The sequence below is a fragment of the Phragmites australis genome, chromosome 22, assembly GCF_958298935.1.
Source record: "Phragmites australis chromosome 22, lpPhrAust1.1, whole genome shotgun sequence".
NCBI classification, from domain to species: domain Eukaryota; kingdom Viridiplantae; phylum Streptophyta; class Magnoliopsida; order Poales; family Poaceae; genus Phragmites; species Phragmites australis.
Window position 1 is genome coordinate 1,349,956 of NC_084942.1, and position 286,603 is coordinate 1,636,558.

At 43.3% G+C, this 286,603-nt stretch overlaps 14 protein-coding genes, 1 long non-coding RNA gene and 1 pseudogene across 19 annotated transcripts; 5 read left to right on the forward strand and 11 right to left on the reverse strand.

The window, feature by feature from the left end:
• Positions 1–10,615: 10,615 nt before the first annotated feature.
• Positions 10,616–11,858, reverse strand: LOC133905342 (uncharacterized). The gene is made up of 2 exons (XR_009907602.1): positions 11,270–11,858; positions 10,616–11,178 (listed from the first exon to the last, which is right to left on the reverse strand). It is a non-coding gene; the product is annotated as an uncharacterized LOC133905342 (long non-coding RNA).
• A 995-nt stretch (positions 11,859–12,853) lies between these two features.
• LOC133905223 (protein SCARECROW-like) lies at positions 12,854–16,624 on the forward strand. The gene is made up of 3 exons (XM_062346958.1): positions 12,854–14,562; positions 15,222–15,978; positions 16,082–16,624. The coding sequence occupies exons 1-2, from the start codon at positions 13,061–13,063 to the stop codon at positions 15,661–15,663; spliced, it is 1,944 nt and encodes a 647-aa protein (XP_062202942.1). The 5' UTR covers positions 12,854–13,060; the 3' UTR covers positions 15,664–15,978; positions 16,082–16,624.
• A 6,638-nt stretch (positions 16,625–23,262) lies between these two features.
• LOC133905224 (calcium uniporter protein 6, mitochondrial-like) lies at positions 23,263–25,384 on the forward strand. The gene is made up of 2 exons (XM_062346959.1): positions 23,263–23,744; positions 24,628–25,384. The coding sequence occupies exons 1-2, from the start codon at positions 23,355–23,357 to the stop codon at positions 25,081–25,083; spliced, it is 846 nt and encodes a 281-aa protein (XP_062202943.1). The 5' UTR covers positions 23,263–23,354; the 3' UTR covers positions 25,084–25,384.
• Positions 25,385–35,692: 10,308 nt separating this feature from the next.
• LOC133905091 (probable galacturonosyltransferase 7) lies at positions 35,693–38,323 on the reverse strand. The gene is made up of 5 exons (XM_062346798.1): positions 38,031–38,323; positions 37,452–37,758; positions 37,235–37,285; positions 36,596–37,147; positions 35,693–36,426 (listed from the first exon to the last, which is right to left on the reverse strand). The coding sequence occupies exons 1-5, from the start codon at positions 38,204–38,206 to the stop codon at positions 36,145–36,147; spliced, it is 1,368 nt and encodes a 455-aa protein (XP_062202782.1). The 5' UTR covers positions 38,207–38,323; the 3' UTR covers positions 35,693–36,144.
• A 2,597-nt stretch (positions 38,324–40,920) lies between these two features.
• Positions 40,921–45,196, reverse strand: LOC133905553 (pentatricopeptide repeat-containing protein At4g18975, chloroplastic-like). 2 transcript variants are annotated; one of them, XM_062347371.1, is made up of 8 exons: positions 44,884–45,196; positions 44,027–44,048; positions 43,824–43,937; positions 42,551–42,694; positions 42,252–42,464; positions 41,935–42,139; positions 41,420–41,523; positions 40,921–41,321 (listed from the first exon to the last, which is right to left on the reverse strand). In XM_062347371.1, the coding sequence occupies exons 1-7, from the start codon at positions 45,072–45,074 to the stop codon at positions 41,432–41,434; spliced, it is 981 nt and encodes a 326-aa protein (XP_062203355.1). In that variant the 5' UTR covers positions 45,075–45,196; the 3' UTR covers positions 40,921–41,321; positions 41,420–41,431. The 2 variants fall into 2 exon arrangements, with proteins under 2 accessions (XP_062203355.1, XP_062203354.1); XM_062347370.1 differs by having other exon boundaries at positions 42,539–42,694.
• A 4,456-nt stretch (positions 45,197–49,652) lies between these two features.
• On the reverse strand, positions 49,653–53,608 carry LOC133905490 (zinc finger CCCH domain-containing protein 53-like). The gene is made up of 9 exons (XM_062347296.1): positions 52,702–53,608; positions 52,475–52,639; positions 52,175–52,360; positions 51,963–52,063; positions 51,601–51,867; positions 51,305–51,509; positions 50,705–50,887; positions 50,528–50,600; positions 49,653–50,398 (listed from the first exon to the last, which is right to left on the reverse strand). The coding sequence occupies exons 1-8, from the start codon at positions 53,346–53,348 to the stop codon at positions 50,567–50,569; spliced, it is 1,788 nt and encodes a 595-aa protein (XP_062203280.1). The 5' UTR covers positions 53,349–53,608; the 3' UTR covers positions 49,653–50,398; positions 50,528–50,566.
• Positions 53,609–76,789: 23,181 nt separating this feature from the next.
• On the reverse strand, positions 76,790–97,497 carry LOC133905349 (uncharacterized; annotated as a pseudogene).
• A 7,186-nt stretch (positions 97,498–104,683) lies between these two features.
• LOC133905141 (NAC domain-containing protein 2-like) lies at positions 104,684–106,410 on the forward strand. Its single transcript, XM_062346850.1, has 3 exons — positions 104,684–104,996; positions 105,136–105,422; positions 105,499–106,410. The coding sequence occupies exons 1-3, from the start codon at positions 104,834–104,836 to the stop codon at positions 106,093–106,095; spliced, it is 1,047 nt and encodes a 348-aa protein (XP_062202834.1). The 5' UTR covers positions 104,684–104,833; the 3' UTR covers positions 106,096–106,410.
• A 10,920-nt stretch (positions 106,411–117,330) lies between these two features.
• Positions 117,331–119,134, forward strand: LOC133904955 (NAC domain-containing protein 77-like). The gene is made up of 3 exons (XM_062346615.1): positions 117,331–117,744; positions 117,837–118,138; positions 118,259–119,134. Exons 1-3 carry the CDS (start codon positions 117,558–117,560, stop codon positions 118,931–118,933), a joined length of 1,164 nt encoding a protein of 387 aa, XP_062202599.1. The 5' UTR covers positions 117,331–117,557; the 3' UTR covers positions 118,934–119,134.
• A 12,132-nt stretch (positions 119,135–131,266) lies between these two features.
• Positions 131,267–135,104, reverse strand: LOC133905178 (putative disease resistance protein RGA1). The gene is made up of 4 exons (XM_062346906.1): positions 132,739–135,104; positions 132,472–132,638; positions 132,160–132,327; positions 131,267–132,042 (listed from the first exon to the last, which is right to left on the reverse strand). The coding sequence occupies exon 1, from the start codon at positions 134,971–134,973 to the stop codon at positions 132,853–132,855; it is 2,121 nt and encodes a 706-aa protein (XP_062202890.1). The 5' UTR covers positions 134,974–135,104; the 3' UTR covers positions 131,267–132,042; positions 132,160–132,327; positions 132,472–132,638; positions 132,739–132,852.
• A 525-nt stretch (positions 135,105–135,629) lies between these two features.
• On the reverse strand, positions 135,630–137,804 carry LOC133905179 (disease resistance protein RGA2-like). Its single transcript, XM_062346907.1, has 2 exons — positions 137,678–137,804; positions 135,630–136,741 (listed from the first exon to the last, which is right to left on the reverse strand). The coding sequence occupies exon 2, from the start codon at positions 136,709–136,711 to the stop codon at positions 135,911–135,913; it is 801 nt and encodes a 266-aa protein (XP_062202891.1). The 5' UTR covers positions 136,712–136,741; positions 137,678–137,804; the 3' UTR covers positions 135,630–135,910.
• A 55,609-nt stretch (positions 137,805–193,413) lies between these two features.
• LOC133905045 (uncharacterized) lies at positions 193,414–193,956 on the reverse strand. Its single transcript, XM_062346741.1, has 3 exons — positions 193,721–193,956; positions 193,542–193,647; positions 193,414–193,473 (listed from the first exon to the last, which is right to left on the reverse strand). The coding sequence occupies exons 1-3, from the start codon at positions 193,954–193,956 to the stop codon at positions 193,414–193,416; spliced, it is 402 nt and encodes a 133-aa protein (XP_062202725.1).
• A 19,456-nt stretch (positions 193,957–213,412) lies between these two features.
• LOC133905529 (putative disease resistance protein RGA3) lies at positions 213,413–221,206 on the reverse strand. 4 transcript variants are annotated; one of them, XM_062347342.1, is made up of 7 exons: positions 219,067–221,206; positions 218,828–218,907; positions 218,581–218,663; positions 214,825–218,361; positions 214,541–214,633; positions 214,294–214,460; positions 213,413–213,734 (listed from the first exon to the last, which is right to left on the reverse strand). In XM_062347342.1, the coding sequence occupies exons 4-5, from the start codon at positions 218,328–218,330 to the stop codon at positions 214,612–214,614; spliced, it is 3,528 nt and encodes a 1,175-aa protein (XP_062203326.1). In that variant the 5' UTR covers positions 218,331–218,361; positions 218,581–218,663; positions 218,828–218,907; positions 219,067–221,206; the 3' UTR covers positions 213,413–213,734; positions 214,294–214,460; positions 214,541–214,611. The 4 variants fall into 4 exon arrangements, with proteins under 4 accessions (XP_062203326.1, XP_062203327.1, XP_062203325.1 ...); XM_062347343.1 differs by adding an exon at positions 213,852–214,139 and having other exon boundaries at positions 218,581–218,907; XM_062347341.1 differs by having other exon boundaries at positions 213,413–214,139; positions 218,581–218,907.
• A 19,937-nt stretch (positions 221,207–241,143) lies between these two features.
• LOC133905487 (small ribosomal subunit protein uS9-like) lies at positions 241,144–241,918 on the reverse strand. Its single transcript, XM_062347292.1, has one exon. It carries the CDS (start codon positions 241,822–241,824, stop codon positions 241,375–241,377), a length of 450 nt encoding a protein of 149 aa, XP_062203276.1. The 5' UTR covers positions 241,825–241,918; the 3' UTR covers positions 241,144–241,374.
• Positions 241,919–244,731: 2,813 nt separating this feature from the next.
• Positions 244,732–247,831, reverse strand: LOC133905121 (probable arabinosyltransferase ARAD1). Its single transcript, XM_062346834.1, has 2 exons — positions 246,744–247,831; positions 244,732–245,552 (listed from the first exon to the last, which is right to left on the reverse strand). Exons 1-2 carry the CDS (start codon positions 247,668–247,670, stop codon positions 245,037–245,039), a joined length of 1,443 nt encoding a protein of 480 aa, XP_062202818.1. The 5' UTR covers positions 247,671–247,831; the 3' UTR covers positions 244,732–245,036.
• A 24,185-nt stretch (positions 247,832–272,016) lies between these two features.
• On the forward strand, positions 272,017–272,862 carry LOC133904312 (mini zinc finger protein 1-like). Its single transcript, XM_062345779.1, has one exon. It carries the CDS (start codon positions 272,225–272,227, stop codon positions 272,486–272,488), a length of 264 nt encoding a protein of 87 aa, XP_062201763.1. The 5' UTR covers positions 272,017–272,224; the 3' UTR covers positions 272,489–272,862.
• The last annotated feature ends 13,741 nt before the right edge of the window (positions 272,863–286,603 follow it).

The following is a 286,603-nucleotide window of genomic DNA, read 5'->3' on the forward strand; positions in this document are numbered from 1 at the left end:
CTAGCGCAGCATGCAGCCAAATAATGGCGGCAGCGAGAAGCAACAGCAGCATCTCAGACAATTTAAAGGAGCAAGGACTCACGGCAGCAGGAGCAGCCGCAATGGGAGCAAAAGAGCAGTCCACAAGGCCCTATTGCCGACCTTAGAGCAGCCACAATGCGCTTAAAACCCCTTGCTATATATCTATAAATAATGTGCAACTAATCCACAAGCTTTAGATTGTAATAGTCGTCATCTTTCATTTATGTCAAGCATACGTTATTGAGCTAATTGACAATAATATTTAACCATAAGTATATGTCATTAGTATTTACATGCAAAAACATTATAAATTACTCAATTTAGACTTGACAATATGGTACTTTTCTTTATGTACATCTTTTGAACCATTGTGAATTTTAATGAGTGTGGTCCAAACATCATGTGATGAGATTATAAACACGATTAAAAATATCAATGCTGATAAATAAAAATAAAATACTTCTAGCAATAGTATTGAATTACAACTCTTCTTTATCAGCTTTTGAGGTATACGCAAGGGTTTCATGCTAACATTGACCACTCTTTAAATAGATCTAATCCTTAGTGAGGCACGAGAATTTTCTAATGGAAATTTTTTGTGACATCAAAGTGAAGAGCCTTATAGCACTAAGTAAGAAACCAACAAAGAAAACACCATATTAGTGACGGCTGCTCAGTACGCGTCATTAATATCATACTAGTGATGGATCCTACGAAGACCCGTCACTAATGTGACCCCCGGCTAGAATCTGTATCTAACCCGTCACTAATGATATCTCATTAGCGACAGATCTTAATTTAATATGTCACTAATGATAGTAGTGACGGGTCCAGTTAGTATTCATCACTGATGTACCAGTCATTAGTGACGGGTGTCTTCATAACATCCATCACTAATGTGAATCGTAACATAATTTCGGTTCTAGCTCAAAACAACCTGGGCCATAGCCCATTGCCACTTTGGGACCATGGTGGCCCATGAAACGCTGCTTATAAAAGGGGCACGGCGGCGGTTAAGGATAGGGTTTCCCCCGTGATCCTCTGCTCCGTGGGCGCCGCCACCTCGTTTGTACCGCCATCCTCACTCGCTCCCTCCACCCACCCAGATGCCACCTCCCTTCCTCTGCCAGACCGTCATCTCCCTCCACCACCAGAGCCCCTCGCCCACAGGGTGCGCATGCCCATCCTCCTCGCTACTCTGTTTCCCCTATGCGTCTCTGTCGCAGTCTGCTTTGCTCCTGAGCGAGCGAGCCAGCTAGCCAGCGAAGGAGGGAGGGAGGGATCCAATGGGCTCGATCTCGGGCTTCGGCTCCGGCGAGGGGATAAGGGTCCGACCACGCTCATGCTACTCCTGGATCTCATTGAGATCCAGGGCGTGTGACTGAATCCAGTACTTGAGATCCAGGGCGTGTGGCCAAGATCCAGGATGCGTGGTGTCACCTCGGGCATGGGGCGGAGCGGTGATTCGGCCGATGGTGGAGGGAGACGGGGTCTCCTTGGCGATATTTGTGTGCTCGCCTCCTCCTCGCCATCCCCACTTCCTAGCACCAGATTCGATGCCCGCAACTACCGTCCCCACCTGTTCCGCCAGCGTATGACTCCAAATTGGGCTCCTTGGCCTCGCACAGCTTCTTCCTTAAGGTGAATCCCCAAGTTCCACTCCTCCCTCCCCGTCTGCAATCCACACACCCCATAACAGCAGCATCGGCACCCCTTGCATCTCTTCAGTGATCTTCGCGCGCTCGCCTCCTCCTCGCCATCCCTACTTCCTAGCACCAGATTCGGTGCCCGCAACTGCCGTCGCCACCTGTTCCGTCAGCGTACGACTCCAGATTGGGTTCCTCAGCCTCGCACAACTTCTTCCTCGAGGTGAATCCCCAAGTGCATGCCTTATGTCTGCTATTACTATACAAGAGGTTTTCAGAACAATACTTTTAAACATTGCTTTCCAAAGAACACTTACAGGAGATAAGTTATTAGCCTGGAATGATTTGATCTTTAAGCTTGTTTTCATTAACCTTAATGATAATCGGGATATGTTTCAATGGTCGCTACATCAACACGGAAGATTTTCAGTTCGATCGATGTACAGAACATTGATTAACAAACATGTCATTCCGGTAAATTGGCACATTTGGAAATTAAAAATTCCCCTTAAATTAAAGTGTTCTTATGGTTGCTTTTTAATGGGAAGATTCTAACCAAAGACAAGTTAGCGAAACGACGGCGGGAAGCTAGTACCAAATGTTGTTTCTATAGCAGTAATGAAACAATACAACATCTGTTTTTTTACTGTCATTTGGCTATGTTTATCTGGCTGGTCGTACAAGTTTCTTTTGGCTTTAATCCTCCATATAGTGTTTCCAATATATTTGGTGGTTGGCTTAATGGGTTAAGTCAAAAACTTAAACACCATATTTTGGTTGGAGCAAGTGCTTTTTGTTGGGCGATGTGGTTGAGTCGTAATGATTTGGTATTTGACAAAGGAAAAACTCAAACTTCTATGCAGGTTCTTTTCCTGGCACACACTGGATTCGCTTCTGGTCCTTGCTACAGAAGGTGGAGGAGCGGCCTCGTATAAAAGAGGCATGTCGACGTTTAGAGACCACAGTGATGGAAGTTTACGCCAGCCATGGGTGGTCATTTAGTTCTCGACTTTGTGCTTGATATGACTTTTGAGTATGTCTACGGTTTACTCATGTCGATGCGTGTGTGGCTTTTTGCTGTGTCACTCGGCATGCCGGGTCTTGTATTCATCTTTGTAATAATGGTTGACTGTGTGCAGAGATTAGAATAAGAACTATTTCTTTATTAAAAAATTATTTTCCTTGCATGCTAGGTTAGGTAAGCATTGTTTTGCTTATTTTGTGGTTGATCCCATGCCTCCGCGTTAAATCCTCTACGGTGGAGAGCGAGGAGGATGAGGGAGAAGAAGACGAGTACGTGCTGGATATGGCAACTGTGGTGACCAATGCTTGATTGAATATACATCAAATTTTTTTTAGGTGAGCTCAGAGTTCCCTAGAGCTGAAATTACAGTGTGGTTTAATCAATTTAGATGCCAGTTCTTTATGTTCATCAACTTTTGCATTGCGGGTGTCCTATAAATTTAGTGTTGCATCCAAACTCCAATATTGTTCTTGACTTTACGAAACATTGATGTTAGACAACATTGTATGGCAGTTTATCTCCATGTTTATACATGCTCATCAATTTTTACTTCTGTCTGACAGTGACAAGCTAATAATGCCTACGTTGGATCTCACATTACATGCATACACACTCTTCTTCTCAAGTTCTGTTAGTTTTTTTGTATTCTGTTTTCTTTATGAACCAGTAGGTCTACTTTCTAAACATTCAACCTACTTCTTATTGTGACGTTAACCTGATTGATGAAAAACTTTTGTTCAGCTTGTGGTATAGCATATTGCTTACTTTTGTCGCCTCTTAGTTCATAACAGGAATTAAGTGGCAACCCTTTATAGATTCACATTTTCTTGTGCAGTTTGTCAACCTTTTTTACTACGTCAGTCTTGTTGCAATGTACATGCTAAACCCAGTGGCATGTAACTACAGCTTGCCAAATATGGAGTAAATTATTTTTTTTTTCTATTACCATGCCTTTTTTTGGTGAGGATAATGCTTGACCTTGCTGATCTTATATGTAGACCACTTTTCTGAATGTGCCACGATTCATGCGTACTCTAACTCATGACGAAATTTTCAAGCCTCATGAAGGTAAGACATAGTTGGCGGTGACTGCTGAAGAGCTGGCTAACATTTATGAATGTGCCGATGGCAGTCATAGGCGAAGCTACTTGGAAGGAAGAGGGTGTGGATCGCCCATGAAAAAAAACAGAAATCACAGCTAAACATTAGAATTTTACCTTTAACGTACCCCTCAACTCAAACTCTTGCACCCACTCGGTCCAATCTCGTGGGCTGTACATTTCGCTCTAGCTTCATCACTGATGGCAGTGATTGCTGAAGATCCATACAGAATCAGGATAACTGACCAAGATTCATTGCATGGTGATTATGAGAGATAATATGTATTTTAAGTCACACGACACTATCTGTTAGTCATGATTATCTGTTAGTCATGATGTATTTTGAATTTGAACCTAACCTGAATATTTTTATATTTTTTAAACATATATTAATGATAAATCTAAATTCAACCTATCACCAATAACTGCACACTAGTAAGACCGCCAATACAGAGAACGCATGCAATGAAAACAAGAACGAGGGATGAAAAGGAACCAGAAAAGGCGAGACCCTTTTCTCTTGGAAAACAAAAACGAGGCCACACATGCAAGTGAAGACAGCGCTGGACAGCCGGGGTCCAATCCTCAAAGCACCAACTTTTTTTTTTTTTTGGCAAATCCCAGTTCCCATGGTAAGTGTACTGCTACCCCATTACTACTACTCCCATGGAGGTAGAGTAGACTCTCTAGTCTCTAGAAACTGTAGAATACACTTCAACTCCCAGCGTCAAAACTCAAAAGCCGGCCAGACTCTCTATTCTCTAGAAACTGTAGAATACACTTCAACTCCTAGCGTCAAAACTCAAAAGCCGGCCAGACTCGTACAGATCTATAGCATTTCAGCTACTCGGCTGAGTGGTACACGGCGGTCGAGAGCAGGTGCAAAGTGGAGATGGTCCACATACGTACATGCATGTGCCGATAGGACAGATCGATGTGTTCGCGTGCTACCACGGAACAAACTGTAAACATCTGCAACTATATTTCTTTCGTTTCTTTCTCTCCGATTCTTCATATTTTTTTATTTTCTCTCACTTCTAACTACTTTCTTTCGAGAAGAATCACGAAGGGAGAAGAGAGAAAATCCCATTTTAAAAAGAATGATCTTGAAAACCCTTTCGTAACAGGAACCATGAATGAAAACCGTTGGAGCGCTGAAGTGAACAGAAATTCCTTCACGACGAAAATCTAGGCTACGAAGGGAAACCCTTGGTCATGATCTAAGCATCACCATGTACATATAAAAACCAGATAAAAATGATATAAAATTAATGATGGTCCTCAGTAATTATTATGAAAGGAAAAAAATACAAAATTAGTGATGAGTTCTCCTACAACCCATCACTTATCAATACTACCTACTAACAGTGAAAAAAATTTCAAGCTCACATCTGCTACTGTAGCAGTGAGCTGGATATGTATATGCATGTATATGTATACATACGTATATATATACGCATAGGTATGTATATGTATGTATATATGTATGTATAAGTATATGTATGCATGCATACGTATATACATATGTATATATACATATGTAATTTTCTTTTTTGGAAATTCTAGAAAATGTCAAAATGAATATTAGTTATATTAATAAATTACCTGAAAAAATCTAAAATGCAAAGAAAAATATCTAAAACTCAAAAAATATGAAACAAATTTTTTTAGGTTAGTATTAATTTCACCTACATGTTAAAACTATGTGCATGCATAAAAGTACTATTATTTTCTCTATAATTAATTAAATGTGTTTAACATTAATAATTTCATAAATAAATATTGAAATATACAAAATTTGTGAACCTAATTTTTTTTAGCCTTCTTTTGTCGTGCTCCATATAGAAAAATAAAAAATAGGTGCGGCGTAGGCGCGCTAATCAGACTAGTATAGTTTCGGATAAGGATGAAACCATGAAACAGCATTGATAACAGTCATTAGTGACGGGTTATAAAGTTAACCGTCACTAATGACATTAATAGCAGGTCGTAACTACATTCGTCACTAATGTATGACACATTAGTGATGGGTCTCCTTAAACTAGTTATTAATGTCGAATCATGTTACGACCTGTCACTTATAACCTGTCATTAGTAACGGATTTTACTAGGTAATCATAAGTGACAGATCATGTTAGGACCTATCACTGATGACAAGTCATAAGTGACATACTGTTATGGTTTATCACTGATGACACATCTCTATTATTAGAGCTGGCCAGCTATTACGCGTCCAGCAATTACAGAGCGTGACCTTGGTGCCAACTTCTGGCGATTTTCTTCGGTTCTGTTAAAGATTCTCTAATATCTTATTGATTTAAAATTTGAATTGTTGCTAGAGATTCTCTAATATCTGCTCATTTCTTTCTCCTCTAACTCTTATCACTAATGATGGTTATCACCCATCACTAATGAGCTTTTTCATATAGTGATACATGTATGTTCAAGTCCCCACCCCACGCAGCAACATCCCATGGTAGGCCTACACTTTTGTTTCTAAAGAAGCTTTACAAATCAAAGCCACACAAATATCCGATCGAGACTATTAGAATATATAGGCTTGACCTATTATATTTGTGTAATTTCAAATAAATCTCAAAGGTCCAACCATATAAAGGTAAAAATGTATCTTTTAATCTCACCTTACTAGTGGAGGTAGAGAGAGACCAACTTAAAAGGGACCACCTTGCTAATCCCACCCCATGCTCCTGCCACTATTTCTAAAAAAATGACCAAATTATACATCACTTGATTTATTAGAAGAAAGTCAAGCTAAAACCACAAGCACTACGGGAAATAACCTAGCTAAACTAGGCCCAAAGCAATGCTAAACAATATCTACAGCGCCTACCCAACTACCTAGCTAAACTAGACTTGATATGGGCAACATCGCAGCCGAATTCACCAACGCAAAGACCCTAGCTGGTGTCCCAATGTGAGGAAAGATCTCCAAGATGACACCTTCAAAAAGGACACAACATCGAAAACACCATTGTTCCTCGTCCAAAGAGTTGGAACTGAGTTTACACCCGGAGAATCCCCATGGTGGGGTGGAGCCACCATGACGATGTATCCAAGAAGGGGAGTGAAGCTCGAGGGCATCACGATCGCTGGCATCGAAAAAAAATCCAGGTAAGATTTGCACCTAGTGCCCCCGCACCCCACCAGTTGCTCAAACGAAATAGTTGTTGACCCTCGCAAACGCACCAGCCACGCAGCCACCACAAAGCCACAAGCTTCCCATGGGCCAGATCTAGGGGGGAGAGATAGATTCGGCAAGGGGGGGAGTCGATGCGACACCAAGTGTCAGGATGAGGCATGTCCACAAGGAGAATATGACCGACTGTGAGGAGTAGCGCTACCACCACAGCCACTAGCTAATTGCAATGTCCACGCGCGATGCCATTGCAGGATACCGTTGTGAAGACCAACTAGATCCGATCGCACCTGACCGGATCTGAACTTAAGTCCATCGGATCTAGGCACCTGTCGACTAGGTCCACACCCCACCATGAGAGGGTGACGGGGGCCACCTCCATGAGCAAGGGCAAGGTTGGGCGTCTCCACGCTCTTGATAGAGAGATGTGGAGGTGCTGCCCCAACTGTCCAGGCGTGAAGGATGCACCGTTGCATAGCGCCGATGTAGATCTGATCAGGAGTAGCCACACCACGAGGAAGGAAGGAGGATGCGGAAGAGAGATGGAGAGAGAGGGACCACAACTGGACGCCACTTGGCACCACCGCCGTGGTAACTACGGTGGTTGAGGATGGTGGGGTGGTGAAGGTGGTTGGGTAGGAGCCGAGTTGCTCCTTCGAGACGACTTCGAGAGGGTACAAGTTGATAGTAATGTCAAAAGTAAAATTTGATACTCCACTATAGAGTAAGTCAAAAGAAATATCACTGGGATACACAGGGATCGATATAGGATGGGCGATTAGGATGTCACGACGCGAGCTCAGAGGTGAGTCGATGATTCAACCATGCCATGCCGCGGTCAAAATACAAAGGGGGAGGATGACGAATCCATGGACAAAGAGCAACACAAGACTTGCTAAAAGACCCGTAGACATAAACATTTCGGGCTCTGGTTACACAAGTGTCTCTACGTGCAAAGTTGGAGTAGGATTCCTTCCAAGGCTGAGAGAGATCACCATCGCTAGATTCTGTAAGAGAACGTTAGTCAAAACGTCCAATCAAGCAGTGGTGAAATTACCTAGTGGGGAAAAGGTAGACGAAGTAAAAGAAAATTCACCAAGTAACTATGCAAAATGTTGTACTACATACAGTTGCTAGGTTAGATTGGAAACTACTAATGTACTTTCCATGCAACTCCAATTCACTTAATTACACAATTATTCCTCGATCAGGTTAAAGTTACAGTTACAGATATGGGGACATATATGCAACGAGTAAAACAGAGAGTTGAGAATTCAATCACCTTCTCCTGTAAATTTTCCACACATTCAGTTGGATAAGAGATTAACAGTTTTAATTCGAGATTTGGAAGTACCTTCATCTCGATGTTCAACACACTTTCGATTGAAGAGTGGACACCATTTGGAGTTGTGATTGAAAGACATTTGGAGTTGTGATCGAGCACAATTACATTGTAGGTTGGACACCATTAACTCAAGATTCATCAAAGCTTCACTTGGAGATTAGTACATACTTTCAACTCATTTAATTGGAGATCAGACACTTTCAGAAATGGACGGAGAAGGTATACATGTATAGTAGTTCTAACAACATTAGAAATGGACGGTTGAGATCAAGTCCACACATACCAAAGCATGCGTAACCCCTTGTGAGTACCTGTGGTAGGCCAACAATGCCAACAATAGACTGTTAAATCGCGCCGTGCTAGTAACGACCAAAGTGAAAATATAAAGAAAAAAACCAGAGAGGTTAACACAGAGCTCAAGCTTAGAGTATCTTTAGCAGACTAGTTAAATTTTATCCTTTATATTTTTATTTGACTATCACTCTAAAAGATTTTATCTGTATTTTTTACACTCTAGCAGACTAGCCAAATCTTACTTTCTATATCCCATTTACCTATACTTTATTCGTAACGACTAGTTTTTTCAAATGGCTATTTTTTTGCAATGACTGTATTCCAACGGCTAGTTTTTTCGAGCAGCTATTTTTTTACAACGGCTATTTCTTGCAACGGCTATATTTCAAATACTATTTTCTTTGCAACGGCTATATATATACACAACCATCTAGTCTAACTCTACCACATCATTCTTGCTCTTCCTCTCCGGATGCTCCACCAGCATCAAATAAAAAATGAGTCATCGCGGATTAGCTATGCAATATGTATTGGATTCGTCGTCGTTAGATGATGACGATAAAGCCATTCTGGTTGTCACACACCTAGCTCGCTGATAATACTAGCTCAATAATGCTCGATGCTATAGAGGTTCTGTGCCTGGACGGCAGGAACTTAATCACGATAGAATTAGAGGGCATGAAAGACCGTACTAAGACTATTTTTTTTATAATCCGACTTACAACCAAACTATCTTTCGACGCAGGTTTGGACTCTATCCATTTAGTTTTATTCGCCTTGTTTGTTGATCCTCATGCGCTCATTCTTCTTTTCCCCACAGGTTTAGAGTGTTGCGACCTCTGTTTTTGCGTATTGTACAAGCCGTAGAAGCACACGCCCCCTATTTTGGGTAGAAAAGAAATGTTGTTGGACAACTTGGGTTATCTCCTTTGCAGAAGATTACTGTAGCATTTTTTCAAGTAACTTATGGAGTACCAGTGGATGCTATGAATCAATAGGTTCGTATTAGAGAAAGTATTGCTATATAGAGTCTTAAAAGGTTTGTCAAAGCTATTATTGAAGTCTTCGGAGATGAGTACCTTAGATCTCCAAATGAGAATGATACATCTAAATTACTTGCAATTGGAGAGCGAAGAGGTTTTCCTGAAATGCTAGGTACTATAAGATTGCATGTACTAAAAGTGGAAGAACTGCCCTTCAGCATAGCAAGATATGTATGCTGACTATGTGCACGAGCTAACAATTATTTTTGAAGCTGTTGCTTCACGAGATCTTTGGATCTAGCATGTTTTCTTTGGTTTACTAGGGTCTCACATGATATCAATGTCCTTGATCGTTCCTTACTTTTTACAAAGCTAGCCGAAGGGCAAGTTCCATAAGTAAATTATACTATTAACATGCACAACTATACAATGTGATATTACATTGCATATGACATTTATCCTGCATGGGCCACATTTGTAAAGTCAATATCATCTCCTTAAGGGAACAAGAAAAAGCATTTCAACCAAGCTCAAGAAGCTGCTAGGAAGGACGTCGAACGAGCCTTTGGAGTTCTACAAGCGTGTTTTGCCATTGTCTAAGGACCCGCTTTATTTTGGGATCAAGAAACGGTGACATTATGACAGCTTGTGTCATCATGCATAACATGATAGTTGAAGATGAGATGGAAGAAGATGATGACTTCCAATACTATTGAATGGGAGAAGAAGTGATATAGTCTCATGAGTCTACGCCTAAACTGGAACAATTCATTCAAAATCTTAGATCCATTAGATCCCAAGATGTTCAGTCTCAGCTTCAAGATTATCTAGTTGAGTACCTGTGACTACATTATGGAGGAGAGTAAGTTGTAGTTGTAATAATGTATCTGATTCATGTATCTTATGTTTTCGCAATGTACGCAACATTTCAATGATTCATCTATGGTCCATAACACATATGATCCCCATGTAACTTAGAGTTGTCAATAATTTCAATAGTTCATCTATGGTCCATCAAACATGTTGGTTCATAAAACATACCAGGTAACACAAGTTAATTGTTCATACAACATAATGGTTCTCACAAGTTCATGGTTCCCACAACGTATATATAGTACAGCATAGTAAAATTATAGTTGAGACAATATATGAAGTAGCTCAACCCGAGCGATTGCGTCATCTAGCAATAATCTCATTTTGCAAGCTCATGTAATATTCTTGTTGTGGCCCAGTCATGACACTAGTGTCTATCCCCATAATTCTCTCCTCTTCCAACCATATCTTAAACTCCAACTCTTTATTCTTAACTTCAAGCTGTTTGGCCTCAATTGCAATCATTTTTTGTTCTAATGCAATTCTCTCTTGTTCTTGCGCATGTGCTTATTCATAGTGCTCCTCTTTCTTGAGTTCTTTCACTTTCTCCATTTCCACCTTTTTTGCCCAGAAACTATCAAATGCTTCCATGTACATGTTATCTTCTATGCCCAAGCAACTTTTACCTTGTCGTAATCTCTCTTTGGCCTCCTTCTTACCACTTGGTCTTCTCAAGGGATTACTTTCTGAGTTGCTACCAGGTCTCAAGCTATTAACGGTACATGCTTCAACAATCTGAATAAATAAATAGTGAATATGTGCTATTACACTTGCACATAACATATGAAGTTTAGAAGTAATTGAAAGAAGCAACATGTTAACTAACCTTGTCTCTTTCTGTAACTCCGCTTTGCTTTCTCCACTTAATCTCATCAACACGAGAAGCAAACTTGTTAATAGCTTTTTAAATATCAGACCAACGGTTCTGGAGGGAAGTTGGATTACAATCTGACTCGAAGTTCTTGTGCTTGTGGAAGTAAAAATGAATTCTCTTCCAATAAATAGAGCGAGATTGTTGGATCCCTAAGGCTCCATCCATACTTATATGTAGCCATGCTGACACCAATATTTTATTTTCCTCCTTACAATTGTTTTTTTTGATCTTTTGCTGTTTGGTCTCATGGAGGGAGAAGGTATTTGAATTGGTTCTTCTTGCTCCTTAACTACAGGCTAATCTAAATTTCCATCTCAAGTATTGCCATTGTCTCCATCAGTCAAAAGACTATCATAGTTATCCATATTCCCTAGCAAATTCAACACAAATTAAATGTCAATTTTGCACTGATTTAACCAATTTTTTTAGCTTGTTTAGTTAGTAGGGAAGCAATTTGTGTTCCATTGTATAAAATAAGAGCACTCTATTCCTACCATTGTAGAAAGCAAAAAAGAAACAACTGAATATTGTATCGACACAATGCATGTGGACAGGTGGTAAAGGAATTTATAATACGTGTGCTTGTGTGGTAACTGCTCTTACAATATGTGTGCCTGTTCGAACTCCGGTTACTATGCTTGTGACGGGATGGTAACTGTGATTATACTGGACTAGCATCTCTGAATCGGTCTGTTCCAATCGACCACAGAACGGACTAGTCCGAAGATGCTGCCCTGGTGTAACCGTAGTTACCATCCTACCACAGGCATGATAATCGGAGTCCAGACAGGCACACGTGTTGTAAGAGCCGTTACCACATAAACACAGTTGTTTGAATACTCCTCATACTTGTGAAATGCTTCAAGTATCAGCCAAATACTTGTTGCATCTGAATTTTCATCTAGAGGTAATCTCACCACGCCTCTAACCAATGGTGAGTGCAACCCCAGGCAACTTATGAACCAAACACTGCATGTAGCTTCTATCAACTCAGGCACCGTTCTAGGGCTTCAACCAAAAAACACGCAACTAGTTCCCAGTTCCTATGGAATTTGATCGAACACTTGACGAGCACACTGAACAACAATAGCTCACCAGCCAACAAAGCATTAATTTCGTCAAACTGAAGCTGCTACATGTGGAGGAAACGAAAGCTTACGTGCCGGCAGAGGAAGATGAAGTCGATGGAAAGATGAAGTCGATGGAGGCAAGGAAGCCAAAGAAGCAAACAGTAGTGGCGAGAAGTTGCCGGAGAGGCGGAGATGAACGTCGGGCACGAGCACCCGCTTCGTCGTGTAACTTTGAACGCACCAGATCCTCGGTCAGTATTGGTCTCGAACACCGGCTTAGCAGGCTTAGCAGGGGAGGTGTGTGGGAACGGTGGCCGCTGCGCGTGGGAACAGAGGCGGCTATACGTGAGAACTGCGCACAGGACAGGAACTATTCTAGGGGCGGATGGCGAGGCTACAGTGGGCCGCTAAACTTGGCGAGCCGTAGGAGCTGTATGGTGAGCGTATGGCTGCTCTGCTAGAGCTACGTTTTGTGCTCGATGCCTAAATTTGCCTCTACCGAGCCGGATAGGGATAGCCACCCTCCTGGAGATGCTCCAAGACAAGCAAATACTATACTTACTGTTACTACCATGCCTCTCCCCATAAATCCCAGCTGCACTGTCCCAGCTGCTCCTCCCGCGCTGCACTGTCGATCGCCATGCGCGCGGCCGGTACCCCTTGGCGTTTCTAGATGGGCTCCTCCTCCCTCCTCTTCCCCTCGTCGTCCTCCGCCGCCAACGCCTCTCCCTCATATTCTCATTCTCATGCCATCACCTCCTCCTCCTCCCATTCCTTATTGCCACCGGTCCCCTCCCAAGACCACCTCCTCCTCCACTACCTGCAACAGCTAGACCACCACCAAGAACCCGCCGCCGCCATGGTCCGCAAGCGCCCCGCCCCCGACATGGACCTCCCGCCGCCGCGCCGCCACGTCACGGGCGACCTCTCCGACGTCACCGCCGCTGCCGCTGGGGTGCCGCCGTCGTCCGCCAGCGCGCAGCTCCCGGCGCTGCCCACCCAGCTCCCCGCGTTCCAGCAGCACGCGGAGATGGACGTCACCGCGCCCCCCGCGCAGGCGGGCGAGGTGGCGGCGTCGACGACGGCGTGGGTAGACGGCATCATTCGGGACATCATTGGGAGCAGCGGCGCAGCGGTGTCCATCACGCAGCTTATCCACAACGTCCGCGAGATTATCCACCCCTGCAATCCCGGCCTCGCCTCCCTCCTCGAGCTCCGCCTCCGCTCTCTCCTCACCGCCGACCCCGCTCCACCACCTCCGCCTGCTCTCCTCCACAACACCGCGCCCGCCGCCCCAACTGTCGCGGCGCTCCCTCCCCCTCCCCCGCTTCCAGACAAGCGCCGCCACGAACCGCCGTGTCAAGAGGAGCCGAACCCGCCGCCGCAGTCGCCGAAGGTCCCCACCGCGGAGGAGACTGCCGCGGCAGCCGCGGCCGCGGCTGCTGCGGCCGCGAAGGAGAGGAAAGAAGAGCAGCGGCGGAAGCAGCGTGACGAGGAGGGTCTACACCTGCTGACGCTGCTGCTGCAGTGCGCCGAGTCGGTGAACGCGGACAACCTCGACGACGCGCACCAGACGCTGCTGGAGATCGCGGAGCTCGCCACGCCGTTTGGCACCTCCACGCAGCGCGTCGCCGCCTACTTCGCCGAGGCCATGTCCGCGCGCCTCCTCAGCTCCTGCCTCGGCCTGTACGCGCCGCTGCCTCCCGCGTCCCCCGCCGCGGTGCGCGTCCACGGCCGCGTCGCCGCGGCGTTCCAGGTGTTCAACGGGATCAGCCCCTTCGTCAAGTTCTCGCACTTCACGGCGAACCAGGCCATCCAGGAGGCGTTCGAGCGGGAGGAGCGCGTCCACATCATCGACCTCGACATCATGCAGGGGCTGCAGTGGCCGGGCCTCTTCCACATCCTCGCCTCGCGCCCTGGTGGCCCACCCAGGGTCAAGCTCACCGGGCTGGGCACGTCTATGGAGGCGCTCGAGGCCACGGGGAAGCGGCTCTCCGACTTCGCCGACACGCTGGGGCTGCCGTTTGAGTTCTGCGCCGTGGCGGAGAAGGCCGGGAATGTCGACCCGGAGAAGCTGGCCGTGACGCGGCGCGAGGCCGTCGCCGTCCACTGGCTGCACCACTCGCTCTACGACGTCACCGGCTCCGACTCCAACACGCTGTGGCTCATCCAAAGGTACTCCATTTTCAATGAGCTCGCTTCCATGTCAAATCTTGCTGCTTGCTATCATCATGGCTACTTTTCAGCCAACACCTTAGTTAACCAATGTGACATTGTGATATGCCCGTCAGGCATCAATCGTCGTACATCAAGTACAGCTATAGTTCATTAGTTTAGCAGTAAAAAATTGGGTTTTGGAGCTCTAAAAGTTTGTCATCATGACCAACTTTCTAAGCTAAAAAGGTTGCATCTTTGTATTGCTTTTGAGATGATCTCTTCCCTTCCACGGTCTTTGGTGATCCGAGAACCAAAAAAGATCTCGACTGCATTTGGTTAGTGGATCACTATGAGCGAGCTGAAAGTTCTTGTCATCATGACCAACTTTTCATGCCAAAAGGCTCCCACTTTCTAGTTCCACATGCCAGAAATGATGATTACTAAAATGAAATTACTGTCATCTACAACTAACTAATCGTCATTTCGTAATAGATCACGAAGCTAAGCTTATAAGATTTTCTCTAGTGGACTGCTACGTACATATCTGTCACATGTACTTGGGGAACCAAGAAAACAATTGAGATGTCCTTGACTTGATGCATCATTAAAATGCTAATTGTTGCTGGTTGAGTCTTGTCTGTACTGATGTTGTCTTTGTGGACCTCGGGATTAATCAGGTTGGCACCTAAGGTGGTGACAATGGTGGAGCAGGACCTCAGCCACTCAGGCTCCTTCCTGGCGCGTTTCGTCGACGCCATCCACTACTACTCTGCGCTGTTCGACTCGCTGGATGCGAGCTACGGCGAGGACAGCGCGGAGCGGCATGTCGTGGAGCAGCAGCTGCTGTCGAGGGAGATCAGCAATGTGCTGGCCGTGGGCGGGCCGGCACGCACCGGCGACGTCAAGTTTGGGAGCTGGCGCGAGAAGCTTGCGCAGTCGGGGTTCCGTGCGGCGTCGCTCGCTGGCAGTGCGGCGGCGCAGGCCTCGCTGCTGCTCGGCATGTTCCCCTCCGACGGGTACACACTGGTTGAGGAGAACGGTGCTCTGAAGCTCGGATGGAAGGATCTCTGCCTGCTCACTGCATCTGCTTGGCGCCCAATTCAGACCTCAGGCCGTTGAAGTTGAGAGCAAAATTGCAGAGCCAAAGCATCAGTAGATCTTACTTAGAGGTTCTTGCCTAGTTCTTTTGCCTCTTTAGCTGCTCTATTTGGTCGATCCTGAGATATGAAAAAGGAAAACATTCTGATCACTAATTGCTAGAATTCTCCACAGTGATAGTTGCTAATGTCGGCTTAGTTTCATGGTAGCTTTGTTCAGTTGTTGATTGCCTTCAGTAATCTTGCCAATAAGTTCATTTTTCATGCTGTCGTGTTTCCCAATCCTTATTGCTTCCGCGGCTGCAATTCTGCTCATTACAGAGCCCTCGATCACACGGTAAAAATATCCGATGCTTTGTTAGTGAGTTACTCATGTTAGTGAGTGTATGTAGATCCTTGTAGTTTGACGTATTCAGTGATAGTATTGCATTATTGTTCAGGTACTACCTGAAGATACAGGTACATACATAATAGGAAAGTGTTCCTATTATTCTCCAGAAAATATCAGGGGATGGATATGCAGTTCAGCACCAAGCTTTCCAAACTGGGTTATCAGCCAATCTTGCAGGAAAACATCCTCTTCAACTCCCACCTCATGTCATATGCAGTACCTGGGTTATCCTCATGCTCCTTACTCATTATGGAGTGGATATGAGGTTGAGAGAGAAGGGTAGCAGCTTGTTGCCTCTGCCATTTGCTTTGCATGATGAGGGATGGGTCTCTCCTACTACTCCCACAACACTTTTTTCTGCTCTGCACTCCATATCTTTTCTTGTCGCAGGGCCCGGTATTAGTCCCAGGAGCAATGAGCAGTCCTTCTCTCACAGCAGGGCAGAAGCAGGAGCAGAAGCCGTGCCCAGTTGTCTCTTGTTCTCTTGTAGGAGGTACTGCTAGTGGTGTAGTGCCTACTGGACCTGTTGCTGCTCATCAGCTCAGTCTTGGACTTGCAAAAAAGCTGGATTGGTTTTTGGGGAATGACGATGAGGAGTCGGGAGTGAGTTGTTGGACGTGCTAAACCCATTCGGGGAAGGGACCCCAGAGGGGTTTCTTTGCTGTGATCTGGATCTCATGTTATGGGATGGCTGCATCCTCTACCATTTGCATTTGGTGCGCTTTGTGCTTTTAGCCCTCGAGGGGAAGACCTAGCTCCATTAACATGAAATCACATTTTTTTTCTTCTTTCGAAACAATCAAGAAATCACATCTGCTAACACTATTCAGTGCTACAGAGATTTGAGGAGGCTGCAGTGGCTTACAGAAATTGATCGGTCCTAGGATACGGACCCAGGTCGGCTCACCTCACCTGGGACTCTACTCTGGTCTCTGGGAGCGGAAAGGAAGCAAGAGCTGCCTTTGAACTGTCGCGTCACGTGAAATGGGAGTATGCATGGAGAATCAGAGGTTTTCTGTTCTGTTGCCTTCTCTTGTATCCAGTTCGGAACGTGATCATCATCTGACTTCACTCGACTGTGAGGTGTTGGATTTTAGATAGATGGATATGATTTAACACTACAGTTGACTATAAACAGTAATGTTGCTACAGTATCTTGCTGCAGTTTTCGTGGTTGCCGGTTGACTGCTCATCTTCTCATAGATTACTGTTTCTCTTTGACTTCAAAGAGGATTTGGATCCAGTCCAATCCGGTTGGATTGGGTCAAGGAAGAGAATGTGTCAGCTACTATCCTGCATGCCACTCACGCTAACACACACTTGATCCTATCGAGCTCGAGTAAGATGATGACTAGAAGATGGAACACACGGACACTTTTGTGCTGCAAAAGATAGATTAGCGGACACTTTTGTGCTGCAAAAGATAGATTAGCGTTTTCTGTTTTTTCATTGTGATTTAAAAGGCAAACCTAGACTAAGGCAGATGCTATATCTCAAGTGCCTGAAAACGATGATTTTCTCGGTCGACAAGTACAGCCACACGATTTTCATCCAACAGCTAGCCTCTTTCTTCTTCCTCCTGACAAAATCGCTACCTTCTTCTTCCTCCCGACGCCGGCTCGCTCCCCCGCCTCCCGCCCACTTCCATCCATCTCCAACAACATTCCTGTCGTCGGATCCGCGCCTGCCACCCCCACCGCGCTAACCTATCCATTTTCGCACTCCCCCGTCCACCCTAACCCACTGGTCATCCTCCGCTGCCCGCAGCCAGTGACGCCCCCGTCGCCTCACAGCCCTTCACCCGCCTCCACTATCGGGCCGGCCTGCCTCCCCTAGAGCTTCTTCTAAGCACAGAATCCATGAAATCCTCCCAAACCCAAAAACCCCTCTTCCCTAACTTGTCGCCTGAGCACCTGTCGTCGATTTCAGACAACTAAAATTTAGGAGGTGTGCTAGACTAAACATGGCCGCTCAATGCTGCTCGATGCATGCCCATGATCTTCATGAGCTGGGGCCATCCCACAACTCCATCCATCCATGCGGGACTCAACAGAACATAAAGGACTCGCTCCCGTGCTAACAAAGCACACGTCCAACTAACTAACCATATGACCGATAGAAAGCCATGCAACAAAAGGGAAAGAACACAATGCACAAGATTAATAATCGAGCTAACAATCTCCCCCTAATCCTGATGCACTTTTTGGGTGTTGATCAATCTTCGCGTGGAGTTTCTGGAACTTGGTCTGGCCAAGCGGCTTCGTGAGGATGTTTGCCAACTGATCGTTGGTGTCGATCGATTTGACATCGAACTTTTCTTCTTCAATGCATTCCCGGATGAAATGATACTAAGTATCAATGTGTTCGCTCTGATTATGGAACATTGTGTCCTTACAAAGGGAGATGGCGGACTTGTTGTCAATCTTGAGCATAGTAGATTCAATCTTGTTTTCGCGGATCTCACCAAGAAGTTGAGCCAGCCACACGCCCTAGCACAACGTTATGGAGGTGGCAATGTCCTCGACTTCATAAGAAGAGAGAGCCATCTCCTTCTGCTTATGGGGATTGCCAGCTGACCGGACTCTGCTCGAGGAAAAAGAACACACCAGTTGTGCTCTTTCAATCATCAACGTCGCTGACCATGTCACAATCGTTGTATTTGACTAGGTGTAGCTGCTCCTTGCTCTTTCTCAAGTAGTGACAACCCAAACCGAGGGTGTCGGTGATGAAGCGCGGGATATGCTTTACTGCATTAAGGTGGTCTTCATGAGGATACTCCATGAGTTGGCTCACATACCCCACAGCGTAAGCTATTCTAGGCTAGGTGTGAACTAGGTATCGAAGGCTGCTGACGATGCTCTGATATTTGGTTTTCATCCACGAGTGGGCTCATGCTCTTCTTGCTCAGCTTCATACGTGCTTCCATGGGAACCTAACAGGAGTTGCACTCGCCTATGCCACCGTTCTCCAGAATTTTCCGCACATATGCTGTTTGGTTGATGGTTATATCGCAATCTACTGAGGTAGTAGCTCCAGAGTTCTTATCTCAACCTCGTTTGATCCAGTGATGATTATATCATCCATATACACCTTGATGAGGAGCTGTGATGCTTTGTGTCCACATCCATATATACGACATGTTATGTGGTGCGCTACTGAAAGTTGAGCCTAATTAGACTGGCATCCAACTTGGAGTTCTACGCCCTTGGCGCTTGGCACAGCCCGTACAGAGCCTTCCTCAACTTGAGTACCTTGTGTTCTTGCCCATCATGGATGAATCCTAGAGATTGAATCACGTACACCTCTTCCATTAGCTCACCATTGAGGAACATGAACTTCACATCCATGTGGTGGACTTGCCACCCTTCGTGTGCCGCCATGGCCAACAGTAGGCGCACAAACTTCATGAGCTACGGGGATGAACACCTCCTCGAAGTCAATCCCTGGGTGGTGCACACCTCCTCAAAGTCTATCCCTGGGTGGTGCACATAGCCTTTTGCTACCAGTCTTACCTTGTGCCTGATGATGATATCATGCTCATCTTGCTTCACCTTGAAAACCCATTTAAGCCGATGGCTCAGTGACTAGAAGGGAAGTCAACGAGTTCCTAGGTCTGATTGTCCACAATTAACATCAGCCCCTCGACCATTGCTTTTCACCAGCATTCAAACCGAGCCACCTCGCCAAAAGAGACTGGTTCAACTAGCTCAATATCACCAGAGGATGCTCAATTGGTTGACTAGCCTAGTGAACCGCATCGCGAAGTTGTCGACTACTTCGCCGTCACAGAAGCTGATGCCCTCGTACTCCTTTCGGTGTTGTTGTGCCTTAGCTTTGTGCACTCAATCGATGACGACTCATGTCGTTTTGATGGACTCCCATGCCACCTTGGCGGTCACCTTGATAGCGAGCGTGGAGATCATCTCCACTGGGACGGCACTCAAGATGGCTTCCATTACCATCATGTCCTCCTATAGTTACATGTCGCCAGTCCTGAGTGCGTCCCATAGACCACGTGGCTGCAACATTACCTTCATCAAGAGCGACTAGTCGCCATAGTTGGTGTGTGTCAGTACGGGATACACAACTAATTCCCCGACCTCCTTCACCATCTGACGTACCACCAGTTCACTATGCCGCCGTCAATGCAGACTCTGGGACACGATGATGGAGATAAGGAGTGCCGAGGTGATTCCGAGCCGGAGCACGACATAGTGGATTGTGATCACCAGACTTTGATACCAAATATCAGTTACTCTCTTACTTGCCACTCACGCTAACACAGACACTCACTCTGATCGAGCTTGAGGAAGAAGATGACTAGAAGATGGAACACAGGGACACTTTTGTGCTACAAAAGATAGCAGCGTTTTCTGTTTTCTCATTGCAATTTAAAAGACACACCAAGACTAAACGTGGCCGCTCAATGCCGCCCGATGGGCGCGCCACGATCTTCACGAACTGTGCCATCCCGCAGCTCCGATCTGCCGCGCGGGACTCAACAGAACTGAAATGGCTCGCTCCCGTGCGATCAAAGCGCACGTCGAGCTAACTAACCGCATGACCGGTAGAATTGAAAGCCATGCAAACAACCCATGACCGGTAGAAAGAACACAATGCACAGGATTAATAATCGAGCTAACAGAAAGGCGGATCAAGCAGGGAGTGGGTGAGTGAGGCTGCATGCCTCTTCTGACGAGCGCAGCGGAGCCGACGCCGACGCCGATGCCGAGCGATATGAATTGAATCTGGTTGTTGGAGATCGAGGTTAGGGCGCGGGACCGTAAGACCGGAGTTACTCCTCCTACAACTACCGTTGCAGGCCATGGCAGATCAGATTGGCAGGGAAGCAGCTGCTTCAGCTTGCCATGGTGATGCGTTTATCTTGTCCTAAACCGTACGGATCAGACCAATGACTCACATAGGAATATGAGATTAGTACTTCATTCATGTCTGTCTCGCGCTTACGAGGGGAGTCCACATTATCACGGTTGTATCATTCATAGTACTAGCATAAAAGACAGCTAAGTAAGAGTACTGAAAATAGTGCGAGCTTTCTAAAAAAAATCATACACTGTAGCTCTAAACATTTCTCAAACAGAATCTAAGGTACAGGTGAGGGAAATTTTTTACGAAACAAATTCAGCTCCGTTTGCAAGATGCGTAAAAATGCCATCGAATTCGACAGGGAAGAGGTTGGCGTGGGCCGTTTAGTGGTTGCAAAGCCCACTCTGTCCCTGAAACTGCAGAAAGTTCGCCAACATTGGTACGCCTGGCATTTGCTTAATTTCTTGGGCTTTGCATGGATTGGATTGGAAGGGGAACTAATGGGCCGAGCTGAAATGCGCATGCTCCACAATGATACGTTTTCTTTTTCAAGAAGTCTATTTTTGCCCTCGAACTATGACCAAAGTCCAATTTTATACTCTAAAATCGGATATTTTACACTTTAAACTTTCAAAGCCGTTTATTTTTCACCCTTTTACTGGTTTTATAGGCTGTTTTCGGGCAGATCGCTCAGCAAAAAGAAGAAAAAAATCAGGAAAATGAAAAAAACCAAGAAAATAGAAAAAAAATTAAAAATCAGAAGAAAAAAAACTAGGAAAATAGAAAAAAAAATAGAAAACCCTATTTTTTATCTTTCAACTGTCACAAAAGTCTAACTGTCAAGCGACTAAATTTAGTCATTGTTACAATTGATATCTGAGGTCACCGGGGTTAGGGTTTCAAGATAAGAAAGTTAGGGAAAAAGGGGTTTCCATAGATAACAGGCTTAGAGGCAGGTTATTAAAAGGTAGTCAGCCTGACGAAGGAGAGGGACAAATGTACTTACTACTCGTAGGCATCAGTTATACAACATTAAATAATACAAGTATACATGCCAGAAAGAATAAAAATTTAAAAGTATGTAGGACGTGTTGCATGTGGTCTAGTGACATATTACGATATACTGCTAGTTTGCAATAGACTCACTCGTTGGTTCCTTCCTAATATTTTTCTGACCTTTTTTTTATTTTCCTTATTTTCCCCACTTTTCTTGATTTTTTTTGTTTCTGATTTTTCTCTTCTTTTTTTTTCATTTTTATGTTTTTGCTATTTTTTCCTAATTTTTTCTTTTCCCCTGATTTTTTATTATTTCTGAAATTTTCTATTATTTCTGATTTTTTAAATCTGTTTTTATATTTTTTTCTTATTTTTTTTTAATTTTCCTAATTTTTTATTTTTTTTTCTAACTGATCTGCTAGTGTGTGAAATCGTGACCATGTCATCGAAAACATCCTATAAAATCAGCAAAAAGTGAAAAGTAAACAGTTTTAAAAATTTAAGTGTAAAATATTTAGTTTAAAGTTCAAAGTTAAAATTGGACTTGAGGGACTTTTTCTTTTCTTTCCTTTTTTTAAGATGTTGCACGCCGCCTCAAAGTGAAAAGGTCTGGATCTACAACGTATGGGACTGGGAGAAACGTCTCATATCCGTTCGTTCTATCGTGATGGATCTTGGAGAAAGCATCTCTGATCTTTGTATATATCGGGTGGCGGCTATAATCTTCTCCTTCATTGATCCTATATTCTTTAATTATTCACACCTTCTAATAATTATGCATCTGAAAACGAGATCGATAGCTAAAGCGACAAAGAACGAAGGAAGACAATGAGGTTAGTGGTTGATTTTTTTGGAAGGGTGATTTCCTTAGTCGTCAGGCTCAGAAGAACCCTTCAGGAGGGAGGCTAGCCTGATAGAGAAGGTGGGTGCGAGGGTAAAATAGCGAGAGTGCTGCCGGTCGTGAGTGACAGAGGATTGCTGGATAGGTCAGTGCTGCGACAGAGAGCTACAAAACAGAGTGGTTCACGTGATGATAAGCTGTGGACGTGAATATAACAATAAGACGTCACCAGAGACGACAGGAGGAGGGGCGAGATGGGGAGCACGAGATCGGTTTCGTTGGGGTCTCATATGTCTGTTAGGAGGTTGATGAAACGTCCCAACCTCCAAATTTCCATCCAACAGTCATAATTCGTTACGCTGAACACAATCCGATGGTCACGATTCGTCGCTTAACACAATAAAATACAGACGCCTATAAAATAGCAACACCCTTAATTCTTTTCCGTCGTACCAAGTCATCAGACTGACAAGATCACACAAGTTGGCGTGAAAGGGAGGGAGGAAAAAAAAATGGAAAAGTAAAAGTAAAAGTTCAAAGCACGAAAAGGAGGAAAGCGATGCAGTCAATCCACTTCTACTTCCGGCCCACCCATTAGCCATTACTACTCGCCGGCCTCCAACAACCCGCCCACCGCCGGTCTCCCACCACCACCACCATGTGGCGCGCGGCCGCCTCCCGCCTCCTCCTCCTCCACTCGCGGTCTCCGTCCCCAGCCGCCGCCACCGCGGCCTGCGCTCTCCTCCACGCGCGACCCTTCTCCCCGCCGCCGCCACGGCACCCGGCGGCCCAGGCGGAGGCGGAGGCGGAGCTGGAGGTCACGCCGGCGGAGGCGCGGCGGCTGCTGCGCCTCGTGGGCGTCGAGGCGCTCAAGCGGCGGCTACGGGACGGGCGGGGCGAGGTGCTGGGGTACGGCGACCTCCTCGACGCTTGCGTGGACGCCGGCGCCGCGCGCACGCACGGCGAGGCCGAGGCGCTTGCGCGGGCCATGGACGACGCCGGCGTCGTCCTGCTCTTCCGGGACAAGGCGTACCTCCACCCCGAGAAGGTCGCATTTCTAAGCTATCACATCATTCCATTACACATCGTTAGCTTCTTGATCTGCTGCTTTATTTATTCCTTAGTACCCAAACATCATTGGGTGCTTTCTTCACGGTTTATTCCGGATACCTTTTAATTACTGCCCTCTTTGGATTTAGATTTGCATTTTTACCGATCAGTTCAAATTGGATACTAAATCCAAAATTTCCCAGAGCAATTCCCTGTTCCAAGATTCCTCTGTTATTGGAAATGAACTAGTCATCGCTCTTGTTTGTGACATGTAAAAACGTAGTACTCTTGGTGAAATGGAGTTTCTAACACTGATTACCTGAAGACAGAGGTAAACAGTAACATTGCGTAAAATCAAGAGGTAACTTTGGTCAAGCTGCAGATACAATTCACAGTAATGTGCGGATGTAGTTAGCCAAAGTAACATGGGATAAAGATGTAGATGGAATAATGTAGTAATGTGCAGGTTCAACATAGGATGGTTATGGGTTCACATTACTACTATGTAGTTGAATTGTTAGTTTTCTAACCTCCAGTCCTTTACAACTACTGTTGGTTATTATTCACCTACCCTGGTCACAACAAAGACCGTAGAATGGTCTGAGAGGAAAAGTGGAATCTTGTTAGTGTCGTCCACGACACTTAAAACATCTAAGTATCTGCCTAAGATAAAAGTTTTACTTTATTATTTGAGTGTAGACACTACACCAACAAAAGCTATAAATTTATCCGACCAGGATTGCATCATCAGGATGAGATTATTTCTGCTGCGTTCAGCTGTAGCCTGTAGGAAAGTGACAGCGTTGCTCTTTTTTACAGTGAAGATCATGCATAACATTTTCCAGCTGAAGCTTGTATTGATGAACTATTGACATTTTTAGGTGGTGGATCTTGTTAGAAGGGCTGTGCCACTTGCGCTCACACCAGAGAATGACCCAAGAAAAGAAGAGTTTAAGCAGCTCCAGGAAAAGAAGGAAGAGATTGACAAATTGGCACACAAGCATGTCCGGCGTATCCTATGGTCTGGCTTAGGGTTCTTCATGTGCCAAGTGGGTCTCTTCTTCCGTCTCACATTCTGGGAGTTCTCATGGGATGTGATGGAGCCGATCGCCTTCTTCACAACGGCATCTGGGCTGCTTGTTGGCTACTCCTATTTCCTCATTACCTCAAGGGACCCAACGTATCAGGACTTCATGGAGAGGCTGTTTTCGTCAAGGCAGAGAAAGCTTTGCGCCGCGCATAGGTTTGATATGGAGAGGTACCTGGAGCTGCAGAAACATTGTAGGTGTCCTCTGGAGGGGCATCGTTCTCATGGTCCCAAGCTTCATGACTTGTAACGCCAGAACCAGAATTTCTCCTCTGTTACCAATTGCTTGACAGTGCCTTCTGTAGCTTGTAGAATATCCAATCTACCTGTCCTTCATAGAAAAACTATATTACCAGTTACTGGAGTGTCCAGAAAGAATACAGCAATCCCCTAACAGCTCCCGTTTAGCAATGTGTCGAAGATGAATGTAACTGGAGGTGCAAAACTTGTTACTGTAGTCCTATGCATATCTTGACAGATTATGTTGAGGACCTTCACATGATGAGATGTGCTGATATATGTTCCAGGCAACTAAAAAAGTTCCCACAATAGCCTCTAAGTTGGTTGAGTGTGGGTGTGGATATATGTCTAGATTATTCAAGTTTGAGTCTTTTTGACATTGAATTTCAGTGTCTATCTATTATCTTAATATTTGAAGTGAAAAAATAGCCATCATGTTTGCTCTTAAGGTCACAAAATAAAGCGTTCGGGTTATACCTGGTGCTTAAAACTATTATTATACTAGTCTCTGAATCAGTCGCTGTTAATAAGAGTCTTACAACAGATGATATCTCAGTCATACATGTGAGGAGCGGTGATTAAGACCCACCATCCCAGAAGTACATAAAGGATTCTAGTGATCAACAGAATACATGTTATCAGAAAGCACAGCATGAACAACATGGTGACACGCCACTCCACAAGCAACTCGGGTGTGGACGTGACTGAGACCTATTCGTCAGCCTCACCGTCTGCTTCAGTGAAACTTGAATCATCCTCTAAAAGCATAAACAAGGGTGAGTACAAAAGTATTCAGTAAGTCTCAACCTTTGCCCTACTGCAGGGGTGAAAAATACATGCATATGATATCGTCAAAGAATAAGTTGTAAGGTTAACTTTGCGGAAATACCAAGTTTACACCTGCACAGGTTCATTTTCATAAGGCAAATATGTGAAAACAACATATCATCATTAGTAAATGAAGGGGGTTTCGGTCGAGGTGGAAGGTCACCAGGGTCTAAATTTTAGTGTTGCTGGACACCCTGTCCACGGCAACTCACAGCTCACCGTCGATCCTATTTCCAAAAACGGGTACACCTTACCCACTTTTTTTTTCCAAAGAAACACACACAACCCATGCTAGTTGTTGTGACCGAATCATAGTTCGTCATGACCATAGACACGACTATTCAAATAGTTTAACTTCTGCAGAGTAGTACACTTTACCCACAAGCTGAGTTTGACAACATACCATCATGTGGCAGTGTGGCTCCACAAAACCATTACCCACCATGGCATCATCACACTAGCTGCCTACGGGAGCTAACTAGGGGTTCATGACATTTAACTAGACCTCTAACCAGGTCACCAAGCCTACATCGCATGCACCTGCTCCATGGTTTCCCGTTGCACACCTGCCTCCATACGACAGTAGACTAGCTAGCGGGATTTAGGCTAAGTTCTGCCCATACAGGGTTATGTGGCTATACTTGAAGACTAGGTAGGTTGTCGCATCAACTTAGTCCTTATGCGAACCAGGGCAACATCTCCACATGAAGCCTGCCACACAGGCAGCACTTCTCATAAAGTCTGCCGCACAAATAGCACTTCAACTCCCAGGGCGTCCCCAATGGAACCTTGATTTACCCCAGCTCTAACCGGTTCTCATTTGTTATCATCATCCGACAAGTTATCTCATCCCACATCTCACGCAACCCAATCACCAAGTTTTACACAGTTTGCAAAGCTATACTTGTTTAAGCATGAAGTAACAATAGTGATTACCATCCTAAGCATACTAGTAACAAGGTAATCATCTTAGTATAATTACCATAGCTGAGACGAAAATCCTAAGATTACCAAGATTGTATTCAGGGTATTCACAAGCAGACCGACTAATCTATAATAGAACATAACTAACTTCAATAGTTTAAATTATGCCTTTACATAATATATCATGCAATTGAATCTGTGAAAAACGGCTACTATGAGAGGTGGTGATAAAACTAGGTTCAACATGATCAAAGAGAAAAATAGATTAGGACTTGCCTCTGCAGAAGTTCTCGAGGGGGTCCTACTCGAAGTTTGGTGTTCCTAGCTCCTCCTCAAATGCTTAGGGTTCTAACGCGCAACACACAACAACACAAATAAATAAAAATAAATTTGGAATAAATATAAAATTGGTATAAATAGATAGAGCTTAAATTTATATGAATAACGGTGGAAGAATCGTTGAAATTGGAGTTAAAACGGAGGAGATAAGAGATTCAAAAATTTGTAGGGAAATTAAATCAAGAAAAAGAAGAAGGGGGTATATTCCTCGAAAAATCGAATTTTCGGGAAACAGAGAAAGGGTACTGTGCTGGATTGTTTACTAGGGTCGGGATACTATTCATGTGGGCTTGAACGGGCTATGCGTCGTGTGGTTGGGTCGGCCGGTGGGTCGAGACGGCCCGGCTCAAGGGGATGACGACGGGGAAAATGGCTTTAGCAGCCGAGCCCACCCGTCGGGGTTACATACACAGAGAGAGAGGGAGACGGCGGGAGACGGCGGCGATGACCGAACGGCCGGGCGGCGCGGGGACGACGGCGTGAGGCTGCCCGCAGTGGAGGCTCGCCGGAAGGCTTACCGTCGGCGGATCCCGGCCTCAGTTCGTGACAGGGAAAAGCTCACAGTGACCCGAATGGCCCGACAGAGCTGGTGGGGGGACTCATCGGTGGCGGCAGCGGTCGAAACAGCACCCATGTCTCGCCGGAGATGGAAGTGGCAACGGTGAACACGGGAAACACACGGGGAGTGAGTTTGGATAGGGATTTTGGACGTTGGGAGCATCAGTGGGGTGCGGTGAAGGCTTCTTCTTGCTCAGTTTGGCCGGCAGGGTATCCACGTCGGCTGGCGACGGGAGAGGGGGTGCGACGGCCATGGTGACATGGTGGAAGCTTTGGAGAGAGCCGGAGAGGCTAGGCCGAGCGTCTGAGGAGGTATGGTGAGGTCCGGTGAAGCTTTCCGCGAGGCCAATTGCCCGGCGGTGGTCTCCGGGGAGGGGATCAGCGGTGGCGCCATCGGCGGAGGGAAGCACAGAGAGAATGCGAGAGAGGGAAAGGGAGAGAGAAGTGGTGCTTGTTTCAGTGAGTTTGGTGAGCAGCGGTGAGGTGCAATGGAGCAGGTGGTCGGCTTTTATAGGCGGCGGAGGGAAGTAGCGCCGGAGACGAGGTCCCACGACAGAGCTCTTGCATGCGTGTGTTTGTCAACGGGGTTAATGCTGGTGGTGTAGAAGCTTGGACTACGCACAGCGTGCGGCGGAGAAAGTCGGGCTCGGTAGTCGAGGCGGTGGAGCTTTTCTTCGCGCGTGTGCTCGGGCCGACGGTTCTTTCGGTCGTGGTCGTTGAGTGCAGCGGCAGTGAGAGGAGAGGTGAAGCCGGTGGTGTGAATCGGCGAACCCGGCAAGGGTACGGGGCAGCGGTGATAAATGCTTGGAGGATGGTGGTTGGCGGCGTTGCGGTGGCCAGCGGCTCCGGCGAGAGTGGCAGTCGCGGTGCGGCACGTGCGCTTGAGCAGGAGCGAGAGGACGAAGGAGAAGGCGGTCGGGCCGAGCTGACGCGTGGGGAAGGCAGGATGAAAAGAGAGAGGGCCGGGAGGATGGGCCTACGGGGGAAGATGGGCCGGAGGAAAAAGAAATGGGCTGGCCGGGAATAGGAAAAGAGGGGGAGGAAGGGATGGGCCGGCTGGGATTGGGTCCAAGAAGAGAAGGAAAAAGAAAGGTCTTGGGTTTTTAGTTTGAATTGGATTTGAAAAAGATTTGAACTACATTCTTTTGCAAAGATTTTCGAAATTAAATTTTTGCAAAAAACTGGATGATACAAACCTACCCCACTTAAAAGGAATCTCGACCTCGAGATTCGGGATCTTCCTCGAACAGGAAAGGGAACTCTTTCCTTAAGGCATCTTCTCGTTCCCACGTGGCTTCTGCTTCGGTATGTCTGCTCCACTGCACTCGGCACAGACGTACTGTTGATCCTCTGGTTTGACAGGTGACTATATCCAAGATCTTCACTGGGACTTCCTAGTACCGGAGATCATCTTACAAGTCTAGTGTTTCCACAGTGACTTGTTCTTCTGGTACCCTCAGACATTTCTTCAGCTGTGAGACATGAAAGATATTGTGTATATCTGTCAACTCTTGGGGTAGCTGTATCTTGTAGGCAACTGTACCAACTTTCCTCAGTACCTTGTAAGGTCCAATATACCGGGGAGCTAACTTTCCACGAACTTAGAACATCTGAGTTCCCCGTATTGGTGAGACCTTAAGGTAAACATACTCTTTACCTTTGAAGTCCAGATCTCTTCTTCTTTTGTATGCTTTTGACGAGATTGAGCTACCTTCAACTTTTCTCTTATTTCTGCAACATGGTCTTCTGCTTCTTTGATGAGGGCTAGTCCAAGTAGGGTACGTTCTCCAACTTTGGACCACATTAACGGTGTTCTGCACTTTCTGCCATAAAGAGCTTCAAAAGGGGACATCTTTAAGCTGGCTTGATAGCTGTTGTTGTATGAGAACTCTGCATATGACAAGCTTTGCTCCCAATCCTTTCCATAGGTCAGGGTACAAGCTCTCAACATGTTTTCTAGGATCTGATTAACTCTTTCTGTTTGGCCATCAGTCTGCGAGTGATAAGCAGTGCTAAAGTCTAGCTTAGTTCCCATTGCAGCGTGCATACTTTTCCAAAACCTTGAGGAGAACTGGGTACCTCTATCAGAGACAATCCTACTAGGGACTCCATGTAGCTTTACTATGTTGCCAATGTACAACTGAGCTAGCTTATCTCCGCCATAGTTGGTTCGTACAGGTATGAAGTGAGCAACATTGGTGAGGTGGTCCACTATTACCCATACCAAGTCATTTCCCTTCTTTGTCTTGGGAAATCCGACTATGAAGTCCATACCTACTTCATCCCATTTCCATATAGGAATTGGTAGGGGTTAAAGTAATCCGACAGGCTTCTGTTGTTCTGCCTTGACTCTCTGGCAGATGTCGCACTGGGCAACAAACTTGGCTATATCTGCCTTCATCCCATTCCACCAGTATTTTCCTTTCAGGTCCATATACATCTTGGTGGCACCCGGGTGAATGGAGTATGCTGAATTGTGGGCTTCATCCAGGATTATCTCCTGGAAATTCCCTTCTTGAGGCACACAAAGCCTATCTTTATACCACAAGACTTTATTATCATCTACTCTGAAATTTGGAGCTTTATCTTCTCTTGTATGTTTACGGATCTTCATCAACTCTTAATCCTTGTGATGGGCCTGCTTAACTTGCTCATCAAGGGTAGGTTGTAGACTCAAGTTATGGAGATAAGCTTGAGGTACGATCTGCGGGTTCAGCTTTTGTATTTATATCTGCAGTGGAGCACTTCGGACCTCCAGGTGATGGCAGTAAGTTTTTCGGCTTAAGGCATCTGCCACAACATTGGCTTTGCCTCGATGATAGTGTATTTCCAGGTCATAGTCCTTGATTAACTCCAACCATCTTCTTTGTCTTAGGTTTAGGTCTAGTTAGGTGAAGATGTATTTCAGACTCTTATGGTCCGTATAGATTTCACACTTGTCCTCAATCAGGTAGTGCCTCCAAATTTTGAGGGCATGCACTACTGCTGCCAGCTCCAGATCATGAGTCGGGTAGTTCTACTCATGGTGTTTGAGCTGTTGTGAGGCATATGCTACTACACTGCCATCTTGCATTAGGACACATCCCAGGCCTTGCCTTGATGCATCACAGTACACCACAAAGTCTTGATAGATATTGGGTAAGACAAGCACTGGGGCAGTTGTCAATTTATCCTTTAACTCCTGGAAACTCTTTTCACAAGATTGGGTCCATTCAAACTCATTTTCTTTCTTGAGTAGCTCGGTCATAGGTCTGGTTATCTTGGAGAATTCTTCAATGAATCGGCGGTAATAACCTGCTAAACCAAGAAAGCTTCTGATCTCAGACACATTGGTTGGTTGGGACCAATGAGCGACAGTTTCTACCTTCTCAGGATCTACAACAACTCCTTCTGATGTTAGGATATGGCCAAGTAAAGAAACCTTTTCCAGTCGGAATTCACACTTACTGAACTTGGCATACAGATTATGAGCTCTGAGTTTTTCCAGAGTTACTCTTAGATGGTGTTCTTGCTCTTAGGCACTCTTAGAATAGATCAATATGTCATCAATGAAGACAATGACAAACTGGTCTAATTCCTCTATGAATACCTTATTCATAAGATTCATAAAGTATGCATATGCATTGGTTAAACCAAAGGACATTACTGTGAACTCATACTGTCCATATCTGGTCACAAAAGCTATTTTTGGGACATCTGATTCTCTTATTTTCAATTGGTGGTAACCTGATCTTAGGTCGATCTTAGAGAAGTACTTAGCTCCTTTTAGCTGGTCAAAGAGGTCATCTATTCTTGGCAAAGGGTATTTGTTCTTGATGGTCACTTCATTTAGGGATTTATAATCCACACACATCATCATGCTTCCATATTTTTCTTGACAAAGAGAACTAGTGATCCCTAGAGTGATGAACTGGATCTGATGTATCCCTTCTGCTGAAGTTCTCTCAACTGTTACTTCAGCTCTGCTAGCTCTCCAGCTGTCATGCGATAAGACCTCTTGGTTATGGGGGATGTCCCAGGGATAAGGTCAATTATGAACTCAATATCCCGGTCTGGTATTCATTCACCACTGGTACATCTTTTAGGGATTTAGCCTCCAGTTGTACACTATGGGGTTTGGCTTACACCCGAGTCTATGACAAGTCACTCGTGTCCCCTCATGGTTGGTCAAGGTCACTGTCCTAGCTGCACAGGCTATGGTGCTATCATGCTAGGTTAACCAGTCCTTCCAAGGATCACATCTATTTCATTGGACTTAAGCATAGGTCTGCTAGTAATACTACCCCACTTAGAATGATCCTTACCCAAGATCATCCCAAATGACACTGCATGTCAGCTCTGGGTGATCTAGTTATCAGGGGATTTTTAAGTAACACCATAGGTATATCATACTTTTTCACAAAACTTGATGAAATAAAAGAGTGTGATACTCCAGAATCAAACAGTACTGTTGTAAGTACAGATTCAACTAGAAACTCACCAAGCACAACTCTGGGTGCATCCTACGCTTCCTGCGCGTGAATGTGGTTGACACGCGCCCATTCGAAGGACTGTTGCGACCTTGCAGGTTGGTTGGGGGCATGAGAGGCTCCACAGTTGGCTCCAGACATTGCAGGTCAAGGTCCATTCATAGAGTTAGACTGGACAGATGCTGCTTGCTTGGCTTTACGGGGGCAGTTGGCGATGAAGTGCTCTGTGTCACCACAGTTGAAGCATGCCTTGTTGGTGTTGATCACTTGGCTACAACTGTTCTGTTGGGTCTTGATGTTGCTCTGACTGCGGTAGTGAGGGTTGGGCTGATGTGAAGAAGAAGCTGGAGTCCTGTACTGCATGGTAGACTGTGCCTTCTGACCTGAGTAAGCAGGACGCTTGAACCTCTGGGACCTTTCTTGCTGTTGAGCCCTATGAGTGGCAAACTTGCGCTTCTTGTCCTCAAACAGTTCTGTTCTGGTTTCTTTTGTTAGGATGGTTATGTTCATCAGAGTGTTGAAGTCTGGATAGATATGAGGGGTCAGTTGTACCTTCAAGTTGCTTTCTAGTCCTTTCTTGAACCTGTTTTGCTTCTTCTTGTCAGTGGAGACTTCTTCTGGTGCATAGCATGACAGCTTAACAAACTTTCGAATGTACTCATTAACACTCATCTTGTCTTGCTTCAGGCTCCTGAACTCATCTGCCTTTAGTTCTATAGTTCCTTCCGGAACATGGTACCGGTGGAACTCTTCCATAAACTCTTCCCAGGTGATAGCTGTGGCATTATCGGCAGCCTCACAGTAATTCTCTGACCATGCCAAGGCTGTACTAGCTAGCTGATGGGAGGCTAAGAGAACTCTATCTCTTCCCACACAGTTAATGGCATCTAACTTCCTTTGAATGTTCCTCAGCCAGTCATCTGCATCCATGGGGTTATCAGATCCTTCAAAGGTGAGTGGCTTGATTCTCACGAACTCAGCCATCTTGTTGGGAAGTCCTTGTGCTTGATGACAGGGTTGATTGAGTCCTTCAGCGAGAGCTGCTAGCAGTTGGGTCTGTTGTGCCATAACTGCCACTAAGTCATGGACTGGAGGATCTGGCAGACCTTGACCGTTCTAATTTCCTTGATTTCCTGCTTTGCTTTCATCCTGATGTTCCTCTTCTACCCTGCGGTTATCTTGCTGCTGCTGGCTTCTAGCGGTTTTCCTGGGTTCCATCTGCCCAAGAGGAGAGAGGGGAAGCATAAGCTGAGAGCAGAGAGGCTAGGGTTGTTTTGTTGAAAACTCTTTTTAAAGAAAGATCACAAGGCTTCAAGCCTTGCTTTGCACACAAGGGAAAACACATTCAAGGCAAACAACACACAACGAACTAGCACAACGAGATCGATTAATATGAAGGGAGGGCTACAACACTAGTGGCTATTATACCTGACTGCGATATAAGGGGGAGGGGGGCATACATAGGCGTAACTTAAGCTAAAGTCGGACCATGATGCTTGATCCCACTTCTTCCGGAGCTCTAGGCTTTAGAGGGACCGGTGGGATCTTCATTCTCCTTGGGTAGAGGGTTGTCTGGTGGGGTGAGGGGGTGTGTTCATCATCATCTTCGGCGTCGGGGAATTGCTGGGTCAACAGGAGTGGTGCTTCCTCGTTGGCAGCTTCATGAGGGGTGGGTGGTGGTGGAGTAGGAACTGATTCTAAGAACTTCCTCTTGATGCTCCCCATGGGGCAGATAGGGAGTCCTTCAAGCAATGGGTGACTTCCTATTCCTGGGAGATGGAGGGTCCTCTTGTTGGCCCGACCGATGAGGTAGGCTTCACCGATCAGCTTATTGTGGCGCTCTTCTGCTACCTTTGATGCTTCCTCAATGGCCACGATGCGACTTTCAGCTTCTATAGCTTGAGCTCGTGCTTCAGCGAGTTGGACACGTAGGGTCCTCCCACGTGTTTCTACCTCTTCGGCTCGACGGATGCAACTCTTTAACTCTACTGCCTGCTGGTCATATAGCTCGTCTGGGGCCAACAGGTAGCGAGTCATGGCCACCACGGTAGGATCGGTTTTGCGCATCCCGAGGCCTTCCAGGGTCTTCATCCGTGCCATCCAGGTGGGGCAATTTCTTTCTATTGGGGGAAAGAACCTTATGGATGTACGACCAATGGGCTTCTCATAGATCTGGCAGAGGTGACGCATGGCCTTGCTGGCAATAGCTTGGTAGGTGTCAGCAAACCTAAACCCTGTGGTGGTCACATTCCACGGCATCTTGTCGGGGTAGTCTTCACTGGCTCCAATGTGGATGGTGACTTCACAGCGCTCGGTGTCGTATTCTTCATACTCCCTACCAACATACTCTGGGTGTTCCATGATACCCAACCTGGCCATGGCAGCGTACATCATCTTTGGGAAACCGAGGTTGTCCAAGCAGTACTCGGTTACCCAACCTTGATCTTCCATCTGCGAAAACAGGAGATCAACACTTGTAAAAAGGGTTTTTCAAAAGAGTAGGGAAGAGCAAGAAGCTTTTGTAACATAGTTTTTAAGAACATTTTCACGTCCAGGTTTATAGTCTCATTCTACAATCAAGTATGGCTTTGATACCACCTGAAGCGCCCTGGATTATACTCGGTGCTTAAAACCATTATTATACCAGTCCCTAGATCAGTCGCTAGTAAATAAGAGTCTTACAATAGATAATATCTCAGTCATACACGCGGGGAGTGATGATTAAGACCCACCATCCCAGAAGTACATAAGGATTCCAGCGATCAACAGAATCCACGTTATCAGAGAGCACAACAGAAACAACATGGTGACACGCCCCTTGCTTATGCTTTCAGAGGACGATCCGAACTTCACCGAAGCAGACGGTGAGGCTGACGAATAGGTGTCGGTCACGTCCGCACTCGAGTTGCCTGCGGAGTGGCGTGTCATCATGCTGTACCAACCCCTTGCTTATGCTTTCAGAGGACGATCCGGACTTCACCGAAGCAGACGGTGAGGCTGACAAATAGGTCTCGGTCACGTCCGCACCTGAGTTGCCTACGGAGTGGCGCATCACCATGCTGTTCTTGTTGTGCTCTCTGATAACGTGGATTGTATTGATCGCTGGAATCCTTTATGTACTTCTGTAATGGTGGGTCTTAATCACCACTCTCCGTGTGTATGACTGAGATATTATCTATTGTAAGACTCTTATTTACCAGTGACTGATTCAGGGACTGCTATAATAATATTTTTAAGCACAAGGTATACCCGAGGCGCTTCACAAAATTACCATGTTAATCATAAAAAAGAAAATAATTTAGACCATTCATTGTTATGAACATCTAACGGTCTAGATTAAACAAGAGTCCATATCAAATACGATTACTAAATAGTTACATTCAAAATAAAAATTATAGAAAATTAGTAGTTTGATTTTCGTAAGGTCCGAGAAGCTAAATATCTAAATAAAGAATCTAAATAAAATAAAATTATTTTTTAATCAAATATTATCATGATAAAATATTACAGTGGACTAACCTATTAACATGGGTCTCCTTACTAATTTAAAAAAAAGAGAAACATGCACCAACATGTCCTAATCTGCGTCCAACTCGTGCTTATTGCTTAATCATGTCCGGTAACAACTAACAACTAAACAGCAAGCCCTCTTCAACATCATTCTTCCAAGGTCTTGCTCTTGGTCAGCATCGGCGAACTCGCCGACAGGCTACTCGTACTCTCGCAGACATCATTCTTCCAAGGTCCTTCTCACACCTTAGATGCCAAAAATTGGCCGATTTTTGCAGAAAGCATTTCAGTTTATCCTCCTTTTGCGGGAGCATTGTCTTATCAGAGGTATTTGATTCATCATAACCATTTCCGCTCATCGTAATTCCTTTGTTTAAGCAAGTTCATGAGGTTTGTAGCTCAAATGCCCACAAATGCAGTGTTTGGTGCATATCATGTCCCTGTTATGAATGAATATTGCATTCTGTCATGAATCTCTCCCCATTAGTCATGTACTTCCTCCAATATCTCTTGTAATTGTGTATCCCCAAATCTAGCCAAGGTTTCATGACACCATTGTAGTGCAGAGTAGCAGCCTTTTCTATATCGACGCGACTAATTTCATAATCATGTCCAAGACCTGATTGGATCCATGAGTCTTCCAAAGGATATCTCAGATCTTGAAAGGCAAGTAAACTTACAGGGAGTGCTTTGAGTCGCTGTGATGTCAGGCTGTTCTTTTGCAACTACAAAAAGTAAAGGTAAAATCAGACAGCTGCTATTTTCTAGACATAATTAAGAATAGGACTACGGCTACAACCGGAACCACAATTTTTTCCTGTGATAACAAATTGATAATTTAATATGCTTCCCTTTGCATAGGACCAGATGAGGAATGGTGAGCGCTATATTAACCTTTTGGAGTAACTGATCATACAAACCAGTAATGCGGCGGTTCCTCCATTTTTCCAATTCAATAATATTCAGCCCAGACAACCACAAACATGCATTGGTGTTGAATCTATGTTCCGCAATATACGCTCTCAGCTGACCTAATCTAACTCCACAGAACTGGGCAGCTCCAATCACTTTATCACCCATGTTGAGGTTCCACAGAAATGACAAGTCCTTCTGAACAATCAAATCATCATCCAGAACTACTACTCTATTCAAGCTAGGAAGAAGGTCAGGCAAGAGGAAATGTGAATGGCCAAAAACAGATATGTACTCGGTTTTCATCTGCCTGTGGGAAGGTTCAGAATGATTATGAATTGTGACACGGAATTCCTCTGCAGGCCATAATTGTTGCAACTCAAGAGAATCTACATCCTTAGAGAGCTTCTGGTGATCCTCAATGTTAGTTACATGAACAGTTGCCTCCAAGTATGAATTTGTGTCAAACCAATGCTTCATCGCATAAAAATTTTGCGCATCAGTGAACAAATGGAAAACAATGCTGCCAGAATCCTGAAATGTGTTATAAGACATAAGTTGCAATCATATGAATACCTCAAAACTCAAAAGTTTTTCAATCGTTTGGAAAGAACTGTATACCTGGGAGTTTATAACTGTTGAATTAATAGTGGTTGAAGCTGCAAGTACGTTGGCTGTTGCGTGGTTGTTTTTAGTTTCCTTTTGCCGGAACTGGTCCTTCCTTTTTCTGGCACTAAGTTGTCTCGCTTTTCCTTTGTAAACCTTCTTTTACTCCTAGTCTAATAAAATCGGCAGACCTCCTGCCGTCCTTTCTAAAAAAAAAAGCTGCAAGTACGTTCCTGGAAAATATTACGCAGTGATGGAAGGTAGGACTTTCAAGCTTCTTCTTATTTAACTGGTCCATGCGAATTGATGTGGATTTGAAATATTCTACTGTCAGTCTCATGTTCAAGCAATGGTGAGTTTTCGGCATAGTCTGGACACCAAGATGATATAGAAATGCACTCTGTCTTGTATGGAAATAAGCTTCATCTTCAGTTAGATCAAGTAGCTGCCTAAGTTTCCGTTCAACATTTGAGCAACCTACTTCACAAGATTTGGCTCTCTCAATTGCGCGCTCCATTTTCTCTAGCTTCTTTTCAAAACTGAAAAGAGTAAGAAGCCATTGCCTTCAGAAATAATTACAGGACAGAATAAATAAAAAGAATTGCAATGCAATATTTATAAAAGTAGTCACGTGCAACAGAATTGTCTATGCTACATACATCATGGCTTGAAGAAAAGCAGACATTGAATTAACGCAAGAAAAAAAACCAATGTTAATGAATTGCACTAGGCACATATTAATCATTTATTAAGTGCACAAGTTTATGAAAAACAAAAAAATATAAGATTTTAAATCTAAGATGAGACTAACAATGGTGGAAGATCAGCATCTGCAATGGCGTCACTGAGCATGCGTTCATGTTCTTGGATGTTTTGCTTCAGTTCACGTGTAAACTTTTCCTGGTTCTTCAGTTTTGCAACACTAGGATAATGAGCTCTTGCCATAAAAAATTGATCTTTAAGCTTCTTCACAATAGCATCTTTCATTGCTTCCTTATGTTCAACAGACCAGAGGCAGTAACTTCCATAATCAAGTTCACAGGAATTGGGATTCTCCTCATGCACTGTCTCTTCACCATGGTTCTCTTTCCCATTGAGAACAGTATCCTGTCACAAAACAAATTCTGTTTCCTATGATATAAAAGTAAAAACAGTTCCGAAGGATCCACAAGTAAAAAAATATCTGGCCTTATTTTTAAAGCACAGATCATCACAGGAGTCGCATCCTGCACCATCAACTAGAAAAACATTGTGAAAAATATTTGAACTAACAACGTTTGGCCCTTACTATAAGGGGTTTGTTGAAGAACTAACGATGAATACATATATGTTTATGTCTAATCAATATGTATTATAAAACATTATGTGTAACACCAATTTCACCATTAAGGAGTATTTGATCAGTACGTCCTCAGATGTGGGGAGTTATACTATGACCTCCTAATACATCTCCAAGGACCTAAAAGAACTCTTATGAAGTTCTTCAGTAAATTTTTCACCATGGATAAATCTTAGTAAAGGTGAAAAACATATAGTAAAATCATAACCGTCCATTCGTGATCCGACGGATGCGAAAATGCAAACTGCAAAACACTGTAACACCTATGCAGATCCGAAGTGGAGCAACTGGACCCCCTTCTTTCTCTCCCTCTCCAACTTTGCTTTGCTTTCGCAGTTTTTCTCTGAGCAATATGTCGTCGCTGTCTCATCGATCCTATTAGAGCATGTACAATGGTGGTTAGAGTAGGTGTTTAAAAAAAACCGTTTTTTTCTCTCATTCGTAATAGCACATATGCTTAGACGAAAAGTAAAATACTTATTTAAATATTACTGTTTATATTAATAATAATAAGATAGTTACTTACTTATAGGGATATATAGTTTTTTATATTAAAATTACAATATATATATATATGTTTAATACTCTCTTTACTTGAAGACCTAGCTGCAAAACAAGCCTAGTAGCAGTAGAGCTTATCTGCCTGCTCTCCAACTCGTACATATACAGTACTGTTTACTGATGTATTTTAATCTGTGCATCAGTTGGACGCAGAAAATTCACAAATAATAAAGATTCGGAGGAAAGAAGTCATTCATTTGGTGTTGGTGGTTGTAGCAGAAACGGAAAAGCGAACAGAAAGGAAGAAAAGAGAGACGGAAATGGCAGTGTGGTAGACTTAATACTAGCTCAGCTGATTAGAGTGGGGATTTAGACCGTGTCATTCTTAGACGGTTCACGGCACGAGTTTTGGTATGCTACAAAATACGGCACGACATGAAATATTTCCAACTGGATCAGCACAACACGAGGTTTATACCATGCTTAAGATCTTGATATGATGGACGTGCTGGCATGACACAGAAATGACACGATATAATTTGTATGACTATTTTCTCGTATTTATTCTCTAATCTCTCTGATATAAAATGTGAGGCACTAAGAGAGATGTATGAGCATAAGAGATATAAATGTGAGATAATAAGAAATAAATATGTAAATATTGTTTGATAATATAAAACATATATGAACATAAGAGACACAAGTGTGAGATAATAAAAGATAAATATATAAATATTATCAGGTAACATAGAGCAAGGTCATGCCTGAATCAGCACAACATGTCGACAGCATGGCATGTCGAGAGCTGTGATTGAATATTTCTGAAATTGACTCGTGCTAACACAAAACTGCACGATAAACTAATCATACTTAATAAGTATGGTACGAAGTGATACCAGACACGATAGACCGAGCCGTGCCGGCCAAGTCCCAGCACTACAGCTGACCACATCGTTCACTTGTTGCCGTCCTGTCCTGACTAAGCAGTAGAAACCAGTATTGACTTGCTTCTTTCACTGTTGCCTTCTTGCATTTCCGTGCACCATACCATACCATGATCATAAGAACAAAAAAAAACCAAGAACCACACCGAACTGAGCCTCTTGAATAGTCTCGACCTTTGTAAAGCAGTCAATTTAAGCTACTGCAAAACAGATTTCCCAACGAGATGAGATTGGAGTTGATGATTATCACGTTGGTGCAAGAATATTATTGGCTGACGAGCAAAGCTGAGAAGAAGCCATGTCCAAAAGGGCGATGCGATGCCGAGAGGCAAGCGCTTTATATCATGGAGGACCAAATTCACCACAATCCTCCCCTTGCTTCCATTATGCAAAGCAAAACCACAAAAGCAGAATGCTCCTAGGACTAACTTTGGCCATCCACAATCCCCATTATGCACAAAAAGGTAATAATAATAACCTCAGCTCCTAACAAAACTAGAGCTCAGAAGCCAAAACTAGAGGTCGGAATCAAGGACCTTCCTTGAGACAAAAGCACCATAACCATATCCACAGCTCTTGTCAGGTTGGGCTGAGACCAACAAAACATGCTGCCTTCAAAGTTTCCAATGTATGTTTCCATTGGCCCGCTTTGTCATGAAAGCAGGATACAGTCATTGCTTTAGCTTACCACTCCACTTGTTATCATAACTACCCAGCTTCTTCTTTAACATGTAGTTATGTTTCACTATTAAAGGTTTGGCACTACTTTAACACCATAAATTTCATTAGCTTATGGATTGGATTAGATGGTGTACATTTCTAGTAAGAAACATTGCACACAAACTGAAATCGAACAGAAGGTACAGATTTGATAACAGTGAATTTGTGATACATAGTCACAGGGCGAGATAGAAAAAAGAAATGGAAACGCCAACACTTTATTAGTAGGAAAAGGAACCCAAAAATTTCAGTTTTATTTACAAATACAAAGATAAGAGTAACTATTGGTGGCAGTGGGATAGATACTTTTGGCCTAAGCAAGCGGAGAAAAAGAAAAATCAGATTAGCGCCAACTATCGATAACATCAGAAATAAATGAGACGGCATGTTGTCAAATTAGGTTGGCACGCACTATTGATTGCCTCAGCTAGACAGCTACTTAGGGAAAACCTTTGCTGAGGGCATGGCGATCGCTAATGTTGGCAGCCTCTGGTTCTGGTCTGATCTGAAGGCTTGCTGAGGGCATGGCGATCGCTAATGTCGGCAGCCTATGGTTCTGGTCTGATCTGAAGGCCTTATTAGTGGATCAGTAATGAATCTGGAAGGAGAATAAAGGAACAAGATCAAATGTTTGAGCAGCAGCTCTGAGAACTTAATTGTAAATTAAAACTCAGCGACTGCAGTACTTTACATTACCTCTTATCTTGACTAAATGGTCATGACAGATTCCTTATCTGAAGGGCAATCGTGATGTGGCAGATTTTCAGATGTTTCCATCTTGCTTTGTGTGCTGCCATCAGCTGAGAACAGAGTAATAATGTTGTAAGTTGCAGTGTCCCAACAAATGAATTGAATTCTTGCAGCCTGATGAATATTCTAAACAGTACAGAGTGTTCGTCACAGATCCTCTCAAAACAACAAATGTTTAAGTTCTGCATCTGGAAAGAACAGAAATTTCACATGCATAGCAACAAATGAATTTAACATATTTTGAAAAAAGATCGGAAAGATGCAATTAAACAACAATTTCTCAAGAGCTAGTACTATTAGACCTTGATCATGTCTCGCTGAGATGGGATGCACAAGCCAAACGGAAAGTTAGTTTCTCATATACGTAACGTGACATTGATAAAAACACGTCACTTTCGCCCTGTCAGATTTGCTGCAGCATTGTTGGGCAAAGAAAGGGGTACAGGGGCCATATGACTAACCAGCTGTCTTGTCCATATCAGTCTTCTTCAATTTAGAGCCTTTCTTTCGATCATTTCGAGATGGCTTGTTGTATAAATCCTTGTGTTTGTCAAGCAAAGCTTTCTTTTCCCCTATTAGTCCAAGAATTTCGTATGCATCTTCAACTTTCCGTATAATATCCTTGCTTGGAGGTTTACGACCACATGCTTCAAGTTCTTTGAAGAGCTAACTCATAAGAAAAGGCAGGGAAAGTCATTCACATAGTTATGTCATCACATGAAAGTACGTAAAAAATAATCTAAGCCGAATTTAAAGTTATGGAGTTTTAAGTCCATACCTTCACGAGCCTGTCTAGCATATTATTTCTGTAGTAGATAGCCAATATAAGATGGCAGAAACGCCAAGGAACTGAATGCAGGTCATGGGCTATTTTCTTTTGCCAGATTCTATGTGCTTCCTCAGCTCTATTATCCTTCTCAAGTGCACACACTAATAGCTCGTATGTTCTCATTGTATTTCCTTGCCCTTTGCTCAGCATCCATTTTATCACCTGAGTATGTAGTTGGCCGAAGTTTAGTTCACAGTGTATAAAAAGACAAATACAATTGAAATCAAGCAATTTACAATATACGATACTTGGACAATTCTATGCCACTGTTCCTCCTTTTCAAGGGCTGTAAGTGCTTTCTTTAGTGAGGCCAGAGGAAAATCCTCCTCAAAGGCAACCCAAGCATCAAGGGTGTTGTAAACAACTTCTTTTGAATCTTGGAGGTCAAGGAGCTGCAGTTAGAAAACACGGTGGTTAGTAATTTTGTTGCACTGAGCAATAGCAGTAAATGCTAAATGGCTGCGATAAAAAAAAATCTTCTTGAAAAATTTCAAGATGACAAGTCGTGTCAATTTATCCATACTGTACAAGAATGAAGACTATAATTTGAGCACCCAGGTAAATTCGAAAAGACCGAGGCATCATTTTGATCTTCAAATACAAGGAGGATATGATCCAATTTGTCTTTCAAAGCAAGAGACAAGAGGTGCTCGCATAACCAACTTTCCTAAGAAAACAATTCATCATATTGTAATGAATTAGCTGCTATTTTTCTTTTGTCGAAATTCGAAACCAAGGAAACCGTGCGAAAAGTGAACTCACTAGTCACTACCATCATGTAGATGAATGAACGCTGTGTAAAATGTACCATACAGTTTATATCAGATAAATAACAAATGGAATTACATGCATGCTAGAAAATGTTGTCAATGTGTTTTCCATTGTTACCTATAATTATAAAAAAAAAATGGTTGTAAACGCATGATTAGTGTGATTCAGCTAACACATAGTTGTCATTTGAAACGTGATATAATAAAATCATATAAGGTAAACAAACGATTCCAAAACTAGCTATACATAGAGTGTTGATAAGAAACTTCCGTTTCTCCGCCGATGACAGATTTTTTCCAATTGGCCCTTGTTTCAATTCCCCTGTGCTATTTTGTATGCGATCAATTATTATGTCATTATCCTGTGAAACAAAGACAGAGTCTTCAATCCCCATCTTATATAACTCCAGGGGGTTGTGAAGCTACCCACCAACCACAAAAATCGTAAGAGAGAGAAACAGAACCATTACACCAAAAAGAAGGTAACTAAAACTGCGTTAAAAGGTCATAGGGAAGCAACTAGGAAAATGTGCAAGGAATTGTTGATTATTTGTGAAAAAGAAAGAGAAGTGAATATAGAATGGCATCTAGTTTGAATGTCAACTACACTATTTGACATGCCGAGCAACTAAAAAAATTATTTCAGGTTTCAAGGATATCTGAGTAGTGATCAAACAGAAGGACCGGAAACATGAAATAATCACAAAGATAAATAGAAATATTAAAAACAAAGTCATAGTATTGTGGGTACCTTCGCAAGCGTAGTTGGTTTCGATTCCTTTTGCTGATGTACTCGACCACTGGTAACCCTATTATTAGTAGCGAAATCTCTGGTAGTATGCTTGTTACACTGACCAGGTATGAGCTGAACAGATAAATCAGAGGTGCAAATAGTTTAGAAGTAAAAGGAATTAAGGAAGGGCAAGTTCTTGCTTAGGAAGCAAAGGAGTGTACCTCGATATGTGAACTCCAGAACCTGCACAATGTAAATAAAGATGGAAAGGTTTATCCTTAAAGAAAACACAAACTATGAAGCTAGAAAATAAGAAAAAACACTTATGCCAAAAGGTTTCAATTTATAGTTCGACAATCCAATTGAGAAATGTAATTTTCATTGTCAGAAATATTGACATCTGGCAATGAAAAACTACTGTTCTATCTACACTAGTAAGTACCTCAATCTCGGAATACACAACTCTGTTTCCTCAAAAAAAAAATCCGTTTCTTTGTAAACTCTGAACACCTACTGTGGCACCAGCTACTTGTTTCAAGAATTAGTGAAGGCAACACTAGGTAGATAATTGTTGCATTTAGTTTAACAATCTAAAAGAATTACCAAACTAGCAGTAGCAGGAATGTCCAAATTCGAAACAAGAGTGAGAAGGTAAAGAAAATGAGAAGGGGGAGTTCCCGGTGGTAACTCCAATTTGCATTGACATCACAACGAGAAGGCGTCAAATCGGAGTTTCAGCATGCGTAGAGATAAACAAAAAACATAGAGCATTCGCTACAAGCTCGCCATTAAGCATTTTTTTTTTTTTTTTGGCCAAACCTCAAATTTGTGATTCCATGCTGACACTCGCACAACCGTTGCACACTGCCGCCTAAGGGCTAAACCAGGTACTAGCAATAAAGAGAGATTGGTATCAACCATCGCACACGCTAAATCCCACTTTGTGGACTCGCAAAGGGAGCAAGAAGAGAAAAAGCACGATGATTTGAAGAAACGCGGGACGGAAGAACGAAAGGGTTGTGGACTTGTGGTAGGGGTTGGCAAGGGAAGGGAAGAGAAGAGAAGAGAAGGAACTCACGAGTGGAGGGGGACAGGATCGCAGGGGGCGTTGCGGGTGATGGTTAGGCGGTGAAGGGTGCGGAGGGATCGCCGGAGCATGGCGGCGGCGGCGGCGGAAAGCGCCGTACGTCTCGGCTTGGGAAAAGCCCCGTAGGCGATTCGCGAGGGATGGGCTTCCGGAAGAGATGTAACCAGGGCTCGCCCGCCCATGGGCCTCCAGTTCCGTCGCCGGCGTTGTTATCACCTTCACCTCGCTGCAACATCGGCAGAAGCAATCACAACGCAACGACCCAGTCACAACCAATCGAAGAACAATCATATCATGCACACTGACAGTTCTATCACAATTCCAGCCACCAAAGCTGACTAAACATATATTGTTGACACTGATCTCCGCCACAAGAAAACCCACAACAAAATGAAGCGAATATATAGGTAGCAAACGATCGAGTTCACCAGCTAGCAAGCATACTTGTCCGCCATGAATCACCAAAAGGAGGGAGGGAAGGTGACCGGATCTTGCCGGAGGATCCCTATGAGCGTGCCATGGCCCGTTTCTTGGCCTGGTTAAGGTAAGAAATTAATTTACAGCTCTGTTCCAATTCTAATCATGGTCGTTCCAGCCTATCCATCCATCGTGTACTTAATTTGGAGACATGAAACATGCACATATACTTGCAGCTCTCTCCTCCTATCTGGAAGTGGTTCACCACCCAAGGGCAAGAACAGGAGGACGCATATGCAGCTGCCATAGACCAGCTGCTGGTTCTGGAGAAGGAAATCCGTCTCCGTGGAAAGACATTCTTTGCCGGCCGGAGAGAAGGCCCGCTTCGTCGACCTGTCGCTCGGCCCGATAACGTATGTGATTCCGATGTACGGAGAGATCACCGGCGTCAAGATGATCACAAACGAGAGGTTCCCTTCCCTGACTGCGTGGATGGCGAGTTTCTTGAGCTCCCCGGTCGTGAAGGATCGCCTGCCACCGTTGGACAAGCTGAAGCCCCGGTACCAAGCGATCGATTCGTGAAGCATTTCTAAACAGCAAAAAATGAGTAGCAGACACACACTATATGCCTCTTCAGTTTGCTTGGTGTCAATCTATAGCACAAACAATGTTTATTAAGGCCGTCTCTTTAGTTACTCTAAAATTACGTTAGGGCATCTCCAAAGAAATCGGCATCTAGCTGTCATATCCCTGTGCCTGACGATTTGCTGCTCGCCTGCTCCGCAAAAAGCTCTAACAGAATCGGCAAACTTGCTTTTTCACGTCTGCAGGGATGCGGGCTGCGTTCGGAGATGGCAAATTTGCCAAAGGTAAACGGCACCCGTATTACTGTGCATAGCGTGAAGGAGAGTAATGGAAAGGAGGAAATAAGATAGCTGTTGGAGATGAAAAAAATAAAGAATACTATAATAATGTTAGAAGATGCTATAATAATATTATAGAAGATAAATTTTTAAAGTTACTATTAGAGATGATATTACAAAAGAGGCTACTCTGGAACTATGTACAGTATAATTGTCGGTACAGTTTCTGAAGAAAGAATGTTGTTTGAAAAGAGATTGTACAGAATCTATAGCACTGTAGCAAAGAAAACCTTCGTTTTTCTGACCATTCTTTTTTTACTGTGTAAATAAGAGAAGCCAAGATTTTACACGTAGTGGTGGTGCATAGATTGCCCCCATGGTGGTACGGTGGTACTAAGCTGAAATTTGTCTTTTTTTTATTGTATAAATAATTATTTGAGTTAAAAAAAATTGAAAAGTTAGATGATAGTATCTTCTATGCTACATAATTTTTTCGAATTTTTCATAACTATTTCAATAGTATTTTAAATTTTAAAGTATTAGAACGTAATATTTTTATTTTTAAATATGACGCCCGTTGTAAGAGGTGACAGGAGTCTAGATTTATAATTTTTAAAATAAACATATATATTTGTATTTTTTATTTAATAATAAAAAAATTCACCGACGCACTGCTCTAAGTAAAAAAGAGGTCGATTTTTCACTGACACACTGCTCTGTACAGTAAAAAAGGTCTTTGACAGTGCGATACTAGTAGTAGTAGTAGTACAGAGTGGGCACAACACAGCCCGTGCCTGTGCCTGTGCCTGGGCGACTGCAACCCATCAGCCCGGGACTGATCGTATAGCATCTGGGTACGCTGTATCCAGACACAGCTGAGAGCTGCTCTGTTCATCTCCAACATGCATGCATGTATGTCGACGCTGCTACCATCTGATCTCTCCCTTGATGCATGCTTCTGTTCCAACTCTGTAGCTAGTAGCGGATCAGATCATGTTCCTCCTTGGTCCTAGCTTATGTTGATGAACCATGTGTGTGACTGTCAGTGTGTGTGTGTGTTTTCAGCAGCAGCAGCAGCAGCAACACGTATATTGGCCATGCCTGCAGGAATCCAAAGTTGGAATGGCCGGCACTGTTTCCATGCATGTCCAGCTTAGGGTTCAGTTAGCGTAACCTCTTTCTTTTAACCCGGGATAACGTACCCGTCGTATGATTGATTAGAAGAAGCGAATTAATTTTGCCAAGAAGCGAGTTACTTAGTCAAAACAACAATCAGAGCAACCCAATCTAGTGGTTGAGCATTCGAGGCATGGGTCCAAGGTTGTAAGCTCATAGCTAGAGTGGTACATAATTCGTCTTGAACTTCATGGACAGAATCTGAGTGCCAACATGTCGACTGCAACCTGTTTATCTTTGTGCGTCACTTGGCCCAAACTTCTTTGCTTGTGCTTCGAACCTGTGAAACAAGCAATGTATTTGCATTACGTAGTAAGCAATTCCCAGTAAGGGCATGCTTCGATTCATTAAGGAACAAACTCACCTCGTGTTGTAGTTGCTTAGTTCGATCTCGGGTCAATGGTCCCTTGCAAGTATGAAACCTTGTCTTGTTCAGCAAAAGGATGAATGAGTGCAGCTAGGGATGTCCTCGTCATCAAATGCATGCCAATTTAGGCTCGGCTTGAAATCTGTATTGAACTCGAGCCTAGGTAGGCAGGCTTAGAGCAGCTAAATCGTGTGACTGGGTTTCAATTTCATTTTACAATTTTTTTTTTTACCGGTGAAAAAATGAAATTCGTGAAATTTTGTCGAAATTTCAGTTATTTTTCGTTCTCTTTTATATAGGTCCTATATGTCAGTAAAAGAAAATTTCGAAATTAAATATTTCGTTCCCCTCAGAAATTTCACTAAAATTTTATTCTATGCCTGCATGTGATACTTGGTTGCCTTGTTAAATTTGAGGCATTGCTACTGCCACTGCAGATGCCGATGTTAGGATATGTAACCGGGGCAAGAACGTGCTCCAATGGCAGAAGCAAAAAATAATGCAAGGATCCACTGAAAATGACATGGAGAGAAGGGGTAAGTGGGAGAAAACTAGGTGATATTTATTTTTTTAAGTCCACTCTGAAGAGAGGATAGGATGGTGGTCACTTATAGGGGGGAATAAATCAAATTTCATGCCCTTGTTTCATTTTTTTAATAATGGAAAACAAATTTCCGGCCTATGCAACCTACCCCATGCATATGCTCATGCTGCTGCTACAAGTTGTAGCTCCCTTGATGCCGTTGCTTTCGTTGTCCCCGGAAACGCAACCCAACATCAGCCGTTGCTTTCTTCCGTTGATGGCACATCTCACTCGCATGCCCAGTGGTTAGGGACAATTTACACTCCGTTCATGCCTTTTCTGGTGCATTTCTATACAGCGATAGTTTATATCTGCTTTGCTTAATTGAGTCTTGCTGCTCTCTCCAACGCCCCAATCATTGCTTAGAAACCTGAACTATTTTTTTTTTTTTTAAATGATGAGCAGGAGCACTGCTCTTTCTTTGAAGCAGAATGACGCTATATTTTTTTTCCTGATGACATGAAACATGAGCAATTTGTCTGATGACATGAAACATGAGCAATTTGTCTAAACCACAAGATCCAATGTTGCTGCTAATAAGTGTAATCTGCCTTAGCAAATATTCGGGCAGTTTGCTTAAAAAAAAACATGCTAACAAGTGTGAGGACGAGACAACCCATTGCATTGCATTGCACGAAAAAAGGAAAAAAAAAAACAGTTTTGCTACCTCCCAGTCAAATAAATTTGAACTAGAAAACAAATAGAAAACGAGAAAACAAATGCTCGGGTGGGAGGAGAAACGATTTAGAGATGGGTGGGGTGGAGATTAGGTTATAAAAGGACGGGTATATCTGAATGAATGGATCTAGATCCATCGGTCCTTAAAAAATGACCGAGAGAAATGTACGTACTATTTTTTTTACGCAATAAAGAGGAGACCGACAAAAAGAAAGAGAGAGAGAGACCGAAGAAGAGGATGCATGCGCAAAGCTCAAGTTGGACTTGTCCATTCCATCATACCAAATGGTTCGTGTGTTGTTCCCCCTTTCCCCATCAGGTCTCCATTCACAGCCATGTCAATTTCACTGCACTTGATTCACCTCACTCTCACTCTGCCTTTCGTTCGGACAAAAACATCGTCAAAACAGACCAAAATTCGATCATTCAAATTATGAACTTGCAATGGATCGCTGGAAATTCCTCCATAAGGTAGTACGGGAAAGAATGACATATATTCAAGAACTGGTTTGAGTAAAGCAATTGAACCCACCACACAAATCTACCACCATCTTTAACCAGCTGCAACCAACTTACCTGGCAAGACAGAGCATTGGCATTTCATAAACATTTTCAGATTTAATGTTCAGATTTTAAACATTTGTGAATCTTTCTAGGACCCGGACAGATTACAACCTTTGAGCTCCAGAACCTGTAGTTCTGTTCGGACAGATCGCCTTCAGTATAAAATAAAGCAGTGAGAATATACTACTCCAAAAACAAATACATGACTGATAATTACTTTTCCATTTCTTTGTCTGCTAGCTTCTACTGTTCTACTACAAGGGTGAAACGGAGAAGAGCAAAAGGTGCGTCTGTGCATGCATGCATGACTAGTTCATGGGCAAAAAAGGGCACAGATGATAGGGGTCTTCGCAGAATTGCTGATGAGGTGATTACACTTCGATTCTCGGCACCCGTGAGCAAGTGCTCTGGTCCCAGCAGTGCCCCTCTCATCACTTTACCTTCTACATCCGCGGCCTGTCTGGATTTTGTCCACTCTCATTCCTTTCTCTCTCTACTACATCTCACTACCACTGTTTCTCTTTGGATGTCTGTATGCAGCCATGTCACTTGACAACAACTGGCTACCAGGACTAGTTACAACAGCAGCTACGGTATACTTGTATTATCATACTACTAAGATCCACACTACAGAGGTGCATACAAGATGATGCTAATGTAGTAATGTTCTAGTTCTTGATACTGGCAGGAGCTACTAAACGACTAGTATTATTTATAGGACTACTATCATATACTTGAGGCCTAGAGCTAATAACAACCTAGACTTGTTTCCTTTCTTTGTCGCTGTTCCTCTCTGAAGATACACCTAGTATTTGCTAAAGCTTTCTACCCTTTCCTCCACTTGAGTCATGATAGTCCCTGCAGACACACACATAAAAACCCAATACACAACCATCAGGAGTTGAACGGAGGCTAATTTTATATGCATCATGATTGAGTTGACTGGTTGTTACAGCACTCTCAAAATACAGGGTTGTTGATACTTACTCCCAGCTTAGAGGAAAGGAGACCCCTTTTACTCTGTATTCACAGCCCAATGGCTTCATGCCCAGAGGAGAACCTGAAGGAACAAGTGAACAATTTCTTACCACTACATAAACAGTAACAAGAACACATCCTGCTGTAACAAACAATTAGAAAACATAAACTGTTTTGGAGTTTTACCTGGGCACTTGAAAGAAGCAGGAGTTGTAGGGGGGCAGCTCAAGGGTTGGGGGGAAGAGGGATGAAGCCACCTGATGAGGGCTGCTGTTGCTGATGTTACCATTTTGAGCTGTTGTAGCAGTATCAATGGAGGCCTTGGTGGGAGATGCAAAGGGGCTTTCAGGCAAATTGTGCTCCACGCCACTACAATTCAAACAACAAGAAACATATCGAACCTGGAAAGACCAAACCCAAAAAGGGAACAAGTTGCACCAAGATACTGCTTAACAATAGCAATTAGTTTTGATCATTAGTTTATTTTCTCCTTTCCCCTACCCTTTGCCATTGCATTTCTTTTCCCATTTTTTTACTTCCAATCAAGAGCACCTATGATCAGCACTCTAACAGCTTATATACCTCACCTCCTTTTACAACTGCTTTTAGAGGCACATTTGCTTCAATGATAGAGAATAAATATGACACACAGATAAAGAAAGGGAAAGGTACTGCAAGCCTGCTTTGTTTCTCTATGTGTGTTCTTTTTTTTCTTTCCCCTAAAAGAAGAAATAGTCTGTGACCATAGTGCCCATTTAGTAAATACTCCCACAGCAACAATCCTACCTTTCTTGGAATCCACAAGCAACATTGGATGGTGCTACCCCAGGACCAGATTCCCTCTTCTGCTCTTCCCCAGGGCTGACTGCATGCCTGGGAGTGTCATCACCATCCTCCTCTTTCTGCTGCTCCTCTTGCTTGCCTTCTGCAGCAGTTGCAGAGACAGCAGCAGATGCAGGCACACTCATGGCAAGGCTATTCAGCTTGTTATCTACAATAAGAAACCATGGAGTTACAACCTCTGAACCTGCAAGCACCTCATTAATGAAGAGCCAAGAACTTGTTAAGATCAAAGACTAGACCTTGGATGGTGACATCCTCCAAGTGGACGGCACTGCCATTCCCCTTGACGCTGCCTTTGCCATCAGTTTGTCCCAGAGACAAGGATGAGCCAATGGGGGAGCTGAGATGCTGACCCCTGCTCTTGAGGTCGAGAAGCTGCAGCCCCATGAACCGGCGGCTCTGCAGCTCGATGGCTTGCTGCAGCTCGGCTGCCTGCTGCTGCTCTTCCAGCTTCCTCCGCAGAAATGCCTCGTGATTGGCGATGTTTCCATACATCATCCTCGGTCCTAACAATTGCAAAATCAACTTGTCAAACGTCTACAAGCTGTAGCGCAAATTGCGGCAAGAATGCATGCATGTAGAGAGATCGGTTACTACTCACCAATCTGCGGATGGTGCAGGTCGAAGGGGTCCCTGGAATCCAGCAACCCGGTGGGAGTCGTGCAGCCGGTGAACTCGCCATGGTGCGGATGCTGAAACTTCCTGCAATCAAACAAAAGCACAAAGAAAAAAAATGCATTTTTAGCATCGGAGTTGTGAAAACAAAACAAGCAATGTGCAAATTCGCGGTGGAGGAAGGCGATGGCGGCGTACCTGAACTTGTCGGGGACCTTGCCCTTCTCCTTGTAGGGCTTGACGAGCACGCGCGCGTCGCAGACGAAATGCGGGTTGCCTTTGGCCAGGATGAGCTTCACAGTGTCCGCGTAAACGAAGGTGACGAACCCGAACATGCGCTTCTGCTGGTATGGGATGCGCACGTCCTGCACCGGCCCGTACGTGCTGCACGATCGCCCAACCCGGCCCAACACGATCAATCGATTTCATCCATCACTGAACTAGGAAATAGTCTGAACAGAACAGAACACAACACGACAATGTCGGCGTGTTTGGTACCTGAAGTAGTTGGACACGTCCTCCTCGCTGAAGGTGGAGTCGGCCGGGAAGGTCAGGTAGATCTGCCGCGCGGCGGGGTTGCTGATGAGGTCGCTGCGGTCCATCCGAGGCGAGCGCAGGGAGAACCTGTGCATGTCCTCGCCACCAAGCAACATGGCCGCCGCCCTGAAACAGCGACCCAAGTTAGCAAGGCCCAAAAATGCAATCGTGGGCGGTAAAGGTGGCACCTTTGGGGCTCGCTCTGCTGCTGCTGCTGCTGGAGCAGGAAGTTGAGGCCCTTGGGCGACGGCGAGAAGGGGAACGCGGACGCCATGAGCTGGTGTGGCCGCGCGGCGGCCAAGGCATTGGCGCGCATGACGACCATCTCCCGCTCCGCGGCCGCCGCGTCGTCTTCAGGCAATCCGTGCAGGAACCGGCAGGAGGAGCCGTTCTTGCAGTACCCCCGCGCGTAGTACAGGCAAGGCCTCCACGCGCCCACCTCAGCGTCGCTCAGCGAGAAGCGCCGGCGGTGCCCGCCACTCGCCGGCGACCAGCAATCGTACTCCTCCGGGTAGAGCGCCTCGGCGCCGTCGTACCCCACCTGGTCCCCGGCGAACGGCGCCTGCTCGGCTCCAGGGCTCGGCATCCCCCACGGCGGGCCCGCCTGCAACGGCCCGAGCACGGGCGACGGCGGAGACGAGGGCTTGTGGGCGAGCTCCGCGCGCGCGCTGAGGACGAAGGCGTGGAGGAGGTGCTCGGGGCCGAAGGCGAGGCGGATCAGTTCCTTGTCGCTGTTGTCCTGGATGAGGAGCATGCCCACGATCTTGGAGGCGTTGTCGGGGTCCATCTCACGCACCCGGTCGAACACCACCTTGGTGGCCTCCCAGGCGTCCATGGCGTCGCAGGAGGCAGCAGCCACCCTCCTCTCCTCCCCGGGTGCGTTCTTATGAGGTGGTTTGCTTCTTCTTCGAGAGGAGGGGGAAGAGAAGGTGAAGATCAGAGTTACAGGGAGGGGAGAGGAGCGGGGAGGGGGCACGGTTGTAAAAAAAATTGCAGCAGCACAGTGAATTAAATAGGCAGCTTGGGGACGGTGCGGAGGAGAGGGAAAAGGGGCTCTTCTCTTCTCCTTCGTTTCAGTTTCCCTCCCTCCATTGATGTCATGTTTGGGGAACATTTTGGATTTGAACTCATCTCTCTAGCCTTCTAGGGGTTCATTTAGCTTGCCCAACAAGAGATAGATTAATGGGTTAATTGTTGTGTATTCAATTTGATTTTAAATTTGCATGTTATCACATTTTGTAAATGTAATCACGTAAAGCAATAGTATTGCTCCATCAACGACAAAAACGCTGCTGGCGAGGAGTTCCAAATTTGAAGGGCCAGTGAAAAATCGTAGCGTTGTGTTTCCAAATTTTTACTGGTAGTTAGGTCATTTTCAACAGCTATCTTAAATTTTTATTCTTAAAAATATTATTATAGTATTTTCTATCACTATTACAGTATCTATTATTTTTTTTATCCCCAACAGCTACTCTATTTCCTACCTTTAACTACTCTTTTCTTCCCTCCAGACCTGTTCTATAAACAGTGTTGGTGCAGTGTTTTTGAGCGTTGCTACAGTATTGCGTACTGCTAAATAACCCGAAAAATACAGTCCCATATTCTCTCATAATACTGTAGTAGTACTGTACAACATTATGTATCACTGTAGCATTCAACCAATTTCCAGTGCTACAATACACTAGCACTGCTAGAGCTGGACTTACCACTCATAAATACCAGATGATTCTAATAGTTGGCATATACGGTTTAAAGCCTGAACAAACTCCAGCCTTTACATGCACATCGGAATGGTGTCCCAATGAACACTATAGTAACTAGACAGCTGTCGAAAGCTTTTTTGAATTGGAATCCAAGGTTAGACCATCTAACCATATTCTTTTTATTTCTTTCTCTTTCTAATTCTCATTTCCATTCTTATTCTTTTAATTTTTTTCTTATCTCCAACAGTTTTTCTTTGAAATGATTTATGAAGAGAAAGAAAAGAGAATCCCGTTCTAGAGAGAATAACCTTGAGAATTCTTTCGTGACAGGAACTGTGAAGGAAAACCGTTGAAGCGTCGAAGGAAATGGAAATCTGTTCGTGAAAGAATTCTCGTCCGTGAAGGGAATCCATTAGGGATGCTCTTAGGCCTCTCATGGTGTACTAGTATGACTGATTTCTTCGATATTAATTAGTTGTCTAGTTAGAAAAAAATTGATGTGATAAGCAATTTAAAAAGAAGAGATAAGAGTTTATACTATACTATCTAAGTCACAACTCCACTTGGTATCGTTGAAGTGTCACATCAGGTTTTTCAAAAGAATAACCAGGTACATTTTACATATATGTCAGAATCAGTTTTATTATACATATGCTGACATCATCAGTGATAAAAAGTTTTATATCGTACAAAATAACTTTATTAAAATAACTATCAGAGTTTTGAATAACAGTGGAAGAATACAAGAACACTCCAATGAAACTTCAAGGCATACCACAGTCAATCGATTAGAGGCAGCATGATCTAGGACGCTCTGTCTTCATTGTAGTCTTCAGTTTCCATGATCTTAGCGTAGTTTTCTCCAACTGAACAGTGTTTATTATTGAAAATAGCAAGTGTGAGTACATATCATACTCCACAAGTATGAAAAAGTGTGACATTAGAGCTTAAGGCAAGAAAGGTTTGACTCAGGTTTACTACACCTATTATATCCTAACTTAAGACTCAAAAATATATAGCAATCATATTTACTATGTATGACAACACTAACTTCACAAGAATAGCTTATCGGATTTCATCCGACTACCAAACTCACCAAATATTCCATATCCGACTACCAACTCATCAGGTTACCACCACCCGACTACCAAAACTAACCATCCAAGATCCTCCACTAATCATGAAGAAGTCCAAGTCGCTCTTCACCGTGAGCACAACTGATATACCAGTTTTACACTTTGCAGATATTGCACATTTTACTCACGAGTCGTGATTTCATCACCCGTATTACCAAGTGACAGTCTCTATGTTACTGACAAGGCTGTTACTAGGACTGACAATTGGACCCGTGGATTCGGGTATCCACAGGTTCCAAACCCGACGAGTCCGGGTTCGGGTCACAATTTTCGCGCATAGGTCTGGCGGGTTGGGTACACGAATCGGGTCGGATCGGGCTCGAGTTTAGTATTTCGCCCATGGGTCAGCCGGTGGATACATATGCATGTAGCCCAGCCTAACACATTGCATTGCATTTTAGTCTAACGCAACACATTGCAGCCCAGCCTAACTGAAAAGTCTACTTAGATTGTCCCAGCACATTGTAGCTCCCGTTGTCCGGCCGCTTGTCAGGACCCCGAACCCGGGTTCCCCTGTGCCTCCTGTATCAGTCTCTGGATCAAGTAGCTGATACGCACAGAATTCAATAGAAGAATATCAAATACATACTTCAAATACAAATAAGTAAAATAAATACCTGAAAAGAGAAAAGATGGTATGGTGGACAAGAATCTATAGCAGACCAGCCAGCCAGAAGAGCCTACAACGCAGCGGAGCGAAATGACAATGCAACCCAATGCCATAGGAAACTCGGGTGCGGACGCGACCTTAGACTTCTTCTCTTTGACTTCATCTGGGTTGAGGTTGATCTCCAACTCAACAATCTGAAAGCAACAAGACTGAGTACGGAAGGTACTCAACAAGTCATATACTACTTCAACGGGTTGATAGATGCATAATGGATATTTCAAGGATAAGGCTTTACGGTATAGTTTTAAGCGTAAAGCAGGTTTTATGCAGGTATTCAGTTATATTCTCCACTGTTAACATTTTGAAATAAATATAACAAAGTTTTTGAAAACAACTACAAGCATCTTCTGTTGGTATTGAGTATCACCTTAAGTCTCCAACGTATGAGAAGGTAACCTGGTAACAAAGCTGTCAAAACGGTTTTAAAAGTAACAATTGCAGGCATCTTCTGTTGGTACCGAGTATCATCTCAAATCCCCAACGTATTAGAAGGTGACCTGATAGCAAAGCTGTCGAAATAGTTTTAAAACCAAAACCAGGGTAACAAGTTATATCTGGGGTTTTTCGGTCCTAGGAGAGGTTATACCTCACTCCGCACTCCATTTGATCACATCTGGTGTACCTCTAGTACCACACAGCTTCTGGCGGATCGAGTCAGGAACTACATCACACGGACATCTAGTCCGCACACTCACTCATCAAGACTCACGCACCCGGAGTCTATTCGAGCATGACCATGCCTTCGCATGTCCATGATCGTAGACACGGCTATTCGAATAAATTTACACTCTGCAGAGATTGTACAACTTTACCCACATGATATGCTCAGCCTACAACCGTTGCAAGCGGAGGAGCGAATCATACCGAGACTCTTCAAACACCTTTCATGCTGGGCTTTTCCACGAGACACGCCAAGTCCCAGAGCTGCATGTTCCGAAGGCCAGCATCCCTTTTTAAGCCTAAGCCGGTCCCTGAAACCTCCAAACAGTGGGACAGATGGACCATTGGCTGCTCGTTGCTCTCAGCCTCCTTGTATGATGCCTAGCTCAGTCTAGTGAAGGAAAAATCAAGTCCTGCCCATACAGGACGCATGGTTGCACGGGGGTGGCTAAGCGTGACGGCACAAGACTCGGTACTTAAGCGGTCAGGCTAGGCATCTTCATAGGCAATGAATACCTCTATGTAACTCAAGCCCCTAAGAGCATCCTCCCTAGAGGACTACTCTACATGCCCACACCAAAACAGTTTTCACCTATTTTTACACATCACCATCCATGTCCCACATGGCATCAAGGATTTCACGACTATCATGGAATTCACAACCATCAAGAAGGCATGGTATATGAGTTATCATTGATAATTGTAACACTTACCTTCGAAGAAGAGTGTTTTTAAAAGAGATGTCTCCGAGGAGACGTATTTCATCCTAAGCATACTAAATATCAAGGCGTCTTCTATCGTTAATATATTTAACAATAGGTATTTCTATGGTGATATGTATTCTAAATGATGATATGTAAGACATGACAGTGTTGATAGGATTAACTACTACAAATAGTTTGAAAGAAAATGTAATATATAGCACATGCGATAATAAGTCTGACTTTAGTTGATCATGTATATTATTCAAAAATATAGGTTCAATATAATCAAAGAAATAGGACTTGCCTTCCTGAAGGGTCAATTCACGATTGGTCTAGTTGTTCGAGTTTCCCGGGGTTCTTCTTCATCGCTGGACCTTGCCTTCAGTTCCTTCCTCGCGCTTTGGCTTAGAACCATGACTTCGAGCCTACGCAGATTAACGACAAGAAGCGCACAACGACTAAGCAAATGAACACCAAAATAAAATCAAGAAATACCAAGGCAGAAGAAGAACGACTGAAGGAAAACGACGAAAGCTAAACCTAGCGGAAGACGATCGGCAACTCTTAAGCAACACGAAGCTAATACACAGAGAATAGTGGGATCATCTAGCGAAGCTATGTTAAGCTATTAACCTAGTTATTTTATCAACTTAAGAGAAAGCCTAAACAAATCACAATTAACTAGGTGAACACTTATTAGATTAACTGCCGGAAGGTGACAACTTAGGGATTCTACGTGTAGGTGAGTGCACATGTACATGCATGAATGTATTTGTAATACTTACGTTTATATGTATATGAGCATATATACATATATACATAAGTATAACTCTAGACGATTATCTGTGCTTAAGTATGGAGATTAATTATTCTAATCTATAGCACTAAATATGGTTATTTAGTGGTTAATCTTAATTACTTAGTGTTATTTAATTTTCACACTAATTAAGTTATATTTTATTGCTATCATAAAAGCATGCATATGATTAATTAATTAGGTTAATCTATCCTTTGAATCTAATTAATTAATTATCAAAAGGTTATTCAATTAATTAATTATTCTATCATACTCGAATGATATATATATTTATTTATTTAACTACTACCCTGATTAACTTATTACATTAAGTATACTAAGATTAATTTATAACCTATCACATGAAATAACAATATATTGCAACATTGATTAAAAGATTAATCTAAAAACTACCCTTTAACCCGCATGATGATTAATCTACACTTAAGCTGGATTAATATAAGAAATTTATACAAGAGCTGGAGTGCGGCTAAGCTGCTGGCGGCATAGGCTGGCGCGGCGGCGACGCAAGAGCAGAGGAGGACAGGGGAAGGAGGAGCAAGGGAAGGGGATGCTCACCGAAGATGGCTTGAGCTCACGGCGACGAACGATGATGACGTGATGATGGCAACATGCATGGTGGCTCAGCGGGGAGCCCGCGGTGGCGCATGGCCGAGCAAGGCAACGTTTGCGGCTTTGGAACAGTGTGCGCGAGCTCAGACATGCGAACCAGAGCTCGGTTGTGCGGTATGGGGGAGCTGCTGCTGCTTGCGTGTACGTTGTGATGTTGTATGCAAGTGCAGAGCTCGGTGGTGTGCTGGTGGGGAGGAAGGGAGGGTAGAGGATGTGGAGCTCTGTGTTTGTGTGTTGTGCTTGTGCGTATGTATGCATGTATGTGTGTGGAGGCTTGCAGGTGAAGCTTGAGAGGAGAAGAGCAAAGCTGCTTTGGCCTGGTTGATGGAAAGATCAGAGAGGGGGATGGGCATGGTGATATCTTTTGCTGGTGCAAATGAGAGAGAGCAGGGAGGAGAAAGATCTGAGAAGAGAGAGATGAGAGGATCAGAGAGAGAGAGAGAGATTTGTGTAATAAATCAATTGATGTATTTGAGTTTGTAATGATTCAATTTGAATAGGTTAAATTGAATCGAATTGGCATAATTCAAATGAGTTTGAATTAGAAACTGAAAGACTTGAATTGAAATGGCTTCAGATAAATCAATTTGGAATGCATGGTGTTGTAATTGGAATGTGTGATGATTCAAATAGATGTACCTGAATTGTATGTAATTGAAGTTGAATTGAGACGTATGACGATTGAATGAATGTATCCGAATCTTGAATTCGAACACATGATGATTCAATTGGACCAGATTGGATTGAAATTGGATGATTGAATGTAAATAAAGTTGCCTAGAGGGGGTGAATAGGCTTTTCTAAAAATTAAAACTAAACAACGAATTAAACAGATGCCTGATACTCCGGTGAAGGTCGGATACTCTGATCTGTCCGAAGTATCCGGTCTAGTCTGAAATATCCGGTCTATACAGGATCTCGAGAACAACTGAAGCTAAGCAAGTATAACTAAGGACTAAAAGATAACACAAGTGCTATTATCAATACAAAGCTTAAACAACAAGAGTTAATAGCAAGATGATCACAAAAACTAATATATGGGAAAAACTAATATATGGGAAAAATCTCAAAATTACACAACTAGTAAAACTTGCACAAGTGAGAGACAAGAAATTATCCCGGAGTTCGATCACCTCACAAAGAAGTGCCTACGTCTCCGTTGAGGAGCTCACAAAGAGCTGGGTCTTTTCCAACCCTATCCTCTTCTAGCGACCACAAAGATCAAGCTAGATTTTCTTACTCAAGTCGATGTCGATTACAAACTTCCCGTGGTACTCCACAATGATTGAGTACTTTACGGGCGACGTCTTGCCGTCTAGGAGCATGATGCTCCAAGAGAAACAATCACAAATGTATGCTCGATGATGAACTCAATTCTCAACGACTCAAATTCACTTTCCAAACACAATCTCTCAAATTTGACGCAAAACTAAGCACTAGAGATGTTTGGAGGGCTTTTAAATGCTCTTGGGAAGCTTTGTGAAGGTGGAGCTCAGCAGCAACAGCAAGCAATAAATGCTAGGGGGTGTGGGGGTATATATAGCTCACCCTAAAAACTAGCCGTTACTGTTCTGACATACCTACCCCGGAATATCCGGTGAACACCGGAATCTCCGGCCTGAAATCCAAAACGGGCTTAGAACGGTGTCAAAACTAGCCGTTACGGTTCTGTTGAACTACCCAGAGTATCCGATGAACATCGGAGTCTCCGGGCCATACTTAGTCACCACGAAGAAACAGTATGGAGACTTGTTGGACTCTCCGGCCTCTCCAGGTACCGGAGTATCCAGTGAACACCGGAGACTCCGGTCATTTAAATTAAATGGTAACCGAGGCTCTCTGGCGGAGTCTCTCTCGGAGACTCCAGCCAAAAACTCCAGTCTTTTTTCTATTAAAAATAAAAGACCGAGGCTCTCTACCGGAGACTTTCTCAGAGACTCCGGCCAAAAATTCACCAACTACTGGAGTATCCGATGAACACCGAAGCCTCCGGACAATTAAAAATATTCGGAATCGAGACTCTCTGGCAGAGTCTTTCTCGGAGACTCCGGCCTAAAATACTGAGTACTGGAGTATCCGGTGAACACCGAAGACTCCGGACTCAGTACACACTGCCTATTTTTTCCGGTGTCTGTGGGTGAATGTGTCTCTCAACTATCGATTCTAATAGGTTATTTTGAGCATTGAGACACCATAAAAGTTAACAATTGCAACCCTCTTAATAGTACGGCTATCCTAGACTCAATTTCAAAGATAGAACAAATTAAATCCTAGAGTACTACATACCGCTTCTGTTTTCTTTTCAAGGGGCGTCAATCGTTGTGAGCCTTCACAAATGAGACTAAAATATGTTCATAGTTTCGATAAACATATTAGTTCCTTAATCGTTTTGTCATCAATAACCCAAAACCCACTTAGGGGGCCTAGATGCACTTTTAATCTTCTCCTTTTTGGTGATTGATAAAAACACGATTAAAGCTTACCAGAGATAGCTGAATGAAAAGGATTTTGAATTCTAAAAGATATGACAAGCTCCCCCTAAATGTGTGCATAGATTGAGAATTGAGTTGAGCTCAAATGCACATATTTAAGAGAAAATTTTGCAAGAGCTCCCCTATATCTTAGGATCTGTGGGATGCAAGATTGAGTATACAAAAGTATCCAAGATGCATATGACAAGATATATATCACTCAATCTAATAAACAAAGCATGACAAGCATGCAATAGAAATAAAATACACACTTCCCTACAATAGGATCAATGTGATTAAGGACATTTGGCTGGATGTTGCTTAGTGATCTTCAAAATCTTGATCTTGAAGTCCCTCGAACTGTTCCGTAACATTATCGACTAATCGCAAGGACTACTGACAAACAAAAAAAAGAACATTAAGAATATCATACCAAACAGTAGCAAAGCACTATAGAAAAGCTTACTAATGGAAAGTACTCATTAATACGATCGCGTGAGCACAAGAATTGCCTAAAACGGAGCTTGTATGAAAAAGTTATAAAAGTTTGAAGTTACATAGGTCTTTCTGTAAAAGAATAGGGACAATTTGGTAAAAACAAAAAAGTATAAAGGCCTATTTGTAAAAGTTTAGGGACCTATATACAAATAAATAAAACTTCAAGGGGCTAAATGTAAAATAAACATTGCTGATAGGGTCTTTTTTAAAACAGAAAAGTTTAGAGGGCTAAATGCAAAATTACATATTTAAAAGAATTATCAGATTTATTTTTATTTAGAAAACCTAATTGTGACGTCAGCACGCTGATGTGGCTCGGGAGTGTGACGTGGCTTGCTATGTAGGACAAAAAAAATGTCTGCATGGCACGTTAACGTGGCTATGCCGATGGAGATTATGGAGACACCTGGTGGCTTCTTACTAGTTCCCGAAGGGGTATGGCCTGATCTCAACTTAGTTGTTGCCAACGGATCGAATGGCTCAAGGCGATTGGAGAAGTTGGCGGTCAAAGGTGATAGAAAAGCAGCGGCACTGCTTTGGACATCGTCGAAAGATTGTCGGAGATGCTAGATCTAGCGCGTCTGGGCACGGATCTCGATGAGATATACCGTAATAGAAAGAGGAGTGCACGAGGATCCTCACCGTGGGGTTCTCGACGACCGGGAAGAGCTCGGGGATGGTGAGCGGTGATGAAACACGACTGGGGTCATCTGTGTGCTTTGGGGATGGGGCTCTGGCGGCGTGAGATGAATTCGACGATCGGAGAAGCTTGCTAGGGGTCCTGTGATGCCGAAGAGGCGGTCAGCGGGTCTCGGGGTGCTACGGGGAGTGCTGGCGATGAAGAAGGGCGACAAGGCTCACCGGAGTTCGCAGGGAAGGTCGTGCAGGGACGGAACGACATCAAGGAGCGATGGGGAAGGATTCTCGTGCTCCTGCGAAGCCGGCGGCAGCCTCAGATGCGCTGGAGAGGGCTTGGGTGCAGCGCATGATGCGCGATGGAGCTCTGGGGTAGCAACAATGGCAACTCAGCAACGGTGAGGGACGGCGGTGAGAAACAAAGAGGGGTGGTGAGGTTAGGGCGGGTTTATAGGCGCGAAGGGCCATGGGCAATTATGGAGTCGTGGGCACGGGATCGTGGGCACGCGCCAGTGGAATCGTGCAGGCGGTTGTGACATGACTGTAGGAAGGGGAAGGGGCTAAATGGTAGGCTCGGGCCGTCAGAGAGAGAGGGGAGAGAGGAAAAAATACGAACGTCACAAACCTACCCTCTTAAAAGAAATCTCGCCTCGAGATTTTGGTGGACTAGAGAGGTTAGAAGGAAGAGCATGCGGCCTTAGGGTTTGTCTTACGATCAGATCTTCATCTTCTTTAGCGAGATTATCGAGAAGTCTACCAAACATCTTTCTAACTAAGGTTATATTCCTACTACTGACATATTACTTTGATACCACTTCTATCACGCTCGATTTTTCAAAAGAATAATAAGGTGCATTTTACATGTATGCTAGGATCACTTTCATCACACATGTGGTAACATCATCAGTGATAAATAGTTTTATATTGAACAAAATAATTTTATTGAAATAAATACCAGAGTTTTGGACAGTAGCGAAAGAACACGATAACACTCCAACGAAACTTTAGGGCACACCACAGACAATCGACTGGGGCCAACACGACCTAGAACGCTCCGTCTTTGTTGTAATATTTAGCTTTCTTGATCTCCGTATAGTCTTATCTAACTTAGCAGAATTTATTATTTAAACTAGCAAGTGTGAGTACATATTGTACTCTACAAGTATGGAAAAGCATGATATGAGGGCTTAAGGCAAGAAAGGTTTGACTCGGGTTTACTGCATCTACGTCATCCTAACTTAGGACTCAAAAAGATATATCAATCATATTTATTATGTGTGACAACACTGACTTCACAAGAATAGCTCATCAGATTTCATCTGACTACCAAACTCACAAAATATTCTATATCCGGCTACCAACTCATTGAGTTGCTACCACCCAACTACTAGAACCATCCATCCAAGATCCCTCACTAGTCATGAGAAGTCCAAGCCATTCTTGACCATGAGCATGGCTGATAAATTAGTTTTATACTCTGCAGAGGTTGCACACTTCACCAACGAGTCGTGATTTCATCACCCGTATTACCAGGTGACAGTCTCCATATTACTGTGCTGATCAAGCACTTGCACACTTTCTATAGTGTGCAGCTAGAAGATCACTACAAGGTCGTTACAAAGCTCCAGTTGACCTGTAAGCACACACTAAGGTTTCATTGCTAACAATGATTCCATCATTGCATAGGCGCCATCTTGTGCCACTCAACCATCTACTGGTGCTTATAGAATCAGAGGGGTGGCTAATTAATTGGTCAGACTGTACAATATAGGCCTCTTAGTTGCGCTGTTCAGCTAGGTTACAGGCTTCAAAAACCGGTCCTTAGAATCCCAAGCGGGTACTACCACCAACCCACAGTGTATACCCATACTTATGCATACCCGCACCATCATCATACCACCTCCTACTTAGAATCCCTATGTTCTATATTGCTACAAAGATTACCCAAACCAGTTCATATTGTATAGACCATTAAACAGATTAACATTTAAACCACCCGACTCGACAACACGACTAAGTCTTTCTACCCTCGACACCCAAACTAGAACACAGACGACAAGGATAATCTAGAAAGTACTAGTAAACTCTAAACATGGGATTCATATTGACAAGCATGTAATAGAAATAAAAGACACACTTCGCTACAATGGGGTTAATGTGATCAAAGACACTTGCCTGGATGCTGTTTAGTGATCTTCAAAATCTTAATCTTGAAGTCCCTCGAACTGTTTCAAAATATTATCGATTAATCATGGGAACTACTGACAAACAACAAAAGAAAGCACTAAGAATAGCATATCAAATAGTAGCAAAGCACTATAAAAAGCTTACTAATGGAAACAAAAGGAAACACTAAAACGAAGCTCGTATGAAAAAATCATAAAGATTTGAAGTTACATGGGTTTTTTTAAAGAACATGAACTATTTGGTAAAAATAGAAAAAGCTAGGGGCTTATTTGTAAAAGTTTAAGGACCTATATGCAAATAAATAAAACTTAAAGGGGCTAAATATAAAATAAACAGTGCTAATAGGGTCTTTTTGTGAAAATAGAAAAGTTTAAGGGGCTAAATTCAAAATTACATATTTAAAAGAATTAAAGATTTATTTTTACTTAGAAAACTTAATTATTTATTTTTACTTCGAAAAGGGCTGACAGGTGGACCCGACGCGTCACATGAATTTGTTCAGTGATTGCCCTATTTCACCTTGTTTCCGCTCATCACTGAAGCAGTGCAGTGCGGCTTTGAGTTGCCTTTCTCCCGGGCCATCATCTTGTTCATTTGATTGTGTGCATGGATGCATGCCCGATCTCTCCAGGCGAGCAACAAGTACGGAGGTAGCAGTAGGTGCCTGCATGCTTTCAGTTCCGGCCTTCCGGGCTGCCTTGCAAGAAACAAAATTGTTTTGGCCCTGACGTTCATGCCTGGAACACCTCCGTTGTTTTGGTCCATTTGCTCACCCAAGTCACTGCTGGTGCTGAGCTCACACGAAACGCCACTGGTGTGCGTCACTGCCTTTACAAAAGCAGCTCGATCTCGGACGATTACAACTTGCACCGGCATGCAGGATTGCAGCTGCAGACGAGAGACCAGTTGGTGATCGAAGTCGCTAGCTGTGTTTGTCCCAAAACTCTCTGCTTCGAGACGCGACAAGCAACGGCTGCGTGCTTGCAGGAAAAACATATGAGGAGCAAACGAGGAGGAGAGGTGGTTGGGGCTTGCTTCAGTGCAGTGCAGGTGCAGCCTTGGAGCTAGTCGATTTCTTTTCAAAGAGCTTGGAAATAAAAGCTGAAACAGACGACAAACATTCAAAACATTTGGCCACACACTACTATGTTTGCTGGCTTTAATTTGTTGTGAGCTTCGCTTGAATAAATGCTACCTACGTGAACCCAAAGCTCGAGTACGTACGTGTTTGTTGCTTGCCATTGTGGTCCTAATTGTACTGCATCGTACCATGATCCAGCCATAAACAAGTCGTCCAATAATATTAAGACGCCTCCTATTTTACAGTCGCACGGTAGCCTAGAGGGAGGCTGCGGGAGACAGGAGGACACGACTACGGTGATGGGCGCTCCATAAGAACACTTGGATACAAGTGTAGAAATAATACTTGTAAGTTATTTTATATCTTAGAACACTTTAGCATTTTTTATAAGATATAGAATATATGAATAACGAGATTCGTATAATTTTTGAGAAATATAATCTCTCGGCTAAAAAAGAGTAACTACATTTAACCATTAAAAATGCCCTAATAAAATCACGGTGTCACACCTACAAGAGTTTGTGCACCTCCGGAGCACTATACAAGAGGTGACCCTACAGCCAAATAAACCAGATGACAAATGGACTCTAGCCCAACAAGACGAATACACAGCAGCCTCGACGTATCGTGCCCAATTCCTTCTCCATCGGCTCTAACTATAAAACACTATTATGGAAAGTATGGGCACTGCCTGCTGCAAATTTTTCACTTGGCTAGTATTGCAAAATCACATTTGGACATCTAATAGGTTGGCCAATCGAGGATCGCCTCATAGTCCCTCTCGCCCCATCTATCGCCAATCATGGAAAATTGCACATCACCTCCTGGTCCGGTGCAGATACACAAGAGGCTTCGGAACCTCATTGCCAGTTGGATCTCCCAACCACTGCTACAGCCTATAGTCTATCTGTCAGAATATACGGACTTAACCTATTATATTTATGTAATTTTAAATAAATTTTAAAGACATAATTATATAAGATGGGTGTGTATTTTTAGTCACATCTTATTAGTGGAGGTGAAGAAAGATCAGCTTAAAATAATTTCTCTCTTTCACCCACTTGGCATGTGTAGATGAGAGAATAGCAGAATGCACTCGGTTGCTCACCTCATGGGGCGCGGGGGCGTGATACCTGCGTGATTGGTCCGTCAAAATCGGGTCCAGTTAATTACGCATGTGTGACTTCTTTTTACAGTTTTATTCTTTTTGCTGCGTAGGTAAATAGTATATAAAAATTATGTCAGTTAAGTGTCCAATCGTAACATACCTCAATCGCGCAATTCTCACTCTATATATATCTGACAACTGCCACCACAAAAGAGTAGACACAATTAGAATTTTACCAATTTCCCTCTATTACGCTGTCGCATATAGTCTACTCCATCTCACCGCATCGGTGTGCACCGACAAACGAGAGAGCAGGTCTCCAGAACCCGTCGCTCTTAGGATCCTGCACCGGAAGATAATGAATAAGGTTTTTAAAAAGCGTTCGTCGTGACTGCTCACGATCAACTTTCTCTACATCATCGTGATCTACTTGACTACTCCATCTTCGTCATCGTCCACTACATCGACATTATGGAGGTATCTGCATCTCACATCGCCGTCAGATATGTACATTATAATCTATATTAGATAGCTAGTCAAAATCTTATTCGAGTATTTAATTAAGTCTTTTTGAAGTTAGTCGAAATCCTGCTCGAATATTAGTCAAGGCTCTTTGAGGTTAATCAAAACCATGTTTGAGTATTTAGTCGAAGCTCATCAGAGTTAGCTGAACTACTCAAAATTAGTTATATACATATGTTCATGTTTCCGTTATATTAGGAATTAAATTAAATTAAATATAAAACTATTATTTTATCCACCATGGGCCATCCAGCGATACAATACATGAACGGTGGACTGCCCTAGTCTACACCAACGTCATCCCAAAGAAGGCGCTCAAAACATTCATCATCCTTGTAACATGGATATATAGAAAGAAAGAAACTTGTAACATGGAGATCTAGAAAGAAAGAAACTTCAGGATGTTCCAACATAAAGAAGCGTAGGCTATGACTCTCTACGAGAAGATCAAGAAGGAACTAGCCGGAGCACGGCACCTGGCGGAACTCATAAGGAGAGAGACTAATCATTTATTTTTGTTTCTTTTGCAGTCTTCGTGCAGCATCTTGTAAAACTCTGTCGTCTATCATTGAAATAGACACAATCTCGTATCTTTAGTTGAAAAAAGAAAAAAGATTCTGCCACGTAGAGGTGATGCTAAGGGCATGCTTCGCAAGTCTTTAGCTCTAAGAATTTACTAGTTATTCTTAAATTTATAGAATTAGATTATGACTATATTGAGAATATTTGAATAAACTATCTTGTTTTTATTTTAGTTAAAAATAGAGACTTGAATAACTTAATTCTAACATATAATCTTAAAATCTAATATGAACTTAAAAGCTAAAGTTGTATCAAATAGTACCTAAATTGTCGCTATGGGCGGATCCAGGCGAAAAACTCAGTAGGAGCAATCTATATATAATATCAAGCATACACCGGGAGTTCAGCTTGAATTTATTGTTAAGTGAGGGCCTTCTAACTGTGCCGAGTGATGGCACCCATGGTGAAAAATAGGGAATAAGAACCGGCATGTGAACCTGATTTTGAGTGAGGCCCCTGTGCAGCTCAGCTCCCCTGATTTTGACACCATTGCCAGTGAACAGCTGAAGCACTGGCCAAAAAGCGTGGCGCTATGGGTGCAGTCATGCGCACATATATAAACTTTCGTGAAAAATTAACGGGGAGAACACAGAAGCAGCTTGGAACAGTGTGCAGCTAATCATCAATAGTTTAGTTCCAGATATTGCAGTAGTACTGTGCTACTGTCTAACAGGGTCCACTAGCTAATCACCGGCATCTAGGCATGAAAAGCTCGAAAGAGGTTGAAGAGAGCAGGAGCAGAACTCCAATCGGCTGGTCAGTTCACTCGCTATCGTTAAATTTACCGAGGGGATGAAAAACCGGCTCTCCAACCGAGCCTGTTACTATGGCGCTCGCTACTTGCTGCCTTCGCTGGTCACATCCACCTAGCGGCAGAGTCTTTGTTATCTCAGCTCGCTACTTCGCTATGTGAACCCCACATAAACAGTACTCATCATATCCAATTTCTCTTCTCATTTTTTTTCCAAAATAGTGGTTTTTTATTATTTTAAAAATCTTAGAACTTTTTGTATGAGTTCCATAATCCATTTACAATTTATTTTAATTATATTCCAAAAAAGCTTGTGTAGAATGTAAACTATTTTTTAAAAGGCTATTTTTATAACTTCTAGCAATTGTTAGGGACTCAAATAATTTCTCAAGAATCTGAAAAATCATTAATATTATTCTTATATGATGGACTAATTTCTAAAATTATTTTCAGTCCTAGCTTATATGATGAAAATGAGTTTATTTGTAATGCTCTATTTATATGTATTTTTATATTTTCATGTGATACTCTTCTTTTAATTCAATTTGACTTCCAACAAAATTTAAATATATACAAAATTTAACCGTTGCAAATATTGCCGTTGTAATTTTTTTATTTATAGGATACTAATAAAATATAGGGGAGTGGAATTTAAGGAGAGAGATTTAAGGAATCGGTTGAAGTGTGCTGATAAATAGGGAGTGAAATATGAATAGGAGCTCCCTATATAAGAGAATAGGGAGCCAAATTTGAGGGATCGGTTACAGATTCTCTAACATCTACTAATGTTTCATCTTAACTTATATCTTAGATATCAAATGTACGTCTATATAGGATTAAATCTGATATGACAAATAATTAAATGATAAAAGGGAAGAAACTAGTGTCTTGCGGAAGAAACAAACTATGGTCAAAATATAAGAGAAAAGAAACAACAAAATATACATTGAGAAAAATGTAACGTTCTTGATATATGTTGTCGCATTTATCTATTCGTCGTACAGAGCCCTCTAGATACAAACTATAAATATTATGTATTAGAAGAATTATTTATTAACATGTATTTCTTGTGTTATCTCTTCAATAAAAAATAGCTATAGACATCTTGTTGGCCTAAGAATTATTAATCGGTACAATACGTACTGCCCGTGCCTGTGGTGAATGATTCAAGCTTTGAAACCATGCGCCCATCGATCATCCAGTTTCCAACATAGATGATAGGTTGTCCTCCTACTTAGCTGTATGATTTCCTGGTGCATCCACTCGTCAATCATGATGCATTGCATGCATGCAAAAAATGGTTTGCATTACCTACTATACAGAGAGAAAACAATAGGAAGTCGAGCAATTCCCATTGCATGTCAAGTCATTTCGACTTTTACAGTCCCTATCTTCTCAGTCACCTCATCATCCCTCCTATTTTCCACTAACAGTGTGCAGCTAATCATCAATAGTTTGGTTCAAGATATTGCAGTTGCACTATACTACTGTCCAAGACCATCTTCGTCAAGAGATACTTTAAAATTGATTCTTTTTTCCATATAGAGATATTTCAAAAATATTTTCTACTAAAAATCTCCCCCCAAATAGATGTCCAATTTGTAAATCTCTATATTCCAACAGCTATATTCCTACTCTCTACCTTTCCACTTTCTTTGTCACATCGAGCAGCACATAATCCACTTTCTTTGTCACATCGAGCAGCACATAATCAAGAATAGCAGCAAGCAACAACAATCCAGAACATCAAGTTGAGTGCCATCTCCTATCCAAAATCGAGAACATCTAGCAAACAGCAGGCACAAGCAACAGCTGGTTTGGACTGGGACGGCCAGAGCTAGGAGATTATCGGTGTCGGAGGATAAACTTCTCAAGCGAGGATTCGAAGGGATCCTTTTGAGATTCGGTCGGGGGATGATTTTGAATCTATCTCGTGTGTGAATTAATGAGAGTAAATAAGATGCAGCGGGATGGATGATCAGATGCTAGTAGAGTAAATGCTCGAAGGATTTTTAGACAGGTTCGGGCCGCACGGAGTGTGATACCCTACTCCTGTGTGTATGCTATAAATGCTCTGAGAATGCCTCTTTGTGGATCTCTTACGTTACAAGGATTTTTGTCTAAGTCTAGAGTTTCGTGTATCCTGTCTTCGTTAGCTTGTCCGCGTCTGTTGAACTTCTTGAACTTGTCTTCTATCACCTCACTTGAACCTTGTCCTTCTCCGAGGTGCCCACCCTTTCTTATATCCCGTCAGGGCGGGATGGCGTGCCCAGAAAGAAGGGCGCGAGTCCCAAGACGCCATAAATAGAAAGCAGACATCATGGGCTGCAGCTTGACATTACGAGGGGGGAGGGGTTGAAAATGCGCCCCCGTCCGGTCCTATCGTCATCATACCACTTTTCAGCCGGTGTAGTAGGGGGCCCACCGGGCAGCCACCAAGCAGCCCCGTGTGCCCGCTCGGTTAGAGTAGGCCTAACACAGCAGGGCGGCAGGTGATATGCCTCGAGCCCAGCGACGATATCCTAAGGCGCGCCGGATGACGCGCGATGGGACCCGCCGCATTAAATATCCCCACGCCTCCCTGCCAGACAGTGGCAGGGACTGACAGCAGGCGTGGGGGGAGTGGTTGGAAGTGACAGGCCACGCTCCCTCTTAAATGCAGTATCGGGCCTCTCACCAGTTGACACCTCATCGCTGAGCCCTTGTGGGGTCCACCGGCAAGGGGCTTCTCAGGTCCTCGGGGAACTCTGGGTGCTCAGGGACTACTGTTCATGGCCCCGAGCGTCCTCTCCCAGATATGTCTTTTCTTGGTCCTCAGGGAACTCGCGTACTCGGGGACCACTGTTCATGGTCCCGAGAGCCCTCTCCCAGAACTTGGTCTTCTCGGACCTCAGGAAGATAGTCCCCGAGGGAAGACGCCACGTGGTATTCTGCTGTCCTAGCCTCGGGACTCGAGGACCCATGGTTCCCATGTCACCGACAATCGGTGGGGTGGTGAAGCTCGGATGCCGACCGGGAAGAAAAAGGTGGCAGCACACGGAACTCCGGTGAGAGGAGGGGGCTTCTAGCGGTGGGATCCGATGTAGGGGCTCATGGGCAGGGTACAGAGGTATGCGGGTGGGTAGGGATATGTCAGATAGGGAGCGAGAGTCGCTCGCTAGAAGTAGTGAGGTTGGAGGGCGATTTTGAGACCCGGAAAAGATAGGGAGCCATATTAAGAAGCTGTTGGAGTAGTTTTTTAGTCAAATCTCCAAAATATAGCGATCGGGAGATGGATAGGACTTCTATTGGAGATGCTCTAACAACCTCCATAAATCTCACTTCTTATATTTTCATATAGGGAGTCTCTCCAAAAGATTACCTCTTTATTTCTCTACGTGCTCCAGCTGACTTCCTAAATCTTGCTTCTTAAATTTCACCCACCTATATTTTATTAATATCATATAACTTACGTGTGGGACCCCTAGTGAAATAAAATAGGATTTCCCTACCAACCGTTCTTCTTCCTCTTTGTTCCTTACGAGCAGACCACGAGGTTGTTTATCTTTCCTATTGAGCTTCTCTCTATCTTTCTAGTAAATCCAGGCTCCAAAGAGATTATTCAGTCGGGTGCTCGGCTACAACGACGGGTGCAGGGAGATGGCGTGAAGTGGTGCTCCTGGTCGAATTTGAGAGGGAACCGCACGCGTGAAGGAGATGTCGAGCTCCTTTTCCGTCCGATGGAAGTGGCGAGCACTGGGAGAAAATAGGGAGCCAAAAAAGTAGCGAGGGAGAGTGAGGAGCCGAAAAAGTAGCGAGGGAGAGTAGGGAACCGGATAGCGATACGGCTTGAGATGCTCCAACAGGGTCCACTAGCTAATCACCGGCATTTACACATGAAAAGCTCGAAAGGAGCTAAAAAGAGTAAGCTTGTCCAATGTTTCATATTGGTTTATGTCTTAGATATTAAATGCACTTCTATATAGGATGAAATTTGATGTGTCAAACAATTAGATGATAAAAGAGAAGAAACTAGTGTCTTATGTAAGAAACAAGTTAGACTCAAAATCTAAGAAACAAGAAACATCAAAATATGCATTAAGAGAAAGCTAGTATCCTTAATTGATATATGTTATCACATTTATTTATTGGTTATACAAAGCTCTCTGAATACATGCTATAGATATTATGCATTGAGAGAATTATTTATTAACATGTGTTTCTAGCATTAGCTCTTATATAAAAAATATCTATAGACATCTTGCGCTGAGTGGCCTAAGAATTATTAATCGGTACAATACGTACTGCCGGTGGTGCATGACTCGAGCTTTGAAACCATGCACCCATCGATCATCCAATTTCCAACATATATAGATGATAGGCTGTCCTCCTACTTAGTAGCTGTATCATTTCCTAGTACATCCACTCGTCAATAATGATGCATTGCATGCATGCAAAAAATGTTTTCGCGTTACCTACTATACACAGCGAAAACAATAGGAAGTCGAGCAATTCCCATTGCATGTCAAGTAATTTCGGCTTTTACAGTCCCTATCTTCTCAATCACCTCATCACCCCTCCTATTTTCTACTAACAGTGTATGTGCAGCCAATCACGGGTATTTACCCACGAAAAGCTCGAAAGGAGTTGAGGAGAACCTCGATCTCCCAATGCTCCAACTTGCATTGGCTTATGTCATATTAAATGCACGTCAACGTAGGATAAAATTTGATATGGCAAATAATTAAATAATGAATGAGAAAAAACTAGTGTCCCATGAAAGAAACAAGCTAGGCTCGAAATCTAAAAGACAAGAAACCATAAAATATGCATGGAGAGAAAGGTAGCATTCCAATATATGATATGGCATTTATCTATTAGTCATATAAAATTCTCTAGATACATATTATAAACATTATGTATCGGAAGGATTGTTTATTGACATGTGTTTCTTGCATTATCTCTTTAATAAGAAATATCTATAGACATCTTGTGCTGAATGGCCTAAGAATTATTAATCTGTACCATACGTACTGCCAGTGGTGAATGATTCGAGCTTTGAAACCATGCACCCATCGATCATCCAATTTCCAACATAGATGATAGGTTGTCCTCCTACTTAGTAGCTGTATCATTTCCTAGTACATCCACTCGTCAATCATGATGCATTGCATGCATGCAAAAATGTTTTGCATTACCTATACAGAGCGAAAACAATAGGAAGTCGAGCAATTCCCATTGCATGTCAAGCCGTTTCGGCTTTTACAGTCCCTATCTTCTCAATCACCTCATCATCCCTCCTCTTTTCCACTAATGTTTTTTCCAAATGAAAGCATGCATACCCTGGACATTGGAACGATTTTATGAAATATATCCGGTGCTTTCAATTAAGTATTGTTCCATAAACACCTTGTGCTTGTGCATACTCTTGGGGTCCCTTGCAACAAATAGTTCTTGTACTAGTTTTGCATGAATAGAACAATTCTATAGGACGTTTTCGGTGAAGCCCTTTCGATCGTAGGAAATGGTCTCAAAACTCCAAGAGGAATCATTTCTTTAATACGCTTTTAAATGATTTCAAACTTTATGAAACCTCATCTCTACATTTCCTTTGAAAAGTCCAAGGCAACATGTGTCTTCATCTCTCCTCTAAAATAGCAATTTCATTCAACAATTGTTGTGGTTTTCTTGTGATGTAGCTAAACGTCTCTCCGACTAATTCCCGTGTTTTTAATTCCTGTAGGCTATAGCAATTCACTTGCCATGACAGTCAATTTTTGCTTTTTTTTTGATATTATGTTTCCCCCTCATTTCCTACATCGACATTTGTTAGCATGATCAAGTAAGAACAATTGTCTTTTCTTTGAAAAAGTGACACTATTTTAGAAGAAAATGAATCATACCAAAGTCTGGAGCAAGTTTCCTCAAAAGGTCTGAACTCTGAAGCAACGGTAGACCATTGGTTCCATGTTAATGGAAGCAGAGTTGGTAAATGTACGACACTTTAGACATTGACACGATATTTAATATGTAACTTTGACTATTATTTTTTAAATAAAAATAATATTTAAAAATTATGAAGTAATTATATATACATATATAACTGCTATATAACTCTCCGCATTAAATACTAATCTCGCATCCAAAAAAACAATGCCAAAATTGAAAAAAGTCGTAAGTTAAATAGCAACAAGAAAATCTATCACTTCTAACTAGAAAAAGTTATAAGTTTACTCCTATAACCGACCAAAACCTCTGACCCTGTGATTTGCGTATTGTGGAGTTTGAAAACGAATACCATACGACATAATCTGGTATAATGCTTTTCTCTCCATGTCATTTGTACCCTCTCATTCTCTCTCATCGCTCTCCCCTCTCGGCTCAAGCGAGCACGACATGGGAGAACGCTGCTGCCTCTCCCATGGATCTATCCAAATCTCTCTCGGCAGAACTATCCAATCAAGGTCACATAGCTTTCTTTCCCATTATATACATGTAATCAGATGCTTCATTTGGTTCTTTTTCCTATTTTTTAAATTCTCCTCGTATTTTTTTCCAACTATTTGGTCATGTTCCAATGGGTTTCGTGATATTGGATTTTCCACCTACCCGGAAGTTATCATTTATTGAGATTTTGTAATCTTTTTAAGGGGATTAGATCTTACATTGTTCTGGGCTGACTTATTTTATAAAGATATGTTGTTCTCTGCTGATTAATATTTAATCTAGCAGGTGAGGAACCAGAAGAAGTGAAGGTTAGGCTAAAGAATAGGGCACAAGCAGAACATGCACCGCCAAACTCTTTTTGATCTTATTTGTAATGATCAATAGGTGATCTAATTGTTATACATTTGTAATTTTTTATGTGGAGTTTGGCTATTAATCCAAAATTCTATTGTTTCCAATATGGTTTGTTAGCTGATTGTTTTCTTGATTAGATGGAGGTTGTTTTATTTGATTATGTGATAGTTTCTTTGTTTAGAAAGAAAATCTCACATGATGCTATTGCCAATCAAATTAGCTAGGGATTATTTCCTTGATTAATTAGATATTGTTTCCTTGATTATGTGATTAATTGTCTTATTTAGAGAGGAAATCTCGTAGACGGTTATTGCCAACCAAATCACTGGAGATTATTTTCTTGATTAGTTACATATTATTTCTTTGATTATGCAATTAGTTTTCTTATTTACAGTGGAAGTCTCGCATGCTATCACCGTCTATGTACTTCATATATGGTGTTGCTGTCAAATGAGTGCAAACTTTTTATTTCCTATTTTAACGTATATTTTTTGTCGCCCCAACCTATATTTTTGGGTCACGCAACATATATTTTTCTACTACGATAATATGTATTTTCCCGATCACGTAAATATAATTTTTCTGTTACTTCGACATCTATACCTACTTATGTTATTTTTATATCTTCTGTGTTGATTGTTGGAGACAGAGAGAAAAAGGTGCTAACCAGCTGAAAATGTGCTGTTACGACCGTTTTATTAGTTTGATGGTGGGAGACCGACAGAAAAAGGTGCTAACCGTATTACGACAGTTTCATCGTAGCCCCACCACTTTTTTTCTTCCTTCGTGCACAAGGGGTGTGGTGGGGCCCATCTTTTGTGGTGGTCGTGGCCCCTGCTCTGCTCTTTTATCGTAGGAGAGGAGCGGAGCCGAGAGCGTGTACCGCGTCCGCATGTCAGTCAGTCTCTCTCGTATAGCTTTTGTTTATGTTAGCTATACATTTTAAAAAGCATTTTTTAAAAGTTGAAGTGTATAAAGTTAAGGACTGTTTGTTTACCTAGATTCTGTAGATTAGATTGTTGTTTGTGTATAATAAAAGTCTGTAATGTTTTTAACTGTTTTCACACTCTGTTTACCATTTTATGACACGTTTCTAATTTGATTAAAATTGTAGCATATTTGTAAAATACGAAAATACATAATTAAATAGCAAAAGATATATCATTCAGATAAATTTGATTTTTTATCCCCTACGATAAGATCAAACATAATCTGCAGTTCTCCAAAATTTTACATCGGTACACGGACACCGAAGATCAAACCGATGTTTTAAACGACAAGTAAAAAAAAACAAGTAGTAGCAATGAGTGCCTGCCCATTACATGCTTAGCCGCTTCGGCCTTAAAACTGCAAGAGAGTCAGCGAGCTGCCGTTTGATCGACCAACCGGGCAGCTTCCATGCACCGACCCTCGCTATTGTCGCATTGTGTCCCTCGTATGATGTGCTCAAACGCTGACGCATCCAACAGAGTAGCGCACTCATCATGCAGGATCTCCAATAACAACGCATGCGCCCACGCGACATGGCTGCTGGCATACAGCATGCCTATCAGCTCTACCAGCACCGACGAATCTCACCGTAGGCCCCACCTTATCGCCTCTCATGCCACCTCTGTCGCCGCGACCTTGTTCCTGCCAGCCACGCACCCTGCGATCACGATGTCGAACGTCCTGATGTTCCACGGGCAGCCGACGTGCTCCATGCACCCCACCATCTGGCGCGCACCGGCTAGGTAACGCTTGCTGCACAGCTCACCGACGTACACGTTGTAGATACCCACATCCGGCATGAGCCCTCGCAGGAGCATTTCGTCGAACACCTCCTCGACGATGTCAAACTCTATGCTTGCGCTGAAGGCTCGCAGTATCAAGAAAGCCAACGCATCTCGGGCGAGCGCACACTGGCATAGGGAAGGGAGGACCGTGCGACAATGGCATGGATCCGGGTCGAGGAGGAGGGTGGGCATACAATGGAGGAGGGAGGGCAAGCATGCAGCTGAGGGCTGGCGGGTGTGAGAAAGCGCGGAGGTGAGGATGCGGAAGTTGACAGCGTCGAGGGCGACACGTAGGAGGATGGAGGGGGCAACATCGAGGAATGTTGGGGAGGAGGAGCAGAGGGCGATGAGGAGGGAGTTGAGAGCATGCGGGTGGTGCGGAGGGGGCAGTGTTGAAGAGAGTGGGGGTGGCGGCAAAGCGGTGGTGGCGCGCGAGGGTAAGAAGATGGGTGGGTAACGAGGTAAAGGAGGGGCAGTGATGGGTAATTTCACCTTAAGCTCGATGGATAGTTTGGTCTTTTGGTAAATCAAAAGCTGAGAAAAGCTGTCCAATAATGAATTATGAAATTACTACAATCTATAAAATGAATTGTTAAAAGCTAAGTTCAAAAACTCCTTATTCATCTATTTCAACTTAAAGAACTATTTTTGACGTTTTGAAGTGGAAACAAAACAGCCACATAGTCACGTGCACGGTCCGATCGCCAGGCTCACATACCTGTAGCATTCCAACTCACTGACAGATGCGGCCCACGCAGCCCAGACCCAGCTGTACGTGAGTGTACTAGTCGGTAGTACTAGGTGGGGTCCGCCCCTGCCATGCCAACCTGCTGTGCCCCGGTCACATGCTGTTGCACGGCTATGTACACACGACGAAATACACCAGAGCTTTGGATTAAGTCACTGACAAACCGGTCCCGGTAAAGCAATGGTCCACATGACTGCGAGCTCGTGTTGTGTTTCCGGTGTGCGTGTTGATTTCACTAAAAGGTCGGGGAAGGAAGTCGGAGAGAGAGTGCCGACTTGTCAACTGTCGATGACCCGTCTGACGCAGAAAGTTTTGGGGCCCGCATGGCAGTGGCAGTAGCAGTAGCAGTAGGAGGGACAAGAGCTGTTGGTTCCTCCTGTCGGGGAGCAGAGAAGAGATGCTCACTGCGAATGTAAGTTTAGTATATTTTTGGATATCGATTATTCGGTTGATCCAAAACTCAAAAATAATTATCTAAAGATTTACTCCTATCTACTCTTTTCATCTTAAAATTGATGATATTTTTGTATTTTCTATAATATTCAAAATATATGATGTTCTATTATTTTGAGATAACTTTAGCCCAAAATTTTCAGTCTTATACCTCTATTAAATAACTTACTTCCCAATACATATCTTATTTCCCATACAAATTAATAGCATTAAAAAGGATAAAATAGTTATTTTATCTTTTATCTTAATACATGTAATCAACTCTAAAACGTCATCTATTTTGAGATGAATACAATAATTAAATTAAAAAATAAACTAAGTAGTGACACAGAAGTAACCTTAGGTATACACTTGCGTACCTACCATTCTTGATTATTCTAAAAAAACAAGTCATTTGAGCTCCCCTCAGCTAGCGAGGTTTTTTTAGTCATTTTTAAACTAATATTTTAAACATAGCACATGAGACAGTATATTTTTAAAAACTAGTCCTTTTGTCACACCAAATTATATGACGCGATTTACAACTTATCACACCAATACATGTGGTGTGATTAAAGTGGTCACACTGTGTCCTGTCTCGATGTCTTGCCATATGGCCCCTTTTATCACGCCAAAAGTATATGGTATGACTCATACCTTGTCACACCAATGCATATAACATGATCAAGATGTAAGTGAGGGAGCAGTGAAGCTCGGTTCTAAAATAAAGAGGGTGTCAGTGGATTTTTAAAAACTCCGAAAATACTATGGTATTTGATATACTACGGTTTACAAAACATCAGTTTTTGTTGCTTCTAAATACCTAAAAGTTTTCAATACTATGGTATTTTTCAGAAACTGTGGTATTCCTCCAAAACTCCAAAACTATTTTGCATCCAAACGTTACTGTTTTCCCTTTGGATATTGTTGGTAACCCTGTTTGCTCAGTGATCGCATTTGCCAAGTACTGCTAGCAATCCAGGATGCCAGTTGTCAAAGTAATAGTTTACGAAATAGTTGCAAATAAGCTCCCTGATTGGTTGTTATGTCCCTAAGATTATATGGGACCAGATCGCAGCTAAATTTTCTCCAAATTGACAAACACTGTTCAGAATCTATATGCCCATAATATATCGTCCACCGGTGGCACTTTATTCTCTTGGGCCCTTCAGGTATGCATGCTAGCCCAGAATGATAACTGCTCAACTGCTAGACGATCAGCTGTCCTGTGGTTAATTGTGAACGTTGAGATGCTTAAAATGGGAGTCCACTAGTCATGATGCTACCATCCAATTGCCAGTTCAAAATTCAAGCTGCAAAGTAAGCCCCCGTGCAATCTTTGTCTGAATATAATGCTAATCATTCTGCAGCCGTTGGTGTCCTCTCTTTATAGTGAACCCGGATTAGACCAAGAAGTTCTTATCCCAATTTAGGTCATCAGGATGTGACCCTGATAATGTGGTGTCCTTCGCCAAAGCAATGTGAACTGGCATCAATTATATCATGAGAAGGTATGATTAAGCTGTCCTTGACGGCTTGACCTTGTTTGATATTTGGCTAATGATTGATTGATGTAATAAGAGGCCAGTGTATCTCTGGGCCTACTGTCTCGATCAAGATTTTTTTTTAAAGATGAAGGAAGCTTTTATTCTGAGATGAAATAATGTTCCGACCTCTGTAGCTAATACACAACAATATGCACGGAGCAATACTAAATTTCACACCGGGATCTTAAGCACCTAGCTACCAGAAATTATAAATCCATGAGAGGGAGTACCTAAGGCAACCTCTCAATCTCTCTCTATAAAGATACATCATATTTGCTGGTTCTGCTCATGCGAGAACCCTTTTTGGCTTGCCTTTTGCTGCTGCCTCTTTTAATTAGTAGGAAGCACTCATGCAAAGAGGATTCAGGAGCTGCGATTTGTACACTTGTTTTGCCAACATTTCTTGAATGGGCAGTTCATTTTTCTTCAGAGTTCAGGCATGCATGTATGTGCTTTCCGGTGTTAACCCCTAAATTTGTTGCCAAATGATTATAGCTGTGAGAACTCCGCCTGAAGTTCTGAACGTGATTGCAAAGCACAACTGTTTCACCATTTCCTTGAGCGGGCTCGAAAATGTGTCATGATAACTGCATGCAATTGAACAGGAAGATCAGGCTGGACTGGATGCACCCAGCAAAGAAAGGAAAGTTGCATTGTCAGCTTAATTAACCTACTCAATATAAAGGAACCATCGTGCAGTGGCAATCAACTTCTGTCCCTTAAAGGGAATTCGTTAAATAAAACAACAACTGCTCTTACCCTTTCTGCTGCAGAAATAAGGATCGATTTATACGGCTGTTGTTTGCAGGTTGTATTAAATTGGGAACCCTACTAAATACGCTAGCTGCAAAGAGAATATATACTACTGACGACTAACGAGGATATTACAGTAGTAGCTCGTTGAGGTCTCTAGTTCTGAACATGTGATATTATATGGCGGCTCAATCCAGCATCGAGACTATTGGACTATTGGAAAGTCGAAATTTGTCACAGTAGATTCAGCATACGCAAGTAGTTGATGAAATGAAACCGACACTATTGGACTCGACGACACACGTGCAAATGCATGCTGCAGCCTGCAGAGAAGGAGCAGTTTGGGAACAAGGGCAAGGCGAGGGAAACAGCGCGATAGTCCTGCAGTGCATTGCCAGTGCATGTCCGACGAGACGACGATGTGCCTCTCGACTCCCACGCGACGTCTCTCTCCGATGAAATGAACAACCTGAGTCCGGCCGTCCGGGTGCTAGCCCGGTTGGCAAGGACGGCGCTTGTATCGTGTCAGTTTGCGTTCGAGACTGAGCGCTCGTATAGGTATGCACGGAGCGGGTATGTATGAAACGGCCTCACTCGGCCCTGTCTTTAAAAAAAACTATGAAAATAAATCTCACTGTTAAAAAAAATGAAATGAAGAACCAAACCGCAAATCCATCCTTGCTAGAAGGAGGCCAGGCCATGCCGCCAAAAGAAAAAGGAAGCAAACGTCTCTGCCTGTCAAGATATTTGGGCCGCACCCAGCAACGGCCCAAGTTGGGCTTGTCCCTTTTTTTCCTTCTGCAGACGCTCTCCTCTTCTATTCTGACATGGTTCTGTGCTGCACATCCATCCATTTGGATTTTGGAGAAGAGAGCTGCTGCAGGTTCAGACCTGACGAGAAGTAGCAAATTGTGGAAGCAACTAGCTTTGGAACGTGCATGGAGATTGGCACTTAACCCTCTCTCGACCGGAGTTGTACTTAAGACCCGGAAGAATGGTTGTTTTCTATGATGGATTCACTGCATCCAGATCGATTTCAGAAACTTGTCATTCATGAGGCAGGGTGAATACCAAAGCCCGTTGCACGCCTTTCATTTTATACTATCACAACTGTTGGAAGAAGTGCAGAACTGCAGACAGTGCAGTGGGCAATAGTGTTTCAAAATCACAAGTTGTGAATGCAAGGAACCTGCAGGCAGCTGGTGCAAAAATCAAGGTGGGTTGCCCTTCTTCCTTCAGGCCATGTAAGAATCATTTTCGATGGTGCGGTGGCTAGAGAGCTGGAAACAGAGGTCCAGTATGAACTATTTGCAGAAGCGACGATGGCCGTTTTGTGGCTGCAAGTGCTACGGTCTCTGTTCTATGGGCTTACTGATCCAGCCACTTGACAAGCATTGGCGTTGTCGGTTAACAAAGGGGTTTCAAAAGTGTCAAGTAGCTTCAGATTGCTTGGAGGTGATTCAAAATCTCAAGAAAGGAAACGTATCTATCTCCTCCTCCATCTCCGGTGGCGCCCACTGCCCTATCCCGACCTTATCCATCGATGATCCTCAGCCACTCCGGTCGGCCTGCCGCCGCAGGCATCCCTCTAAGCCCGAGAGACAACACCTGGGGCCCTAACCCCCTCCCAGTCAAGCGTAAGCATTGCAATTTTCAGACGACTACAATATATGATGAATAAAACCCTACCGCTACCTTCATCTAAAATAAAGAAGATAACTGAATTTGCCCGCAGCTACACCTGCTAATTAAGCATCTACCATTATCTTGTATTCTACACCATATACTATACGCAGTTGAGTCGACTGGTTCGATATATTATATTGCTAACGAAAAGAAAGGCCAATAATAATAAGAAATCCTTGTCACCCATCAATCAAAGAGCATAATTACGACACAATACAAGATACCATTAGATTTTACACTTTGTTCTTTCTTTCTTTCTTTTGACAAAGCACTCTAGATCTCTCTCTCTCTTTCTTTAATTCTTTCTTTAGCTAGAGAAAAGGAAACACAAAAGGCCTGAACGTGCTACGTGAGGAGTCTCAACTCCTCGTAGATGCAGATGCAGATGCTCGTAATTATAATCCTCCTTTTACATTAATAAAGGTCTTATAATTTGTCTAAAAGAGAGTCTGGATTAATAATGCCGTTCCAATCAATCAATCGCTCAATCAATCATCCAAATTTACACAGTACTCCGAGTCAGGCAGCCTGAACCACTCGATCATCAGCATGGATTCGATTCGTACCACGTGCTTGGAATGGAATAATATGATCGACATGCCCACTAGCTGATGCTATATGAGTATTGACTATTGGTATTGCTATATATGCCCTTGCCTTTTTCCGTTAACTGTTCGTTTCCATCTCTCTCCACAGATCTATACACAAATGGCATTTGTCTCTCTAGATCTCTAGCTACTTGCAAGAGAGGAACTATGGTTCAAATACCGGTTTAGGACGACATCACTCGTTCTTGCTAATCATATATAGCTACTAGCTAGATGCAAGAACAAGAAAATAAACTGAATGGAATCGAGCGCTTAGCTCGGTTGCAGGGCGTGCGGTCGTGCACCACCTTCTGCCGTGGCTCTCGAACCTAATCAACCTTCTTTTTAAGTGCTAATCCAGACCTCTTGATAATTTTTTACTGAAAAAAGAAACTACATATGGTTCTTATCAGATAACCGCAGGCTGAATGTCAAGTTCTTATAACCCGGAGGCTGAATAGCCCAATGTCAAGTTCCAGCCCACAATCCATATCTCCAAAACCGCAGGCTGAATTACGTTCATCTACTCCTTGCTGTTCAAGTTTGTATAGCAAAATCACACACACAAACAAATGTCCTTGAATAGCAAAAAGATAATAAGCAAGTTTATTTAACTGTTCATCCACTGAATGAATATTGATGCTAATTAACAGATTTTCACTCAATGCGTACATATACTGCACAGACACTAGACAGGAACCACATATATACATGTGTGTGTGAGAGATCCATGGTGGAGCTCAAGCCCCCTGGGCGCATCCCTAAGCCCCTACCTGCAAGCGCACATAGGAGCACCTTAAGCACTTCTCAATTTTTAGGTATGAAAGAGGAGGAAGAAGAAGAGAAGAAGGAGAGTCTCCCTTCTTGATGACTCTGGATCTGTCACTGTGTGTGTAGAAAGATACATGCCGAAAGGTTGGGAGCTGGTTGTCAATCCTTGACTTACCAGCCCACCTAAAACTAACCTATGACTCGATGAAGCCGATGTTTCGATTAAGATGGATTACCCTGCGCACGGGGAAGCTAGGCAGAAAGCTACATATATATTTTTTCGACGAATGAAATCTACATATGTTGCAAATGAATCGCCCAACTAGCTAGCTAGTCTGCAAATTAAACTTTCAGCAGCACATAGTTGCTAGCGTTCTGTCAGTGCGACTATATATGGAACGCTAGCTGTTGTAGTTTTGTCAACCATGGATAGTCAGCAAGCAATATGTGCTACGAATTAAATATAATGGTTGGGTACGTATGTACTACGTATGTACTGATCCCCACTTCCTTTTCAACTGAATGGCACACCATCCACACAGGCATGGATTTTTATTCTTTTCTTTATAAAAGAAAACGTACATATGATAGACCATACAATTAGCTGCCCTGAACTGAGGAAAGGTAAGATCCAATAATCACTGGTGTTATGAGTGTCTATCAGATACTGTATTTTAGAATATTATTGCATTATCCTGACCATATGGTCTGTATTGTAATAGCCACAGGGTCAAGACATACGGTAGAATCCTTATTCTTCTTTGTTTCTTTCATCAAATGTCTACAGGTAACAACATAGTTAGATTCAAGATTTTAGTGATATTAATTAATAAATATTCAGTTTCAAAGTACTTACAATGTAAATATCCATAATAACAAAACGTCCAGTCTATCAAGGTTGAAGATGGTCGTATAAGCTATTAAAACCCACAATGAAGTAGTCGTCGTCATTACTTAAGAGGTGTCGTTGTTTGTACTGTACGACTATAGATGTGGCATTGCTGTCACTAGAAGCCTGCATATAGTAATTATGCAGGTCAACACATGCTTGTCCCGCCCTTGCTAGGCCATCTACTATCATCATGGGCTTTCTATATTGAAATTTTGTATTGGCACTAGTCCATGCCGCTCCAATATCCGTGGACTTTTTCGGCGACACAATAACCTTTGACATCTTCGGCAGTTTCTTCTTAGAGCTTTTCTTCTTAGCTCCCTTTTCCTTTTTCTTTGGGCTCTTTGGGGGCAACAAAATTGGATGTGGAAGCCGGATGCGGAGGAGAGGCAGTGAAGCCGGCTTCTCTGGAGGAGGAGAAGGCAGTGAAGCTGCCTTCTCTAGAAGTGAGGGGCGCGACGGCGGTGCACTTGGAGCTCGTACAGACTTGGATGCACTAGAGACAATGATGTCGCCACTCTTCCACTAGATTCTTTGACGAGAGCTTCTCCCAGAGTTGTGACTTCATCATGGGGAGGGGGGACTCCAACATGTGATCAGTGGCATTACTATGTACCATGTCTATCGTAACCACATCATAGCCTGCACGTATTCGGACCATATGTAAGATGCGGACGCCTAGAAGCACCTGACTCCTTGCAACCTCGATGTGATACCCTCGGGGCCTGATTACAAGGCTGCAGGGCGTGGGCCCTTCTAACAAGTCAATCGTATTCGGCTCAGTCACGACAGCAACTACTTGTTGACCAATCTCCTTGGAGGCGCAGTACTCTTCCCTACAGCTTCGGGGCTAGCTTCCGCTGGGCTAGAAATATCTATTCCCTTTGCTGCAAGCTGCTATATGTTGTTTGCGTAAACTTTCTGGGTGATATCCTGTGCCAATGTCTGTGTCAATGCATTCACGTCCACTGCAAGCCTCTTCCTCTTCTTGTACATCCCGAAGTCTTTGGGAAAGTCGTATTTCCAGTCATAGGAACTTGACACACCTCGCACTCAACCTGGGTGTTCCGGGTTTCCCAACGCCGCTGAGAGAACATCATATTCTCTGACCCCGGTGAAAGAACCTTGGCTGGCTTTGATTGCCTTTTATTTTACTTTTTCTGCAACTGTCTGGGTTTCAGTGTTTCTGAATATGATTTCCCCGCTCTCGAACTGCTCACCCCTTGCACACAAATATGACTACGATCATCCCAGGAATTGGAGCCAAAGATTCTCGTGGTCTTCTCTGGATAACTTTTCATCCTTTGCTTGCCATTTGACCCTTCTCCCAACATACCCAGTTGCGCCAGTCCTGTGGTTATGCTTGTTCGTAGCCCGAAGCTGCTTCTTCTCCTCACTCTCTATTTTGAACTGCTTTGAGTTCTTCATCTGCACAAAAGCATCCCAATCTTCCTATTTCAAGTGCTTGTAGCTCTCGAAGAGCGCCACCCCTTTAGCCAAATACCGATTCACAAGCTTGTTCTTAAAGCTTTGGTAAAGTTTCTGAAAGGACAATGATGTTGCCTGGGGGGGGGGTGAATAGGCATTTTTACAAAAAATTGTCCCCTTTTACCGTTGGCCTAAACTTGCAGCGGAATATAAATTAACGGATTTTTCACACGTAAAAAACCTAAATATGCTAGGCTCAACTAATGCACAATCACCCTAAATAAATGTGAAAGTTACAATCCTAGGGTGATAAGAATTACTCAATTTTAGCCAAAAAAAAACATGTAAGAAAGCACTAATTGAAAAAGGCTGAAAACAATGTTTACTAGTCTGAAAACACTGTTCACCGGATACTCTGAGCCAACCCGGAGTCTCTGGGTTGTACAGTTTCGGAACCTCTGGGTAAATTCGGATTCTCCGGGTTCTGTACAGAACTGAGTTCAAAACTGAATTTAAAGTACGCCTAAAGAGTTCTAACTCAAACCAAGTGATGTCGTGTGTTCCAAGTGATGATTTCGAGTAAATTCACGGAGAACCTACAATCAAATACACACGAACAAGTAGATCGAGCAAAATGCACAAATATTAAGTAAGAACTCAAATAAAAGGGAACAAGATAGGAGACACAAGATTTGTTTCTCGAAGTTCGGATTCACCACCGTGAATCCTACGTCTCTGTTGAGGAAGCTCTAATGAGGCGGGTCTCTTTCAACCACTTTCCTCTCCAAGCTCGGTCACACTTGAGCTTGGCTTCCACTCTTGATTTCTTCCCTTGCGGAGGCAAAATCGAACCCTTTACAAACTTTCCTGTGGATCACCACAAGCACGGGAGCTCGCCAGGCAACACCTAGCCGGCTAGGAGGCTTCACCTCTAAGAGTAAAAAATACTTCACAAACTTCTTACCAATGAACTCGAGTGCTCAAGAATGGATTTCAGCTCATTTGCACTCAATCTTCCAATCTCTCAACCCAACTCACTTTTCTTCTCAAATGACACACTAGATTGGAGTGAGAGGGAGTTCTTTTGGCTCTAAAGGATGTTTCTTTCGTGCCCTCCAGCAGCCCCAAAGTATGCGGATGAGGGGGTATTAATAGCCCACCTCAAAAAACTAGTTGTTACTATTCTAGTTGACTTATACCGAAGTATCCGGATTCACCTGGAGACTCCGGTCAGCACAGGAACTAGAGCACAGAACGCTGTCAGAAACTAGCCGTTACGACGAAACTTGAACTGACCCGGAGACTCCAACCTGAAACATTTAAGCCCAAACAGGGAGGCTCTGACGGAGTCTCACTCGGAGACTCCGGCTAAAACACCAGACCCCGGAGTATCCGGCCCAACCCGGAGACTCCGGGTGGAACTTAGCTCCCGCACTAAAAACACTGCCCGAAGACTTGCCGGAGGCTCCGGCAGCTCCAGACTCCGGAGTATCTGGTACCAGCCGGAGACTCTGACTTGAAACATTTAAAGACTAACCGAGACTCTCTGGTGGAGTCTCACCCGAGACTCCGACCAAAATACCAGACCCCAAAGTATCCGGCCTAACCTGGAGACTCCGGACTCAGGCAACTCAGCCCTTTTTACCGGTGTCCGTGGGTGATTGTGTTTCTCATCTTTTAGTTCTAAAAGGACACTTTGAGCACTGAGACACGATAATTAGCTCTACATTGCATCTCTCTTAATAGTGTAGCATACCTATACTCAAATTCAAAGGTAAAACTTATTTGAACCACTTTGAGCATTTGAATAACTTTCAAGTACCGCTTCTTTCATTAAGACCTTGAGGGTTGCTAACTTTCATATAATCTTCACTCCAACTCTTCTTGATTCTTCATATGACTGATGCAAATCACTTATAGCTTCTCATGGCCTCACACGGTCCATTGGCGCAAAGCCTTCACTCGCTCTTCACCACTGCCTTGGTCCTTCAACGCCAAGCCATTTGCTTGCCCTTCCCCACGGATGGTCTCGCTTGCCCTTCACCGTTTTGCCATAGAAAACCACTTTGTATTCAACATCTTCAAAGATTTAACTTTACCAAATATGGAGTCCATTCTTGTTCTTTACTCTTGGCATATACGATTTCAATTCAACTTATGCCTTCATATGGATCCTAACCCCAACTCACTCTTAAGCACAAAACACGTGGGTTAGTCCATAAACCTAATTGATAACTTTTGTACCTTAAATTATTTGATCTCCACACGTAACTTATTAGCCCTCATGCATATTATCAATCTTCATATAGAATCTAACCCTACTCATTCTTAAGCACATAACACACGGGTTAGTCCATAAAGCTCTATTGACAATATCATACCTTTAGTTACTTGATCTCCACAAGTAACTTAATCTTCAAGTTTATTACCAATCTTTATGAGCTTTTCTTTCTCCTTATGAGAATCACTAAGAGCTCATTTATCTTGATGCATTTTTAATCTCCCCATACACCTAGAGCTCATGCATATCTCTCAATGCATTACCTATGAAATAACCTACTAACAAACTCACCACCATTGTTAGTCCATAGGTATTGTCATTAGTTACCAAAACCACACATAATAGTTAGATGCACTTTCAATCTCCCCTATTTTGGTAATTGATGACAATCTCACCAGATGATTATATTTAAAAAATTTAAAGTTCTAAGTATACATATAATCCAAAGATGAATGTATACAAAGAACAAGTTTTGAAAATATTAAACATCATAAAGATATTTGAGATTACCAAAACTAGTTTTATTAACATCAAACACCATAAAGGTTTTGATGGTAGTAGAACTAAACATATATAAAGCAAACTCCCTCACAATCTATGCATGTGTGAATGAATCTTGGATATCATTGCATATATTGTTTATCTCAAATTTTGGACAGAGTTACTTTTATACATATGAAGTAAGTATGACAAAGTATATATCAAGATGAAAAATGAATATGCTCATGCAAAGCAAAACTTTTTCAACAATAAGGTTTTATAGATTTGCTTTTGAAACTCCCCCAATTGATATCCACATTACAAACATAAGGGATTACAAATTCTCCCGCATAAGCGAAGCCCTCTTACAAAATATAACATCTAGTTCAAATTCTCCTCCAATTGACATCAATGCCAAAATAGAATCATCAAAACAAATTCTTCCCCAATTAACGTAAAATTGGTAAGAACTATGGAGGACTTGCTAAAAGAGAAATTTTCTCCAAAGCACGCTAGCTCTATCCCACAAAAGGAATTATCGAAAGTTAGTGCAAGATCATGTATAGTATAAACTCCTCATGATATGTGTATCTTTCATAATTTATGTTAAACCAAATACACTTATCCAATTATGAACTATGCGAGGAGAATAAAATATACAATAGATTAAAGGGGTTCAAAGTGATGCCAAATTAGATTTAAAAAAGAATACCAATTTAAAATACAAAGCATTATATATAGAAGAGATACCAATTTCAATTGAAATAGATATCAATTGAAACAAATTCAATTGAAGGCAAATCAAGCATGAGTTTAAAATAAATATCCAAAGCACAAATGCAATGGATTAGGCTCAAAGATAAACATAGAAAAATAGTTCACATTATAACGAATTTCGTGTTTATCACAAGGTGTCAACATGTCATAAGCATACATATTCAATAAGGTCAAACAAACCGGGTTAAAAACCTTAAGCAAAAGATTTTGCAATTTTTATCAATATTGCATATAGGAGCAACTCAAGCATTTGATATGAAATATTTTGCATATTTAGGATTGGATGAATCATAAACATGATTATACAGTTGGAACAAAGGGGCATCTTGAAATCCCGTACAAAGTCGTAGAATTTAGCAAACTCACCATTGTTATACTCGTTGTGTTGCTCGACATCCTACACCATCTGGTTCATATTCTCCACAAAATCCTTGAGATCATTATCATTGAAACCTAATATGTTCTTATCCGTGAGATCATAATCCATTTCATCGGGTTTAAGTCTTTAATCCACAATGTTGGCATGGAGGGCCCGAAGGCTTTCCTCGCTATGTTTGTTCTAATATGTATAATTTTCTTTATCCACGCATGACCAAATATGCATGGATATTGTCTGGTTTTGAGAACTTCTTATCATTCTTGCAGTTGCGACATGGACAATATATTGCCGTTTTACTATGATCTTTCATATCCGCCAAGGCATCACTCATGAAATTCTTCACCCTGCTTTGGTACTCCGGACAAGTTCAGGTCTCAAGGTACATCCAACTTCTGTCTATCGTCTACAATTAATGTAAAAACATTAATTCTTCATTAATAATTACCTTAATTTCGTAGTTAAGCATGCGATTAAAAATTCCATACAAATACACTAGATCTGTGGCATCTCTCGGTAGATCGGGCAAACCTAGTATCAAATCTAACATAAATACAACTCACTTGTACTAAGATGTTGAATAAAGATGCAAAATGATCAATTACAACTCAAAGCACAATAATATACCAAATAAGGATTAGAGGAGGAGGAAAGGGGAGAAGCAAACCTTGAAAGACCCAGCACCAATTCAAACTTCAAATCAACAATACATTAGAAAATCTCTAGCGAAGATGGTGAAAATCGCCAGCACTGTGCGGACGGAACTGTTGAGTAACCGTTCACCGGCAAAGTGACAGTCAGGTGTTAAAACAGATCCAAATAATAAATGATGGGTGATAATATTACCCGTCACTTATTATTTGTTATAAGTGACGAGTCATGTTACGACCCGTCACTTATGACTGATCCAGGAAGATCCGTCACTTTTGCCAAGTCATAAGTGATGGGTCGTAACATGACCCGTCATTTATGACTGGTGCAGTGAGACCCATCACTTATGACCAAGTCATAAGTTACGAGTTTAGTTATTACCCGTCACTCATGTTATCGGTGACGGGTAATATTACGATCCATCACCTATTATCAGTTATCTGTGACGGGTAAATACATGATCCCGACCTAAGACGACATAAGTGACAGATCATTCGGGTCGTGTAATGACCTATCATTTATATGTGTCTCCTTTATCTGTTTTACACATAGTACAGATTTGTGTGGCGATTTAACATGTGCTCACTGAAAATTAATGATTAAAGTTTAATCATGTTGACTGTACGTAACTAAAATAATAAAATAACATCTTTTGTGATTAGAAGGAGTAATTAATTAAACTGATGGAGCTAGATTAATCATAAGTGCGCTGGCCACAACCCGAGAGGATACCACACTACAGTTCAGGGCTATGACTGAACTGAACTGCAGAAAGAAAAATTCTACTAGCCCTGGCTGATGTAAGGGATATTAGGACAATTTATTTATATTAATATTTATGTTAAAAATAGTTATAAACATTACGTGAAGAATAGACAAAGAAAATACGAAATTAGTGACGGGTCATACTACATCCTGTCACTTATGTCTGTTATAAGTGACGGGTCACAACCTGACCCGTCACTTATGAGTGGTGCAAGGTGATCCGTCACTTATGAATGGTCCGAGATGACACGTCATTTATGATAAATAATAAGTGACGGGTCACCTTGGCACTCATAAGTGGCGGATTAAGTTGTGACCTGTCACTAATAATAATAGTCATAGATATTTAGTTTGCTAATATTTTTTTCTTATTTTTTATCACCTAAGCATCATTAGAATAGGAAATATAAAAAATTTCTGCTCAAGTTTGAAGTAAGGGGTGACGATTATAGACACAAACGCGTGTTCCAAAAAGGTGCAAAAACAGGGAGAGGGGGGGGGGCAAGAATTCAATCTTCCAAGGCGTTTTTGGCCTAGAAAAATTCATCGAACCTGACGAAATGGGGGAGAAACAGATGTAACTTTTTTTTAATAACAGTAGAGTAAAAACAATTTGAAATCTGAGTTCGTATGCAAAAGTTATACCCGTTTTACCGGATGCACTCTGGAGTACCTATCAAGTTGCGATCGTTTGCATGAGATATTTAGAAATTTATAAAATATTAATACAATTTTATAGGTAAATTATAACCAATCACCTATCAAATTTTATATGCAAATATTAATACATATTTTATATGTAAATATTAATACAAATTATATATATAATAAAAAAATCATTTATTAGTGGAAGGTTAAGATTACGACCCATCACCTATAACTTTCATAACCCGTCACTTATGACCTCCGGCAAAGAAGGTAAAAAAGATAAAATATCCGATATCCATCACAAACACACAATAGCTAAGGTGGTAACACGCGCGAGGGGAGGTGACAGGTTTGATTCTCGCTTGACGCAAAGACAGAAAATAGTGCTGAAAAAATAGAAATAACCCGTGGCTAGTGGTGATAGGCATGCATTGGGATGGCTCGGGTGAAATAATATTTTTTTTAACTTTTTTCTATTAAAAACGTAAAAAACATAAATCAGTTATAAGTGACGGATCATAGTATTAAAAATAAATAAAAAAAATCAATAAATAGATAAATATTAGATAAAAGAGATAACTCCTATTTCTACCTCGTACAACTAGTATTGGGACTTGGCTAAAAAATTATTAACTTTTGCATGTTTTTTTTTTTTCAGTTAACTTGGTAGGTGGCAAGTAGGTAGGGCCGGTTGATGAAACTGATCGAGAGTGGATAAGGCCTGTCACCCCTAGCTAGCTACTCCAACCTACCTACAAATTGCGCACGTGCCACTTGACTTTACACCTGACGTGTTCGAACAACAGTCCGAGCTATTGGCGTGTCGTTACGTAGCACATGTACACACTGAACAACGACATTTTCTAGCATGCATACTATAGTATATCAATAGCACCGCTTTCCCAAAAAAATATCAGTAGCACCGTACCGTTGTGGAGTAGCGAGCAGTGCTTAATTTAATTTAGTGCTTTCAGGAAAGATTCCTAGCAAAAAAATTGAGGAGCAGGCCGGGATTTGATATGATCAGATGATCGATATGTGCCCATAGTACGTAGGCGTCAGCCTGTTGGATATATATACGCACGTACGACAGGCTGCAGCTAGCAATCATCGTGCAAACCGTGAAATGCATGCATTTCTCCGTACATGCGTACGTGTTCTCATCCTTAAGATATAGGTCCATGCGTGCGTCCCCTCCATAGATTGATGCCTATCTATACTTAAGGGTGTCGGATATATGTCATCTGGATCGGCATGCTTGTCTCTGTCCTAGGAAAGGATAACCATTCATAGTCCATCAATCGATGGGTGAATGGAATGACCAAACGTAGTATATAAAATTGGTTATCGTCCCATGATCTCGTCGCACGCATGCACAGGTGGCGCTGCAGATAGCTGAGAACGAAGAGGCTAGAGCGAGACTGTGCAGCATGCTTGTCCATGCATGGCACGCGCCACTGATTTTTCATCCATCAGCGCCACGTACACATATCAGGCCACACCTGTCTGAATGCACGCGTGGAGATCCTTGACCCTCACACGCCCTGCCCTGTTGCCACTATGACATTTGGAAATTGCACAAGGCGTCATTTCTAGTTTACAGTCGGCTTTGAAACCTATGATTCTCATATATAGGACACTTCAGTGCCCACATTCCAAACGGGCCTTATGTGCATATATACTCTTACAAATCTAAATCTTTATTTTTCACATGCTTGTAAAGGTAGATATTCAAGCCTATTTTTTGCGTGTTTGAATTGATATGGAAATCAGCGCTTGGGAACGTGGGAGAGAGGAGAAATGGCATGGGGGAGGCCCATCAGGTCAAGCTTTTAAAGGTCCTAAGTGCTATTAGATATGAGTCGAATAATTATATGGAGTAATTATGTGTATAATTTAGAGTTGTATTGGTGTTACATGATGGAGCTAAAGTATAATTCCTGTACCTGATCTCCTCATAAACATGAGAAAATAACCGTTGTTGTAACTATAACAACATGGCGATAGGTTCGTAGGGGGTGACGACGGTTCTATCGGAACCCCGGAGCAACCGGTGTCGGAATCATGAGGAGTGTTGTAGTCATATTCTAGGGATGTATATTTCAGCTGAATCTCGTCAACAAATATCATGCCTTTGGTGTCGTACGTGATTATGTGTGCATCATCTCGGTAGATCAATCCGCTGTTTTCGCTGATTGCTAATTTCCAAACAAGTGGTACCAGAGCTATAGTTGAATTGGATTTAGAGGCAATGGGTGGAGGATCACATGGAGGCATGATGATTATACATCTACAAGGCATCGTGTGGCGCATGGGCTGTGCAGGGCAGATACGATGCAAGGTGGAGCATGGCAGCGACTGATACGCAAATGCGATGTGCGTATGGTTATGGAGAGTCAACGTGAGCGTTGACGATAGCTAGGGTTTCTAGCCAGATGTTATCATCGAGGGCGGTATGGATGTCTTCACAAAGAAGTCACAGAAGGACGTGCGAGTAGTGCGCAGAAGCTATGCGATGTGAGCGTGAGCACAACATAGCTTCGTGGTATGCACGTGCAGGTGTGCGCGCATGTGATGGTAGCGCTCGGGAACCGACGCTGTGGACGGTCTCTCTCAGCAAGATGAGCGATAAGATGATCGATGTACCGATAGTATAGGTATTGCACTACTATAGAAATGGTCATTAGTGCTAGCTTAAAAATACCATCAGTGATGATTTTTTAACCGACACTGATTACTCGGCACAGATAGTCACGAACTATCAGTTTCGATTCATTAACCGGCACTAATAATAAGTATCAGTGTCGGCTCATGAAAAAAAACTGACACTGATATCGAGACTACCAGTGCGGTTCATAACAAGTAGAACTGATACTCAACTACCAGTGCCAATATTTGATACAAGTCGGCACTGATAGTCTCTATATCAGTGCCAGTTTTTATCATGTGATGGCGCTGATGGATCCTCCCTCCTGTACAGAATCTAACCGTTGCTGACAACAGCACAAATAATATCACATACAGCAAGATAAACATACATTCAAGTTTCACATGCACATATAGTTATCTCAGCACATATAATATCACACACATACACAGTTCATTCACATATCATCTCATTCATGCATACATAACCATATTATTTCACATGTCATTGACTAGAGATCATATATAATACAAGTTTGCAACAAAAGTTCATAATTAACAGAAGTATGCAACAAAAGGGTAAGAAACGATGTTATTCAATTGTTCTTGTTGACCGAAAATCCTGAACAACTCTTTTTGCCTTGAAAAGAATTAGGTAATGAACTCCACGGGCTAATTGAAGGGATGACTTGTGAACAACACCATCTGAAAACATGGTACCACCGGACTCTCGAATGACTTGGTCATTGATTAACCCGCAGAGTTGTTCCTGAATTGCGTTGGTTCTCTGCGGTATGAAGATACCTGTTTCCAGCTCGAGGTCTTGCAATTACCATAATTGAAGAAATTAATCTATTTGAACACGAGTAGAAACTCAAAATTAATCATCAATATGTATACAACTTACCGCAGCTTTGGTAATAGTACTGTAATTGTTTTCGGTCCATCCATGCATGAAGTCACATACATAGTAGCCACATAAATGTTGTCTTGGGCCTGAAGCCTACAAGGAAAGTCTTTTACGATTTTTCATTCCTTCTAGAATGGAAAGTGGCGTCCTTTCGTCTTGACGTAGCACACGTATACCCTGTACATGTGTGATTATTGACAGTAACTAGACTCATATTCAATCAATTCAAAGTTTACTAAAGCATTAATAACATGATTAATTTACCTTTGTAGCAAGTCTATGACGGGTTGGTATTCGACTACTGAATTTCTTTTCCCATCGAGGACAACGATACTGCTATAGTTAGTCTGGATGGCAAAAAGGGCCTAATGAAATCTGCACATATATAACCATAGGTAATTAGTCCTAAATCATAACGTCGTGATGCGAAAAAGAGTAGTACAAATATGGAGAAAAATATGTACCTAAAGTTGTAAGGTAAAAGTATGTATTTCTTTAATTGGTACATTTGAATAAATTCAAGTGCACAATCCTCGGTTGCTTATGATAGGGTGGCGACCATCATCTGGTTTATTTTTATTGGGTCGAGGAATCATACTTTAGTGATGCCCTTTTGACCGTATGTATGTATCTCCATTCTACATACACAAGAAGTTATGACATTCAATCTAATGGTACAAGAATTTATACTGTGAATTATACATGTAATACACTTACAGAGTCCATAAACTTATGAGTTGAACACCGAGGGCTTCTTGGTGGTAGAGTTGATACATTTCATCAAAATGAATTCAGGCTTCGCCGTCCCTGTGGAGGAAATCACAATGTCTATATTGGAACGCGAACATCTCTCTACCGGCCTTCCACTGTTTCAAGTACCAGGCATGGAATCTTCGCATTTGAGTTGTTAGCTCTGACAAGGACTCGACCCGTGGTTCGCCAAGTTTAAATTGCCATTTAGTTTGTGCCTTTTTAACCTTGGACTCATCATAAAGTGCTTCTTTTGTCATTTCGGCATCAATTAGAAAATTTCTTTCTAATTTTTCCTGTTGTTCTAGCGCTATTTTTTTTTTACCTTCTCGATTGACGCCTTCCTTAACTCTTTCTTACCCATGATGAACGCGTAGTTAGATTTTCGGTAGGTCCACAGGTCTTGTCAAAGTCTGAAGAAACTTGACGACCATTGCTGGATTGATAACACTCTTCTCTGGCTTAGTACGTTTGAAGTGTGCAGTGACATCAGCCCTCACTTTTCTTTTGGTTTTCTCATCAGTTAAATCATAAGGCAGAGGAGATACCAACTTCTTAGATGCTGACTACCGCTTCTTAGCTGTTGCTCGCTGCTACGACGAAGTCGATTTCTAAGATGACATCGACTTTTGAGCTTGTGCCGGTGCTATTGGCTTTTGCAGTGGGATAGGGAGTGTTTGGATGCTTGTATCCGCCCGTGCTTGCATCCGCCCATGCTTGCATCCGCGTATACGCTCTCGGAGACGACCGTTTGGTTTCCAGGATGGAGCGTTCAAGCGTGCTTCCGCTCGTGCAAAAATACATCACGAACTTGCATCCCACCTACGCTCGACTCGACCTTCGCTCCTAGGCCAGGCCGAACGGGTGCAGCACCGTCACGGGGGGTCCACTAGTCAGAATGACGCTCGCATTACCCCCTCCCAACCGCCTGTCTTGCGCACCTTCCCCTGCGCCGCCTCCACAAGCCGATCCACCCCCATCCCTCCCGGGCAGATAGACCCCCTCCCTTGCGCCGTCTCCACCGCACAGAGCGGATTGTGGTAAGTCCAGGCTCGATCCACGCGAGTAGGCGCGGCAAGGGGGGCGGGGGCGTCACCGCTGGGCTGGACGAGGCGCTTGAGCTTGAGGTCGTGCTCCACTGCGCTCGCGAAGCCCTCCTGCATGGCTGGAAGATGGGGACGAGCTGGTACGGGGAGGAGGATGGGGATCCGTTTGAGGCAGGAGAGGGAGGTCGGGGTGTGAGGGATTAGTAGGAGGGGGGAATCACAAGCTGAGTTTTGGCATGCTTTAAGGGGGATTAGTTATCAATTTGTGTAGCCTGCTATCTTGTGCAAAGAATGCACCTTCTTGTAATTTTGCCGCATTGCTAGCATCTTGATGCTCCTACAAATTTTAGGTAATCAAGGTGGAGTAACATCTACAACAGGGAACTTTGCAGGTGCAGGAGTGGATCTTGCTGCATATCTCTGTGAAGAAACGAGGTAGTTTGTATATGTGGTTTGAAATGTTGCTGTGTGAGATGAAGCTGAAAGGCTACTGCTGCTCATATGAATATTTCTAAACATAATTACAATTTGTTCTTGTTTACAATGGTTAGATGGATGATTTGGCTATCAAGCGGCGTAATAATTGCTCATGATGCGGGAGTAGTTGCTACAATATGTGCGTAAAATAATTTCTCCTTAATTAGTTATGGAATCAATAATTTACAACACGATTAATGGAATAAAAGAATTCCAGTACACTTTTCAGGAGTGCATGTATTTTTAACATGTATATTACATCAATGTGAACACAACAAAATTAGTTTCACCTTTTTCTGAGCTTTAATTATTTTTCTATGCGTTTTATAGTCTTTCAGTCGATTAAACAGTACAAAAGATATTCATTTCATCATTTCTCTGAAATGTTGTTTGCTAAATACAAATAACAATGCATCGCAATGAGTATGATGACATGCAAGCAAAGATGCCCCACAGCACATGACGACAATGGAGATACAATGCATCATGGCATGACTTTGAAAGCATCAAAGATTTTTCCTTAATTTTTGATATTATTAATCATTTAATAAATCCTAGGATTAATTGAGCTTATAATGAAGCTTAATCTTAAAAAAATAGTTATGTTTAACATGATGGTGAGTATTTTTAAAAAACAGGACATAAACTAACAAGATTAACAAAATTGATTTCACTAATTTTGGACTTACCAATAATTAATTTTGAATTACCTAAGCTTAAACACATTTAAATAATTAAAGGAGTTTTAGTACATATATCATGGACCCTGGTATTTTTAATATGTAGAGCATGATAAAATAAAGCTAAAAGAATTGGTTTCACTATTTTTGGAGCTATATTTAATTTCCTATGCATTTTGCAAGTTTCAGTCGATTTAATAGTTGAACAATAATTCTATTTGGCAATTTTCGAATTAATCAATTATTAAAAGTCCCTAATTCCTTTTTCAAAGGGTCTAGCTAGCCATCGTCACTGACTGTGGGGTCGGACTACGCTGACTTGGGTCAAAATCGACCCGCGCCCAGAGGCGGTGAGCTCACCGGCGGTGAATAGTGGCATGACTCGACCAACGAGTGGCACCATCGGCAATAGCGCACTCCCGCAAACTAGCCTGAGGCACAGGTGGTTGAAAGCAATGGATGAAAGGCGGCTAGCGGTGGCGGTGGCTCGACGAATAGGGAGAAACATGTGTGCGGCGAGCGACGGCAAAAACAGCCCTACCGAGAGAACCTAGAGCATCTAAGCGAGCGTGCAGTCTCAATGGCGTGCCTAATGGCCAACGAGCCTGGCTGTGGCTCAGCTGATGGTGAACACACACGGGCAGTGGTAGCTCGGCCAACGCAGAGACCTGCGCTGGCGTCGAGCAAACGAGAAAGCGACACGGGTTAAAGGAAGAGAGGGACTCGAGGAAGCTCACCACAGGCTCAGTCACTGAGAAGGAGGTCAGATGTGATGGCGCGGCGGTGAGATGGTGAAAAGGGGCGCTAACATTAGGGGGAGAAGAAGACCTTTATAAATTACAAAGTTATTAGTATCGGCTTATAATGCAAATCAATACTGACATTTAGTATTAGTGTCGGTTTATGATTAACAGCTAACACTGAAATATCAGTACCGATTTGTTCCAAAACCGACACTGATACTAAATATCAATACCAGTTTAATCCTACTCAATCGTTAATCGAGCATAAAATATTATAAATCGACACTGATATTTTATCCTACCTAATACTGATGGAACGGCTCTATTGACTGTTATAGTAACAGTCTCGGTCGGCGTGTTGGATATATACGCACATGGACCACACCGCACACGACAGGCTGCAGCAATCATCGTGCACACTGTGAAATGCATGCATCTCTCCGTACATGCGTACGTGTTCTCATCCTCAAGATATAGATCCATGCGTGCATCCCTCCATGGATTGATGCATCAGTATGACTCTATCTATATGTAACAGTGTGTCGTATGTCATAGATATGGATTGACATGCATGTCTCTGTCTTTTTTTATAAAGTAAGTTTAATTGATCTTTATTGCTATATTAAGTGATATAAGTAAATAAGAGCGTATTTTTGATTTTTGCATAGCATGAATGCACACAACCAAGAGAAAACAAAACAAAACAAAACAAAAATTTTCTTGATCACGGTCTAAGGTGAAGAAACAATCTGAAGTCTAGATTGTCTTTCAAACCGAGTAAAAATCTCCTTAACCATTCGCTCCAAGAGGATACATGTCGCTGCCACCATATGTTGCTCCTCCTGCCGCTGCAATACTGCCCACGAGCGGAGCAACCACGTACAAATATAAATAACCCGTATAGAAGAGTTAATTTTTGTCTTATTAAACACTATATCATTTCTGCATAGCCACAAAGATCAACAAAACACTGATGTCGCTACAATTATTTTAGCTTTCCATTACTTACTAATCCCATAAAGCCAGTTGCCAAATATGTTTGGAACACTTATCGGCGGGTATAGGTTGAATGCCACTTGGATGATAAATCATGCAAATCTCGCAAAACGGTAATAAAAAAGAGATGCTTAATCGTCTTTTTTTTTTTTACAAAAACAACACTTGTGACTACTTAACATTGTGTCTTGATTAGACTATATTTTGTTAGAAGAATCCTTTTACGAAGATATCATAGGAAAACTTTTATCTTCCATTTTTTTTTATTTCTTCTTGGTTCTTCATTATTTATAAGTGCTCGGTAAAGAGACCGCACCGTGAACTTTCCTTTTTTTCAAATTCCAACAAAATTTATTCGGTTCCTATGTTACATTGATGTTGATAAGGCGAGGAAGAAAATCATTCCGCACTATCAATTTAGGTCCGCTCAGGTCCCGGCCGAAAGCAATATTTGGTGGGAAGGATTCTATGGTGTTGGCGACTGCGTCTTGTTTTTTTTATAGTCAATGATATTGGTTGCTCAGAGACGTGTTGCCCAACCACATATCTTCCCAAAAATTAATTTGCGAACCATCTTTAATGATAAAGGTATCAAAGCGAAACAAATGTCACTTCATCTTAATCAATCCTGCCTAAAAATGATAATAACCAGCTTTCCAGCTGACCTGCGATAGCAGTTTGGAACCCAAGTATTTGTTTTGAATAAGATTATGCTACACCCCATCTTCAGACATCAGTTTAAATAATCATTTACATATAAGTGTGTTATTTTGAGCATCGAGGTTTTGTATCCCTAAACCCCCTTGATCTTTAGGTTGGTATAAGGCACTCTATTTTGCTAGATGATACTTTTTTTTTATGACGGTCATTTTGCTAGTAGAATCTAAAATGAAAGTAATCCAGTCTTTTAAGAACCCTTCCAAGAATTAGGAAGAATGACATCATATATGTCGGCAAGCTACTGAGGACTGAGTTGAGAAGGACAAACCTACCTCCTGATGATAAATACTTACCCATCCAACTGCTCAACCTCTTTTCAAATCTCTCCTCCACTCATTTTCAGTCCGAGATTCGAAGTTTACGATAGTGAACTAGAATACCCATATAGCACATAGGAAGATCTTCCCTTGCGCATCCAAAAACATTTTTGTACTAATTACTGCTCTCTTTTGCATTGCTGAAGCAGAATAATTCGCTCTTATGAAAGTTGATCTTTAGACTAGATAACTGCTCAAATGTGCATAGCAAGAGCTTCAAATTTTTTACTTTTTCCAAATCATGTTCAATGAAGAGGATTGTACTATCGGCATATTGAAGAATAGATAGACACTCTGAACAAGGTGAGGCACTATTCCCTTGATCTGACCGGCATTTGTGCTCTCATGATCAGTGTTGCTAATATGTCCACAACAATGCTAAATAAAATCGATAAGGGATCTCCCTAATGTAAATCTTTTTTTTCGTTTGGAAGTATCGTCCGGTTAAGTCATTAACTTTGATAACTATACTACCTCCAGATATGAATTGTTTCATCCAAGAACACCAATTCAGTGAGAAATATTTCATCTGGAGGCACTGTAAGAGAAAATGCCATTTGATTTTGTAGGCTTTCTCAAAATCTATTTTTAGTAGAACCCTATTTAACTTCTTTCATGGAGTTCGTGTATAGTTTCATGAAGAATGACTATCCTTTCTAAGTATATTACGACCACACATAAAAGCTGTTTGAGTTGGTCGGATTATTCGATCTGCTATGCTATTTATGCGATTGGTTGCCACTCTTATGAAAGTTTTGAAAGTAACATTGAATAGGTAAATTGGCCTATATTGTTGAATGCGACTTGCTTCCTTAGTGTTTGGTAGGAGAATGATTTCTCCCAAGTTTAGGCTGTATAGCGGAAGAATTCCAGAATGTGACTCATGGAACAATATCATCAAGTCATCCTTGATAATGTCTTAGAACATTTGGTAAAACTCCACTGGAAAACCGTCAGGGTCTGGAACTTTGTTTTGTTCCATTTGGAACGTAGCATCCCGAACCTCCTTTTCGATGAAAGTGAATGTAATGATTTTATTTTTAGTATCTATTACTTGTGATATATTCTCTATCCAGGAATCGTTCATAGAGAACTGATTCATCACAAATAGACCAAATAAATCTTTATAATATTTTATATATATAATTTATTAGTTAGGTTTCTCCCTCTATCTTTCCTTCTTCCTGCTCCAAGCAGAAGATTAACCATGCATAATCCATCAATCGATGGATGAATGGAATGGCCAACCATATAATTAGTTCTCATCCCATCTTGTCGGCTTCGTCGCACGCATGCACAGGTGGCTCCGCAGATCGATAGCTGAGAACGACGAAGCTAGAGCGAGACTGCATGCTTGTCCATGCATGGCACGCGCCACTTTTCCATCCATCAGAGCCACACATATCGGGCCATGCATGCATGTATGTGGGCAGCTCATGAAGCTATCTATAGCTAGCTCGTCATAAAATATAAGCGGCCACACCTGTCTCAATGCACGTGTCGAGATCCTCGACCCTCCCTCTGGAGCCACGCGCACCACACACGCCGGAAGCGATTCATATTATAGTAATAAAAAAAATAATATAGATGAAAAAAATCAAGAGATAAATATATATTAGATAAGAGAAATAAATAAGTAAGATAAACCATACTTGCACAAGCCATGCGATTTGGCATGCCCTCCCTGTTACCGCTATGGTATTTGGAAATTGCACAGGCGTCATTGCTTGTTTACTTTGAAACCTATTATTCTCATAGGAGCACTTCGTGCCCACATTCGAAATGGACCTTAAGGTGCGTATATACTCTTACAAATATAAATTTATAGTTTTCATATGCTTGATATGCAAGCCTATTTTTCGCATATTTGAATTGGTATGGAAATTAGCGCTGGGGAACGTGGGAGAGGAGAAATCATGTGCAATGGATCAAGCTTTTCAAAGGTCCTCAGTGGTGCGTGCCAGCGATGTGATGAAGGAGAGGTGGCAGCGAGTGAGAAAGGTTGAGGTGACAGAGCAGTTGTAATTTATTTTTGAGATTATCCGAGGGAGAAGAGGGGAGGGTGATGGCCACAAGTTGCTAATCCACGCTGGAGAAATATGATTGAATTTTAACAAAAAAAATCTTCGAAATGGACTAATAAACACAGCCTATAGAGAGATTAAAAGACATACACATCGTCTCAAATGCTTCCACATAATTATTTTGGACAAAAAATGCTTCTATGTAATAAGTATAACATAATTATCTTGAGAGTAGCGGATTTTTATATTTTGCTATGAAGTCTAGCTAGGCTCAACTAGTAAAAGGTTTTCTGAAAATATCCCTCCGATACAAAATATAAGTCGTTTTAGAATTCTTATCTATCAAATTTTTTAAATTTTGATCAGCAATATATAAAGAATTTAGTAGATTGACAATATAATATTAAGATTAATTAGTAGAATCATCATGAAAATTACTTTCAAAACAAAACATATACACCGTGTCGATATCTTAAACGACATACGTTTCCGATGTGTAGAGTATTAAGAAATCAGGTACAGTTTTAGATAATAGAGTCAAACACCTTTACCTACTCTTGTCATCTATTGTAAACCCTTGGTAGAGGCACATGGCCATCTCTTTTATTTCTCTTTTAATTAGCATCAAACGTCAAAACGAAAAGAAAACTAGAAATGAGGAGGGAGCGCGCATGGTTTCCACAAGGTGGGCCCCGCCCATGGATCATCCTTCTTATAGCTCACGAAAACGAAGGAGCAGTCAAAAGCCAGGAGCTTGGCCGCAAAGCTGCCAAACCAACCATGGCACATATCATTGGCGGGCAGGGCAGGCCGACACGTGGCGCGCTGGATGCATGTTGTCGTCCTCATCGCTTTCATCTGACCAAACCATTCATGCTTTCTTTTGCTTTCAGTGGAGTATAGCTCCGTTCGTCCCCTTGCGCACGGGTGGGGTAGACATTCAATTAGATTATTTATTTTTAGACGAATTGTGAATTAGATCATATACTGAATTAAATTTGGATCAGATTTTAGAATAGTCTCAGATCCACTAAACTATCCTTTAAGTCCGCCACTAACTATAGTAAAATAAGGAGCATCGCGATCTGAACTATAGCCCCGGGTGTCCAGTGGGAGCTCCGCCCCTGCCTGAGGGCAAATTAGTCATCTCCAAGTAAGGCAAATTAATTACTCCAGTGTGATGGCGTGGTCTTTTAAGCTCTGAGTGTGGAAAGTGCCGCCGCAAGTCCCCTACCAAAAAAGAAAAAGGAAGTAATTGTCTGCCGTGCCCTTGCAGTAAGACTAATCCACTCCACCCACTGCTACGAGACAAAGCATGGCACCTATAAATCCGACGCCCAGTCCCTCCATCTCAAAAATTTCAAAACTCATATCTCTGTCTGCTAAGCTATCTCCTTCTTCCTTCCACCACCTCTCTACTCTGGTCAACATAAACTGCGTGAACAAGGAGAGGTAGCTAGCAGTCCAACAGCGCAGCAGTCACCATTTTCATCACCATGCCTAGCAGCATGCCTGCTCTTCCAGCTGGTTTCCGTTTCCACCCAACTGACGAGGAGCTCATCGTTCACTACCTCATGAACCAGGCTGCCTCCATACCTTGCCCTGTGCCTATCATCGCCGAGGTCAACATCTACCAGTGCAACCCATGGGATCTTCCTGGTAACAGCAACACCCCAATTCTTAATTCGTATCACCCTTAATTTAGCTGCAAACAGTTTACCTTAAACAATATCGAATCGTTTGTACTTGATTTTTTAAACTCAAGGGATCTTTTGTTTTCTTTTCAATTTTTCTGTAGCCAAAGCTCTGTTCGGAGAGAAGGAGTGGTACTTCTTCAGCCCAAGGGACCGCAAGTACCCGAACGGTGCTCGCCCCAACCGTGCCGCCGGATCGGGCTACTGGAAGGCCACCGGCACCGACAAGGCCATCCTCTCCACTCCGACGAGCGAGAGCATCGGAGTGAAGAAGGCCCTTGTGTTCTACGGGGGTAAGCCTCCCAAGGGTGTCAAGACAGATTGGATCATGCACGAGTACCGTCTCACAAAAACTAACAAGAGCACGAAGCGCAGAGGATCCTCCATGAGGGTGAGATTAATTTCCTAATGTATACCTCTGATGTTTGCTGATCGAATTCTTAATTTATTATGTTAATTTGTTTCAGTTGGATGACTGGGTGCTGTGCAGAATCTACAAGAAGAACAACAACTTTCAGTTCTCTGATCAGGAGCTGGAGGGCTCAACTGTGGAGGAAGACTCCCTCAACAACAACAACCTGAATTCTACTGTTGCATCCTCGCCAAAATCTGAAGCTGCTGCTGCTGCTGCTGACGATCAGTTCCACTTCCACCCGACGACGACCATGAGCATGAGCAAGTCGTGCTCGCTCACCGATCTCCTCAACACCATCGACTACTCGGCGCTCTCGCAGCTGCTTCTCGACGGCACATCTGATGCCCCAGCTGATGAGCCACAGCAAAGCCCACTAATCTACCCAACACCTGCATGCCAAGCACTTAACTATAACGTGAACAGCAGCAACATCATTATGCCTCCACAAGTAGATGCGTATTCAGATTATATTGCTAATTTCAACGCCGTGAAAAGGAAGAGAATGGCGATGACGATGAATAATGCTGCCTCCTTCGATGATGGCAGCAGCTTGACAAAAAAGCTGCAGCTGCCAAGTGACTCAAGGAGCGGCCATTTTGGTTTTCAGTACAACAGCCTGCTGAGCAATCCATTCCTGGAGATGCCGTAGAATGTGAACAATACACTAGTGCACCGATATAGAGTGGATTCATACAAGTTACAACTGAAGTCTGAAACTGCTCCATATGGACAAGCAGAGATGACAGACGGGCTTCTTCCAGTCTGAATTCAGAATTCCACATATGAGATTCTTATTAGCTTTTCCTTCTCATTTTCTTGCAAAAGCCTGTAAATTAGGGGTGTACTGCAAGTCAGGTGGAGATCAATGATTGATGACCATGTTTCTTGCACGCATGTGCTGTTTGTATCCTTATCCAGTTGGAGAGGGTTGGATTAATATGATCGACTTGGCTCTCTTGGAATATACCCTAGCTAAGCTAGTTGCTTCTTCTTGCTGATCCTGTAGTAGCCCGGGATGAATCAGAGTAGTACCACGTACATGCATCTTGTCATTGTCCCGTCGATGTTAGCTAGGCTACCTTGCTTGACGTGCCGTAGCCTTAGTTATACAATTCCATGTGTGTAGTAAGTAGTATCCTCAGTTATTCCACATCAAAACATTCTTGCTCATCTTTGTCACTGCAAATTAACCAAGGTCCAGAAGACAAATCATCGAGAACAAATTAACCAACCTTTATATTTACTAATTAATTGGAGGCTCCTACTATACGGGAGCTCCGCGGTGATACTTGGGCGAGACGTGATAGGAAAAATAATAATAATTGAAATACTAGAAAAATCCCCCCCCCCCCCCCCCCAAAAAAACAGAAAATCAGGCCGTTGATTTCGGTGGATCCTTAGTAAGATTGAATCACAGCCAATAGATAGTAATATGTAATCTGTTGAGAGCCAAACTCAGTGACATCGTAATCAACCGGTCGGTTTCATCCATAATCAACGTTTGAAGCACGCATGTTTGGCCACACATATATATGTATCCACGCATACATGCGTCGGTGGACCAATGCAATGGCAAAACGTCATCACCGGAACTACTGATATTCTAATGGCCGGCCGCAAGATTACACCGGAATGACGACGACAGCGGCGCCGGCGCACGTTGCTCAAAGGGATTACTACCTGATTAATTGTATGACATGGTCAGTTAGATAAGGCCTTAGTATTGATCCTCCTCCCCCATTTGGTTGAGAAAGCTACTCTCCGCATTGGAGACAGCGATTTATTTGTTTATACTTAATTCTGGCCCATCCAAACCATCGTAAGTACCATGCCAAGAAGATAATGCAGACAATATAATGCAGCTAATTAATTTTTTGATATGGTAGAGCTGGTCTACCTCTACACAAACCCATGGTTTATTGGAGCAATCACACCAAGAAATTAAACTAGCTGCAGCATGCATGATGTCACATGTTAAAGAGCCTAACTAACCACGTACGATTGGTGCTTAGTTCTGCGTTAGTGCTGGAGAGGATATGTAGTGTCTATAAAGAGCTGACGACGGATGAACTAGATCGATAAGAGAGGAGGGTGGTAAGGTTCCAAATCTGGTTGCATGCTTAAGTCATGCATGCCCTAAACATATCATAGATTATCTCTCTAAGAATGCTTACGAAAAGCCAGCTAGGTAATCGAAAATATTTGGGTCTTACTATAGGATCTTTGCATAATTTGTCGATAGCCGATAGGTTCAGTTCAGGCCTTCAGAGCTAGCATATCCATGACATATATGCACACGGTTAGCTGATTCCTTTTCTAGAAGGAGCCCGAGACACTAGCCATTAATAATTGGTTGCTTATGGAAACGTGAACTACCTAATTGGTCTGATCCTGAATCAGCTTGAGGTAATCATGATGAGTTCTACTTCCTGATGTTAATTGGTACCAGTACTAGTGTTGAACTAGCGTATCAATCTGTATGACTGCACATGTTAGAAATTTAGCTTATGACTGAATTATAGATATTTATATTAATAATAGTTGTATGCTAAGATACATCAACTATTTATATTTAAATATTAAAATGTAAAATATAAATATAATTTTTGTTCATAATATTGGAATCATGTTTATTATTTGTAAATAGATCTAATTTATAATTTTCATTTTATGTGTTATGCAAATTGATTTTTATTTGTTTCTTGATTTTTTGAAATTATTATTATTTTTAATGTCGTCACCGTATCTCATATTATTTTTTGGAAATACATTATAAATTCTTTGATATTATTTTTGTGTGATATTCCGTAATATGTTTGCGTTCTGTTGTTTTAATTTTGTAATGTTTGATTATAATTGATTTGGAAAAGTGTGTTGATTGCTAACGTAACAAAGTTGGAGTTTGCTAACATAAACTTGTTGGACAAATGGTATCTATAATAAAAAAAAGGGAATAAAAGTCAAGACAAGAAGTAGTTTTGGGACTGGACTTTATGATTTGTTTTTTAATCTTCTATGTTGTTTCGTCTGTTTGTTGATTCATAGTTACAGTTGGTCAATCAATTAATTCGATGGTTGGATGTTTTGTTTTTTTATGAGAAGTTTTAGGATTTTCTTAGGATTAACGTGGAGGCACCAAAACGAGCCTCCAATTAGTAAATTTATGTGTTATGCAAATTGATTTTTATTTGTTTCTTGATTTTTTGAAATTATTATTATTTTTAATGTCATCACTGTGTCTCATATTATTTTTTGGAAATACCTTATAAATTCTTTGATATTATTATTTGTGTGATAATCCGTAATATGTTTGCGTTCTGTTGTTTTAATTTTATAATGTTTGATTATAATTGATTTGGAAAAATGTGTTGATTGCTAACGTAACTAAGTTGAAGTTTGTTAACGTAAACTTGTTGGACAAATGATATCTACAATAAAAAAAAGGAAGAAAAGTTAAGGCAAGAAGTAGTCTTATAACTGGACTTTATGATTTATTTTTTAATCTTCTATGTTGTTTTGTCTGGTTGTGATCCATGGTTACAGTTGGTCAATCAATTAATTCGACGGTTGGATGTTTTGATTTTTTATGAGAATTTTTAGAATTTTTTTAGAATTAACGTAGAGAGCCTCAATTAGTAAATATATAAGATTGCCTTGACAATTCACAAGATCAAATGGCGCTTTGGGGAGTAACCTGGGCCAAAACTTATGGGCCGAAAAGCCCAGGGGCACAGAACTGGTCTTCTAGATTTCCAGGCCACAAAATCTTCTCCCTTGTCTGCTCGATCTGCGGTTACATCGATCCTGTGAAAGTAAATCTATCGACACTTGAGATGTTGATAAGGCTTTCTAGGGAAATTTGTGAGTTTCATGCTGCAATCCTTGGAGAGAATTGATGGAATGTAATGCTATTTCTGGTGGAAAAAATGTTATTTTGTTTTTGTTTTACCATTACAATACCTAGAGAGTACTGGTTAAACACCCACAACCCACACACCCGTCGACACCAACGCGTACATATATGCCTTTCTCCACTTCCAGCCCTGAAAAATCCATGGGATGCTTGAATATATAAATACAACTCATGAGCTGTTTACTGACAGAAATCCACTGGCTCTGCTTATAATATACTAGACAAGTCAAGTAGATTAATGTGTATCAGCTACATATTTAAGAGAAGATACATCTGATTGTTAATTTGTGCAGCACAGCTAGCTAAGGACTTTTCTTGCCTCTATCTGACGCCATGCTACTGATTAGGTCTTAGATCTCAGATGAGCCACCTGTTAAGTTTACAGAAAAACTAGCACATGTTAATGGTATGTCTAGTCTCTCTGTTATATTTTATCATGATAATCTTTAATTAAACAATAATTTTTTTTAGCTTTTTTAATGAGGTTACTGTCATTTAGTTACAAAACACATACAATTAGAAGAAGAGATAAAAATTATGCTAGTGTAAGAGAAAATTATTTATGCTTCAAACTTGTATCCAAATAGTATATATGTGTTAGTTTGATTCGTATAAGTTTTGATCAATTACCAAAATCATGCATCAGGTGTAGGAGCCCAACCAAAATTATAATATGTTTGTCTTACCTGTATGTTGTGCCTTGCCTGCTGACTGTTTGATGCCACAAACTTGAGGTGCATGATGCTTCTTAATCTATAATCTTAGTAAGAATTTTGATTTTTGATTTTTGATTTTTTTTATGAATTTTAGCTATTGATTAATTGTATTATACATTGACTCTTTATTTAGGTATTTATTTTTTATAATAATTTGATTTTTTCTAAGACTATATTTGATATGGATCTTCTTTTCTATTCTAACCTCAATTTTAATTATATTTATTTTATTACTTTTGGATTCTTTATTTAGATATTTGGACTCTTTTGTTTTATTTAGACCATTAGATGTTCGTAATAATGAGTGATTTAGATATTTTTTCTTTTTTTCGATTAATGTGATAATTTCGTGATCTTAAAAATAAATATGGTGGCTACTTTTAACACTCAAATAATAATAATATATAGATGTCAAATATTTCAATTAGATAGTCCGAACTGACAGCTATAGCCAGTAGTAACATATATACTTAGTATCTCTATTCCGGTGTTTGATGATCAAGAATATGAGTATGCCTGGCATTTTAATTTTAAAGGTGTGTTCTATGTGAAGTCTGCTTATAAATTGGGAGTTATGTTGAAGGACAGGAATAATCAACGCGATGTTTCATCATCGACAACTGCTTCTTTGGAGGAAAATAATGCTTTCAAATGGCTCCGAATTTGGCAATTACAGGTCCCAAACAAGATTAAGGTTTTTTATGGAGATTTGCACATAATATCTTGGCCGAATGCAAGAATATATCTAGAAGAGGAGTTGATATTGATACTCTCTGCCCTGTTTACCACCGTTTAGATGAAGATTGTGGGCATCTTTTTTTTTTCTAATGTAATTAGCAAGGCAATGCTGCACATGATTAAATTTGGAGCATGAACGTTAGAAGTTAGTGATTGTTAGATCAGGTAAGGAAGTTTTACATACTATATGGTCTTTTGATTCCAACGTTCAATTGAGATGCATGTTGTTCTTATGGTATTGGTGGTCTGTAAGAAATAAGGTACAATCAAGAGAAAAGAAGTTATGTGAGGACGGTCTGTAACAATGTAATATTTTATCTGAATGATTTTCAACAGCTCAAGCATTAGTATGAGAAATCCCTATCACAATGTGTCCATGTGCTTATGTCAATATGCTCTTGGTAGCCTCCGCCAGATCTTTTCTACAAGGTAAACATTGATGGCTGGTTTCAACAAAAAACTCAAGAGGGTGGTTGGGGAGTGGTGGTTTGAGATAACAGAGGAGATTGTATTTATCTGGGGAATGGTAAGTTTATGAGATTGGCGAATGCTCTATATGCAGAAGCTTTGGCATGCTTATATGGTGTGTGCCGTGCTGCTGAACTTGATTTGCCTAGAATTATATTGGAAACTGATGCTACAAACTTAGTAAGGGCACTGCAAACTTCGGAGTTTGATCAGTGTGAGTTTGAGGCCTTGTTTAGGGAGATTAGAGGCGCCATGGCTATAAATTTTTCTTTTTTTAAAGTCTTTAGTTGTTTGTCCCAGAGTCTGAAACAGTGTTGCCGACGCTTTAGCCGTACACGGATCAAACCGAATAACCACGGATCAACGGATCAAACATAGCAAGAGTTTTTCTGACATTTCATATGCTGAGAAGCTAAATTTATTATAAAAACCAACAATCAAAATTTAACAGCTACAACCACCTCTCTAATCAATCAGAACCTCTAAATTCACAGTTTATCCAAACAAGTCCATAAGACGGACCACGTGTGCGTGAGTGTACGTCCATTGTTCTCTCAAGTTAACATGCCTGAGACGACGTACCTGGCCAATTTCGATTGCATTGCATCGTGTGGACAGCCGCCATTCATTCAGGCCGGCTAGCTCTGACCATTTAAGAGATCAGTCATATGCATGCTTCAGCTGCCAACTAGTTTGTACTGTGTAAACTACTCAAATTATATAGGTGTTGTTTGGTCAACTAAACGCAGACGCATGATTATCAGTAAATATACTCAGAAACTTGTTTTGGTGGATCTTGAACCAAAACAAGTGGTACACCATCTTTATATTTACTAATAATTAGAGGCTTTCCAGAAGCTCCACGGTGATCCAAATTCATATAAGGGTGGTTGCCAAAATAAACAAATACTAATCATGAGAAGGTTGTGATAGCTATGAGTCGAAGAGTACGCATCAAACTCCACCAACAGTTAGCATCCAAAGTGCACAACTATCGAAAAGATCATCCATACTCTATTAACACTGCCGGTTTGGTTATAATTAGCAATGATAAACTATAATTAGCATATAAAAAATTGAGCCATCAAGAACGACAATGATAATGATTATCATTGTCAATTCCTGTTACGAACCGACACTAATATATCACTGTCGGTCTAACTGTTAGTGATAAAGAAGTATCACTGTCAGTTCATAAACTCAATAAGCACGTAAAAATTTATGCCATCAATAACCATCGGTGATAGTGTCAGTTTAGCTCTGCCAGTTCAGCTTCTCCCGAAAGTCTTATGAATTGTAGGGATCGGTGACATCCTAAGAGAAAGAGGTAAATTAGGACACTTAAAACTAATCGGCTCTAAAAATTTTACAAGATAAATCTATATCAGTTTCTATCTAAATATGTTTTAAGTTTACCTAGTGCGTCTACTCTACTGTTCAAAAAGTTTACAACTTATGGCCAATCCTAGCAAACTACTCTAGCAATGTAAATACACAAAGGTAAGTTGTAAATATGTAAATGCGGAAACATAAAGATGGTAGAGAGAGTAAACTCGGCATAAGTGATTTTTATCTCGTGATATCGATGGTATAAACATCACTCCTAGTCCATGTTAGAGCAGCCACCTAAGCCATAGCTCCCGGACAGCACCTGATCAGGACCCTTGAGCCACCTAGACCTTAAATAGGTTGAGCCACCAAGCCACCAAAGCAAGATCTCACAACAAACCTCTCTTTCGGTCATTTGTCGCTATCTTCACTTCGTTGTTTGAGCCACCAAGGAAAGGGTTTCTGCATCCCCGCACAAACATGTTGTTGCCGCTCCACACCAAGTCAGAGGGTCAACAAGCATGAGCCACCAAGGTTCATAGTGCTAGCGAGTCACCAAGACTCCAAGATATTGACGTATCACTTGGTACAACGTAGGATCATTCCTTGACCCCTTCTCTAGACAGCAATACTTAACAACAACTCTCTCTAGGTCCAATAAGCACTAATCACTCTCTTAATCTTGTGCTAATTGCTTTGGATGGTCACATTAAACACTTTGGTGGCTTGTATGTCTTCTCAAGTGTCTATAAGCTTCATTAGACTCTAGCACACTTAAATGACTAAGTGAGGGATATTTATAGCCTCAACCCTACGAACTAGTCGTTGCTCCAATGACTCAAACAAACTCTGAACATCGAATGATCCACCGTCAATAATAGTACAAACACCGGACCATCCTACGTATACATTAGTAAAAACTAGCCGTTGGAACTCTACTCAAACTCATTTGTGAACACCGGATATTCCGGCGTAACCTTGAACTCCATCACCAGACTATCCGGTGTGTATACTTGAGTCAACTGAGCCACTTCTTACTGTATATTTGTCCGGCATGTATAATCTTTTAATCACCAAACCATCTGGTATGTACAACTCCTCTCTCTACTGACAACCTTCTGAAAAATGCTCTGGTGAAGCCTCCGCTATACACTCCTCTTCATTGCCGGATCATCCGGTATGTACAACTCCTTTTGCTACAAAAATGCACCTCCTGAAAAATATTCCGGCGTGTACATTACCTCAACACCATCCGGTGTGTTCTTCAACTTTCTCTTCTATGTCAAAACACTCTGGCGTGAATTCTTGCTGAGCATCGAACTATCTAATGTGTTATCCTTTCTGAGATCAGACCATACGGTGTTAACACTTTTTCCTGAAATTGTCCAATTCAACTTTTCTTGAGTTCGACTCTGATGGCTTCTTCATGTATTGCATCCATAAGACTTGCTAAAATATATACTTGACAAACATATTAGTTCTGTTAATTATATTGTTATTAATCACCAAAATCACACACATGCTTAAAAAGTCCATGTTCGCTATACTAAATTAAACCTCCTTAGCCTCCGATCGCTCCCATGCACCGTCTCTCTCTCTCTCTCTCTCTCTCTCTCTCTCTCTCTCTCTCTCTCTCTCTCTCTCTCTCTTTCGTGCTCTCTTTCTCCACTGCCGCCTCGACCTCCTCCACCATGAAAACTCCACCACCATCTCCGGCCACTCCATGGCCCCTCTCGCCGCCACCATCTTCGGCCACTCCACCCACCCTCGTGCATTCATCCGATGATGAAGCTCCAGCACCAGAGAGTGCGGATGAGGTGTAGTCCGCCGAGTTCACCGGTGAAGTCTAGGACTACTTCATTAATGAGATGGCACCGAAGAGGCACCGATAAGAAGAGGAGGAGGACGACAAGGAAGAGTAGTAGTAGTAGGAGGATACCGAGGAGGAGGAGACCAATGAGGAGGAAGAGGACAACAAGGAGTCAAGCTACGACAATGACGGCGGCCTCGATTCCAATCGGTGGCATGCGTAGGCGCATGGTAGGTAGTTCTTTTGTGACGGCGATCCAAATTGAAGTTTAAGGGTTACTTTTGCATGCGTGCAGCCAGACGTTTGTTTTGGTTGTACAATGACGAGGTGACTGCTAGCTAGGGTTTTGTAGTTAGTGTGATGAAGACCAATGATTCTGATTTAGTAATATAAAGCATAATTAATTATGGCCTGCCGATTCAAATTTTGATTTTTTTTATCAGGATTGTGTATCACTACCGGCTTGTAGCTGAAACCGGCAACGATAAGGATATCAAAAGACAGATTTGAGCCAAGAACTGGCAGCGATACAAACTATTGTTGCTAGTTGAAACTACGAACCAACAATGATGATTATTATTGTCGGTTCAAGAACTAGCAGTAAAATAGTTTTTAAACCGGTAATGATAAGGGGTTGTGTAGCTGTGATGCACGCTGCTAGACAGTCCTCTTTAATTGCACATCAGAGGGGTTTGATCATGAGCCAGGCATGCACGTCAGTGGACTCACGGTGCTGTGTTGTCTGCGATCAGCGGTCGCGATCGATCCCAGTTTGAACGCTGCTAAGTTATAGGTTCCGATCGGATCAAGCTTGCTAATGGCTATGTTATAGGTTGGGCATATGAATAAACCAACAAGTACAATGCGATTTCAGCTCGGCTGTGTCTTTAGTGGGTCTTCCTAAATTTAAATCTATGTGCCCAATACTTTTATGCTCTAAGATTGTAATGTTGAATTTGATAGTTTATTTCCCACGAAATTTTTTTGCTAAATGATATCTCCACTACTGATATAGAGGCAAAAGCACGACGCGACTTCAGCTTGGCAGTGTCGTTGGTGGGCGTTCCTGACCGTATTCAACACTTTTGTGCTCCAAGATTGTAGCGTTTTGTATTACAATAGCTAATAAATCTTTCTTTCCTGAAAAAACCAAAGTGTGCACACACTCTTGGCTGAATCTAATACATGGAAAAATAGTGGCAAATGGGACACAGTCGGCTGGATACATGCATGAGATTTGGCATATGGGACAGTCGGCAAATAACATTATGTATATATTAATATATATGCTTCAATTCAATGTTACAAGACCAATAACGTTTACGATCTGCCTCCCGGACCATTCGACCGGATACTACTACTTAAGCAAATCTTTTTTCTTATTGCAATACTAAATAATAAAATTTGCATTTATTTTTGTAGTAAAATAAAAAGTGAAACTCTAACAAACATTTGCAATCGTAAATCTAGAGCACACTTTCACCAATTTTTAAGGTGTCTTATAAAATTGCTAGAATGTACAAGCGCACGGGCTGATGAACTAGTACATACAAACCTCACACATGGTTGTAGATGCACAACTATGCATCCATGGGCTTTACTTGCAGAGAAAAAAAAAATTGAAATTCACCTGCTATATTGGACTCGAATTTTTGTGCACCTCTTGGCACAGTATGAATACGTCCATGTACATGAATATGCCGACGGCGACGTGCCCAGTTTGTCAAAAGAGATGGCAATTACCAAGAAACCGAACCAAACATCTTTTTTTTAATTAACAAATCAACATCTTGTACTAGTACTACCTGATAAATATCGCTGGGAAATAATCTTATCTAAAGGCATGCATTTCTAGAAGACCAGGACAAACTCAGCAGTAAAAAAAAAGGGAATAAAAATGTTATTCCTGTTGACAATAGAAAGGGAAATATATTAACAGGAAAACAAATTTTAGAAGAACATGTTGTAAATTGCCATGAGAGAATATATATATCCTTTCAGGCGAGGGAAATTATTTGTATCTTTCTCAGCAATGCAACCAAATAAAAAAAGGGAAAAGAAAAGGTCGAGTGGCCTACCACGGAAGCCTTCCGACAGTATTTTTGAACGAGTTAGCAAAAGAGCTGCCGAATTATATTAATAAGAAGAGTACCTGACCGGTAAAAAAACAGGATGAAAAGGAAAAACCAGAAAAAGAGAGGCTTGGACAAGATCTATTCTCCCCGCATAAGATGGAATTGGATCACCTAACTTCACTCTCCACTCTGAGGCGTTAATCACAGGCGAAAGGGCAGGATTTGATGCTACAGTGCTGATACAGTAATATGTAAACATTAATATCGATACAATATTTGGCGCTGCAGTAACTTTGCTACAGCCAAAAACATCCCTGATGGCTCGAGTAGCCTATCCGTGACTGATGAACATTTCCCACCTAGGCATCATATCATGTTTTTAGATCCCGGCAAAAAGACTAAAAAAAAATCTACGAACGAATTATGTCCACACAACACATTACGGAAGCGCCATCATAAAAAAACCAAAGTGAAATAAAATGATTTACTGTTCACCTCTGCTTCACTAGAGTGAAGTGAGAGAATTTCTATCCGTGCCCCGACAGTTAATCAGTTAGCAGAACCCCTAGCTACCAGCTGTAAGTAGCTGTCACACCACTGTAAAAACAAAGCAAACCAATTAATCTTGCTTATCAAAGCCAAAATAAATAATCATATGCCTCTAATGACACCTTAATTCTGGTCCGATGGAATTAGCCACAGCCACGTAGGAGAGATATATAATTAATTAAGAGAACCGAATTGATTTATTTTTCTAATAAAATGAAACCGAGTGAAGACTTCCTTCCTAGGCAAGCTAGCCTGGGCTCTTCCTCTTCCAAAGGAAGAAAGATCAGTTCCCATAGACCCATACCAGTACAAAACTTGGCTTCCTCCTCTCTGTCCCCTTTGTATTGATTCTCCCCTTTCTTGTGTTCACAAGCTTCCTCTTGCTAGCTTAGCTTAGCTTCTCTCTCTGCATTTCCTTTGAGCTTGCTCCTTGAATAGTTTTTCACCTGTTCGTAGTACTCAGGCACTTCGATCTGCAGTCCATAGTGTTTGTACGTAAGAGATCGATCGATCATGGTGGAGCCTAGTGTGAAATCAGCTGATCAAGGCGACTTGTTCCTGCCTCCCGGGTTCAGGTTCCATCCCACAGACGAGGAGGTCATCACAAGCTACCTCCTGCCCAAGTTCTTGAACCCTAGCTTCGCCACGCGCGCTGTAGGGGAGGTGGACCTCAACAAGTGCGAGCCATGGGATCTCCCAAGTAAGTTAGTCACATGCAGATCCCTTTTAATTTGTTCTTGAGTTGCACCACATCCCTTTTTAATTTTCCCTTGTGAAATGAATGAACAAAAGGCAAGGCGAAGATGGGGGAGAAGGAGTGGTACTTCTTCTGCCACAAGGACATGAAATACCCGACGGGCATGCGTGCCAACCGCGCCACCAAGGAGGGCTACTGGAAGGCCACCGGCAAGGACAGACAGATATTCAAGCCTGCAGCTTCATCTTCTGCTCGCGAGCTGGTGGGGATGAAGAAGACGCTTGTGTTCTACACGGGAAGGGCTCCCAGGGGCTTCAAGACCAACTGGGTCATGCACGAGTACTGCCTCGACGGCAAATCCAAGCACAACAAAGCAGTCGTATGCTTCAATCCCAAGGTATGTATGCACAACTTGAAGTCAATCCCAAGTTTGTGCTGATGGTTAATTTGCATCAATATAATTCAAAGTGTGATTTGGATTTATTATTGTTTTTGAATTGTTCTGGATGCATGTTAGGGTGAATGGGTCGTGTGCAAGGTGTTCCACAAGAAAGGGGAGGCCAAGAACGGCGCCGCCGTGGAGTACTCTGCCGGAACGCCCAACGTCAGCTCGTTGTCGGTGGACGGCGGCGAGGGCGACGACTTTCTTGACTCCCTGATCGATCCCAGCTTGTACGTCAACTCCGCCGGCAGTTTGCCCAGCACGACGACCATCAACGCGGCGCCGCCGTACAACGCAGATTATCCCATTTCTGCCGCCGCGGCAACTACGACATCTACGAGTAGCTTCGTCGACCTGCCTAACTACAGCTTCAAGGGCACAATAACAGGTAGCAACCTGCACCAGGTGGCCGTGCCCAATTCATCAACAGTTCCAAGAAGCAGCAGTAGCAGTTACAGCTCCTCGTGGAACATGCGTCACGCAGAGCCGCATGCAATGGGAAGCTACAGCTTGTTGCATCAGCAGGCAATGATGGTGAAAGCTCTACGAGGGGTCATTTCCACAAATTTTGCTGGTGGTTTACCGAGTTCGTCGGTGACTGGAGTTTTGCAGCAGAATTTGCTTGGCGCGCCGCAGCAGAAGCTAGAGAACTACGGTGGAAGTTATACTGCTCATCTTACAAGTAGTGCTGCTACTGCCATTGTTGGACCAGCTACTAACAATTTGGGTGATCAGCTACTGCGCTACTAAATGGATATAGTCACATTGATATATACTTTGTCTCTAGTGATCGATCGTTTTAGTAATTTTGTGGCAGTATTGTTGGTTGCTTAATTCATTAGTTAGTTCGTATACTGAGAGATCATACTGTTTGCTTAATTTAGATCTTGTAAAAAGGACAATGTTCCTTTCTCTTTTTTTGCGCGGACAATGTTTGTTTGTTTGTCAGAATTTGTTTCTTGCTGGTGTTGATCGTGTTACAGGCTTACAGCACACAGTTTTGGAATTTTCTGTAGTTTTAACGACTCTTTTACTTAGTCAAGAACTTACCCTCATATATATATACACACACACAAACACTACTGGATTGTTTTTTGAGACCTGGTACCTCTGAAAGTTTGATTACATGTTAGATTCATACCATGAAAGAATAGAATAGGGGCTTTAACTAATTTATTTGTCAATAATAATTGAAGATGCAACCATGTAATGTGATTGATCTTGGCGCACAAGTCAGCCTTGAACAGCTTGGTGCAAGCTAGTTATGTCAGAGATGGGTTGGGTTCATCAGAAAATCACGTGCAGCCAGGTCGGTATGGCATGTTGATGCTGGACGGCGCATGCAGATGCAGTCCACATGCTGAGGTGATGTGACGTCACGAAAAGAGCTTAGCTAGATTATATTCATGCATGGCCAGCTGATTCATGTGACTTCAGCTCATGAATCTATATGTGCTGCATCACGACCTGATTATTTGTCACTTCTCGATCGTCTTCTGGCTAGTTGCTTGTGCTGAAACTTTATCATTTCCAATAATTTTCTTCTTCAGTAAATTAAGAAGAATGCTGTTCGTAAATTAAGTGTGCTTCCACAGAAGCAAATCGTGTGAGAGAAACTGGAAAACCACTCCGTTTCGAAAAAAAAAACTGGAAAACCACGAGGAATTAATCATCCATCCTAAATATCATCCCGAATTTCCGAAACTTATAACGCCTGATAAAGAGATGACCTAATAAAATTGAGAGCTGTTACTCGTCATGGCAAGTAAAGCAGTAACTGAAAGTTTTCAAACATGGAGTCCAGCTCTGCATATGCTTGTTTGCAAAACGCAAGGTGATGAAATATTAGCAGGAACCACGCCTTTTGCCTGCATTTGGGCATCTTTCCTGCATCAAAAACCGGCGAATATAATTTTACGGCATCCGTTTTCACGTGCCAGTATGCATGCCACGTAAGACCCTCGATCGTCTTCTATCGTAAGAACAGAGTCCTTAATCATCTTATTCTCAGGAAAACACATTCGAGAAGTCCGTTTCCAAAAAAAGAAAAAGAAAAGGAAAACATATATTCAAGAAGAATTGCAGCCAACATATGTAAGTTTAGCACAAGTTTAATTAGTACGTACCTTCAGTTTAATGGCTACTTGCGTCGTACCTTCAGTTTTCAGAAGAACTACATGTGTGTGTCCATTAATTTCTTCCATGATCTTTCTTACAAGTCATGTTTTGCAGGCACTTGTGGCATGGTTCCTCGGAACCTAACATGCACTTATCTGGAGACCTATGTATGGCCAACATGTCGTCTTCAACACCGACAATAGGAAAATCTAGTGCATGCAAGTTGCCTTGAACAAGTTAAATTTGCTTTCATCTATGTCGTCATTTTCAAATCAGTATATATCTATATATTTGGCGTGTGCTAGCTGAGTATTTGTACTCTCTTACGTATTGAACTAGTGGCAGTTCTAGCCACTGATATATATGAGGCTGTGCTGGTCAACAAAAGAGCAGGAAGAAGTCGTTGCACAACACGAAGCAAAAGTGCTAAAAAAAAGATCTAGGAAAGATGGACTTTTTAGTGCTTTATCTCAGTGCTCCATGTGGTACTATACAGCTGATGTATGTTGAATCGTTGGCAGAGTATGTCAGTTATCGTCTCATCCTTACTTCCAAATCTTTTGCAATGGTAAGATTTCATTTAGGCTCGAATTTTCTAGCTCATGATCGAGCATGACTACACATCTAGTTGAGTAATTTGGTACATGATAACTGCAAATAGTTATATATGATTCTTTGTAGGATGAATATGCGTAAAATACCTAATCAAAGGGGTGAATGATTGCGAAAGCTAAATTCTAAATTTAAATCATCCTAATCAAATATGCAATTTATTCGTGAAATTTAGTTCGAGACAGATAACTATCACGTGACTAAAAACTATGCCAAAAAATCCAACCTTTAGATTGCCTTATGTCGAAAGAATAGCTGCTCACGCTAACTGATTCTCAGAGCTTGCAACTTTGCCGGATCGCACTGTAGCGTGCCACGGCTATGCAGTCTGATTCTTTAGCGTTCTCAACAGACCTGCTGGTCTTCAGCTCTTGACTACGCCGTGTTAGGAGTTAGTTAGCAATCCTCACACACATGTATATGTATAAATTACCAAGTGTATCGATACAAAAATGTGTTAAGTATTGCATCTAAAATTCCTCTCTCGATTGCTCTCGTTCTACATGGTATCAGTATCCATCTGATCCTCCTGCTTCTTGCTTCCGCTGCATCAGTCCTCTCCATGGATTCCAGCTCCTCTTCCTCTGCTGAATCCAATGTCTACCTCTCAAATCCATTCCTTCCCACCCTGGCTGCACCTATTCCGATTGCCATCGCGTCTGTCCCCCTGATCAACATCCGTGCTCATGTGCCGGTCGAATTGGACTTCAACGAGTCCAATTACATAGCCTGGAGCACTTTCTTCAACAATGCTTTCCGCAAATTTGGGCTTCTTGATCACGTCGACAGCACTACTGATGCTCAACAGAAGATCGCCGACGCTGAGTGGATGCAAGTCGACTATCGCATCGTCTTCTGGCTCTATACGACCGTGTCCAAAGAAATCCTCCACACCATCATCAAGCCGATGGACACGATGTACAGTGCTTGGACGGCGATCGCTATCCTCTTCCTGGACAACAATATGCAATGCACGGTTTATGCTCAACAAGAATTTCACAGCCTCTACCAGGGCGATCTCTCTATGACCGAGTACTGCGGTTGTTTGAAACGATTGGCTGACACACTGCGCAACGTTGACTCGCCTATTACAGATCAGGCCCTCATCATCAACACCCGGCACGACCTAAACACCAAGTTCACCCATGCCATTTCCACCATCACCGCGCAAGTTCCTCTGATTCCTCCGCACTTAGTCCTACCTTCTTCAAGAAGAAACCCAAATGGCTCACACTAAGAAGATGGCGGCGACAGCCACTCTCCTCGCTATCGGGTCTTTGTAGGACCAAGAATGGCGATTAGAGGAGGGGTAAATAGGCGTCTCAACAAATTTCTTTCGAAATAGATGGCATTTCCTATTTCTCACCTAATGCACCTCAAAACGCTGAAGCGGAAGCAAAAGAACCAGAGAGACAAAGCAAGAAGATTAGTTCTACGGAAACATGACTCCATGGATGAAATATGAACCATAGGTTCCATTCAAGATCATTCCATATGCCTTTGTGCAAAAAACTCGCAACTTTCAAAGAAACTAGAGAAGATGGTCACCAGACAAGGTTATCCTCCAAGATGATAGTCTAGTGGCAAGGGGAATCAAGACTCACTTAAATACATAAGTATATGAGTGTTTAAGGCACTAGCATCAAGAAAAATAACTCTGTGAAGGTGAAAAACTGCAGCTCACACCGGACAAGAAACCTCTTCAAGTTGATGATCTATAGGCAAGGGTACTTAAAACCCATGAGTATACACTCGTATGTGAATTTTTATACCCTCTAGCAACAAGAAGAGCAACCTCCCAAGGTGTTGGAAATTCAGCTAAAAAACCAAAATGAAAATCACAAAGCAACACCGAAAACTTGCAAACTTACAAGGAAACCAATAGAGAGAAACTAGAAGGAGGTGAACACAGAGAAGAAAAATAAACTTAATTGTAGCAAAGATCAGCCCTATTTTAGACAAATTACAAAGATTTTTTCTCATAAAACTCTCACCTAATACATAGGCTAAACACTTATCTTCCTCTCTACTAAAACCCTAATACAAGGCTCTCATATGGGTGGCACAAGGGGCTCAAATAGCTGGTTAAAACTCTCACATAGCCCTACTCCTCTATTTATAGATCTAGAAAACTTGACCCCTATTTTTTCTAACTTTTTCCCAAAATATCCCTCTCTTGTAGTACACTCATATCTATCACCGAGGGTATTTTGGTCCATTCTCTTCTCTATTCATTAGACGTCCGCAACATCTTCAAGACTTAGCTTCGCCTCGATGCAAGCTTCGCGATGGTGCCACGTACTCCTCCATTCCTCTCACGGTTTTGAGACCAAACCACAAAACCACCTGCACGCTTCTCAAAACGTGACTCACCGCCTTGATTACACCTTAAGCAAGCGTTTCGATATCGATGCATGTACTCCGTCATGCGATCCTGACCACCGACAAGTCTCTCCTGATCCCGATCCCTTGAGCTGCCTTGTCACTTGCACCGGCATTCCCTTTGATTAACTTTGTCAACACGCTATCTCCATCCACCTTCAATGCTTTGCTTGACCTCCACGTGTTTAGCTAGGATCACCCTTGACTCCGCCCGGCCTTCTTGATCGTCTGGCACCAAGCACTCCGCTTGGCCCCGATCATCCCGCCGTCGATCGTCAAGTTGCATCCATCACCTGCACACCATGAGACAAGCAAACGCATATCTCTAACTCCAATTCCAATTAATCTATAATCAATATGCTCAAATGAAATCACAAATCAATTCAAATCACATCAAAACTCATGCAAAACCGAAGATCATCAAATCAAATAAATGATAATGTCAATCACGCATCACAAATAAATCAAAATACATTGCAACTTGGTTTCTCAGTCTTCTTCCAACTCTACTACACAAGCACACTTGAGATCCTCGTCCACTGCGCCCGATCGCTCTAAGAAGAAAAAGAAGCAACACGACGGCCGTAACTGCTCATCCTCCAACAATGTTGGTGCTCCTCGCCAGCAATCCTTGAATCGACGTTGTGCAGGCCTAGCCGATGCCAGCAATCCTTGATTAAGACAATCTAAGTATATAATCTGAATAGCCTTATAAATTAAGAAATCGAGAAACATTTTATATATGATGGGTACTTGGTTATGGGAGATAGGAGCCTAGAGAAAGAGAAGAATCATATTTGGGATAGCTGCTATTTTTTTGGACTATTTAGTTTTGTGATAATGATATTGTGTTTCATAAAAAACAAATATGTCATTCATGCAGACACTTTTTAAATGCACTTACTAGCTAAAGTTTTAGAGATTACTGCATAGGGAGGACCAAAGGGAAGACTTTTTGAAAACATACCATACATTGGAGGGGGTGGCAATGGAACTCTTCACCAAATACGGGTGGCCATATAGTTATAAATTACAAGCTTAATGATATTTTATTCTATTTTATTATGTTTTCTCTCAGTATGATGTTGGCTACATAGCTAAAATATTATAATAATTAATTATTAGCTATATACATCTCATGATAAAAAGCCGGATACTTTTATCTATTTTCTAAAAAAATGGTCTCATGAGAACTAAGTTTCGCCAATGGGGGCGACCTCACCACCAATTTTGACAAGCCAACTTCCTGAAGAATGGATTTAGTGGACTACTTCCTTGGCCTCATCGGAACGGAATTTGGAGGATGAAGGTATATGAAATGTAGACCAAATTCTAAAACAGTGAACTTGGATACACTTGCTTAAAATATTGATTGGACAGTGAAATAATACTCAAGATGAGCCAGTAAATTTGGCTCAAGTCAGGAACTAATTGAACTGATAAGACACAGAAAATGTACAGGGTGAAAATTTCGATCTAGCCAACAAGTAACAGAACTCATAAAATTGTGTGGGGCTGATTAGGACCATAACCTAGGGAGCGAGCTGAGTAATGCTTAAGATGCGTTACTGCTTTGATGTAAAATTCTCTGATAAACAATTATGTATTGCTTAGGGACCAATCATTGTTTTGTTCAATTGAACTCGTGGCTTCAAGTTCCATCGTAATAGAGGACACATGTGGTCCATAAAGATTAAGAGCCAAAAGCAACCACAGGTTCATAGTTCAGCTACCGAAATAAGGGTGTCAAATATTTTCGGGCACAAACTATGATATCCCACAATGTCCACTGTGCAACATCAAAATGCTCATTTTGGCTGTTAGTCTGACTGATGGAGACCTTTTATACTCTTAGGGCTTATTTGGGAGCAAGAGAGAGTACCCAGGGAAGGAAATCCCTTGGGGGGATTTTGAGGGCACCTGAGAACCCCTTATTTTTCTGAGTTTATTCTCTGCCCCTGTTTGGAAATCATGAGGATAAAATCCAGAGGAACAAAAAAATGCTCAAATTAATAAAAAAATCAAGGGAAACAAAGAAAAATTCCGTAACATGAGAAGTTCATTGCAAGATCACTAAAAATTTAGAAACCTTCACTAATATTACGGGATCATCCATAAATTTAAATTATGATTCTCTCCATCCATAAAAATTTGAGAAAAGAGTAGCTAAAATCTGCACAACTATCGAATTAGGTTTCTCCACCAACATAGCTAATTAAAATATCATATCTTACATCCAGGCAAGTAAATATATGTCATCCACGCATCAACACATCACATATTATTCAAGTCTTATTCATAGGCAGTTCAGACATTACCTCATCACAGATTCTTCAAGTAACATTATGGTGCATCACACATCAGCATATCACATATGTGTGACATTGGTGCCGCAACTCCTCGACAGCTGAAATCACGAGGGAATAAGTAAGACAAAGATCTCTGCAAGAAGCACAAATAAAGTGGATGCAGTAGCATGATCACACAAACAACCAAAAATCTTGTGTAAACTTATGTTTGTACTTTGCATCTAATAATAAAGCAGCTTTGATCGATGTTTGTGTCATATATACAATTGCTTATAGGAGAAGGTGGCAGCACATGGACTATTGTTGTACAATGAGAATCTATTCTTGAGATTCAGCTATTTAACTATTGTTTTTCCCCAATTTCAAATGAGGGTATTCAGGAATGTTGGACAGGAATTGAATAGACACTTTCAGTATCAGTTCACTCCCCGCTCTCATTGTTAACTAGCTTGTATAAATTAACATACTTGGTTAAAAAAAGATTGTGTAAACATTGAGTTTCATTACCAGCTCCTACGCCCTGAATAATCAGGTTACATATGTAAATAAGCAGGTGTTTTTAAGCCTACTTGGTCACACTTCATAGAAGATAGTAAAAAACTAACTCTTGACTTGAGCAAATATATTGGTCATCCTTTCACAGTTTCATCCTGATTAGTTATACATTATCCAAGACTAAGTTTGGTGTAATGATATTGTCTAAATTGAACATTTTTCAGTTATTTCAAGAATATGATATGCTTTATATTGTCAAGATGTCTACAACTCTATATCCTACTTCATCTATACATATTAAAAATAGCTGGTGGGAATCAAGGCACTGCAGCAGCATCAGACACACTGATCAGAAATCTTGCTTTCTTTCACTAGTTGGACACAAAGAGGATAAAAAGGTTCAATTAAACATATGGACATAGGTACAGGCCCATAAACACACAAGAGAATTAGGAATTAAGCCATGCTACTAGAAAAAAATAACCATGCATACATCAAACTCATCATATCATCATCAGGTATGCAGAATCAAGAGAGCATGCTACTCCAAAACAACCTAACAAGCAGAAATTTAAAAGGATCATACCTATAGAGTAATTTTCTTCTTTAGCCAAATTAATTGCACATTTGGATTCTTGGTTTTGAAGGTCCATGTAGCTTCCTTATACCTTATGTTGATATGGCTACATTTCTCACAACAAATTTAACCAAAATATGCTTATTATAAAAGAACATTACGATAAATAAGCAATATTGTGAAATATGCATTGTATAAAAATGCATTTATTTGTGTCTTACATATTAGATAAGAACTACATTAGTAGTACTTTAAGCGCCCAACACACAAACTAGTGCTATCATACTACAATACAATACATCATGCTCAACTAATTATTGTAGGCAGCCCACATTTGTAGAGCAATTTGATCTCTTAGGGTGCTTCCATTAGTTGACTCAACATCGTTTGCATAGTTATTGTCCTCCTCCGGTAAGTTAACGTAATCGGATGGCTCAATATAAATAGGTTGGTCATCTAACCACCCTTCTTGACCATTTTGCCCTCTAATGAAATGCAACTGTTGCAACTGCAATCTTAATCTGAGACTCTATTGGATGAAATGTCCCCACTTTCAAAATTGGAAACCACTTTTTCAACACTCCTATTGCTCGTTCAATGTGATTGCAGAGGATTGCATGTCGATGATTGAACAATTCATTGTACTTTGCATAATCATTTCTTCGAGATGAACCACGCCTCCTAAACTCACGAATATGGTATCTAACTCCTTGATATGGAGCAATGAAGGATAGTGTGTTTGAATAACCACCATCTACAAGGTAAAATTTCCCCTCTGGCACATTAAAACCCTTCCTGAGAGTAGATCGCAGAACTCCCAGATGCAAACCCTTCCCACCCACATGAAATGAATGTGAAATTTAGATTGAATTCATAAGCGAGCATCACATTCTTAGATAGTGTTTCTTTCCTATTTCTGTATGGAGGGACCTTGTCTTCTGCAATGGTAATTGGGGTATGTGTGCCATCAATGGTACCAATGCAATTCTACACATAAAAAAGGAAACTAAGGATTGGAATTGAGTGTTCTACAATGTTGACAGAGACAGGTTTTTAGATATTATGGCTAACCTGAAAGAAAGGCATAAATTGAGGGTCAGATGTAATCTTCACATGAGTTTGGTTTGCACTAAGGAGCTGCACAAATATATGAGTAAGGCTGGGATTATATCGAAGACCTTCTTTATTGAGATAGTCTTTTCCTTTATTTTCGCCCCTCACCTTTGCCCTCGCCTGCCAGATCCGCCCCCTCCCAGGCCAAATCTGACCGTCGCCACCCTATTTTGTCGGAGCCCACCGCTGCCCTCCGTCGCCGGTGCACCACCATCATCCGCCGCCCCATCACCTCCTCCCTCTCTCCCTCCGCCTCTCGCTCTCTCTGCTCGATTCGCCCGAGCCAGTCGCCTCTCCCTCTCCCTTACCCTCTCTCCCCTCGCTGATAGGTGGGCCCACCCTTTAGCCAAGCCGAGCCACCTCCAAAGCGAAGCCGATCCTGAGCCCAAATCGGAATATTCCAAGAATATTCTACTCTTTTCCTTTTTTTGATTTTCTCTCCCGATAAAACTTCTGAAGCTCGTTTCTCCTCCGTCCTAACTCTATTTTCAACGATTCTTCCATCAATATTCATCTAAATTCGAGATCCACCAACCATGTAAATTTAATAATTTTTTAATTTAATTAGTTTTTAATATAATCATTTCATTGATTGCTTGTGTGTGCGCTTTTGCTATTTGTTGCGTATGTTAGAGGAAGACGCGTTCGAGGAAGACCCAGAGGATCCGGAGTTTAAAGAAGGAGTAGACGAGGACTTCAATGAAGGCGAGTCCTACACTGTTGATCATGTTGATCCTATGTTTTCAGACTCAACCCATAGAGCCATTGTTTCAAATTATAGGGATAAGCATGCTTAAGTTAATAACTATAATTTTAAAAATATGCTAATGTAATTATGACCTAGCTTGTTTATGCCATGTCTTGATATTGTCACCTTTATTTCGTTAAAATCCTAGAAGGTCCCTAACATCAACTATAATGATTGTTTGGATGAATGCTTGTTTACTAGCATACTTAGGATTACTTTGCTCAAATGAAAGAATTATGATAATTACATATGTTAATCATGCCTTTTCAAAAAGTGAAGTATTGTGTGCTTTGTGTGTGTGTAAGATGTGTTTATGGAAACCCTAGTGGTTTTTGACGGGGCGAGTGACATACCCCATAAATGTGGGAATTACGTTGGAGCAATGTTCGTCTTTGCGGTATTCTTGTTGGGAGACACTTTCCTCGGTCGTATAAGGACCGGTTCGCTGTGATATCCTATCTAGTATTCAATTGTACAACCACATGTCTTGTATGGGCATGACTTACTTAAACCCTTCAAATAAGTTCGGTACCCACTCAAAGGCTGGTAGTGGCAACGGGGACCCGGAGAAGACTTGGGCAATACGTAACCAAAGGTCAGGTTGGTGATATTGTTAAGGCTATGTCAGAGCTTTGGGATTGCTAAGTGGTCATTCCTATGAATATTCTAAGGCCCTTGGTATCTTAGTGCCCTGTGAGTGGATATTGTGGCTATGTTGTGAGGATGTTGCGTCTCGTTATGACAGTCCCTTCAGTTGCTAAGGTTGGAGCCTGTGCATATCTTGTGAGTAAAGTGTACAACCTCTGCAGAGTGTTAAAATTATCCGGATAGTCGTGTCCTCGGTCAAGGACATGTTATGGTTCAGTCACAATGATTAGCTTTTTGGCGTGAGTATCTCATTGGTGGGAGAGTGGGTCGTGTGCCCGTGTAGACTATGTGCTTGGAGTATCCCGGACTGTGTGTCCACCGACAAAAGAAGTGTGGGAACTGGCGAGATAGAAGTATCTCCTCTAGGTCTAACAACCCCGTAAACTCAACTTATGTGTTTCAAAAAAAAATAAAAATTGAGATAGTCTTTGCAAATTGAACTTTACATCGAAAACTAGCTTTCTGCAAAACCTAAAGACCATACAGCCTTATTCTTAATTTACCTTTATGCATATAATGTCTCCCCTTGAGGTAGGATTTGTTGAGTACCTTATGTGCTCACTTTTGCTATATGTGGATTTAGATGATCCAGAGGCCGACTTCGTCGAAGGTGAAGATGGAGAATAGAAAAGTTGGGTTTCGTTCTCACTTAAGCTGCCTGTAGACCTTGGATCGCTTTTTCGTCATCTCCACTGTGTCGCTGGACTCCATTTATTTATGCCTACGAGTCTTTATTATAATGAACTCTGTATTGTACCTTAATATCGTACTTCAATCGATATATGACTGTAATATCTACTTCTGTTGAAAATATGTATATACCAGCTACTGATCCAGAGACTGATATAAGTTACATAAGGCGACTCGAAGTAGGGTCCGACAAATGTGCTTCGTACCTTTGAGTTGCTCACTTGATTTGTCTCCACAGGTACAGATTAGTAACATCAAGCGATCCCAACGGATTTGCTTACATCACATAGCCTCAAGTTCTTTTTTTCACCCATGCAGATCATTTGATCTGCACCGACAGGATTGCATTGGACCTGCTATAATATGCAAGTACCTAAAGCCATACCATAATTCAAATTATTCCAGAGGCGGATGGATGTAATGTTTTCATCTTTTTTTGACATCTCCATCAGCACCAGGGCAATTACTAAAGTAAACCAATTGTAACCACTCGTGGTGCTTGCAGATTATAACAGGATTGAACTGCATAATGTTCTTTTTCTAAATATGATAACTGCTAAAAATTCTTTTTTATTAAGTAGCATTGAAGCATGCCCTTATCCAAGTTAATTTTGAATGTTCAACGATAAATTCATCCGCTCACAGAGACCTTCACAACTAGCACAGAACTGAATCTTATGAAGGATTCTCCAGCCGAAATTTTACAACAGAAAATTATAAAATTTCCACATCACTTTAGGAGTCAGGATCATCTCTGTGCATGTAGCATACATCAATAGAGTTTTTTTTTTTTTTGAAAAAAAGTGCTTTGAAGTGCAAAGTCATCCCTGGATATACCGGTCATTTGCTATTTGACATGCGGAATATTTATTTTAGGGAGAAAGAAGAGTGAAATACATGTGCCTTGTGAGACATGTCAATACTTTATAATTTTGTATGCAACTTTACAATGGTTTGTGCTTTCTAGGTGAAGCAGAACTTGTTTTCCAAAATCCCTCAACATTTACATCAGGCATCATATCTAACACAAGAGATGTCGAGCTAGGAACAAAAAGAAGTGCCCATAGTTATTGGGCGCCCAGAGGAACGCTGGTGCCATCACCGGCGCCGCCGACACTATCCGCGCTGCGACCAGCATCACGCCAGCGCCGCCCAGGCCGGCGCCATCTTATGGAATCGAATCGAATCCGGTCGATCGCCAAGGAATTTGTGCTTCGTTCCCTCTTGATCGCCAAGGAAGTTGACATGGGATATTTTTTTGGGGAAATACAGAAGGGGAACTCTTCTGTGAAGTTGGTGAGAATCAGCGTCGAGCTCAGACTCGAATGCAAGTATCGACTATCATGTGTTAGCAGTGTCCTAATTATAATGTGATTCATTTGGAATGAACGTTTTATGCGCAAACTAGTCGTACCGTTTCATCCAAAATCCGCGCTGTCCAGGTTAATTCTTGCAAGTCCGATAGCTTACAAATTCAGGAATGGAATGGGGTGGAATGCTCTGGCAAATTCAGGAACCACGATAAAAAAAAAAACTTGCTCGGTAATCTTATCAGACATTTCCTGGGCGCATAATCTGATGCAGTTTGGTGGTGACGGACCTGGACATCAACTAGCGGCGACTCGTCCCTGGCTTCGCCGTGTCCATTGACCCCGGCAGCCTACTCATCTTTGGTGAGCATCAATAATCTTATACATTATAGAGTGAAAAAGATGCACAAGGTAACTATGATGTATCATTTCGTGGAACTGTGAAAATCATAATGCAATGACGTAGTTTGTTCTGAAATCACAACTTTCATGATAAGTGATAAACATTGTTCTGAGAAGAAGAATCCAAGGAATGAGTTGAATCTGGTAACATAGGGACGTTGTGCACTTGATACATTCCAATGGTCCACCGAATATAACATGGCAAATTCAGCGATTTTCTTCGTGGTATCAGGTGGTAAAGAAAATTTTCAGCAGCTCGCTTCGGTAAAACCAGGATAAGTAGTGAGTGGTAGTGCATTCTTGACTTGCCTTGTAGCATTGGAATAGCACATAGTAAAATGATATCTACTATCTGCCTCTTGACAGCCCAGACATTTGCAATGAGCATGAAAGCCTGGACCAGGCGGACAACATTTAATAGATTGTAGATTTAATTTTCAGCTCTAAGCATGCACCTGAAATTTTGTCACAAGAAAATGAATTAATACATGCACAAACCAACTTCTAGTTTAAATCTTTTCAGTCGATGATGAAACGGATAATTTGAAGTAGCATATTTGATATCGGTTCACCTTTGAGTTGCATTATCGCAGCTGTATTCATATAGTATTAACGACATTTCTGAAGATAACTGCTTGTGCCTAACAAAGAACACTTGAATAGCATCTCAAAGCACACAGCATCAGGTACAGGCGTTCACCATATGAACTTTCTTCCTTTTGATTGGTTTTCCATTTCTTCTGATAGGCAGATGACCGAACCATGTAATTCACAAAAGAGCAATGAGCAGGTGGGCCATCTTGCAGTGCACTCCATACCGAAATGAATCAACTCATAGTTCAAATTAGCCTAAAAAAAGAAACAGAAGGAAAATAGAGAATAACCTTGAAATGTGCTTCGTTTGCTAGCAAGCAGTTGACGTTGTTGATATGCGGGCTTAATAAATAACAACAATGGCGTTGGCAGCATGTCCCTTTACGAATGTATATTACCTCAAAATTCTCAGCATCAATCAGTCCAAATAAACTTGCCAGATAAAATTGGCGGGGGCCTGGAACATTTGCAAAGAGTTATGATGAATCAGGAAATATGTTATCCATTGAATTAAACAAGGAAAAAAAGGGTTCATGGCTGAGGTATAATGAACTCACCCGTGTCTTAAGATCTGCAGATCAGGGATGTGGGAGATAAGGTGCCAGTCCTCTCCCTTTCCTCTCTCGCAGCGCCTCGCCAGATCAAGGCAGTTAAGGATCCACAAGGATTGCTTACCCAATCCATCGATAAGGGATGTGGGAGATGAGGTGCCAGTCCTCTCCCTTTCCTCTCTCGCAGCGCCTCTGCAGATCAGGGCAGTGATAGATCCACAAGGTTTGCAGAGCGGTGAGGCCTTTTATCCACTCCGGCAAGGATTTGATGCCAGCGCAGTTCGAGATGCGAAGCTTTTCAAGGGAGCTGAGGCGGCACATGAATTGGGGAAGGCAAGTCAGGCCTGGCAAATGGTCAATGCGGAATTCGCGTAGAGAGCGGAGCTCACCCAGCCATTCTGGCAACTGGTGAAGTGCATCACAACGTTCTATTCGCAGCTCCTGGAGGGAGGTGAGATGACACGTTGACTGGGGAAGGCTGCTCAGGCGACAGCGGGACCGGATGACCATCTCTTGCAGAGACCGGAGTTCCCCTAGCGACCGGAGTTTAGAGCATTCCTCAATACTCAGAGATCGGAGGGAGGTGAGATGACCCATTGATTGGGGAAGACTGCTCAGGCTATTGCACTTTGAGATATTCATCTCTTGCAGAGACCGGAGTTCCCCTAGCCACTCGGGCAGCATGCGAAGTTGAGAGCATCCCTCAATACTCAGAGATTGGAGGGACGTGAGGCTCCGCATGCTCTCTGGCAGCTCTGTTAGGCCATCGCAGGACTCAATCTCCAAGGACTCAAGTGCCATCATGTGTTGCAGCAGGTCCCACCCATGTCCAGATCCTAATTTTGATGGCGATGCTGATGATAGTTCTGTCAAGTTCCCTAGCCGAAGCTCCTTCAGGTGGCTAAAACTAAAACAGGGTTGAAAAGTGGAGGAACAAGAGGACCCTTGGCCTAACGATAGCTGTTGTTCGCTGCTACCGTACAACTCCAAGTACTCCAGTGAAGACGGTAAGTATGGCTTCACTATCAATTCAGGGCACTGCCATATGCTTAAATGTGATAGACGACTACCAATTTGCAATCGTCCCGAGTGGTTGCTGCAGCCTCCTCCCTCCTCCCAACCAGCCAAGGTCCTCTCTTCTGTTACCATCCACACCTCTCTCAAGCGATCCAGTTCATACATACTTAACTTCACAAGCGAAGGAAATGGGCCTCCGCTTATGCTCTCAAGAGAGCGCATATTTAGCAGATCAAGCTCCTCCAAACAAGGCAACTCGACAAGCCCCTCCAGATGCTTTATGTTTTCTAAAAACGATAGCCTCATCACCGTCAAACATGTGAATTGAGGAGCCCCCTGTGCTCCACCACCAGCTTGCTTCAGCATCCACCGTGCATATTTCCCACCTGCATACCCCCAAATTGTTAGGCATTTAATCCCTGATGGAGGTTCCAGACCATCAAGTACAGCTTGCTCCAATGCAGTGTTCGCATTGTCCAGGTAGTTCTTCCTCTCCCAATTTAGGACCAGGCTCTGTAAGTTTGTCTTTTGTTTCAAGCATCCCTGATGTGCATCATCTGGATCTGTCACACTTGCAGCAACTTTGATAGTTAGGTTCCCACTATTCCTAGCTACATTTCTAAGTTCTGATATTCGTGCAGATTTCTTACCCTCGCCCACAACAAATAAACTCATATTTTGAAGTCGAGGGAGCTGTCCGATGCCAACTGGCATGGCTCTCAAACTTTCACATCCTTCTATGTTCAAAACTTCAAGCTTCTTCAAGTTCTCGATGTGTTCAGGCAGCTCTACTAGCTCCGAACAAAGCCGAAGGTCCAAGCACTCTAGATTTTCTAGTGTTGTGATACTTGATGGTAGCCTCCAAATTCTGGTGTTACCTAGTCTCAACACTCTTAGCTTTTTATTTCTGCCGATAGATTTTGGCAACACTGTAAGGCTTCTGCAATTGAAAAGATCAATGCTTGAAATCATGTGGCAATCACCAATAGAATTTGGTAAACTCTCTAGCCTTCGACAGAATGACAAGTTTAGTGTCCTTAACTTCTGCAGCCTACCAATGGATTCAGGCAAACTGACAATATGACTATATGGTACATGAAGCGCTTGAAGGCTCCAAACATTTGAAATAGCCTTTGGAAGTGCAGAGCATTGTAGTCCTGACATCTCAAGATATTTCAATTTTTTTACTTGAAGCGTGGCAATGGGTAATGCTTCTGTACACATATATTTCACAATGATACTGCGCAAGTGTCTTGCATTCTTCAATGCCTTGCCAAATGTTATGTCATCACCCTGATCAACATATATAGCACGTGCTTTTTCAAAATGATTTTTGGGCAGATGATTTCTTGGCCATTAAGTTAAAGAGAAATATCTAGAGTTATTTATAGAACTGGTTGGCTCCTTTGGCACAAGTGAAATCTCACCACCCAAGATGGATCGGGCAAGATCATGAACCAAATCATGCATCGTGTATTTCACTCTCCCATAGTAGCTTTCATGCACATCTTGTAGAAAAGCCATTTGCACAAGAGAATTAAAGCACTCATAGCCTTCCAAGTAATCAACACCATCATCCACTGGAGTGATCATATCATGAGTAATCCATTGGTCAATCAGCTGTTCTTTATCAATCTTGTAACCTTTAGGAAACACTGAACATAATGTGAAGCATTGTTTCAGATGAGATGGCAAATTGAGATAACTCAACCTCAAGCACGCAGATACTCTACATTCTTCACCCTCAACATCTAATAAATTGTTGTCTCTCACAGTTTGCCACTGTTCTATCCGTTCCGTGCCATGGAGGACACTTGCAAGAGCTATAATTGCTAGTGGCACCCCACCGCATTTTTTCACGGTCTCTTTTCCAACCTCTACAAATCCAACCTCTAAACCACCTCTAAACCTTTTGCAGTCATTTTTTGTTGGAACAGTCGCCAGCTGTCATCCTCAGATAACAATGGCAAGTCAAATTGGTCTGTGGATCCCACTATTTCTGCAACTTTTCTATTGCGAGTAGTGAGTAAAATTGTGCTTCCAGGTGTGCCGCTCTTTAGATGTACCATGAATTTTTCCCACTGAAGTTGGGAATAGGCCCAAACGTCATCCAATATAAGCAGAAACCTCTTTCCGTTAAATTTGTCTAATATTGTTTTGCTCATTTGCTGCAAGGGATAGCGTTCAGACTTTTCACCACTAATAGCTTCTTGATGAGCTCTTCAACATCAAATTCTTGTGACACATGAACCCATGCTCTAACTTTAAAATGCTTCTCTATATCATTACCATCATTGAAAACCAGTTGAGCCAAGGTAGTTTTTCCAGACCCGCCAAGTCCAATGACAGAAACTATCTTGATTTTCTGTTGGTCATTAGTCTCTATCAGTTTAGATATTATCTGGTGCTTCTCTTGGTCTCTTCCGAGTACTAATGCATCATCCACAATGGGCAATGATGGCATATCCCCATTTTTCTTGTTTATATGCCAAGCAGGATGGTCAACCGGTACACTATTTGCTATTGCACTGAAGTCAGTTCTTCGCTTCACAATTGCAGCAAATCTCTTCTTGATTTCCTTGATCTTGCTGGCCACCTTGCATTGAAATAAAAATGTTTTTGGTTTTGTGAACATATATTTGGACACAATACCACCATCACCACAAACTTCATGCTTCTCAGCCTTCAGCTGGAACTCATCGACAACATCATCAACAGCGTAAGCTACATCTTTCAACTCTTCGAGCCAACTAGACGATGGATTATTTCGTGTAACAGCATCTCCTGCTTTTTCCAACCAATTGTTGATATCCAGAACTTGAGTATGGAGTTCCTGGAGATCTTTCTTCACACCCACTATAGAGCTGTACTCTTTGATTAGTAGTGGAGCTAACTTGCTGCCCACAATCTTCAATATTCCAGATACTGCAACAGACAATACAGCTGCTTCCATCCCACCCATATTTTTTTAGAGAGTATCCTTGCCCACGCCCTATAATATAATAATGTAAATTCTGAAATGAGCTGCTACTTTCAAGACAAAATAGAAAATTGCAAAAATAAACAATGCTGAACAATGATATCTACAAGTTTCAGCTAATTCAATCATGTAGTGCTTTCTTTCACATGTGACTATTTCTTTCTTCATTCATCGCCCTCATGTATGTGTAATGCAGACAATGATCTAATAGAAGTGCGCTAAACAATGGCTGATGGTATTGACAACATATATGTGAGGGAAACAGGGGGCATCGGCTATGATATGCAGTGCATGAAAGCGATTTTCTTTCTTTCTTTTTTTTGAACCGAGGACAATTTCTGATTCCATTTAGTAAAGTTTTTGTGCAGGAAATGGTGTGGTATTTGCAATAAGGAATAATATTAACCAAAGACAATCTTGCTAAAAGAAATTGGAACAGAGAAATAAGAAGTGTTGTTTTTGACAATGAAGAACCATCCAACATTTATTTTTCGAGTGTCAGTATACAAAATTTATTTGGTGAACCGTTCATATAGCTTTTGATTTACCTCCTCCTAGCAATGACTAATATGTTTGGAAATTGGCTTTACAGGGTGGGTCAAAAGCTTAAAGAAAAACAAATTTTGGTTGGTGTTGGCGCTATCTGTTGGTACAAATGGCTAAGCGAAATGATAATGTTGTTGAGAAGAAAAAAGTTAATTCTTATATTTAGGTAATCTTTAGGGAGACATAGTGGCTTCGATTGTGGTCCTTGCTTCAGCAAGAAGAGGAACGGGGTACGGTACAAGGGTGTGCTATTCTTTGGAGACTACCATTACGAAGATCTTTGCCAAACATAGATGGAGATTTATTAACATGCTATGTATCTAAAAGAAGTGCGGTGAAATAGAAAACAAAGAGAAAACAAGAAAGCAGGGAGACTAGTTAATGATGGAAAGATTAACATACCACGGAGTCAAGTCTAGAAGAATAAATCGCGTCCTTGTAGTTATTATGATTTGCAACTTAGGGAGTGTTGGGCCTTCACCTTCAGTACCTGAGAATATTTGACCTGTGAAAACAAGTGCACTAGCTGTAGCCCAAGAGATCACCGCTGAAAGCAGAAAGCGTAGACGCCGGAGTACAAATGGACGAACGCAGCAGGAGCTACGTTCTTGGTTAAAAGTGGAGTGAATACCTGGAGCTCAGATATGGTGCCCTCCTTTCCTCCGATGCAGCGTATCAGTATCAGTGTTTTGTGGAGCTCATATCAACTGCTTTTGCTTGTGCCATTTCCCAATGAACTTGGCTTTCTCCTGGATCTAGATCTTGCTTTGGGCGCACAAGCAGAGCTTCAATGCTTTTGCTAGCTTGGGTCGCTTCCTTGTGAAGTTATCAACCACCGACGCTGAATTGGACCATAGTCAGGACGCTGAATGGAGCAATTTCAATTTGGTCCCTCCTATTAGAATCAATTCGAATTTCCCCATTTCACTTAACATCTAAGGCAATGTTATGCTTTTAAACCTCGCCGATTTGTCATAAATGAGTAAACACAGTGATTTGGACATTTGTAAACTCCCGTCACGTGCGATTAGGAAGCAAGATTTCTTGTGTTTAAGCTTGTATATATATATATATATATGTTATTTACCTGCTTGCTACTACAACTTGTATGTAACGTAAGGGGGAGGATTTCGAAGGCTTCTGGTGATTATTCAATTTTAGCGTGTCCTCCATGCAAATGTTTTGCGCGTTGCACTGTATTTGACAGAAAAGAAGAGAGCAGTAGCCACCAGCCAAGTACTCCATTGGTCAAGATAAAGTAGGAAGATAAAGTGGCACACAAAGCTATTAGGAGCGACTAGTCACCTGACGCATCTTTTTATTTATTATTCGGCAGGCAGGTATGCTCCTGCATGCATCCGGGTACAGACTCCAGCATGCGCCGGGCCTTAGAAATCCTATCAGGCTTGTTGTAATTGTTCAATATTAGGGTGTCCTCGATACAAATGTTTTGCGCGTTGCATTGCATTTGGCAGAAAAGAAGAGAGCAGTAGCCACCAGCCCAGATAAAGTAGGAAGAAAACAGTAGCCAAGATAAGGCTTCTTGTGATTGACTGACTCCGAGTCTTGGTCAAGATAAAGTAGGAAGAAGACAGAAAAAAAAGAGACTGCTGAGTAGGAAACGCGTACCAGCAGCATATTAAATTATTAATATCCACAACTTTCAATTTTAAATTGTGCATTCTGAGTAGGAATAGTCACGGTAGTTCGTTGGAGAAGCGAGTGGAAAAGTTTTGTGCAAGTAAAGTAATTTCAGTCTTGGGCTACAGTCCTCTGCAGCGACATCTCAGCACTTTCAGTCTTTGGCTACAGTCCTGTGCTGTAGTGTTTAATCTGGTTCGTTCACCGTAGGTTGGACGACCGAGATTGGCGTTAATGCGATGTAGCCGTGCTCGCACCTCTTCTGTAGATTGGATTTTCTATAGTTGGCATCGAGGATTGGCTGCCAGTCGGCTTCCGTCCATGAAGATCGTCGACGAGCGGCATATCTCCGTCTCCATGGAATTGCTAGAGAAGAAATTGCTGAGATCGAGTGTGACTTCGTAAGTACAAAATAGTAGCATCGCAAGATCAAAATGGATTTCTTGTACAACATGTAGCCTGAGGTTATCCAAGCTCCATGTACATTTTTATCCCGCGTAGCTGCTTAGATGTTGACTGAAATGATAATCCAAGACTCCCAAGTTCGTTGAACCTGCAATGATATATAAGTATTTAGAACTACAACATCATTCAGATTCAAGTATTAATATGTTCTCATTTCTCATCATTATGGTGTCCTACACCTCCACCAGCCGCAGAGCAAATGTGCAGTTACTGAAGCCAGCCAACTGTAACAACTTACGGTGCTTGCAGGATTATACAAGATTGAACTACTTAATAAAATTCTTTTTCTAAGCATAATAATTGTTCGAAATTCCTTTTTTTTTCTGAAGTATCATTAAAGCATATACTTCTCTAAAGTAACCTTGGTTATTCAACCGATGAAAAACAAACTTCAGCAACTAGCACACTGATGTATCCTGTGAAGGATGCTCCTGTAAAAGTTTACAGTAGAAAATTGTAAAGCAAATTTGCACTCTCCTTAGGAGTTGAATATTCTCTCCGCACATGCCATGCATTACATCAATAGGCCATTCAAAACAAGAGAAAAAGATAGAAAGGTCGTGGCACAGCAGAAAAGAACATGCTGCTTCACAGTTGCAATGATCCCTGAATATACTACTTCATATCGCCGAAGGAAATGGAGGCCATCGGACGCCTCTGGCGCCTCCCCGCAACGCGTGCCCGCGCAGCCATCATCGAATGGCCGCGGTCGAAGGAAACAAGACCCGCGACTCCCTCCATGCGTTGCATAGCGCAGCGCGGCGCGAGCCGGTAGTCCCGAGTGCGTCGACGGGCGCAGCGCGGCGCGTGCCGGTCGTCCCGCGTGCGTCGATGCCCGCGTCGTAGGTACCGCTGGTGCAACACCTGAATTTTAATATATAAAAATATAACAAAATTTACTCCAAATTAAAACTTTTTTAATTATTAAACCAGTATAAAATCGAGGAAATATATATTTGAATATGTATATATTTGTACGTGTGTATTCAAATATATTATTTTGGACTAAGTATTCCAGAAAGTACAAGTTAATTTCTAAATAAATCGTTGCAATGAATTGATCATATGCATTTTGGTTTATTGGTTCTTATGGTTCTTTGCGTGGTGATTTGAATTGAATGCTTCTCAATTCAAATCTGTTTTAGTTCCTTTCGGTAATTCTTCCTAATCCTAAATATCTCAAATTCCCACTCACTCAGATCATCGTCAATTTCATATTCGAATGCAAATTCGATCATCTGAGTTATAATCTTATTCTTCCGGTTCAATTGCTTCGCAACTCAATGCAGTCGGTTTGAATCTTGGTTCAAGTTCAAATCTTGTATCTCGAAACCTCATTCTAAATCAATTTGAATCCAAGCCATTCATTTGATTTAGTCATTCCAAGATCAATTCGTAATTCAAATCATTCAATTGAATTGCCAATTCAATTCAAGTCATTTCAATTTCTAATTCTGCCGATTCGATTCAATTTAACCTATTCAAATTGAATCATTACAAATACAAACACATTCCAATTACAACACCATGCAATCCAATTTGGTTTATCCGAATCCTTATTCAATTCAAATCCTCGCTCCAATATCTTGTCAATTCATGCTAATTCAATTCAATTCAAGCTATTCAAATTGAATTGTTATAAATCCATTTGAATCCAAATACATTCATCGAATCATCACACATTTGATTCCAAAATTCGAATGCATTCGTTTGAATCTTTGCAAATACAAATACAATTCAGATACATCTATTTGAATCATCACACATTCCAATTACAACACCATGCATTCCAAATTGGTTTATCCGAAGCCATTTCAATTCAAATCATTCCCTTGAATCATTACACATTTAGAAATTCAAATACATCAACTGGTTACACAAATATCTCATCATCTCTCTATTCTCTCTCCCTCTCCTTCCCCATGCCTCTCTCTGTTCATCATGCACAATAGTCCTCTCTCAGCTCACCGTGCATCACTCCTCCCTGATCTTTTCTGCCGCCACTCTCCTCTGTGTTCACACCATAGCAGCAGACTATGCCCATCCCCTTCCTCCACACACATACATACATACACACCGAGCAGGCAAGAGTCATTGCTCTTCCTCTCCTCCCTTTCTTCACCTGTCAGCTTCCCCGATACATGCATACGGAGCACACCCAAGCATAGCACACAGACCAGCTCCTCACGCCACGCATCACACATACAAACACAGCAAACACACAGCAGCCGCAGCACCATCGCCGTTCTGCTCTTCTTCACGCCACCAGCAGCAACAACTCAGCCGTCCATAGCGTTACGCCATCCCGTGCCGCCGTGCGCGCAACATCTCGGCCGCGAGCTCCTCTGCGCCATCTCGGCCTTTCCCCGTGCCGCCGCTGCTCGGCTGGCCCAGCCAGCCGACCCGTGCCGTCGCCGGTGCGCTCGGCCTCCGTGCTGCCCAACCACACCCAGTCGCTCGGCCGCGCTCACACCGCGCCGCCCGCATGCCGTCTCCTCTAGCGCCACCGTGCGCGCGCTGCCGCACGAGCTGCCATCGTGCCGCGCTTTCCTCCGCCGAACCTCCACCGCGCCGCTCTCGGTCGTCGCCGTTCGCGCCATCCATCATGGTGAGCACCCTTGCTCCTCCTGCCCCCGTCCTCCTCTGCTCGTGCACGCCGCCGCTTGCCTACGCGCCGCCGGCCTCAAATCGAGCCGCCCCTCTCCAGCCTTCTTCCGCGTGCGCGTCGTCCCGGAGCCACGTCGCGTTGCCGGTCCGGACTCCTCCGGTGCTCTCCCTCACGCCGAGCCCCTCTCCTCCCGGCTCCCTCTCTTCCTCTCTGTGCCACACGCGCACGAGCGAAAAGGGCCGGCCGGCCGGCCGGCCGGCCGGCCTTATCCCTTTAGGCCGCCCCCTCACCGCCATGTGGGCCCCACCGGCCCCGGTCCACCACGCACTTGCCCACGGTGGACCACGCACTTGCCCACGGCTCCGGTCCGCCAACCATGAGCCAAGTCCGCTGCACAGTGCTCGCCCAGTCCACAAATCTAGTCCATGATGGACTCCCCTCACAAATCCCCTTGGGTTCACAGATCCATAGACCAAGTTCGCGAAATAGTCTCTATTTTCTTTTTCCAGGATTATCTTTCCGATAAATCTTCCGATAGCCATATCTCCTCCGTTTCAACTCTGATTTCGGTGATTCTTTCGCCGATATTCCTCTAAAATCATAATCTACCTCCATGTCAAATCTTGTAATTTTTGAAATTCGTTTATTTTCTCATCCGGTTTTAATTCATGTCGTGACGTTCAACCTAAATTAGATGTTGCCTTTATTGAATAAAGTGAGTTAGATAATTTGATAACTATGTTTAGTTATGATCGTAGTATTTTCATATGTGATAAACTAGCTTAAGTGTAGATTAATCATCATATGAGTAAAAGGGTAGTTTTTAGATTAATCTTTTAATTAATGTTGTAGTATATTGTTATTTCATGTGATGGGTTCCAAATTAATCTTAGCTTAATTAAGCTAATAAATTACCCGTGTAACTGATAAATAAATAAATACTTGTCATTCGAGTATGATAGAATAATTTAACATTGGTAATTAATTAATTGAATAGCCTTTTGATAATTAATTAATTAGATTCAAAGAATAGATTAATCTAATTAATTAATTACATGCATGTTTTTATGATAGCAATAAAATATAACTTAATTAGTGTGGAAATTAAACAACACTAGGTAATTAAGATTAGTTGCTAACTCACCATATTTAGTGCTATAGATTAGAATAATTAATCTCCACACTTAAGCACAGATAATCATCTAGAGTTATACTTACGTATATATGTATACATGCTCATATACATATAGAAATAAGTATTACACATACATTCATGCATGTATACGTGCACTCACCTACACGTAGAATCTCTAGCTATCGCCTTCCGGCAGTTAATCTAATAAGCGTTCACGTAGTAAATCGTGATTTGTTTATGCTTTCTCTTAAGTTGATAAAACAACTAGGTTAATAGCTTAACCTAGCTTCGCTAGATGATCCCGTTATTATTTGTGTATTAGCTTCGTGTTGCTTAAGAGTTGCCGATCGTCTTCTGCTAGATTTAGCTTTCGTCGTTTTCTCCGTCATTCTTCTTCCGCTTTGGTATTTCTTGGTTTTACTCTGGTGTTCATTTGCTTAGTCTTTGTACGCTTTTTGTCGTTAATCTGCGTAGGCTCGAAGTCAAGGTTCTAAGCAAGAACGCGAGGAAGGAACTGAAGGTGAGGTCCGATGAAGAAGAAGTCCCGGATGACTCAAGGGACAAGACCAATCGTGAATTGACCCTTTAGGAAGGCAAGTCCTATCTCGTTGATCATACAAAACCTATGGTTTTCAAATAATATACATGGTCAACTAAAACTGGACTTATTATCTCATGTGCTATATATTGCGTTTTCTTTCAAACTACTTGTAGTAGTTAATCCTATCAACACTGCCATACCTTACATGTCATCATCCAGAATACATATCACCCTAGGAATACCTATTGTTAAATATATTAACGATAGACGACGCCTTGATATCTAGCATACTTAGGATGAAATACGTCTTCTCGAAGACGTCACTTTTAAAAACACTGCTCTTCCGAGGCAAGAGTTACAGTTATCAATGACAACTCATATACCATGCCTCCTTGATGGTTGCGAATTCCGTGATGGCCATGAAATCCTTGATGTCATGTGGGACATGGATGGTGATGTGTAAAAATGGGTGAAAACTGTTTTGGCGCGGGCAGATAGAGTGGTCCTCCGGGGAGGATGCTCTTGGGGGCTTGAGTTACATGATGGTATTCATTGCCCATGAAGATGCCTAGCTCGGCCGCTTAAGGACCGAGTCATTTCGCCGCCATGCCTTAGCGACCCCGTGCAACCATGTGTCCTGTATGGGTAGGACTTGACTTTTCCTTCACTGGACTGAGTTGGACATCATACCAGGAGGCTGAGAGGAACGAGCAGCCAAGGGTCCATCTGTCCCACTATTTGGAGGTTTTAGGGACCGGCTTAGGCTTAAAAAGGGATGCTGGCATTCGGAACATGAAGCTCTGGGACTTGGCGTGTCTCGTGGAAAAGCCCAGCAGAAAAGGGTTTGGAGAGTCTCGATATGAATCACTCCTTCGCTTGCAACGGTTGGAGGCTGAGCATATCGCGTGGGTAAAGTTGTACAATTTCTGTAGAGTATAAATCTATTCAAATAGCCGTGTCCACGGTCATGGACATGCGAAGGCAGAACCTTTTTGACTGGACTTCGGGGGCGTGCGTCTTGATGAGTGAGTGTGTGGACTAGAGGTCCGTGTGATGTGGTTCCTAGCTCGATCCGTCAAAAGCTGTGTGGTACTAGAGGTACATCAGATGTGATAAAAGGGACTGCGGAGTGAGGTATAGCCCCTCCCAGGACCGAAAACCCCAGATACAACTTGTTACCCTAGTTTCGGTTTTAAAACTATTTCGACAGCTTTGCTATCAGGTCACCTTCTCATACGTTGGGGACTTGAGGTGATACTCAGTACCAACAGAAGATGCCTGAACTGTTTTACTTTTAAAACCATTTTGACAGCTTTGTTACCAGGTTACTTTCTAATACCTTGGGGACTTGAGGTGATACTCAGTACCAACAGAAGATGCCTGCAGTTGTTTTCAAAAGCTTTATTACATTTATTTCAGAAGGTTAATAGTGGAGAATATAATTGGATATTTGCATAAAACCTGCTTTACGCTCAAAACTATGCCATATAGCCTTATCTTTGAAATATCTATTATGCATCTATCAACCCCTTGAAGTAGTATAGGACTTGTTGAGTAACTTCTATACTCAGTCTTGTTGCTTTCAGATTGTTGAGTTGGAGATCAGCCTCAACCCAAATTGAGTCGAAGAGAAGAAGTCTAAGGTCGCGTCCGCACCCGAGTTGCCTGTGGCATTGGGTTGCATCGTTATTTCGCTCAGCTGTGCTGTAGGCTCTTCTACCTGGCTGGTCTGCTGTGGATTCTTGTCCACTAAACCATCTTTTCTCTTTTTAGGTATTTATTTTACTTATTTGTATTCGAAGTATGTATTTGATATCATTCTGTTGAATTCTGTGTGTATCAGCTACTTGATCCAGGGACTGATACAGGAGGCACAGGGGAACCCAGGTTCGGGGTCTTGATAACTGGATGGTTTTGCGTCGCTGTGGTTGGATGTGCGCCCCGCTCCACGTGGCGACAGACGAGAGGCTCGAATGCACAGATAAGGATGGCCTCCCCAGCCTATGGTCCCTTCTGCGATAAGGATGGTTGCACGCGGCGCGGCCATGACGAGGACCGACTCCGTTTCCCGGTCCTCCCGCACGCCTCCCTTTCCTGTCTCCCTCGCCACAACGCCCCACCACCGTGCACCGAGTGCCACCGCCTGCCATGGACGCCGCCGAGCTAGCTCCCTCGACGGTGGCCAGCTACATGACGGATCCGACCCCTGGGCCCCATGGTGGACTGCACCAACCAGGGTCTCTGGTTCATGGAGTTTGCCACGAGTTGTGCGCTCGCCGACATGAACTACCTTGAGCGCCTGCTGCTCATCCCTAAGGAGGAGCTGCTTCCCCGCCCTCCCGGATCGTCATCATCACCGAGGTCAGTCCAACCTCCTTTTCCCGATTTCCACCCCGGTCGTCGCCCCCGCCGCCACCTCTCCTTCGGGGGGCCTGATTCCCACCGCCATTCCGCTTCCTCCCACCGCGCCTCCGTTTATGAGGCCAGGTCGACGGTGGGGAGGGCGCGGTGACGTCGCTGCTGCTCTCTCGGTGGCGGCCGCCTCGACCTCACAAGATACCGAGTGCCACAACCACCTCGACCATCCTGGTAGCAGATTTAGACATCCACGACCTTGCCGGAGCCAGGTCCAGCAGCCGAGATTTGTAAGGCAACTCGACCATGGCTCTCCCATGCCACCGGATTCGGTGGTCGCCATGTGCATCCCGTGTCCTGCCGCAGCTCACTGCTAAAGTAGCATCGTCATGATCGACCGCTACGCGCCCCACCGGTCCACCGATAAGGATAGGGCTGCGGCGGCAGGAGTAACGGCCTCACGTACTACAGCCTACAGCATCCTTTCCCCACGCCCTTCCATACCAGGCCTTGTGGATGGCTTCTTCATCGTATCTCCAATGACGGCCTACACAGATCCACCGCAATATAAGAAAACAGTGAGCTCGCATGTGCGCAGTAGAGAGAAGCCTTTGCAAGGACAACGGCACGAAGTGGCCAGCCGGCGCTGGCGTGGGAGGGACCATGGAGCTCTTGGGCGGAGGCAGCAGCCATCGGCCAGCTGGCACTTGCGTGGGAGGTGACTGCGAGTGCTCAAGCGAAAGCAGCAGCGTCTAGAAGAAGCTACGCACATCTCCCTTCTATCAACTCATGGTACATGACTTCCTTCTATCCTTGCCTCATGAACTAACACTACTAACTTTCCTATCTTTCTTCTCCAATATGGCTCCTAAAATTTTTTATTCATGCGTCTTATCGCTTAATTGATTAGAGTTGTTATGGGAAAAATGCACATCTGCGATCTCACTGGTCATGTCATCAAAGTCTGAGTTACCTTGGCTTAAGAAATTGATCAACAAGGTTGCAGACAGCTCAAGGATGCAATGGCCAAAAGTTTCGAACCCATCGGTTCATGATCTTGACATAAAAATATAATTTTGCGTTTGACAACTATGGTCTGCTAATAATAGTGCATCTCTGTTTTCTTATACAGGTCCAAGTTAAGTGCATCTCTCTTTATGTTTTTTCCCTTCCAAAGATGGTGATTTTGTTATTGTAAGAGAAACAATCCAGTGCATGCCAAAAAAGGAACAAAGGAAGGGATGCCATAACAATTTCTGTTCCAGTAGTCCAGTGGGTCTCTTATTTTGTGTTTTTGTCATTGTCGATTGTGACGGAGGTGGACCTACAAAGTAGTCCTGGTAGGCCTAGGACTATCCTGGTCCAGCCCTAGACTAGTCCAAATTTTAGCAAGTCCGGTGGTCCAGTTCCAGCCCTAGACGGTGTGCACAGCCCGCTCAGACGACAGAATAATGAAATTTTTTGCATGCATTGCCAGTTCGTCCGATGCCAAGAGAATCCCTGTACCAAATTAAAGCAGCTTTTCAAATCTCAGAGCACAAGGCAACCAATGTCCAAGTCCCATCGCACAACAAAAAGGATAATCTAGACTAGACGCAATGCAACGACCGATTCAGAAGCCACATGCACAGATCGATGGCCTGAGGGATCTCAGTATTAATTCATCTGCGAAACAACTTCAGAACAAGAATGAAAGAAACCTGACAGTCAAAATTTGTATTTTCTTCTTGGCTGGAGAAGCGAATGGATTTTTTTTTCATTATTAGAGAAAATATTTGTACAGACAGTTCAAAAATCTCGTGCGGGACGTTTTTTCGAACCGTTTGTGAAAAAAGTCCATATAAATCAGATTTATACATACGAATTTTGAACCATTTGTATAAATAATTTGTACAGATGATTCGTTATTGGAGCCGTATGTACTAGTAGAATAGTACAGACGGCTCCAATATCGAGCCATCTGAACTAGTGTAATAAGTACAGACGGCTCGTTATCTTGAGTCGTCTGAAATGAAAATTTAGCTCATCTGAAATTCATCCCCATTTGATGATCTACGTCTCACAGCACAAATCTATCCGAGATATAGTACCCTCACGGATAAGCTAGCAGTGCAATCAGAGCAAGACACCAAAATCAGATTCATAAACAAAGAAAGAAAGCAAGGCACTTGCCCTTCTTCTCATTAAATCATCAGACCACAAAAATCGCAGCACGAACAACTTCTATACATGGCGCAACACTAGATACACAGAAGACAAGAACACCACCACCACATGACTAATCAGATCAGATCAAATCAGAGCTTGCTACTTCTTGGGGTACTCTGTGGTGGTGCTGTTGAGGACGGCCTCCTTGCCATCAATCGCCGCCGTGATGACCTCCTTGGTGCGCACCCGCCAGAACTCATCGTCGTGCTCAGCGCTGACAACGGCCTGATGGAACACCAAGCGAATGCCGTACGTGGTGGCATAGTCGTCGAGGTACTCTAGAAACTGTTCCCTGGTGTGGTACGTGGGGAAGTTGACCGGGAAGGGCATGCTCGGCAGCTCGCAGAAGCGCTTGGGCAGATGCAGCTTCAACCTGTGGTACGTGCGGTGGCACCATAGCGAGGCGATGCAGTTGTACTGCTTCAACAGCAGGTACGGCACGCCGCACACTGCTAGACACGCCACCATCGCCAGCCCCGTCGGCCCGGCGCCAACGATCAGCGGCCCGCAGAACACCTCAACGTACTCCTCGCCGACGGTGAAGCCTGTGGCCGTCACCTTCGCCTCCCTGCCGCCGCCGCCTTCTTCAGCTTGCCGCTGGTACCTTCTATCTCATGGGATCCGAGGGGATTTGGAGGTGGAGGAGGAGGAGGATTGGTTTTTTGCTTTGTGCGATGTGATTTGGATGGGTTTGTTTTAGGGGTTTCGGGGGAGTGATGCGCGTGATGTGAGGAGGTGACCATTTGATTTGATGCTAAGCAGTGGGAGGATGCAGTCGTGGGAGCACAATCGTTCGATTTGATGGCCGTTCGTGATGTGAGGGGGGGGGGGGGGGGGGCGATCCATGGGAGGACGCAACAGGCCAATCAGGAGCGAGGGAATGGACAATCATTTGTACTAATTTAAAGTGTCCCACTTTCCTGGCAATTTTCTCAGACCGTTCCTTTTTGGAGCCGTTTGTGATATTTGCTTTATCACAGACGGCTCCAAATACGATCTGTCTGTATTAATATTAAAGATAATTCTAAATGAGAACCGTCTGTACTAAAAACGTCCCACTATTTTCGAACGCGTCTCGTCATCATTACAGACAGTTTTTTTTAACTGTTTGTGATAATATTTGCACAGATGGCCCTATAGAATTATCTGAATAGTAACATCCTACTAAATTATTTCACAGTCGTGTTTGTAAGTAACAGCCTTGCTTCGTCTCTTCTGCAAGGAGGCGTGGACCTTTCTCTCGCCTCTCTCCAGCCGGGCATATCTCCGTCTCCATCTCCATAGAGCGACATATCTCTGTCTCCATCGAATTGCTAGAGAAGAAATTGCCGAGCTCGAGTGTGCTTCTTGACTTGGCTTCGTAATTACAAAATAATAGCATCGACATATATATCAAAATGTATTTGTTGTCCAATCTCTATGTACATTTTCATCCCAAGTAGCTCCTTAGATGTTGACTGCAATGATATACAAGTATTTAGAACTACAACATCATTCAGATTCAAGAATTAAGGTGTTCTCAATTCTCGTCATTTTTTCTACACCTCCACCGGCCGCAGTGCAAATGTGCAATTACTGAAGTTAGCCAATTGTAACAACTTATGGTGCTTGCAGGATTATACAAGATTGAACTCCTTAAAATTCTTTTATTCTAAGCATAATAGAGTAACTGTTCGAAATTACTTTTTTCTTAAGTAGCATTAAAGCATATACTTCTCTAAAGTAACCTTGGTTATTCAAGTGATGAAATTCCATGTGCTAACAAAAGTTTAAGCAACAGTCTACGAAAAAAAGCTTTAGCAACTAGCACACTGTGAATGATACTCCAGTAAAAGTTTACAATACAAAATTGTAAAGCAATTTTGCAGTCTCCTTAGGAGTTATATATTCTTTCTGCGCATGCCATGCCTTAGATCAAAAGGCCATTCAAAACAAGAGAAAAAAATAGAAAGGCCATGGCACAGCAGAAAAAAACATGCAGCTGCTACACAGTTGCAATGATCCCTGAACACAGTTTGTGATGGCATGATCTTCGAGGGAGGTGAGGCAGCACATGGACCGTGGAAGGCAAGTCAGGCCCGGCAAACTGTTAATCTTGAATACGCATAGAGAGAGCAGCTTTGTGAGTGAAACAGTGTCTTTTTCAATGTCTGTTAGTTTGAGGCTTCTAGAAGACCCCAAAATTCGAGCCAGTTTTTGTGCAGCCGCTACAATTGACAAGGACCCCATTCCAACTGGTTTCACTCACAAAGCTGCTGTAGAATATGAACTAAAATTCAAACAAACAGCCAGATTTTGAATCGTGCATGATTTTTTATGTCTTCAATTTAATTCCCATAAATTTAGGAAAAATCACTAGTATTAATATTACTAGTGTAGTAATTGACAAAATTATTTCCAGGCCTATATTGTATAGTGAATTTTTTTAGTTGCGTCATAGTGCATCATTTCTCATTTAATTTTCAATTTGAATTCAAATGCATTCAACAATTGCTCCAAAAATGCAGAGATCGTGCCCATGATGCTTATGAATGCACAATGACATGTATTGCAAAATTATAGGCTATGACACATTCTTTCCTTATAAGTTTCCCATAGGATATGGCCTTTTTCATAATGATCTGTGACTATTCTTCCATCCTATGCCTCCACACTGGTGATTGTGTTTCTTCTATATCTTTTATGACCTGCTACATGAAAAACTTTGTGCTTTCATCATAAAATTTTATCCGTCTGATAGTGTATATTTTTCTCCAATATTCTTCCTTATACTTGAGAAGCTTCAGAATGCGTGTTTTCAAAATTTTCCTAAAATTATTTTCCTATGTGAAGAGGGGCCTTTGTTCTTCTAGCTTCTCTAAGACTGCCAGTATTGAATCACATTCCTTGATCAAACTGCTCGTTGGAATTTGAGGGCTTTTCCCTTTAAAATTCGAATTTTAGTTGATGTCAGATTTGAATTTGTGCAAATTTCAAAAAGAAAAAAAGAGAAAGGAGGTGGCTTCGACCTGGTGGGCCGCTTCAAGGCCTATATGGCCGAGCTGCCCACCAGGGCTCAGTTGACCTCAGCCTTTGAGGTAGCTTCTAGAAGAGGAGCAGCGGCGGTGCTGCAGGGACAGGGGGACTCCGCCCTAGCCGGGGTCGATCGGGCAACCGATGGACTCGGATGGTGGAGGTGTGCCCTATCATCTTGGCCCCATAGGATATATTTCGGGAGCGGTTGCTCTTTGGGTGATTCAATCTCTTTTCCCATCTATTTTTGCTCCTTGAGTCTCCTGCTCGCCTTCCTTCTCTCCGGTGTCCTTTTCTGCCCGCTCCTTCGCTGCATCTGGTCGTTTCTTGTGACCGCGCTCGCAACATGGTTGTCACGTCCTAAATTCCATAATCATATAATTAAGCATAATTATGCTTCTTAAGTATTATGTTTAATTTTGTGTAATTCTCTAGAGTGATTCGTTTAAAGTCATTCGGATTAGAGAAAGAAATTTGGGAGAGAAAAGAATTAAAGTCACAGTTAAAACGGATATTTTTCTCTCTAACACGTGGGACCCACCTAGCCCCACACCTTCTCCACTCCAAAAGGAGCAGCTCACCTGCTCCTTCTCTCTCCTCCTCACTCCCACACATGTAGCAGTAGCTGGGAGCTCTCCCTCTCCCCCTCTCTCTCAAGCCCACTCTCCATTTCTTCTCAAATCCGAGCTCTAGAGAACGATTGAAGGTATGCATGTGGTACCATTGCATTCTAGAGCTCATAAGCTACTCATCCATCTAATTCATTTTTGTTTTTCTTGAAAGATTCGAACCGAATTTGATGTCTTTTGGTGTTCTTGGTTGAAGCACAAGGAACACCGGAGTTTTTCGATTTCCCTCCATTTCCTCCACTTCCTGGCGGTCACCCAACTCCACAAGCATCTTGAGTAAGTCTCTTAGGCTCCCCATAGCAAGAATTCATGGTTTGGTTGGTCGATTTCGAGTTTTAGCAAAGTTCATGAGTTTTTGAGGTTTTGAACCAAAATAAGGATTTAGATGAGATTTGATTTAGGAATTGAGTTGCTAGGTGGTTAGTTAAGTTCTAGACTCTCTAAACTCTCCCAAACATATCCCCTTTGGAGTGGAAAAGATCGCAAATCGATTTAGCAAATTTCCCCTTAAATAGGAGCAGCTCTGGAAAGTCCGGAACCTCCGGAAAATTGTCTAGAAGTCGAACAACAGCGCATTCCATTGTTCGCGAGCATAGGACCTCCTTATGGTTACATACACTTGTTGAGGTTGAGATGGTTGTATGAGTGGTGAGAATGAGATGAGGTGTGGGCGGTGCTAGGATGGTGTTTTGTCCTGCCCAGATGTGGAGTTCCCCTGGGTAGGTCGGTAGAGGAAAATCGGACACCGTAGGCCGCTTGCATCGTTCAAGGCCGATCGTCGGGGTAGTTGGCTTTAGCACTTGCCTTACTCACCACATGTCAATCTAGTGGTAAGGCGAGCTGAATAGCTTCGCAGCTATGGCTTTGTGGGCGTGGACATCGACGGTGCGAGTGGGCGGATTTGTAAGCGGTACTAGTTTGCTCTAGGAGTAGTTTTAGTATCGCCGCGCCGAGCGATGCATGCCCCACACGGTTGGAGTTGGTTGGAAAAGGTTGTCACGAGTACCCCCTTGTATGCACTTTAGCAGGTGGGTCCAGGAGTACCCCCTGCAAGGTGTATAAACAGTTCGAACTGCCGCGCTCTCGGTTATGAGCATGCTATTGTTTCATTTGCACCCGGTCGTAGAGTTTTGAGTATGGTTTGTGGTTCGATATGTGGGAGATGGTGATGTGGGCACTTGTTACTTATTGATATACATGTTGTTACAGTTACACTTGTTCAGTTGTTAGATGCATGGTAGTTTTCATATGTTTTGGTAAAGTTTCAGTCGCTCACACATATGTCTAGGATGCTTAGTGCATATGTTTTACTTAACCTGTAGTTCATCCTTGGTAATGATCAATGCATAATCCTTGGAGTCGAGCTATGTATATATGCTCTATATGGTTTAAGTCTTGCGAGTACCTTCATACTCATGCCTGCGCTTTCAGGTACTCCTGTTGCTAAGGGAGAGATGGTGTTTGGCTACTTCGTGTCCGCCGATGCAGCTGGTGGGCAAGAGTAGTGCATCCTACTCTGGGTGATCGTGCTTTTGTGATGGAGCCTAAGGGCATATGGCTCCATCCCTCTTTTGTTGTATAGCTTTTAGTCTTCCGTTGCTTAGTTCTTTTGCTGGTTAGGAGTTGAGCAGATTTTAGTATCCTCCTAGCTCTCTTTTGCTTTAAATTGTGATAACTTGTTGCATGCTTAAGAACTTGTAAATTGTGATAACTTGTTGCATGCTCTCCTCAGATGCGAGGAACACGAGAAGGCGCTCTACGTCGCCCACCAACTTTAGGTTCCAGCGGGCACGTGGTGGTCTAACTTCTTAGCCATGCACCTCGTCAATCACCGGGTGTCCTGGGCGGAGTTCCGCTGGGCCTTCCGTTCTTTCCATATCCCAAGCGGCCTCATGGAGATCAAGAGGCGGGAGTTTGAGGACCTCAAGCAAGGAGGTTGGCCCGTGATGGAGTACGTGCAGGTGTTCAACCACCTCGCATAGTACGCTCCTGAGGAGGTCAGCAATGACGAGCGGAAGCAACGCCACTTTGTCAATGGCCTCAGCTCGAAGATACAGGACCGGTTTTTTGCACACAAGTTCACCGACTTCAACAAGTTGGTGAGCACGTCTCTCTCAGTGGAGTTCAAATACAAGAACCACCAGGAGGAGAAGAAGCGCAAGATGGGTTGCTCGCCTTCCATGGGCGGGAGCTCGCAGCGCGCCCGCACGGAGAGTCTACCTCCACCATCTCGCGTGCTGACGTCGGGTGCTCCACGTCTGATGTGGCTCATGCAGCGGCAGGCTTTCTCCACTCCACAGGGACAGCATCCACGACCAGTCGGTTCGCAAAGCAGTATGACCGGTGGCCCCGACGGCCCTTGTTACAACTGTGGTCGTGTCGACCACTACGTGCGTGATTGCTAGTATCTAAGGCCAGGAGCCACGGTGGCCGCTTCCAGGCCACCACCAGCTCAGTCGGTGCTTCAGTCCTCCCAGGCGACCCACGTCCCCAAGCGTGGTCGCGCACGCCACACCACTGCCGATGACGTTCAGGAGGGTGACACCGTCCTGATGGGTACGTTGCATATGCATTCTAACTCTGTCGTTGCACCTGTAGTTGTTCTTTTCAATTTTGGAGCTTCTCATTGCTTCATAGAGGCAAGTTATGTTTGACGTCATGGGTTGACAGTTAGCACCATCCCCACGCCTTACCTCATAGATGCACCTGAAGCCAAGGTCCTTGTTAAGCAATGCGTGTCCAACGCCCCAGCGATCATCAACGAGATATCTTTTGGGGCAAATTTGTTAGTGATGAACTTGAAGGGAATAGATATTATATTGGGGATGAACTGGCTCTCAAAGAACAATACCGTGTTAGATTGTGCCCAGCGAACATTTACTCTAAATGGTCCGTTTGGCATCTGAATTCAATTGAAGCTAGAGGGTGTCAAATCTTGTCTCTTCGCCTTGAAGGATGTCCCCACTGTAGACATGATGAGTATTCCTGTGGTGTGGGAATTCCTGGATGTCTTTCCGGATGAATTGCCAGGAATGCCGCCTGACCGAGCAATTGAGTTCTCTATTGATCTCATGCCCGGAACGGCGCCAATCTCGAAGAGGTCGTATCGGATGCCACCTAATGAATTAGCGGAACTGAAAAAGCAGTTGAAGGAGTTGCTGGAGAAGGGGTTCATTCGTCCGAGCTCCTCGCCTTGGGGATGCTCAGCACTCTTTGTGAAGAAGAAGGATGGTACCCTGCGGATGTGTGTTGATTACCGTCCGTTGAATGAGGTCACTATAAAGAACAAATATCCTCTCCCTAGGATTGATATTCTATTTGATCAATTGACTGGAGCCCGGGTTTTCTCGAAGATTGACTTGAGACTAGGCTATCATCAGATCAAAGTCCGACTGGAGGATATTCCGAAGACGGCTTTCTCGATTCGCTATGGCCTGTATGAATTCACCGTCATGTCCTTTGGATTGACGAATGCGCCGGCATTCTTCATGTACTTGATGAACATGGTATTTATGGAGGAATTGGATAAGTTTGTCGTGGTTTTCATCAACGACATTCTTATATACTCAAAGACTGATGCAGAACATGTTGAGCACCTCCGTATTGTTCTTGACCGGCTCAGAGACCATCAACTTTATGCCAAGTTTAGCAAATGCGAGTTTTGGCTCAGGGAGGTGGCTTTTCTAGGTCATGTTTTGTCAGAGAACGGTGTTGCAGTTGACCTGAGCAAGGTGCAGGATGTGCTCAATTGGGTGCAGCCCAAGAATGTCACTGACATCTGGAGTTTTCTCGGACTTGTGGGCTATTACCGCCGGTTCATCGAGAACTTCTCCAAAATTGCCAAGCCAATGACCGAATTGTTGAAGCAGGGCAACCAGTTTGAGTGGTCAAGTGAGTGTGCATCCGCCTTTCAGACCTTGAAGAAGCTGCTCATGATCGCTCCCATTCTCGCTCAGCCTGATGTGGACAAGGGCTTTGACGTCTATTGTGATGCTTCTCGCATGGGCCTCGGCTGCGTTCTTATGCAAGAAGGCCGGGTCATAGCTTATGCCTCACGTCAGTTGAAGCGCCATGAGGAGAATTATCTGACGCATGACTTAGAGCTTGCTGCTATCGTGCACGCTCTGAAAATTTGGCATCATTACTTTATGGGAAACTTGTGCCGTATCTACACAGATCACAAAAGCCTCAAGTACATCTTCACACAGGCGGATCTGAATATAAGGTAGCGAAGGTGGCTCAAGCTGATCAAAGATATGAGCTAGAGGTGCACTACCACCCTGGCAAGGCAAATGTGGTTGCCGATGCTTTGAGTCGGAAGGCTCATTAGCATTGTCTTAGGGTCGAGCCCGAGAATTCCATACTTTGTGATGAGTTCCGCTGGCTTGGGCTCAAGATGGTCATGAATGGATTCATTGCCAACCTAGAGATCAAATCCACTCTTCTGGATGAGATCAAGGAAGCTCAGAGGGATGACAAAGGCATGACTTGAATCCGAGAGAAGATGAAGATCGGTCAGGACTTATGCTTTTCTGAGGATGAGCAGGGCATTCTGTGGTTTGGGAACCGTCTCGTGGTTCCGAAGGTTGAGGCATTGAGGAAGAAGATTTTCGATGAGGCTCATGATTCATTGCTCTCTATTCATTTGGGAAGCACAAAAATGTATCACGACCTCAAGCCGAGATTTTGGTGGACTCGCAAGAAGCGAGAAATCGCTCGGTATGTCTCCGAGTGTGATGTTTGCCGAAGGGTGAAGTCCGAGCACCTCAAGCCAGCCGGTACACTTCAGCCTTTGCCCATTCCTTCCTGAAAGTGGGAGGAAATTGGAATGAATTTCATTACCGGCTTGCTGAAGACCTTGAATGGGTATGACTTTATATGGGTGATTGTGGACCGATTGACGAAGTCCGCTCATTTTCTTACCCGTCAAGACCACATTTTCGTCCAAGCAATATGCGGAATTGTACCTCACCAGGATAGTTTGCCTTCATGGAATTCCGAAGAAGATTGTCTCCGATCGAGGCGCGCAGTTCACCTCTCATTTCTGGAGGAGCTTCCAAGAGGCTATGGACACCGAGCTTTTTCACAGCACAGCATATCATCCTCAGACAGACGGTCAAACTGAACGGGTGAATCAGATTCTTGAAGATATGCTCCGTGCGTGTGTTCTCACTTATGGGAAGAGGTAGGACCTATGCTTGCCATTCGCAGAATTCTCCTACAACAGTAGCTTTCAAGCGAGCATCGAGATGTCACCGTTTGAAGCTCTTTATGGCCGAAGATGCCGAACGCTGTTGAATTGGTCCGAATCCGGTGAACGGACTTTTCTAGGTCCGGATTTGGTCAAGGAGGCGAAAGATCATGTTCTGAATATCCGTAAGAGTCTTCTCACGGCTCAATCTCGGCAAAAGATCTATGCGGATCGTCGCCGCCGAGACCTCGAGTTCTCAATTGGAGATCATGTGTATCTCAAGGTTTCACCGCTCAAGGGTGTTCGTCGATTCCAAGTCCGAGGCAAGTTAGCGCCTCGATACGTGGGACCATTCCAGATTGTTGCTCGACGTGGAGAGGTGGCATATCAACTGGACTTGCCTCCGTCCCTCTCCGCCATGCATAACATCTTCAATATGTCAAAACTGAAGAAATGCCTCTGAGTTCCAACTGAGGTCATTGATGTTACACCTTAGGAGTTGCAGTCGGATTTGTCGTATTGCGAGCGGCCGATATGGATTTTGGGTGAAGCCGAGCGCAAGACGTGGAGAAGTTCCATCAAATTCATCAAAGTCCAATGAAGCAACCACTCGAAAGACGAGGCAACTTGGGAGCGTGAGGATAAGATCTGCTCCGAGTATCCCGAGCACTTTGAAGGCTTGGAAAAGCTGTTGTAAATTTTGCACAGTTGAAACATTTTGCATGTATGTGTTCATCGCCGGGTTAAATGGAAATGTGCATTGGATTCTATCTCTCACAGCGTGGTTCCTAGACTCATTATGCTCTTCTCCCGACTCGTACCGAATTTCGGGATGAGATTCTCTTAAGGGGGAGGTTTGTCACGTCCCAAATTTCATAGTCACATAATTAAGCATAATTATGCTTCTTAAGCATTATATTTAATTTTGTGTATTTTGTTTTGTGACTCTAGAGCGATTCGTTTAAAGTCATTCAGATGAGAGAAAGAAATTCGAGAGAGAGAAGAATTAAAGTCGCAGTTAAAACGGACCTCTTTCTCTCTAACATGTGGGACCCACCCGGCCCCACACCTTCTACACTCCAAAAGGAGCAGCTCACCTGCTCCCTCTCTCTCGTCCCTCACTCCCACACGTGCAGCACAGCTGGGAGGTCTCCCTCTCCCTCTCTCTCTCAAGCCTTCTCTCCATTTCTTCTCAAATCCGAGCTCTAGAAAAGGATTGAAGGTATGCATGTGGTACCATTGCATTCTAGAGCTCATAAGATACTCGCCCATCCAATTCATTTTTGTTTTCTTGAAATATTCGAACCGGATTTGATGTCTTTTGGTGTTATTGGTTGAAGCACAAGGAACACCGGAGTTCTTCGATTTCCCTCCATTTCCTCCACTTCCCGGCGGTCACCCAACTCCACAAGCATCTTGAGTAAGTCTCTTAGGCTTTCTATGTCAAGAATTCGTGGTTTGGTTGGTCGATTTCGAGTTTTAGCAAAGTTCATGAGTTTTTGAGGTTTTAGACTAAAATGAGGATTTAGATAAGATTTGATTTAGGAATTGAGTTGCTAGGTTGTTAGTTAAGTTCTAGACTCTCTAAACTCTCCCAAACATATCCCCTTTGGAGAGGAAAAGATCGCAAATCGATTTGGCAAAGTTTCCCCTTAAATAGGAGCAGTTCTGGAAAGTCCAGAACCTCCGAAAAATTGTCCGTAGGTTCTGCAGTCTAAAACCTCCGCAAAAAAGTGTGGATAGTCCGCAAAAGTGCGGAGGTTCCGTATAAAAGTGCGGAGTGTCCGTAGTTACTATTCATGAGGCGCGTTGAGGCTTGTAAAATTGATAATTAATTCATCCAAACTCCAAATGACATGAGACCAGTTGCGTTAGCTTCGTATGAGTGTGAAATATGTGTTAAAAATGTTACAACTCCAGAAAATATTTTTTAGAATTAGTAAGTTAATTAAATGTGTTTCAACTTGTTTAGGTCACGGTTAGTTGTTGCTATGTCCTAAAATTATGAAACCACTTTTGATAGCCTTGTATTAACATGCTCTACACATTAAAAATACTATGAGCCATGAGATGAGTGTTTGAGTTCCATTGGTTAATGAAATACGCGCCGAGGTTTAATGAGTCATTGAAATGGTTTTAATCTTTAACATTTCGTAATTAATTGAATCTAAACCCCTTATATAGTGTATGACCATGTTTAGGTAGAGTGTGTCTAGTGTTCAAGTTGAATCGATCAACGAATCGGCGAAAACACATTTCCTGTCAATGTCCGGAAGGTCTGCAAAAATGCGGAAGGTCAAGGTCCGGAGAAATCTCCGGATAGTCCGGAGAATCCCTGAGTTGCACAATATCCTGATGTTCCGTATAATTTTGCGGATAGTCCGCATATGTCCGGAGGTTCTGCACTTTCATCAACTTTTCAAATTGGTTTAAATCCCAATTTTGTTCTAGCTCGCATGTTTGCACTTTTAACATGTTATGTGCATCTTATGCATTGTTGCATTTCATCCATACTCATGGCATTGCACGCGTTATTCTTTTTAGAGAACGCCGATCCGCCGATCCCGACGTGCGAGGGCGGTCCGGAGGCACCCCACCTTTCTGATCCAGGGCAACAAAGCAAGCAACTAAGCATATCGATCCCTCTTGTGTAATTGGATAAGTCTAAAATTGATGAAATATGCTTATGTATGTATGCATGTTTAGTGAGTCAGTGTCGGGTACCAATGGGTAGAATCTATGCCGATTGTATTCTTCTTCCGTGAATACTTGTGTATTTACTTTCCTTGTAGCCTGGAGAGGTTGTCAATGTCTAGGTATGAGTTCGACTGATATGCTTAGCCATGCTTAGGTCGTTCGGTAGAAGTCGAATGACGACACATTCCGTTGTTCGCGAGCATAGGACCTCCTTATGGTTACATACACTTGTTGAGGTTGAGATGGTTGTATGAGTGGTGAGAATGAGACGAGGTGTGGGCGGTGCTAGGATGGTGTTTTATCCTGCCCGGATGTGGAGTTCCCCTGGGTAGGTCGGTAGAGGAAAACCGGATACCGTAGGCTGCTTGCATCGTTTAAGGCTGATCATCGGGGTAGTTGACTTTAGCACTTGCCTTACTCACCACATGCCAATCTAATGGTAAGGCGAGCCGAATACATTCGCAGCTGTGGCTTTATGGCCATGGACATCGACGGTGTGAGCGGGCGGGCTTGTAAGCGGTACTAATTTGTTCCGGGAGTAGTTTTAGTATCGCCGCGCCGAGCGATGCATGCCCCATACGGTTGGGGCTGGTTGGGAAAGGTTGTCATGAGTACCCCCTTGTGTCCACTTTAGCGGGTGGCACAAGCCATATGGTCCTCGTGTCGTGTGGGTCCAGGAGTGTCCCCCCTGCAGGGTGTATAAACAGTTCAAACTACCGCGTTCTCGGTCATGAGCATGCTACTGTTTCATTTGCACCCGGTCGTAGAGTTTCGAGTATGGTTTGTGGTTCGATATGTAGGAGATGGTGATGTGGGCACTTGTTACTTATTGATATACATGTTGTTACAGTTACACTTGTTCAGTTGTTAGATGCAGGGTAGTTTTCATATGTTTTGGTAAAGTTTCAGTCGCTCATACATATATCTAGGATGCTTAGTGCATATGTTTTACTTAACCTGTGGTTCATCCTTGATAATGATCAATGCATAATCCTTGGAGTCGAGCTATGTATATGTGCTCTATATGGTTTAAGTCTTGCGAGGACCTTCGTACTCATGCCTACGCTTTCAGGTACTCCTGTTGCTGAGAGAGAGGCTGTGTTTGGCTACTTCGTGCCCGCCGATGCAGGTGGTGGGCAAGAGTAGTGCATCCTACTCTGGGTGGTCGTGCTTTTGTGATGGAGCTTAAGGGCATATGGCTCCATCCCCCTTTTGTTGTATAGCTTTTAGTCTTCCGCTGCTTAGTTCTTTTGCTGGTTAGGAGTTGAGCAGGTTTTAGTCTCCTCCTAGCTCTCTTTTGCTGTAAATTGTGATAACTTATTGCATGCTTAAGAACTTGTAATATAATGTTAATTACTCACTCTTTCTTAAGCTTTGTTGTGATGTACATGTTGAAAAGGCATGTGTTCCGATTTTGGGCACAAAACACGTGACGGGACTACCGGGATGATATTCTGGTTAATCATCAAGGTTGTGATTATGAATAATGATCCTCCTAGTGATCAATTAGAATATTATTTGGATGGTTCCTCACAGTGGTGGCACACTTACTTTGGTTGTGTGCTCTACTGCCGTGCGTCTGCCGATCCTTTAGTTTCAGTCACGATGATGTCCGATGTTCGATGGGCTGCTGAGCTCGGTTTGGTGTGTGCTGCTTCGCACGTGCCATGGCCATGGTGGTTCTGACTCCGTTGTGGTGGTTGTGTTGCGCCTTCATGTGCATTTGTACAAGTGTGCTTACGCTGTGCTCGGTGGCGTTTGAGCGCACACATGGTGTTTGCGGTGTTCTCCTTGTGCGCGTGTTCTCGCCGTGGTCACCGGGCGGTGTGTGCGCTTGGCTTTGCCTCTGTTCGCATGTTTGTGTTGCATTGTTCATACCTCATTTGTGCGCTATGTGTGTGGTGTGCGCACTGGGTGTGGCATGGTGTGTGCATGCTCTGTTCGCGCACTTGTGTCCTGTGCACATTCTGCTTGAGGTGACTGCGTTCGCGTGCTGGTTCCCTCGGGTTGATCTTCGACGACAGCCTCCCTGGCCTGGAGCTGGGCCCCCTTGCTGTTGTGGCGTTTCCCCTCGGGAACTTGTCGCAGTGTGCCCTACGACCAGCATATTGTTATTGTATCTTTGAGAATATTCACCCTATCTATATCGGTAAAGATGAGTGTCCTTGTTTTCTAGGATAACGCATTCGTGTGCTTTGCCTTCGGCTTCAACTTTGAAAAGTAAGATTGTTCCCATTGCCTTTAAAGTAAAGCTTGTAATTTTTGCCATAATGTGTGCCTATATGTATTGTGTGCTGTTATTGGGATTAAATTGCATGCTAGTACGGTGGGTTTATGATAATGAAAGCAAGCTAAGTGAGATTAGTGTGAAAGTGTGTTTCGCGTGAGAGAAACATGCCCTCAACAGTGTTTTTCTTATAAAGTAATATAGCATGAACATGCCAGTATACTAAACGTATACAAAGTAAATGAGACAATGATGTAAAGGAAAGACTGATCTTTATTAGTTCATTTGAATTCATAAAGTACAAGTTTTCGATTACATCAAATACACCCCCACACACGCACCTGACTAATACATCTAACGATTGTGCCTTCTTGGTTCCTAGGGCTTCATGAAGTTCTCCGGTTAATTACGTCTATCTTCCACGGACAACCTCCAATTAAGCTGATGTGATGATCATCTTGTTGATGATCTCCTAAGCCCCGCATAGCTGTTAAAAAGACAATATAACAATAATAATGATAAAAATGAGTTAGAATAAAAAAAGGTTGGTCTCAGTATAACATCATTGACCATAGGCTACCCGGAGTATCATCGGTCTCATCTCATCAACCTCAGCTAAAGAAAGGCAACGACGACACCTAGCAGCACAGCACAATGCGTAACTATGACCGGTATCGCAGACGAGCTGCAACCAGGAGCCCGACATTGCGCTTAGCTCACTAGTGTGTTCCCGACTTAGCCTCATCTTCGTTGGTCACGATGATCAGCGCTATAAAATCTCAGACAACCCCTCGGACCTCAACTCATCATCGGCCACATCCAAAGGCAACAAGCAACACAAATTTGTTAACAACAAAACTCTAGGATGCCACTAAACTACGTTACAAAAAGACGAACTATAAAATTTCGGTAGCATATATACAGAGTAACGTAGAAGCAGCAATATAGAAGCATGTTAAGAACATGATATTGTTCAAGCTGAACGATATGAATAAGTCAAATTAAACAACTAAACCACATGTTTAACATCACTATAATCCTATTAAGCAAATGACTTCATCATTTAAGTTTTTAGTACAACATGACATTAAAGGATTTTGGGGTAACGTAGAAGTGAATGACATGCTGCTAGTCCCTTCTCTTCATGCGAGCTTCAAGCAGAACACCTGGGGGGGGGGGGGGAGAAATTGCAAGAGTGAGATTGGAAAATCTCAGCAAGTAAACTACTTTAACAAGCTATTTAAACTATAATTATTAAAATATCAATTTAATATTTTAACAAGTATACGAGATAATGATATGATAATTATTTAGCAGGTTTATTCTATATAAATGTAAAGAGACACTTTTTTTGTATATAAGCATTATATGATTATAGTAAAACAACTGCAACATAAGATGCTAAAAGTAACACTAATGACATATGACATGGAACCACATAAATAAAAATAAAAACTTCTAAGACTTAAATAAGTATGATGTGAGGATGACCCCAGCAAGGACATCATGAAAAAATTGAAATCACATGTAACAATGTATACCAACTCCACAAAGATCATCCACTTATAACCCCATACCATCCACAAGTAATAGTATTAATTAAATAACTCTATGCGATCCTTCACAACTAAAATCAATGTAAAACCTTCTGCAATGCAATATGGTGCTTGTGAAAGCTATGCAATGCAGATCAACATATAACTTCACATTCTCTTCAAATCCACAATTTAAATGACACTGCATATGAACTTTTGAGAAACATCACTTCCCATTTCACTTCCATAGCAACTTCGATATACAACACTTCCTCATGAATAATCTTCAATGATTGTAAATAAAATGCACATGTATGCAGTGCAATGCATATGTCCACTGCCTTCATGCCGAACAAGGTATGAAGCTGCATCGTATTATGGCAATATATGATGATGTACCGGTACGAACGCAACCATAAGATCACGACATAACTTCAAGAGCACTCCGGAATAGTCATATAACTCTCTTACCAACCTAGCGTATGCACTCCGGAATAGTTATATGACTTTCTCACCGACCTGGCTCAAATACAATGCAATAGAATGCAATGCAGATGATATATCACAATTGCAAGAAAAAGAACCACATAGTTCAACATCCTCCACATATCAATATATAAGGCATACATAAAGGTAAATGACATAAGTCATGATCTTCTATATGTAGCAGCATAGATATAACATACTTTAAAATTGGCCAATAGACTATTCCACTGTAAGGTCTCTTATTAAAAAAAATATCTCTATGCAAAACATCAACAAGATAAGTACTACACTTACGCTAACTCATAATTCATCCTTTTCATCTTTTATATCAAGTATAAAACAACAAGAATGTATTATCAATACTACTTATGATCATATAAAACAGCTCAAGTCATGAACTTCACTTGAACACCTACCTTCATGCTATAAGGACATAGGTACAACTTTTATTTAGATATGAGTGAGACAATATGTCTATTTTATCTTCTATTTAGTATGGTTTTCAAACCTACTTCACTACCCTATCAAAGGTCATAGTATGACCACTTCTGTAAGCTTCTACATAACCCACATTATTATCCTCATGTATTCTAGCCATTGAAAGGCATAAGGTGTGGATGTGCTAAAATGACTAAAACCCATAAATAAGTATCATCGCCACTGCATTAAATTCCACAATCTATGTAACAAATAAGGATTATGACATCATCTTCAAAAATATAACAAAAGTAGACCATATAAAAAAATAATCTACATATACATATGCCATGTATGTGCATTATAAAATGAACCACGATATGAACTGCAAAAGCCCTCATATAGAAAATAACCATGTAGAACATACTCAACCATCTTAACATAATTACAACATCACTTAAAGTCACCTTTCATATTATTAAGTCTAAATATATGTACTGCATTTATGGATGGATGTAGTAAAAATAGCAAGTTAAAATTGTAGCAACAATCACTACATTCACTTACCTTTACCGAAGACGAAGACAAGCTATGCACACCTTGGCTCAGCACCACCTACTCAAGCACTCAAACATCAGCACCACTACACACCAAACAATATACGAACAGCAAGGAACATGGTCCTACACTCGGCAGCCCATTGAACAAATAAAACAGCGAACGCCTTGTTCGCTTAACAGCAGCAGTACTGCTTGTCTTTTTCGTATCTTTTAAAATACATAAGCTATGATAGCAAACAATAGCACTTCTGGAAACTAAAAAACGAGACCTACTACTTTGATGAAGACACACTATTTTATTTTGGATGTTAAATAGGGATAATCAGCAGTTAAAAACTGACATAAGAATCTGACTGAAATTTCAGATCGTAAACTTTAGAAGACGGTATCTGATAAACCACTTGGCCAAAAAATGCAAACTAAGACTTTCTGGGAATCTATTACCTAGATCTACAATAACCTCTACAGTGGTTAAATATGATTTGTGAGGAACCGTCCAAACAGTATTATAATTAATCATCAGGAGGATCATTATTCATAAATATCACCTCAATGATTAACCAGAATACCGTCCCAGTAGTCCCGACACATGTTTTGTGCCCAAGATCGGAACACATCCCTTTTTAACATGTACATCACAACATAGCTTAAGAAAGAGCGAGTAATTAAAGTTATATTATAAGTTCTTAAGCATGCAACCATTTGCAATAGTTTACACAGAGAGAAACTACGCAATGAAAGATTAAAACCTTAACAACAACAAAAGAGGAGTGGAGTCATATGCCCTCAGGCTCCACCCAAAAGCTACGCCTCACCAGAGTAGGATGCACTACTCTTGCTCACCACCTGCATCGGTGGGAACGAAGTAGCCGAATACCGCATCACCCTCACCAGCAGAACCTGAAAGCGCAGGAATGAGTACGAAGGTACTCGTAAGACTTAATCTATATAGAGCACATATATGTAGCTTGACTCTAAGAATTATGCATTGAGCTATTAGCAAGAGTACTCCACAAGGTTAAGTAAAACATATGCGGTAAACAACCTAGAAACATATGTGTGAGCATCTATACTTAACTCCAAAATAACTACCTTTCTACCCTGTAAATCACAACTTGAACATGTATGTATAGTAACCATAGTACCTCATCAACAAACTACCAACCAAAACCATCACACCATAACCTTATCCCACATTCGTAGCGGGTGAAGAAAGCCGTTTTCGGAATATCCTCCGGTCGGACCTTTATTTGATGGTAGCCCAATCTCAAGTCAATCTTAGAGAAGACTCAGGCATCGGTCAACTAATCGAATAGAATATCGATTCTAGGAAGCGGATACTTATTCTTGACAGTGACCTCATTCAGAGGACGGTAATCAACACACATCTGCAGAGTGCCATCCTTCTTCTTGACAAAGAGCACCGGGCATCCCCAGGGTGAGGAGCTCGAATGAATGAAGCCCTTCGCAAGCAATTCTTGAATTTTCTTCTTCAATTCCGCTAACTCATTTGGCGGCATCTTATATGACCTTTTTGAAATTAGGGCTGTACCGAGAACAAGATTAATATAGAATTCTACTGCTCTGTCGGGTGGCATTCCTGGCAGTTCTTCTGGGAAGACATCAGGAAATTCACTAACCACAGGAATATTCAGAAGATCTGTGGCTGTGGCAACCTTCAGAACATATAGGTGGATACCTCCCTCTCCAAGGTGAAGAGAAACTCGTTCACCCCTTGGACTTTTGAGGAACACAACTCTCTTGGCACAATCAAGTCGAGCACTATATTATGCTAACCAATTCATTCCTAAAATTACGTCCATTCCTCTAGTATCTAGCAAGATCAAATTTGCATAAAACTGAAGTCCCTCAATGAAAATCTTGGCCTTAGAAACAACCCGATAGGTTATTAACTTAGTCCCGGATGCATTGATATGGTGGGCGGAAGGCAGGGTCTCGATAACTATATGGTGTCTCAAAGCATAACCCTATACGAAGATTTTACAACACTATACACGTAGAAAAATGCATGTTGTATGAGCAATAGAGAAATGAATGCATGCTTGATCCTTATCTATACGTTTCTCTCTCAAATGCATCATAATGCAAAAACAAACAACTCAAGGGTCGCTCGTATCCACGGTTTATACTTAAGGGCATAATATAGCAGGTTCATATATATTTACAGAAAGAGGCACAAATAAATTTTAGTGAGTTGTTTAGTGAGGTTGACATACTTACTAAACAACATCTTAAGTATTTTTAGGCTACTTCATTAAACTAGACTCTGATACCACGATGTGAGGACCATCCAAACAATATTCTAATTAATCATCAAGAGGATCATTATTCATAAATACCACCTCAATAATTAACCAGAATACCATCCTGCTAATCCTGACACGTGTTTTGTGCCCAAGATCGAAATAAATGTCTTTCCAACATGTACATCACAACATAGCTTAAGAAAGAGCGAGTAATTAAAGTTATATTACAAGTTCTTAAGCATACAACCATTTGCAATAGTTTACACAAAGAGAAACTACGCAGCGAAAGATTAAAACCTTAACAACAACAAAAGGGAAGTGGAGTCATATACCCTTAGGCTCCACCCCACAATCTACGCCTCACCAGAGTAGGATGCACTACTCTTGCCCACCACCTGCATCGACGGGCACAAAGTAGCCAAACACCACATCACCCTAACCAGCAGAACCTGAAAACGCAGGAATGAGTACGAAGGTACTCGTAAGACTTAATCCATATAAAGCACATATATGTAGCTCGACTCCAAGGATTATGCATTGAGCTGTTAGCAAGAGTAGTCCATAAGGTTAAGTAAAACATATGCGGTAAGCAACATAGAAACATATGTGTGAGCATCTATACTTAACTAAAAAATAACTACCTTTCTACCCTGTAAATCACAACTTGAACATATATGTATAGTAACTATAGTACCTCATCAACAAACTACTAACAAAAACCATCACACCATAACCTTATCCCACATTCGTAAACTCTACGACCGATACAAATAAAACAATAGCATGCTCATGACCGAGAGCGCCGCAATTCAAATTGTTCTTACACCCTACAGGTGGGTACAACTTTACCCATACGACTCGAGAACCATTCGGCTGGTGCTACTCACGAAAGTACACACAAGGAGGTACTCGAGTCAACCTTTCTCATACCCAAAACTACCCACTTGCAATGCCCCTATGGCACCGGGGTTACCGCGAGCATGTCCAGAACACCTCTGGCTCCCCGTCACCTTGCTTCTCCTTTTCGTTTTCTCTTACGCGTCATAGGGCCACAAGGTAAGTGTCGGCACGGCATATAATAATCGACTTACCTTATCATTAGATCAACATGTGGTGAGTACAGAAAGTGCTAGAGCCAACTGTACCGACGGACGACCTTAAACGATGCAAGCGGTCTACGGCACTCGGGCTCCTCTCCCGAACTACCCAGAGGACTCCTCCTGGGCAGAAGATACCTCTAACACCGCCCACATCTTGCCTCAATCTCACATCTTAACCATTCATCTCAACCTCATCTTTGTATCTATAAACAGTGATTAAGTCCTAAGCTCGTGAACAGCGGTAGCACTGTCGCTCGACTTCTACTGAGGACCTAAGCATTGCTAAGCATTTCGAATAATCCTTTAAGCTAGAGAACAACTATATCATAAAGGCTACAAGGATAAGGATTCATCAGTAAGTCAATGTAGAGATAATGCATCAACATAGGTTCTACCCATATCAGCTCGACACTGAACTCAACACATGCAAACATACATAAAACATAATTTATCAATTTTAGACACCATTTAATTTGGACTGCAGTATGCTTAGATGCTGACCTTTCTACTCTGTGGTTTGCTCGATACTTCCCGAACAGAACTCGCAGAAGTGGTGTGCCTCGGTGTCGCCCTCGATAACACTCGCGTCACGCTTCGATTCTTCGTTCACTACTGAAGAACGCATGCAATGATAAGCACGAATGACATGCAATGATGATTGCTCCACAATGCATGATAAGGTGGAGATGCAATGCATCATAACATGAGTTTTAAAGCCTCAAAATTTTCTTAATTTGGATTAATATTAAGCATCTACTCATTTTCCTGGATTCATTAAGCTTAACACAAAGCTTAACCCAAATTTAGTCATGTCTAACATGAGGGTGATTATTTTTAATGAGAAGGGAATCAATTAATAAGATTTACCAAACTGATTTCATCAATTTTGTAGCTACCAATATTTAATTATGGATTTATGAAGCTCAAACCTATTTTATTAACCCATGCAATTTAAATACACATTTCATAGCTCCCAGTATTTTTAACATGTAGATAATGATCATATAAACCTAACCTAATTGGTTTCATGATTTTTAGAGCTATATACAATTTTCTATATATTTTAGAAGGTTTCAGCCGATTTAATATTGAAAACATATTCTATTTCGCATTTTCTGGAATTTCCCGATTATTAATATGCTCGCAATACTCTTTGCACACCCGGTGGGCTAGCCACTGAGGCTGACAGCGGGTCCGGGTGGGTTGACTCGGGTCAAAATCGGCTTGGAGCCACGGCACGGCCCAGCACGGCCGGCTGGCGGCTCGGTCAGCGTTCACCGACGGTGAGCGGCTGCGCTATCGGGCCGGATGAGGACACCAACAGCTCGAGCGTGATACGGGGATCCCATTCAAGGCACACGCGGCCAGCGGGCCTGGCCGGAATGGGGTCGGCGGCGGGCGGCCATGGGCAGCGGCGAGCTGTTCCCGCGGAGACGAGCGCCGGCGACGGGCCGAAAGGGAAAACACGCGCACTATAGCTATACGAGGGCACAAGGGATCTCACCAAGCTTTTGGTCAGCCGGGAAGAGCTGTGCGGTGGCGGGCCGATGGCGAGGTGCGGATGGAGCCCACCGGTGTTGGTCCCCAACACCGCGCGAAAGTCGATTCGGCCGGGGAAGATGGGGCTTCGCGCGGAATTCAGCTCGGGGATGCTTCGTGCGGTGGCGTGGCTGTGAGTGGAGAGGATGAAGACCACCACGGTGAGGGACAGACCGGAGCTGTACGGCAACTGTGGTCACTAGCTCAACAGGGCGATGGCTCGTCTAGGCAACAACTTCTCACGGTGGCGCTTCGTGCTGTAGGGTCCTCACGGATGATCTCGCGGTCTCGTGGGCGTCTGCGCTGTGGTGCAGAGAGTCGGCAATGCTGGCGAACGCGTGCGAGCGTGGCCAGCTGAGGCACTGACCATGCGCGAGCTGGTGAGGTGGTAGCTGCTTGGCTGAGCTAATGGAGTGAGTTGCTACTGCAAGTGTGCCGGTGTGTGTGTGGCGTGGGTGATGGCTTGCAGGAGAAGGAAAAGGAGGAGGAGAGCAAATGGCTTTTGCCCGCTCGGTTGCTCCTCTGCTGGGCTCAGTGGAGGAGGGGAGAGAGAGATGGCGTGCTACATTTTTTTCTACTCCCGTGAGGAAGGATCGGGAGAGCTTGAGGTGGCGGGAGATAAGGATGGGTGATTGCCTCACCTAGTCAAGAAAAACGACAGCCGGTCTGACCTGTGTGCTGTCCAGATGAGCGAGTGAGAGAGAGCAAGAGAGAGCAAGAGGTGGCAGCTTTGCTCAAGGTCAAGAATGGCTGCGCCGACCTGCTCTGCTGTGAAGGAAATATGAGAGAGAGAGCAGAACAGCAACAGAGAAGAAGCTAGATAACTTTTGGTGTTAGTTTGTACTAGTGTATTTATTTTTCTCATTTGTTTTCTCGAATTTCTCTAGTGGTTCAAAAATCATCATAAAATTCGAGGATCAATTTTACTGGATTCTATAATTTATGTGCAATCCATTTTAACTCGTGTGACCCAAAAAGTTTGAACCAAATTGAAATTAAAATTCTCTAAAGTGGCAACCTTTTCTAACTTGTGGTAATTTTTATGCCTTCAAAACCATCCCCAAAAATTTAGGAAAATTCATTTATATTCTTCACATTGCATGGAATAATTTCTAAAATTGTTTCCAACCCTATGTTATATAGCAATATTTTGAGTCGCTTAACAATGCACCAAATAACATCGATTTTCATCATTTATGTTTAATTGAAATTGCAAGTTAATAATTGCTCAAAACAATTAAACATGATGCTAATGATGCTTAATGACATGCTCAAGCTATTTTGGCTGTCACATGATTCTGCTTTGAAGGTGCACATATACAGACTTGATCATCTGCTGTTGAAACTAACAGACTCTGTAGAACAGTTTACTTTGGACATCCATTGCTCATAAACCACACAGCCAAAATTTATGAAACTTTTACAGTAGATATATATTTAAGTCCGCTACAACTTTATAGTTTCAATTTTTCAGAAAAGAAAATGTTAAGGTCGCCTAACACAGGCCTCAACCACGACTACTTAATCTGAAATCTTTCGAACTCAAGAATCAAACTCCAACGAGGTTTCTCCACACAAACCCTCTAATCTCCACGACTTAAAACCATAAATAAAACATATAATTGCAAGGAAAAAGTTGAATTTCATCTCGCATTGGATTTCCCAAAGACCTAGGGCAGCAAGTTGGGGAGGAGAAACTCCTTCTCTCTCCAATCTTTCACCTCCTCCTTCTCCTTCCCTTTCTTGTCCCGTTTTGCTATTTCCCCTTGATGGATTGGTGCTGCAGGGGAAGTTCTAGGGCTGGGGCACCATGGGAGAGACAGGGAGGGAGAGAAGAGATATGAAGGGGTGGAAGGACGTGGGGGAGAGGGTCGGTAAGGAGGAAGAGCTGGAGGGGGCTAGAGCTTAGGGGGAAAAGGGCTGGGCCTAGGTTGGTCCAGCCTGGACCCAAGTTGGTATGGGTGGGAGGTTAGTGTCCTCTTTGGACAGTCCAACAACTATTTTTTCTTCTTCTGTTTTTAAACAATCCCGCAGCACGTACTCGCCTCCCACAATTCACCAAACACGGAGGAAACTCTGCGACTTCATCAAAATTTGACAAAAATACAGATTCAACATCTAGGGTATTACACATAGGATACGAAAAAGTCTACATAACCCCTGAACTATCGACTGGTGTATACTTAAAATCCTAAACTACAAAAACCAGTTATCGTGGACATTAAATTTTATAAAACCGTTTACTTAAATCCTAGCCTGGTTTCGGAGGTTGTTTTTGCGTCGTTGGCACTGGTTTCGCCTCGCTGGCATCCTCCAGTGCTCTCTCTCTCTCTCCGGCGAACCGAGGAGGAAGAAGCAAGTGAGCAAACACCGCATGCCAAGCTTCAGGTCTTCCTTTCCTGCTTGAAGTCCCAGAGCTACAGCCTTCGCTCCGCATTGGCCGTCGCCGGAGTAGCAGCACCACGTGCGACATGCTGGGGAATCATCTTGAATGACATGGCCGGCGCGACGTGCGAGCTCGGGGTCTAGGCCGCGTAGTAGGCGAGCGTCGGCTGCTGTTGCATTGGCTTGCTGTCGTTGGCGGAGCAGTGCAGGAGCTCGATGAACGCGGCTCCACCGTCGTTGCCGTTGAAAGCAGGCGTTGTTGACTTGGCGAGCGGCGGCGGTGGCGCTGTCCCCCGGAATGTTGGCGAGCGAGAGAACATGGCTCTCTCTGGTCTTGGAGGTGCTTATCTTGAAGGCCCGAGAGGCGCACGCGGCGGTGGCGGAGGCCCCGCGCCATCACCACCTTGTTGTGCCGGTCCTTGTCGCCGCAGGGACATGGGCGGCACGGCATCGGCGCAGCTCGAGGCGGAAGGGTTCGAGTTGAAGCTCGAGGCGGAAGGGTTCGAGGCGCAGATTCTAGTAGATGGTGAGGGAGAGAGTAATTGGAGAGAGAGGGTACCAAGGGCCAGGTATCGGGCTCGGCAGGAGGAAGAAGATGAACAATGCGTGCTCGTCGTCGTAGCTCGGTGAACAACTCGGTGCTTCCTTCCGCCCTGAGCTCTACCTCTACCTTCCTCACGTTTTGCCCCACTCAATCGCAGGGGCAACGCCCCTTCTTCCTCTATGTTGACGCGCTGCTTCCGTCGTTGGCCCTCACCGGCGCCCAGTCGACCTGAGGCATCGCCGGTCAATCCGTCGTGCATGCACGATCTCCAGCACTGCACGAAGCTCCCCGAAGTCCCAAAGGTGAACACGAGTTGCCGAGGTGAGCCCTCGCCGTGCGCCTGCTTTGACCGCCGTCGCCCGTAGTCGCGCCGCCGCTAGAACCTGTCGTCGGTTAATCGCTCGCTCTTACACCATCTTTGTGTTCCTAGGAGTCCGCCGGTGAAGCTCGTTGCCGCCGCCGTGCGTCGTGGAGAGCTGCCCTCGACGGCATGCTCTGCTTCGGCAGAACGGGCCCGTTGCCAACGCCGCGCGCGCTGAGGTGTGCGCAGGAGGAGAGCACGCCGATGAGCTGGGGCCGAGAGCATGGTGTTCCATGACACGAGGTCACGGGAGGCCTGCGCTGCTCCGCCCCCTCCTCTCCTCCAGTGCGCTCTCTCTCCAGCGAGGTTTGGGGCAAAAATCTGAGCTTTTTGGGGCGGATTTGAGTTGAGCTGTTTGATTTGGTGGGTTGGTTGTACGATCGGAGTTGATTCAGAGGTGGTGGGATGTCGCCCGACCTCAGCAGCGGTAGAGGACGTGTCGGCGGTGGTGGAGGAGGAGGCGGAGTTGCGGCCTTAGAGGAGCTACATCTCGGGACCATCTTCACCGGCGGGCTAAATCAAGGCACGCGCGGCCACGTGCTCAACACCTCCGGCGCCACGTTCTCAACACCTCTGGCTACATGCGGCCACGGACACTGACATGCGGTCCCAGCGCTAGCGTGGACGCCAGCGTGGCGAAAACCACCTACGAAACGGGATAGGGGGGTTAATTAAACGGTTTTGCAAAATTCAAGGTCTATAATAGCTGTTTTTTTAGTTCGAGGTCTTAAGTATATACTAATCGATAGTTCAGAGGGTTAGGTAGACTTTTTCCCTTAGGATAAAAATTATTAGGAGAAATATCCCAGTCCACAAATAATACTAAGAGGATGTCGTCAAGAGCTTTTTCGAAACTCTCCAGATCCAAACTCCCTACAGAGGCTAAGGCTTCTAGAGGCATTGAACCTCTTAGGCCACCGCTTCTCGAGTAGGGATGGCAATGGATCTAGAGCGGTCGGGTTGTACCACCCCGTACCCGTGTGAAAAAATTATGCCCGCCACAATACCCATACCAGCACACGGGTATGATATTTACCTGTACCCGTACCCGTGCGGGTAACGGGTACCCGACGAGTTACCCACACCCGAAAACTCACCCTCAACGATTAGGGGGGGCGACAGAGGGTGAGGCGGCGATGGCAGTAGGGAGGGGTGATGGAGGAGGAGGAAACGGCGGCGGAAGCCACTGGGAGGGGCGGCGGAAGAGGAGGAGGCGGCGGCAGCCGGGAAGGGTGATGGAGGAGGCAACGTCAGCGGCGGTCGGGAGGGGCGACAAAAGAGGTGGTGACTGAAAGGGGCAGCAGAGGGGCAGCGGAGGAGGAGGCAGCGGCGGTGGCTATTGGGAGAGTCGACGAAAGAGGAGGAGGTGGCGGCCGGGAGGGGTGGCAGAAGAGGCAGCGGCGGGGATGGTCGATGGAGGAGGAAGCGGTGGCCGGGAGGGACGACAGAGGGGGCTACGTTCGAGGAGGGTGATGGAGGAGAAGGCATCGGTGGTGCTCAGGAGGGGCGGCGACCGAGAGAGGCAGCTGGGAGGGGTGGACGACGGGTGAGAGGGGCTTAGAGGCGGCTGAGAGGGGTGGCCAGGAGGGTGGTGTGGGCTAATCGGGCTAGTTGGGCCTAGGTGGGCCAGATTTGCTAGTGGCGTCGGAGGTTGAGGACCCATGGGTACACGGGTACGGGTAGTAGGAGAACGGACCCGTACCCACTCCACCCGATGAGTGACGATTTTCCCCAATAATAGACCCGTAGGTATGAGAAGTGGTCCATACCCGGCCCCTAATGGAGTAATTACCCGTTGGGTTTCGCATTTCGGGGCCCTATTGCCATCTCTAGTCTCGAGATAGGGGAAGAAGCTAGCCTTCGGAGGGAATATTAGCAAAAGGAGAACATCAAAGGCAATTGGCCTGACACGAAGTGATCGGCAGTTAATGTGGGTACAAGTGGTAGCCACTCTGGCCTCCTGATGCAAGTGGAGGTCACTCTGACACCTCAGATAGTGCGGCGCCACAATTAACGACTGGCTGGGTACCGCGTCTCTAGGGCCACTTGCACTATTGTATTTGCTATAGTAGATAATGTCTTTTGAGTAGGGAATAAAAGTATTCTACCTAGGCCTGGGCTATGCAATTCGGCCGGCCCTAGGTCCCTACGGTGTAGTGATAGCTTGTATCAGTATCTCCATAAGGGTATACCTATATATTTACACCTAAAATGGCACTATAAATACAGACCCTTGGCCACCAGACCAGGGGACCAATCTTTTTTACTATCGACACATTTTTTGTTCTCCCTCCTCTCCACTTCTTCTCCAAGCTTAAATCTCCTCTCTAGAAAAGATTCTTACCGCACTTTGTTTGTAGAAGACATCTTCTCTTCCACCAACAGCGCACCATCCGTGGGGAGGTGAACATAGAAGTACAAGGGGAGGTAAGACACCACCAAAGACCACTAAGGCGCTAGCCCAAGTAGCCGTTTCCATCGCCGCACCCATGCAAACATAAGCATGACAGCCGCTACCGAGCACACCGTGTGCACCCACCAGCTCTGCAGCTGGGCGAAACGGTGACCATCCCACCACCGCTGACCCAACAGCTTGGGTTGGCACGGAGGCCCAAGACGGTGTGGAGGCATTCCAACAATGGCGCAGCAAGGACCCCATCGCACCCTAGGGGGTTACGGTCGAGGCCACGGCCAGATAGGATGCCTTCCAATGGTTCTGGGTGCTCGAGCCCAGGGGCACTCATGCATGGGCCCAGCCCCTAGACGCCTCCTATGACGATGCCCAAGGCACCTTCGTCGAGCCAGTGTTCTCTGAGAGCCTGGTCGTCCGGCGGTCCCGACGGCCTCCCAGCATGGAAGTAGGCTCCGAGAGACCACTGGCCTTAGGGGCGCAGATCCCGCCGGCATCCTTGGCACCGATCACAAGCTACGGAACCACGGAAAGGGTACTGGTGCATCTTGCACGGACCCAGATATGGCCACAATACAGACGGTTGTCGAACCCTCATAACTTTTTCGGAAGATTACCTCAAGAGGAAGACGGGAAGCCTGGTAAAGGAAAAAAATCTGATGATAGGAGACCCAGGGGTCGCAAGCCTGCAGTAGGCCGCTAGGTGCGCCGTTGGGCCTTACTAACCCCCCTCGGCCCAGTATGCCGCCCTCGGCTCTACCGTCAACGGTGTAATACCCCAGCGATGAGGAATGAGTCGCGAAAAGACCCTAGCCATAAGCAGAGTCCGGCAAGCCTCCAATGTAGGGGACCCGGCCTGAGCCTCTGAAGCGGTTGGGGCCCTGACGTGCTTCAGGCTGCGGAGTTCTTCTTGGTCTTCGACCTTACTGTGGAGGCCTCATTTTGGCAAAGGTACGCCCGCTTATGGCCACCTAGCAATAGCTTACTTAGCTAGTTAGTATTTATACAACAAAGTCAGCGTACTTTTAAAGTAGCTAGCTTTAATTGAAAGTCTCTACGACAGATAGCTGCTAGGTAGCAACATGATACCGTAAGACTTAAGTTATACTCTGTTCAACAATAAACAGTAAAACCTAAGTTATATCTACAGTCAAAACTTAAGTTATACCTTCGCTGAAATAATTCATAGAGATTAAAAACCTCCCCACCGATGTCTTAGCCTTGGTGACGGGGACATCTTTAAAAAACCTCCCCACCTATGGCTTAGCCTCGGTTGCGGAGACATCTTAAAAAACCTCCTCACTGATGGATTAGCCTCGGTGGCGGAAACATCTAAAAACCTCCCCACCGATGGCTTAGCCTCGGTGGTTGCGACATCTTAAAAACCTCCCCCAAAGATTGCATGGCCTCGGTAGCAGAGATACCTTTAAAAAACATTGAAAACCCTCTAACAGGTCATATGCGAATGCGCCGATGCCATAGAGGTACCAAAAACCCTTTGACAGATCGTAGGCGAAAGCCTCGATGCCGTAGAGGTACCAAAAATCCTTTGACAGGTCGTAGGCGTAAGTCCTGATGTCGTAGAGGTATAAAGAAACCCTCCGACAGGTTGTAGGGGAAAGCCCCGATGTCGTAGAGGTACCAAGAAACCCTCTGATGGGTCGTAGGCAAAAGCCTCGATGCCGTAGAGGAACTGAAAACCCTCCGACAGGTGGTAGGCGTAAGCCCTGATGTCATAGAGGTACTAAAAACCCTCCGACAGGTCATAGGCATAAGACCCGATGTCGTAGAGGTACAAAGAAACCCTCCGGCGGGTCGAAGGCGTAAGCCCCGATGCTGTAGAAGTGTGGAAAACCCTTCGCCAAGTTGAAGGCATAGCATCGATGTCATAGAGGCACAGAACCCTCTGGTAACTCGAAGGCGTTGGCTGAGTACAAAAGTGGTCGCCTCAGCCTCGCCATCGGCTTCAGCTCCGACAAAACTTCCACCAGGCCCTGGATGGCCCTGCCTCCGGAACCTCGCCACAGCTAAGGACCGAGGGGGTCACGGGCTACCTCGCTCGGCCTAGCCATCAGCTTCACCTCTAGCAACCGTCACTAAGCCCCGGATGGCCCTACCTCCGGAGCCTCGGTGCGGCTAAGGGCCGAGGGCGTCGTGGACTACCTCCCTCGGCCTAGCCATCGGCTTCACCTCCGGCAATCGCTGCTGGCCTTCGGATGGCCCTGCCTCCTAAGCCTCGCCATGGCTAAGGGCTGAGGGGGTCACGAACTGTCTCTCTTGGTGTAGCCATCGTCTTCACCTCAATCATCCGCTGCTGAGCTCCAGATGTCCCTGCCTCCGGAGCCTCACCATGGCTAAGGGCTGAGGGGGTTGCAGACTGCCTCCCTAGGCCTAACCATCGGCTTCACCTCCGGAAACCACCGCTAGGCTCCGGATGGCCCTGCCTCCAGAGCCTCACCACGGCTAAGGGCTGACGGGGTCGTGGACTACCTCCCTCGGCCTAGCCATCGGCTTCACATCCGGCAATCACCGCTGGGCTCCAGATGGATTCCCTACGGAACCTCGCCACGGCTAAGGGCCAAGGGGGTCACGGACTGTCTCCCTTGGTCTAGCCATCGACTTCACCTCCTCCAATTGCCGTCGGGCTCCGAATAGATTGCATTGAGTTAGAAATCTAGAAGAAATTTGGAGAGGAGTCTGTACTAGCATCGGATAGAAGAATGTTTGTATCAAGCTGGAACCTAGTGGCGGTCAAGGCTGATGGGGCGCAAACTGCCTTCCCGGACTTGATCATCGGCTTTTCCTCCATCCACCACCACTAGGCTCCGAAACTACCTCGCCTTCATCAAAGAACTCATCTCATGGCCCCACTATCAGCTACATTTCCTTCACTAGAAACGACGAGGTCAATATCCCTTGCCAAAGGCATCGGGGTCCAAACCCTCCATACGTCGATGATATCTACCTCGGTTATGTTGAGGCCTAAACCTATGTAAGACTTCATCGCTCCAATCACCCCTAAAACACGTGCTAGAGGGCCAAGGAAGGCAAGGCACTAGAGCTTAGGTGCACACACAGAAAAAAAATGTCTGGCTGCATGCCCGGAGGATCGTCATACACTTCGATTAAAGAAAAAACACACACTAAGTGGACCCAAGGACTTAGTTGTATTAATAAATTTTACATCCAAAAAATGCTTACATGGTTTCCCGAGTTCCTAGTATCTGTACTACTCAGGACCAAAAGCACTGACAAAGGATGGGGAAGAAAATTACAAGCCCTAACAGCGGGGCATGAAGCGGCGTATGCGCTTCATCTGCGGCCTACCACTCGGAAGCTGATGCAATAGCCAGCCCCCGTGCTGTCAGAGGACAAGGAAGAAGAGGACTCCTCCATAGCCTTCTCTCCCTCCTCCTTGGCCTTCTTCTTCTCCGCCTAGGCTGCCTCATTCTTCGATTCCGCCTTCTCTTCCTTGTCGATCTCCTTCTCCAAAAGATCCTAGTCGACCTCCTCCTCCTCGTCAGAGATATCGATAATCTCAACTGGAGTGACCAATCAGACTGGATATCAAAATGGAGTTGCAGGGGCCAGCTCTCTCTGCAAGGATGGAAGCACGATGGTTACCGACTCCAACCTTGCAAGTATGCCCACGGGACCGCTCACCCCCTGAGGAACCACGGCAAGCGGAACTGGCACCGGCACCAGAGGTGCCCCCGCCCCAGTCATGCCAGTCGAAATCATCGACATCTCCAATGATGATGATGAGGAGGGCGCTATGATCAAGCCAAAGAAGAATCACTCCCTTAAACAGCAATAAAGGATCAGCTGGGTAGACCCCAACTTTTATAGCTGGGCCAACCGTTTGTGTATGCCTAGAGAAGGAAACGGAACCACCGCGGGTGCCATCCCACGACCTTCCCAATTATTATTCTGAGGGGTCGTGGCCACATCCCAGTCAAATCCATGCACACGCGGCAACTCCCTGCGGCAGCGCCCTAATTTTTTGCATACACATCCCATCCCATTTATTATTTGAATCCCTTTCGGCACATGCAATGGCAACCGGCACAAGATCCCAGGAGAACCAGTGCATTATGCTGTCAGACGCATTGACATTACCACGCGTCATTAAGTACTTGTGCCAGAAAACTAGGAGAATACCTTGCCTCTACATACGATCTCCATTATGACGGTTCAAATGGCGAAAAGGCTCACCATCAGAGAAGCTGAAGAGTTTGCTCTGACCGTCGTAGGGCTTCAAAACGGCCTTCGGCTCCAACGCCTCTACACTAACGAAGATCTCCTCCATTGCTGGAAATCCTCAAGCCAGAAACTAGCCAAATACTTCTTCAGCTCCACTTACTCCACGAGAGACAACAAGAAAACCTTAGCTCAAATCACGCACGGAGAACCACTCAAGGGTATGCCATAACAAGCTCTAGCGAAACCTCCGGCTACTTGGCCAGGAAAAGGTTCAGGCAAACCTCAACTTCAGGATCCACTTGCGCGAAACTCTCTTGGCTCAGCCACCAACGCTCAATGGCAACAAGCCAACCTAGCAACACATCAAGATACTATAGGCCACAGCCTTTGTGGAAAACTTAAACAACACCAACACGCATATGGGCCAGGAATAAACTTTGCTTCCTCCTTCCAAACAGACGAATCCCCATGTCCAACACGACGGGGTTTGCCAAACGAATACGAGAAAATGCTTCACGAACCGACCAACAACTCCGGGTTGGCCTTATGGGCACAAGATTTCAGCACTTCAAATGGATAACATCACAGAATAGATGTAGGAGCACTAACAAAAATGGTAGATTCTTATTCCCAAAGCCAACGAACCACTCCACTCAGGTTAACCTGAGAAAAACTGCTCAAATTGCAATGTAGACTTTTATAACTACAAATAGCAACCACATAAGAAACTGCATCGTCATCTCAAGAACAAAGAAACGCTTTGAACCAAAAGAAAGAGACACAGTAGTACAAATACTAGGTCCCTCAGGCTAAAAGGAACTCTCAGAACCACAATTGGGTCCTGACCGCATCGTGACACCACGATCAGCAAAAGAAAACCCTACACCATTCTAATGTTTAGGCTGGAAATGATGTCACTCTGTCTTTTAGGGTAAGGCACACATCAATCCGGCTCTCCGACATCCTGAGAACGAATAGTTAGGGTAGACGGCATGGGGGCTAATCCATCCCATACCCATAATATTCACACTGTATGTGGATGGTTGGATCGAAAACATAACACCTAGTCAACCTCACTTGGCAATGCAGAATAGGCATCATGTGGGCCTTCCATTCAACCCATCTGCAGTGCCACACAACAAATATGCTACTATTCCTCTAAAGCCTATCATGTCCTACAAGCCACGCCAACAACTCAACCTCTTGATATCCTCACCACTCCAACAGAGACAACTATAACAACTTACCAACGATCAAACACCAAGATACACATATAAAGAACCAATTAAGTAACTTCAGCACTTATATTTAAAGCAATAACCAAAGACGAGTACATATATACAAGTCGCATGCAATGAAATGCAACCCATACCCATCCTATATGTGCACGTGCGTCAGATTTAGCATTTAATTACCTAGGACCTAAAGCCTAGGCTTTGATACCAACTGTAACACCCCGGGGACCACCACAAGCCCAGAGTATCACTAAAACCTACCTACAACCCACCGAGCAAGAAAAATTTCAACAGCACCTCCCCTGTAAATAGAGGTATAACTGACCAAACATCACACAGAGAGAGAGATAAATATATCTTCACACTAACTAGTAAATGTCAAGGCCTGACCAAATTTAATTCGAATTAATCACCAGGACGATCATTTGACAAGATGAGAGTTAGCCCACGTCTGTCTCACGACGCGCCATGTTCTAACCCACATCTCACCACAACAATCGTAGCCACCGATGATTAAAACGAATCAATTTTTGGCGGTCCCGGTATGTGTGCATTGGTAACTCCCAGGAAAAGCTATGACCCACACATACCTTTAATAGCATGAATATCACAACATCAAGATTAAACTGAGGTTCAAAAGGTTACAAGCTAATACATTAACAATTGACAAGGTATATTCTAGCGTAATAATACATGAATAGTAGCGGAAGACACAATTAAAGAAAATAAGAACCGGTGGAGCCATTTGCCCACAAGGCAACCAACCGGGATTAGAGTAGTATAATGGCTGCTTGCCACCACACCGCTCTTGGTGGGACACAAGTAGCCGGCACCCAACTTCACCTGAAAAGAAAATAAGCAGCGTGAGTACGAAGGTACTCGCAAGGCTTAATCCATAAGCGGTACTTATAATAACCCGACTCTACGGATAATGCAATTGGATAAATTAGTAAGGGCTTGGCCACAAGGTTAAGTGATTTCATAAGCAATGCTATTTCGACTCAAGTGTAAGCATCTATATCTACCCAAGACACCCTTCTATCTTAAGATCATCAACATAACATAATTGTAACTTGTACCATATCAACTCTCTATCAACAACACCATCCATTTCCCGACATCGAAACTCTACGATTGATGCAAATAAACAGAAGCATGCTCATAATTGAGAGCACGGCAATTCAAATTGATTTTACACCCTGCAGGAAGTACTCCTGGACCCATATGACACGAGGACTATTCGGCTTGTGTCACCCGTTAAAGTGCATACAAGGGGTACCTGTGTCAACTTTTTCCAATTGAGCCGCGACCATTTGAACATGCACCTATAGGTGCGTAGGTCCACTAGGGCTACTCCAGGAGCACCCTAGTTACGTCTAAAGATGTGGAGGTAGCTAGAACTACTCTCCGAGCAAACTAGATACCTCTACAAGGCTATTATACCCACAACACATGTACGACATTACCTCTACAAGCCTATTATGCCCATGACACCATAGGCCAACAAGCGAAAAGGTCACAGCTACAAAAGGTATTCAACTTATCTTACCATTATATCGACATGTGGTAAGTACGGAAAGTGCCAAAGCCAACTACAACAACGGTTGGTCCTTAAACGATTCAAGTTGGCCTATAGCATCCGAGACTCCCTTCTTGAGCCATCCCTATTGCCCGCCCGAACCTCGCCTCATCCTTACTAACTTACACATCCCTCCATCATCATTGTCTTTGTAAATAAAAATAAGCCCTAAGCTCGCGAACGATGGTCGAACCACCGCTCGACTTCTACTGATGACCTAAGCCTTGCTAAGCATAATATATTCATTTTAAGTTAGACCAATGAGTGTTATACCTAGGGTACAATGGATCAAAGGATAACAATACCAAGGAAGGGTAATTCAACAATTAGAATTTACTCCTAAAAACCCGACCTCGACTAACTATTATGCGTGACATACATATAGCATACTTTATCAAACTAAAGACAACATATGATCCAAAGTAATAGATGCAACATGCTTAGATGCTTGCCTTGCTCAAGTACTTCATACATAATATCACAATCAGGTTCCACCTCAAGAATACCCCCATCGCTCTCCGGTTCGTCGATCGCTAACAGAAAGAACGGTGCATCACAATTAACGTGACGAAATGCTATGATACATCCACCAAATGCCATGAAAATTGAATGGTTAGGTAATGAGTAAAGAATATGAGGAAACAAGAATCATATGAATTGAAGTGCGAAATCTCATGGTACACAAGATTTATTTAAGGTCTGTTCAAAAAGGACCATAATTAAGCTAGCTATCAAGATTAAATGAGCTTCACAATTTAAACAGAACTTTAATACAAAAGTATATTTTTCCTAGATAGCACCGATCATAACATGAACTTTACAAGTGGTTTCATAGTTTTAGGACATTGCATTAATTAACTGTGATTTAATTAAGCCAAAACACATTTGAATAATTAATTAATTATTAAAAGGTATTTATAGAGTTATAACATTTTTAAAATGTAGTTCATACTCATACAAAGCTAATGCAACTGATCTCATAATTTTTGGAGTTCGTATGAATTAATTATGAAATTTACAAGCTATCAACAAAGTAAAAAAAAAAACACTTGATGAACAGTAGAATACGGAACCACCGGATATCATAACTTTTGGGTGAACCTCCGGGTGGGGGCCTCTGTTAAAAATTACTTGTATTAACCCGGAACCTCCAAGGTGTAGCAGAACGCGAGTTTTTTGATGATTTATCGGCCTATTCAACTTGCATGTCTCAACGCAACCCATATAGGCACTAAAGCATGGAATCTAAACCTAATATACACACTCTAACAACACAAATTGCTAGATCTACTCATCCAAACCTTCATTTTATCTCTAATACCTCAAGAACACGATGCTACTTCGCCATTCCTCAATTGCAACCCACAAATCCATCCAAAAACCGAGCTAGCTTATGCATTGCTATCGTGAAAACCCTAGGGACTTACCCAAGGTCTTGTTGGAGGGTGGTGGCCTTCAGTTGGAGAAGAAATCAACAGGAGAAGCTCGAAGAAGTGACGAACGGACTGCTGAAATTGCAGAACAGAGAGATGACGAAATCGATTTGCAAAATCTTCAAATCTCCATGCATGTGAGAAATTCTTGGGTGGATAGAGAGCTAAGGAGGTGGGGAATGCAGTAGTATAACATGCATACCTTGCTTTAGCTTCCTTAGGGTAGATTCTTGAGGAGAAAAGAGAGAGTTTGAGAGGGAAAGAGGGAGGGGGCAGCAGCTCCTTCTGCTCTTGTGGCTGGTGGGGAGTGAGAGGAGTGAGGGGGAGTGAGAGGGAGAGATAGGTGGGCTGCTGGTGCTGTCCAAGAGAAAGGGGAGAGGTGGGCCAGCTAGGTGGGCTCCATTTGCTAGTGAAGTAAGTCCATTTCAGCTGCACTTTCATTTCTTTCTCTCCTGATTCTCCTTCTCTCTTTTATTAACTCAATGATGCTCTAGTGCTCCAATAATTTTAGGAGTTATGGTGCAGCGATAACAAAATGAGATGAGCCCAATTTAAATTGGACTCACCCACCACGTCTATGCGTGATATAAACTAAAAGAAACTTTAGCATTGGGTATTTTCATAAATCTAAACGCAAGTTAAACTAACAAAAGAATTTAACAAGCACTCAACAAATAAACATGATGCTCATGATGCATGCTTATGCTTAATGATATGATTACAGTTTTGGGGATGCGATAATAAACATCCTAGAAAATGAAGAACATGCCTCAATCACACATCCATACCGCAGCAAGGCAAATATGCAATAGACGGCTAAGAGACATCAAACTGACATTACAACCAAAAAGACATCAAGCTGCTACCCATCCCTAATGTTCAATGTCACCTCAAGGAGTACCTGGAAAGATAGCAAGGGTGAGATTCGAAAATCTCAGCAAGTGAATTGCTTTAATAGTCACGGCCATAAAACGGCGATAAAACTTTCAATGCAGGATGCTATGCTGATATGCTTCATGCATAGCCAATAACATAACTTTCAAGATATGCATAATACTTTCTGTCTCAGATAAGTCTCTGATAGTGATTCCGGGGTATGTTGGACAGTGGGTGCGTGAACGGTGTTTCAGGGACTGGGTGTGTCTGTATGTAGATGATGGATTCGGGGACACCAGGGTTTATACAGGTTTGGGTCTCCCGGAGGATAACAACCTTACATCATGTGTTTGTGTTATCGTAGATCTCACTTGGTTACAAATGGTGTTCTAGCAGCTTGCCAGAATTGATCTCTCCTCGTTATAGACGGTGTTCTAGCAGTTTTCCAGAATTGATCTCTCCTCATTACAGACAGTGTTCTAGCAGTTTGCCAGAATTGATCTCTCCTCGTTACAGACGGTGTTCTAGCAGTTTGCCAGAATTGATCTCTCCTCGTTATAGACGGGGTCATCATCCCTTTATATAGTAGGGAGAGGGAGAACTTACATGCGGGCCCTACACAGATGACCTCTGCTCATTCTAATATCTAACTCAACTCATCATTACAGAGTACCAGGCATGCCAACTTGCTTTGACGGCGTTGTATATCGTGCTGCAGTGCGCCGTCTTTGCTTAGCCCGTAGAGCCTTATCTTGCTGCACTTAATGCGACAGGACGGAACGATGTCCTTCTGCACCATCCCCGTTCGCTTGCCTCTCTACGTTGTCCCCGTCCACTTGCCTCTTTGTGCCATCTCAGTCCACTTGCCTTGCCAGATGGCTAACAACATCCCATCTGTCGTGCGGCGCTGCGCCAGCCTATAGAGTCTCACTCCGTAGCCTTTAATGCTACAGGATGGGACAACGCCCCCTGCACCACCCATGACCTTATCTGTTGGAACCGGTGCCTGGTGAAGAGAAGCATTCGGGCGAGTGTTCAATAAAAGCGCTTCGGATGGGTTGCGTCCAATCTAGTCCCGCGACCAGGGGGGCTGGTCATGGGTTTGTGTGAAGGCGTAGCGAGATTGGTCGTTGGAGGCCTTGCACTGGTCGTGGTAACTCATCGACCGATTAGCGTTTTAGGAGATGTTCCCTTAGTTGTTTGCACCCTTCGTGGGGCCTGTTAGCCAAGATACCCCTTTACTTGATACACCGACACTTTTAAAATCACATACTATAATGAATGAACAACCACAAGTGACAAATCTTGCTTTCTGCACATCATAACTCAAGAATCAAGTAAACTTCAGAAAAAGTAAATATTAAAGCAACAAGCTTATGCATAATCAAAAGGCATGACTTCCAACATAGGTATATATGTTATGCTTCGCATACAAGGAATGTAAATAACTGCAAGAGAGAAGATCTAACCCACTGCTTTTACCTCTTAATCCAGGAAAAATCATCCAATCTTCAAAAGATAGAAAGTAAGTAACACATTCACATTTCATTTAATAAACTATTAGTGAGTGCGGTAATTAAAAGATTGAGATAACCAAATAACAAGGTAAAGCGTAGCCATCCGCTATATTCACTTGCCTTTACCTACGACGAAGGCGGGATCTAGCTACGTCCCGAAGCGGCACCACTTAAACAAGTGCATACATTAGCACCAAAATGCCACGACTACAAAAGAAAAAGAAGACACATTCCTTCGCATGAAAACCCTGTGCATAAGCCGACATCAAAGACAGTGGAGAAACGTCTACCTCTGGACTAGCACAACGATGGCATGATCCTTCTCTAGTTAGGTCGAGGTCCGAAGAACTGAAATAAAAGCCCGAGCTAAAGAACATCAGACAACAACACTATTTATCAATTACTCCTAATCCGTTCCAAAAACATGAACAAGACCCACGCCACCGGAAAGTAACCGACGAGACCTACGGCCTTTATTATAACCATACGATCGAATCTGACACCGATTAAACCTCAAATTTTGATTTATATTTCTACACACGACGGATCAACCAAAACACTAATCTGTCGATGAAATTGACCGATCGCCACAATCTTCAAGAACCTAAGGACTAAGAAGAAATCACCTTTGGAGTGAGATCGTGAATCAACGGTGATATACAGCTAACTCGTGAAAACCCCTTCTCTTTCCTTTTTCTTCCTCCTTCATCTTCTTCCTTCCTTATTTTTCTTCTCTCTTTCCTTCTTTCTTCTTGTTCCTTCCCTTTCTTCCTTTCTTTTCTTTTTTTTCTTTCTTCTTTTCCCTTCCTTTCTTCCTTTCTTTTCTTTCTTTTCTTTCTTTTTTTCTTTCTTCTTTTCTTCCCTTCTTTCTTCCCTAGTCGACCCGTCTTCCTCCCAATCCCCCTTCACGCCCCCTGCGCCCACTGGCTAGTGACGCTCTAGCTGGCGACCGGCGGCCAGGAGGCACAACTAGGCAGCAACAGCACACAGGGGCGGTGTAGCTTGGCGGCAGGAGGCGACAACGATAGTGGCCGGGGTGGCGAGAGGCAGAGGAGGAGGGGAAGAGGCGCAGCACCGGCAGCGGCAACCATGTCGAACAACAGCGCACTGCAGCGGGAGGCGGCGCGTGACGGCCGGCTGTCGGCGGAACAAAGGCGGCGCGCGATGGCTAGTAGCAGCGAGCGCTGGGCTCCGGCGGTGACTGGAGCAGTAGGCGCCCCCTAGGGCAAGGGCGAGGGCATCGGGCGACTCTGGGTGGGTATCGGGATGGTGACCGATACCCTGTCTTATCCTCTCTTTTTTTCCCTTTTTCATCCAACGGTCTAAATTTATTGGGCTCCTCATGGCTTCACCGAGTGTCCAAACGTAATGTTTGATAGTAAAACATAATTGTCCAAACGTGATGTTTGATCTTTTTTTTTCCTTTTTCATCCAACGGTCTAAATTTATTGGGCTCCTCATGGCTTCACCGAGTGTCCAAACGTGATGTTTGATAGTAAAACATAATTGTCTCAACAAGATCTACGCATTTACGGTCGTCCATCTGAGTAACGGTTCAAAATGTCAAAATGTGTACTCCTCACGGGTCCTGCGGTCAACAAAAGAATTTCTCATTTTTGCGGGTATTACAGCTACGATCGGTGGCAGTCATGAAGTGCTTAAGCGTTTAGCGGTTCAAGAGCATGTCCGTCGATGTGCTACTCGTGGCAATGAAAAACTCTTTCACCGGGAAGGGTGTCGGCTTCAAGTTGCAAGCTCAACGTGACCTCCTGCCAGCGCGGTGGTGGTTAGCTGAGTGGTTGCTCTGATCGCTGGTGACGAAGAGGACTGGGAAAACCCTGCAAGGATTACGATGTAATTTTTCTCTTTCTCATGGGTATCGTTGTAAGGACTATAATGTAATCCTTTACATATCTATATGAAAAACAACCTAGTTTCTCAACAACAAAAAAAGATGACCTTCCCTCAAACATTTAACACAAAACAACAAAGGAGATGATAAGGTGAGTTTAGAGTTGCACCTTCAGCCGCATGCCCGCCAGCGCTGCCGCCATCTGATGGAATCAAATCCTATCGATCGCCAAGAAAACTCCGAAAAATTGAGGAAATCTGATGATGAAAATCGATCTGGATTAGAGAGCACAGAGATGTCGAGAAAAAAAATCTTACGTTTCGGCGGAGCAGGGATCTCAGATTGGTCACCCGGGCATAATCTGATTCGTGACGGGGCCAGGGAGTCTTAGTTGCTAGAGTACAACGCTTACTCTAAGAGGCTGACGTGTGGGGCCAGATATCAGAGGTTACTTTTTTATGTGTCCGAGTTTGTGTCGTGCAGTGCACTATACAGGCGCTTCCGCATATGGAGCAACTTCCCAACCTCGCACAACCTTTAGTCCATTCTCTTGTGTTTTCGTGATTAATACTCTCTCCATGTTAAAATAGATGACGATTTAAAATTGAGCACAAGTATTAAGTGAAGGATAAAATGGTCGCTTTACCCTATTTTCATATTATTTTTGCATAAAAAATGAGACTTGCATTAAGAAGAAAGTTACTTAATGGATAGATAAGATTGAAAAACTTCAATTAAAGTTACTTTAAATTATAAAACGTCATATATTTTGAATATTATAGAAGAGGATAAAACATCACTTATTTTGAAATTGAGGGAGTAAGTTGCATGGTTAATAAACAAGGAGTGAACATTACGCGGCCAACGGTGACATGGGACATTGATTCTGGCGCAGAGAACCAAATTTAGAGACGGACCACAGAGCCGATGTGTGGGCTGAGTTGGAAGGCAATTTTAGGGTACCGGTGTGTATGTTTGATCATTTTTATATTACAATGTATTTATAATATGCAATAAATATGAGTTATTAAAGTATAGGTTAAGATAAATCTACACATACAATTTTCATATTTTCAAATTAAATATTTTTGAAGTTATTGATGATCAAAATTTTAAAAATTTGACCGAACCTTGTCTAAAACGTGAAGTATTTATGACCGGAGGGAGTAGTACCGGTTATAGTGTGTTAGCACTGCCCTAATTATAATGTGATTCATTTGGAATGAATGTTTTATGAGTAAACTAGTTATACCATTTCATCTAAAATTAGAAGTGCAAATTAATCAATCTAAAGGTATTCACCAACTCTATTTAGTTTAATAAATAACACTAATTTTTTAAATTAAGCAATTTTATAAAAAAAAAACTAGTGCTATTGCACTACAAGAGAAACCCCTCTTTTGCAATGCATATATGCATTGCTAGAAGTCCAAATAAACGTTCGTAGGATCAATACTAACGCATTCACTATCCGTTACAAGAACTGGCGTTGCAAGGGTATAGTATAATGCATATATAAGCATTGGTAACAGCTGCAAAAAACCGTTGCAAGGTTGTAACGGATACAGTGGGCTATGCCAATGCTTACATGTGTTGGTATATACCATGGACAAATGATTTTTCTAGTCTTTTCAAACGCATGACTTTAGATTCTTGCAACGCTTATAAATATTGCAATTAGCAACTGTTCATCTAATTGGCCTAATTACTTTTTTATTTGGAGCACAATAATAAGAAAATAATTTATGCAAAAAGTAATTGAGAACACATCACATGGCAAATAAACACTGATATATTGAAATGGAATTGTTGCATTACATTGAATACCATCCACATGATTCATGATAGAAGTTTGATCTAAACATCATTTCCTATTGAAACAAATATTAAACATAAGGGATAGTCTTTTGCAAATGCCGCCACTGTCTATCCTCCGTCCAGCTTGTCATTAAAACCATCACCAATTTATCTTTTCAACCTACATTCAAAAATTGGAATCCTTTAATGCAACATTAGGAAGAAACAAAATCTCATTGTAAAGATAATAAGATGTGAACGTACAAAAGCTGAAGGCCAAGCAATATTAGCTCCGTCTGCATCACCGACAAATTTGTAGGTTTTGTATGGCCATATCAATGCTTCATCTACAGCTATTACAACATTGACATGCACTATCCAAAATTCATTTCCTATTGGGACACCAGCAAGTTTGTGTGTTGGATCACAACCTACTACTGTAGCAACAACTACTTTCTTATTTTGACTTTTCCAGCTCTTCAAAAATACTGTAGTGCCAGCCTAGTGCATATATGGAAGTGTTTGAGCAAATAATCAAACAACTGAAAGTTAACCATTTGTAAAGAATAAATTGCTAACAAACATTAACACTCTCATACCATCGTTGAATTGGTCGCTAACCTACTGCATGTACCATGCTGCTGTTTCTATCAAAAAGAATTATATGGAACATCAGTCTGCAGCTAAGAGAATTCTTTGAAAAAAAGGAAATAAATATCATGAAGTTTAGAAGAAGATTCTTATACAGTAGCACGCATGGCTGCACAAGCTCCTTTTGAGATATTTTTGCTCTGAAGAAAATAAGAAAGTCAGCACAGAATTGAGTATATAATTAATCTATTGCAACTTATGCACATAACAAAAATATTGTTTCTAGAAAAAAAAACTTTACCTGGTATTGAGAACTTTCATGATTTGAGCAATATGAAGATGTTTCCAAGTTTGCAACTTGTTGTGTATGCTATTTCAGTAATTGTACATTATACAACAAATCAAAAAAACTTTGTAAAACAAATAAATGATACTGGTCACCTTCGATGCTGTTGACCCTGTCGCATTTCCATGCCTGCCAGCCATGCGCCATGGATGGTGGCCAAGCACCAACATGGCCGAACTGACCTTGAACACCTATAAAACGGAGCCACCGGTCGTCCCTCTCCCCGGCGCAGTACCTCACCACCGCCACCCAAAGCGCAGACACATTTCATCGAGCACTCTATAGGCATCTTTTTTGCCACCGTCTACCATGAAGAGTGCCGGGAGCCGAGGCGTGGGCACCACCACCATTGCCACCGACCGCCACTGTCGGCAAGCCACCCCCGACCTTCTCCCATCAAATTGACCCCACGGTGAGCATCCCTAGCACCTTCTCTCTCTCCCGCAAGCTCCCCCTCGCTCCTGATCCTTGCACAGCCGCTCCTCGCGTACCCATGATCGTCAGCAAGCGGTGAGAGAGAGTGAGAGAGAGAGAGAGAGAGTTGATGTGGTAGCCACGTGGCAAAAACAAGTGATGTGGCAGTCACATCATCAAAACCGCTTTTGCAAACCACTCCAAGGGATTATGCAATCCGGTATTTAAAGTTCGGAGAGTTAAATAAATAGTTTTAAAGTTTGAGGGTTATCCCGACACTGGGAATAGTTCATGAGAGTAATTTGAATTTTTCCTTTTTTCTAAAGTGCCATTCAAATTTTACATTGAATCCAACATGAGTCAATTAATTAAAACTAGATATATCTATATCTATACTAATATAAAAAACACGAGTTGGGTGGAGAACATTTGATCTCAACCGTCTACTACGTTTGATCATATGACTAAGATCCAGTGGCAATGGAAAGACAATAGTAATGGAAAGTGAATTCAACTTTTTGTGTTCCGTTAGTATTTAAATTATGGATCCCAATCAACCAGTCCATTTAGCTTTTGCGGTGGTGAAGGATGCTGAAACATGGGATCACATGGTCGATTCACAAATGCTACAATATTAATTTTTCCCATTTTCAATTTTGGGCCCCTGTGTGTACTGAATGCCAAAAAAAAAAGATGTACTTGCAAGCATTCGACCTCTATGAGAAGAAAAAAAAGGCGAACCTTACCACTGGACTAGTTGTTCTTTATGGTCAATAATGGTCATATAAACTTACTTATAATTTTTTAAAGTAAATGCAACCAATTTTTTGCCCCATTTTATAGCTAAAATAATATCATTATGTAGGCACAGTCGTCAATTTATCATAATATTGATAATTTTCACAACAAAAAAGCACTTAATTCAAGATGAAACTAAATGCTGTTTAACAAGAGTTAAAATGAAAATTACAGGTCATTAATAGTGCAACCCTTTGTTTTTGTGATTCGGCAACATCCATGCTTACACAATATAGCAGGAATTTTAATATACCTATATAAAGCTTGAGAGTATGCCTCACACGGTCACACCCTCCAAACTTTTCACACAACACGCTTATTTAAGACTTTGAAACGCATGCTCCGGATCATATCACAAACTAAACACCCAGAAGACTATACAAAGTGACCACTTGGCAAACTGAAGGAAATGGTTCATGCGATGCAGCGACGATTGGTTGCCCAGCCAGCACATGAAGAATACGAACAGTTAAAAATAAACATGTCAGGTGCTGCATAATCTTAGCAAAACGGTATAATATTGAACTGTAGAAAAAAGCAAAAATATGTGACCTTAATTAGGTGATTGACTAAGTTTGTGGATTGGAACTTGTAATAGGATCTACAGTTGTTCCCTCTATATCTCTTCTAATCCATGTATGACTATCGTGGGCATTATCAAAAAGGTCCCCAAGAGTACTGACATGATAATGTTCACTTTCTACATCATTCCATTCTTCTCCCATTTCAAATATATCCCTAGGCTTCATCTTCAACACAAGTGATCATCCTGGATTTATATGGTCTTCAACATAGAACACTTGGTCAACTTGATTGGCTAATACAAAAGGTCTGTGCTCAATCTTATCACTAGTATGAATTTGATGTGAGAAATTCACAAGTTTACAACCATATTTATCTGTTTGCACTCCTTTTCCTTGAGTGACATAAACCCATTCAAATTTAAACAACACCACTGAAAATTTTCCATAATAGTCTAACTCAAATATATCAAGTATCCTTCCATAGTACAAGACATCTCCAAGAATAGGGTTAGTATCACCTGCTGAAGCATAACTTGATGTCTTTGCAGTCACAACAACTCCACTATTTTGAGTCACCTTGTCATAGCACTTGGCTCTAAATCTGTATCCACGGATATTAAAGGCTCTAAGTCTTCTTGTTGCGTCCAATGGACCTCGGGCCTACCTTCTAATTTCATCATTGATGTTATCGATGCCATTTTGTTGCTCCAACTGCATGATCTGTATCATCCAAAGTATACATTAGCCAAATCCATTCGTTTTAATAAAAACCAAATCATGGTACTTACATGATCTCTAAACCAATTAGGAAAATCTTTACGTTGAATTTGCTCAATCACGTTTGGATTTAGGCGGTGGCTACGGTTTCTCCTTTTGATATGAGCCACATTTTCTCTAAAATGGAAATTAACATGATTTTAGTAAAAAAAAATCTTATGTAATATGTTAATAGGTACACCGCACTTACTTGAAATAAGGAATGACAGCTTCATAGTTGTATAGCACATATCTATGAGCTTGCAATTTCTCTAAATCTGTTAAAATGAAACTAGATGGTCTTCCCAATGGTTTTCCTATTGAAGGAAACAAAAAGGATTCATGTCCACATAAGTTAGATTCAAGATCATCCTGATTCTCATCATTCCGTGATGGTTTGTTATGCTTTGTAGAGAAGCCTTCTAAATATCTGGAACAAAACACCATACACTCCTCTGTCTCATGTGAATTTGCCATTGAACCCTCTGGCTGAGCTTTGTAGTGAACATATGACTTCAATTTACCAAGGTATCTGCAAATGGAAAAGCATTAGGTTAGTGGGTTATATAATATATGACTTAATCCAAACATTGAAATTTGAATTAAGAAGAATCAATACCTTTCAATAAAGTGCATCCATCGATAGCAAACCGGTCCAGCAATCTTACATTCAGTTGCTAAGTGTGACTACTAAGTGAACCATAATGGTGAAAAACCCAGGAGGAAAAATCATCTCCATTTTGCATAGTGTCATTTTAATTGATTGTTCCAAACGGTCAAGCTCATCAACATGAAGCACTTTTGCACATATTCCTTGAAAATAAGCAGATAAGTCAAATAGTACTGCTATTATATCATCTGGAAGAAGACCCCTCAAAGCAATAGGCATGAGTTGATGCATTAAGACATGGCAGTCATGTGTTTTGAGACCATAAATTTTTTCTTTCGCACAATTTACAGATTTTGATATATTTCCCGAATAGCCATCAGGAACTCTTATGTCTCGAAGAACTTTACAGAATAATTGTTTCTCACCTTTAGACAGAGTAAATCTTGCAGTGGTAAGTAGAGCTTGCCCGATAAGTAGAGCTTGCCCGAAGCTCTTTGTTGTGGGTGGAGGTCCTCTCTGATGTTCATTTCTATGAGATAGAGACGAGCTTGGAAATTATCTTTTGGCTTTCCATCCAAACCTAATAATGTACCGTAAATATTTTCACATACATTCTTCTCTATATGCATCACATCGAGATTATGTCGAAGAAGATTATTGTCCCAATAAGGTAATGTGAAAAGACTACTTACTGCCTTATAAGTTTTTGACTTCTTAAAATCACCAAGAACAATTATCTCATCCAAAACTGAGCGCTCGTAATAGGTTATAGAATCCATTCCAAGCTCTGTGGTTCCATCAAAAGAATCTCTATCAAAACGAAATTCATGATCAAGGGGCAGAAATCGACGATGAACCATGAAACAATATTTGTACCATGCTTCAGACGTTTGGTCCAGGCATTTTGACCACAAGGTGGACATGCAAATTCTCCATGCACCATAAGAGATGCAAGCATTCCCAAGGCTGGTAAGTCATTTATAGTCATTAACACAACTGCTCGCAAATTAAAAGTTTCATTTCTTGATGCATCATATGTGGAAATGCCATTCAGAAATAAATCTTTTAGATCCTCCAATAGTGGTTCGAGGAATACATGAATTCTATCTCCAGGACTTGTAGGCCCAGGAACTATTAAAGACAACATAAGATAATGTTCTTTCATGCAAAACCATGGAGGTAAGTTATATATTACCAAAACAACTGCCCAACAACTGTGTTTAGAGCTCAACATCCCATACAGATTAAACCCATCGGTAGCCAAGCCAAATGGAATATTACGAGAATCTAATGCAAAGTGTGGGAACCTTCCATCGAAGCTCTTCCATGTTTTGGAATCAGCAGGATGTCAGAGTGCACCATCCTTGATCCGTTCTTCATCATGCGATCGCAGGAGAGTTGCGGTTTCTTTACACATAAACAGTCTTTTCAGCCTCACTCTAACAGGAAAGTATCGCAATACTTTGCTAGGTATTGCTTTCCTTCTCTCTTTTTTTTTTGTTAATTTGGTTTTAGGTTCCTTATCTTTCCACCTAGAAGCCTTACAGGAGGAGCAAAAATCATCATCTGCCTTGTCTTTTCAAAATAGCTGACAGTTATTTGGGCATGCATGAACTTTTTCATAGCCCAAGCCAAATTTCGAAATAAATTTTTTAGCCTCATAAAAAATTTTGGGCAATTCATTTCCATTTGGTGCCATATGCAGAATATCAAGTAGATCCCCAAATGATTTATCTGACCATTTATTCATGGATTTTATATTAAACAAAAGCACACATAAAGATAGCTCTGATAATTCACATCCTTGCCATAAAGGCTTCTCTGAATCTTTAACCAATTTATAAAATTCTTGTGCTTCCAAATTTGGTCCATCCATAGGTGGATTTGGATAATCGGTGCCATCAGTCATAGGTATGTCATCATAAATATGTCGAAATGCATCGTTAATCAATTGATGCATGTTGGCATGTCTTCCTTCATTCTGAGATTGTGGTTGCTGATCAGCCGAAGGCTCACCGTGAAAGTCCTATTCATCGTAATTCTCAAGTATTCCATGACAAATCAAATGTGCATAGATCTCATCCCTCGATAGTAACGTAGTATTCACACATATCTCACATGGACAATGAATCTTGGTATCTGGTACCTTATCTTTAAATGCAAATTCGAGAAAAGCTTCTACACTATCGTTGTACTGACTAGATCCTTTAGAACAACGCAAAAGAAGCTTGATGACTCCTAAGTCCATCGTGAAACTATAAAAGAAAACTATTGTTAATTCGGTTGTAAGTAAATAACACTGCAAGTTTCTATGTATTTATTTCCATCATACAGATCTCACAAGAACATGATTTTTTATTACTGAATGTCTTCAAGTTACATTACCACAACTAATTTGCCAAAGGCAGCACATTAAAAGATTCTAACCTGAAATTGTAAAAGGCCAATGAATAGTTCACAAGTACTAGTGAAGGTTAGTCGACAAGAAATACACACTAAACGATCTGCTATAAAGTGCTCAATAATGATAGAATGATCGCAGACATACCACTAAACAATTTGATAAATTCGTGGAAATATGATTAGGAGATATGCATCAAACAAAAATTTCAAGGCAATCAAAAGTATATTACTCCTACTCTAGTTAAGAAAAACATTCTACAAATGAATATAGAACAATAAAAAATAAATTTGTGTTTCCTGCCAACTAAATATGAATAGGATGGATGATGTCGTACTTTAGTCTTCTCAAAACCTTTTTCTTGCCTCAAACCACGATGTTGGCCGTGGATTAATGCATTGGGCGATGAGGGACTGCAGGTAGACAAAGAACAAGAGTCGATTGCGGCAGAGGCACATGAAGAAGGCCGGTAATGTGCTGAACCAGCAATCAATCATGCAGAGGGCTGATGTACTTCGTCTGGGACAAAAACACAAACAGCTGCTGTGCACGAGGAAGATCTCTGCAACTTGTATCAATGGCGACAAAGCTGCTTGGCTATGGAAGAAAGATGGATTGCACTCCATGGACACGGCACACAAGGAGAAATTCAGGCGGAGGGCAAGAGAAAATTGGGGCAGCATGCAAGAGTTCGGGCGGAGGCAAGGCAGCGGCACAAGTCGTGGGCGCAGTCGAATTACCCGTTCGCTATATAATTTGCACGCGTCATACATTATAAAAAAAAATTTGTAGTTAGAGTGGACACAAATCTAGGTGCTTAGGTGGTTAGCATCGTCTGAGGCCGCGGAGAAGTGCGCCCTTGGAGAGCAGCGCGCGGGGGCATCACCGAGCAGTGGCGAAGCTAGGACAAATTTTATGGTGATGCACAGCATGACTAAACGAATAATTTCTACTACTATATGTTGTCAAAATGTGTTACTTAGCACTAAACTTTTTTTCAAGCTTGGTACCAGTGCACCAGGGAAACACAACATGGCGTCGCACTACCGGAGACGGCTTCTTTGCCGAGTGTCCCAGACTTTGCCGCGTGCTTTTTATCGGGCACTCGGCAAAGAGACTATTTGCCGAGTGCCAGAGAGAAAGAACTCGGCAAACATCTGACACTCGGCAAAGAGGCTATTTGCCGAGTGCCAGAGAGAAAGAACTCTGCAAAGAGGCTATTTGCCGAGTGCCAGAGAGAAAGAACTCGGCAAACATCTGGCACTCGGCAAAGAGGCTCCTTTCCCGAGTGTCATTTTTTGACACTCGGCAAACCCTATTTTTTTCACTTTTGACCAAGTTCGTGGAGGCTATTTGCCGAGTGCCAGAGAGAAAGAACTCGGCAAAGAGGCTATTTGCCGAGTGCCAGAGAGAAAGAACTCGGCAAACATCTGGCACTCGGCAAAGAGGCTCCTTTCCCGAGTGTCATTTTTTGACACTCGGCAAACCCTATTTTTTTCACTTTTGACCAAGTTCGTGGAGGCTATTTGCCGAGTGCCAAAGAGAAAGAACTCGGCAAACATGTGGCACTCGGCAAAGAGGCTCCTTTCCCGAGTGTCATTTTTTGACACTCGGCAAACCCTAATTTTTTTTTCACTTTTGACCTCCAAACTTTTTCTGCAGTCCTCATACAATACCTGGTACTCCATGTTCCAATGTGGCACATTTCTCGGACTTTTTCTATATTTCTTTAATTTATTTCAATTAATTGAATTTTCTTGGATAATTCAAATTATAACTGCTAGTCATTCGAATAATGAAAAAAATGAATGGAAAAATGATATTTATGTTATTTAGTATAATGTGAGGCCGTATCCAGGAACAGACCACCAATTTCGAACATCTTGTTCACGAAACATGACCACGAACTTGCGGTCGAGTTGTTTTTAAATTGTATAAAAAGCAAACGAAGTCCGAAAATCATGAAACTTGTCAAGATGTCATGATATCATATGTGGAGGCTGTGATAAAAATTTGAGAAGGTTTTGCGCAAGTTGTCACGTACGATGCTTGCAAACCGAAGAATCTCCGAAGAAGTTTACCGCAAGTTCGTGGTCATGTTTCATGAACAAGATGTTCGAAATTTGTGGTCTGTTCCTGGATACGGCCTCACATTATACTAAATAACATGAATATCATTTTTCCATTCATTTTTTTTAATTATTCGAATGACTAGCAGTTATAATTTGAATTATCCAAGAAAATTCAATTAATTGAAATAAATTAAAGAAATATAGAAAAAGTCCGAGAAATGTGCCACATGGGAACATGGAGTACCAGGTATTGTATGAGGACTGCAGAAAAAGTTTGGAGATCAAAAGTGAAAAAAAAAATAGGGTTTGCCGAATGTCAAAAAATGACACTCGGGAAAGGAGCCTCTTTGCCGAGTGCCAGGACGTCTGGCACTCGGCAAAGAATTTTAATTTTTTTTTAAAAAAAACCCCCTCTTTGCCGAGGGCCAGATCGGGGGCACTCGGCAAAGAATTTTAAATTTTTTTAAAAAAAAACCCCTCTTTGCCGAGTGCCAGATCGGGGGCACTCGGCAAAGGGGGGATTTAACCCCCGGCCCAGCCGGCCCACACACACCGCACACACGCACCCGCCGCCGCCGCCGCCGCCGCCGCCGCCCGCGCCAGCTCCCGCCGCCCGCGCCCGCGCCGCCCCCAGCGCCGCGCCGCCGGAGGAGGAGGAGAAAGAGAGGAAGAGGAGGAGAGGAGGAAGAAGGAGGAAGAGAAGGAGGAGGAGGAAGAAGGAGGAAGGAGGAAGAAGGAGGAAGAGAAGGAGGAGGAGGAAAAAGGAGGAAGGAGGAAGAAGAAGGAGGAGGAGGAGGAGGCACCCCGGCCGCCGTTGCCACGTCCCCGACGCTTCCCCAGCCGTCGCCTTGTCCACCGGCGCCCTGGCCCCTTCACCACCGCCGCCCTACGACGCCTACTAGGTATGCCATACCGTCGTCGTCGTCGTAGTATTACTAGTAGTTGCGGTAGTAGTAGTGGTAGAGTAGCAGTGGTGGTAGTCTAAGTAGTCGTAGGAGTGGTTGTGACATTGTTATATATATGTGGTTGGATATAATCTTGTGCATGTCGGCCATCGTGCCGTTCATATATATGTGCATGTCGGCCATCGTGCCGTTGGTTTTCTTGCAGGTTTTGGAAACCTCACCGTGCAGGGGAGGTGCTGCCGAAATTTTGTATTGACAGTTTTATGTTTCTTTTTTTGCAGAGAAGAGCCAGTCGAAGCGGCGCCGGAGTACCTCGGCGACCCCGATCGCCTTCCTTGCCGCTGCAGGTCTGCCTGCACCGCGTCGCCTCGCCACTGCACCGACCCGCCACGGCCCCGCTAGCCTGACTCCACCGCCACCCTAGGTATAACCCCTCTTTCCGTATCATGGTCGTAGATCACGTAACCCAGTTAGGCGTCTCCCGTTCGAAAGAGATACGGTTGGAAATATGCATATATTTCCATATCTAAAACCGTATCTGTTTCGAATTGTCCATGTTTTTTGGACAGCCCGCGGATGCGTAGGTGGGGTTAGTTTCCATGGTCTGCTCTGATCCGAGACAGAGTTTCGGCATCATCTCCCTGTTGTTCTCCGGATACACACTCTCCCTAGCAGGACGTGTATTTGGAGAACAGCGGGGAGGTGCTGCCGAAATTCTGTCTCGAATAGGAGTAGAGCATGGAAACTAACCTCATCTACGGATCCTCGCGTGGGATTAGGACCTATCCTCACCTATTAGATAGTAGGAACGTCGTGTAGATGCAATTGATGTTTATATTACTCGCCGCTATATATGTTAGAGGATGGAGGACCGTGAGTGGATGTACACGGGCCGCGCAAGTCAGGGTCAGGTCACCAATGAATGGATCGACAAGACCGATGCTTTCTTGGAACGGGCATTTGGCGTGGCTGCTAAAGGAGCGAGTAAAATTTGCTGTCCCTGCAGCAAATGTGCAAACAGGAAAAGACAAACGAAGAATGTCATGGGGGAACATCTTTGGAAGAATGGATTTACGGCAGACTATACCCGGTGGGTCTACCATGGTGAAGCCGATCGTATGAGAGAGGAGGTGGTGAGACCACGCGTCGAGGATTATGATGCTGATGCCGGGGTAGCAAACATGTTAAATGACTATCACGAGGCACAGTTCGCTGAAGGACGTACGGAGGAGGAGCCAGAGGCAACCGCAAAGGCATTCTACGACATGTTTGCCGCGGCACAGAAACCCCTTCACGGCCAGACAAAGGTTTCTCAACTAGATGCCATTGGACGCATAATGGCGTTAAAGTCCCAGTATAGCCTGAGTCGAGACGCCTTCGATGGTATGTTGACAGTTATTGGCAGCCTGCTTCCGGAGGGTCACCTTCTGCCAAAGAGCATGCACGAGTCACAGAAACTCCTTCGTGCACTTAAGATGCCGTATGAGCAGATACATGCTTGCCCGAAGGGGTGCGTCCTATTTAGGAAAGAATACGTGGAAGCAAAGTACTGTCCAAAGTGTAAATCATCTAGGTTCCTGGAGGTAGATTCTGGTGATGGCCAGAAGAGGCAGCTTGACATTCCCGTGACAATCCTACGGCACCTTCCGTTCATACCGAGGATCCAACGGCTATACATGACCGAGGAATCCGCGAAACAGATGACATGGCACAAAAATGGCAAACGATACAATCCTGACAGGATGGTACATGCATCCGATGGTGAAGCATGGACCCACTTTGATGGCATTCATCATGAGAAAGCTAAAGAGGCTCGTAATGTACGTGTTGTGCTGGCAACAGATGGGTTCAATCCTTATGGAATACATCGTGTTTGTATGCAGGATTTCTTTAGATGTCAGGACGGACATGAGGCCAGGGCGGATGCGGTGGCTACCAAATGCTGCAAAAAACTCGTCGTGGACATGCATTACGAGGCGCGCATCCAGGCCGTCGTAACTTACCACGGGACCATCGTTGGAACGAAGGTCACCAAAAGGGACGCAAGAACCATGACGCTGACCCGGGACCAGTACCTGCAGGTAAATACAGAACATTAATACTGATTCCTTTTGAGATTAAGTAGGCTTAATTTCATCTTCTGATATGTTATGTACTTGATGGCCTGTAGATGATTCCTTATTGGTGCGTCGCGCATCCCCAATGCTGGGAACAGATGGTGGACAAGTGGTGCTCACGCGAGTGGGAGGAGACGCACAACTTGTGCCGGGAGCGGCGTTTGATGATGCCAGGTGTAGCACACCATCAAGGCAGCCGCAACCTCAGCGGATACGCACAAACATGGGTACGCGAATTCATTTATTTATTCTAACGCTCAATTCTGCATGATTTCTAATCATCTTGCTATTTTTCTCGCAGTCGGCGTCACATGGTGGCCAGCCTTGCTCCATCTTCAAGGCATTTGCTATGGCCCACAAGGGCAAGGCGACTTCCGACGTCGACTGCAACCCGAAGGACGGGCCCGAGGCGTACAGCAATGCGACCATCCACAACCGCCTTAGTGAGTACACATCGATGGCAAGGGAGGTCCATGGGCCAGAGTACGATCCGAGCATCGAGGACCTTGATGGAGAAGTCGTCATGAGGGTGGGAGGAGGCAAGAAGCATGGGCGATACTGGATTGGCGACGGCGCAATCGACTCGGCCGCTATTCCCAGTCTCTCCCAGATTCGAGCAAGCAGCACGAGCACGAGCCCGGCCATACGACCTCGGAAGGACACTTCACACCACCGGGTGGAGGCACTCGAGGTTATTCCTGGTTTATTCGTCGTTCATTGGTTTTTTCATACCTTTCCTTTGCATTATTGTAACATTAGGGTGAATATATTGTAGGCCCAGCTGGAACAAGAGAGGAGGATACGGGAGCAAATGCAGGCGACGATGGAGAGGGTGGAGGCCGAGCGGGAGGCCGAGCAGCGGAGGATGGTGGAGATTCTTCAGTACATGCAAAGTATTGGCGCCGCTACGGGTGTAGCTCCGCCACCTTCGCTATTCGCTCCACCTCCACCTCCTCACTATTCTACTCCTGTGAGTATAAATGTTTTAGTTTGTATGTTCATGCTTACGGTCAAACCTAGTGGAGTATGAAAGTTTTATTCATGTATGGTATATATTTATCTTGTCTCACACATGCAATCTCTTCTCCTTTGTGCAGAATCAATCGGCGGCATCGAACGATCCTCATGCTTCAGCGAATCCTTCACCAAATCAGTTTCATTGGCCATCTTGGTGATGATACTTGTGGTTGTTAATGGTACTTCTATTTGCAATTATGGTTGTAGATGATGGAGCACTTGGATTACTTGTGAACTTATTTGTGATATATTGTGAGACATGTGACGTTTGTGATATATATGTGGTGTTGGTGATATATATGTGTTGTTGATGATATATATGTGATGTTGGTGATGTTTGTTATATATATATATATATATATATATATATATATATATATATATATATCTTCTGTTTGTTTGGATGGGATGTAAAAAACAAATAAAAAAGGCTGTTTTCAGTCACTTTGTCGAGTGCAATGGCCATGACACTCGGCAAAGTGACAACATGCTTTGCCGAGTGCAAAGGCCATTGCAGTCGGCAAACATCACAGATTTGCCGAGAGCCACGGTCCAGGCACTCGGCAAAGATGGCCTGTTTGCCGAGTGTCCTCCCGGTGGCACTCGGCACAGATGCCACCTTTGCCGAGTGTTTGATTCACTGGCGCTCGGCAAAGCGGAGACCTTTGCCAAGTGTCAGATTAGCACTCGGCAAAGCCTTTGCCGAGTGCCCGATAAAGTGCACTCGGCAAAGAGGTCTTTGCCGACAAACTGTTTACCGAGCGCCCTTTGCCGAGTGTAGCACTCGGCAAAGCCTTTGCCGAGTGTATATCGTCCTTTGCCGAGTGCCTGAGGCACTCGGCAAAGAAGCTGTCTCCTGTAGTGTCGCCCCTGTCACCAAGGCGGACGCGGTGCGCGAGCACGGGGTAGAGGATGCGGTAGTTGTCGTTGTCCGTGACACCGTCGATGTTGCAGGAGCAGACAGTGATGTACCCCCTCCAGTCTTCCTTGGGTAGAAGATGCGTTGCGCGGTTCCGCAGCTGCTGCCATGTCTCCTCCACCGAGAAGTGCCTGAGGAGTACATAGCCAGACAACAAAGTTATGCGCGAGGTCAACGGTGGTGAGCTTCTGTAGCAGCGATGGTGACCATGATCTGGCTAGAGAGGTGGTTAAGGGCAATGAGAGTGTCTGGAGCTCAGAGAGCAGGGAGAGATCGGAGGGGAGGTATAGCCCGCGAGCTCCACAGTAGTGAAGCAGCCCCCACTACCGTCGGCGCGGGAGACACCCAACCGTTAAGATATGGATTGGCGTAATCGGATACCTGACTCGGGTATCCTCTTCACACACACACACACACACACACACACACACACACATATATATATATATATATATAGGAGATACAACGTATTGTACAAGGATCACAACCGATCCTTAGATTACAGCAATCTCCTATACAAAGCACATGTCGATTCTATACAAACAAACTAGAAAATTATCTCTAGTTTCTATCTTTACATTCCATCCTAATCTCAACCGGTGGAAACAAGATTGAGATTGTGACGCAATCTGTCCAACATGAGCTTTGTAGCTTTGTAAAAACATCAGCCACCTGGTAGATACAAACCGAACTTCAAGAGCTCCAAGTGCAACCTTTTCTATGATGAAATGGAAATCAACTTCTATATGTTTCGTTCTAGCATGGAACACCGGATTTGCCATTAAAGTAAGTTACACCAAGGTTATCAAACCATAAGATCGGTGGTCATGGCTGAATTTTGCCTAGCTCCTTTAATAAAGATTGAATCCATGTTACCTCCATTGTTCCATTTGCAAGCACCTTATATTATGCTTCCGTGCTAGAATGAGAAACAGTAAGTTGTTTCCTCGAGCTCTAAGATATCAAGTTTGGACCAAACAAAAATGCAAAGCCACCAGTCGATCGACAATCATCAACACACTCGACCTAGTCGGCATCAGTGAACACACATAGAAGTATTGACTTGGAACTCCATATCCTAAGTTCGGTCTTGAGTGTTCCTTTGATATACCGCAAGATCTTCTTCACTACTTCCCAGTGTACATCAGTGGGTTTGGCCAAGAACTGGCACACCTTATTCACCACAAAAGTTATATCAGCTCGTGTGAGAGTCAAATATTGCAGACCACCAACCATACTGTGGTACTTTAAAGTATTTCAGGGGTAAGAGCCTTGCCACCACCAGTAGACAACTTATCAATTACTGACATAGGTGCTGAGATGGCCTTACAATTCTCCATATGAGCACGATGAAGAAGATCATTCGCATACTTATGCTGACTCAAAAATATGCTCCCAGAATTGGAAGTCACCTCAATACCGAGAAAATAGGTGAGTGGCCCAAGATCCTTGACCGGAAACGAAGCGGACAAATGCTGCAGGAGCTAATCCACAGCTTTTGGACAAGACCCAGCTATGACACTATCATCCACATAAACCAACATATAAATCAAGATGCCACCATGATGGAAAATGAACAAAGAGGTATCAGCAACTGAAGGACGAAAACCAAGCTGCTGAAGTTTATCACTGAGCCGAAAAAACTAGGCATGTGGTGACTACTTTAGACCATAGATCGACTGCTGAAGTTTGCAGACATAAGATGAATGACGAGAATCCTCAAAACTGGGCAGTTGCTGCATGTAAACGTCTTCATCACGAAAACCATGCAAGAAAGCATTACGAACATCCAGCTGATGGAGGTACTAATCTTGGGAAACAGCCAGAGATAACGCAAGATGAACAGTAGCCGGTTTAACAACCAGACTAAAAGTATCTAGATAATCAATGCCATATCACTGTGTAAAACCCCGAGCTACCAAGCGTGCCTTATACTTATCAATGGAGCCATCTGAATTTTGCTTAATCTTAAAAACCCACTTACTGTCAACAACATTGATACCTGGAGGCCGAGGAACAAGGATCCAAGTCTTGGTAAGCTGAAGGGCCTGAAATTCAGATTGACACCATGCCAGATCAGAGAGAGCCGTGTGATGAGTAGACAACTCAACCAGAAAAGCCCATCAATACAGATTGTAGCGAACCATACCATCAATCAGCACCTTTGGCACGATGATGTTGTCTTCGCGAAGAGTTTGCATCGGATGAGAGGACCTAGAGATCTGGCCAGTTGGAAGAGATATCGACGTCGATGGTTGGACAAGAGGCATAGATGCACCCATCGATGCAGCTGGGGGCACGCTCGGAGCAGACTCATTGCTGTTGTCAAACACACCTATGACTGAAGCATCTGACGATTGGGGCCCAAGAAATCCATTGGTCGCGGGCTACTCGTGAGGGAGAACACCAGCAGGTACATCTTTCGTGCTAGGAAGAGCTCCAGCCGGACCTAAAGGCTCGACACTGGGACCAAGAGCATGCATGTCGATCACACCAAGCTGCATTGAACAATCTATAATGACAGGTTATAATTTCTCATAGGGCCATCCTGGACAACTGGCTCGGTGGTGGGAAAGGACACGAGAGAGGCCAAGATGGACATGTCAGGTTTGGGGTCCGTAGTTGATGCAAACGGGAAGCGATTTTCATCGAAGATCACATTGCAAGAAATATAGACACAGCCAGTGGATCAATCAAGACACTTATAGCCTTTATGCATGGGACTATAGCCGAGGAAGACACATTTTCAACCAGAATTCAAGCTTGTGAGCATTGTATTTCTGAAGACTAGGCCAACACGCGCACCCAAAAACACGAAGGAAAGAATAATCTAGAGAGATTTTAAGCAAGCGCATGAGGGGAGAAACATTACCAATAATGGGGTAGGCATGCGATTTATAAGATAACACGCGGTGAGAAAAGCTTCATCCTAAAACGAACTAGAAGCGAAGAGTGTGCTAAAAGTGCAAGGCTGGTTTTGACAATACGACAATGCTTCCATTCGGTAATCCCATTTTGTTGAGATGTATGAGGTCAAGACACATTATGGGAAATGCCGAGACGCTGAAAATAGCGATGAAGCCTATGATACTCACCACCCCAATCAAACTAAACACACTGAATTTTAGTGTTCAGTAAGCGCTCAACATGGTTCTGAAAACAATAAAAAGTTTGTTCAACTTCATACTTGTGCTTAAGCAAATAAATCCAAGTGAACAGGCTATAACCATCCACAAAACTAAGATAATACTAAAAACCGCCAACCGAAGGTAAAGCTGGACCATAAACATCAGTATAAATTAAATCAAGAGGTGAAGAAGTAATATGAGTAGGTTGTTTATAAGGCAATTGGTGACTCTTGGCACGCATACATGCATCACAAATCGACTCAGTATGAGGTGAGCATGAGAATTTATTTTACCTAACAATGGACTCGACAATTTTATTGGAGGGGTGACCTAGGCGGTGATGCCACTGATCGGCAGACATCTTGACTCCAGACGAGGCTTCAGGACTATTGGCAGATGATGATGGCCAGCCAAAGGGACTTGGATAAAGATCTCCTTTACTCATACCGTGTAGAAGTATTCTCTTCGTGTCCTTGTCCTTGATAAAGAAAAAGTCCGGATGAAATTCCATGAAAACATTATTATCGGAATCAAGCTTGTGAACGGAAAGGAGATGTTTGCTAAGCTGAGGAACATGAAGTATATTTCTGAGAACAAGATAATCATGGGAGCTAGAAATTGTGGAATGACCAATATGAGAAATTTGCAAACATGTACCATTGGCTACTTGCACTTGATCCTTGCCAGTGTAGCGTTCTTGCATAGTGAGTCGTTCAAGATCGTTGGTGAGGTGGTCGGAGGCGCTAGTTTGAACATACCAATTGGTGTCAACATTTTACATGCCATTGGATGCCGAGTTGCCCGCGCACTGCTCATCGGGCTGATAGGCACAGTTGAAGCGATGGCGGCACCACAACGCTTCAAGGCCAAATTTGCCTTAGGCTGGGACCGGCTTCCGCCCCCCTAGCCACAGCCACACCTGGATCCTTGCCCACCGCAACCACCCTCACCACCACGACCATCGTTGCCATCGTGGTGATGAGATTTGTTGTTGGAGGTGTCACTGGTGTGGGTCATGTTGTTGGTGGAAGAGATGATGGTGCCAGACTACGTGTTCTGCTCCTGTCGGGCTTCAAAACTGAGAAGAAAAGCATAGAACTTGGTCAATTGGTCAAACTCACCAGACCATTGTACACTATGAGGGAGGCTATGAGAGGATCAAACTCCGACCTGAGACCGATCATGATGTAGCCGATAACTTTTTTTGTCGATGAGGGGATGGCCAACGATCGACATGGTGTTGGCGTACGACTTCATCTTCTGAAAGTACTCGGTGACCGACATGTCATTCTTTTTCAAGGTTGACAGTTATGAGATCATATGATGAAAAATTGGTTTGAATGATAAAATTGGCATAGCAAAGTGATTTAGTATAATGATATTAGGATAATGTTCATGAGTTGCTAAGATACTGCTTAGATATGCTTATACACTAGTGTTAGCATAGATATGATGCAATATACTCATGTGAGTAGTGTTGTGTGAACTGATTTTGAGTCAAGTCGGGAAGGACTTGTGCTCGTACTCGTTTGTTGTTTGATTCATGTGCAGGTGCTGCTTGAAGGCGAACGTGGTCGATGATGGATCGATGAACTAAGTTCAGGGAGGAACTAAGATTCGGCGACTAGATTAAGGAGGAATTGAGGTTGTGGTGATCGAGGATGTCATGCGGGACGTTCGAGCTGAGAGAACAATGCATCTGGAGATAAGGTTTCGTGATGGACGCAGGAGGCGATCTAATCGTGAGAGGACATGAAGACTAATTTGTCAGAGCAAGTACGAGGGAGTCGTGTGGTGGCTGGACTTAAGATAAGAGTTAGTGTCAGAGATGGACGCCGAGTGAGTTACGTACATGCATGTATGCATGTGAGATGTTGCATGCATGATTACGTGAGAGTTGTTGGTTAATTAGCTTAATTAGTGGAAGTTGTTTGTCCTCTTGTGATTAGAGGAGGATAGATACCAGATTGAATATGACTTGGAGTTGTAGTTTGATTCGGTCACGTTTGTGCGTGTGGCTATCCAATAAATAGAGAGGTATGTTATATTGGGTAGACAACGCATCAGAGAGAAAGATAGTGAAACCCTACGTAGGGTTATTTTGGGATTTCTAGAAAATCCTTGTTGGATGCTTTGGAGAGACATCTTGTAAACTCATCTATACAATGAAAATTAAGTTTCATAAGTTGATGAGTTGTTGATTCGGAATTTTCTCAATATTCTATATTCTGCGTGCTTAGATTTGGTATTCGATTAATTTTTTATTTTTATAGACTTTCATCTTGATTTAATCCATCCAAAACCTTGCTAGAATATCTAGTGTTTGATCTGAGAAAATTTTGAGTGGTTTTGATTTAATCTTGAGTAGCTTTTGTTCATTATCGATTAAGTTTTGATCTACTTAATTCTATGTGGTACAATCAACTTCAACTAGGCATAAATCTCGATCCACATATCCGATTGATCTTATTCTTATTGGAATAGTTTTGTATTCGAATCTAGTTTCTGCTGACCAATTTTGAGGGAAATCAGATTGCCAAGTTATTCTCTACATCGTTTTTACTAGAGTGTGTGCAATCTGTCTCGAGTGGAATACCAAGTTTAAGTCTGTTATTGATTTGGGTGAATTAATCTTTGAAGTTGGTTTCCACAATCATTCACTCCCTCTCTGATTGCCTTATTAGAGTTTAATCGATTCTGCAATTGGTATCAGAGCCTTAATCCTTTCTAATTGATCTTAATCGGTAATTAGAAACATGGCTTCAGATAATTATTACACAAAACCTTATATTTTTTATGGAGTTGATATTCAGTTCTGGAAGGAAAAAATGGAGGCCTACATTTAAGCACATGGCTTTGTAATTTGGGAAAATGGCTACAAGCCATATGTGGTTCCAGAGAATAATGAATTGACGGCACAGAACATACCAGCCATCGAGGCAAATAGCAAGGCAAGGAACTTGATCATCCAAGACTTGGAAAGGAGTGACTTCGATCGAGTGATACATCCCAAATCAGCGTACAAGGTATGGAAAGCACTCTGTGATTACCATGAAGGTTCATCTACCATTAAAGAGGTACATCAAGATTTATATAAGAAAGAATACATGAAAGTTGAGATGAAACCCGGTGAGTCTTTTGATGATTTCTTTGCTCGCTTTAATAAGATTCTTAGCAATCTGCGTGTTGTTAATGTTGTATATACTGATGTTGAAAATGCACGATAACTATTAGGAGCTTTAGACATGTCAGTATGGGAGATGAAAGTGATATCTATTAGAGAATCTACTGTCATGAGTACACTTACATTAGATATTCTTTATTCTAAATTAAAAACTCATGAGTTAGATGTCTTTGCTAGGAAAAATGCTAATAAATCGATTGCTTTAGTCTCTCAACCCAACATGTCTCATATTAAATCTACTTCATCAAGTTTTTCATTATCTTCTATATCTTCACTAACCGATGATCAGCTTGAGTTGATTCTTGAAGAAAATTTAGCACTACTCTCTACTCGTTTCTCTAAAGTATTGCACAATATGCGTATGAGAAAGAGAGAAAGTGGAGGTCCTCCAAGATGCTATGAATGTGGTGATCTCAACCATATTCGTTCTAATTGTCCTAAGCTTGCAGAAAAGGCATCAAAAGAGAAGAAGGAGAAAAGGAAGTGCTTGTTCAATGACGAGAAGAAGAAGAGCTTTTTCAATCATAAGATTGTGCATCGAGTTCTTTTTGCGCTCGAACAAGTCAACTTGAGTGATGTTGATTCGGAGAGCAGCGAGAATGACACAACATCCAAGAGCAAGACATTGCGTAATTTGACTGGGTTGTGTCTCATGGCAAGTAAAAAAGAAAGTTCAACCGAGGATGAACTTGACAGCGATGGTAACGAGGCTTCTCAAGCGAGAAAGGAGAACATTTTGCTAGTCAATTCCAGATGCTCACGTTATATGTCCGGTGATAAGAATTGGTTCTCCTCTCTTGTACATGCATCTCGTGTTGAAAGTGTTACTTTTGGAGATACTTCTTCTAAATCAGTTGTTACAAAAGGTATAGTGCAGGTAAATAATAAGTTTATGTTCAAGGATGTTGCTTTAGTCGAGAACTTTAAATTTAACTTGCTTCTCTAGCCAATTCCCTGTGCTCCGCCAGATGCCTTGCATTTTGCTGTTAAATTCCATCTCTTGTCTTCCTCCACAGACAATAGTAGGATCAGTCGTACAGCTTTGAGATGCTATGGAAAGATGCAGAAGAAGTGTCATTGAGACAGATTTTTTCTTTGCTTGGCCAGGCGTTCATCGGTCACAAATTTCTTGACTCTGTTGATTGCTGATGCGGGTTATGTGTGGAGTACATCCATAAATACAAGTTTCTATCCAATTTTCTTGTGATCTGATTATGCTTATGAAGTGTAGGCTAATGGTTGATTTAGGTATAATCGGAGAAGAGCCGGCACACACACACACACACACACACACACACAGAGAGAGAGAGAGAGAGAGAGAGAGAGAGAGAGAGAGAGAGAGAGAGAGAGAGAGAGAGAGAGAGAGAGAGAGAGAGAGAGGATATTCAGTGCGTTGATGCATTATTTTCTCAATGTATAGGACTATAGGGTGAATTCTAATTCATTGTCATCAATGTGCTATGTGAATATCGTGTAAAGCCCTCCTCCGTTCGATGTAGAAAGAAGAATTATGGCCAGGTATCATGTGGTGTTTTTCCACTTTTTAATCGTTATCTCTTGGAAATTAGGAAGAGAATTTTTGAATGAAGCTAGATATGACTTCAGTTGTTGTAGAGTTCATACATCCCTGTTATGCGTTTCACAAGGTCATGCTGGTGAGCCTTTCAGGAATGCAAATTCTTTTTCCTATGCTTGTTTAACACCGGTATAGTGTGTTTACTTTTTTTCCTTGTCTTTACATTTTGTATATAGGTGCAGTATTTGAACCGGTATTTCCTACTTTGTTATACCTGTTTGGCTTATTGTCATATCTCTTGACATGTATTACATCTCATAGTGTACTACTTTTTCCAATTTCGAAGTACTGATCTGCAGTTCCTTTGCAATTCTTCTATGTAGGAGGAAGGAGCAGCATCAGGATTCATCTCCTCATTTTCAGAAAATGGGTATGCAGATAATCATCTATAACAAGAAAAATACTAGCTATCTATGTTTTCCTGTAGCTTAAATTTTAAAACTACATGAAATTCATTTTGGATCAAGAGCTAAATGTGAAAGAAAAATGCAATGTGCATTTGAACCTATTATGTTTATTAGACTTAATAGTTGTAAGAGAAGTAGAGAATACAGTGAGTGAAGCTATTTACCTTCAAGGACATTTCTTTGCATTGTTGATGACTTGATTGCAATTTAGACAATGGGTGTTTGGATCCTTTTCCTAACCGGCAAGCAGAGGGAGCAGCATGCATGTTTGGTTACCTCGACTAACCTTGCTTTTGGACAAGGTGAGCAAGGATTTCCTTGCTTTTGGGGGAGCCAAATTGGCTTGTTCTGCTAGCAAGGTTTTTCTTACCCAACCTTGCCCACTACAAAGATTGACCAGAGAAACTCTTTGCTCCCCAGTAATAATTTATTTGCTGAGAAGCTAGCACATCGTACGTCTCAAGTCTTATTAAATGACAAACAAGCTACTTATTGGACATTATATTATACATTCTGATATTAGTTTCATCCTAATACCATGTCCAATTGTGCTTGGCTGCGAGTGAACTCATGTTTTATCTTTGCGCTATTTCTTCACACATCATATATCACTGCTTAAGGCAAGTGTCACGATTGTGCTTTACTTTATCAGAAGATGGTGGAATTTAATTTGAAGCAATACACCCCTTTTTTTATTGTTGTTCCAAGGTTTCAATTTTCCTTGTTTTAGCATGGATTATGTGAGGTTTCAGCCTGACAACATGTTTGGCCTTCTATTTTTTTAGCTAGGCTCATGATTTCACCGTTTATTTCACATCCTGGCATACAATGAGCACTTACTTGATTTGTTCAAGATCAATTTTAAGTGGTAGCAGCAGTTTTATAGATATGCACATTTCACTTTTCTTTAAGAACAACTAAAACATTGGATTCCTCTCATATGTAGCAGTTTCACCTCTCTACATTTATGTCCTGCCAAGACCTATTTTTCTCTCAGAATGTACAAAGTGACGACGTAATTATTAGCTAAATTTTGTATATTTGTATGTTTTTAGTTTTTCCTAACTGCTTAAACGCCTGGAAATGATTATTTCATCTGATTCCAATAATATATGGTTTGGCCTGTCAGGCTCATGTTGCCTTGCATTTTGTCCATCAGATGCCAAATTTATGTTAGTTTTCTGTTCATCCCTTATCATTTACTCTTTTCTTTACATTGTTTCAATTTTCATTCTCCCTGACGCATTGTCTGTTTCATTTCCTATGGTCAACTTTTATAGGATGGTCTCTAGATGATCAGAATGAAATGGGGAAAAATTCACCCAATGACCTATCCCCAACTCATTATTTGTCACAAACTTAAAGTTGCTTCATCTATTTTACTAACTTTGGTGATATGTACTGAACATATTGTAATATAGCTACCTATAATATGTACTTAATATATTGTGCTACCTGAACTTTGCTTGTCAAACTTTCTGTTGGAAACATATTTTTGTATTGGGATTTAAATATTTCATGCAATGTGCTTCGACCAGCACGTTTATAGTGATGAATATGCCAAATGGGAAATCAAGCAGCAACCTGCAATCCTTTATAGTGTTGCTCCTGTGATAAAACCTGACAAGTTGCATCCCTGTTTGTACTGATTTATGGTTATGGGTCCTTCATATGCATATATTACCACTTCAAATTACAATGAAAAAATAACCACACCAACAACCATATTCAGCTACCGGCAGCATGGTGCGCCAACGGCGCGGTATTTTCTAGTGATATCTGATATTTGCTTCTTGACAGCCCAAACATTTGCAATGAGCATGAATGCCTGGACTAGGCGGACACCATTCAATATAGTGCAGATTGAATTTTCAGCTCTAAGCATGCACCTGAAATTTTGTCACCAGAAAATGAATTAATACATGCACATGCGAACTTCTAGTTTAAATCTTTTCAGTAAATGATGAAACGGATATTTTGAAGTAGCATATTTGATATCAGTTCACCTTTGAGTTGCATTATCACAGCTGTATTCATATAGTATTAAAGACATTTCTGAAGACAACTGTTTGTGCCTGACAAAGAACACTAGAACATTTCATAGCAAACAGCATCAGGTACAGGTGTTAACCATATGAACTTTCTTCCTTTTGATTGGTTTTCCATTTCTTCTGATAGGCAGATGACCGAATGAAGGCAAGTATACCACAGATGGTACTGAAAATGTGTATCTTGTAAGACCATGTGATACAATCTTTTTCTTTTCTTTTTGAGTGGACACCTTGCAATACGATCTGACCAAACCATGTAATTCACAAAAGAGCAATGAACAGGTGGGCCATCTTGCAGTGCACTCCATACCAAAATGAATCAACACAAATGGGCCTGGTCTAACTGAACTCATAGTTCAAATTAGCCTAAAGAAACAGAAGGAAATTAGAGAATAACCTTGAAATGTGCTTCGTTTGCTGGTTGACGTTGTTGATATGCAGGCTTAACAAATAACAACAATGGTGTTGGCAGCATGTCCCTTTACGAATGTATATTACCTCAAAATTCTCATCATCAATCAGTCCAATTGGAATTTGGATACCCATAAGTAAAACTGTAGGCATCTGCACATGCTCAGAGAAAATTATTTTTTTCTCAAACGTGTAGAAGAGCTGCGTGTTATTTCATTAAGAAGAGAGCGTACCAAAGAGTACAGCACCACACACACCCACCACACCTTCCTATATGCTCAGAGAAAATTGTATGGCCACAACTTCAATCGAAAGCGGACATGGACCTAGAACATTTGCAAAGAGTTATGATAAATCAGGAAATACATTATCCATTGAATTAAACAAGGAAAAAAGGGGTTCATGGCTAGAGATTGAAATAGTGTGACAAACTCAATTATTGCTTTTTGTTGGAAGATGCAGAAGCCCTAACTCCTCATCTAACCAAAAGAAAAAGGGATACAACATTGTTGCTTACCAAATCCGCCGATAAGGGATGTGGGAGATGAGGTGCCAGTCCTCTCCCTTGTCCTCGCAGCGCCTCTCCAGATCAGGACAGAAAGCAATGGACAATTTCTGCAGAGCGGCGAGGCCTTTTATCCACACCGGCAAGGATTTGATGCCAGCACAGCTCCAGATGTGAAGCTCTTCAAGAGAGGTGAGGCGGCACATCGACCGGGGAAGGCAAGTCAGGCCCGGCAAATTGTGAATCTCGAATACGCGTAGAGAGCGGAGCTCACCCAGGCATTCGGGCAATTGGTGAAGTGCATTGCAGGGTCCTATTTCGAGCACCTGGAGGGAGGTGAGATGACCCATTGATTGAGGAAGGCTGCTCAAGCTAGGGCAGTGACAGATAACCATCTTTCGCAGAGACCGCAGTTCCCCTAGCCACTCGGGCAGCATGCAAAGATTAGAGCATTTCCCAATATTCAGATATCGGAGGGACACGCTATGTGGTTGACCATACAATAGCAGCTGTTCTTTGCTGCCATACAACTCCAAGTACTCCAGTGAAGACGGGAAGTACGGCCTCACTACCAATTTAGGACAATGTCGTATGGTTAAATGTGATAGACGACTACCAATTTGCAATCCTCCCAAGTGGTTGCTGCAGCCTCCCCCCTCCTCCCCACCAGCTAAGGTCCTCTCTGTTACCATCCACACCTCTCTCAGGCGATCCAGTCCCTCCATTCTTAACTTCACCAACAAAGGAAATGGGCCTCCGTTAATGCTTTCAAGAGAGGAAATATATTTCAGCTCAAGCTCCTTCAAACAAGGCAACTCCACAAGCCCCTCCAGATGCTTTATGTTTCCTAAAAATGATAGCCTCATCACCGTCAAACATGTGAATTGAGGAGGCCCCTGTGCTCCACCACCAGCTTGCTTCAGCATCCACCGTGCGTATTGCCCACCTGCATACCCTTTAATGTTTAGGCATTTAATTCCTGATGGAGGTTCCAGACCATCAAGTACAGCCTGCTCCAATTCAGTGTTCACATTGTCCAAGTCATTTTTCCTCTCCCACTTTAGGTCTAGGCTCTGTAAGTTTGTCTTTTGTTTCAAGCATGCCTGGTGCACATCATCTGGATCTGTCACACTTGCAACACCTATGATAGTTAGGTTCCCACTAATCCTAGATACATTTCCAAGTTCTGAGATTCGTGCAGATTTTTCACCCTCGCCCACAACAAATAAACTCATATTTTGTAGTCGAGTGAGTTGTCCGATGCCTACCGGCATGGTTCTCAAACTTTCACATCCACCTAGGTTCAAAACTTCAAGCTTCTTCAAGTTCCCGATGTGTTCAGGCAGCTCTACCAGCTTGCGACAATACCCAAGGTCCAAACACTCTAGATTTTCTAGTTTTGTGATACTTGATGGTAGCCTCTCAATTTTGGTGTGACCTAGTCTCAACACTCGTAGCTTTTTATTTCTGCCCATAGAGTTTGGCAACACTCGAAGGCAATAGCAATTCCAAAGATCAATGCTTGAAATCATGTGGCAATCACCAATAGAATCTGGTAAACTCTCTAGGCTTTCACACCCTGACAAGTTTAGTGTCCTTAACTTCTGCAGCCTACCAATTGATTCAGGCAACCTGACAATATCACTATATGGTAAATGAAGCGCTTGCAGGCTCCAAACATTTGAAATAGCCTCTGGAAGTGCAGAGCATCGTAGTCTTGACATCTTAAGATATTTCAAATTTTTTACCTGAAACATGGTTACTATTTCTGGACAGCTATATTCCACAATGATACTGCGCAAGTGTCTTGCATTCTTCAATGCCTTGCCAAATATTTTGTCATTACCCCTATAAACATATATAGCACGTGCTTTTTCAAAATAATTTTTGTGCAGATGATTTCTTGGTTGTTCAGTTAAAGAGAAGTATCTACAGTTATTTGTAGAACTGGCTAGCTCCTTTGGCACAAGTGAAATCTCACTATCCAAGATGGATCGGGCAAGATCATGAACCAAATCATGCATCGTGCATCTCACTCTCCCATCATATTCATGCACATCTTGTACAAAAGACATTTGCACAAGAGAATTAAAGCACTCATAGCCTTCCAAGTAATGACCACCATCATCCACTGGAGTGATCATATCATGAGCAATCCATAGGTCCATCAATTGTTCTTTATCAATCTTGTAACCTTTATGAAACAATGAACATATTGTGAAGCACTGCTTCAGATGAGATGGCAAACTGAGATAACTCAACCTCAAGCACGCAGATACTCTATGTTCTTCACCCTCAACATCTAATAAATTGTTGTCTCTCACAGCCTGCCACTGTTCTATCCATTCCTTGCCATGGAGGACACTTGCAAGAGCTATAATTGCTAGTGGCACCCCACAACATTTTTTTACGATCTCTTTTCCAACCTCTACAAATCCAACCTCTGAACCTTTTACAGGCATTTTTTGTTGGAACAGTTGCCAACTGTCATCATCAGATAAGAATGGCAAGTCAAATTGGTCTGTGGATCTAGATCCCACCGTTTCCGCAACTTTTCTATTGCGGGTAGTGAGTAAAATCGCGCTTCCAGGTGCACCCCTCATTAGATGTACCATGAATTCTTCCCACTGAATTTGGGAATCAATCCAAACATCATCCAATACAAGCAGAAACCTCTTTCCGGTTAACTTGTCTGATATTGTTTTGCTCATTTGTTGCAAGGGGTAGCGTTCAGACTTTTCACCACTAATAGCTTCAAATAGCTTCTTGATGAGCTCTTCAACATCAAATTCTTGTGACACATGAACCCATGGTCTAACTTCAAAATGCTTCTCTATAACGTTACCATCATTGAAAACCAGTTTAGCCAAGGTACTCTTCCCAGACCCGCCAAGTCCAATGACAGAAACTATCTTGATTTTCTGTTGGTCATTAGTCTCGATCAATTTAGATATTATCTGGTGCTTCTCTTGGTCTCTACCAAGTATTGATGCCACATCCACGATGGGCAATGATGGCATATCCCTAGTTTTCTTGTTTATATGCGGAACAGAATGACCAACAGTTAAACTATTTGCTATTGCACCGAAGTCAGTTCTTTGCTTCACAATTGCAGCAAATCTCTTCTTGATTTCCTTGATCTTGCTGACTCCCTTGCATTGAAGTATAAATGATTTTGGTTTTGTGCACATATATTTGGACACAATACCACTATCACCACAAGCATCATGTTTCTCAGCCTTCAGCTGGAACTCATCGACAACATCATCAACAGCATAAGCTACATCTTTCAACTTTTTGAGCCAACTAGATGATGGATTATTTCGCGTAACTTTATCTCCTACTGTCTCCAGCAAACAGTTGATCTCCCTAACTTGATCTTGGAGCTCTTGGATATCCTTTTCCACACCCACTATCGAGGTGTACTCTTTTTCTAGCAGTTGAGCTAACTTGTTGCCGACAATCTTCAATACCCCAGATACTGCAGCAGACAATACAACAGCTTCCATACCGACCATTTTTTGTAAGTGTCTTTTTCACCCAAATTTCCTGCGAATTGAACTTTGAAATGATCAGCTATTTTTAAACCAAAAAAGTTTGCAAAATGAACTGTGCTAGAACAGGGGTTCAACAAGTTGCAACTAATTGGGCCCTATAGTCCTTTCATGCGTGGTTATCCCTTTTCGCTGCTATTAGTATGACTAGCGCCAATAAGGATCTGACAGAAGGAAGTGCACAAAACAATGGTTGATGGTATGGATATCTGACCAGTGAAAACAAGTGTACTAACTGTAGCCCTTTGAGTTGCTGAAGTGCTTCTTTGCGGGCAGACCCTTACAACCTTCTTGCTTCTAAGAGCCAAAAAGAAGCAACATATATGTTATTGCATCAGGGAGCAACAGCTGCGGTAATCCCTAATTTCATTAAGTCAACTGTTTGCACAGAAAATGCAGCGAAATAAAGAACAAAATGTGAAACCAGTCGAACTAATTCATGGTGGGAAGATTTAACATACCACAGCGTAAAACACAGAAGAATAAATAGCATCCTTTAGTTATTACAATTTACGACTCGGGGGTGGTCGGCCTTGAGTACCTGAGAATAATCGGAACAGAGGCCAAGTTATTGCCCAAAAGATGATCACTGAAAGCAGAAAGCGTAGACGCCAGAGTACAAATGGACAAACGCAGCAGGAGCAAGGAACAGATCGAATAGGATGCTATCTATATTCTTGGTTAAAAGTAAAGTGAATACCTGGAGCTCAGATATGGTGCTTCTGCTTGTGCCACCTCCAAATGCTGCCCTCCTTTCCTCCAATGCAACGAATCAGTGTTTTCTGGAGCTCACATCAACTGCTTTTACTTGTGGCATTTCCTAATGCGGCCCTCCTTTTCTCCTATGCAATGTATGCAATCAGAGCTTTGGGGGCACAAGGAAGGGGCTAACTTAGCTTTCACCTAGATCTAGATGGCCAGGGAACCTCTGCTTCTGCAAGTTGTGGTGACGCTTCCTGTGAAGTTATCAACAATGCTAACCAAGGGCGGCAACAACTTAGGAGGGTCAGATCTAATCTTGAAAAGGAAAATCAAATCTGAACAGCAAAACATCCCCTATTAAATAGAAGTCAAATGTTAACCACTACGCTGAATGGGCAAATAGAATTTGGTCCCTCCTGTAATATATAGTTACTTATAAACCTGGTCCTAAAGGGTGAATACAGTGCTCTGGACCTTTGTTACTTATAAACCTGGTCCTAAATGGGTGAATACAGTGCTCTGGACCTTTGTTAACTCTGTGTGTTATCCAAATACAAGTGCCTACCTTGTGTGGCCTCCTCCGATTGGTGATTCAGAAGCAAGATTTCCTGTGTTTAAGCTTATTCATGTCTGACTTTACCTGCTTCATGCTACAGCCTGTATGTAAGCGGGCAGGATTTCTGAAGCTTCTAGGCACTTGTGATTCTCCAAGAGTAATTTGTCTCCATTGCAAATGTTCTGCACGTTGCATTTTATGTGGTCGTGGTTCTCGGTCAAGCTAAGAAAAAAAATTGTCCACTTGCAGTTTAGATATACTAACTGTTGAGTTGGAAACGCGTACAGAGCATACTATATCCATTATTTGCAACTTAAATACTGCATGGTTGTTGACGCGATTAGATTATAGTTTTCGCGAGCCCAAGTTGGTACTACCTGCAGGACAATATTAATTTCTCGTTCAACTTCATAATTTGTCTCCATTGCAAATGTTTTGCGTGTTGCATTTTATGTGGTGGAGGGTCTCGGTCAAGCTAAGAAGGAAATGTCCACTTGCAGTTTAGATGCTGATTGCTGAATTGGAAACGCATACACAGAGCGTACTAATATGCATCATTTGCAACTTACATATTGCATGATTGTTGACGCGATTAAATTATAGTATTCGTGAGCTCAAGTTGGCACTACCGCAGGACAATATTATTTTTCCGTTCAACTTTGTAATTTGTCCCCATTGCAAATGTTCTACGTGTTGCATTTTATGTGGTGGAGGGTCTCGGTCAAGCTATGAAAGAAAAAAGGTCCACTTGCAATTTAGATACTGACTGCTGAGATGGAAACACGTACACAGAGCATACTAATATTCATCATTTGCAACTTAAATACCGCATGGTTGTTGACGCGATTAAATCTAGTCTTCGCGAGCTCAAGTTGGTAGATAATATTACTATTTTTCCTTCAACTTGGGTGTACAAATATAACTCGGTCTGAGCAGTGAGCCACGGCGCAAAATACCTTGGGGCTGGCTTGTTTGGGCCAAATTACCCACTTGGAACCTAATCGACCCTTGGATTCGTTTAATCCCTTCGTTCATTTTGGGAGTTGTTCTGAACCCACCCACCCAAATTCTAAAGAATTTGAAATACATAAAAAACGTAGAAGATCCAGCAAATCCAAGAGAAATAAAACTCAAAGCATTTAACAAAATTCAACAATAAAGTGACAAAATTCCGACAATTTCTCACCGGCGTCACATTTCGTCGAACGGGTGGTGTGCAGTGTGCACTGCGTATTGTTGCCGCGACCACTCGCTGGCCATTGCCTGCAACGGCCAGCCGTCAGCATTGCACGCTCTCCGGCGCACCCGCCACGGCCACACCACCCTTGCCCGCTGCGCCACCACGCGCAGGCGCTGCGGCCGCGGAGGCAGGCAGCGGCTCTCACCCATGCCCTTGTGGTTGGTTCTTCTTAAGCTGCCCGGCACTGCCTTGCGTCGTTTCTCTCCATGAAGGATCGATTAGCCATGCAGGGGCCCCGCCTCTTCAGCAAGGAGACTTGGCCCTGCTCCCGGCTCTCTACGGTGAGGACGAGCCGTGCTGGAGCGGCTCAAGGTGGAGATGGAGATGGAGAAGAGAAGAGAGGCGCCGCTCTGTCAGACTGAAGTTGTAATTTCTACTTCAAGACATGCACTATATCATAACTTCAATAAATTAAGGTTAAAATTAAGCGAATTACAAAATAACTTGTTTAAATAAGAGTACAACTGGTTACGGACGGAGTTTTACCCATATGTGACAAACTTAATATTACAGATATTTTTTCAGAGATATAACACAAACTCATCTGTAATAGGGTTTAACATTCCTCTGAATATACACTCAAATTTGTGTCTAAAAGAACTCAAACTCGGATGGTCATGCGTACATCTATGCTCTCAACTAATTAAGCTAGGCTCAGTTCCTAACTATGTGATGTTGTTGTGTGGTAGATTTGCATTCTGCATCGCATTGTAGGTGATTGGCATCACAACTAAAAATGGTTACAATGGAAGACTTTGTTAAGACGATCCTACTATTCACTCAAAAAGAATGGGTGACGGATTAATAATAAACTTTATGATGTTTAATGGTGCAATATTTATGTAGCGATTTTATCTTTATTCTTTTCTAATTACTATAATAATTATTGATCACAGTATCTATATCTATACTCATATAAAATACACGAGTTGTGACAGAACCGAACGATCTCCGTCATACATTATACACGATCAAGCGGTCCATAATCAAATATTCTCCCTCATCCCCCTTTCCTCTCCTATAATATGGAAAGTCACAATCTGCATGTCCATCATTTGCACATAGGCACTCTAGCTACTACATATTGTTCAGCCCACTGTGATCTCCTATAGTATGGAAAGTCACAATCTATCTATCCACAATTTGCATATATGACCTTTAGCAATGAGATATTGTTCAGCCCGCTGTAATCAACGAGGCTGGACCCAGGGTATATGTAGCAACAGGTGTGGGGTTCGTTTCACATGCGGCGCAACGGGTGTGGGGTTCGTTTCACATGTGGCGCTCCCCTCGGTGGCGTCGTGCCCATGCGCCTCACCAGCCCCGGAGGAGAAGATTCGCAGCGGGTCGAGTCGTCAGGGCGCTGCGCTGGGATCACGAATTGATTCCACGTATGTGAAACACGTGTACGGTTGTTAGTCTTGTAAAAATGAATCAGTCTGTGCAACCCAAAGTTTTTAAGGCGTCGCCGTGTTACTGTTCCTAGGCGTCGCCATCACCATACTGGCATGCATATGGTGTCTGCCTTAGGGTGTTAGGCGTTACAAGGCGTCGGTTTGTCGCCTAGGCATTCGAAACGGACGCCGCACGAAGAGGAATGGGACGGGTGGTAGGGGAAACAGGGTAGTCAGAGCACGAGCGTTGGAAATCAGAGGGAGCGCGGGAAATCAGAGGGAGCGGCGGGAAATTTTTGAGGGGACACATAAGAGCTGAGAGAGAGATAGAGAGAGAGAGAGCCCGACGTGCACCTGGAAGCGTGGGTAGCGGCGGTGGCCCGGCGCTGCCATCCAGCAACTTCTGCTCCAAGTCCAGCGCGTCGTCTTTGTGTGCCCGCCGGTGTCTCCTCCCCATCTCTGCCGCCTCACGCCCTCGATGGCGGCCTCCTCCTCCACTCCTCTTTTTGCCTGCAACTCGCCGTCGGCCCCAGCACCTCTTTCCATCTCCCATCCCCAACGGCCGGGCTACTTCTAGGAGGTCAAATCGAGGTATATGTCCCTGCGCCCTTCCTCTGCTTGTGCTTGTGCTTTGCTCTGATGTGTGCCTTGCTGCTTATTCTCCTTCTCCCTCGCATTGCCATGCTGCTTGCTCTGCTTATGTGTGGTTGTGTGCTTGTGTTCAGTGCTGCTTGCAATGCTATATACTTAGGTTTTGCTCTGTGCTATGTTCAGTGCTGCTAGCCTGCAACTTGTGTATTGGTAAATGTACTACTTTTTAGTGCTTTATGCTCTGCTTATGGACACTGGTTGCTGTGCTCTGTGATGGACTATTTGTTTACAACACACGAAGCACATGCTAATGTTTTTAGCTTTGCAAGTGCTTGCTTAGATTAGTGTCTTAGTGCTCTGAGATGCTGAGTAGCATAATCTTCTAGGCTATTTTATTTATGCATGCTACTCAGCTACTGCTCTTTTTATGCAGTAGGCCAGCAGCCAACAGCACAATGTCGAGTCTTGTTTCTGCTACTGCTGACTACGATCTGATGACTGATCCAAAACGGAAGGCGAAGTCAATTGATCCGGTTGGAAGTATGCCTACTAGGCAGACCTTTCTAACCGAGATGCAGTGGCATGTATTCTCTGTGGCACACAGGTTAAAGGAGGGATAAAAAAGATTGAAGCAACATCTTGCAGTGGCTATGCAGATGTTGAAATCTATGAAAGTGAAAAGCTTACCACTGAAATTAGGAAAGAGATGGGACAGTACTTGAGAGATCACAAGAGGAGGAGACCTCTGTTCCTATGTGATGAGGAGGATGGAGAGAAAGATGAAGATGTGGAGGTGATAGCAGCAGCGGATGTGGAGTCAGTACGAGCATCAGATGTGGCTTCCACTGTAAAGAAGCATCCAAGATCTGGGACAGCCACCAAAAGAAGGCATGCTACCTTTCAGTTCAAGGCTGCAGCACCTAGCAAGACCAATGCAAAGCTAAAACAGATAAAGTCAGTTGCTACTATGCTTCGAAAAACACCTGAACAAGTAGTAGATGAAAGACGTTCAGGGCGTTTCCAAAGCACCATATAATCCACCATAAAGACAAAGGAAGAGTGGCATTGTGTGCCTTTGCAATGGGCCCTATGGTTCATTGAGTGTGGTATATCTTTTCATGCAGTAAATTCAAGGCAGTTTGAGATTGCAATTGAAGCTGCTCTGCAGTTTGGTTATGGCTACAAACCTCCAACTGCATATCAGATTGGTGAGCCACTGCTTCAAGATTGTGTCAAGCAGACAAGTAACATGAGCAGTGGCGAAGGTATATGGACCCCAGGGGGATGCACCCACACAAAAATTGAAAATCAATGCTAACCCTTAGAATTTTACCTCTAACGCACCCCCACAGCTCAAACTCATGCACCCACAGCAGGTCGCACAGGCTGACGTCGAGTGTAGAGCCATACGTTGGTAAGATCTTGCACCCCTCTCTATTTCGCTCTAGCTTCGCCACTGGACATAAGGGGGGACCATGAGCAGGCATAGAAGCAATATGGCTGCACGCTTATGTCCGATGGATGGTCTGATTTGAGGGGACATCACTTGATAAATTTACTCGTGAATAGCCCAGAGGAAACCTACTTCTTGGAGTCTGTTGATGCATCAAGTGAAATACATGATGCAAATATGCTAGCTGATGTGTTAGAAGAGAGAATTAAGGCTATTGGAAAAGACAAAGTTGTTCAAATTATAATTGATAATGGTGCTAACTACAAGGCAGCAGGTAAGATTCTAATGGAGAGGATTCCTACACTATTTTGGAGTCCTTGCTGCACATTGCTTGGACCTTATGCTGGAAGAAATAGGGAGCTTGAAGGCATTTAAGGAGCATATTGCACGTGCTAAGCGCGTTACAACATTCATTTATAGGCATGGGAGGCTCCTTAGTGCATTAAGGGAGAAGACATGTGGAAAGGATCTTGTTAGACCTACAAAGACTCGGTTTGCCACATCCTTTCTTACCATGAAGAGTTTGCACAAGCATAATGATGCATTGAAGTGTTTGTTTGTTAGTGAAGCATGGACTGGGAACAATTTGGCAAAAACTACAGTCGGTGAACATGTGCAAGACATTGTGAGAGTTTTGCAACTTATTTGAAGATTGTCTAAGAGCTTCAGCTCCACTCCTAATTGTGCTAAGGGTGGTTGATGGTGATGTGAAACCTACAATGCATGAGGTTTCAACATTAATGACTTATGCAAAGGAGAAGATTAAGCAAAGCTTTGATGTCCCAAGCAAGAAGAGTTTGCTCAAGAAGATCATGGACATTATTGAGCGATGTTGGGTGAAGCAAATGTATCATCCATTTTATGGGGCTGCATTGTATTTGAACCCAGGGAAACTCTTTCCCATTGTTAAAGCTAAAGCTGGTCCAGCTCTGGACTAGGGCCAAAAGTGTGATGGCCTAGGGCCTACCCAAGGTAGGGGCCCAGGTGCCCAGCTGTGTCTGGATTCTAGGCCTGGCTACTATGTTCAGTTCTCATGAATCCTAATGGCCTGGCTGATGCCCTATGTCGCTGATAGAAACGAAACGCCGCCAGGGCTCGCCGCAACGCCACCTTATCGTCCTGCTTCTGCAGTGCTGCCAGGAGCGTTCAGATGGTGTTTAGAAGCGTTTTTTATCCTACTGCTAGAAACGCCGCTCGCCGCCTTAATAGTATTGGTGCTTCGTCGAATCGTCGTCCTCGTTCCAAGTGTATGCACCCTTACCGGTGTTTCTCATGTTCTTCCTACTTTCTTAGAATTTGACTTCCTGATCTCTCATGCTATTTCTATCGCTAGAAACTAAATGCCTGCTTGCCTAGATCAAATACATCTGGCCTACATAATTGACTTAGTTTTACCAATGATAATGATCAAGTTTTGGTTGTGGCTTCCCCGAATAGGACTCTGTGCCGATCCGTGCAATACTGCAATCGGAATCATAACTGATATTGCACGGTGTGGCGTCCTGTTCTCCGGCTGGCACGGCAGCTGCGGGTCACTGGACGGTGCCGCTGATACTTCTCACAGGTCGATCTCGTTCAATTGTTCCTTTTTTTAGGCAGTGTTCAGTTGTTCCTCAATTGTCAACTCAATTACTCAAACATGATCCATTGACCATTGGTTAGAGCTCTTGTTCATAATTTTCCTTTCTAATTTTAGGAGTTGGAATGTTGCCTAAGAAGCATTTGTCTGGTGCTGAGAAAAGGAAAAAAAGAAAATGAGAATATCAATTGATTGAATCGCAAAAGGGTGCTATCCGTAAGTTCTTTTCAATTTCATGTAATGTTGTTTCCGATGATAATCCTGCGAAGGTAGATGATTGTAAAACTGAAGAACAAGAGGAGCAACCTGATCATAATTAATATGCGGAAAATGATGTCAATGAGGATGCTACAGAGCATGAAAATTTACAGGCTTCATCTCATACTGAAAATCCAAATGTTGATGAACAGGAAGCCTCGCTTTTAGCTATCTATGATCCTAGAACTTGGGATAATTTTGACAACAGGAGAAGAAATATCTTGATTGAAAAAAAGTATGTGAGAGAATTCAATATGTAGTTCCTTCATATAGTAATGGTAGATATTTTTCATATGCTTACTACTCAGAAAGTTAAGTAATGGTGAAGTAATTGATAAAAAAATGGCTGGTTTACTCTAAGCATGTGGACAAAGTTTATTGTTTTTGCTGTAAATTGTTCAAATCAAATTAGAGCAAATGTTTGATAGCATCTAATGGATTGAGGGACCGGAAGCATCTCAGTGGGAGACTCAAACAACATGAGAACAGTGTTGGACATATAATAAACATGAATACTTGGAATGAACTTAGGTTGAGGTTAAGCAAAAATCAGACAATTGATGATGATTTTCAACAGGAAATTGCAAAGGAGAAAGAGGGTTGGAGACAAGTTTTAATAAGAATGGTTTTTACTGTGAAGTTTCTTGTTAAACATAATTTGGCTTTTCGAGGGTCAAATGAGAAAATCTATCAAGATAACAATGGTAACTTTTAGGGCACAATTGAAATGATTGCTGAATTTGACTCCGTGATGCAAGAACACATTAGGCGCATTCAAAATAATGAAATTCATCATCATTGTCTTGGCCACAATATTCAGAATTAAAAGTGACTCATCTGATGTTGGGTTAAATGATTTTTTTTCTAAATTAAAAGTGTTGCAAGTGACTTTGTCGAATGCTTTGATGTTAGCACTTGAGATTCTTGAGTTCATTACTGAAAGTGCATCTAGGCCCCCTAAGTGGGTTTTGGCTTATTGATGACAAAACGATTAAGGAACTAATATGTTTATCTAAGTGATGAACAGGTTTAAGTATTAGTTGAGAAGACATATGACATTTGACGCCCGTCGAAATGAAAAGAGAAGCAACTAAGAGTACTCAATAGGATTTAAATTCTTTTATTTTTGAAATTGAGTCTAGGATAGCCGCTCTATTAAGAGAGTTGCATTTGATTGCTTGGTTAGTGTCTCAATGCTCAAGATATCCTTTAGAACCAAATAGTTGAGAGACACACTCACCCACAGACACCGAGTTAGTTCTGCAAAAGTTTACTGAGTCCGAATACTCCGGTGTTCACCAGATACTCCGGTACTCAGTTGTCGGTGAATCAGGAACCGGGGGTCCCCGAATCCCGAGGCCTGGCCAGCAATCCGCCACATGGCGCCATTCCACGGAGTCTCCTCCGCGAGGTAAAAAAGATTAAGTCCCGGGAGAGGGTGCTCGGGGCCACAGTCGGTGGTCCCTGAGTACCCAAGTTCCCCGATGATCTGCGAAGCCTAAGTATCGGGAAGAAAGTGCTCGGGGAGGTATACGGCGGCCCCCGAGCACCCAAGTCCCCCGACGATCAGGAAAGCTAAGTACCGGGAGAAATGTGCCCGAGGCCGCGGGCGGTGGCCCCCTGGGCGCCCAAGTATCCCGAGGACCCACTCAAGGAAGTTCCGGGAGAGAGTGCTCGGGGCTGCGTGCAGCGGCCCCCGAGCACTCGGTCCCCCGAGGATCCATGCAAGCGTGCCCGGGAGAGAGAGCTCCGGGAGGTGAACAGTACCCCCAAGCACTCGGTTCCCCGAGGACAAGAAAGGGCATTCTCGGGAGAGAGTGCTCGGGGAGGTGAACAGTACCCCCGAGCACTCGGTTTCCCGACGACGCAGAGAGCCCCCTGTCAGTGGCCCCCGAGGGGCCCACTGATGAGGTGTCAGCCAGTCAAAGGCCCAAGGCCACATTTAAAGAGCGTGCGTGGCCTGTCACCTCCAACTGCTCCCGCCACGCTCAGTGTCAGTTCCTGCCACATTCTGGCAGAAGGGCGTGGGGTCATTAAACGCACAGGTCCCATCCCGTGCCATCCGGCCCGTCTCAGGATAACGTCATAAGGGCCGAGGCGTTCCGTCTGCCGCGCTGCTGTGGCAGAGGAACAAGACAAGGCGGGCACGCCGGGCCGCTCCGCGGCTGCCCGGTGGGCCCTCTCCACGGCGCCCGTTGCCAGTGCATTTACGGTGACGGATAACCGGGCGTGGGACGCATTTTCCACCCCCGGTCACTTCGCCCAGAGGTGATGATGACGCCCCTTTCCATTTATGGTGCCTTGGAACTCGTGCCCTCCCGTTCGGGGCACGCTGCTGCCGGCGGGTATTTAAAGCAGCTGGCAGCACGGACAAAAACAAGCTCTCCGGCGCTCAAGAATATCAGAACAGGCTTTGAGTAGAGAAGAGAAGATCGAGAGCACCCAAAAGCCAACAGATACGTGCAGACCGAAGAACAAGGAGCCCCAGGCTCTAAGATAGACAGACATTCTTGTAACCAGCAACATCCTTGAGGGACATTCTCAAGGCATTTATAGTATCCATACAGGAGTAGGGTGTTACGCCTCCGTGCGGCCCGAACCTGTCTAAACACCAGCGCATTTACCCCGTTCCGCATTAGATCATTCCACCCCACCGGCCATCGCATTCATACCCATTTATTTATCCGACGAACATATTCAGGATCATCCCCCCGGCCGAATCTCTAAAAAGGGGTCCCCCAGGATCCCTGCGACAGGAGTTAACCCTCCGACATCAGTGTTTAGTCCGGAGTCTCCGAGGTACACTCCGGCAGAGAGTCTCGGTTCTGACTTATTTTTATTGGAAAAAGACCGGAGTCTCCGGTGTTCACCGGATACTCTGGTAGTTTATGGGTTTTAAGGCCGGAGTCTCCCTCGGAGACTCCGCCAGAGAGTCTCGATTAAGTCTTTATTTTTATTTAAAAAAAACCGGAGTCTCCGGTGTTCACCGGATACTCCGGTAGGAGAATAAGTTTTAACCGGAGTTTCCAAGGGAGACTCCGGCAGGGGTGTCTCAGTTAGCTTTTAATCTTTTTTGATAAAAAGACCGGAGTCTCCGGTGTTCACCGGATACTCCGGTACCTGGAGAGGCCGGAGGGTCCAGCAAGTCTCCGGACTTAGTCTTTTTGAAAGCCCGGTCAGGACCGGAGACTCCGGTGTTCACCGGAGACTCCGGTAACTTAACAGAATTGTAACGGCTAGTTCTGACACGTTCTGTGACCATTCTGACGCCATTTTTGGATTTGGGGCCGGATACTCCGGTGTTCACCGGATACTCCGGTGTTCACCGGATACTCCGGTCAGGTCTGACAGAACAGTAACGGCTAGTTTTTGAGAGAGGGCTATAAATACTCCCACACCCTATGGCATTTAGGGCTTGCTGTTGCTGGTGAACTCTAGACTCTTTGAGCACTTTAAGAGCATTCAAAGACCCTCCAACCACCTCTAGTGCAAAGTTTGCAAAATCTAGTGAGTTTGTGTTTGGAGAGGGTTTAAGCCACTTGAGCATTGAGTTCTTCCTCGAGTATTCACTGTGATCATTACTCTTGAAGCTTCGTGCTTCTAGATGGTAAGGCGTCGCCCGTAGAGCACCCAAACTTTGTGGAGTGCCACGGGAAGTTTGTAATCATCTTCGAATTGAGTAAGGAAATTCTAGCTTGATCTTTGTGGTCGCTAGAAGAGGATAGGGTTGGAAAAGACCCGGCTCTTTGTGAGCTCCTCAACGGAGACGTAGGCACTTCTTTGTGAGGTGGCCGAACTCCGGGATAATCTCTCGCGTTCTTATTTGTGCAATTTGCTTGATCGTGTGAATTTGTGATTTCTCATACAAATTGCTCTAGTGATCATCTAACTAGTATTAATTGTTATTTTAGCTTTGTGATATCCAGTAGACCTAGCTTCAACTATAGATTCTAGCTACTTGCTTTAATTCATAGTTGTTCTAGATTTCCTGTATAGATCGGAGACTCCGGACTAGACCGGATACTCCGGACCAGACTGGAGTATCCGACCTTCACCGGAGTATCCGGTAGATTTAATCCGCTGTTTTAGTTTTAATTTTCAGAAAAACCTATTCACCCCCCCCCCCTCTAGGCACTTTCAATTACAGCTGCAGATTGTTATCCAAATGTTTCACTTGCCTATCGAATCCTCTTAATTGTACCTGTGACTGTAGCATCAGCTGAATTCACTTGCCTATCGAATCCTCTTAATTGTACCTGTGACTGTAGCATCAGCTGAAAGAAGTTTCTCAAAGTTAAAGTTACTAAATTTTTTTTTGAGATCAACTATGTCACAGGAAAGATTGAATGACTTGGCTATGTGTTGCATTGAAAAGAATATCTTGGGCAATATCGATGTTGATACTATCCTTAATGATTTTGCATCAAGAAATGCCCTAAGGAGTTGTTTTTTATGAGAGACAATGGATGTTTGTAGTCTTCTCTTTTGCGAAGTGGTGCTAATGCAGTTGTTCGAGTTTGGTTCTTATTCAAGGTAATCGTATTAGCTTCATTTTGCTACTCTTTTAGTATTTCTATTGTATTATTGGCATTGTTCATCAGTGATCGAGAACTAAGAACATGTCGTTGGAAGTTGATTCTTATTACTTGGTTTATGTTGTCAATGTTAATTTTTACCACTATTAGTGGATGGATTGTTTAAAAAGTACACTTTGCAAGTGAAAAGTATATATAGACTTAAGGACCCATGGTGTCGAGTTTGCCCTAGTGCCCTCGAAACTGTAGGGCCGGCCCTGAGCTGAAGATGATGCCACTGTTCGGCAGATAAGGGGTTGCTTTCTTGAAGTGCTTGGAAGAATGGTACAAGATGAGGATATTCGGGACAGAATTAATAGACAAGCCATTGAGTCTGAAGAACAGCGAGGACATGCCTTCACAAATAAAATGGCAAAGCAAAGCATTGAATCAATGAGCCCTCGTAACTGACTTGTTCATTTCAGCAATTAGTTTCAGGTTTTTCTAGCAAGATTTTTCATATCTAAACTCCTAATATATGTGTATTGTAGTTGATTGGTGGCGTTCCTATGGTGGACGAGTCATTGACATACAAAGATTTGGTAAGCATATTGTTAGTCTTTATGTTTCTTTATCGGTTGTGAGCGAAACTGGAAATAGGTTCGATATGATCAAGGAATACATAGCACATGCGATAATGAGTCCAGTTTTAGTTAATCATGTATATTATTTGAAAACATAGGTTCAATATGATCAAGAAAATAGGACTTGCCTTGACAAAATGTCAATTCACGATTGGTCTTTTCGTTCAAGTTTCTTGGGTTCTTCTTCATCGGGCCTCGCTTTCAGTTCCTTCCTCACCCTCTAGCTTATAACCTCAACTTCGAGCCTACGTAGATTAACGACGAAAGGCGCACAACGACTAAGCAAATGAACACCAGAATAAAATCAAATGAAACACCAAAGTGGGGAGGAGCGACCGAGGAAAACCGATGAAAGCTAACCCTAACAGGAAGACGATCGCCAACTCTAAGCAATTATGCGTGCTTAAGTATTTGAGATTAATATTCTAATCTATAGCACTAAACTAAGTTTATCTAGTAATTTAACTTAATTACCTAGTGTTGTTTAATTTCCATACTAATTTAGCTATATACTATAGCTATGTTACAAGCATGCATGTAATTAATTAATTAGGTTAATCTATTCTTTGAATATTAATTAATTATCAAAAGGATATTCAATTAATTAATTATTAATGTTTAAATTATTCTATCATATTCTAATGATTAGTATTTATTTATTTCACAGCTACACTGTTTAACTTATTATATTAAGTATACTAGGATTAATCTTATAGCTTAAAGCATAAAATAACAACCTACTCCAACTAAAATAAAAAGCAATCTTTAGTTTATTCTAAAAACCATTCTTTAATTAACATGATGATCAAACCTACACTTAAGCTAGATTAATACAAGCGACTAATCTATGATTATAACCTAAACATAATTATCGAATTATCTAACTCGACTTTATATCCTAAAGGCGAAGCTAATTATTGGCTTAAACGTTGCGGCACGAAAATAAATATCGGATGAGAAAATATAAATGAACTCCAAAATTTACAAGACTTGGCAGGGATGAAGATTATGATTTTAGAGGAATATCGACGAAAGAATCGCTGAAATCGGAGTTGAAACGGAGGAGTTATGGCCATCGAAATATTTGCCGAAAATGAAAATCCTGGAAAAAAAAAAGAAAGGGGCTACTGTTCTGTGGACTTGGTCTACGGGGTTTGTGAACCGGAGTGAGTTGTGAGGGTGGTGCACCGTAGATCAGACTTGTGGACCAGTGGTTGTACTGTGCTGTGGATCTGGCTCACGAGTCAGTGGACCGGGGTGGCTCGGGTGTCTTGTCAACCGTGGACCAGGATGGCGGACACGTGGGGCCCACCCGTCGGTGTGAGAGAGATGAGGGGTTAAAGGGATAAGGCTGGCCAGTGATTTTCCCATGTAGACGTGAGACTCACAGCAGGGAGGAGAGAGAGGGGCGGCGCGCCGAGAGAAGAGGAGGAAGAGATGGCAGGCCGGGCGATGAGATGGCCAGAGGGGCGGCTGGGGAGAGAGGGAGGGGAAGCACTGGAGTGAGGGGTGACATGAGCCGGCAACGTGGAAAGATGGAGGTGCGAAGGGACGGCGTGTCACAGCAGCAACAACGCTGACAGAGCAGCGGCGCGGCGGCGACTGCGCACGTGGCGGCGACGCGCGTGCAGGACGCGCATGGCGCGGCGCAGATGGGCTGCGGCACGGAGGATGCACGGCTGAGCTGCTGCGCGGGCTAGGCAGTAGCTGGGCTGGCCGAGCGGCGCGGCGATGGTTGGGACAGCGGCCGAGCAGAGGGGAGCGGTCGGGACTGCGGCCGAGCAGAGGCGAGTGGCCGGAGAGAGGAGGCCGGCCGGGGCGAGGAGCTCACCGGGCTCCATGGCGGTGGTGGCACGAGCCAGCGGGCTGGGCAGCTCTCATTGCATCAGCGGAGGGGGCCGGGTCGACGCGCAGCGCATGAGCGGCATGGTGCGGTGCGGCGCGCGATGGCGCGGTCGGCTATGCTGAACAAAGAGGAGGGGCGGGTAGAGTAGGGAGGCGGCGGTGCTCACCGTGAGGACTTGGGCGGTGCGCAGGAGATGACACGATAATGCTCGGTGGCGGCGCGTCGGCTTGAGGCCGGTCGGGGATGAGACACGGCCCGGCATGACGGGGTTCGGCCCGACGGCGAGGGAGAAAGACGACGCCGATGGGGAGGCCAGATCGGCGCGAGCGAGCAACGAAGAGCACGACAGTGCTGGTGACGTTGGTCGCGACAGCGTGGATGGTGGCATGCGCACGGTGGGGAAGAGTAGGGACCCGGCGAGGAGCATAAGACCGACGCTGGTGCTGCTGATGCATTTGTGCTTGTGCTATGCGTGTGTGCTCGTGTGTATGCTTGTGGTGTATGTAGCGTGGGGAGGATGCTTGCAGGTGAAGGCAGAGGGAGAAGAGCAATGGTTCTTGCCTGCTCGGTGTATGTATGAGAGTGGTGGTTGCTATTGCTTGCAGTGGAAGGAAGAGAGGAGAAGAAGGCAAATGGATTTTGCCAACCGGTGAAAAGATCGGTGGAAGCATGAGGATGGTGATGGCCGGTGCTTTGGTCGGTGCTTTTTGCCGGTGACCAGAGAGAGGAGGGGCATGGAGCGAGCAGGGCATGGGCTGAAAGATCTTCTGAGAGGTGTGAGAGAGAACATTTGAAGGACAATTCAAATGTATGCAATTGAAATTGTGAAATGGATGTGTGATAATTCAAATATATGTATTTGAATTGTATGTAATTGAAGTTGTAATGGATTTGTAATGATTCAATTGGAATAAAATGAATTGAATTGTGTAATTCAAAATGAGTTTGGATTGGGAAAAAGGATTCATGATAATTCAAATGAATGACTTGAATTCGAATTGGGATGATCGATGATTCAATTGAACAAATTGACTGGAGTCAGATTGGCGTAATTCAAATGAGTTTGAATTAGAAATTGAAATGACTTTAGAATGAGAATTCAAATTAAGAGATTCAAACTTGAATTTAGAAATTGAATCGAGTTGAATGGAATTTGCGAAATGACTAAACTGGAAAGTATTCGAATATAACTCGAACGATTCGAATTGCATTCGAATACAAAATCAATGATGATTTGGAATGAGTTGGAATTTGCGATATTTAGGATTGAATTCAAATAGGAGTATTTGAATTTGGATCTGGGATTTGGCATTAATCCAATTCAGAGTATTTGGATTTGAGATTGATTCAACAAGAATATTTGAAGTCGATTGAATGTCGGTGAATTGAAACAAGATTGAGATTCGAATTGGAGAGAGACTCAATTCGAGTAGAACAAAATTAAATGGGGATAATTCAATGGAATAATTGAATTATATATTTGAGTTGGATTGGAAGATGGATTTTTCACAGATTGATTTGGAAAAGGAAGTTACCGAAGTAACTTAAACGGATTCGAATTTGAGAGACATTCCAATTCGAATCACCACACAAAGAATCATACAAACAATTAAACCAAAATGCATATGATGAATTCATTGCAACTATTTATTTAGAAATTAATTTAGTGCTCTTTGGAATACTTAGCTAAAATAATATATTTGAATACACACATACAAGTATATACATATTCAAATATATATTTCCTTGATTTTATACTGGTTTAATAATCAGAAAAAGTTTTAATTTGGAGCGAATTTTGCTATTTTCTAAAATGCTAAAACTCAGGGTGTTACAATGCAAATACGAGATATTTCCATAACTTGGTGAACGCGCGGAGAAGGTGCAACCAGATCCTGAGGCTACGTAAGGCGAATGGATGGGAACCCTCGCATGCAGACAAGTCCTCCATGGTTCAGTAGCATTTTAGGCAGGTGATGGCATGGTCTTCGCCAAGGGAAACTGACTTAAACTGGGAGCTTTTGGGTCTTCAGCGGTACGACCTTGCCTCCCTTGATGGTTACCCATCTGAGGAAGAGATCCTCTCCGCCATTAAGGATTCACCGCAAGACAAAGCCCCAGGCGCTAATGGTTTCATTGGGGTGCTTCTTTGTTGCTTGCTGGAACATCATCAAAGCGGATGTGGTCGAGGCTGTCAAGGCTTTCTTTGACCTATGCACCTCTAGCCTCCATCTCCTGAATTCAACGGACATCATCCTCCTTCTAAAGAAGGCTGACACGGAAGGGATTACTGACTCCAGGCCTATCAGTCTTATCCATTCGATCGCAAAGATGGTCTCCAAAATCTTGGTGCTAAGGCTCACACCATTTATGGACTCGATGGTCTCCAACTGCCAAAGCACCTTTATCAAAGGACGCTACATCCACGACAACTTCATGACAGTTTGGAGTGTGGCCAGGGCCTTGCATAGGAGCAAGATTACTGCGCTCCTCTTCAAGCTGGACATCTCGAAAGCATTCGACTCTGTGCATTGGGATTACCTTTTGGACCTACTCTCCGCTTTGGGCTTTTCGCAAAGGCGGGGGAACCTTATTTCGATTATCCTTGCGTCATCCACTTCGAGAGTCCTTCTCAATGGGATCCCTAGGGAGCCCATTTCTCACGGGAAGGACCTACGTAAGGAGGACCCTTGTCTCCGTTGCTGTTCACGCTAGCAATCGATCCGCTCCAGCATCTGTTAACCCTGGTGACTCAAAATAGGCTTTTAAGCTCATTGGTCGGGGGTTTCAATACAGACAAGATGAGGGTGTCTATGTACACTGATGACATAGTGCTTTTCATAGCACCCATCGCCCAAGAAGTGTCAAATCTGGCCAGCATTGTTCACTCTTTTGTCATGACGATTGGGCTACAAACCAACTTCTCCAAGACTTCGGTCACCCCCATCTGTTGCATAGATATCGATCTACATGCGATCCTTGCAGACCTTCCGGTGGTGCTTCCCAAGTTCCCAATCACCTACCTTGGCCTCCCTCTGACAACGGGTTGGTTTAAGGTGTCTGATTTGTAGCCGATAGTGGATAAGGTGATTGGGAAGATGTCCTCATGGAAGGGGAGAAACTTGGTGTCCTCTGGAAGCCTGGCTCTTTGTGAAAGCCGTAATGTCGTCCCAACCTATTCACTTCCTGTTGGCCATCAAACCTCCCGCGTCAATCATGATGTAGATAGATAAAGCCAGAAGACAATTCACGTGGATGGGATGCAAACCAATAACGAGAGGCAAGTGCAAAGTCAACTGGAAGAGGATTTGCAGGCAAAGAGACTTGGCGGCCTCGGGGTCCTCCACTTGGAGCTCTTTGGTAGAGCCTTAAGGTAGAGATGACTTTGGCAAGAGTGGATCACGCTCAAGAAAGCCTGGGTTGGCTCGCAGCTTCCTTGTGGCAAAATGGACCGTCTGATCTTCGATGTCGCCACTTCCATACACATTGGCAATGGGGAGATGATTTCTTTCTGGCATTCGCCCTTGGCTAAGGGCAACGCTCCCAAGGACCATGCTTCACTGCTTTTCGCCATCTCGAGAGACAAGCTTTGTTCCCTCAAAGAGACGATTCTCCAAAGACAATGGGTTGTTGATCTGACCACTCTCAACACGTTTCTAGTGACCACATTGCCCAATTCATTTGGTTATGGGCCACCACTAGAGAAGTGGTCCTCCAGCCAAGCATTCCGGACTCCATCACTTGGAGATGCTCTAGTCAGGGCTCCTACACTGCCAGCTCAGTGTACGCCATGATGTTCACTGGCTCCACCGCCACTAACTTCTCTCAGTTGATTTGGAAGGTGTGGGTGCCGCTGAAGTGCAAATTCCTTGCCTAGCTAGCAGTACAAAACAAGCTTTGGACTTCAAATCGCCTTACCCGTAGGGGTTGGCAATGCAACCCCATCTGCCCCCTTTGCGACCAAATCAATGAACCTGGCCTCCAATTCATTAAAGAATGCTCTTTCTCCAGGAGAGTTTGGCATATCCTTGGTGCGAAGCTCAAACAGTCGGCAATTCGCCTTGAGTCGTGGTTATAATGCTACTCGGTTCTTGGTTGGTGGACATTGCTGGCTCTCTCCATCCCCTCTTCAAGAAAAGCTCTCAAATCGCTTGTCATCCTTGCCACCTGGGAAATTTAGAAGGAAAGAAACAGACATATCTTCGAGGGCAAGAAAAAAACGGTGTCCTATATTGTGGGCCAGATCTTTGATGAGGCTGACACCTGGACTTTTGTGGGGGCGCACCATCTAGGGTGCTTCATGCGGTGAGAATAGTCCCTGTTGTCTTTCTCGCTTTTGTGTTTTCTTTTTTACTGCTCTCTCTTGTCTTTTGTTGCCTTTCTTGGCTTGTTTTTTCTTCTCTTGTGCTTTTCACCCGTTAGGGATACTCTTTTATTAATACATAATGGGCTGCCAGTTGTGTTTTAAAAAATATATTTATGAGTTGTCAGATTTGAGCTTTGTTTTCCATTTTCATGCAGATTTGTGCATGGATTGGATGCAATACAGCAAACTTTGGCCTTTTATATGCTGCTGCAACCACTCGACCAGTAAGTAGTTGTTGTTATACTCTTAAAAAAGATATCATGGTTTGGTTAAAAAAAAATTTCATTTTTCCATGTTGCCTCTTCATGGTCCTTGCAAGTAAAGATGACAACGAGTAAAATATCCGTGAATAGAGGCTACTTAAACTCGTACCTGCGAGCTTATACCCGCGCCCGCACCCGTTACCCGCCACGGGTAAGAAATGCTACCCGCACTCGCTACCCGCGGGCATCTTATACCCGCAGGCGCGTCCGTATGCCCTCCTAAAGCACGGGTTTATAGGTAATTAGGATGAATTCATATATCTAAGCTCCTAGATTATATACCTAGTGGTGACTTGGACCCACATGTAACGTGATTGGAGCAGGTTTACGGGTTCACAGGCACGGGTATGCCTTTTTCTTGCCCACGACCTTTTGCCCATCGGGTTTAAGATCAAACCCGCACCCATAATCGCGGGCAAGCATTGAAACCCAAACCCGCACCTGTCGGATTTCTTACCCGCGGGCACCGCACCTTCGATGGCTCTGGTGGCAGCCCTATCAACCATCTAAATCATGGGCCGCTCTGCCAATGTGTCATGAGAAAGATGTTGTAGAACTCTTCGATGCTTCAACCTGTTTTGAGATCGGCAATGGCAAGTCCACACTGTTCTGGACATATGCTTGGTTTGGGGGTTGTTCAATCCGATCCTTAGCCCCAGACCTCTTCGGTTGTGTTGCTCAATCGGTCACCAGGAGCAGAAAAGTGCATGATGCTTTAACCAATCGAAAATGGATCCGGGACATAACTGGCCCTTTATCCATACCGACCTTAAGCCAATATCTGCAGTTATGGGGTCAACTTGACACTGTCCTCCTGTGTGCCGAGGAAGACCGAGTTATCTGGAAATGGACCGGTCAATACTATGCATGCTCGGCATATCACGTTATGTTTGAAGGTTGCATTCGTTTCAGGGGGGAAGGGGGAGCTGGTGTGGAAGACATGGACACCTGTTAAAGTCAAGTTATTTGGTTGGCTAACGCTTCATGGTAGACTTTGGACAGCGCCTAGAAGGCACCGGCACGGACTCCAAACTAATGACTGCAGCATTGCTCATAGCTCCCAAAAACCATAGATCATCTTCTTTTGCACTGCAGCTTCGTGCATCATGCTTGGTTGCAAGTGCTAGGCATTTAGACCCCCTCAGGCGGACACCTCGATCCTAGACTGGTGGATTGATCTCCGAGAGAGTGTGGACAGCAAATACATTCTAGTCTGTTGGAGTATTTGGTTGTCGCGAAACAACATCATCTTCAACAGCTACCGTATCCCCCCTAACTCCTTGGTGGCTCTAATTTGGGACGACATCACTCGTTGGTGAGAAGCCGGGTCGAGAAATCTTTAACATCTTGAAAGAGCGGTTACATGCCTATGGCCCGTTACCTAATCAGCGCCTCTATCTCCACTCTGCATGTACTGGAAACAGGACCTGACTAGGATTGTTGTGTAACTACCTCTTTTTCTTTCATCTTAATATAAAGATGCCTGCATATTCCAGAAAAACAAATCTAGCTCTTCAACTAAAATAGGAGTAGAGCACTAGAGCTATGTTGCATGCAGTTGCACACGACGTAAGAGCATCTCCATCCGACTACTCATATTTAACCCCTATTCCTTTTATTTAGGGGCTTCTCATCCAGATTTCATCCTCTATTTCTCAACGCGTTCCAACCGACCTTTCATATTTGACCTCTTATATTCGAATCACCTCTATTTTATTAATATCTGGTAACTCTCTCTCCTCTCTTTCCCCTCTCTCCCTCTCTCTCCCAAATAAAGGGTTGGATGAGGAGCCCCTAAATGTAGGGGGTAAAGGAGGAGATTTAAGGACTCTCAAATAAAGGGAGTCGGTTGGAGATCGATTTTCATCGTTTTTTTTCTCAAATATAGGATAAGGGTAAGAAGAGGGCTCGATTGGAGATGCTCTAAAATCCTTCGACTGCGACTTAACCCGTCAAACGCATCAGCTGATCAATCATTTCAGAATGCAGCATTCCTGGATGAGATTCGTATAAATATTCGGTGAGATGACCTTCGCTCATCTCACTCCTTCCAAAATTCACGAGTTCCAAAAGGAGTAAGCAAAGTTCATTGTCCAAGGAAAAAAAAATCAAACCATATGAACACTCCATGAATTGAGGAAAAATTCAAACCATTCCAATACGTAGCATAAGGAGCAAGCACATCACGCATGCTCATTAAACACAGGATTAAACGTAGGATTTCCCAACACTGGCACGGAGCGACAGAAGCATCCAATAAAACAACGACAGCAAAATCCTTTTACCAGACCCAGAAACAATGGAGTGATGACAGAAGCAAAGATTTACAAAATTCATCCAGGGTAAGAAATAAGATTCAAACAAGCATATATTAGAAGGAAAAAAGAGTGGTTTACCCATAGATTCAACAATCAAGATTCAAACATTAGACGAGAAAAATTAAAAGAATGTTGAGATCATGATAGCAGCATGAGAGACCTATGCTATTTTAGTATAAAAGAGGTGGTGACTAATGCTGTGTTTTCTGGATAACTTAACTGCAACAGAAGCTGAAATAAACACTTAACCTAAACAAGCGAGCAATTTGATTAAAAATTAGGTGAACAATATGGGGAAAAAATTACTAAAACAGCAACGTAACACAATTACATTACACACCATATCTAATCACCAACAGTACATAGCAAAGTTGTACAGTTAACAACATAGGGACTTTTTGGATTGATGGCTTTTCAAAATTTCTGGCGTGTGGAAGATACAGGATTTAGTTCACAATTCAAATAACTCCCAAAATTTACCAACGAGATACACCCAATCCAAGCATCCCCTTGCACATCTTCAGCTTGGAATCATAGTACCAAGAGAGTGCAAGAAAAAACAATAAACACTAAGCTAAATTTCAGGTATATGTGTTTAAGTTGAAACTGAAGTGAAACAAACACTCCTGCTGTATCATGACTCCAAGAGAGAAACCTAATATAGAAAGACATTTGCTTCCGTTATTGTAATAGCCAAATAAATAAAAAGTCAGATAAACTGAGGATACAATGGTGCTAGTGGTGAAAAGATTCAGGAATGCAACCGTGCTTGTGAAGATCAGGACAGTACTTTGTTTGATCACCAATCAAATGTATGAGCATATCACATAAGTCTAAACCATCAGACTATTGGGACACTTCATTTACATCTAATATACATTTCCTAATTGGCCAAAAATGATCATTTACAACACTGAAATCCTCAAGCTAACCTAGCTTATTACAAGTAGAGTACCACAGTTGAGCGAATCTACTACCAGCCACGACATGCCACCATCATACCACCGATGAACCAAACATGAGCAAACAACAGATAACACAAGCGAGCAAGAGTAATCTTAAAATCGCAGCAACCATATAATAATTATTCAACATAGGTAACAAGCAATAGTCTTAAATTCCAGGGACTAGCCAATAGTCTTCATCATCTCATCACATTCATATCACAATGTCAAAAAGGTACGAGACTAAGCTTAAAAAGTCCAAACTTCATTAGAACCAGACTAGCAGCTCCATCGATGCGGCGAAGCAGAGAACACCCGCAACGATGCTGCAAGTAAGCGCTCAACGGTAGGACTTCTGGAACCTCGCGCGGGCGCCGCGACCACCGAACTTCTTGGGCTCACAGCGCCTGGGGTCGGCGACGAGGAGGGTGCGGTCGTAGCGGGCGAAGATGTCCTTGACCTCCTTCTTGGCTGCCTCGTCGACGTACTTCTGGTAGTAGGCCACGAGCGCCTTGGCGATGGCCTGGCGGATCGCGTAGATCTGCGAGGTCTTCCCTCCGCCACGGACGCGGATGCGCATGTCGATGTCCTTGAAGCGGGTGCGGCCGGCGAGCATGATGGGCTCGAAGGCCTTGAGGCGGAGCATCTCGGGGCGGATCAGCTCGATGGGGACGCCGTTCACCTTGATCAGCCCGCGCCCAGGCTTGGTGTAGGCCACGGCCACAGCCGTCTTCTTGCGGCCGAAGCACTGGACCGTGCCGGCCGGCGCGCGGGTGAGCACGGCAGCCATGGTTGCGGTGGCGGTTGCTGGGATAGCAGCGTCAGCGGCGGCGGCGGCGGTGGCTATGGCTTTGGCTGCTTGGGGAGGTGGCGGCGACGGAAGGGAGGCGAAAGGAGAGAGCGCTTTTATAGCTGGGAAGCATTAGGGTTTCGTGTGATCTCGTCCGGTATGACAATGACATGTGGGACCATGCGAGTGTTGGCCCCATAACACAGCCAGAAGGGATTGCGTGGAATTTCTTATTTTTATATTTCTTAAATCGAAAAATTATAAAAATACACATCCATTTAGAAAATCGTACCTCTAAACTCCCGTCTGATGACAGGTTAAAAAATCTACTTTTTGTTACTCTCAAAATTCAAAATATTATTAAAATTATTATAAAAAAATTATTTTTTATAGGATACTATCGTTTAGGATTCTAAAAAGTTTCAGATAATTTTTTTTATATCTACGATGAAAAAAAAAACAAATTTTGTGGACGGGCCTCATGGGCCGATGAGATATTGGGCCTACACTGGGCCCTGGAAAATTTTCTGATTAAAGGCGACGGCGGAAGGAGGAGGAAGCTAGGGTTTCGGCCCTCACTACTTGATCTTATCCGAGCCAGCCGTCCGGCGGCGCCGCGGTGGCCGGAGTCGCCTCTCCCACACCCGCGTTGCCCCCTCCTCCCTCCAAGGGTTGTTCGTGGGATGGTAGCGCGGTTCGTTGGGGAAAAGAGGCGGCTTTGGCATCCGCGGTTGCTGCCGGCGGCTGGCGATGACGACTGCCCGCGGTCGGAGCGCGCGCGATGATGGCCGCGCGGGCTCACCCAAACAACAAACGATTCGCAAGATTTCTGCTTTCTTTTGTCTTTCTTCGATTGTTCTTTGGAAAACTTGGCAGCCTATGTTTTCCGTCTTTTTGAATTTTATTTGTTGTTCGACTTTTGTTTTAGGGTTGTTCTTAACAGTTGTGGTGGAGTGATTAAGCTTTACTGTTTTCAAACCTTGTTTAGCAAAGTGACCAGATTCCAGAATGATGCATGGTTAACAGGTTACCACGGTGGATTGTGAAGAATATTTGGCAGTTGCTATCTATTGACGCCTTCTCTTTCGATCTTGGTTCTGTTTTCATTGGGTGGTTATAAATTTTTTTTTCTGACCTTGATGGGCTCACTAGTGTACTGTTACGATATTGGATGCAAACTGCTTACTCCCCATCTTCGCATGAGCATTAAGCTTTTACCATCTGTTGTAATCCTTCGGATACCTTAAAAGATTTGGAACATCTGCATGTGGATGTGTTAGGATTGGAATATTCTGGCTCACTGAACAGTTAGTTTTGGCGTATAAGATGTTTATCTGGTTTGCTCATATTAGGTACTGGACTGCTGATCAACTAAAGGGGCGCGGCATTGCTTGACATCAGTTATGTGTTTTGTGACCAGGAAGAGGAGACGATAAACCACCTTCATTCCAGGGTTCATTCATCAGACAGCTGTCGAATTACAAGTTCACCTTCTGTTAAGGATTGGTGGCTTTCGATTCAGAACAGAGTCCCGCCCATCAAGCGCAAAGTTTCAGTTCCCTCATCATCTTAGTCTCTTAGGACAATATGGTTGGAAGATCAAGAAAGAAGGCCAGGCAGGAACGACTTCTTTAGAACGGCTCGTCACTTAGCATTGGTGTTGGTAGTTAGTTTGCTGTGGTTAGGTTGCTACCCTTATGTAATTTTCCAATTCTTTGATTTTCAGGTGGAAAACTAGTTGTCTTCAAGTTGTATTTGTTTCTGATCTTAATATAACGATGTGCGAATCTCTGATGTGTTCCCAAAAAAAATTGTTGCTTGGTCAGCATGAATATCTTGCTCGCAATCCAAATTAGTACTTATGAACCTAGTTACATTTCATTTATTTTGCAATGGAAATATTGATATGTCATATCTTGGTCTAACAAAGGGTGCTACTTCCTGTGATTGATAAGTGATTCCATCTATTGAGTTCACAAGTAGTTCCCAATATTGATATATCTTGCTCTGTGTTTCTTCTGGCAATAGGAGGCGTAGTCTATCTTTTCGCCTTTTCGCTGTTAGCCGTTTGGGCACCCTGTCAAATGTTGAACTCGCCCGTGGCGAGACAACATAGATGAAGTGAAACGTGAATCTGGGAACGTGTTGTTCTCGTGGGTTGCTATCTTCTTCCTCATGGCACCTCTCCCAAGTCCCAACTACCTAAATCTCCTCGGGTTTGTTACAAGGTTGCACCTTTGGCATTCGATTTACCATTGTGTAGGAATCAGAATAATCATGTAGGGATACTAACTATCCCTTCTATTGTTAAATGACTACTATAGGGAGCATCGTAGTTTCTAGTAGTGTTGTGTCTTGACTTAATATATTGTGAAGCATTCCACAAATTGTCTTTGCGTTATCTCTGTTGCTTTATTTTAAATCTGTGTTTTGCCACCCGTTTACATGCCAACCCAAGGATTTTCACGATTCTTACATCCAGCGAGCGAGAACCAAGGGCTTTTCCAGCTTTATGTTCTACGCTTAGCATAAGGCATGGAAGCGAAGCCTGCAAGTAGTTCCTTTTTTCACTCTTCAAGGCAGCACATTTTGCAATTGTTGTTGGCATGACAATGCTCTTCACGCCCTCAGCTGGAAGCGAAGCGATATCCAGTATTTCAGAAGCCAGCATGTATTCACAAGCAACTTCTCAAATAAACGCCACACCTGATGCAACCATTGAAATTAAAAAAAAAAAGTGCAAACGTTTCGGTTAACGTTGACCTTCTCTATCCTGGATTTCTTCATAACAGAGATTGAAATGATTGCCCCAGCATATGTCAGCAGCAAAATGGCAATGATGGTTGAATAAGCAAGACAAATTAAAATGTGATGCATGACATAAGAATATTGTTTTATCCCACAATGTTCCGAAACAGCAAAACTGCGTTCCCTTCCCTTCTCATAATTATGTTGAACATATGTTACAAAAACAACAAGCCTTTGCCTTGCCAGTATACATCTTCAACTGGAGCAACAAATCCCGAGTTATTCAGCTTTTGTATAGAATAACTAAATAACTACGGAGTACTAGACAACCTGAATGATGTTAGCTTATAGTCTTATACCATTCCTTTTGTTCCAATCTATCTGTTTTTGTGGAACCGAGAAGAACTGAGAGCCTGTCAGTGAAGTACTGTGCTAGATTAGCCAACAGATACACCCCTTTCTGTTTATTTTCCTCCCCTGTCAGATCTTGAAAATCTACTAGATCTATGCACCTTCAGCCGGATTGCCGGCACCCTTCTAGCCAATGCCTGCCAGATCATCTGGACTGCATCATCCTCCTGGGATGGATATTGATACTCGAAGTGCTTATCCACTTCTTTGAGCCTCTTCCACATCCTTGTCCATTTTTGCTTGCTTACACCTCTAATCAGACTCATCAAGTAACCCTGTTTAACAGCATCGGACGAACGAACAAAGATGGAGAACTTCGAATAATCTAATACGTCCTCATAAGGTAGCTCAATGTCATCACTGATGATAACAGGGACACAGTGGCTTACTATCGCATCAAACAAGCGATTGGAAGAAGGGGTGTCCCCAGCAATGTTTAGGCAAAATTTTGATGAGCGCATTCCCTGGCTGGCTTTGCTGGCCCCATGGTCCTGGACGCTTCCAAAGGAAAAATAAACATCCTTTTTGTCTTTGAGCATATAATATAGCTCCTGCCGAATGCTCCCTCCCTGGAAAAGGATGATGCAACATATTAGCTTATTAATCACCAATTGCCACAAAAATACAGAATATGGTAAAAACTAGTAGCATGGCTTTTCTGCATGTAAATATTAGCTCTTAAATAAGGATTCACAACTAGCAGGCAGCAATCAAAGCAGGTTCACATACTATGTTTTGATTCAATAAATTTGTTTGTTTCCATTGATACTTTATACTTGGCGTAAATCAGCAAAATATATTGACTGGTATATTCCTGTACTTATCTCTTTTTTAATGTAAAAAGGCTGAAAAAGAGAGTATATGTTAGTCTAGTAACCTTTGGACTTTGGAAATTTATAGTTTGAGGGTATTAACAGAGACCAGGGGCTTTTTTCGACAAATATGGAAGATCGACAAAGTCTTGTGTAAACCTCACCGAAGATTTTCAAACTACATGACTTCATCTATAGGTTCAATTGCTCAACTAAGGTGATGGATGTAGACTAATCAAGAAAGAGGACTGTATGGATAAGTCTAACCACCTTGATAGTAGATATAAAATTTTGAAACTACTACCATATATGTTCTTGTTCAGGAGAAATATTCGACACATTGCCACATAATAAGCTTACTTTATTGTATTACTATCATCAGGGGCAAACATTATTGTGGCACTTTGTAATAGCAGTAACTTGTACTGTCAAAACGTATCCAAGTTTGAACTCACAATTTGATTATTAGTTATGAACTTTGAAGAAACAGAATAATTTTGTACTATGTCTGATGAAAAAAATCACCATTTAGCAGATTCATTTGGCATAAACTAGTTACAAATAAATATCTCCTGTTAGCCATCCAGGGCACCACCCTGCCTCATGTAGTCATACAATGAACTAACTGCTCATGAAATAAGCAAATTTCACCAAGTTACAAATTACACTAGCCTCTCATTGTACAGCTTGCTGGTTCCCAAAGGTTGTTTATGTTTTGTCAAAACTTGCTCTAAAAAATCTCAAAAAGTGCTATAAGGAGTCTTTAGCACAAAAGATGAGTTTTCTTGTGTCTGTACTACACTACTAATCCTAGTAGAATGTTTAAGCTTTAAGGCTTGAGTGCCTCATATAAGCAAAGGAATTAAGCACTAAAATGAATATGTTATGATTGATACATCGTAGAACAAAAGTTTTAAGTGTGCAGAGCAGGCTAGTAAGCACGGTTACCTCCTTCCTGTAAATGGCTCCGCGGAAGTATAACAATGTTGGCCGGTCATCAAATCCGGCCGAATCATTCACAAACGTCTTCGCCATGTGCTTGTAGGGCGCAATGATATCCTTCTCCAAGCTGGCCACTCCGGGGTGGTACCTCCCGAAGTCGGACAGCACAAACACCGACGGGAACAGCGCCGCCCGGGCTTGCAGCAAGCTGTTCGGGTGGTGTGCGACGATCACGTGGTCGGAGCCACCCGACCTCTTCCACTCCGGCTGCGCCATGAGGTACCTGACGAGCTTCTCCTGCAGCGCCTTGTCCCTGCTGACCTTCTCCGGCGGCACGGCCCTGGAGTGGCGGTTGTAGCTTAGGGACGCGAAGAAGGGGACGAAGACCACGTCGGCGTCGCGGGAGTCGGCGACCCGCACGGCGGCTCCGCAGGGAGCCGAGGAAGAGGACAGGAGGTCCAGCGTCAGCCAGTACTCGACGCTGTGCTGCTGGTTGAGCCCCCCGGGGTAGCGCGGCGGCGCAGCGCCGTTCCTGACGTCTGGCCAGACGTCCCCGGCTCCAACAGGCGGCGCCCAGCCAAGGAGGCCGAAGTGGAACTCGGGCGGCATGTCGTACATGAAGACCCTGATGGCGGCGTCGCGGGGGTCGCATCTCCCAGCGGCCGAGGTGGAGCCAGAGCCAGAGCCGGGGTCGTCGGGGCGGCCGTTCTCGTCAAGAAAGGATAGGTCTTTGCCGCCGCTGGTGTTGGAGGACGAACCCACAGTCACGGCGACGGCAGTCGAGAAGGAAGTGGCGGTGGCGGTGGGGACGGGGAGGCCGGTGTCGGCGGGTCGCCAGCGCGCGCCGGCGGCGGCGAAGAGGAAGATGGTGGAGGCGACGAGGACGGTGGCCGCGGCGAGCGGCAGGAGGAGGATGCGGCCGCGGGGCGCCATCGGGAGCGCGGGTCATGTCTGGAGCTGGATCGGGGGTTGTGGAGGAGGGAACATGGTGGATCGATCTGATTCTGGAGTGGAGCGGATGCAGAGGGAAAGAAAAGGAAAGGGGAAAGACGAGTCCGACGTTGTGATATTTTTTCATTTTGGTTGGTCTGGATTTTGAGGTGTACGCATCGCGTGTCCGATGCAAGTTTTCTGCGCCATGGGTCGACCTAAAACCTAAAAAAAAATAACTAAAAATTCGTCTCGGTAAAAATTTTTAGATATCATATGGATCACACATGTTATACATACAACGTTAACAAACTTTCACGTTAGACCAAGGAGATGTTAGAGCTCTCAGTGCTCATAAATGACAGTTCAGAGGGGAAGATGACAATATCAATCAGTACTGAAGAAGGAACTGACACATCTAACTTGGATCTCAGTCAGGGGGAGGTTGACCAACACAAGCAAGGTCAAGCTGAAACTGTGCCCTCTGGGAGGGGGGGAGCTTGCTGCAGGAAGAGCAGAAGATGCCTACTGACAGGGAGAAGACACAACTTAAAACTCGAGAAGTCATCAAGGTCAGGCAAAGTGAGAGGATACAAGGCCAGTCTCAAAACAACTTGGGGGTGGAACAGAAAGCTTCTCTGTTAGCTCAGAAGAAAAACTTGGAAGGTACTTCTTTAACTGATTCTAATTCTTTTGCTGCATTTAATAACTTCGAATTGATGACTAGATCTAGGAAAATGGGTGTTGATGTTTCTGTGAATGATATGAATAAGTTTGATGTAATTAAGGAGCTTGAGGAGGCAAGACAAAATCTGCAGGTTACGAATGCGAGGGAGGTTCAAGAAAGTGTGGTGAATGAACAAATTGAACAAAACACTCTCCCCTTCGAGGAGAAGTTAGCTCTAAACTTAGTCTCTGATGACTCAGACAATGAAGGTTCCTGTCTCATCATGCAAGAAAAAGAAAAAGCAAAGAAACTTAAGTAAACAAAAAGTGGCTAAAAGTTCCAGACAAGTGAAAAGCCAACCTTGTGATGGTGAAATCACCTCTGAAGGAGAGACATCCACGATTTGTTCTGGGTGGAACCTCAGGAAAAGGCCTACTAATAGAACAAAGTATAAAAAATGATAGGTGTCTTTTGGAATTGTAGAGGGGTCTCCAAGAAAGGAATGGGGACTTTCCTGAGGGACTTGATTCAAGATCAGCAAGCCGATTTCATAGGGTTGCAAGAAACCATGAGAAAAAGCTTTGGTAATAAATTTTTTAGAAAAATTGACAGTAAAAAGTCTTATGCTTGGCACTGGCTGCCCTCCTCTGGCAAGTCAGGTGGGATATTATGTGGAGTTAACATGGATATTTTTGATGTGGACTCTTTCTCATCTGGAAAATTCCACATCCTTGCTAATGTAACGGACAAAACAACTAACAAGAAATGGAAGATGGCATCGGTTTATGGCCTTGCTCAGGAAGAGGATAAAGATCAGTTCCTCCTTGAACTATCTAGCATATGTCAGACTCAAAACATTCCCCTGTTGATTGGAGGGGACTTCAACATCTTGAGATTCAGCAATGAAAAGAACAAAAGGTTCCAAGAGAACAGAGTATCTGACATGTTTAATGCCATTATCAACTCTTATGAACTAAGAGAATTATTTCTGTCTGGTGGCAGATTTACATGGACTAATAATAGATCAAATCCAACTTTAGAAAAACTTGATAGGGTCCTCATGAGTAAAGATTGGGAGCAAATGTTCCCCTTAACAACCCTGAAAAAAATTCCTAGATATACTTCTGATCATAACCCTCTTGTTTTAAACACTGGGGCTGAATCTACCAGGAACCCTAAAACTTTTTGCTTTGAGTTGTCTTGGCTTTCACATCCTGACTTCAAAGTAAAAATTGATGAGATCTGGAGTAAACCAGTGAAAGCTAGGTCTAACCTGGATATCTGGTCCATTAAGGAAAAAAGGGTGAAAAAATTTCTAAAAGGTTGGGGAGATAACATCAAGGGGGAGACTAGAAGGAAGAAAAAGGAGCTCAGTGGTGAGCTCCTGATCCTTGAAAACCTTGAGGAAGAGGACATGCTAAATGAGGTCCAACTGAGAAGGAAAAGTGAGATTCAACTTGAACTAATGCATATTCTAGAAGACGAAGAGATTTATTGGAATAAGAGAGCCACCTCCAATTGGCTCCTAAAAGGGGACAACAATACTGAGTTCTTTCACAGAGTAGCAAATGGCAAAAAAAGGAAAAACACCATCTTCTGCCTCCAGCAGGATGATAGGATCATTGAAGGGGATGCCAACTTACTCCTGCATGCTACTGATTACTATAAAAATCTTTTTGGCCCTGGAGAGAAACCCATTTTCCAACTTGATGCTAGCTGTTGGAGGGATGACGAGAAAATTTCTTTCAATGAAAACATTGAGTTAACTATGCCTTTTACAGCAGAGGAGGTGAAAAGTGCAGTATGTTCAATGAAAAAAAACACAGCACCTGGCCCAGATCATTTACCTATTGAGTTCTACCAATGCTGTTGGGAGACCATTGGCCCTGATCTTTTGAGTTTATTTAAAGATTTCTATGAACATGATTTGGATATAGGGAGACTGAACTATGGAACTATCACCCTACTTCCCAAGTTAAAAGAAGCAAATAAGATACAGCAGTACAGGCCTATATGCCTTCTTAACGTCAGTTACAAAATATTCACAAAAGTGCTAACTTTGAGGCTTGAAAAACATATGCATAAATTGATTGATAGGTGTCAGAACGCTTTCATCAAGGATAGAAATATAATGGATGGAATAATGTGCCTCCACGAAATAATACATGACACTAGAGTTAAAAAAAAAGAAGGGCCTGGTTTTGAAACTCGACTTTGAAAAAGCGTATGACAAGGTCAGTTGGGATTTCCTGTGTAATTGCTTGGAGCAAAGGGGCTTCAGTCAGAAGTGGTGTAATTGGATGAGGGCTGTGGTAACTGGAGGCACCCTAAGTGTGCAGGTCAATGGGAAGACTGGTCCTTACTTCCAAAGTAAAAAAGGGGTAAGACAAGGGGACCCTCTGTCGCCCTTCCTTTTCAATATTGCTGCTGCCACGCTTACAAAAATGGTTGAGATGGCTAAACAAAATGATCTAATCGAGGGATTGATCCCTGAGTATATAGAAAATGGGGTTGCTATCCTGCAATATGCAGATGACACTATAATGCTTCTTAAGGATTGTGAAGAGAGAGCTGTAAATTTGAAACTGCTCCTTTATAACTATGAAGCCATGTCTGGCCTTAAAATAAATTTCCAAAAAAGTGAAGCCCTCATGATAGGGCATGAGGAAGGGAAAAAACAGGTTTATGCTGAGATGTTCAATTGTGCCCCTGGAGATTGGCCAATCAAGTACTTGGGAGTGCCTGTTGCTAGCAATAGGCTCCTGGTTGCTCATTGGTTACCTCTGGATGAAAAATTATTGAAAAGGTTAGATGGTTGGCAGGGCAGCTCTCTGTCCCTTGGTGGCAGATCCACTCTGATAAACTCTAGCTTGAGCAGCATGCCCATCTACCACATGTCAATGTACCTACTCCCCAAAACCATCCATGACAAAATGGATAGAACCAGGAAAAAATTCTTTTGGCAAGGAGGTAAAGCTACAAAAAAATATCATCTAATCAAATGGGATAAGGTGTGTAGACCAAAAAGAAAAGGGGGTCTGGGTATTCAGAATCTCAGGAAGCTTAATCTAAGCTTGCTTTGCAAATGGTGGTGGAGATTGGAAAGTGAAAAGGGTATGTGGCAGCAGATTGTTGAAGAAAAATATGTCAGAGGCACATGTGTTTCCCAACTAAAGTCAAGGACTAACTGCTCCCCTGTGTGGAAGGACTTGCTAAAGGTGAAAAATCAATATCTAGCTGGCAGGAAAATGAGAATTGGAAATGGGGAAAAAACTGACTTTTGGAGGGATGCCTGGTGTGGTCAAGTGACTTTCAGAGACAAGTTCAAAGACCTCTTTGAAATTTGCAATGAACAAAATCTGACAGTAGCTGAGGCTGCGGCCAAGCAATGGAACCTATCTTATAAGAGATGGATGAATGAAGATCTCCAAAACCAGCTGAGGAAGATGAGAGATGTGCTTATGACTGTTGTGCTGTCTCCTGAGCAAGACAAGCCGGTTTGGCAATGGGGAAAGAATGGGAACTTTACTGTCAAGACAATGTACGAACACTTGTGCAGAACCCAAGATGGCCTGCCTCACAAGATTATCTGGAAGGCTAAAATTCCTTTAAAGATCAAAATCTTCATGTGGCTGGTGAAACAAAATGCAATTCTTACTAAAGATACCCTTAAAAGAAGAAATTGGAAAGGAGACACCAATTGTGTTTTCTGTTGTGAGGCTGAGACTATTGAACATCTGTTCTTCACTTGCTCGATGGCTAAATATGTGTGGAGCCTGATTGGGCTGGTTATTGGTGCCGATTGTAGGCCTGAAAACATGGAACAATACTTTGTTTGGGTGCAACATTTCCTCCCTACTGGGGGCGCTTGCTATATGGCGGGTTTAGCTGCTGTTATATGGGCTATTTGGACAATGAGAAATAGGGTAGTTTTTGACAAAAAGCAGGTTAGATCTCCTACTGAGATTGTGTGTTCTACTTGCTCTTTTCTTCGGTATTGGGCAGGTCTCCTCCACGGTCAGCACAGAGACTCCCTGGAAGCTGGAGCTCAGACGCTGCAAGAAGCAGCTCTCCTCTTCCATCCCAAGAAACAAGCTGAAGGCACGATGATGCTCGCCAAAGGCCAAGGAGCTGATGGTGTTCCAAGCTGAAGCAATCATCGTTGGAGTGCGGTTGCAGTTTTTAGTGCTGTTGGCACTCGGTCCGGAGATGGTTTTTGTATCTGAACTTGGCGTGGTAGTTACCGGTCTAATGGGTTAGGAGTCGTTATGCTTGGATTGTGGTTTCTAGTCTTGGACATGCGGTCTATTTTGGCGAATCGGCAGCCCTCGGTGCTGCTCCTCAGGCGTCAGATGCATAGATCCTGCTATTTGCGCACACTTTTGTTGTAAATATTGCGACCTGATTGATGGGGATGGTTGTAATTTCGTTGCATTTGTGTAATGAAATCAGGGGTACGCCCGTTCTGGAAAAAACAAACTTTCACTTATCTACAATCCAAACACTATTTTTTATCCATGTTTTAGTCAAGCCTTTAAATTAGTTTGCTCACCATCCAAACACATTCTTTTTGTCCATGATGCCTCTGATTTTCTGAACCACCCCAAGCTGTACTCTCATGTAAGCATGGAGCGCCCTGCGTCGTGCTCCTGTACGGCCCACCGAGCACCGGACAAGACCTTGCTCGCCAAGGCCGCCGAGCAGGCGAGCACCGCACATTTGTGGGCGTTCATCCGCTTGAACAGCGCCGATCTAGTCTCGGGTTGGGACCAGGATGGTGCCCGACGTGTTTCTGAAAGCGAGAGATAATACACGCAATAATTAAATCGATTAAACAGGGGTTACATATATAGGCACGAGCCCTTCCATATCTTAACAACCGGTTTATAGAAATAGATATCCGGGAGAATAGGAAGGTGAGCCTAAAATAGGTAATGTGTGATATATGTCTAAATAAGTGACATGCATATTGATATGTCTAACACTCCCCCGCAGTCGGAACGGCAGTGGAACGGACATTCAGACTGGACCGAAATTCGATAAATACGGAGGAAGGTAATCCTTTAGTGAAGATGTCAGCATACTGCGACGTGGTAGGTACATGAAGAATCCGTATTGAACCAGCTGCAACCTTGTCCTGAATAAAATGCAGATCAATCTCAATGTGTTTGGTGCGCTGATGTTGTACTGGATTGGTCGAGAGATAGACTGCACTCACATTGTCACAGTAGACAAGAGTAGCTCGCTGAATTGGGCAATGGAGTTCCTCTAATAGTTGGCGTAACCAGCAAGTTTCAGCCACAGCATTAGTAACTGCACAATATTCAGCCTCTGCACTGGAACGAGAGACAGTATGCTGACGTTTGGAGGACCAGGAAACAAGATTGTCGCCCAAGAATACAGCATAACCAGATGTAGAACGGCGAGTATCCGGACAGCCAGCCCAATCAGCATCAGAGTATGCCACAAGATCAGCAGTGGTAGTACGATGCAACTGGAGCCCATAATCAAGAGTGCCCTTAAGATAGCGGAGAATGCGCTTGACCAATATATAGTGAGGTTCCCGAGGATCATGCATAAACAGACAAACCTGTTGGACAGCATAGGCAATATCGGGTCGAGTGAAAGTGAGATACTACAAGGCACCAGCGAGACCACGATAATGAGTGGCATCGGCCACAGGCACACCATTGGAGGAGAGCTTGGCGTTGGTGTCCACTGGAGTAGAACATGGCTTGCAATCAGGCATTCCAGCACGTTCAAGGATATCCAGTATATACTGTCGTTGGGAGAGGAAAAGACCATCATCGCGATGAGTCACCGTGATACCCAGAAAGTGGTGAAGAGGACCCAGGTCCTTCATGGAAAATTCACGTTGTAATGCATCAATTACTTGCCGCAGCAGAGTAGGGGAAGATGCTGTGAGCACAATGTCATCAACACAAAGGAGCAAATAGACTATGTCAGAACCCCGCCGGTTGATGAAGAGGGATGTATCTGAACGCGCACCAATAAAGCCAAGTGAAATAATATGAGAGGCGAAGCGACTGTACCAAGCACGTGGAGCCTGCTTCAGACCATATAATGATTTGTTGAGGCGACAAACATAATCAGGGTGAGAAGGATCCACGAATCCAGAGGGCTGGACACAGTATACTGTCTCAGATAACGTGCCATGAAGAAAAGCATTCTTCACATCTAGTTGATGAACGGGCCACTGTTGAGAGAGGGCAATAGTGAGGACTGTCCGTATTGTCGCGGGTTTCACCACGTGACTGAAGGTTTCATCAAAATCAATGCTAGGACGCTGAGTGAAGCCACGAAGTACCCAACGTGCCTTATAGCGATTAAGGGCGCCATTGGGAAGAAACTTGTGACGATAAACCCACTTGCCTGTCACAATATTTGCACCAGGAGGCCGAGGCACAAGAGTCCATGTGTTATTTGCTTGAAGAGCAGAAAATTCCACAGTCATTGCTTCACGCCAATTAGGATCAGTAAGAGCGCCGCGGTAGGTCTTCGGTATAGGTGAAAGAGGAGTCGCTTGAAGATTCAAGGGCTCCTTGGGTTGCCGAAAACCAGACTTCCCTCGGGTAACCATGGGATGGTCATTAGTCACCGGAGGAATAAGTACTGCGGTAGGCGGTCGAGGTGGCAGAGCCGCAGCCACAGTAGGCGCCGGAGATGGGGGTGGTGCTGTCGTGGTGGGAGAATCTGGCAGGGCCGGCGAGGCAGGGGGTACCGACAGGGGCCCATCAGTCGGCGCGTCAGGAGAGGCCGGCAGCACAGGGGCCATCTGACGACGCACAGGGGAGGTGGGCGCGTTAACGCGCGCGCATGGAGAGGCGCGTGAGGACCCGGATGCCGGCGCCGCGTTGCTGACAGATGTGCCGGTCGGCCTGCTGGCAATAGCCCGAGACAAAGTGCCAACGGGGGCAGCAGGACCATGTGGCGATGTGCTGTCGAAGATGGACAGGGAGCCATTTGCCGAGGGGACAGTGCCGGTGCCGCAAGTATCATCCTGCGGTGAAAGACCGTGCAAAGATCTAGCGGCGAGGGTACCTGCACCAGTACAATCAATAGCACGAGGACCAATAGGCATCGACACATTATCGAACTCCGACAAGAAATCAAAGTTAGATGAAGGGGGTGGTGAGGATATATCAGCAAAAGGAAACGACGACTCATAAAAAATAACGTGCCGAGAAAGAATAATGCGATTGGAAGTTAAGTCGAGGCACCGATAACCTTTGTGATTCGCGGAATAACCAAGAAAGACACATAAGGTGGAACGGGGTGAGAGCTTATGTGCAGCTGTAGCAGACAAATTTGGGTAGCATTTGCACCCAAAGACACGCAGGTGGGAGTATGTAGGTGGAACACCATAGAGTGCATGAAATGGTGTAGCGAAATCTAGTGTTTTTGTAGGGTGACGATTTAGAAGGTAAGTGGCCGTATGGAGTGCTTCGACCCAAAAGGAGGGAGGGAGGCTTGCCTGAAACAAAAGGGAGCGAATGATATTGTTTGTGGTACGGATGATGCGTTCGGCTTTGCCATTTTGTTGAGACGTATACGGGCACGACATGCGGAGGTCAACACCATGTGTGAGGAAGAAGGTGCGGGCAGAAGAATTATCAAATTCTCGGCGTTGTCACATTGGATGCTTTTTATGGTGCGACCGAACTGGGTGGAAACAAAAGAGAAAAAGTTAGAAATAGTGGGAAACGTGTCCGACTTAAGGCGAAGTGGGAACGTCCATAGAAAATGCGAGCAATCATCGAGAACAACAAGGTAATACTTGTAACCCGAGACACTAGTGATAGGGGAAGTCCACAAGTCACAATGTATTAAATCAAAAATCTGAGTAGCACGCGAACTAGATGAAAAGAAAGGTAAACGGACATGTCGACCCAGCTGGCAAGCATGACAAAGGGACGAGTGATGGTCATATTTATTACAAGAAATAGCAGCGCTACTGGCTAACCGAGAGAAGGCTTCAGAACCGAGATGACCAAGGCGACAATGCCAAATGGTGGAGGACTGGGCGTCGGCAAGGAGGGCATGTGGAGGAGTGGATGCCGAAGTCGGGAAGAGGGGATAAAGCAACCCTGAGCTATTGCACCTGATGATCACGTTCCTGGTTTGAAGGTCCTTCACAGAAAGGCCATATGGGTCAAACTCAACAGAACAGTTATTATCAGTGGTGAAACGACGAACAGAAATCAAATTCTTAATGATATTGGGGGAGACCAAAACATTATGGAGATGTAAAGGACCTTGGGCTGCAGGAAAAGACATGAAACCGGTGGAGGTAACGGGTAGCAATGACCCATTACCGACAATAATATTAGATGGAGTGGAATAAGAAGGAGGGGAGACTGATGTGAGTGTACCGGAGTTCGATGTCATGTGTGAAGATGCCCCTGAGTCCATGTACCAGTTTGTCGTAGGTGGAGGCGTCAATGTCATCGTGTTGAAGTTGTTGGCGAGAGCGGTCTGGTCCCACTGGCCGAAGACGGGCGGTGTCAAACCCGGCAGTCCTGCTTCTGCATGCGGCACAGGAGACTGCAGAGCGGGCTGTGGTGCATACTGGTGCAGCGCGGGAGGTGGGAGCCAGAGGGGCTGGGCTGGCATGCCTGGTTGGGCCGGTGCGGCAGGCAGGCCGAACGCGCCAGCAGGACCCGCCAAGAGGGCATGCTGCTGGGAAAGGCTGCGCGGGTGCTGGGGTGTGTTAGGCCGCGGACCCGGGACAGGCGGACAAGACTGCGATGGGCCGGGCCACATTTGAATGGTCCTGGTCCATGGGTTGTAGAAGGATGGCCAGCCCGAAGAAGGTCCGTTGGAGGTGCTGTCGTTGTGACGCCGACGACGATTGCGTCGAGAGCCACCATTGCCGCCATTGCCGGAAGAAGGGGCAGCACCGGTGTTTCTGGAGGAAGGAACCGCTGGAGATGAAGCTCGATCTGTGGCGGCAAGAAGGGCAGTAGACGTGGAGCCCCGCTTTGAAGTCATGGTGATCTCCTCCAGAAGGAGGTCGTTGCGGACCTCGATGAAGGAGGGGAACGGCTTCTGGCGCTTGAGTAGAGCAGCCATGTAGCCGAATTTTTCGTTGAGGCCGCGTAGGACGGAAAGGAGGAGGGTCCGATCTTGGACCGGCTCGCCCAGATCGCCAAGAGCATCGGCCATAGATTTCAACTTCCGGCAGTATTCTGCAATGGAGAGATCGCCCTGGACGAAATTGCGGAACTCAGCATCGAGGATGAGAGCCCGTGTCTCCTTGTTGCCGAGGAATTGATCCTCGATGGCGAGCCAAACACGTCGCACGGTGGTGCCGGGCGTCATGACGTCGTCGAGAAGATCGGTGCTGATGGTGGCATACATCCAGGAGCGCACGGTGCAATCCATGTGTGCCCAACCGGGATCGGCAGGAGGGTCGCCGGTATGAAGAATGTGATCATCAAGGGCATACTTGCCTAGCGTCGTGAGGAAAAGCCCCAGCCACTTGCTGTACTGGGTGGACGCCCGATCAAGAACAATCGGCACCAAGGCGCGAAAGTTCTGGACAGTGACGGCCTGCGCATGCAGAGTGGCGGAGATGGCCTGGGCATTGGCGAGGGCGAGCGTTGTGGTCTCTGCGCGAGCAGCTTCCGCGGTACGGCACGCACGGGCGGCCTCGTCATCCAGGTGTGCACGCGTGTTAGCGTCCGCCGGCTCTTCCAGGCGCGCACGAGTGGCCGCCTCGGCCAGGCGCTCCTCGACGATCTCCGGATTGTGCATGGCAGAGAGGCAAGCGGCAACGCTAGGGAGAACTAGCGGCTAGGGCTAGGGTTTGGAGCGGAAACGTGATGGTTGCGGGAGCAACGGCATCGGATACCATGAAAGCGAGAGATAATACACGCAATAATTGTATCGATTAACCAGGGGTTACATATATAGGCACGAGCCCTTTCATATCTCAACAACCGGTTTATAGAAATAGATATCCGGGAGAATAGGAATGTGAGCCTAAAATAGGTAATGCGTGATATATGCCTAAATAAGTGACATGCATATTGATATGTCTAACAGTTCCGACTCACCCAGGAGAAGGAGCCGGCGATCATCTTCATCGACGCCATGGACGCGGTTGGGAGTTGGGACGGGGCGCTTGTGCGCCAGGACGGGTGCCACACGTGAGCGCAGCCCGTTCTGCTGGAAGGGAGCTGCCGGGCCAAATGGAAGAGTTCGACGGTCGGGCGGGCAACATGCGCGTGCTCATGGCGATGAACAACGCGCACAAGCTGGACCCGGTGCTGCTGCGTCCGGGGCGGCTGGACTGCAAGGTCGAATTGACACTGCCGGATGGGTGGCACAACAGGCTCGTGTTCCAGCCATGCGCAGTGGAGATGAGCCTCGACGGCGACATGGACCTAGAGCATGGGGTGGACGGTAAAATGAAACACCGACCACCTGCCGCCGGTCGTCGACCGTGCTGCTGTTGCTGCATCCATGTCAATCAGCCAACGGCATCATCATAGAATTCTCCTTTATCATGTATGCTCACCATGCCAATCACCGGACAGACTTCAGGTGCTGCTGATTTACCATTTTGCTTGGTTAAGTCTATTTTGCGTTCTGCTGTGCATCTTCATTTGCGTCACCATATTGCTTGCTGTTTCAGGTTCAGTCCAACATGGGAAATGACGAAAGCATCGCAGCATTTGCTCGTTAAATTACTCTGAACCACTCTCTCAAGTCTAAACTGAACCTTCTTTCTTGAGCCAATGAGGTATAAATCGACATGAAGACCGCTGGGCCTGGGTATCCAACAGCATTTCAGAACCTGCGACTCGGTCGGATTTCTATCAAATGGCTGGACTGGAAACGCACTTCACTTTGTGTTGACAGCACAATGCATTTTTGCCTCACTGAGAACCACACTTGTTTCTATCAAATGGCTGGACTGGAAACGAACTTGTTTCTATCACATGGCCTTTGTTCCAATGGAAATTTCAGATGTTTGGTCTGCAACGTTCTAACTTGCAACTGACTAACTGAGAACCACTTAAGATTTCGAGGCGGACCAAATCCCACACCGATTAGGTACTCACTCAAAAACTTGAGTTGAGCCGAAATCCGATTGGGCTGAGCTAATCAATGACTTACATCAATACTCTCTCGCTTTAAAAATAGTAAGCGTATTTTTTTTAAGACACAGTCTACGAAGTTAGATTTTGACCAAAACTTTCTCACAAAATATCATTTATAGCTACAAAATCTAGTTATATAGTGTGAAATTATTTTGAATTGTAAACCTAGTTATATAATTTTATTCACTAGATATTCTTATAATTTAATTAAATATTAGTTAAAGTACAAAAAGTTTGACTTTTCTAATAAGAAATACTCCTACTATTTCTACACAGAGGGAGTACATGACAAGGCTCTTGCTACGGCTTTGTCATCAAAATTCCTACTCAAATTGTTGTATACAGTAGCAGCACCTCTAGCTATATATGACATGGCAGATGAGAAGCAAACAGGTTCTGAATTCGAACGACCACCCACTTCATATGCAGCATCATGGTCAAAGGATCAGCTCGTGAGCTTGTGTACAAGCGGCAAAACGGGCACGGTTACTTGCTTAAGCTTGTAAGCGATGCTAATATCTGAACCTCGCCGACTGATCCTCTTCAGCTCGACTACGCTCCCACATTCAGTTCACAGAGCTAGCTGCTAGCGCGCGACATACGTTGCACACGAAGACATCAAGGATGCACGTAGCCGTCTTATACTACCATCACCTAAAAGAACCGAAACAGATCGGCCTTAGGAGATAAAAAAACAAAGAAAACTTAAACTCAGCATGCAGAGCAACACTGAATTTCAAAGAGGAACTACGAAGAAACAAAGACAGCCTCCATACTTCAGGTTGGAACCACCGTACACTCTGTGGTCTCCAAACGTTTGCTTGCTGCTACTTCCACCACCCACATATGGAGAGAAATAGCAGCCTCCATTGTCTTTCATTATCGATTAATAGGATCTTGATGACTCCCCAAAAGCTCGATGTCCACCCGCATCACCTAGATTGAAGATGGCACATCGGCCTCTCCGTCGCTCGAGCGAAGCAGAATCTAAGATCCAAGTTGCCTCTGCACAAATACTACCGTAAGACAGTTCACAAGAATCCATAGCCACACTCCTTTAGCCACCACTGCAACACAGAGGTGTATGCCCATGACTCTGCAACAACGTCTCCAAGGAGAGAAGCAACATTAGACATGACGCCGCCGTTGTCTAATCCAGATAAAACCCGATCAAGGCTGTGTAAGCTTTCCATCTAGGATTACTACGTATTTGCAGAGTGGCGCCAATATGTTTTCTGCTTTTTTTGATTTGATTTTTGAGCAGCGGTCCAAAGGGCTAAAGAAGAAGCACATCAGTTGTCCTTGAGCCCAGCAACCAATTCATGCAAAAGCACCCACCCCCCTTTCACCACTGCTCGCTGCATGGGTGTGTGTGTGTTCCTGAACTGAAACCGCAACCTTGTGTCCCGTGCAGGAGAGCTACGTGCTCACGCCACCACATTAGCATGCGACCTCTCAAGTCTGAACCGACTCGACGCTCCTCCACAACCTCGATCGGACTCGGCATAATACATTAATACAAGCGACAATACAGTAGAGTCGTCGGGTCACATTACAGATAGAGCTAGTAGTAGAGAGACTAGAGAGATTACAGTCTGAATTTGTCAGTCGTATCTACTTTGGAGCCTGTCTATAACTCTAACAACCGAATCCATCGGCATCAGATCTCTTCTTCTTCTTATTATTATTATTATTACTCGCGTTGAGATCCTGTGTTGACATGGCCAAGCCACTGGAGTTCTTCCTCTGCATCCTCTTCCTTGATTAGTTTAGTTAGAGGCCCATCTTGTCTTATTGGTGGCTGGCCCGTATCTTTCTTTCATATTGGGTCTGCTTTCGGGCTTTGTTGGGTAGTGAGTGGGCCTCATTCGTGGCATGATCACGAATAATTAGTTTGAGCAGCTGGACTGGCTAGCATTCACTTCACTTGCACACCACTGCCTAGCAGCTGATGTATGTTCCTCTTCCTCTCAATCGAGGGAGTGCCAGCCACGGTGTTGCAAGCGATATGGTGCACTCAATCTGAGTGTGTGATTGGTTGTCTACATGAGGTATTATCCATATGAATCATATATGCAGGTTGAACGGAGCTATATTTTTAGAAAAGAAGAGTGTTTGAGTTGTTGTATTTGTCTTGATAGGTTGAATTGGGTTTTTGTTTGGTTGATCAAATTTGAGATCACGTGAGCAAATATAAAAATTGAGATTTTGATTGTTTGCTCGTATGAAAGGCCTCTCTCCGGTGACCTTCTCCCCCTATCTCCTCTCGCACCCCCTTCCACCCCTGCGCGGCTTTCACGGGTTGTTTGAAGGTGCAACGGTGGCTTCACGACACTCCTCTCTCCGCCTCCTCGGTTGACCGGTCGCCTTTGATGCCGCCATTGTCTGTCGCGCTGCCTACCGTTGTTGGGCAGTTGTCCACTAAGCAAAAAGGGAAGGCCGTCTTGTAGGACGTGTGGCTTTGCCCTCCCTACCATCATGCCTCCCTCACCAGCTTCATGGACGCCGCCAGGGCGGCCAGGCTTCCTGTGGCAGCCCCCTATCCGCCGGTCGTCTCGATTTATCCGTCCCAGCCTGATGACGGGGGCTGGACCTTGGTCATTGGTCACCGTCATCCTCAGGCACCTAAGGCTGGCCAGCCCCCAACGTCGCTGCCTACGCCACGTAAGCGCAGCCTGCCTGCTACCCTCAATGGCCGCTACCTCAATTGCTTGTCCTAGACGCACCATCGAGCGAGCTACCATCATCCCTTAAGATGCTTCCGCTGTAAGGGATTTTGACACCAGGCCAAAGATTGGAAACGACCTCAGGGTAGCTCTTCTCATTCGGCTGTCTCGACGGAGGAGTTCAATGTTTCGAGTTTCTACCCAAATTGCTTATTGGTCATCTATCGTACACAAGCAACGTGTGACACCATACTCACTACTAGCGCATGCCTCTGCCGACTGACGTCCGCTGGTTCTTCTATCCCTGGATGTAGTTGGCATACATGTCCAACGACGTCTTGGGCTACATGGTCGTTGTTTCATTCAAAGGAGTCTCGCCCTATACCTGGTCCACCTCCACTGCGTGGCACCTTATCGGTCATCACTGATGGGTCGAGCGTCTTGAGGAAGACACCAACCTTGTGGTTCGAGAAGACTTCGTCGTCCTCCGTATTGTCGCTTGGTGCAACCTTCCGGAGAACATCCCCAGCAATGTCATCATTGTGGTGGCCGAGCCTACCTCTGTTGTCCGCTATGACGACCCCGACATGCAACAGATCTTCAGCGCCATTTCACCAGACATCATGGAGAAGAGAACCTTAAAATACAATATTTCCATCTGGCTGGGCTCCATGGCGGAGTTTCGGGTGCCTTCCTACTCCAGCAACGGCTCCTCCGCCCTTTCAAACGAGGAGGGTGGTGATTTGGCCGCCGTTGTGGGACACTTAGGCCTCTCCTAGGGGAGGTGTTTGACATTCCTGCCATTAACGAAATCTTCGGCAGGCGATGGTGTCGGGCCGATCGACGGTCGTGCTCATGGAGTTCGTTGGGCGTCCGGTGTCCTTCCTCCATCCTCGGCTTCCGTGCGCATCCCCTTCAGATCCTTCTGTGCTGCACCTTCCAAGGAGATGCCCTCTCACTTGTGCCTGCCAACATTGTCAGGCGACGGCCTACCACCTTTCCATGAGTCACATGTTCGGGCGCTGGACGCTTTTGTCATCCCATCCTCAACCCATGATGATGTGCAGCCTTGGTCCTTTGACCCCATGCTGGAAAAACATCGCTCAAGCAATAGTATGGCCTACGTACCCATGACGGAAGTACCCCGTTCCTGCGACAATGTGGCCACCCACGATAGCGACAAACCAATGCCATCTTGACACGTCATACTGGTGTATTCGAGATGCCGACGCCATGCTAGGACCACTGACCCTGCATCTCATGTGGGCTAGGGTCGCTCTCCTGCTAACGCGCCTTCTACGAATAGCGTTTGTCGATCCTCTCTCTCCCCGTCCAGTGTGAACTCTATGTTTGCATCTTAGGCGGTCCTGGATCACCTTCCCAATGGCCCATTGTTCACGGGTCGTGTGAGCCGATCCCCTGCATGTTCATCTCGTCATCGCTCGACACTGCAGTTGGGCAATCGGCTTCGGCGCGATGCTTGTTGTCGGATGCCTAACAGTCCGTCCACCCAGCGGTGCCAATCTCATATCACAACCGCTGACATGGACAAAGATGTTGCGGCCTCCCAGGTTGAAATCACGACCGCTTCCTCGGTGGAAGCCTTTATCCAAAAACTTACCAAGGAGTTCCCTGTGCCTTTAGCTACTCCTCCTCGCAGGAATATCATGGTTAAGAGCGTGGAACATCGCCCCTGAAGAAGCAACCGACTCGCTGTGCATTCTAGCCTCTCGGCGGTGCGGCCATCTAAGAGAGGGGAGCTCCTCCTCATGCGCCGTCTCGGTCTTGTAAAGGATGGTGAGGGTGTTTCGTCATCTCTTCATCAGGCTTACGTTCGCCTCTTCGAACAACCTCTGTCTGAACTCCATATTCAGGCAAACAGGGAGCTCTTCCCAGGCCAAGAGTTGTCAGCCGTCGTGGCTGCTAATGCTATGGAGCCCCAGGCTTGCTAGGTGTCAACGCCAGCCATTGCCACTCTGCATGGATAACTTCAATATCTTAAGCTGGAATGTCTGTGTGCTCAATTATAAGGCTCATCGGGACGTTGTTCGAACCATGATATCTGATCACAAGGCTTCAGTAGTTTGTCTGCTTGAGAAGAATCTAAATGATGTTACCCCTTTTTTTAGTTAATGAAATTTACGGTCAGACCACTTCTAGTTACTCTTGCTTGCCGACCTCAGATACCAGGGGGGTGCTCATGGCCATACAACATCCATTTTCCTTAATTGTTGTCCAAGTGCTTCGATTCTCGATGAACGTTCAGGTTTCTTCACCGACTGACGACGCCTTCTACATGTCTGTGGTGTATGGTCCTACAGATGAGAGCCTAAAGGACTCATTCCTCTCTGGGCTTGCTTCTGTCCGAGCGCTATTGCCTGGGCCTTGGTTGATTATTAGGGGTTTCAACATGATCATTTCAGCCACGGACAAGAACAATGCCAATCTCAACAGGCGTTCCATTGCAACTCTCTGATGCTTTATCGTTGAGCAGGAGCTCAAGGACCACCACTTGTTTGGCCAGCGATACACCTGGTCCAATGAAGAGCTGCCCTCACCCTTGTGGCCGGCAATACACCTAGTCCAACATCGGGAAAAGCATTATCCCACTCCGAGGAAGCCAATGCTCTGTCATCCAAGCTGCCCGACTTTCTCAATGCTGTTCAGAGGGGTTGGATGCTGAACAATGAAGAGCTGTCCAAACCCCCTCTTATACGGCTGGATATTTTGCTTAGGCGTTGGAGTAGCTTGCACATTGGCAACATCAAAGACCAACTTCTCATTGTGCGGGAGGTTGTTGACTGACTGGATGCTGCCCAGGAGGGCTGGAACCTCACACCTGCTGAACATGAACTTCGCAAAAACCTTAAATTCCTTGTCTTAGGATTGACATCGTTGGAGCGCATAATCGCTCGAAGTCGATCCAGATTGGCATGGATCCGATATGGTGACACACATACCAGGCTTTTCCACTCCTTTGCTAATTTCCGTGCGAGGAAGAACACCATCATCATGTTAACCACACCAAACGGGCCGGTCTCCACACACTCGGCTATGGAGACAACATTGTTTGATCATTTCAGCTCTATCGTCGGTGTTGCCCCCTCCAGGAACTTTTCCATTGACCTACTGAGCCTCGGTATATCACCGCTAGACTTGCTGTCGCTTGAAGCTCCGTTCAGTGAGGAGGAGGTGCTCAGGGCAATCAAGAGTTTGCCTTTCAACAAGGCCCTGGGTTCCGACGGATTCATGGTGGAGTTTTATTGTGCTGCTTGGACAATTATTAAGAAGGATGTGACCTTACCAATTAGTGCTTTTGTCAATGGCGACCGCAAGGGGCTTCATCGCCTCAACAATGCGCTCTTCACTCTGCTGCCCAAGAAGGAGGGGGCCTCCTTGCCGTTAGAGTTCCATACGATTAGCCTTATTCACAGCTTTGGCAAGCTGATCACCAAAGCCCTATCTCTACGGTTTGCACCTTAGTTAAGTTCACTAATCACAAACACTCAAAGTGCGTTCAATTCATGACAGCTTCAAATTGGTCCATTCAACAGCAAGGCTGCTCAAGAGATGGAAGAAGCCTAAGATCTTTTCAAATTGGACATTGCTAAGGCTTTTGACACTGTGAATTGGGCTTTCCTCATGGAGATCTTGCGGGCTTAGGGATTTGGTCCCTGTTGGTGCGGTTGGATCGAGGCCATTCTCAGCTCTACTTCACCCCGGATTCTTCTCAACTCCGTGCCTGGGCCTGCTCTCAACCACGCCCGTGGGTTGCATCAAGGGGATTCACTCTCGCCTTTCCTCTTTGTGTTGGTCATGGACATCCTTTATCGTATTTTTCTAAGGCGGGTGAGGAAGGCATCATCGACTCTACGTGGCATCGTTTCTCTCTTTACGCAGATGATGCAGTTATTTTCTTATCTCCAACTTAGCAGGATATCTGAGCACACCTTGCTATCCTCCATTTCTATGGGGCGACTTCTGGTCTCAAGACTAACCTGGACAAGTGTTTTGTTGCCCCTATATCTTGTTCAAAGGATGACATTACAATTATAAATGCCAATCTTCCATGTACTCTGTCTTCCTTCCCCATCCAATACTTGAGAGTACCACTCACGACTGGACGGCTCTGCAAATGCCACTTGCAACTGATTGTTGACAAAGTTTCTACTAAACTTCCAACTTGTTAGGCCAAATTGATCTCCAGGCCAGGCCGTGCAATCCTGGTGAAATCCGTGCTGTCTTCGACCCCTCTGCATACACTAATCTCCATTTCTGTCCCCCCATGGGTTATCAAGGAAGTGGATAAGATCCAAAAAGCTTTCCTCTGGACTGGTGAAAAGGAGTTGTTTGGGGGTCGTAGTGCCCTCGCTTGGCCTCAGGTGTGCCGTTCGATGATATACGATGGCCTAGGTATCCTGGACCTTCGATTGGCAGGTTTGGCTTTGCATCTTTGGTGGCTGTGGTGGCAACGATGCGACCATTCTAGGGCGTGGGCCAATCTACCCATGCACCACGACAAGGAAGTTATCACACGCTTTGATGCTTCTACCAAATTCGAGATAGATAATGGGGAATCCATGATATTCTGGATTGATGCTTGGATTGGAGGCCGTTCCATTCGCTCGTTGGCACTGAACCTGTTTGCATGTGTCCCTCCTTCAGCAAGGAGTAGAACTGTCAAGAATGCTTTGGAAGATTAGAGGTCGGTTCGGGATGTTACTAGCCCTTTATTTGTCCCTGTGCTCTGCCAATACTTGCAGCTATGGCCGCTGCTAGAATCTTTCACCTTAAGCAACGAACATGACCGAATAATTTGGAAATGGACCTCTTCTAGAGAGTATTCGGCTCATCGGCTTATCATCTTTTGTTCCAAGGATCTATTCGATTCGGAGGCGCCAACCTGGTTTGGAAGGCTTGGGCACCATCGAAGGTGAATTTTTTCGGTTGGCTCGTGCTCCACAGACGCCTCTGGATAGCGGGTCGACGGAAGAGGCACGGATTGCAACCGGATGATTCATGCACACACTGCACACAACCACTTGTATCCACATATCACCTTCTCCTTCACTGCATCCTGGCACATGAAGTCTCGTGGCGAGTCTTGGGCATCCATGCGCCTGATAAGGACATCTCTATTTTACGCTGGTGGTCCGACCTGCGAGGGTGTGTCGCTAGTGAACTGCACGATGGTCTGGACTCCCTAATCCTCCTTACATGTTGGCGCATTTGGTTGTCGCGCAATGACGTTGTTTTCAACAGCCTGCACATTTCATCAGACGCTTTGGTGGCCCTTATCAGGGAGGAGGCTACACGTTGGTGCTCCGCCGGAGCGAAGAAGCTTCCTACCCTGTTGGAGCGCCTGCGAAGATATGGCTCGATTGTACAACTAGTGCCGATGTTAGCTCATCTCGGTTGTTTCTTTTCTAGCATAAGCTCTAAATAGGATGCTCTTATATTTGGACCTGCTTTTGGTCATTGTGTAAGTCTCCTTACTTTTTCTATCTTCTTAATATAAAGATGCGCAGCTCACTACAATCGATCAGGATCTGAGGTAACAATTGACATGTGAAATCAGGCACAGATGCTATTCTTTAACAGTTGACTTGTGAAATCAGGCACAGATGCTATGCTTTGCTACTCCAGTCCACTAGTGCATATATTGCTGCCATAGGCAGGCCAGGCACTCACTAGCCATGAGCAGAGATGCAGGTAAACGATGCCTTTTGTCCATGGCCAACCAACTAATCCTTCCTTCCGTTTCTAGGTGTGCACCTGCAGTGGCCTGCCCAATCAACTCATCTTTATCTTTCTTTCAGTCCATATGTGTTTTTGGTGTCGCTGCTAGCAACGCCCGATTGGACGCGAACCAGAAAGACGAAACAATCCGCTCACAAATGGCAGACACGCTGGCCCTGCTGGCTCCATCGATTTGTTTCCACCTTCCCCTCCCGTGGGTCACGAGATATGGATCAATCGATTTGATGTCTGCAGATTTTCATCTCTTCACAAGTATAAGCACTAGAGGTTCTGAATTCTGATGATTTTTAATTTCTTTCTTCACAAAAATCATACTGCTCCTCTTCTTTCCATCTCAAGTCGCTGTTGCAAATCATAGCTGTTCTTCTTTTTTAGATGGGCAACTGCATATCCAGTTGGAAGACATACCCGCACTCGTCTTTCTTCGGTCTGTCAAACATTCATAGGAGAGAACAGCTAGCTCGAATCCAACCAAATTTGCGGTGCGGAGGCCAAGCTGGCCGACAAGAAAAGGCCTTCAATTGCACGCAACCCCTTCACATGCAAATTCACATCCGTCGAAAAGGATGCCAGCCAATTCATTCATCAACCGCTGTTCCCCACACCACATCACACAACAGCGACAACAACCACAATTGGTAGGGGACCTTCCTCTCACATCCTCCTCTGAAATAGTGTTTGATTTGTTTGTTGCTAGCTAAGGTGAGAGCAGAAATGATAAGTATCAGAAGCTGAATTATTCCAGTGGCGGCAATCGAGAACAGTTTACGCTTGATCTTCGATGTCAGTGACATGGAAAACTAACATTCTGCTGGCCATAGTGCAGAAGAAAATGGCAGAGCTGATGAGCCTTCGATGACAGTGTGTGCCCCATCTTGGCATCTTGTTGCATGATTGGATTTGATAGGTGGAGCCTAATATCACATTATCCACCAGCTAGTAGGCCCCTCTCCTTCTTTGGAACTTCATAAGGTCAAACAAATTGAGCCCCTGCCTTTACATAAGAGTAGTAGTACTTGCCAATTGGCAATACTTTTAATCCAATCTGATGTACTTTGGCTAACTTTTTTAGCATTTGGTTTAGTGCAGCTCGTGGGGTACTAGTACTAGTAATATAATATACCATTGTTCATTCTAGTTGCATGTGATGCTTAAAAGTACTAGCATTTTTCTCAAGTCAAAGTTGGGATATTAGTACTTGATATTTAAGCCTAGTAACTAAAAAATGATTGAACTCCATTTTGTTAGGTTGACAAAACTCCATCGACTTGTCAAGTGCATATGTCCTTAAGTGCTGTACTGCACCTCCTGAAAAGATTAGTAGCACTCTCATCATTTTAAACCATAAAGCCTAGAAGAAAGGTCATGGAACAGGGATAATGATATCTAACGAACAATATAGTATGCAAACAGTTGAATTTTAGAAGTCTAACAGAGGGAGCAAAACTGTCACTGTACATTCAGTTAGAGGGATCAAAACTGTCACTGTATTTTCAGGAAAAGGATTTCAGGTGTTACTAGATTCTAATTTGCTTTAAGTTTGCCAGTGATATATAATTAATTTATAAATCAAATGGTTTTCCAGTGATGTCTTATAGAATCCTGAGAAGCTTTTATGATGGTTTGTTTCGCAGTGATATTGCAAGTAGAATATGAACAAGTAATGTTAAGTTTTTTTTAGATAATGGAAAAAGCTGTTCCGGCCTTTTCCAAATATGAACAAATAATGTTAAGAACAGTTGTATCTTGTCATATGAATAAGTAATGTTAAATACAGTTGTACATGTGAAAACCTAATGATTTCTGTTAAAATTGGAAGTGAACTTGTCTTTCTTACAAATATGAGAAGACTAACAATATGCTCTCTTGTCACCGCAGCACCAATTAATGATGTGAATATATACTCTTCCTTCTTTTGAGAGAACAAAACACTAATCGTTTGATCACAGGTTCCACCACAGAAGACAAGTGTGGCTGCTGAAAACGACTTTTTTTTTTTTATCTTTGTCGCCATGGTTGGAGCTCTACTTTACCGGTCTAGCCATTTCTACTACAGTACTATAAATATTTTTCCCTGTTTTCTTAAATTAGTAGTGTTTGGTTCGTTGGACGGGATGAGATGAAACAGATCCATTTTATTTTTGAGCTGTTTGGATAGAGAGTAGCGGAATGTAATGGTTCAGAATTAGAGAATATTCTTCAAAGATTCAGAACAGAGCCGTTCTAAAAAACAGTGAAACGTAGTTGTATCACTCGAACGTGACTGATGGTAGACCCGAGGTACTAAAATAGACTCGTTCCATCCCATTCATCAAACAAGTATCTATATATGAACGGAATCATCCCATCCTCAAATATATAAATGGAATCATTTCATCCCACCTTGCTCTCCAACCCAACACTACCTAAGAGATCTCTCAGCTTGACAAATGACAAGTAAATATCATGGTGTCTTTCATATATCCTGCCTTAATCTGGGATTATCACAACCCTGCACTGCATTTTGTTCATGTCCATTTACCCAGTGCTATGGAAGAATCTGCCTAAAGCTTTTAGGTACGTCAGCTTAGGTTTGAACATATCAGGGACATATATCAAAGGTTTGGACAAAAGCATGCTCAAATGTGGCCAAATAGGCACATAATTTGAAGTCATGGCGCCATACCACAACGTTGTAGTCCATGAAATGCATTCAATTTTAAGCTGCTATATCAATGTATCATACAGCTACACATCATAACATCATTGACCAATGGTACCCTGATGAATTGGAACACATGAGCAATTGTTTCATAGGTCAGGTGTGTCTATCAAAAAGAAAAAATAGAGGAAATGTGTGCCACAAGCAAATGCCCAATGGAGGAGCCTGCCGGAGGACGAAGAGTCGGTTGGAGAGGAGTGCTTGCTTCTCTATCCAACCTCCGATGTGGATCCAAAGAAACTTATTTTCACGCCTAATTTTTCTTCTTTTGCTCCGTGCTCCTACACAGGTCGCTGAATCTATCAATTTTTACCAAAATGTGCATGTCCTTTTCCCTTATTTATTTTTAAAAATTTTCTTCGTGAAGATGTCACTGTCGGTAAACGAGAACCTCTTCTCGAGGTTAGCAGCTATATATGTGTCTCAGTCTGCCCAAGACACTGGAGACGTTTTATCAAGTCAATTCAGATATAATCTTGTCCGCTAATGGACCTACTAAAAATGCTGGTTAGTTGGTCATGCTGGTCTTTATTCTTTAACAAATAATAACACGATTCGCCAAACTGTCACTACAGTCGCCCTCTGGTAGCAACAGCACAAGATAGGATAGGATATACTAGCTTTTGTTAGTGCAAATATTTCAGCACTGCCAACAGAAATAACAACCAAACTAGTTCATGCACAACGTGCCAACTTATAAAAACAATACATTAATTCGTGCAGGTTCTGATTGTCTCTGGAAAACAAATCGCCTTCAAATTCATCAAACTAAGGGTTAGTTCGGAGTGAGTTGGTGTAAAAGGGTTCGTCAGTGGTAATTTATTGTGACAAGAGGAATTGTATTGTAGCATAAGTTATGAATAATTTCCCACACCATCACACCATGCAACTTGGACCACAAAGCCCACTCTAAACTGGTTGAATGTGTTACCTAAAAGTAAAAAATAAACAAAAAGAGCGCCAAGATAACTAATTACTCTAATACGTGATTCATAAAGTGGTATCGGATCACTACATGACTCACCACCTACGCGAAAAGGTTATAAAACAAAATAAAAAAGAGTGCATACGTTGCTTTTTAGAGAACAGATGGCCGACCGTAGCCACAATGCGTGGTTTATAAAAGTAGCGTCGACTCACGATACGTTTGGAAAAGCAAATTGCTCACAAATGAAAGATAGCAAATATACAAATAAAACAAGATGTGCACGCATTACTATTTGGCGAAACAAATTCTCATACCAAGATAATCGATAAATTCCTAATGCTTGTGTCACAATCAAAAGCGGTATCACATTACTTCCGACTCTCGATCTTTTCAGAAAAGCAAATTGCGTGCAAAATCAATGGTACATGAGACGACAAATTAAACAAAGAGTGCACGCCTTTCTATTTAAGTATTTGGCGAAACAGAAAACCGCACCAAGGTAGCCGGTTGCTCTCAAAGGTTGGTTCCTCGCCCGTGGCCTCCTCCATCCATTTCAGTATAAAAAGTTGCACACCCTCCTCCAAAGGTCCAAGCTAGCCGTGAAAGCAACGAAGTCCTACTCCATCCATCTCAGATTCTCAGCTCAGTTTGTTTTTTCCTTGTGGAGCTTCGATTCTCATCTCCGTCGTCGTCGTCGTCGTCACCTATGGGGCCTCAGCAAGATCGGTCCACGGCGAACGGCGCGGCGGCGAGGAAGCCGGAGACCAAGGTGGTGCACTACAGGGAGTGCCAGCGCAACCACGCGGCGACCATCGGCGGGTACGCCGTGGACGGGTGCCGCGAGTTCATGGCGTCGGGGGCGGAGGGCACGGCCGCGGCGCTCGTGTGCGCGGCCTGCGAGTGCCACCGCAGCTTCCACAGGCGCGAGGTGGAGGCCGAGTGCGACTGCTCCTCCACCACCTCCGGTTGATCAATCATACCAGTGCTCGATCTCTTTGCGCATGTGAGCTGATTGATGGGTGAGGTGATCGAGATCATGGCATGGGGGCCGGGCATTGAAATGATTTGGTAGGTGCGGTGCATTCAACCAATTATGGACCGATAGATATTTATTTTCTTCCTTTTCCCCCTCTTGCTCTTGGATTTTCAGTGAGATTTATGTGCCATGTAACATATGTGTTGGTCGTTCGTATATGTGCTTGTAAGTGTTGTAACTGGCCTCTCTCTCTCTCTCTCTCTCTCTCTCTCTCTCTCTCTCTCTCTCTCTCTCTCTCTCTCTCTCTATCTGTAGATATAGTCGAGTGATTGCCCTGTTACAGAAATGGACATCTTATATTTCTCAGATACCTGTGCTTCTTGTTTGGAACTTGTGTTTCTGAATCATATATACTTGAATTTTCCTGGGGGAGATGATTTCTGCAAAATTAGTTGGTGGTTTTGTTCCTGAGGCCGTTTCACTGTGACTTCTAGCTTTGATCTTGTTTTGACTACGCATGCAAAGTGCGGATTGCCCACTGCTATAGAAAATATCATCTTGCTGGTTCAAATATGATATCACTACTGGTTTCAAAACCGGTAGTGAATAAATAGTAGTGATACTCAGTAGTATCACTGCTGATTTTGGAATATGGGAGTCAAACCCGGAAATATAGCAATTTACATGCATGTGAAGTTTGTGGGAGTCGAATCCGTGACCTCATTCCTCGTGCGAAGCTTCTTTATCATCTCACATCGTAGTCTTACATGATGTCTATAGGGTAATTTATTCTTTTGACATTTCATGCTCAAATCTTTGGATAATTATTTGGATGTCTAGATTGCTACAAATGAAAATATTATCAACTATAAAGTTATACATCTCGTCGAGATCTATAATTTTCATATAAAGTTTGTCTCACTCCAACTCCATATAAATTTTTTTTTGTCTCCAATCCATGCACCTTTCTTGACAAAAAAGCTTAGAAGTATCTCGATAGGACCACTAAAGTTTTTAATCGAAAATTGATCTTCTCCAATTTGCTTGAAATTTGATATTCTCCAATTTACCTGAATTCTTTTTGAAGACATAGCGCTACATCTAAAGTCAGTACAGCGCAAACGTTTCATCAATTCTAGTTACCAAACTCACGATAAAAATATTTGAAGTTACATTTTTCAACTTTGTAGTCATGCGTGTGTTTTTTTCAACCATTCATACTAGTTTTAAACCAGATTCGGCAATTTACTTTGTGGTTCATCGTGTGATTTCCTTTGACATTTTTAGACGCTTATTTGGGTATCTATATGGTTTCAAATAAAAAAGTTATCAACTACAAAGTTGTAGATCTCGTTAAGTACTATAATTTTCATATATAGTTTGTGTGCATCTGACTCTATATGAAAACGTTATGAATTTCTAAAATTAATTACATTTTCTTATCGTTGCCGATTTATAGCTAGAACTGACAGTGATAAGCAAATATCACTACCGGTTTATTATGATAGTATCACTACTAATTTTTAGTTGAACCGATAATAATACTTAATTATCACTACTAGTTCTTACCGGATAGACTATTACTGTTGGTTTTTAGTAAGAACCGATAATGATACTTTATTACTGTCAGTTATTTTTAAACCGACAATGAAAAGAGGATACAGATGATCTTTTCTTAGTAGTGACTACGTCGGAGCATTATCAATCGAGCTGATGCCTTTCCTTGGACTAAAACCAATCGGTAAACTGAGGATTTGATAATTAATAATTAGGAAGAAATATTCACCGGATACGTGTCCTTCATCAGATATCATAGGTTCAATAACTGCTATGAGAAAAAAAGTACGTGCGAATATTTCATGCAGTTAATTGTGTTCCACATGAAAATTATTCTGGAATTTTTAAAAAAATCTTCCAGATAATATAATTAAAAAAAATACACTCGAAACTTTAAATACGATACACCTGCCTGACCTATCCTGTCAAATATCACCATTGCCGCCATATCTTGGCATCATTTTCACCGCTGCCATGAATCGCTGCCTCCGACGCGACGTACTGTCACTGCCAAAGCGCCAGGCTGCTTCTGATTTTCTTTAAGCTGCTTTCCCGAAATTTAATTACTGTGATTTCAGATTAAGACAGGTAGGTCTGCAAGCATGCTTACAACCATGAGCCCATAAGATATCAACAGATCGTTGTACTCCTGCTGCGAAATTAAATCAACAGGTAGCAGACGGCTGCGAAATTAAGATATCTGAACTGTGTGGCATCAACAATCCGCTGTTAATTTGTCCTCTTGATGCTGAAACTGATACTGATATGCACGAGCGGCAGGGCGGGTCCGGCGGCGGCCCCGGCGATTACTAATGATCAGTAGGCCAGTCGGCCTCCACCCTCATTCATTGATCGTCATTGGATTGCCGTACGCATTCTGCAGTAGCCAGCTAGCTTTGCTGCTGCTGCTACTGAATATTTGCTGGGACCTCGTGTTACCGGTGTCACTCCAAGAGAGCCGAGTCCAGAAGATGTCAGACAAGATGATATTGAAGAGGAGCGGAGAGGAAATTGGCGTGAACAAGAAAAGCACTAAAGGAGAAGAAACACAATGATATCTGAGTCGAAATGGTGTAACTAAGCAGCGGAGCGGCCCATGTATCGGTAGTTGGCTTATGTGTGCATTGCCTGGTGAGAAACCAGTTAAGATTAGAGGACTTGTAAACGAAACGATCAGACAATGAACATACAAAGAACGGAGTGGTGAAATCGAGCATGACTCATTGCCGTATCTTTGGACTCTATCCTCAGTCCCCTTGCTATCTCTAATAAGTAGTGTGCTCGTAACAATTGGTGTCAGAGCTGTTCGTCTTGGTGGGCCACGATCATCGGACGTGTCTGCAAGTCAAGATGAAGATGGAAGATCAGTTCGCCTTGATCCTGAAGAGAATTGAGGAGAACAACAAGGTGATTGCGGAGGTGTGGGAGACCGTACTTGAGTTGAAGGCGGCCAAGGGCGAGTTCGATCAATAGAAGCCTCAGATGGAGACCAACGTGTTGACTCTTCAGTCGAGTGTGGTGGATTTGCGAGTTCAAGTGGAGCAGATCCTGCCCAAGCCTAGATCCACGATGAACTCGACAGAGGAAGCATCTCTCACGCCTACACCTGGATGGGGAGCATCGGCCACCGCTCATCTAGGGGAGTCCTCTACGGAGGCAGCGTTCGGGCCTCATGGCCATCATGTCGCTCAGACACACCGAGGGCATGATTTTGAGGTGAACAACACCCCAATACTACCTCCGATCATAGGTGCGTTTCATCCCTTTGGTTCTGCTTCAATTCTTCAGAAATCACAGGCTTCTATCGCTTCTAGCACTTTGAGTTCCAGTTTGATTGCTGCTATGCCTCATTTGAATTTTCCACAATTTGATGGCAGTAGTCCTAAGATATGGATCAAACTCTGTGAAACCTTCTTTGAGATTTCCGAAATTCCATCTCATATGTGGGTTAAGTTATCTACCATGTATTTTGTTGGTTTGGCTGCTTTCTGGCTACAATATATGGAGAGCACAGTTAGTCAGTGGGGTTGGGCAGATCTTGGCCTGGATATCTGTCACAGGTTTGATCGAGATCAAGGAAACCAACTGATTAGGCAATTCTTTCATATTAGTCAAAATAGGACAGTAGTGGACTATATTGAGAGGTTTGATGATTTAGTACATCAATTGTTAGCTCATGATCCTTCTATGAATATGTCTGTTATTACCAACTATTTTATAGATGGATTGAGAGTGGATATAAAATCTATGGTGTTGCTTCATAGACCTTTAGACCTCGATACTGTGAGCTCTCTTGCTCTATTGTAGGAAGAAGTCCTACAAGAATTTTCCAAGAAGGATCAAAGAAAACAAGGACTTTCTTACTCAAGAAATATGTTGAGACCTTCCATCAATGTACCAACCTCAGTGACATCAAGGGGAATTGGTATACAGGCTGCTTCGGAAGACAAAAAGTTGACAACTAATACCAATTGCAAAGAATTAGCCACTGAGGACAAACTATCAAATCTGAGGGTATATAGAAGGGCAAAAGGACTATGTTTCAAATATGGGGACAAGTGGGGATTGAACCATAAATGCGCTGCTGTAGTTCCTCTGAACTTGGTGAAAGAATTTTGGCAGATGTTAACTGAAGAATCAGACAACAATGACACTTCTACTAATTTGAACAAATCAGATTCTGATGAAGAATTGATGATAATCTCGTAACAAGCTATTAATGGTACCGAGGGCAATTCCACAGTGAGGCTGTCAGGATATTTATCTCATTGTGAAGTGCTCTTGTTGGTTGATTCAAGAAGTTCTCATTCTTTCATCAGAGAACAATTAGCAGTGTCGATATCTGGCTGGATAGAATTAAGTAATCCCATGAGAGTAAGGGTGGCTAATGGTAATATTTTGATGTGTACTCATGAGTTGCAGAATCTGAACTGGGGTGTTCAAGGCCATACATTTTGCAATGATTTCAAGGTTCTACCTCTTAGTTGCTATGATATGATCCTAGGTATGGATTGGTTAGAGAAGCATAGTCCAATGCAAGTTCACTGGTTGAAAAAGTGGATGATCTTTAGCCAAAACAACAAGAAAATTACATTACAAGGCTTACAGTCAAAGGCACAAATGGGAGCACCCATCTCTAAGTTACAACTTCAAGTACTTCAAAAGGCAGATAGCTTTGTGTTCATGTTACAACTCAATGCAGTAGAACCAAATACTATCTAATCTAACTCATGGCTACTTGAGGTCAAGAAACTTATAGAACAGTTTGCTGATATTTTCATGGAACCCACTAGGTTGCCACCAAAAAGATAGTACGGTCACACCATACCTTTGATGCCAGGTGCACAACCTTTCAGACTTCGTCCTTATAGATACAATCCTGCACAAAAGGATGAAATTGAGAGGCAGGTAACTGAATTGCTCAAGAATGGCATGATTCAATTAAGCTCCAGCCCATTTGCTTCACCTGTTCTATTAGTGAAGAAGAAAACAGGAGAATGGAGAATGTATGTTGACTATAGAAGATTGAATACCTTAACAATTAAGAATAAGTATCCCTTGCCAATTATAGATGAGCTGATGGATGAATTGAGTGGGGCTTGCTGGTTCACATCCTTGGATTTGCGGGCTAGTTTTCACCAAATCAAGATGGCTTAAGGTGAAGAAAGTAAAACAACTTTTCAAACACATCATGGGCATTTGAATATAAAGTTATGCCTTATAGCCTTACTGGTGCACCTAGTACTTTACAAGGAGTAAATCAAGTGTTACCTCCTCTCCTTAGGAAATGTGTAGTGGTATCCATAGATGATATCCTTATATATAGTTAAAGTTGGGAGGACTGTCTGCAGCATATTCGCCAAGTCTTTGAGACATTGCAACAACATCAGTTGAAGGTCAAACTCTCCAAATGCCACTTTGCTCAGACCCAGCTTCCTTAGTTGGGACACATCATTAGTAAGAAGGGTGTAGCTAATGATCCTGCTAAGGTCCAGATCATACAAGACTGGCCGACTCCCATATCTGTCAAGGAGGTTAGAAGTCTTTTGGGCTTATCTGGGTATTATAGAAAATTTGTGAGACATTTTGGCCATATCAGTAAGCCTTTAAATAATTTGCTTAAAAAAGGGAAAAATATTTGTATGGACCAATGATACAAATGCAACTTTTCAAGCTCTTAAACAAGCCTTGGTGACTGCCCCAATTTTAGCTTTACCCAATTTTCAAAAGACTTTGTTATTGAAATAGATGCATTTGAGAAGGGTATTGGGGTAGTGTTGCAGCAAGAAGGCAATACCATTGCTTTTGTGAGCAGAACACTAGGATAAAAAACTCAAGGTCTATCAACCTATGAAAAAGAGTATTTGGCCATTATCATGGCTGATGACCATTGGAAATAATATCTTCAGCAAGTTGAATTCTTAATCAAGACTGATCAAAAGAGTTTAATTCATTTGGGAGAACAAAGGTTGTCTACACCTTGGCAGCACAAGGCCTTGACAAAGCTGTTGGGACTACAATTTAAGATAGTCTATAAGGAAACAGCTGAAAATAGAGCTATTGATGCATTGTCTAGAGCACCTCATGCCACTTTAGATGCTTTGGTTACAGTAGCTCACCCAATTTGGCTAGAGGAAGTAATACTTGGACATCAACAAGATGCACACACTCGCATATTGTTAACTGAACTTGCAGTTAAAGGTGCAGTGGGTCATTTTACTCTCAAGGAAGGATTAATTAGATACAAGCAGAGAATATGGGTAACCAATGATTCAACAATGCATAACAAGATATTGAAAGCATTACACAGCAGTGCCATTGGAGGACACTCTGGGATTGAAGTGACGTATCAAAAGGTTAAAAGTCTTTTTGCTTGGAATAAGCTGAAAGAGACAGTCAAGTCTTTTGTGGCTCGGTGCACTATATGTCAGCAAGCTAAATCTGACAGAGCAGCCTATCCTAGATTATTGTCTCCTCTACTCGTCCCTGATGGTGCATGGCAAGTCATTACAATGGATTTCATTGAGGGACTTCCTCCTTCTTTCAAATTTAGCTGTATACTTGTGGTAGTGGATAAATTCTTTAGGTATTCACACTTTATACCCTTAGCTCATCCATTTACTGCACTTCAAGTTGCAATGGTCTTTATGAATAATATCTTTAAACTACATGGGCTGCCTAGAGCAATCATATCGGTTTACTAGTTCAGTATGGAAAGAACTATTTAAACTAGTAGGCACTGATCTCAAGATGAGCACTTCCTATCACCCTCAAACATATGATCTCATCGAAAGAGTTAACAAATATTTAGGAACATACATTCGTTGTTTTGTTCATGCCTGTCCAACCAAATGGGAGAAATGGTTATCTCTGACAGACTTCTGGTTTAACACCAATTTTCACTCAGTTTTGGGCAAAACACCATTTAAGGTACTCTATGGCCATGAGCCAAGACATCTGGGAATTAATAGAGTAGAATCTTGCAAAATTTCTAACGTACATGATTGGTTGACAAATAGAAAAATGATGACTGTACTGTTACATCAACATTTGATCATAGCTCAGCAAATTATGAAAACTCAGGCTGGCAAACATGTTCAGTCTGTCAGTTTAATGTTGGGGATCATGTATATTTAAAACTACAACCATATGTCCAATCTTCGGTGGCTAATTGAGCACATCACAAATTATCATTTCGGTACTTTGGTCTTTATTTTATCTTGCAACGTATTGGTGAAGTAGCTTACAAACTACAGTTGCCTCCATCATCTTCTATACATCATGTGTTTCATATTTCACAATTGAATAGAGCAGTTCTACCACCGGAATTGGTGAGCACCAAATTGCCTCCACCTTCTGCTGATCTACAGGTACCAGAGGCCATTTTAAAGCGACGTCTTCATTGGCATCAAAACCGCACAGTGCAACAAGTCCTCGTCAAGTGGTCTGTATGGCTGGCCTCCTTGGCTACCTGGGAAGATGAAGAAGCGCTTCGCCAACGATTTCCAAGGGCGCCAGCTTGGGGACAAGCCGTTTCTCAAGGAGGAGGGAGTGTTACCGGTGTCACTCCAGGAGAGCTGAGTTGGAAGACATCAGGCAAGAGGATGCTAAAGTGGAACGCAACGGGAATTGGTGTGAACAAGAGAAGCGTCAAAGGAGAAGGAACAAAGGATATCTGAGGCGGAGTGGTGTAACTAAGCAGTAGCCCATGTATCAGTAGTTGGACTATGTGTGCATTGCTTGGTGAGAAACCTGTTATGATTGGAGGACTTGTAAAAGAAAGAATCAGATGATGAACATACGAAGAATGGAGCGGTGAAATTGAGCATGGTTCGTCGCCGTGTTTTTGGATTCTATCCTCGATCCCCTGCTATCTCTCTTATCAGTAGTGTGCTCGTAACACCTCGCTGCCCAGGCCGGCCGGTGCTGGTCAGCCATCGCCGTGGATGTCTGCCGCCATCCAAATTAATAATCTAGTCGATTCCTGAAGCTGTAGCATGTAACTAAGTGCAGCTTAATCGGATTATCGGAGTAGGAATCCCGAATCAGATCGATTCTGTTCTCGCAGATTCAGAATCGTGCTATCAAACCATAAAATCGTGGGTTTCAGAATAAAAAAAAATGATGTGTAAATTATATGACTAAAGATTATCAATTTGCGTGATACTAAAATAAGTAGCGAGAACTGTTACCCAAGCTAGTTTGGACGAAAAAAAAAACAAATCTTATAACCAATTTTTTTATAATGTTAATGTCCACTTTCAGAAATGGATAACGAGAGTTAGCAATCATATAAATGTGAAACGTGTGACATTTACAAGACAACCTTTGTTGAATCAGCTTCAGAAACACATCATGCAGGTTGCAAAGTCATGCGCATATTGAATGATCATCCTCACCTACTATTCTTGACTTTTCAGTGTGTCGATCACCAAAAGGTCAGCTGGTCCATTTCTAGTTGCGTGGGTCAGTGTGAGACAGGTATACAGGCCAAGTCACTCTCACAGTCTCACTCCATGTGCCTTGCTGGATTGATCTCCAGGTTCAAACCTTTTCAATTTATATATGCCCGCCAGGTACATGGAGCTTCAATTCATGCATGCATGGATGATCGACAGACGAGCTCGACCGTTCAGTTTGGCTTCAGCGCCCTTTCGCTTTCAACGCATATATCATGCGCTAGCTCGAGCACAAACAACTACGCGATCGATCGACATGCATGTGTGGATGTTTTAATTTAGGTCCTCAATCTGTTGCTCTTCGATTGGGGTTGCTTTCTTTTCCTGAAAAAGTTGGTTGGTTGATTGGGGTGGATTTTGCAATGTTGGGATGCTTATGTGTCACAACTTTTTTTTTGCTTTGATGTATTGTCTAGATCTTTGAGCTTTGGCTACTATTTGTTGTTGACTACTGGTATTTCTTTTTTTTAAAAGAGCTTTTGTACTTTGTAGCGTGTCGAGGTGGCTTTGGTTGCAAATACATGAGTGATAAGAAAAGTAAGTTTAAGATGGATACCCTTCACTAGCTTCTGATTATTGTTTGTTGCATTTGATAGGTGTATATATATACGTATGTATGTATGTGTGTGTGCATTGCATGCATGTACAATGATTCATCGAGTGTAGTCCTATCTATGCATTATTATTTAGGGATGATAGGTCGATTTTTTGAGAAATGTTGAAGCAAATTGAGATAAGCTGCAATAATTTTGATCATACTGATGATGCCAATTATTTATGCATTTAGGTTAGTCGCAATATAATCCAACACTACTACAAAACATCACATATCTGATATGATATCGCAAACGCAAAACAAAAATGGACTGAGAATGGAAAAGGTAGATGGTCTGAAAGTGCATCTAGGCCCCTAAGTGGGTTTTGGTGATAATAACAAAGCAATTAAAGAACTAATAAGTTTTATGAGTTATGGACAGATCTTAGTTATATCAAGTGAAAAGTGTGACGCATTGTGAACTCCAAAAACAAATAAAAGAAAGCGGCTTGGCTCCTATAATTTTTAAATTCTTTTATACTTTATATTTGAGTTTAGAATGCCGTACTATAAAGGAGACATGAAATCTACTTGGTTGTATAAAGACAGTGCTTAAAAGTCCAAACAAACACATGAGAGTCATAGAAGTTAGCCCTAAATCTTTTGTTTTAGAAAAATGCGGAAGGTCCGCACTTTTCTGTTGAGTATCCTAAGTGGTACGGAAGGTCCGCACTTTTTTGCAGAGTATCCGGACTTCTGCGGATGGTCCGCACTTTTGTGCAGAGGGTCCACACTTTGGTGAGTTCTCAGCTTACTGCGGAATCTGCACTTTTATGGGGAGTGTCCGCATAAGTGCGGAGGTTCCGGACTTGTGCGGAGGGTCCGCACTTTTCAGAGTATAATGTCTAGTTTTTTAGGGTGGAGTATAAAAATCCCACACCCTTCAATGCAACAGCACCTGAGCTTTTCAATTCCGACCAGCTTTGAGACAAAAGGCTTCTAGCTCATTAAAAGCTCATTTCCATTCCCCTTTTGTGATTCTTGTTGAGATCTTTGTTAGGGTTGAGTGAGTTTGAGCAATAGTGCTAGTGAGATACAAAGCCATCCTTTTGAGCACTCGTCTCTTCGTCAAGCCGGTGGTTTCAAGTTCGTTACTCTTGGTGGTTCGTCCGGCTAGACGGCTAGGCGTCGCCCGTTAAGCTCCCAAGTTTGTAGTGAGCCCCGGGTCGTTTGTATCACCCCAACAAGTTGAGTAAGAAATCCGAAGCTCGATCTTTGTGGTCGCTTTAGTGAGGATAGGGTTGAAAAAGATCCGGCTCTTTGTGAGCTCCTCAACGGAGACGTAGGCACTTCTTTGTGGAGTGGCCGAACTCCGGTAAACAAATTCTTGTGTCAACTTTGTTCAGTTTCTTGCATTTGGTTATACTCTTTTGTTTGAATAGAATTCTAGGGTTTAAACCTGATCTATCTCATTGTAAAGTTTGAGCTGTAGGTATTTGATCTTATAGGTCGGCATACATCTACTGATGCTTGGTAACCTGTAAAATTGTCACACCTCATCTCAGATTTCGCTTCAGTTCAAGTTTCCCCAAAAAGTCCGGAGTATCGGCACTTTTCTACGGAACCTCTAAACAAGTGCGGAGGTTCCGGACAAAAGTGCGAAAGGTCCGAACTTTTTCTGATCTGTTGTTTTAAGTTTGCAGAATTTTTAGGTTTCACCTATTCACCCCCCTCTAGGCGATATTTCAGGTTCTCTATAGGAACCGTCTGTTGTTAAGGGTGCGTTTGGTAGGGATGCAGATTCTCTCATAAACGTTTTGGTTCCAGATTCTCTAAAGAAACGTTTCTCTTGTTAATTTGAATCACTAAAGGAAACTATTTGGCTAGATATATAGATTCAGAGAGGACAGTGGTGTAATTGACCATTTTACCCTTTGTTGAAATGTTGTATTTTTTTTTGCAATAACAACACTATAATATTAACAATTTACATATGAGCAATTGTTGCATGCATTTGAATTTAATTGGAATTGATTAAATTCATGAAAAGTGACACTTGAAATTTCACAATATAACTTAGAGTTGGAGATAATTTTAAAAATTAGTCCATTAATTAAGATTAATATTGGTGAATTTTTTCTATTTTTTGGGAATTATTTTAAAGCTCTAAAAATTCATGGAAGGTGTAAAAATAGTCATCTTTAATGAATTTTAATTTGAATTATATTCAGTTTTTTAAGTACAACCAGTTAAAATGGGTTGCTTATGAATTATACAACCTTAAAAAAATTGGTAGATTATTTGGAGCATTTTTGAAGGTTTAAACCTATAAGGAAAAGAGATGGATTTTTGAGCAATCTTGTAACAGGGGCTTGATTGCGAGAATCGCTCAGAAACAGGCTCCCAGCGGTTTCAGCGATTCTCTCCTGATTTGTTGAATGGAGTTGCTGGAATCGTTTCTCGGAAGACTGTTTGGCTGCCGGATTCATCAAAACGGCTGAGAATCCTAAACGATTCCGGCAGCCAAACGGGGCCTAAGTCGGGATGGAAAAAATCGTTTGTGATATGTGTACATTGCTATCAGTTTCTCAAGGGGGGCATATGCGATATCCCTCTATGTTGTTGTAGATACCTTCTTTGAGAAACCGAGTGTGATGACTTATTGTAGGATTGAGAATAGTGACTAGAGGGGGGTGAATACGTGACTTACCAATTTTTTTCAAAATGAATGACCTTCTCATATTTTCTCACCCAACGCACCCAAAACAAATAGCGGAAGCAAGAAACTAAGAGAAACAGACCACAACGAAACAAATAGCGGAAGCAAGAAACTAAGAGACAGACCACAACGAAAAACTCTGAAGAAATGGCTCTCATGGATATATTGGGTTGAAGTCCTAAGAATCAACGGATACAAGATTATGTAACAAATCACAAGAGATTGATAAGTGAGACATAAAGATTTGTTCACCGAAGTTTGACCACTCCACAAAGAAGTGTCTATATCTTTGTTGATGAGCTCACAAAGAGCCAGATCTCTTCCAACCATTTGCTCACTCAAGCGATTACAAAGATCAAGTTAGGGTTACTTACTCAATTCGTAGGGGTAAAACAAACATCCCGAGACTCACCACAAGATTGGAAGCTTGACGGATAACACCTAGCTGTCTAGGTGGACGAACCAGCAAGAGTAACAAACACGAAATCACCGGGTTGACGAAGAAAATGAATGCTCAAAGATTAGAGTTATTCTCTGTAGCATTAAATCTCTCTCCCAATCTAACTCTCAAAACTTTGCAAAACTCAAGCTAAAGTAAGATGGGGGAGAATACTTTTGGCTCTAAAGTTGTTCACCTTTTTTATAAAGCCGTAGCCAGCCAAAGGGGGCAGGGGTGATGAAGTATTTATACCTAATTCTTAAAAACTAGCCATTACAACTGTCAGAATACGGACTCTCCGTAAAAATGTGGAGACTCCGTAAAAATACGAACCTTCTGCACACCCTTAGTTAACCCAAACTTCGCAAAAGTGTGAACTATCAGCAAAAATACTGACACTCCACATTTGCACATATTTATAACATAAGGGCTAACCTAGATGCAAGTATAGTGTTTAAGGTGTCTCTCATAGGTTGTTAGATCTTTTGAATACTGTTTCTGTGCAAACAAGTAAATTTCGTATCCCTTTAATAGTACGATATCCTAAACTCAATCTTAAAAGATAAATGAATTTAAAACTATATGATCCATAAACCGTTTTTTCTTTTTCTTTTGGGATCACCATACGTCAAATTCTCACTTGATTAAATTACGCATGTCCATATTTCATAAACTCATTACTTCTTTATTTATTTTGTCATTATCATTAAAACCCACTTAAAACCTAGATGCACTTTCAGTGCCAAGAAGTTCTGGTGGGTGAAGCTTGATGATCCAGTGGACACGGGTAAGCTGTGCCACCCGCAGGCGCTCACCAAGTTCTGCTTCTTCCTGATGGACGCGCTGAAGGAGAGGTGCGAGGATGAAGCCACTAATCTGTGCTTTCTTAGCAAAGGAGCCCGAGAATGTGCTGGTCGTTGGGATATGCGGGAAGCCAAGGCTGGACGCGGTTCAGGGAATGAATTCGGTAATGCATTCAGGTTAGCGGCAGAAGAGATCGGTGCAGACTATTTCCACGACATGTTTGAGTCATCATGGATTGTTCTGGATATTGTTGCTTTCAGTTCTTAGCTACATCTAGAGCTCCACTTCCTCATTGCGCTAGACTAGTGCTCTTGAGCGCCTTATCTGCTCTTACAGAATAGGTTCCTATTTCAAAACAAAGTCCTTTTACTGTTACGGAGAAGTAATTGCTGTGTGTCGTGTGCAATAGTGGTGATCTCCTGATGAGTTTGGAAAACATTATACTTTAGATATTTGACAGTATTATGTGATTCAGATCCTATTGATTATGATATTGTATTACTGTTATGTGATTTCATTTTTTTATAAAAAAAGCTTTATTATCTCTTATTATTATTACTAGAAGATACAACTGTATAAGAGTTCACTCTCGGCTTTTGCACCACTCAGCTGCATACAGCTTGAAAGACAAGTACGAACACCTCAAACAAAACCAAAAATAAAACTCATTTGATGGAGGGAACTCGAAACTGGCAATATTATTGTGGTGGGCACATAATCCGAAGTCTAGAACCCCATCCACGTTTGGCAAAGAGCGTTATAATTACCTGCTCCAGTAGCATACATGTCATAGCTCCCACCTCTTGAGAGTTCGTCTACTTAAATACGCACCAAGTACGAAGCCAATATTTACATGTATATATAACATGCAAAGGTGATTCATTGATTTCATATGTTTCTAGTAAAAAAAACAAGGATTTTTTCAGTCAGTCATCACAAATTCATGGTTCTACGGTGAGTATGATGAAAAATAGAGCAGACTTCGCTTTCATGATGTTTTGTGTTAACTGAAATGCTTGCATGCTATTCTTTTTGCTTTTATGTGTACAATTTATATGCATGAGGTGCTGGTCATCTGAATTTAATCTTTAAAAAA

Excerpts from the sequence above, each read along its gene's own strand:
- LOC133905223 (XM_062346958.1), top strand. The coding sequence starts at position 13,061 with ATGGGCTCCTCCTCCCTCCTCTTCCCCTCGTCGTCCTCCGCCGCCAAC. Across the intron at positions 14,563-15,221 it reads ACGCTGTGGCTCATCCAAAG|GTTGGCACCTAAGGTGGTGA; the intron begins GTACTCCATTTT and ends GGGATTAATCAG.
- LOC133905224 (XM_062346959.1), top strand. The coding sequence starts at position 23,355 with ATGTGGCGCGCGGCCGCCTCCCGCCTCCTCCTCCTCCACTCGCGGTCT. Across the intron at positions 23,745-24,627 it reads CGTACCTCCACCCCGAGAAG|GTGGTGGATCTTGTTAGAAG; the intron begins GTCGCATTTCTA and ends TGACATTTTTAG.
- LOC133905091 (XM_062346798.1), bottom strand. The coding sequence starts at position 38,206 with ATGAAAGATGCTATTGTGAAGAAGCTTAAAGATCAATTTTTTATGGCA. Across the intron at positions 37,759-38,030 it reads GATGCTGATCTTCCACCATT|TTTTGAAAAGAAGCTAGAGA; the intron begins GTTAGTCTCATC and ends TACTCTTTTCAG. Across the intron at positions 37,148-37,234 it reads CAACAGTTATAAACTCCCAG|GATTCTGGCAGCATTGTTTT; the intron begins GTATACAGTTCT and ends AACACATTTCAG.
- LOC133905553 (XM_062347370.1), bottom strand. The coding sequence starts at position 45,074 with ATGGGCGGGCGAGCCCTGGTTACATCTCTTCCGGAAGCCCATCCCTCG. Across the intron at positions 44,049-44,883 it reads GATCCTGTCCCCCTCCACTC|GTTCTGGAGTTCACATATCG; the intron begins GTGAGTTCCTTC and ends TACATTGTGCAG. Across the intron at positions 43,938-44,026 it reads TCTGGAGTTCACATATCGAG|CTCATACCTGGTCAGTGTAA; the intron begins GTACACTCCTTT and ends TTATCTGTTCAG.
- LOC133905490 (XM_062347296.1), bottom strand. The coding sequence starts at position 53,348 with ATGGACGCCTGGGAGGCCACCAAGGTGGTGTTCGACCGGGTGCGTGAG. Across the intron at positions 52,640-52,701 it reads CAGCAGAGCGAGCCCCAAAG|GGCGGCGGCCATGTTGCTTG; the intron begins GTGCCACCTTTA and ends TCGCTGTTTCAG. Across the intron at positions 52,361-52,474 it reads GACGTGTCCAACTACTTCAG|CACGTACGGGCCGGTGCAGG; the intron begins GTACCAAACACG and ends GCGATCGTGCAG.
- LOC133905141 (XM_062346850.1), top strand. The coding sequence starts at position 104,834 with ATGCCTAGCAGCATGCCTGCTCTTCCAGCTGGTTTCCGTTTCCACCCA. Across the intron at positions 104,997-105,135 it reads CAACCCATGGGATCTTCCTG|CCAAAGCTCTGTTCGGAGAG; the intron begins GTAACAGCAACA and ends ATTTTTCTGTAG. Across the intron at positions 105,423-105,498 it reads GCAGAGGATCCTCCATGAGG|TTGGATGACTGGGTGCTGTG; the intron begins GTGAGATTAATT and ends AATTTGTTTCAG.
- LOC133904955 (XM_062346615.1), top strand. The coding sequence starts at position 117,558 with ATGGTGGAGCCTAGTGTGAAATCAGCTGATCAAGGCGACTTGTTCCTG. Across the intron at positions 117,745-117,836 it reads CGAGCCATGGGATCTCCCAA|GCAAGGCGAAGATGGGGGAG; the intron begins GTAAGTTAGTCA and ends AATGAACAAAAG. Across the intron at positions 118,139-118,258 it reads TCGTATGCTTCAATCCCAAG|GGTGAATGGGTCGTGTGCAA; the intron begins GTATGTATGCAC and ends GATGCATGTTAG.
- LOC133905178 (XM_062346906.1), bottom strand. The coding sequence starts at position 134,973 with ATGTGTACAGAAGCATTACCCATTGCCACGCTTCAAGTAAAAAAATTG.
- LOC133905179 (XM_062346907.1), bottom strand. The coding sequence starts at position 136,711 with ATGGGTGGGATGGAAGCAGCTGTATTGTCTGTTGCAGTATCTGGAATA.
- LOC133905045 (XM_062346741.1), bottom strand. The coding sequence starts at position 193,956 with ATGGTGTTTTGTTCCAGATATTTAGAAGGCTTCTCTACAAAGCATAAC. Across the intron at positions 193,648-193,720 it reads GCTGTCATTCCTTATTTCAA|AGAAAATGTGGCTCATATCA; the intron begins GTAAGTGCGGTG and ends TTTCCATTTTAG. Across the intron at positions 193,474-193,541 it reads CTAATTGGTTTAGAGATCAT|ATCATGCAGTTGGAGCAACA; the intron begins GTAAGTACCATG and ends TGGATGATACAG.
- LOC133905529 (XM_062347342.1), bottom strand. The coding sequence starts at position 218,330 with ATGGTCGGTATGGAAGCTGTTGTATTGTCTGCTGCAGTATCTGGGGTA. Across the intron at positions 214,634-214,824 it reads ATCCCTTATCGGCGGATTTG|GTCCATGTCCGCTTTCGATT; the intron begins GTAAGCAACAAT and ends CAAATGTTCTAG.
- LOC133905487 (XM_062347292.1), bottom strand. The coding sequence starts at position 241,824 with ATGGCTGCCGTGCTCACCCGCGCGCCGGCCGGCACGGTCCAGTGCTTC.
- LOC133905121 (XM_062346834.1), bottom strand. The coding sequence starts at position 247,670 with ATGGCGCCCCGCGGCCGCATCCTCCTCCTGCCGCTCGCCGCGGCCACC. Across the intron at positions 245,553-246,743 it reads GAGCCATTTACAGGAAGGAG|GGAGGGAGCATTCGGCAGGA; the intron begins GTAACCGTGCTT and ends ATCCTTTTCCAG.
- LOC133904312 (XM_062345779.1), top strand. The coding sequence starts at position 272,225 with ATGGGGCCTCAGCAAGATCGGTCCACGGCGAACGGCGCGGCGGCGAGG.